The 288,358-nt window shown below is 35.9% G+C and overlaps 1 protein-coding gene and 1 pseudogene across 1 annotated transcript; one reads left to right on the forward strand and one right to left on the reverse strand.

Moving 5' to 3' along the window:
* Positions 1-33,051: 33,051 nt before the first annotated feature.
* LOC149178278 (uncharacterized) lies at positions 33,052-34,906 on the reverse strand. The gene is made up of 3 exons (XM_089423592.1): positions 34,702-34,906; positions 34,280-34,563; positions 33,052-33,984 (listed from the first exon to the last, which is right to left on the reverse strand). The coding sequence occupies exons 1-3, from the start codon at positions 34,904-34,906 to the stop codon at positions 33,052-33,054; spliced, it is 1,422 nt and encodes a 473-aa protein (XP_089279718.1).
* Positions 34,907-106,043: 71,137 nt separating this feature from the next.
* Positions 106,044-240,342, forward strand: LOC149178279 (2-Cys peroxiredoxin BAS1, chloroplastic pseudogene; annotated as a pseudogene).
* Positions 240,343-288,358: the final 48,016 nt, after the last annotated feature.

The following is a 288,358-nucleotide window of genomic DNA, read 5'->3' on the forward strand; positions in this document are numbered from 1 at the left end:
GATTTTTTATTTTTTCCTTTTATGCCTACCAGTTGCCTCAATGAGTTTTTCAACTTGTAGGTTTTCCTAAGTACCTTTTCAACTCATAGGTTTGCCTAAGTACCTCAAAGGAGGCTTTCACCTAAGATATTTTCTTTTTCGCTCTTTTTTTTTTTCAGCCCATTGATCGCCTCATGGAGGTTTTCAATCAATGAACTAATCTCAGGTGCCTCAAAGGAGGTTTTCACTTGAGATTATTATTTTTACTCTCATTTTTCATTTTTTATTTCTTTTCCTATCCTACTCTACTTCAAAAAACAAAATCATCTTCAAGTGTAGGAATACTTCCAATGGAGCCACTTGCATAACTATATGACAGATAAAATCATGTGTAGGTTTGAAACATATTCTTTGACACGTACCTGAATGTAAGAGACCAAATTCTTTGACTTTCATGATATCAAGCACAGTTGAATAAGGGAGTGTTGTTGCAACTTAGTAACTATTAGGATCCATATTTCAATATAGTTGTGATGTCCTTGGTCCACCTGTTGATTTGGATCATCGTGGATCTCTTCTTCTTCCATGAAATTTAGATCTTATTTTTTTGTTGATAATTCTCTTGAACACATAGAGGATATGATGGTAAACATGAGGGAACTTTCCCAATTATTATTTCTGATCTCTTCTCTTTTTCAAGTGCAACCCATGATTCTCTGCTTTTCTCATTTGAATCTTCTTTTTCTACATGTTGCCCTTCAATGGCATCAAGAGAATCTCTTTTTTGTAATGTTCTTCATGTGCTGAGATGAATACTAATGAGATCAAGAGGAGATATTTGGAAGTGTTGTACCTCAACATTGTAAGTTCGCTGAGATACTTCACTGTGTGGGTTTGAAAATGGTGGTATAGGTAGTTGAATGGGAGTGGATATTTGAGATGGATGTGGTTGGAGTTGTGGTTGTGGTGGAGGTGGATGGTAGGGATAACATGGAGTTGAGTATGTAGGATATTGAGGAAAATATTGAGGATATTGTGGATGGATCCCATAAGTTCCTTTCCAACCTTATTGCCAAGATTGGTTTTGTGGTTGAGATGGCCAATGTTGCCAAGGATAGGGTGTGTTCCAATTACTTTGAGGTGGATATGCATAAGCTTGAAATGTGAATTAGGCTCTTCCATCAAACTAGGTTGAATAGGCTGCCATGGTCCTCTTGGAGCTACATAACATAGTTGCATTGGCAATTGACTTGCTCCATTATTCTCTTGGTAAGCTTCCTTCAACCTTGGTAATGAGGGGCAATATTTAACATCATGTGATTCTGCATGGACAACACAAATGTCAACATCTTCTCTTTGTTCGTCTCGCATTATTAACATTTCTCTTGTTTGGTTAGATTGCTAAGAAAATTTGTTTTAAAGTTATCAATAAAATCTCCAAGTTTATCTTGACTTACCGATCTTGATGTTGATTGAATTACTCTTGCAATTCCTCTTGATATGTGTTTGCATGCTTCACAAATTTATTCAAATGATAATTAGTATACATCACCTCTACTCATGAGATCAATGAGATCAATCCACTCATCCCTAATTGTTCTAAGTAAGAGTGTTTTTAGTGCGTTGGATTCTAAATGATGTAGTTTTTCCCTCTTAACATTATACATGGATGTCTCTATTATATTTGCTAGACTCATATTCTTTTTCATTCATTCTAAATATTTCTTCTTTAAGGTCATGATCTTGATATTTTTCTAGAAATATAGTTTTCATATCATTCCATGATCTTATTGAATTAGTCCCTAAACTCATGGAACATTTAAGAGATCTATCCTTCAATGTTGCTGGAAACAATCTTAATTTTTTAGTGTTCAATAAGTAACCATAAGATCTACAAATGATTTCAAATTCAAAGGGAAATTTTTCCAGATACTCTGCCCTTATGCCATGAAATTTTGGAAGAAAAGATGGAGGGATGTTCTTCATGTGCACACTACCATCAGTATCTTGAATGGGAAATCTTAGAGGATTTTCCTCATTTTCATCATCTCCCTTCATTTCTTGTACATTATTTTCCATCTCTTCTTCTTCTACCTACAATGTGGATGGTGATGTGGCTCTTACTGCACCATGTGATCAAATGGGGAGTGGGTTGATCTTAGAGATTTTTTTTGCTTTTATGATTGAATGAAAGCATTAATGCAATGCACTTTTATGTTTTTGAAACGAAATATGCCTAATGCAAAAAAAATGGTTTTGCGAAAAGTAAAAACAAATGAATCAACTATGGAAGAAAACAATGCATACTTTGACACCTCCCTGGCAACGACACTAAAAAAGTGATGAGCCTCAATATTGAAACAAGAATTATGTGAATCCCAAGGCTACCAACTTTAATTATCAACCAGGGTTAGTAAAAACTTAATAGGTATAAGCACTATATGTGAAACATACAATGTGTAAGTCCTTCGTTGTCACGATGTAATGGAGTGAATGTAATAAAATCATATCCTAAACTAATTGCAGAAAATGAAATGCTCGAAATGGAATCCTTAACCTATTGCAAGAAAGAAAATACAAGGAAAGAAACCTATTCTAATTGCATAAAGTAAATATTGTGAACTAAATGTAAACCATTAAATTTCAAAGACTTTAGATCCATTAACAAATTCTATTGGACGTGGCAATCAATAAAACCATGATTGTATTATCCAATTCATAAATTTGTCCATTAACCCAAATCACTAGAATATTTTCATGGGTAGAGGAAAATCCTAAGTGGTCTTTAGTCTTCCCTAATAATTGATTTAGAGACTAAGGTTTTCGATTAAATACTAAGCGAATCTTGCAAGTATATACATGTTGGAAGGATGCTAAAGGGCTTTGTGTAGTTTATTGCAGGAAACAACAAATTTTCTATAGGGAGTTATAATTCACCGAATTACCAACGAAACCAAATATAAATTGTATGGGATAAATTTTTTTATTGAATAGAATGTCTTAGGTCTCCATTCCAAGTGGAATCACTCAAAGATACCTATGTTAACCCATGCTAAAAAAAAAGGTAGAAAATTACTAGTCTAAAATCTAGAAATTCGAGAACTAGTGAGCTAGTAAATCCATCAAATGCCTAACCCAATAAAGTGAAAATGCAATGGGGTGATATTTGTTATTAAATATATTGTTTTTGTGATCTAATTCAAGTGCAATCAACTTGATTGAAGCTTGCTATAATGCTCTCAAAAATAACAAAAATTTATTGTTATTTTCCACAAAGGACATCCATAAATCTTGATTTGGGAATAAGAAAAGTAATCCAAGTAACTCAATGATTACTATGACCTTCCAAACTTATTGCAATGACGAAATGATGTTTGTGATGATGAAAAATAATGTACTTCAACCATTTAACCCAATCCTACAACAAGAAATCATTAATACTAAATGCAAAAATAGAAAAACAATAAGAACAAGAGATGCATGTGAATAAGAAGTGAAAAGAAGAAAAGTAAATGATACAAAGGTGTTCCAAGGTTCCTTAAATGTCCAAGCCTAATGAAACTCAGAATTCTATTAAGGAGACCAAGATTTAGAAGCTGAACATGTCACCAATATTCATTATTTCCATTAATATAATTACATCCCTATAGAAAATGAAAGTGGAGTTGTAAACATATGAGTTCTCTCCAGAAGAAGACTAATAAAAATCAACCCCTAGAGAAAAATTAGACTTTGTACTTACAAGAAATGATTAAGAATCATTCCCCATGAAAGGAGGAACCTTTCCCCACCAAAATGCATTGATTAGTGTATCTAGTTCCCAAAACTAGGAATCTTCATTAAATGGGAGGGAACACATTCCTAGATTTTCTCAATCATTGGAACTCCACAATCTCTGTCATAATTCCATAATATCTTGTTTATTTATTATTTAGTATTGATCCTCCTGTAGTAAGGAGTAGGTCCCTAGATTATCTCCTCCTCCAAATCTCCATAATCTGCCTAATATTCTCACAATATTTCACAAAAATAAATAATATTAGGCTCAAATATGCAATTATCCATAAGCCTTACTAATGAACATATTAAAGTTAAAAATATGTTGTCTAATGCAAAAATAGAGTTTTAATGTGTTGAAGGATGGTCATATGTGCCTTAATTTATGTTTAATTTAGAGGCCCATCACATTGGATGCCATACTTCTTCCTCATGACGATCCTCACGAAAACCTTAAGCAAATATTTATTATCTCATCATATGGCTCCTAACATATATATCCTTTTTGCAACAAGTTTAACATGTCAAAGAAGTCATCTCTCATTCCTCGGATGAATATTATTTTGAAAATATCTAGATCTAGATTGTTATGTTTGAACCTTTGTAGGTTATAATGGAACTGCTCTACATTATCTTCCAAGTTCTCTTGTTCCTTCTATGCCATTCTAAATATCTCTTCTCTTAGATCTCAGGTTCGTCAATAGTCCTAAAATTTTTCTAGAAACGTAGTCTTCATATATCCCCATGTCCAGATAGTGGCCGAACCTAGTCCCATAAACCATATTAATGATGCTCCTTTAAAAGTGGTAGGAAATACTTCTAGCTTTTGATTTTCTGAAGTGTAATCATAAATCATGCACATAATATTAAACTCAAACAAACAAGTATTAGGATCTTCTATAGTCAATCCTTGAGAAGATGGAAGGGCTACTAGAGGGATATTTTTCATGGGGGCTTCTCCCCTTATATCACTTAGTTGAAATTTAAAAGTGGGAATAGTGGCATATGTCCCATTATTATTTTTATTGTTATCCCCCATTGGAAATTATCTTGATTCTTGGTCTAGTGAGTATCCATCTAAAGACTATTCAGGTGAATGTTCTATAGATAAAGACTGTTGCGATGCTCCGATTGTTCTGGGACTTGATGTTTTACTGCACTGCGTAAGTCTGGGTATTGAAAGGTAGAAGAGTATTCTTCTGATTCTTGTTCTTGATGCTTCCCACTCGTTTCCCCTTGTAATTCTAATCCAAAATCTCAGCCACTAGTTTCCCCGTGTTGCTCTTGAGTTAGGCTTAAAGCTCCTTGATTTTGCAAGGTAGTTTTTGGAAAATGGGGTCCTAAAACAGAGGAACCAGATACTCATGTTTTTTAGGTATAAGTAGTAGCCTTTTGTGGGCTTATTTTTCTTATGTCCCTATGTGGTGTTGATTTCTCTCTCTCTGCTTTTGAGATCAATTCTTGGATAAATGTTTTTCTCCATTGCTCAATCTTGTTCTTATTCCTTTTATGTCCCTTCTTCCTGTAGATTTATTAATGTTTCTGCATTTTTATTCTTCTACACTCATACATTCTACGCATGGACCCTATGTGTAACTATTTTCACACCCTAAGTTTTGTAATTATTAAAGTGGTGAGCGTGCTCAAGTATATTAGAGCGATGTGCAAGTTCTTACCTCTCGTCTTACTGCCCAATGCCTATAAAATTAAAGACATGTTATCAAGAGAAAGTTTCAAAAATACACACACCCTAAGTGTTATCTTTATTACAGATGTGAACCTGTTAAGGTATATTAGAGCAATGCGTAGGTTCTTATCTCTTTTCTTACCGCCAAACGCCTGTAAAATTAGAAATACTTTATCAAAAGGAAATTCAAAGAAAAGCATTGGATGCTTGTATCCATTAACAACCTTCCCCTGGCAATGACACCATAATGTTTGGTCAGCTTTATCACTTCCATAATCATTAATTATGAACCAGGGTAAGTCTTTTTATTTCAAAGTTTTTGGTGTTATCTGTGTTGATACATGTAATAGCCAGGTAAAACAGAGAAGAAAAGATGTCATTGAACACGCATGCAAAAATTAAAATACTCTCATAGAATGGAAATAAAACTTGTACTTATTAAAAAGTAGATTACAGAAAGGAAACACAGTCAACAAGGAAGCAATCCACTCTTCATAAAAACTTCAGAATAAAAATAGGCGCACCATACACTATCAGCTAAAGATATAACATGAATTAAACAACATGGAATTGATTAATTTGTGTAACAACACACAGTAAATTTGGAAGCATAAGTGTATCTATCCACAACGAATATGTACAGCAATAATAATACATCCACAGTTTAACACATAAAATAGATAAATATCCTAACAACACTGTGATACTTGCTAAAGAGGAGGGCCCTTCCGCCCTAGCAGGGTGCAGGAATAAAATGAAAACTTAGTTAAAAATTCAACACAAAAATTGTAATAACATCACCATATATGATTATATTAAAAAAATATGAAGAATACAATATCAAAATGTCGGTAGTGTCTCTCTAGTGTGCCCCCCCACACCCCACAGCCCCCCCCCCCCTCTTTCACATGAGACTAAGATCCTTTTATAAAGTCTCTCAGAGCCCCAAAATTAGGAAAATGAATCAGTGATGAGAATCTATGATTCTCATGTTGATTAAACCAACAAAGATAATAAAAATATATAAATTGTTACAAGTTGTTTCAAAAAAGATTTGTTTTAATTACACCACTATCGTTTAGACATAGTTATAATTTCTTAGGCATTCTTAACTATCCGTGTGGAATTACATAATATGGACCTTGAGAAATGTCTTTGAAAATAGGAGCTACAATTTTGATAATTCACAGTGTAACAACAACTTCATGGTGAAACAACAACTCGAACCATGTACAACAAAAAATGACAAACCCAAGGTATAATATCAACTTGAACATTGTAATATGAAGGAATCAAAAGTTTTCCATCCAAGGCTATCAGTAGTTATGGCAATACCTGAAAGAAAAAAAATAGTTTGAAGAAATCTTCTAGAGATACCCTAGTTAGCCATCCTAAAGAACACATCATTTCATTGAATACTTAGCAGAAAGTAATATAATAATACGTCAAGGAAAACATTTCTTATTTATCAGAGGGAGTGACATTATACTAGGGATATTGTAGGTTTAGATGAGGGAAAATGCCCAGAAATAGGGGAAAGGATGCATGGAATATCTTTAAATATTGCGCCCAACAATATAGACAACTAACATGCTTGTATCACAATCTCATTTACCCTAAGGTCCAGTTACGTGAACTTGGCGCTAATACCACTTTCTAACACCCCACCTCACATTTACCTTCTTTTAGAAGCTGACTAGGGAATGTGAGGTGAGATCTACTATGCATGACCTAACATCCAAGATTAAGCTATGGAAATGGGTTTCACTTGTCGAACCTTACTGCAACCATCCATGGACAAATGGCCAAATAGATGCCAAACAATTCTCACTATTGAAATATTTCTCGAGTTTAAGCCACTTTCCGACATATCTTACAACCCAGTTTCATGCATGCAGGCTAGTCCATGTGTCCATAAGGCTCCAGTCGTACACATTGTTAGTGTCAGTATCTTCATCCCTCCATCAATGATCAAAATTCTCTTGTTGCATACATTTTCAAGTGTCTCATCTGATCAGTTGCATTCCATTAGGATCATGGATCATCTGATTGTAGTGGCTCATTCTCAAATTTTCCCTCATGGTCTTTACCTACTGGCCTATTTCCACAAATTCAGGTCATTTACAGTCATCTTTTGTCATTACATTTGCAAAAGTCATTTGTAGGGTTTTAGGTCTCATTAGGTCTAGGGTTTATCATCAAAGTCTTGTAAAAGCTTAATAATTTTCAGCAGGCACATGAGGAGGTCAAATAAGGTCTCAGCATCAAAAATTTCGATAATCACATGCTAAGTAATTGATTTTTCCTCAAAACCCTATTTTGAGGAAAAACAGAGTTTTATGTTCCATGTACAAAATTTTCATGTAATTTTAATTTTTCTATATGTAATAAGTTCGGAAATGCAGCCCTGGGTCACCTTGCCAAACTCGTGCACTGCAGCTCCTATAAAAGAGACAAGAAATTCAAAGAATTAGTCCATCAAAAGACAAAAAGAGGGCCACACTGCCAAACAGAGTTTTAAAGAACCAAGTGAAAAGAAAACTTTATAAAGCAGGTTTTCTAAATGCAAAAATTAAAGTCAAAAGGGTATATAAAGTGTTTTTCATGTTAAAGACTACATTTATGCCTAAAGAGAGAGTGAACAAGAGAAAATCGCGTTTTTGAGGCAAAGGGAGAAAAACTGCAGCAAAAGTTTCAAATCTTCCTAGTGCGGTGCACCTGGGTAGTGGCGCGGTGCACATAATGCAAGAAATACACAAAGAGCTCAACAGGAATGGCGCACCTGTGTCTTGGCACTGTGCACCAGTCTACCTAGCTTAAATCTCACTCAATCGACCTCCTCAATCTTTAAAACTTTGAAATCATCATTACTCAAGTAAGTGGAAACTTTCATTATGCCATTGCAAGAGATTTGATCAGCTTTGATGGTATTTTAATAGGTGAAAAAACAAACCCTAGTTTGCTGCATAGTTGCACTACAAAAACTGCTTAGGGTTTTCAAAGTTGTCATTGCTGCTGTTTTCCTCCCCTGCATTATTTTCACATTCCCCTCCACTACATTTCCCCTTCCCTCTCTCATTTCCACTCATCCTACCTCGCTATCCCGAAAACCCTAAAACCTTATCAAATTCCCACTATTCCCAAACCCTAATTTGCACCCCCAAACCATATCACTCCCTAAAAACCCTACATCCATCATCAAAATCCCTCATTCACAGTCCCACTCATCAATCCCATTCATCAAACAACAATCACCTATTCTTGATTTAAAATATCTTCATACTCATTATTTTACACCAAACAGTGGCAATTATAGAAACAGATTCATCTTATGAAAGGGATGAGGAAACTGTGACTGATTCCTCCCAAGAGATTCATGCACTAAGAAAGCCACATAAGGGAGGAAAAACACATCCGAGAGGAGCCCACTACACTCACAGAATTATTGGCTTGTCCTCTTGCAGCAGCTTGTTTCAAACATCAGTCTTGCTACCAGTTTTGTGAGATGGTGGAAAGAGTGAAATACCACCATGAGCTTGCTAGACTATTTGTCCTTCATCTTCACAATGGCCAGGTCAACTTAATAGGTGTTACCTTCACTTTGACACCTGAAACTATAACTGAAGCAATAGGTATTCCTAATGTGGGTGAACAGTGGAACAAAGGACAACTTGTGGACAAAGAGCATTATGAGCCTTATATCAAGGCTAGTTATCAGAAACAAATCAGTAGTGTCTTTCCTTTCAGATACCTACAAGACACATATGCTCCCTCATGAATCTTATTATCAAATACTTCAGTTGTGAAGGGAGATTTTCTCGCTTGTACACTTATCATGTTAGACTATTGATGCATTTCACTAGAGTGAGGATGATGAAACTTCCCTATTTCATATGCAGAAATATTGAGAAAATGACCACATTGGTGCAAAGAAAACCCCCTCATCAATAGTATAACAACATTTATCACTTTGCTTTGATAAAGATTGTTGTTTTGCATCAGTTGAGTTTGTTGAATGTTTCATGGGATGATTTCATTTCACATGAGGTTTTCAAAAGCCCTCAAGTGACCCCATCGATATTTCAAGAAGCAGGAGGGCCTTCAAATCAGAAAGAAGTGCATGAGACTCAAACTACCAGTGTGCTAGTATTTGTCACTTATAAAAAGGGCACAAGGATATTATTTACGGCTGCCAAATGAGTACTATGTCCACCCGAGGTGGAAGGGGTCTCGTTTCCTTCATCAGACCATAGGCAAATGCTATATTCTCCAAAGGTGAAAGGGGCTTTGCCTTATTCTTCAGCAAAGCAAGTACAGGAAAAAGGGAAACAACCATTGCATGATGAAGGGCCTTCTGAAGGTCAGGAGAAAGATTTCATTTTGATTTAGGATGAGTACACTAATTTGGGCTCCCAAAGCTCAAAACTCAAGGAGATCATCAAAGAACAAGAAGCTGACATTCATGACTTATCTCTTAACGTTGAAAGAGCTAAGTGGATCATAAATTACCTTGAGCAATGGAACAAGTAGTTGGAGGACAAGCAGACAATCATGGAGCTACAAAACATAAGGGAAAACAGACAAGCAGCAAAGAGGATGAAAGTCAAATTGACACCACTTGAGCAAGAGATTGATGCTGGTTGAGAATATTGGCTAGAGAGGGAAAATATGCACTTGGATAAGCTTCTTGGGAAAGCCAACAAGGAGAAAAAGATGTTGAGGCACATGGATTTTCATTATTTGGCAAGAAACAAAATTTGCAAAGCGAGGATGAGGAGCCTAAAAGCCAAGTTGAGGAAGACTTTTAGGAGAAAGAAAGAGCAAGATAAGCTCAATATCTTGGCTGAAGCTACCTTGGCCCAACATAGTACCTGATGCAGATCACTCATGCCAAATTTCAAGAAATTTAGCACACCTTTTGGCAATTTTGAAATATTGAAGGAAAAAACAGGTTTTTTTGCCTAGTGCGTAGCGCCACCTGGCGCTCGCTTTTGCTAGGGACCTCCTCTAGAGGAAAAATCTACATTTTTGGATTCCCTGTGAAAAATCATGCATACCTAAAAATTACTAGATATTTTTGAGAAGTTTTGAGCCTCTAGAAGGTCAAAAACACCTCAAAAATGCCCTCTCTGCCCCTTTTTGGCCACACATGAAGTAGTGTTGGGAGAACTAATTTTTGGATGGTAAATTGACACCAAATTCAAAAATTCCACTTGTTCTGGAAAGTTAGATAGACATACCTTTCCAGAAAGCCTACTTGGAACAAATTTTGTGAAAGGGAAGGCCTCCAAATGTAGCTGGAAAAAAGAACTGTGAACAGAAAAATTTGCGCTACGCACAGGATGGAAAAGTGCCATTTTTGCCAAAAAAACTTTGTTTTTCGCCTAGTTTTTTCTCATTTTAACATTTTCTCTCTCATGGTCAAACTCTTGATGTAAATTGATGTAAATTAATGCACTTTTATGTAAAAATGATGAAAACTCGCTCAAGGAGTTAGATACATCATGTATAGATGGTTTTGAACTGAATGAATCATCTTCCTAGGTTTTAGAGGCATGCTGTTCCACTACCTATGTTTCAGTTCTTACTTTAGATCTTGTTGAAACAGCTCCTAAACTCATGAATTTAACCCCTAAAGGGTAGAATGAGTTTTTTTTTGCCTATATATAGTACTTTTTCAGTCATTTGTAAAGGCTGGACTTTTGTGAATGCTTTGAGCATTATTGTACATTCATCTCTGCAGTTTGGCAAAGAATAGACCAGGGCTTGCAGCATTTTGTGGGATTCTTGTGGTAAGGGGATTTAGTATTGTTTTTCCTTATGTGGTTCAAGTTTACTTGTGTTTATGTGTGCCATAATCTCTCTCTTTTCAGCTTAACTAAATGAATCAAGGATAAAGGTAGAAATCATTGATGTTGCAGTGCTCTACCTAGGGTTTGTTTAGTTTTATATGTTTTCAATAGTTTGAAGAGGATTCCTGATACTTTCATGCCCTATCCAACTCCTCACCAGTCTCAGGACTCTCCATCTCACTTAATTCAAAGTACTAAACCATTTTCCTATCTCGGCCCATAGAAACCTCTGCAAGACTGATTCCATTCCCCAAACCCAAATCTGCCTTTCACATTTGATCCAGCAAACCAACATTAAAGTCAATCAAATGCCTCTAAACATATACCTAGCCTAAAATTAGTCTTTATATCAGTCATCTCAAGCTTTATTGACCATATTTTCTTGAGATTGACAAGGGGATATCCCTCTCCCGACTTGGTAGGGCTAGCTACCAGGTTAAGCATGGTTTGATGTTACAATAGACCTGCCTTTCTCAACCTGATGTAGATTTAGGCCATAGCATATTGGCAACTGTACTAGGGAAGAAAAGTTTTTTATAGTTGTTTGCTTTGTAGACTACAGATGGAGCCTGAAGTTAGCCAAGTAGCCTTCGAACTGCTCTTGCTTTCCAAGTGCATAAGTAGATGAATGCTGCTTCATTCAATCTCCGGTTTAGTTTATAAACTGAACATTTGAACTAAACTATTACCCCAGTATCTTAAAGTAATCCTAGACTCTGGATGATGAGTTTATAATTTGATAGGCTGAACAAATTGATAATGTCCATTCAATTTGGGAATAATTCAACACGTTGGCTTCTAGACGATACACTGGGGCCAATCCTAATCTTGATCCTCCTCCTATATATGAAAACCCAAATCTCATCCCAATAATTCTCCGACAAGAAAGTTTTGTGATTCCCATGTTCAGATCTCATTCATGTCCATTTGTTTTTGAATACCTTGAAGATCTTGAGTTTGATGAACATTTTGATCTACCGTTGTTTGAAACTAAATCTGAAAGTGTTGTTGGTTCTACTGTCTTAAATCCGGAGTTTGTCAAAGATCTTGAAATTGAATAGGCTAATAGATTAATTGATGATTATATCTTGAATCTTCAAACTTCCATTCTGGCTACAAACATTCCCGAGTTTCTAGAATCTACATCTAAAACTCTTGGTTCATCTGCTTCTGTATTTGGTTCAGAAATTCCTATTGAAACTCCTTTCTTTCCCACCATTCCCGTGTAGCCCACCATATCTGATCAGAGACCCCTTGTATCTTCTCCCCCATCAACCCCTTTAACACCTCAAACATCTCATATTTCCTCCTCTCATTCTACACCTCATACACCAATTACATTGTCTGCTATTGTTGTTCCGACTCCTCCTACATCCCCAAGGCTAGTTCCAAATCCACCTAGAGCAATGGTTGCCCAATATGCACCTCTTGTTTTACCACAAAACTTGGATGCTATTCCTGCTGATTACCAAATAAAAATTCCATTGTTTGATGGTAACCAAGGAATCACAGTGCAACAACATGTGGATAGGATGACCAATTTCTTTGACCTTCATGAGATAGATGAAGAAAATGTGACCATGAGATTATTTGTGCAAACTTTTGGAGGCGAAGCGTGGAAGTGGTTAAGAGCATTGCTGGCTGCGACTCTCACTACATTGGCTGTTCTTCAGAGACAATTCTTGGATCACTGGGAGGTAAAGAAAAATCCTCTTCAAATTCTTTCCGAATATGAAAACATAAAGAGGAATGTTGGTGAGAGTGTCCAAGATTATTTTGTTAGATTCAATACTATTTATAATGCAATTCCCGCTGATATAAAGCCACCAATGGCACTAGCTTTGATTAAATTTCCTGACGGCTTTGATCCCGACATGGCATATCAATTGAGAGAAAGAGATCCGCCACATTGGAGGATATGCAGAAAATTGCAGTGAGCGTGGAGGCAAATCTGCTTGCTAAGAGAGCTAGAACAAAGACCGAGAAGAAGGTGACCATAAAGGAGGAAGCTTCTTCCTTAGATCATTTGCTTCGCAAGATCGATAAGATGTTTGATAGACTCACTATTGCAGATAAGCCTGAGACACAGATCAGAAATCTAAACTTTCGTGGTCAGCAGCAACCACAGTTTAGAATCAAACAACGAGAACAAAGAGCACAAGACCAAGCAGCACAGCAGCAAGTTAAGACACCCTTACAACAAAATTTTGTACATAGTCTGGAATTAGATGATGATGAGAACATAATATGAGAGGAGAATCATTTCTTTACCCCTGATGATTTCCCAATTTATATCATGGAGGATGAAGAGTATTCAGAAAGCCCAACTGTACAAAAGGATGAAGATTTTATCTTAGCAAATGAAACAATTTTAGAAGAAGAATTTGATGAATATCAGAGGGGATACATGAATTCCTTGATAGCCCAGTAGCGAAAATATTCACTCAGGAGTAGAGAGGTACCCATCAATCCAATTCAAAAGAGGAAGGAAGCGACACCACCAAAGAACAATTCTCCAAGTGTGCAGAAAAAGGGAAAGGAGGCAGCAGATCCTACCACCAGCAAAACACAATCAACAAATGAAAGGTCAAATCAGTGAAATATATCAAAGGATAATACTGAAAAGAAAGATGCTCCAGTCAAAGAGGTAGAAAAAACTTCAACCTTTAGCTTAGAGAATGAGATTGCTAAGTTAAAAGTGTCAATACCTTTGACTAAATTAATGAAGAATAGCAACTATAAAGGTCATGTGTCAAAGATTTTGAATTTAGATATGTTATCTGGTATGGTTAATGTGGAGGATGATTAGCCCGAGCTTATCTTTGGTCTGGCATTAGAATGTCAATCTAAGGATAGTGATGTAGATCCTTTTTACATCAGTCTTAGGTTGCATGATTATGTCTTGCACAACGCCATGTTTGATTCAGGAGCATCTCATAATCTGATGCCAAAGGTAATTATGGAAACATTGGGTTTAGATATCACTCACAAGTACCATGATATTTATTCCTTTGATTCTGGTAGGGTCAGATGTATTGGTCTCATTAAAGATTTGGTTGTCACTTTAGATCAGATTCCTCCGAAGAATGTGCTTATAGATGTGGTTGTGGCCGATATTCCTCCTAGATTCTGCATGCTTCTATCTAGATCTTGGGGTGCAAAACTCAAAGGGACATTACAGCTAGATTTATCCTATGCCACTATTCCCATGTTTGTTCAATTGAGGAAATTATATCGGGAGAAAAATATGAAATACATGATCACGAGCAAGGAGAAACCTATAAATCATCCAATCAATTATGTACATACTGATTTAGAATCTTTTGTTCTCTATTATGATAGTTTTAATGATCTAAATAGTCAATTAGTTGAAGTAGAAGATATTCCAGAGATCACTGAAAATTTCAGAGATGTACTTAATCAAGAAATACAAAAGCTTGATAGTACCACTGAACAATCGGCTTTCCACCAATAGCAGAAAATTGATGGACAACAAGCAAAGGTAGAAGAGCAAACATAATTTCAACATTTGGATGACGAAGCCAGCTTGTGGGGTATGGATTTTGATGGAGCGGTAGGTAAGGAGGGTGTTAGAATTGGTATTTGGATACGCAGCCCTGCATTTCTACCGAACAAAGTCCCATTTGTTCGTATAAATTGGCTTTTGATTGTTCCAATAATGAAGCTGAATATGAAGCTTTAATTGCTGGTTTGAAAATCCTCAAGAAGTTAAATGCAAAAAGAATTTCAGTTTATGGTGACTCCAAATTAGTAATCAAGGAAGTCAAAGGTGAATACTAAGCTAAACATCCTCGAATGCGGGCTTACCGTAATGCTGTATTAGATATTTTGAGGTTGTTTCCAGATTATACTTTGACATGTCTCCCTCATGTACAAAATGTTATTGCAGATTCCCTTGCAACAACTGCAAGTAATTTGAAAATCCCGATGATTTCAAACAATAAGTTTGAATTTCATGTGAAACATCACCCAGCTATCCCTGATAATCAAATATATTGGTAGGTGTTTCAAGATGACAAAGAGATTGAAGAACTTCTACAAAATGAAGGCAAGTACAAAGACACTTCTATCGATGGAGAGCAAGATGATGGTGAAGCAGACATAGAGGTAAATCAGATGGATGTTTTACAGCTGAAGGACAATGTCATTCCTAAAGGTCTATTACCTTTAGAGGAGTTGTTTGATCAACATGATGTAGCCCAGAAACCAAGCTTGGTGCCAATTGAGAAAGGAGTTGAGGATGTGAATATTGGAATAGCAGAAAATCCAAAAATGGTGAAGTTTTCAAAAGCATTGCCTCCTCAGGTAAAGGAAAAATACATTACTTTATTGTCTTCATTTACTGTTGTATTTGCATGGGACTATTCAGATTTGAAGGCGTATGATAAGAGTATAATTCAGTACATCATTCCAATCAAGCCAAACCAAAAGCCATTTCGACAAAAGTTAAGAAGGATAAATCCAAAGTTGTTGCCATCAATAGAGAAAGAGGTGAATCAATTGTACAAGGCTGGTATAATCGTTCCAATAAGATTTTCATATTGGATTTCCAAATTGGTGCCTATGCACAAGAAAATAGTTGAGATTAGATTATGTATTGATTTTAGAAATCTGAATAAGGTGCCTTTTAAAGATAACTATCCATTGCCAAGAATAGACCACATACTTTAAAGAGTAATTGGAGCATCTTGTGCCAAGATGCCATTCGGATTAAAGAATGCTGGTGCAACTTTTCAATGGGCTATGGATATCACCTTTGCAAATGAGAAAGATGTATTTTTAGTAGTTTATCTTGATGATTTGATAGTCTTTTCCAATTCAGATGAAGAGCATCTTTATCATTTGAAAATTGTTTTTCAGCGGTGTAGAAAGTATGGCATATCTCTTAATCCAAAAAAGATCTTGTTTGCCATGGATGAAGAGAAGCTTCTCGGTCACATCATATCTAAGGAGGGCATCCGCATCGATCCTACTCGAGTGGAAGCCATTCAGAAGATTGATTTTCCATGAAGTAAAAAGGAGATCCAAGCATTCAATGGTAAGATGAACTTCTTACGTCGTTTTGTGCCAAATCTAGCTAAACATTTGAGGGAAATCACAAACATGTTAAAGAAAGATAGTGTAGTAAAGTGGACCGAGGAAGCTATCATGTCTTTCAATTTGGTAAAGTTGGCTCTTTTTTCAGCTCCAATTTTAATCAGCCCAGATTATTCCCAATATTTCATTCTGTTTTCATTTGCTTTGGATCATACTATGGCAGTGGTCTTAATGTGGAAAAGAGACCAGCTTGAGAAGCCAATTGCCTTTTTCAGCAGAACAATAAGAGATGCAGCCTTAAAGTATAACATTATTGAAAAGCAAGCTCTTGCCTTGGTAAAATCTTTGAAATATTTTCGGGTATATATTCTGCATTCTCATATTCTTGCTTATGTCCCTAACGCAGTCGTTAAAGATGTCTTAGTACAAACAGATCCAGAAGGGAGACGAGGCAAATGGATCGCAGCTTTGTTAGAATATGATGTGGAGATAAAGCCAACAAAGCTCATCAAGGGTCAGGGGCTAGCAAAACTGATGGCGGAGTCTAATTTGCATGCCTTGGACATAAATTTGATTGTTGCTATGTCCGAAGAAGATGAAGAAAGCTCGCTTGTTCAGGTATCTGAAATGTTTCTTCTTTCTCCTTGGTATTCAGATATTGTATATGTGCACTACCATCTTTCATTTCCACCGGGATGGCTAGAAATAAAAGTAGGGCTCTGAAATTAAAAGCTGCCGAGTTTTGTATTATGAATAATACACTCTATTGGAAAGATCCCGACAGTGTCTTGCTGAATTGTTTGGTTGAGGAGGAAGCAAAACAAGTCATGGATGATTTTCACAAGGGATGTTGTGGAGGTCACCTATTTTTGAAGACAACAGCCAATAAGATTTTGAGAGCGGGATATTATTAGCCTACCCTCTTTGCTGATGTGTATAAAACTGTTACAAGCTACCATGAATGCCAAATTTTTCAAGGAAGGAGAAAGTTGCAGCCTTTACCTCTCAATCCGGTTGAGGTAAGTGCTCTGTTTTAGCAGTGGGGTTTAGATTTCATTGGCGAGATTCATCCTACATATTCAACACAACACAAGTGGATCCTCACAGCGACATATTATTTCACAAAATGGATTGAGGCGATTCCCACTCGGTAGGCCACCGACTTGGTAATAATTCAGTTTCTTGAAAATAATATTTTGTCACGTTTTTGCTGTCCTAACAAGTTGATTATAGATAATGAAACAACTTTCAAATCTAAAGAGATGATTGATTTTGGTAACAAATATCAAATTCCCTTGGGGCACTCTACTACATACTATCCACAGGGTAACGGATTGGCGGAATCTTCAAATAAATCATTGGTCAACATCATCAAAAAGCTGTTGGAAAAATACAAAAAGAGTTGGCATAAGAAATTAGTTAATGAACTATGGGTAGATAGAGTAAGTCAGAAGAAATCAATAAGCATGTCTCCTTTCGAGATTGTATGTGGTGTTGACATAGTCTTCCCGAAATCTCTCACAGTCTTGGTTGTTAAACTTCTATAGGAATCTGGCAGCAAGGAAGATCATTTACAATGAAGAATAAACCAAATGATCCATTTACAAAAGATAGAGAGGGATTTTTTCAGAATACCTTCAGGTTGCAAGAGAGAATCAAGAAAATCTATGATCAAAAGGCAAAGGTAGACAAGTTTCAGATTGAAGACATAGTATTGAAATTGGATGCTAGAAACGAAGACAAAGGCAAGCATGGCAAGTTCGAGAATCTATGGAAAGGCCCATTCAGGATTGCTACATATCGGGGTCAAAATGCTTTCCTACTAAAAGAAATGAATGGAGAAGATTGTCTAGGTGGCCCGGTCAATGGTTGGCTGCTGAAATGGTATTATCTTTGAAATGTTTTCTGTTGTCACATATATCACTGTACATACCATTTTATTTCCTTCATCGAAAAGTGTGCACTATCATCATTCATTTAGTTTAGGGCCCAAAGTGAAAGCTTTAAAACTGAAGGTTTGATTTAAGTTTTGGTGTGGATTGTTTGAGTCAGTTTTCAGTCTTGTAATTGAGTCAGTTTTGAGTCAAGATATTGGTTTTGGTTTGTTGAATTTATTGACTCCATAGCCCATTGGAAAAGGCATTGTCTGCTTTCCAGAGATCCGTAGTTCTTGGAATCTCCAAGGAGTTACCATCCCCATTGGAGCCAATGTTAGTGTCAGTATCTTCATCCCTCCATCAGTGATAAAAATTCTCTTGTTGCATACATTTTTAGGTGTCTCATCTGATCAACTACATTCCATTAGGATCATGGATCATCTGATGGTAGTGGCTCATTCTCAAATTTTCCCTCATGGTCTTTACCTACTGGTCTATTTTCACAAATTTAGGTCATTTATAGTCATCTTTTGTCATTACATTTGCAAAAGTCATTTTTAGGGTTTTAAGTCTCATTAGGTCTAGGGTTTGTCATCAATGTCTTGTAAAATCTCAATAATGGTTAGCAGGCACATGAGGAGATCAAATAAGGTCTCAGCATCAAAAATTTCAATAATCACATGCTATAATTGATTTTTCCTCAAAATAGGACAGAGTTTTATGTTCTATGTACAAAATTTTCATGTAATTTTAATTTTCCTACATGTAATAAGTTCAGAAATGTAGCCCTGGGTCACCTTGCAAAAATCCTGCACTCCAGCTCCTGCAAAAGAGACAAGAAATTCAAAGCTTTAGTCCATCAAAAGTAAAAAAAGAGGGCCAAACGGAAAAACAGATTTTTAAAGAAACAAGTGAAAGGCAAACTTTATAAAGTGGGTTTTCTAAATGCAAAAACTAAAGTCAAAAGTGTATATAAAGTCTTTTTCATGTTAAAGACTTCATTTGTGCCTAAAGAGAGAGTGAACAAGAGAAAATCGCATTTTTGAGGCAAAGGGAGAAAAGCTATAGAAAAAGTTTCAAATCTTCCTGGCGCAGTGCACCTGGGTAGTGGTGCGACGCACCTGATCGGCACGATGCATAGAGTGGAGGAAATACATAGATATTTCAATAGGCACAGTGCACCTATGTCTTGGCATGGTGCACTAGTCTCCCTAGCATAAATCTCACTCAATCGACCTCCTCAAGCTCTAAAACTTTTCAATCATCATTCCTCAAGTAAGTGGAAACTCTCATTGTGCCATTAGAAGAGATTTGATCAGCTTTGATGGTATCTTAATAGGTGAAAAAGCAAACCTTAGTTTGCTACACAGTTGCACTACAAAAATTGCCTAGGGTTTTCAAAGTTGTCATTTTTGTTGTTTTCCTCCCCTGCATCATTTTCACATTCCCCTCCACTAAATTTCCCAAATTTCATTTCCCCTTCCCTCTCTCATTTCCACTCATCCTACCCCCTATCGCCAAAACCCTGAAACACTATCAAATTCCCACTATTACCAAACCTTAATTTTCATCCCCAAACCATATCACTCCCTAAAAAACCTACATCCAGCATCAAAATCCCTCATTCACAGTCCCACTCATCACTCCCATTAATCAAACAACAATCACCTATTCTTGATTTAAAATCTCTTCATACTCATCATTTTACACCAAACAGTGGCAATTATGGAAATAGATTCAGCTTATGAAAGCGATGAGGAAACTGTGAGTGATTCCTCCTAAGAGATTCATGCACCAAGAAAGCCACATAAGGGAGGAAAACACATCCGGGAGGAGCCCACTACACTCACAAAATTATTGGCTTGTCCTCTTGCAGTAACTTGTTTCAAACATCAGTCTTGCTACCATTTTTGTGAGATGGTGGAAAGAGTGAAATACCACCTTGAGCTTGCTAGACTATTTTTCCTTCAACTTCACAATGGCCAGGTCAACTTAGCAGGTGTTACCTTCACTTTGACACCTGAAACTATAGCTGAAGCAACAGGTATTACTAATGTGGGTGAACAGTGGAACAAAGGACGTCTTGTGGACAAAGAGCATTACGAACCTTATATCAAGGCTAGTTATCAGAAAAAAATCAGTAGGGTCTTTCCTTTCAGATACCTACAAGACACATATGCTCCACTCATGAATCCCATTATCAAATACTTCAGCTGTGAAGGGAGATTTTCTCGCTTGTACACTTATCATGTTAGACAATTGATGCATTTCACTAGAGTGAGGATGATGAACCTCCCATATTTCATATGCAGAAATATTGAGAAAATGACCACATTGGTGCAAAGAAAACCGCCTCATCAATAGTACAACAAAATTTATCACTTTGCATTGATCAAGATTGTTTTTTTGCATCAACTGAGTTTGCTAAATGTTTCATGGGATGATTTCATTTCGCATGAGGTTTTCAAAAGCCCTCAAGTGACCTCATCAATATTTCAAGAGATAGGAGGGCCTTTAAATCAGAAAGAAGTGCATGAGACTCAAACTATTAGTGTGCTAGTATTTGTCACTTATCAAAAGGGCATAAGGATATTATTTACAGCTGCCAAATGAGTACTCTCTCCACCCGAGGTGGAAGGGGTCTCGTTTCCTTCATCAGACCATAGGTAAATGCTATCTTCACCCGGGGTGAAAGGGGCTTTTCCTTCTTCTTCAACAAAGTAGGTACAGGACAAAGGGAAACCACCATTGCATGATGAAGGGCCTTCTGAATGTCAAGAGAAAGATTTCATTTTGATTCAGGATGAGGACACTGATTTGAGCTCCCAAAGCTCAAAACTCAAGGAGATCATCAAAGAACAAGAAGCTGACATTCATGACTTATCTCTTAACCTTGAAAGAGCTAAGTGGATCATAAATTACTTTGAGCAATGGAACAAGCAGTTGGAGGACAAGCATACAATCATAGAGCTGCAAAACGTAAGGGAAAATAGGCAAGCAACAAAGAGAAGGAAAGTCAAATGACACCACTTGAGCAAGAGATTGATGTTGACCGGGAATCTTAGCTAGAGAGGGAAAATATGCACTTGGAGAAGTTGTTTGATAACTCCAACAAGGAGAAAAAGATGTTGAGGCACATGGCTTTTCATTATTTGGCAAGAAACAAAATTTGCAAAGCGAGCATAAGAAGCACAAAAGCCAAGTTGAGGAAGACTTTGAGGAGCAAGAAAGAGCAAGATAAACTAAAGATCTTAGCTGTAGCTTCATTGGCCCAACATAGTACCTGATGCAGACCACTCATGCCAAATTTCAAGAAATTTGGCACACTTTTTGGCAATTTTAAAATTTTGAAGGAAAAAACAAGTTTTTCTGCCTGGTGTGTAGCGCCACCTAGCACTCGCTTTTGTTAGGGACCTACTCTGGAGGAAAACTCTACATTTTGAGATTCCTTGTCAAAAATCATGCATACCCAGAAATTACTAGACAGTTTTGACAAGTTTTGAGCCTCCAAAAGGGTTAAAAACACCTCAAAAATGCCCTCTCTACCCCTTTTTGGCCACACAGGAAGTACTGTTGAGAGAATTGATTTTTGGAGGGGCAAATGGACACCAAATTCAAAAATTCCACTTGTTATGGAAAGTAGACTGACAGAACTTTGCAAAAATCCCACTTGGAGAAAATTTGGTGAAGTGGAAGGCCTCTAAATGTAGCTAGGAAAAAGTGCTACGCAGAGAAAATGTGGCGCTTTGCATAGGATGGAAAAGTGCCATTTTTGCCAAAAAAAACTATGTTTTTCACCTAGTTTTTTCTCAGTTTGCCTTTTTCTTTCTCATGGTCAAACTCTTGATGTAAATTGATGTAAATTTATGGAATATGATGTAAAAATGATGAAAACTAACTCAAGGAGGTAGATACATCATGTATAGGTGGTTGTGAACTGAATGAATTAGTTTCCTAGGTTTTAGAGGCAAGCTGTTCCACTGCCTATTTTTCAGTTCTTAGTTTAAATCTTGTTGAAACAGCTCCTAAACTCATGAATTCGACCCCTAAAGGCTAGCATTAGTTTCTTTTTGCCTATATATAGTACTTTTTCAGTCATTTGTAAAGGTTGGACTCTTGTGAATGCTTTGAGCATTATTGTACATTCATCTCTGCAGTTTGGCAAGGAATAGACCAGGGTTTGCAACATTTTGTGGGATTATTGTGGCAAGGTGATTTAGTTTTTTTTCCTTCTATGATTCAATTTTACATGTTTTTATGTATGCCATCATCTCTCTCTCTTGAGCTTAACTAAATGAATCAAGGATAAAGGTAGAAATCATTGATTTTGCAGTGCTCTACCTAGGGTTTGTTTAGTTTTATATGTTTTCAACAGTTTGAAGAGGATTCATGATACTTTCATGTGCTCTCCAAATCCTCACTAGTCTTATGACTCTCCATCTCACTTAATTCAAAGTACTAAACCATTTTCCTATCTCGCCCCACAGGAACCTCTGCAAGACTAAGTCCATTCCCCAGACCCAAATCTGCCTTTCACATTTGATCCAACAAACAAACATTAAACTCAATCAAACTCCTCTGAACATATACCTAGCCTAAAATTAGTCTTTATATTAGTCATTTCAAGCTTTATTGACCATATTTTCCTTAGATTGACAAGGAGATATCCCTCTCCCGACCTGGTAGGGCTAGCTACTAGGTTAAGCATGGTTTGATGTTACCCTAGACCTGGCTTTCTCAGCGTGAGGTAGATTTAGGCCATAACACACATAGCCTATCATCTTTGCAGATACAATAGGAATTTTCCATTCCTGTGCCTACGACCATATACTTTGTTCTCGATTTTTAGGTGTTTCTATAGGCCAACTGTCCATAACTATCCAAAAATTTTGAGAACTTTGTAAATCGTCATTGGAATTTTGCATATTCTATTATTAGGTTTAGATATTGCCCAAAATTTCCCAACACATATGACTCATTTATGCAATCACTTGATGAAAATGACACTTGTGGGTCATGAATACATAATTGTTCTTTGTTTCATTAGTTTCATCATATTTTTATCAAGAAGTCTTACTTCCATCTCATCCTAGCTGCTACAAACACTTATTAGCTCATGCATTCATAGAAACTACCGAATAGCTTGTCAAACCATGACCACGATCAATACCAATAACATATCATACAATAATAAGTATACCATGCTTGTAACCAACATTTAACCAGAATGAAGCCATGAAAAATTAGTCATATAATCACACATTAAACTACAAATTGTGGTCATTCATCTTAATAATGAATAACACATCATAACATATGCATAGTGCTAAACAATTCAGGGACTTTTTCCTACCATCCGACCATAGATTGCGCTGAAATAAATATTTCTTTCAACCAATCACCCCCACGACATATTCCAAGCATCAATGTGGGATCACATGGGATAAACCAAAACATAACCAAAATAGAGAATCCAGAGGAAACCACCTCCATCATCAAACCACGGTGACTTCACCTAAACCAATTCGAAAATCACAAAAACCAATACAAGATTACATGCCCCAAAATTTCTTCACCATACCCATAGGAATTTTCTCGTCTCCACCCCCATTTGTCAAGAGCTTCCCAGAGAAAACTATCTCCACTCTCAACCATTGGGATTTTCTTGAGACCACCTCAACCAGGATCCAAAATATACTTGCAATCCAAATCTTAAACAAACAGGGAATGCATTTCATTATCGATATTAACAAAATTAAATAGGAAAGGTTGCACATCACTGTAAATCTAGGAAAATCTCCATCCCAATGACAAAATATGACCAATAATCCAATGCATGAACCATGATTTTCAATCCCGAAATAATAAATGACATATGAACACAATTATCTAAAAAAGTCCTCTTGCTATCTGATTCTCCAATATTTCTGTTGCACTCCTTGCTTTCCTTGCTTGTCTCTTTCTTATGTCCAATTCTTGTCCAAGTGTTCTCTCCTTTTCTCTCCTCTTGTTGTAGTGTTCTCTCTTGTTCTCCTCAAAAGTGAATAATGCTAGAATGATGTCTCTACCAATTGATTTTTTTGTTCTTCTCATTTTCCTTAATTTTCCCTTGCATGCATATTGTTGTCTCTTAATCTTCATTTTCTCTCATTTTTCTTTATTTCCTTTATTAAATTATCATTTATTTCCTCTTTCCTCTTGCTAATTCCAATGTTAATTTCCATAGCCAATACATAAATAATTAAGCACAGGTGATTCCTAATGGTAATGTTTTTACATTCATTCAACTTGGAATACGTGTCCCATTACCTTGGTTTTATTTATCTACATAGAAACTTAACCAATAGTTGTTATACGTTTTTGGGCTTTTACGAGGATGAATAAAGTCATGAATTTCCTTAATTGTTAAAATAAAATTTAGTGCCAGTGATTTAGTTTTGCAATTTAAAATGAGTTGAATTGAGTTATACATTTTAAGTTGATATAAGACATGCTTGGTTATATAAGGAATTTGAACATGTCTCAAACAATTAGAATTACATGAGAAAATTTAATATTTGTAAAAATGAATATTTTAGATATAACATTATGAAAACTCTCTTAGTTTAAAACATTGAATCTCCTCTAACTTTTTATTTATACTCATTTACAAAATAAATTAAATTAATGAAATTAACCCCGTGATTTCCAATATGACTTCAATATTATAGATAAACCACTTCACCTAAAACCTTCTTCACTAATTCACATTATAAACATATGCATCTTAGTGAAAAAAAAAGTAATATGCCACTTTCAAAAACCAACATTTTCATAAACATACAAAACCTTGATAACTAAAATTATGAATTTTAAAATTTGGATTTCAAATTAACTAGAATTCATTTCATTGAATTTTGAAGGTTTTGTAATAAGAACCCACTATTTCTTTGTACTTAACCCTTACAAGGAAATAAGAGAATACCATAAAAAAATCAAACAGCCAAAAATGGATGTTTTGAGAAAGCAGAAAAGTAATTTCTTTTCTTAAAAAACAAATTGAACGTAAAAAATTAACTTAAGCATTAAAAGCTTTATTATTAATTAAAAACCATGATCGAAGAAAAATTCTTTCAATATTAAATAAGTAAACTATATAGGTAAAATTAATAAGTATGATGGGATTGTACTCATGTGATATACAGTAAAATTCATTCATTATTATCTTCAGTAGTACATATACTATATAAAAGGCTAATCAAGTTTTACAGTATATATATAAAAGGCTAATCAAGTTTTACACTATATATATATATATATATATATATATATATATATATATATATATCAAAAGGTATCTCTTTCTTCCTAAGCAGTTATGGTTTAAAACCAAATTAAAAGTGGTAGATTATTTATACTTTTATAGAGTTTAAGAATCAATACACTAAAAACGTCCTTTATCCTCTATATAAGAGGATATCCTACACAAATGTGATGTCTAACCTAACTATGATGTTAAAATATTATTATTATTATTTTAATATAAAAAAGATATTTGTTTTTATAATTTATGATATTTAAAAAAATATTTTCTATTAAGTATTTTTTAAGTTAATATTTTAATAAAACTTACACAAGCTCGTACATAATTCATTTCAAATAAATGGTATTATTGGACATGTTCTGTCAAGCCAGGGGTAACTCCTAAAATAAAATCTGATTATTCATTTAGATTTATCATAGTTATATACATGAAGGAGTGACTCTTGGGTTTCATATCCCAGTGACTCTTCCTTTTCCATTATTTATTATTCACACTATTTAGAATTGTTCATCCAATCCCCATGATTAGGTGTCAACATTCCCCCCTAATCTGAAGGGATGTTGGTGAGTCCAAGCATCATTCTGAATCTTTCAAGCTTTTATCTTCCAAGTTCTTTGATGAAGATGTCTTCAATCTGCTCATTAGTGGAACAATGGTGTATATGGATTGTCTTGGCCTCAACATGATGTCGAATTAGATGGTAAATTATATTGATGTGCTTCGTTCGATCATGGAACTTTGGGTCCTTGACCAACTTTATTGCAGAGGTGTTGTCAATCATGAGTCGAGTCGAATGTACTTGTTTTACCAACAAATCTTCCAAGATTTTCCTGAGCCACACAATTTATTTTTTTTCCTCAGTTGTTGCCACCTATTCTGCCTCTGTTGTGGAATTTTTTGGAACTGATTATTTGTGTGATCTCTAGGAGACAACTCCTGATCCAAGACTCATAGCATAAACAGAAGTAGATACCCCAGTTTCTTTTTCTCCATCGAAGTCTGAATTAGAGTATCCAATCAAGCTGAAGTCACTCACATGTGTATTCTTGAGTCCAAAGTATTGAGTTCCCTTCAAGTACTTTAGAACCCATTTTGCAGTAGACCAATGTCCCTCACAAGGCTTTTTGCATAAACCTAGAAAGGATTCCAACAACAAACGAAATGTCTGGTCTGGTAGTCATCAGGTAGTTGATACTTCTTACAAGATGTCTATACTTTGTTCCATCCTCAAATTCTTTTCCTTTAATGGATGTGAGATTTAAGATTTTTTCATTAGAGTAGTTAGAGGATTACATTCAGCCATGCCAAACCTGTTCAACAGATCTCCAATGTACTTATTTGGATAAAATAATATGGACTTCATATGTTGAGTTACTTCAATACGAAGATGGTAATGAACATAGCCCAAATTAGTCATTTCAAAACCTTTCCTCAATTCCTTTTTTATGGATGCAATGTAGCTCTCATTATTCCCTATCATCAGAAGATCATCTACATATACCATAAGATATACGGTTGTTTTTCCAACTTTCTTGGCAAACAAATTCGCATCATCAAGATCATAATGTTTGAAATTGAGCTTCAGAAGATGCTCAGTTAATTTTTCATACTAGTCTCATGGTGCTTGCTTGAGGCCATACAAGGATTTCAGAAGTTTGCATACTTTATGTTGAGTCCTTTCATAACAAATCCTTCAAGCTGGGACATAAGAACATTCTCTTTTAGATCTCCATTCAAGAAAGCAGTTTTTACGTCCATTTGATGGAATTTCCAACCATTCTAAGTTGCTAGAGCAAAGAGTGTCTGGATGGTAGCCCATTTTCTTGTGGAGTAAAAGGTCTCCTCATAATAGACCCCTTATTTTTGTGAAAAATCTTTTGCCACAAGCCTGACTTTGTGCTTGTCAAGTGAGCCATCAGCTTTATACTTTTTCTTGTAGACCCACTTGTATCCAAATGGTTTTGTTGGCAATGGAGGATCAACTGGCTTCCAAGTGCCATTCTTTATTAAGGCATCATACTCCTTTTTAATCACTCCTTTCAGTTCATCATGAGAAGTGGCTTCTTTGAAGGAAGTTGGTTCACAATCTGTAGACAAATTCAATTCACAATCATAAGAAACATCCATATCAACAGGTGAATTAGAGTCATCTACATCACCTCCATTTTGTTGGGTTGAATTTCTTGTTCTTGTCTTTCTAACCTCATCGTGATGAATAATTTCAAGTGTCTTTGTCAGCCACTTTGGGGGACCTTTTTGAGATGTTCTAGGCTACTGAGTTGATTGAGTTGAGACTGAATCAAGATTGAGTCTCGCAATTCTGTCAATCACACCACTCAAAGTATCATCAGTGATTGGAGTTTCATGTGGGGGAGGGAATGCTTAAGAATAATATTCCATAGATTGATCCAATATAGGAATCCCCCCTTCAAGATGTGGAATCTGATTATCAAATTCTTGAAATGGTTTTTCATTTGTGAATATATCCAAGTGATGAAGTTTCCGCTAAACAACATTGTCCTCTTTAGAAGATTCAAGAAGGATTACATCTCTAGGTACAACAATCTTTTTATTAACTTCATCATAGAGGCGATATGCTTTGGATGTGTTTGAATACCCCAAGAAGATACACTTACGACTCCTTGAACCAAGTTTTTTTCTATGTACCTTTCACATCAAGGAAGAACTGGTGGGACTAAAGACCCTGAGATGCTTTACTGAAGGAATGTGCCCATACCAAATTTCATAAGGAGTCTTGTTTCTAATAGCATTAGATGGACATCTATTCTTTACATATATAACACATAGAATTGCATCAGCCCAAAACATCAATTTACATTCTTGAAAAACATCATGGAGTGCACAATATTTAAGTTTGTCCTATTCATTCTTTCATATACTCCGTTTTGTTGGGGATTATAAGGCACAGTTGTTTGATGTTTGATCCCATGTTGGCGAAGATAGTTTACAAATTCATTTGAAGTGTATTATTTTCCATTCTCATTGCGAATAGATCCAATATGAGATTTTGCATCATTTTCAATGCATGTATGAAATTTCTTGAATGTTTGAAAAGCATCAGATTTGTTCTTCAATAAATAAACCCAACACATTTTGGTGTAGTCATTAATAAATGTGATCATATATTTATTTCCATTTGCATAAGGAACAAGCACTGGACCACATAAATCTGAAAGAATGAGTTCAATTTTTCTATGTGCTCTAGAATGTGAATCATGAAAAGACTGTTTGCTCTGCTTTCCCAGAATGCAAGCATCACATTGCCTAAGTTTCCTAGTAATTGTAGGCAAACCAGTAACACTATTTTTATTCAACAAGCAGAGGTTTTCATAGTTCAAGTGTCCAAATATAGCATGCCATAATAAGCATGATGGAAATGTACCCTCATCATAATGAGAATTGTATGAGAAATTTTGTGCACGAGTAGAGGTGCCTTGCAGCTTGTGAAGCCTTTGTTCTTCTATCCCCGTCATGACAAGTGAGTGATTTGATGCTTTTCTCACCTCAACCTTTCCATCAAAAATATGAATGGAGTGTCCTTGTTGGTGTATGTGCACCAAGGACAACAATTTTCTCGTCAACTATGGGAAATATAAAACATCATGCAGAAGAAAGTCTGGAAGACTAGGTAATTTAAGCTTGATTCTGCCAAGCCCTGATGGCTTGAGTTTTGATTTGTCTACAATGTATACTTCTCCATCAACATTGTCAGTAATTCTTCAAACAATTCTCTTCTAAAATTCATGTGCTAAGTTTCTACTGAATCAAGAAACCAATAATTTTTCCAAGAAGCAGGTGAAGCATTAAATAAGTCTTCATTTACTCCAATATTACAATGTGGCACAACATAGTGAGTGGATTCAGGTGCTTTACCTTTCTCTTTGTCATTAGTTTTACCTTTGGGTTTTTTTCTTTCCTGCTCAATTTTGTCCCAAGGCAACTTGCATGTGGATGCATCATGTGATCCATCTCTATTGCGACATATGCAATGCGTATTTGACTTTTCTCCTTAAGAGTGCATACCCCCCCTGCCTCACCACCTCTTCCTCTGGAAGAATATTGAGCAAGATTCTTTTCTCTATTTGAAAGACACACAACCTCTTAAGAAGACTGAGGAGTTTTCCTCTTCGCAAAATATTTCTCTCTCTCAGCAAATTTATTCACAAGGGAGTCAAAGGTAATTTCTTTGAGGCTTCCATTTACTTACAATGACTCAAGATAGTTTGGGTAAGTGGGATAAAGTGGCTTGACAAAATCTATCATAGGAATGTTCAGTTCAACATTGGTGACTTTGATATCATGCATAATAGATTTTACTTTTGATGCAAGAGTTAGAGGATCATCATTTTGTAATTCAAGGTAGAGAGGGAAGCCAAAAATAGCGTTGGCTCTGATACCATGTCAAGCCAGAGGGTAACTCCTCAAATGAAATTTGATTATTAATTTATATTTCTCATAGTTATATACATGAGGGAGTGACTCTTGGTTTGCATCTTGCGATGACTCTTCCTTTTTCATTATTTATTATTTACACTATTTACAATTGTTCACCCAATCCCCATGATTAGGTGTCAATATGTTCAAAAATAAAAAATATAAACTAATAATGATAAAGTATATATATTTAAGAAAAATATTTATTTTAATTTTATATGAGTTAATCGAGAAAAAAATGGCTTTTGTACCAATGATTTTGGCTCTAATTCATGGTGTAGTAGTGACATCTTCGAACAACGAAGAGGTTCATGCATGTACTTCCACTCAGGTATGGGTTCCTTTTGATTAGAAAATGACATATTGGAACTCAATTTTTTTCTATATTAGGAAATTAAGAGTGAGAGGAGATGCATTTCCTCCTCCTTAACACGACAAGTAGAAATGATAGAAGTTCCTTTTTCTAGTGGATGACTAACTAAACTCTCTAGATATATCTTCGAGGACTGAAGGTGGTTGGAGAAAGCTACAACAATGACGGTTGTTTTGTAGGCTAGGAGAATTAAGGCCACATAAGGGCATTATAACCCTTAGTTACTCACATAGGAAGTCAACATTAAGGTGGCATTTGAAGTTACAAGCTATGGATTTTCCTGCAGGAAAGCTCTAGTGTTCTTGCTTATTGTTGTCTTCGGAAGATACTTAAGCTCTTAAGTTCCTTGCAAATTTCTTATGAAAGTATATGAATGAGTCAAATGGGGCTATGCAGGTAGTGTTCTGAATGTGTTTGAAAAAATGTTTCTACACAACAAGGAGTTTATTCTTGCTTCTTATGCCTAATGGAGCTCCTAGGGAGTTTTCCTCTTTAATAGATCCAAAAAAGAAAAAACCATTAGTTGCATATCCACTCTAATTCTTAGTATTTGTGAAGTCATTTATTTGGGGACTTTTTGTACCAACATGTTAGCAATTTATATGATTGTTATGATTTCTGCCAAAATATGATAACATTCAAAGATCCCTCTGGGAGTGACGAGACTCCTCTTCGAAGGGAGGCACCTGCTGATGGCAAGAGGACTAAGAGATTATGGCATAAAAGGGGATGCTTCTATATTTCTAGTTGTAGGTATAAAAGTAAGTGCCAAAGGTGGTGGGGAATTGTGTACCTTACATCCCATGAATTTCAAGGATGTCGTAAAGCCGGATCCTAGTTCTTAGACACTGATGGTTCTCTTAGGTCAGGCTTTTGTGGTCGAATATTCTTCATATACCAAAGCACTAGAGGTGAATGGTAGCATTCATAAGATACAGATGGAAGAAAATAAATGATGAGTGATTATATCTTGTTTAATGGATTTTGGCCTTTGACATCTGCCATCCTAGATTAGGTTCACTAGAACAAGTCCCAAAATGTTGATTTTTTATTTTTCTCTAAAGGATTTTTCTTGGTTTTCTTTAAAAATATTGAAGATTGGAAGAAGGATTTTGAACAAGGACTCTAGTTCTATGGTAGATCTAGAATTATAATCCATCCATGGTATCCAAATTTTAAACCTGTCACCATGAAATCCTTACTTGTTTGTGTTTGGGTTAGGCTCCCAAACTTGCCTCACCAATTGTTCCATCCAAAGATCTTAGAAGATCTGGGTGACTCTATAGATCATTTAATGCGAGTTGAGAGTGAAAGTTGACAAAAGGTATTGTTACTTTCATTTGTATTTGTGTGGAAGTGGACCTTGGTGAAGGATTACAAGATAAAATCATCCTCAAGTGGGAGGGTAAGAAATATACCAAATGACTCGATTATGAATACTACATTTAGATGCAGAATATGCTAACAATCTAGGCACCTTCAAAATCTGTGTCCCTCTTCAAAAGGGTTTTTTTGCAATTAAGAGCCAAAGGGAAGTAGTTATGGATGGAAAGACCCAAGGGTAGTAGCATGTAATGAGAATTTTTTAGGTCAAAATAAGAACATCTCCGAGGAACAAAAGACGTCCAAGGACATCTCAAGTCAGCCTCTAGTACAACTGCCTCAACCATCAGCAGAGTAAACCCTTTCGCGAGAGGACAATGAATGAACAATAGTTATAATTCTACCTATAATTTCCGGTAAAAAGTGCAACAATGAGTCTAATGGTTATCATTCCATAGCGAGAAAGAACTTTCAAATTTTATCGAACCAATTGCTTTGGAACCCTCTAAAAAATTGAGGAAATGAGGTTATGTTGAGTTGTGATCGATAATAATATAGGATAAGTTGTTGTTCTTAGAACAAAGAGAATAAAAGAAGCCATAAATCATTCTAACATTTGAAACCAAGAATCTAAAAGATATATTTTCAAGATATAAAATCCATGATTTAATATATGAAACATTTGATATCAAATAGCAGATAACTACCTTCCCAGTTAAAATAATTTTTATTGATGGATAATTAAATTAAAATTATAAAAATTCTATTTGAAAATATCCTCATCTATTTAAATAAAAATATAACAATTATTTAAAATAAACAAGTTTGAGATGGAATTCTTAGGCTATCATCCAAAAAAACGTACTTGGTATTTTGCAAAGCTTCATCCAAAAATACGTACATGGGATTTTCCAAAATACATATACGAGATTTCCAAAGCTTTTCACAAGAATCACATCGTGAATATAAAGCGAATAGTGCCCTCGAGTCGAGTTGGCAAGAGGCTGCTACATGACATAAAACCTAATACCCACGCACTCTTCATCAAGCCTCACATTCAGGAATGTGAGTTCGACTTTGAAATGCATTTTCTGTGCTAGACAGTGCCGGTTTTCATCACGAAAGACATCAGAAAATTTTTGACACTAAACAACAAAATGCTTTCTCATTTGCGCCTATTAATATTTTGTTCAGTTGTAACCAGTGAGGTAAGAAAAACGACAAAACCCTCTCCTACGAAGGCTGAAACCCTTACTAAATCATACAGATGTTTCCAGCTTCAGATGGTTCTTTTCGACGAGTATCATATTCTGCAACCTTATCATCTTTCATAGTTCTTTTCCTTTTGTTTAAACATTGCAATGCCATTAAAATATACGCTCTCCGATATTCCATAGAGAATCAAACTCCCCTGGACGAGCTGCAGAGGGATCCAGTTCCAGTTGATAATGTGGCTGATCCAGTCGATTACAGACAAGAGAAGTCAATTCGTCATTGATGAAAGTACTGAAAAACGTAGCACTATCGGCCTCTTGAATAGGCTGAGCCGATATCTTTTCTGACAGGCTATCGCTAGCCCGCTGAAAGTTGTTCACACAATTACTAGCTCCCATAGTATTGTTATCGCTTAATGTTTTATGATATACACGAGAGCTAGAAAACTGCTCCACTGGGTTTCCAGACTGGCCAACTATGGGGTTAAACAACCCGTGTGATGACAGGAAAGCGGAAAAGTATGCATCTGTCGAAAGTCCCAGGGTTGAGGAATTAGATGGTGGAGGCATCTGTGAATTGCATAGTATAGATGGTGGTAACCCTGGCAGCTGACTGGCCGGCTGCTGTTCCAGTATTGCACTAATCTGATCGCGTTTCATAATCGATGTCGAGATAAGTGGAGCTTCAGGTATCATTTTCTTATAAATCATTGGATCATTCAGCAGGAGATTGGGTATATAAGAAGATTGCTTCATGAGACTAGCCATTCCTGATAGTCGATCAATAGAATCAGGAAAATAGGAGCTGCTACCACATTGAAACTGTTCGAGATGGTGTCCCGTTAAATCTGTCTCAGGTTGCATCGCTATGGAGAAGCAGGACACGTCTTCATTAACCTTTGCAGAAGTTCCCGATTCGCTTTCAGAGGATCTTATTTCCTGATCATTCTCTGTGGTTGTATTGCAAGGGGATTTCAAGAGAGAGGGCAAGGATGGAGAGCCCGGTAGGTCAAGAAATGCCAGCCCTCTGAAACTCTTTTTCCTAACAGCACTCTTCTTAAAAACTCTGCAAACCACCCATTCTTCCTGCAGTAATTCCAAGCACATACACATCAGGTATCCCAGGTTTTGGGTTAATTCCTCTCTTGCACCGACAGAGCTGTTTATAGCCCCGGTGGGGAAGATCCTGTATTTATTTAATGCCAAAATAGATAAACTTTTAAACCTAAACCTAGTATTATTTCCCTATATGAAAACATTCAAGCGGGTTTGCACTTTCGGATTATCTACCATTTCTCAATAAATCCATTGTTAGAGGAATGTATAAACCGTTACAAAATATAAAATAGATTAGAGTATAGTGTGAATTGTATTAACGTACATTGCAGCCCTTGGGCAGGGAACGACAGGAGAATTTGCTTTCGAGACGATATTCGTGCATTACCCAGCTTGTTTTCTGTCCTTTGGGAGCTCTGCCCTTGTAAAAAACCAGCGTTTTCTTCATTCCAACATGTGCAGATAATCGTGCACTGAAAACCACTCGATCCTTTCCTGTTGTTTTCCAGTATCCAGCATCTGTGGCTCTATTTGTGCGTATTCCTCTAGGATATTTGCGTTCCCTATGGCCGAAAAAATACCATTCCTTCTCTCCAGCTTTAGTTTTTCCTGCACAATTGTTATCATGAGTTGTTATAGCATAATACCTACTATATAAAATACACTTTCCTTGTGGCAATAGAAAATAAAGAAAACACTATTAAATCCCATTTTATCATATAATGGTGATACATCATTTACATGTACCTGGTAGATCCCAAGGCTCACACTTGTTCAAGTCGGCCTCTGCAATTGCACCGCCATAGAAGCTGCTGTCCAAATTTTTTTCGGTTAGATAGTAAGTAATGAGTTCCTCATCAGTGGGATGAAATCTAAACCCCGGAGGCAGCTGGCTGTGAGTCTCGGTCTTGCCCACATCATTCATCGGCTTCAAGGTCGACTGTCTTCCCATCTCAATATCTCCACCTGACACCATGAACAAGCGAAACTATTATATTCTATCTGGTTCGATCCACAGTATGGCAGTACCAAGCACTGTAGCCTGCTTGTCTTCAATGGCCTGTGTGACTATCTCTCGCAGCTCTGACTGTTGTTAGTATGGATTTATAGAAATATCTTCGTGATGCACTATTCCCAGTGGAAACAGAAAGGAGTTTGGATTCAGTGCTTAGACGGATTATCAAAAATGTAATGGTAATATCCCAATAAACCTTGGTATAAGAGTGCCATATTCAGAATATGGATTCAAACACATCAAATATATTCACGTATATATATACTTCTTAACAAAAACTGCAGTCATGAAAGCAGAAGTAAATAGGATTTACTGGTGCATAGCCCTTTCGTTCTTCCATGCACGACAAAATATTTCAGATAATCCAGCCCCGAGAAACAATTTCACCAACTATGATCCGAAATCTCGACCCACCTCGTCGATTACGCCTTTTATATTTTTATAATATAGTTTGCATTTTCATCTGGCCTCTTTTTTGGGGTCTATGTCCGTATTTGTTTAGGATCTACGCGACGTTAGGCAACTATTTAATGAGAAGGCTGTTGACTGTCAGCAATGTTAGGTGATGAGGCAACCCGACATATGTAGGTCTGAAACCTACAACCATGGAAAATGTAGAAATCAGCCAATCAATGGCCACCGCACAAAAAGAAAAAAAAGGGAGCTATTGTTCATTAGCCTGAGAACCTAGGTTACCAATAAACCTATACGATCCAGGTAAGCTATCTGCCTAGACTCCGTCCAAGTGATCTCAGGTTATGTCATTTGAGTATCCATCCGATCATCTCCACGTTTGTCTAAAGGTTAGGTAAATATTTTTGTGGATAGTATAATTCCTTTCACACTTAGGATCTGAACGTCTAAATGCATCAATCACAAGTTTGAACATCCATTTTATAGTTTCTTCATTTCCAAATTTCGTCATAAAGAGATGGCTGTAACACTATTTTTTTAAAATCTGAGTGAGTAATTAGAATATAAACTATTGTTGTTGTTAATACAGATCATATAGGTTTGATATTGAGAAAAAGGAGGATCATATCGTTTTGATATTAAAAAAAAAAATGATGGAATATGATAATGGGTAAATTATATTTTAATAAAATTAGTACGAATATATTAATGTAGTTGATATAAATGATTATATCAACAAAATATGATTAAAATAAGTAGATAAGTTTTAATATTAATGTTAAAGCTATATTGATAAATATATAATAATAATGATAATATTGTAGTATTATTTATTATAATCTTATTATAACAATAATCATATTAAAATTATATATTATACATTCGAGGGAATAAGAAATTTACTAAATTAATATTATAAACCTAAGGTATATAAATTTTAAGATAAATATTATAAACCTTAAAATAAACTGGTTGACTATGGGGACCATGGTTGTAGCGATGTTGGGCCTTTGATGATGATAGTTGTAGTGACGTTGGATCTTCATTGACCATGGTTGTAGCAATGTGACGTTGGACCATGAGACAATCTTTGTCACAATTAGACCGTGGTTGACCATGATTGATTTTCATATTGAAAAGCATTATGATAAGCCCTAAGATAAATATTATAAACCAAGGTATATAAACCTTACAACACATATCATCAATGCTAAAATAAACATGACAGACCATGGATAGCGTGGTTGATTTACATATTCAGGGAATGTTTGTCAGAATATGACGTTGGACCATGGTTCAACATGGTTTTCCATGATTTATTTTCATATCAATACAATATTGTTACAATCAAATGTTGAACTATGATTGACCATGGTTGATTTTCATATTGGGACAATCTTTGTCAATATGTAATGTTGGACCATGGTTGACTATGATTGACCGTGATTAACCACGGTTAAAAGCAAGAGAATAATATTAAAATCAAGGGAAATATATAAACCCAAGGTATATAAACCTTATGATAAATATTATAAACCCTAAAACAAACATGGTTGACCATGATTGATCTTCATATTGAGATAATTTTGTTAGGATGCGATGAACCATGTTTTACCATAGTTGACCATGATTGATTTTCATATCAACACAATCATTGTTACAATGAGACATTGGACCATGGTTGACCATACTTTATTTTCACATTGAGACAATCTTTGTCACAATGCGACATAGGACCGTGGTTGACCATGGCTGACGATCGTTGATTTCCATGTTGAGACAATATAGTCACAATACAACATTGGACCATAATTTACCATGGTCGACCATAGTTGTCACAATGCTACTTTGGACTATGGTTATTGACCATGGTTGACTATGATTGTCTCTGGTTGACTATGATTAATTTTCATATTGAGACATTCTTTCTCACAATGCGACATTGGACCATTGTTAACCACAGTTGATAATGGTCGATTTTCATTTTGAGACAATATCTCACAATGCCACATTGAACCATGGTTGACCATAATTGACCATATTTAACTAATGTAAACTATGATTAACCATGGTTAACCATAGTTAAACATGGTTGATTTTTATATTAAAACAATTCTTGTCATAATATGATATTGGAACATGATTATAAGCCACTTCAAATTTAAACTCTTAAATATAAAAATAAGACAAATTTAAACATCCATTTTGAATTTTTTTCATTTCCAAAATAGCTATACCGCTCAATTTTTTTTTTCAATCTGAATGAGTAATTAGAATTAGAATATACAATATTGTTGTTTTTACTAAAGATCATATATCTTTAATATTAAGAAACTTTTTCAGTCTGAATGAGTAATTAGAATTAGAATATACAATATTGTTGTTTTTACTAAAGATCATATATCTTTAATATTAAGAAAAAAAAAGACTAGATCTTTGTTATTAAGGAAAAACTATTGGCTGAATATGGTACCGGGTAAATCATATCTTAATAAAATTAATCAAAATTCAAAAACGTATTTGGATGAGTAATTAAAATATACCATTACTTTGGTTGCTAAAGATCATAAAAGGATAATGTCAAGAAAAAACCCATCACTTATAAATCATACCTAATAAAATTAACCAAAATTGAAAATAATTTTCCGTTGTTGAAAAGTTATTAGTATATATAGATTGTGAGATCTCAACAGTTAATTATTTGAACAAATTGTTTAATTTTTTAACCAACTTTTATAGAATAATAAAACGCTGCAAAATAAAATAATCTAGTACATTGGCCTTTCACCGTTCCATCACATCAAAAAGGAAATTTCATAGTCCATCTTATCGAAAAGAGAAAAAACTAATGAAAAAAATTATGAAAACAAAAAAAATTTGATAGAAACTTGAAGATAATATCAACAACTTTGATTGTTTCATTACTAAATACCATTATTTATACATATATAATTTGGAGAATCAATAATGATTTCCGTTTATTGAAACTGATATCTTACAGACTTTTGCTTATTTACACTAAACTAACCAACCAGAACAGTGGTGGGCACACTCCATCCAGTGGTGGGCACACTCCATCCACTGGTGATTAATGTTTTAACGCCTCTATTTAATCATGATAATCTAAACTTTAAAGTGGTTGCTGGTCAGAGTCTCAGCTAAGGCTTACAATAATACATAATAAAAAGACTTTCATTTTTGTTGTTGGTTTCAGAAAAGACAATTCTTTTCCGGTTGCAGAAGCTCCTGCTGACACTCCTATCTGCCAACAGTCCACTAAATACTCTGCAATCTGCAATCTACACTACACAAGTGCCACCTTTATTCAGCAGACACTGGTTGCAAACACTCCTACATACATTGTTTTTTTTTTATCTATGCTCTTCAGAGTGACCACTATGTTTTTACGCATTTTCTGCGTATATCCTTGTAGAATGCTGTTCAACCACTCTATGTTTTCACGCATTTTCTGCGTATCTGTTGGTAGAATGCTGTTCAAAACGGCAATTAAGGCGAATTATATCTACGACATTCTATAACATCGTGTGTCGACAATGATTACATAACGCTGCATTATAATCTGTTCCAACTGAAAGAAATCACTTTTATAGATACAGGCCATTGCACCAGGCTATGGATTAATGTTTGCCAACAGTGATTACATAACGCTGCGTTATTCTGTTCGAGACGAAATAAAGCACTTTTCTAGATACAGGTCATTGTACCAGGCTTTGGATCAGGGTTTTCAATGATGGGACACGAGACACATACTCAAATCATCCACATAAACTCTTTTAATAAGCACAGCCGATACGAATATTCACATCGTTTTTGTTAAGTTAGTTGAGTTTCCACATCAAACCTTTCAAGTTAGTTAAATCTCCGCATCACCCTTTTTAAAATTGCCCATACGTTGTATGCTTACCTGACTAAAAGAAAAATAGTTGGGACTCGATGTCTTGGGTTGATAAGCATGATTTATAAAATTATCAAAAACCTAGAAGAAAATAGTTGGCCTCAACGTCTTCTGCTAATAACCATGCTTTACAAAATTATTAAAATATAAATAAAATTTTCCTCACTAAAGTTTTAGAGTGGAATTGTGAAAAATAATAAATGTAGGGTATGGAAGTTTGCGCAATAACACGCTTAAAAAAAAGGGACGGAATAAGATCTCAGAGCTGACATGATTTCATAATTCGATTTATGCTTAAAAGAACATTTTTTTGCATAGCTTAAATATTGGTTTTCATGAAATATCGTATAATATGATTCTGCAGGATCGATTTATATTTAATATTTGTATTTTAAAATAAAATATAAATTATATATATATATATATATATATATATATATATATATATATATAACGAATTTATATGAATTTGGAAATAATTTTTAAAAAATTATAACATTTTCAAAAAACAATTATTATATATACAACAATTTTAATTCCTATCAAATTATTAAAAATTTTAGAAAAAAAAATGAAAGAAACTAAAAAAACTGTAATTCAAAGAAAAAATTTATATGAATTTGGAAATTATTTAAAAAATGTACATTTTCAAGAAAAAAAATCATTCTATATACAGCAAATTTTAATTCCTACCACTCGATAATTATAAAATTTGAGCAACTCTAATATATTATTGGGATTTCGGACAAAAAAATATTATTATACCACAAATTATTTAGAATTAATAATGAATCAATTGTAAAATGAGATACAATGTTCAAATAAAAAATATAATGTATTTATATTAGAAGAAATATTACATTATATTGTATAAGGTATCATGTGCATGCACATCAAAATATTATATTATATTGTATTTTACTTTTTAGTATTATGTAATATGTTTTTTTAAATAAATAGAGTATTATGTAATTATAAATAAAGATATTACAGTATAAAAATGTGATTTTTTTAAATGGATAGAATATTATGTGATTGTAAATAAAAATATTATATCATTTTATATTTTTAAGCTATTATGGGGATGTATATATTTTTATTTTTATTTTAATTATATTTCAATCTCTCTCACTCATTAATCTAGAGAGTGCATAATTAATGAGATACAATATAAAATAATTTAAATGTTTAATATGATATTGTATTTACTTTCTAAATACTATTTTTCCAAAAATATCATTTCATCAATTGTTTTAAGGAAAATTGTACACAATTATATGAATTATATATATATATATATATATATATAAATTTCAAATTTTATACATTAATCACTCAAACAATAATAAAATATAATTATTTATTAAATGAGATAATTTGAATATATGTTTATTTTTTATTTTTTATTTATTTAAAAAAAATCATTATTTGAATATATGTTAATATTATTTTGTATATTTAAGTTATATTTAAAATAATTTTGTATTCATTGTAATCTTATTATAAGTTTGATTAGTGTATTTTTTGAATTATAGTTATATATATATATATATATATATATATATATATATTCAAAAATTACACTTAGATGAACCATATTTAGTGGTACAGAATGTGGCGATTTGAAAAAATTAAATGTAATTTACGAGAAAAATTATCTTGGAAAAAAATTATGATATCTTTTTGATAAAAAATTATGATATCTTTTATCTAAACAACTATGTGTTTCAATGTATCAATATATAAATCTCAGCATATAGCTTAATCTAATGTATTAATAATGGATTCAAATACATGTACACCAAAATGTGTTTCTATTCCAAAAATTTAAATTTAAATCTATTTCATCGATGATTAAGTTCAATATATATTTATTATTAATACCTTTCCCAAACATTTGGGATGGAGAAATCCTAATAATTGATTTTTGGTTTTATATTATTGGTTTATAGAAAAAAAACCAAAAAAAACTAATTCCCACCATTCTAAACTAAAGTTTCATGGAATTATCTACTTTATTTTCAAAGATTTTAATCCAAGTTTAAAGTGTTATTTAGCCTCTTCCAAAACACACGCACATATTATCTTACTTTAAAGCTAAGATATCAAGCAGATTTGATGAACGAACTTTCTTCACTCGAATGATGCTAGAGTTATTCTTGTTAGATTAGATGTTTATAGAATAAATATATACATCGATATGTTGTTTAATTAATGAATTCAACGAATTTTTTTTTATATATTGCAATAATAGATATACCATACCAATTCGTAAAGAAGCATAAATATACAACTACAACTTAGTTACGTCACGGTTTATAAGAATGAGTCTATTTAACTCCCCCCTCATACTTTACGCGTTTTACTTCTAAGAACCACACAAATTAAGGAGTGAGTCTATTCATCTCATCCCGTTCGAAACAGGTTTAATTCTAAGATCAATGCAATTGAACTAATACTTCATGGCTAGGGAAACGACTTCATTTACTTACTTTCTTATTCCTGTCATATAAGACATTGTTTCAGATCAGACATTATTTCACTAAGCAAAACAAATATTTGATAACTTGATAGGTTATTATAAAAAAATATTATATCGTTTTCTTAAAGGAAATGGTGTATATACCTGTGAAATAGTAGATAAGATTTATTTAAATAAAAAATGTGCAAATGATTATATATATCTATATATATATATAAAAATATGATATTGTATTTTTTCAATTATTTTAATGTTTTTTGAATAATTTATTAGTTAATTACCTTAACAAATTTGACATGTATTTTTCTTTGCCAAAGATATCTAAATTGCAATTAAATTAGGTAAAAGATACCTATGTAGAAAAATAATTGATGAATAAACAATCAAACCTAATAGAAAATATGCAATTATTAAATATGTTTAAATAGATCAAATTATTCAAAAAACACCAATAGAAAGTTACGTATTACTAGAAAACAATGTTTTAGTATTAAGGTGCAAGAGTATATGAGTTTGTTAATTCTTGTCTCTTTAGGATTTGTAACCCAAAAAACATCTCCAAATATGAATACTTGTAATTTTATAATTATTTTTTATTTTCCCACTTAGAATCTCTACAGTTTTGTTTTGTCTATGATTATATCCAAAAACTTATTAGCAAATTCTAGAGCTTGCTTCTACAAAGTTATCTAGCCATCTTCTATCATATGTCCCATAAATCTGATTTTGGTCTGGAACAATTCCATCTTCTTTTTGGTTAAAACTAAACCACTTCATTTTAAAGCTTGAGAGAAAGTGTGGATATGTCTGAAATGTTCATCTATGGTGTTGGATAAAATTAACACATCATCTATATACATAACTAGCCATTCAAAGTAGGGCTTAAAAATTTGATCCATTACCTTCTGGAACTTAGATGGAGCATGATCTAGTCCAAAAGGCATTACATTCGATTCATGGTGCCTTGCAATGCTGAAAGAAGTTTTGTATATATCTTCTTCTTTGATAAAAACTTGCCAAAAACCAGACTTCATGTCGAATTTTAAGAATACTTTGGCTCCTGCAATTTTTGCAATTAAGTTTCGTTTATGTGGAATAAGATAGGTATCGTATACTAAAACAGAGTTTAAAGGTTTATAATTTATAACAAGTTTGGGAACTCCCTTGATCTGTTCTAAATACCTATTTACATAAAATCCATAACAGTTCCATGGACTATTGGATTCTAGGATGAGTCCTTTTTGTAGAAGACTAGATATTTATTTTTGGCAAAGATCTTTGTAGTCCCTATTCATGGGAATTTCCCTACTCTTACAAGGTTTTCCTTCATATTTATCTTTGAAAGGAAATTCTACGGTGTGTTGCTTTCTGTGCCAGAAAGCCTTTCGGTTTTCTGAACAACGCTTAGGTTCCAAGTGCTTTCTTAGTTCTATAATTTTTTGTATGCTTCTAGGAAGTTGGAGTTGTTCTTTGATTCTAATTAAAGATTCTAAGCCTTTCAATTCTTCAATATTTTTCTCTAACAGCTCTACTTCCTGCATTGTTTGTACCATTGTGGAAATTCTAGGAGTATAAATCTATGGTAAGGTTAGTGTTTCTAGAAATTCTTTATGATTTGGTACTGAAATGAAAAATCCTTCTTTGCCATCAGGAAATCTGGCTAACCCATGCGGTTCAACTGCTACTAGAAACACATTCCCAATATGCAGTCTATGAGAATTTTTCCTATTGCAAATTTTAGCTTCATACAATATTTTTCGAAACAGATGGTGGAAATAGGAACTTCATACCTTAAAGTCTAAGTTCCAATTCCAGTTACTCGTCTAGGAGCCACCTTCTAGTATTTAGCTAGGACAATTTTTTTGTTAATAACATTGATATCCATGCCTCAATCAATCATAGTTCTCAAAGTGAACTTTTCTCCTTGGATATCAATGTTAACAACACATGATGCTGCTGATATTGGATTGTCATTATTTTCATTTCTCCAAATCCCATTCTAGAATAGGAGTTATCTTCATAGATCTCTATAATATCATTCTTAATAGGCTCCTTCTTGTTTTCTATCTGAGAGATCTGTGTTTTCAGGCCAACAACTTCTTTTTTGAGATGATATATTTCCATGCTAACTTCTCCCAAGGTTAAGGACCTTGGCTTGGTATGCTCCTTGTTTCTTTGAGAAGATCTGATGTTATTTTCATAGGAAGCATCTACAAATAGGGCTTTAGCATGATTATTCTTTGAAATACTAATGCCCTATTCTTTGTGCATTGTTTGTAGAAAAGCTTCTAGCAGATTTTTCTTTCATTTCTCCTTCTGTCAAAATTTTGATGTTGGACAGAACCTTTGACTCATCGTCTTCAATGGTGTGTGCCATACATATTTTTTCTTTTTCCCTATTTGACCTAAGTTCAGTCTCTTCTTCTGAACTTAGGATTGATTTTAACTCTGAATTATTGTAATTGTAATCTTCAGATTCTGTACATTCACATTGTTTTATATTTACATGCTCAATGTTGGAATCAAAATTATAGGAAGTAGTGCTTCTTGTTTCTGAAGTGCTGCAACAATCATTTTTCATTAAATGCACCTCTTCTTTGAAGGTGATTCCAGGACATCTTCTTGTCTCTCTCTCGGATCTTTGTGAGGCAGCTTCTTATGATTTCTTTCCTCTGTTCATCTTGTATTATTTACCTTTAGGAAATTATTTGTTGTATGTCCCTTTTGGCCACATAACCAACATAATATTCCATCATGTCTTTGTGTTTTAATATGGATAGCTTTTGGATCATAATAATGAGTTTTAGGGACATATTTGTAAGATCCTTTCTTGTGTTGGTTTGTTCTGTAAGCACATACCTTTGAATTTTTTGTACGCTTCCTCTGGGCCTTTTTTCTTCTTCTCTTACTCTTTCTTCTCTGAACAATTGAATCATCAATTGGAAGCCCATAGTTACTACAATTTGATTTGATGTTTGGTAATCTTAAAAGATTTTGCAATGATTTGTTCACCCTCATGTTGGTGCAAAGTTCTACTAATGCTTTGGTGATATTGCAATAAATTTCACCCCAAGTGTATGTTTCAAAAGAATTCTGGAAGACTTCTCACCTTTGGATATACTCAACAAATTTAGAAGGTAGAGAAGCAAGATAGACTTGCTTCCATAATGCATTTTGGCTTTATTTTACTTCATAAATTTATTTTGTCCAGTCAAGATGAAAGTATTCATATTGGGACTTTTTTTACACTTGAGGTTCATCAGTACCATCTCATGCTTGTTAGTGATCTAGCTCCAGGTGTGAAGAAGGACCCTTCCAAGACCTTTTACTTTCGCAATGTGTTAAAATTACTTTTTAAAAGAACATAAAGGGATACATCTGCATGTGGGAAAAGAAGAGGAACATAATAATCATCAGCACATGAAAACATACGTCATTGTTAACAGAGTTTGTCCAAGAGGGACTAAGTCTCCAAGTCCCAATCTAGGTGGTGTAGGCCGCTGCATTAGGTGTTGTCAAAAGAAGTGATGTACACAAGAGATGATGTCTTGATCACACAAGGAAGAAGGTTGTCACGCAGGAGTGGCTCTAAGAGATGTTCTACAACTAGAACTATCAATAAAAACACTCCTATCAGTGATAATGATACAAAAACATGCATGGTGTGCATCCCGCCAACAAGGCACAAAAGGGATGTCAAAGCAAAACACATGCATGACGATAGCAAGAGTATCCCACAACATACAGCAAGGATCTCAAAGCATTAAGTACATCATATGAAGATTCATCATAACATGAAGCAAGGAATCATGACAACATGAAAATAAAGAAGATCCGGCATCAACATCAATCTAGGATCTGCAGCATAATGTAAAAGAAGAAATATATGAATAAATGATATACCTCACACCAACCATGGGCCATCTAAGGATATGAATGAAGAAATGGATAAAACGATCCACAATGAACATCTGTTGACATCATCATTGCGCGGACATAGTCTTCTTCCAATCTGTCATGGCCTCATTATGAATGGCCATATGAAGAAATGCTGATTTGAAGCAACTGTCAGAGTGCTGAAGCTTGCTGAAACACTGATCTCACAACATCAATATGCAAGAAGAATAAGTGATCGAAGAAGAATCGATCAAAGAAGCATTAATCAACAGATGAAATGCTAAGAAGAAGAATCGATCATGAAGAGAATAATCGATCAACAGGAACATAACCGATCATAAAGTGAAGGAACACTTGGGTCTTCTTATTATGTAGCTCTCAGGCTATCTGGTGTTTTGCAGCGCTCTGGCTTATGTCATTGTAGCTTTGGATTTTCCTGAATTTCAAGCATTGCGCCTCTATGGCTATCTGTGCTATAGATTAAACAACTCTATGGCTTTCTGGGGTTCAAGCGTTGTGCTAGCTTCAAGCTCTCTCTGGCATGCAAGCTCTCCAGCCTCTTCTTCGCAGCCTATCCATGCAGCCTCTTGAGCTTTGCCATCACAATACTCTTGCCCACTGTTTACACAATCTTTTGCTTTCCCCGGTTGTCTGCATCCATGCTTTCGACACCATTAGTAGGCTTTCAGCCTCTCGGGCTCTCTCTCTTTCTCCTCCTTTCACCCTTCTAACATGTTTGGGATAAGAGCACTTCAAAATAGGAGGTCTATTGCTTAAGAATGGAAGCCATTGTATAGAACAATTGGTGGGCACAACAACCTTAAGAAAATAACCTTATTATCATTTTAAAATGATATTACAAAACCCGTAAAACACTGAGAATAATTGAAAAATTCGAAAGTTCGGATTTCAAATTTTATAAAATCGGACCTATAATGGCCATCAGGTATATGCCTCATAACTTATCGCTATCGCTTCGGCTTGGGGTCCTTTCTTCGGAATCTGCCAATGCCGATCGCTGATATCAATGATCGCTAATCACATTGTTGATATCCAAGGGTCCTGGTCCTTGGCCTTTGGGTTCCCCTGATGCCGATCTGAATAATCGTTGATCGCAACTTGCCACCACCAACAGACATATATGTAAGACCTCCGATCGACTACCTCTGATATACCGATTCAGTCTAATCAGAGATCAGTGATCGGGGGTTCCACCGCTCCTTGCTTAAGTCTACCTCTATGCGACATCCGATTGTGATTTTCCTTAAATGCTTTAAGACCCATTTTCAAATGAAACTCCTCATTTTCTTAAGGAACAAGCTAACCTTCATTTCGTGATAACTTCGTCATTCGGAATCGGATTGACGAACCGTTTGCACCTCCATAATCAGGAATATGAGCTCTTCTATCTGGTCCTAGTTCGACATCATTATAATCACTATGATTTTTGAAGCATTCCCATGCCATGGTGTCTGAAGATCCATCTTCATCAATCCTCCTCACTGAGGAGTTTTTGGTCCTCCAAAAGCATAAAAAGTAATCTGCAACTCTCTTTGTAACTTGTCTACATCACAAGCATCCTTAAAAGGTCTCACTTCCATCTCCTTCATCTATGTTCTTCGGAGCCTTAAGCAACGAATCGATACATGCTACATCTACAAACTGTAGTAGATGGATTTGCAATTACATGCTTTAAATGACATGACCAACTAAAGACCAAAAAGTTCCATACTTGCCATTAGTTTATAACACATACTTGGTGGTCAAGTTTACAAAAAGATGGATGCAAATGCTTAGATATAACAACAAGGCCAACCTATCATGGTTGTTTCAAAAGGTGATGGAAAACACATCATCATTATAATGCATGATTTACATACATAAGGCCAAACACTATTGTTTTGACACATGATGGAACATAACATCACTTTCAGAGTATTAATATGCGACTCAAAACATGACTAGACATCATTGTTGCTGACTACGTGATGGAAGAACATCATCATGTTTACATTTTAAAATGCAACAAATGATTTACAAAATACTGACCATGAAACAACAACATGTCGAGAAACCAATTCTCACTGAATGGATCACCTCCTTTAGGTGGTTTTTCTTGTCGCACAACTGCTTCACCTGATTCATGCATTGACGCTCTGTCCTTAAGGTGTTGTTCTTGATGGAGCTTCCAGCAAGTGGGTCTCTGATGGCCATGTTTATCACAACGATTGCAGTATGTTTTCTTCCTCCATATCTGCTTAACCTGTTGTTTCTTTCCATGCTTCCGAGAGGGTTTTTCATGCCTTATGATTGCTCCCATCCTTTTCCAACACTTAGAAAAGGTACGGTTAGGTAAACCACAAAAGGTACATGTTTCACGATGCCTTGATATTTGTTCATTATTAACAACATGATTATAATGAAAATTTGAAGATCGAAAATGATTATAACTTCCTTTATTGTTTCTGATGTCTGCATGGCAATGAGAGCTTGCCTAAGCTCTCTCCCTGCAATGGAAACTGCCATGTGATGATGGGGATGTCTTCCCATCATTCTCTTTCCTCGACGAAGTCTCAGACAAATCTGATATCCTTGAGCACTCTCCTTTCCTGACATACCGAAGTCCTGCCTAATGGGGTAATTCCTCTACTTAGATGCGATTGACAATGCCTTGCCCGTTAACGCCCAAGCCTTTCCTTTCATATCCCATTCTCTTCAGCAGTTTGGAGCCAATTCCTATTCTATGATTTTCAAACACATCGAAATCATCATCAGGAAACATACATGAAGATAGAGAACTATTGTTTACCTCACATGGGTCTCGCTACATCTTTTCCAAGGCCTTGTCCTTTTCTTGCAGCTATAGTAGCAAAATCTGCTTCTCCTCTTTCTCTTCATGTAGATGCATCTTCAATTCATCATCATCTGTTTGAAGATTATGTTTGTTTTCCTTCAGTTTTGCCATGGCCTCTTCTGTGGCTTTCAATTGAAGCTGTAAGCGTTCCTTTTCCTCTGTTTCTTTCTGTAGAGTTTCATAAACAATTTCCACTTTCTTGGAAATGTCGAGCATGGTTTTGTACATTACTCTTTCATCCTATGTTATTGCACGTTCCATTGTTCACGTTGCAATTCACATCAACGTTAAGACCTGCTTTGATACCACTTGATCCAAGTCCATGTGTGAAGAAGGACCCTTCTAAGACCTTTTACTTTCTTGATGTGTTAAAATTTATTTTTAAAAGAACAAAAAGGGATATATCTGCATGCTAAAAAAGAATAGGAACATAATAATCATCACCACATGAAAACATACACCATTGTTAACAGAGTTCGTCCAGGAGGGGCTACGTCTCTAGACCCCAATCAAGTTGGTGTATGCCGCTGCATTAGGCACTCTCAAAAGAAGTGATGTTAACAAGAAAAGATGACTTGATCATACAAGGAAGAAGGTACTCACGCAGGAGTGGCTCTAAGAGATGTTCTACAACTTGAACTCTCAATCAAAAGACTCCTATCAGTATGATACAAAAACATGCATCGTGTGCATCCTACCAACAAGGCACAAAAGGGATGTCAAAGCAAAACACATGCATGAAAACAGCAAGAGTATCCTAGAAACATACAACAAGGGATATTAAAGCATAAAGTACATCATATGAAGAATCCTCATAACATGAAGCAAGAATCATGACAACATGAAAATAAAGAAGATCCTGCATCAATATCAATCTAGGATATGCAGCATAATGTAAAAGAAGAAATATATGAATAAATCATATACCTCACACCAACCATGGGCCATCTAAAGATATGAATGAAGAAGTGCATAAAACGATCCACAATGAACATTTGCTCACATCATCATTGTCCAGGCACAATTCACTCCTAATCTGTCATGGCCTTACTATGAATGTCCATATGAAGAGGCGCTGCTCTAAAGCAACTGTTAAATTGCTGAAGCTTATTCAAACACTAATCTCACAGCATCAATAGGCAAGAAGAATAAGCGATCAAAGAAGAATCGATCAAAGAAGCATTAATCAATAGATGAAATGCTAAGAAGAAGAATCGATCATGAAGAGAATAATCGATCAACAAGAATAGAACTGATCATAAAGAGAAGAAACACTTGGGTCTTCCCATTCTGTATCTCTCGGGTTATCTGGTGTTTTACAACGCTCTGCCTTATGTCATTGTAGCTTTGGATTTGCTTAAATTTCAAGCGTTGTGCCTCTATGGCTATCTACCCTATAGATTAAATAGATCTGTGGCTTTTTGGGGTTCAAGCGCTGTGCTAGCTTCAAGCTCTCTTTGGCACACAGGCTCTTCGGCTTCTTCCTCGCAGCCTATCCACGAAGCCTCTCGGGCTTGCCGTCATACTACTCTCGCCCACTATTTACATTGTCTTTTGCCTTCCTAAACTCTCTGCATCCATGCTCTAGGCACCATTAGTAGGCTTTCGAGCTCTCGGGCTCTCTCCCTTTCTCCTCCTTTTGTCCCCACTCGGCTCTCTGTCACCCATCATGTTTTATAACATGTTTGGGACAAGAGTGCTTCAAAATCGGAGGTATGTTTCTTAATAATGGAAGCCATTGTATAGAACAATCGGCGGGCACAACAACCTTAAGAAAATAGCCTTATTATTGTTTTAAAACGATATTACAAAAACCTGTAAAACACTGAGAAACATTGAAAAATCTGAAAGTTCAGATTTCAAATTTTATAAAATCGGACCTATAATGCCCATTGGGTCCGCACCTCATCGCTTATCGCTATTGCTTCGGCTCGTGGTCCTCCTTCGACATCCGCCGATGCCGATTGCCGATCATTCCTATCACCGATATTGGCGATTACTAATCGCATCGCTCATATCCAAGGGTCTTGGTCCTCGGCCTTTGGGTTCCGTCGATGCTAATCCAATTAATTGTTGATCGCTACCTGCCACCACTGATAGACATATATGTAAGACCTCTGATCCGCCGATTCGATCTGATCGGAGATCGGCGATCGAGGGTTCCACTGCACCTTGCTTAAGTCCGCCTCTATGCGACCTCTGATTGCAATTTGTCTTAAAGCCTTTAAGACCCATTTTCAAAGGAAACTCCTCATTTTCGTAAGGAACAAGTTGACCTTCATTTCGTGATAACTTCGTCATTTGGACTCGGATTGACGAACCATTTGCACCTCCATAATCAGGAAGATGAGCTCTTCTATCTGGTCCTAGTTCGACATTGTTCTGATATCTTTCTAGATCAGGGGCCATTACCAACTAGTTCACGGGCTATCTTTCTAGAATATCTGAGCCAGTTTTTAGTGAAAGCTTCTGAAAACAACGAGTAGGACACTTCTAGTGAACTGTTGGGAGATTTTTCATGTAGTTCTTTCTTTTCCTTTGGGAATAAAAAGCATAGAAGAAGGAATGTGCTTATCTTTGGGTGCTATGGAAAGGTTTTCAAATTTCTCAGCCAATTATCCCATAAGACTATTAGTAGTTTTGAATTCAAAATCTACTTTCTTTTCTATGCTTTCTATTCGAACAAATGATTCTCTAACAAATCCTATCAAAGAAGAAACAGAATAATTTACATTCTTCAGATTATTATTTACATCCTTTACAACAACATGTAAGGAATCAAAATAGTCCTTATGGTCTTGGGATTTGATCATATTCATTTCTAACCCTTTAAGAGAAGTATTTGTCAAATTTATCTACTCGCTTGATTTTTGTATTCTTTCATCAATGCCCATTGTGGATTCATCTATGGGGACCAAAGGAATATCTTTTGCTGCATTACTAGACTCACCTAACAATATTCCTTTGAAAGAGGGAAAAGTGGTGGTAGTGTCTCTCTTGGTGCCATCATGGCTGGTCCATGAATGTCTTTGTGTAGACAATACCTCTGCATCTACCATGTGAACTTCTTGCCCTTCTTCCATTTCTTTCCAACTGTAAAAGAAATACAGGAATATTTATCTTCCATATACTGCTTCCATTGTAAAGATAGATTTTTTTTCTCAGCACCTGGTGTGCTCATATCAAATTCTTTTGATGCATGATGAGTGTATAAATCCCAAATTAACATTCTTTTCATCCATTTGGAGTCAATTTTATATTTTTGACATCTATTCATTAATGAGAAGAACTTAAACATTTATGGAATATAAGGGTTTTTGGATTCTTCAGGGATATGGTTTTCAAATTTGGATTGCGGAATTAGATTGTCAAGTTGTTCAATATATCCGAATCCATATCTAGGAATTCCTGGAGGATGCATTTTATTGAACATTTTAGTAAGCATTGGGTCTTCGTTTTCTAGAGAAGGATGTTCATGGATCATCATGATGGTGTCATGAGGGAAAGGAATGTTAGAGCATTTGGGATTTGGGCATGAATTATCAATAGCGGTTGGTGGAGATTCTCCTATGGTTGGATTATTATTTTTATGGAGGACTAAATCTGCAAGTGTTTTTAAGCAGATTACTAAACAATATCCATGACATTTAACTTCAAGATTAGAGAAATGCGAAATTTGTGCTAGTTCAAATAAAGTGGCATGTAAAAATTTGGATATGAATTATATATAGACGTATAAGTAGAAGGTTGAAAAATGTCATGACTTGACTTTGGATGAATGGGCAAGATTTTTGTATTTTTTGATGGTCAATAATCTATCTTTGAGGAAAAGACAGGGTAGATGAAGACAATCCTTCTTGGATTTGTGCAGTCATAATATTTTGGATTTTTTGTGACTTAGGGAGATCTATGACCCAATATTTAGGAAAACTCACGTGTTCACATCTGATTGTCTGATGTTCTATTTTCTGATTATGATCATAGGTAATTACAAGAGTGCTTGACTTGGATTCTTGGTTGGGACTATGCAGTACTGTCGGATACAATGTGTTTGTGTGTCTAAAACACCCTCTAGTATGAATTGAAATATTTGTTCTTTTTCTCTTCATATCAAAACTAGTTGTTTTGATTTGCAATTGTAGGATATCCTTTATAGATTCATCGAACACAAAAAAAAATTCAAATGACAATCAAACCAAACAAGACTGTTTGATAAGGGAGCAATAATGCCTCCGATTAATGAATCTATATATCTGTTATGTGTGAGATCCCTAATAGTGGCCAACACATATGTCTTTAACTGTCTGTGGTGAGGTCATTTATGTCGATTCTTATACAATGGAGGTGCAGAAATTGGGTGTCATGTCTTCTATCTTCTTCCTGAAGCTTCTTCAGGTTTAAGAGAGAAATAGTCTGAATAGACTCATCATTTTCTTGAATTTGAGACACGGATTCTTTTACAGCTACTCTAGTGTATGCTTTAAGATGAAATACATACAAATCTTAGTATACAGTGGATGGATTTATAGGGTAAAGCCCATCGCGTTGAAGGTTGACTTTCAACTATTTCTAATTCTGCATAGTTAACTTCTATAGAAGAAGAAGATTGAAAAATATTTACCATATTAAAGTTGTCGTCTTGTGCCTCCCGTTGAAGTTCTCTGAATGAAACATATTTTCTTTCTGAATCCATTTTATCAAGAAAAGAAAAGTTTTAAGGATAAATACCCGATATAACCAAAGTTATGGCTTTGATACTAATTTTTAGCAGGGGCTTCATCCTCAAAGTTCTTGAAGCTTGCTGATTCAAAATCTCCTTTCTTCTATCATGATACATGAACCTCTGTGCCATCACATATTCAATTTTTAGCAGGGGCTTCGTCCTCAGAGTTCTCAGAGATTTTTGATTCAACATCTCCTTTCTTCTGTCATGATACATGAACCCATACACAAACCTCTATGCCATCGCATATTAATTCTCTTCAACAGCCTCCTTGCCTTAGTAAGCGAATGTCCCTAGACACTCGGCAAACCTTCGGTGAATGTCTCCTCTCACAGAATATGAAGATTTTTACTCAGAAGCAACTCAATACTGATAAAGAAAAAGTATTGCTCAAAGTTAAGACACAGATGGGTATATCAAATGTAGAAATATTTCTTTCTATTGGTTTCAAAAGATTGTTAGAATTTTGAAAATATTCAATTTTTTCAATCCAGAGATTGACTATGGGGGAATTTACCAATTATATCATCTATTATGTAGAAATTTTTGTAGATGAGATTTGGAGGCTTCCTGGCCCGACACAAACTTTGTCTTTGAAGAAGACATAAAAATTTGAAGACTCTACCTATAAAGTTCAGCCACTTTAGGTTCTCACCAAGGATTTTAGGCCTTGACGTGTAGGCTTCCAAACTTGACTCTAAAGAGATCTTGCTCTGTGATGCATGTAGATCAAATAAAGTGTTCGCAGATGCGTAGTAGGGAGATAGCTCTCAGACACAAAACACACAAAGCTAGAAATTTCTCTAAAATTCAGACTCAACTCTCTCCAAACTCGGATACCCAAACGAGCCTTACTCCTCTCCTTAGATAGGATGAGAAGGGGACAGCTATAAATAACCATAAAAGTAATAACTTATTTTAAAATATAAAATGATGACTTATTTTTACTCGATTACCATATTCCCTACTTTTATTTCTCCTTAAATCTTCTTCTCATTTTCATTTTTGACTTGATTAATATTTAAACACTTCTTTATTTATTTATTAAATGCCTTTAATAACTTTCAAGTGACATATGTTTTCTCACATTTCTATTAAATTTCAATTCTTAATTTTCCTTCTTTTTCCTTTATTTATTGATGCACTAGTAATGGATTTTTATTTAATTAAAAAATATTTTCTTCTATTTCATGCTTATTTATAATGTATTTATCTTCAAATAATTTTCAATAATTATTTCATTATATTTCATTTATTTTATTATGAAATGTAATAATTTATATCCTAAATAAATAGATAAATAAATAAATCAATTATGCATTTTAACTTTTCACAATGTAATTAAAATGTAAATGTCAAATCATACATTAATTGATATGATTAATTAATTATCTAGTTCCAACAATATATTACACAATTGATTCATTAACTTTTGATCTATACTAACCTATAACCGATACCGAGGGTGTCATACTTTTTTGTTCCCTTCAAGAATTTCTTTGATGGTAATAAAAATTGGAGCTATGTTCATACAATCCCCCGAGGCATCTACTTTCTTTACAAAAGGAATTGTGCAATAACTGAGAAATTGTTGGTTCAACCTTTGTCACCCTTGTTGAGAGACTGATGATCACTAAGGAATATTCTTCCCTCATCAAAACAAATAATATTTCCCATATTAATCTTTTTAAGAAAGTATATAAAATCCTTGTAAGTTGCAATATTTTTATAAAAAAAAATTATAAATAATTTTTGGTTTATTTCAATTATTACTAATATTCATCAACTTTGATATATTTCAAGACAACTATGGATTACTAAAGAAATTATTTATTTTGTGCCTCTTATCTAAACTTCCAGAGTCACCAAATCAGGTCTAACTTAAAGGAATCTTGTTGCATCTAAGTAAAGCATCACATAATTTTTAACCTAGGCCATAGAAATAATATTTTAGTACATTTAAATAAGAATTTTTTTCATGCTTTCCTACCATTACCATGTACAATTTCATCCAACCTCATTTATGTCCTCATAGAAAATTATATTTCCTATACCCACACACTTAAAACAATGCATTAAAGAAATTAACTCAATAAAAATTATATGTAATATTCATGCACTCCTATATGCACTCCTATATTAGGCTTGCTACTTAACAATACTACAAAGAACATTATTAATAGAATTTAAAAATTGTTGCACCTCAAATACATCAATTTCAATGTAACAAAATTTGTATTGGATCAAAATGTTAATTTCATAATCTTAATATATCTAAGTATAATGCATTGAATGTTACCTTTGCATCATAACACAAGTCAATAAACTTGTCCATTTTGGAAGCATAGTATTCTTAACTAAAAAAATCTAATATGTCAAACTAATGATAAAAATTGGGGCACTACATACACGCTTCACCCTTCTATTGGGAACTCAATGTGGAGCTTCTAAAATAAATTTGGAAATTGTTGTCCCATTTAAGCTATGTCCTCGGAGACAACTAAACTAGGACTATAACTATGCCATTACAAATTTACTTATTTCATTAAATGCCATTGGACCCATTAATTGTTTTTTTTGCAAAATATGGATTATATCAGTTGTCAGGCCCCTAATTTGATACATGTAAATGAAGCAGACTAATAACTTTAAAAAGTCTAAAATATAACGACTTAAAACAAATACATAAAAGAAGCATGCATATCATATAATGATGATAATATAAGATGATAATCAATTGGTTCCATTCTTTAAATATCTTCAAATTGTCCTACATGCCATGGTGATAGCATAGCTTCTTTGCCAATTTAATTGATTTATTTTGTTGTCTTACTCGTAATAATACATTATCTCTAACTTAGTTACTTTTATCAAATCTAAGCACATATTGTCCAGCTCTTCGACGTATGTTGTATTTCTTTTAATATTTCTTTAATACGTTATATTTGTATTTCCATTTCATGGATTACTCTTACTCCTAGAATTTCATCGTTTATCCAGACTAGTTAATGGTATATGTTGCACTTCTCTTAATATTTCTTTAATCATTTATATATGTATTTCCATGTCATGGATTACTTCTACTCCTACTAGAATTCTATCACGTGGTCCACCCTAGTTAATAGATGTCGTACAATGGTAAAATATTAATTGATATTTGGTAACTATTGTTATATGCAAATTTAGTAAGTGCTAAAAATTATTCATTACATTCCGGCACAAAATATAATCTAGTATTAGATTTATCTTTTCAATTTGTCCATAAAATTTTCGATTGTACATTGACATACTTAAAATTATGTTGTGTCCCTAATTCCTCTTGAATAATTGCCCAAAATCTTTGTGTAAATATTTATCCTCTATCAAAAGTTATCTTATTTGAAATTTTCTGCACTCTGGCCACCTCACTAATGAACACTCTTTCCATATTTCATTCTTGAAAAATATCTCTGTTAAAATAAAAAATAGAGATTTTGTCGAAGTATATACTACTAAGAAAATATATTTTGTATAATTGACATTATAAGTAATCGTGCTATAAAATTGATTTATAGCATTTTCCATTTCAATTCAAGTACCACATTTCGTTGCAATTGTCCTGCTAAATGCTATAATTTGTCGACTTCCTGTCTCTAGCTACAAAACGAACTATATATTTCTTTATTCCACTTGAAAAAAATTAAAATTGTATGGATGTATTCATTTTATCTCCTTCTAGAGAAGACAAATAAACTCATATTTAATTTCCTCTCAAGATTCAATCTCGATTAATTGTTTAGTACTACATGAATTCCATTATAGAATCATAATAATTTATCAACATCCGAAGTAAATCTAGCATATTTCATGGTTTTCATCCATTTATTATCTCATTCTACTTTAGATTCCTTATATCCCAATTGTAACTTCATTTTTCTTTCAAAATCATCTTCGATGGAAAATCAAGAAAATATTGAAATGATATGATATATTATCATATGACTCTAAGACTCTATTTATCGTTCCTTTATCATATGATATATTGAAATGATATTTACTTAGTATTTGTAAAAAAATCTCTGTATAGCATTAAAATTACTTTGTATAAATGTGTGTTAAAGTCCTTGATAATCTAACTTCAACTCAAAGTTTCTTCCAACTACGTAATGGCTCCAAATTCTTAAAGAATGTATTATTATCACAATTTCTAGATCATGCATTACATAATTCTCTTCATTAAGTTAACACTTTCTTGAAGCGTAGGTAAACGTTCTAACTCATTACATGATTACTCCACCTAGTTCTACACATACCAAAAAGTCTCAATCCATATAAGGTCATTTTGATACAGGAGTCTTTGACTATAACTTTAACATTTTGTAATGCTTCTTCATATCATTCCATCCAACAAATTTCTTATTATTCTTCTATATTTTTATAATAGGATTTTCCATCATTGAAAATCCATCTACAAACATTTGTAATATGTATCCAACCGTAATGGCCATTGGAGTAAGGCGAATAATTTATAATCCTAAAGGAAATGGAAGAAATCTTTAATTTTAGGTTTTACGACAATAAACAGATAACTAGGTAGATGATATTGCACTATTTATGGTATTTATATTAATTAATGTTAGGATGCATAGGAATGTAATTACGAAAGGCTATTCCAAATTCATAGTGAAATCCATAAGGAAGCTAGCTAGAGAAAGTCGTAGTATTTTTTCATAATTTATCGCAGGACTAATGAAAGACGAGGTGATATTCAAAGAGGTAGAATATTATCATGTACTAAGAAACTTGAATGGAATGGTAGATGTATTGGCTAAAGACTCCTATGGAAATGACGAAGGGACATTGTTAAGAAAGGAAGGAGTAACGAAAGTTTTAGTTTTAAGGGAAATAAATTCAAAATTGTTGGGGATATTATTTTTTTTAAGTTATTGGTGATTTAATCAATTAATTATGATAAGAATGTCATTATATTTGGGCATCACTTCATGTGTATCATTTTCCATGTCCCACATATCATGGAGTAATTTTTACAGGTAGATGAAGGAGAGGTTTCATCAATTCTCCCCTTTTACAATATTTCAAGAAGGTGGGAAATTTCCTCCTTGTACTAAAACCTATGCTATGATGGCATTAAATGACATGAAATTTCTAATTTCATGTAATATTTGGGTTAGGAAGATCAATATTTCAAACATGTTAGGTCATTGACTGTTTGTACATTGATAGAATGAAACTCTATTTTGATGGAATTTTGTGGTGTAATCCTCAGGAGGAAGGGAATATACATTGGCTTGGGAATATATTAAGTAAGGTAGTGGAAATTGGAACCAAATGTAGTGGTATAAATAAGGTTATGGGGTTAGACACTAGTCAAATTTTGGAAACCATAGAAGTAATTGTGAATAGATAGGAAATGAAATTGTGACCTCGGAGGAAACATGCATAAAAATGTTAATTATGTGAAATGAAAAAATTAAAGAGGTAATCAAGAACTAAGGAGTTGGTGATTAAATACACAAAAAATTACATTGCTGATATGGAGACCTAGAACACAATTTAGGAAGGAGAACGAGATAAAATCAATATCATAATCAAGGAAACTGTGAATAATCAAGGAAATACAATAGATGAATTAAGGAAACAGAATAATCTTCTAAGGCAGATCATTTTTGAGTAAGTGAATTTTCAAAGCATGGAATAGAATTGAGAAAATCTATTTAAGTAACGAATTAAAGATAAGGAGGTAAAAATGGTGCAATAGCCTCATTCTATGATAGGAAAGGATAAGGTTGTTTAAGAGATAATAAAATACCGAGGTTCACTTTAGTGATTACACATACCTAATAAAAAATGGAAAGATATATCAGTGGACTTCATTACAAGGCTACCAAAATTTAAAGGCGAGGATATTATTTTTGTGGTTCTTGATAAACTCAAAAAATATGCACATTTTTGTGTAATTTAAAGTACATAGAGAAAAAAATATTTATGGAAAGAATCAAGGATATGAGTGGAACAACACTAGCTATGAGTTTAGCATATCATCGACAAATATATGGTCAAATAGAAATAATTAACAAATATTTACAGGATTATCTACATCGTTATTCTTCAAACATGAAATCTAAATGAATGAAGTGGATTTGTCTCACATAATAGTGGTATAATACTACCTATCACATGTCTACTAATATGTCCCCATTTTATGTCATTTATGTGTATCCAACCCTTAGTATCTCATACTTTATGCAAGATAATCCCAAACCATAGGTAATACAATCACATGTGAAGAATCTTAAAGAAAATTTGAAAAATAATAAGGAAAACCATTGAATGGAACAAAGAGAGATGAAATAACAAGTAAAACAAAATTGAATTTGTTATCACATTAACATTATTTTTAAAAAATTTCAGAAAGTGCTAGCAGTCTGAGTGTCAGCATTTTATTTCCAATAAGAGGTAAAATTTCTTGATAGCGTGTTTGTCAACTTTTTTTGGAATTTTGAGTAAATAAGCAGAGAAGTTTGCAGTAATGTTCTAAGAAGCAGAATGATTCAAAGCCTACATCAGACCCTCTCCATTGGAAAATGCTATACACAAGCTTTCCAATGATATGAAGAAGTCCAAAAATGGATTCCTGGATCAAAATATATCGTTTATTGAAGTTTCAAGGATAGAAGGCTTGGAAAGGAAAGAGATATCGACAATCTCGTATCGAGGGTCCAACATATCAGCGATGGCATATCCGAGGTCTAGAGATATTGATGATCACATATCAGAGGTTCAACATATCGACGAACACATATTAGAGGTCCAACATATCAGCAATCGCATATCAAACGTTGTTATGAAACCAACTCACGAAAAGATAGAAAAGATAGATCAGCACCTTAGAAATCAGCCTCTTCGAGTGGGCAACCTTCTTTACATTACACAAATGAACAATTCTTGGATGATACAAACTACTAAACATCCTTTCTATATATAGGAGTCTAAGGGGTCACAATATAATCAAAGCTGACATAACAATAGTAATATAAGGGCACAACAATAAGAATAGTGGGCTTCTATGGGGCACACTAATAAAAATATGGGGACAATAGAGGCATAATAATAAAAATAAGGGATACAATGACAATATTAATGCGGGAATCATTAGTATTATAGGGACCTAACATGCCCCTCTCCTTTAAAAAGCTGTTTTCCTCAACACTTGAGTAGTTTTGGATGCTTCTATATAAAATTCTCATCCTCCCAAGTCGAATCTTCAGTGGGCAAGTTCTTCTGCTTGATGAGATACTCCGAGATTGGTCGATTTCATAGTTGTCGAGTTCTTGTTTCTGTGACTGCTTCGGGGTCCAATATGATTTTTCCTTCCTTGTCAAACTTTGAAAATATTGTTTGAACTGGGAGCTTGTTACCTAAAACCTTCTTTAAACATGAAACATGGAAAATTGGGTGTACTCGGGAAGCTAGAGGGAGCTCCAATTCGTATGTCGTACTACCAATCTTTTGCAACACCTTGTAGGGACCATAATACTTTGGTGATAATTTATTATCCTTCATAACTTTCTTGAGGGACATTTGTTTATATGGTTGTAGTCATAGAAATACCAAGTCACCTACAAGAAAACTTCTTGCACTGCGATGTTGATCTGCTTGTTGTTTCATTCTATTCTGTGCTAAAGTGAGGTTATCCTTTTAGAGTTGGAGAACTTGTTGTTGATGCTTGATGTGATCTTCCACTGCTTGAACCTTAGAATTTTCTCCTAAATATGATGTGATGGATGGTGGATGATATCCATAAAGTGCCATAAATGGGGTCATTTTTTCTGCAGTATGGAAGTAAGTGTTATAACACCATTCATCAAGAGGCAACCATTTGACCCATTGTGTATATTTATCAAATACAAAGAAACGAAGATATCCTTCCAAATATTTGTTTACTATCTTAGTTTTCCCATTAGATTGAGGATGATAGGATGAGCTATGAGCTAACTAAGTAACAAGACAAGAAAATAATTTTGTCCAAAAATTTCCTGTGAAAATGGGATCTTTGTTGCTTACAATAATCTTTGGGTTTCCATGTAACTTTTGAATTGTTTCCATAAATGCAGTAGCAACTTTACTGGATTTAAATGAATGAGATAATGCACAAAAGTGTGTATACTTGGTAAGTTTGTCAACTACCACCATAATGAAACTCTTTCCTTCAGACTTGGGTAAACCTGTGATAAAATTCATTGAGACTTCATCCCAACATTGGCTTGGAATGGATAAAGGTTGTAATAGACCTGGGGTCCTAATTGTTTCAACTTTATTTTGTTGGCAAACCAAACATTCTGCCACAAAATTATGAATATCTGATTTAATTCCATCCCCAAAAAATTCATTCTTAACCCTCTGGTAAGTTTTTAAAAATCTTGAGTGCCCTCCTAAGGGAGAAGTGTGCAATTCCATAAGAATATTTTGTTTTAGTTTGCAATTCTTACATAGGTATAAGTGATCTTTGTACCGTAGCGAATCATTTTTCCAGCGAAATGTATCAGATGTACTGGGATCTTGTTGTAGCTTTTGAATGAGTCCCACACTTCTTCTTCATTCTTCCATTCATACCTTGCTTCGTTTATACAATCTAGTTGGATAATAGAAATGGCACAAAGCAATGATTCCATATTCTCATCCTTTCTTGAGAGTGCATCTGCCACAACATTTTTATTCCCCTTTTTGTAGATGATTTCAAAGCCATAACCCAACATCTCTGTGACCCATTTTTACCTCTCTTTTGAAGATAATCTTTGTTCTAAAAGGTATTTAAGGCTATCATGATCCGTTTTTACCTTGAAGTGTATTCCCATTAGGTTGGGTCTCCATTTCTTAAGTGCATGTAGTATTGCCAACATTTCCTTCTCATAAAAAGTTTGGTATAAATACTTTCCTTTGATTGGATGACTTTCGAAAGCAATGGGTCTTTCTTCTTGCATTAAAAAAACACCAATTCCATTTCCTGAGGCTTCACTTTCAATGCACTAATATGTCTTTTTACAGGTAATCTTAATTCCTACATTAATTGTCAACCCAAGGTAAGTATTTTTATCTCAAGAGTGTCAACACAATCTACGCAGTGAATCAGGAGGTTAGCTAAAGGTAAATCGTTGCAATCACTAATAACTATCTCTTTAACATAATTTACACAACTCTTAAAGAAATAACTAAGGGAGAAATGACTCTGAAAGAACTCTTAACACACTCTGCAATTTTGTATACTTGTTCCAAAATTAAATGAATCTGAATGCGCATGCAAAGAATCACGCTTGACAATATTCAAATAGAATTAAAACTAACTGACTCAATCAAGAAGGAGAACTGTAACAATTGAACAATAGTGTTAATCTATCACAAATCAGAATTGAATGACAAATCCTAATTGAATGACAATTCTCAATTGAATTATAATCTCGATTGAACGACAATTCTTAGTTGAATGGAAATCAAGAAAATATGATAAATGACTTCTAAATAACAGTTGTTCTCTGTCAGAAGATAATGGAAATTAATTGACACTATCTCTAAGATCTATGTTATCATAACTCAAAAGGAACAACAATCTACTCTAAAACTAATATAACCAATCAAATCAAAGCATTATCCAGATACATCACATGGCTAATTATGAATTGAAATGAAGAGCAATATGAATTGGAATCATCAATATTCACAATAAGAGAAATAAAATTAACCGAACATTAACAATAAAATTCAAATGGAAATATTATAACAAAAGAAAGCAGTATAACTTCTCTTGACTGGGCCCAGAGTCGCCAGAAGCCTCTGCTAAGGAATACTCAGAATATAAGTGAAGATCAAACGTAGACTTTCATTAATATGAGTAACTAGATTACAGCATCACTAAGATAATAGTAGGATATGTTTCAAAAAGAATAATTATAAATTACATAAGTCTGAACTGAACTTCATTTGCCTTTCGGCCTTATATATAATAGTAAAAGAGTAAACTAGATAAAAGTGAATCCTTAGGATCAGGGGATCTTGATGATTTCATAATACATAATCTGATTCTATCATGAGATAGTATTGATTTGCGTGGTGTCTCGCTACCTTGCCTGCTTCGGATATTGTCTTTCCCTTTTACGGCCTGATGCTACTCTGTCAAATGAACATTAAATGACCAATGCGTGTCTTCTGCACACAAGGATAGTAAAAAGTCAGTTTCCAGTGCTAGATTTATCTAATTTGTTACCCAGTTCTTTCATCCAACTTTAACTATAATTTCCTTTATTTCATTTCATAAACAGAGATAATCATGTAAGGGTAAATATGAAATAAAGCAATTACTGGGGAGAAAATATACCTTTTTCTTGACCCAACATACTCTCCATCTTACTTTGTTGCATGTCCTCATGCAATTAAATAGTTGATGTGTAGCCGAGTTAGGGAGTAGGTAGAATATACCTCCTCCTTATAATGCTTGAAACCATTTTTCTTCTTTAATATAGCAAAAGCATGGGTAACATCTTGATCCTTCAAGGTGTAATCATAGTGATACTTATCTGGAGGATACCATATGATTGGAGTCCTATACCAACATCCTATCCATTCAGGTCCCATAGTCAAGATAATATTACTATATTTATAGAAACGAGAGGAGGCATCTTTAAAGTTTTGATATCCAAATGGTTCTCGATTTCTAATAGTAATGTTGGAGGCTTCCCACCTTTCTCTAGCTGCAGACAAGGCTTCCTCCTTAATCTCTTGGAAGTACTCCTTTCCAGCTTGTATAACATCTATATGGAATGGCCCTAGTTGGCCTATAACACTAGCTCATTTCATGAATTGCTTATGTTTACTCAAGACCTTTAGGGGTTTGGTTGGTTCCCCTCTCGCCCATAGGTCAATTCCTTCTTCACGCCTACTAAAAGTATTGTGGGCCTTGGCCCACTTGAGTTGATTAGTAAAGAAAGAGAGAAATTCCTGGAGTTCTACATCCCCTATAAAGGGGCTAGGGTTGTTGTCCCTGTCGTCTTCTAGAAAGAAATTGTGCATATAAATCTCACAAAGGAGGCATTTTACTTGCTCATTCTGTTCTCTAAATCATTTGGGAAAATGAAGGGTGGTTTTTATTTCCACGGGCTTACCAGCCTTAGCAACTTTGGTTTTCAGTAGAAGGAACCTTTCTAGGAGGTATAGGGCATAATTTGTAGCAGGGGCTCTACATGACAAGGTGTTTGAATAGAGAGAGCAGACAGTTCCCAACTTCTCTTTAGCCTTCTGTAATTTCCCCCACGCTTTCTCAACCTTTTTCTGTTCAACCCTAAGCTGAGAAAAGGTTTCATCCTCAGTCATGGTTAGTGCCGAAAACGTTTTCTTTAATTCTTGATGTATCTTTAGGGGCACTACCTCTTCCTTGTACTGGGCTAATTCCTCCTGCGCCTTCAGTAATTCATTCTACAGTCTACTAATAAATGATTCCTTGATTAGGGGAATATAGGCAGGTGTTTCTTCAGTTTGGGTTTCTGCTTCCTGGGTTTCCATGGGATCGGTCTGAATAGCAGCTTCAGCTGCCTCTCGAATCATGCAATGACCAATTGGAATTTCCTCTTCAGTATCTGTTTGAACAACAATATCCATGGTAGGGTGGTCTGTTTGGGTCTCCCGTGATAAAACACAAGGGTCCTCGGTTTGGGTTTTAGTGTCTTCTGTAAGGCACAACTCTGTCTGAGTTTCCTTTGGACTGACCAAAAGATCCTAAGTTTGGGTCTCAACATTCCTTACATAACAATGTTTTGTCTGTGTGCCTGTGGTCTCTTTTTCTACTTTCAAATTCTTGGCTCTAATGGCCTCCTTTAACCACTGCCTTAGTTGTGCAATTATTTACTTCTGTTTCCTATACTTCTTAAGTACTTTTCTGAGCTTGACCTTGTAGGTATTATTTATCCTATGACTTCCGATTGGTGACGAGTTAACTGCATTATCCTCTGGTTCCTGTATAGGTGGTAATGTGTCGGCATCATGGAGGGTTCCATCTGGAACTGTATCTCCTAAGGGAGCTTCACTTTCTAACTCTGCCTTATCATGGATTTCTCTTTCACGAGATCCCAATACAACAGTGTCCCTTGAACAATTGTCATTCTCTGGGATTTCTTCTGGGTAGTGTTATAGACATTTTTGTGCCTCGCATCATGGAGCATGAAATGTCAATAATCACAGGGATCCTCAGTCCCTAAACATGTTGTTCTTACCCCTAAAAGAACAAGGTCATCAAACAACAGCACTTCCAATCAGTTCTCCACCTGAAAACACTTCAAAACAGGCTTATTTTGGATCATGTCAGCTGCTCCACTGAGCTTCTGCGCTGGAATGCAACTGTCCCTCCTTGTACCTGCGCTGGAAGTCAAGATTAATGAAGGCTACCTGCGCTGGGTGAGATTGGCCAAGTGGCACAGTCATCCTGCAAGGTGTCAACTGCCCAGGAAGCTTCCAAACTGACACTTGGTTCATGAGATTCGCCCTGTGATGAGTAAGAGGTACTTGATCACCATGTGTAAGCAAGGATCTCCAAGTGGACTCAAGGACTGAAGTTTAACTGAAGAGGGAGAGGACACAAGGCAGCTTCATGTCAGTCTCAAGCTGACTCATCCTCTCTTCTTCTCTCCTATATATAGAGCTCTTCTATGAGGTCTAAGGAGGCTGGAATTTTGTGTAAAGCAAGGAGGTGCTGTTGGTTTACAGTTAGAGCTATTGGGTGATTGTTTTACTAGAGGTGAAGAGGAGAGTTCTTGCTGCTGGGGAGGTGCTGCTGGATTGGAGCCATCATTGGTTGTAACCTTCTCAGAACCCTATTACTTCTATCAATAAAGTTTTGCATGTTCTCCTATATACTTGTATTGCATTGATGTATTGTATTTACATGTATATTTGATTCATCCTAATCCATGCTTCAGTTATGAGTACATGTATCTTGTAGTTTGCTCTCTTGTTTTGTGCAGGATCTGTGTGTAGCTGGACCGGCAAAGAGAGCAAGGAGCTGGGAACAAGAGACAAAGAGAGAGGACAAGGATCGACTAAGCGAAAGACACCAGGTTGGTTAATCTTTCTTCATTCTCTCTGTACTTTCATAAAGGAAATCATCAAAACTTTACTTTCAGTTGTTGCTAAAGACTGTCACCTTTAAAGTAGGGATAGGGTCATCCGCATCGGATACTTTTCCCCACAACAAACTGGCGACTCCACTGGGGAGCCTAGTATCTTGTTGGTGTTTGTAGTATTTTGCTATTCATTTCTTGAAGAAAAGAGTACCAAATCGAAAAGATTTTGACTATATCAAAAGCGAAGTAGAGGGACTGCTACTCTTGCTCATTTGCTGAGCAAATTCAAGATTTGAAGAGCTTATCTACAAAAGACTCTTTACTCTTTGTGATAGATCTTCATCCTCTTGATCATCCCTTAGCCTGTACTTGACCTATAGCTTTTTATTTCAGCAAAAACAGTGCATTTTTGAGCTTTTTATGACCCGGAATTCTTTGCAGACGCAACTCTCGTGTGTCAGTGCAGGCTGTCCACAGGCAGTCTGCATTACAGCGCAGGTACTCCCTTCGGGAACTGCGCTGAGAGTCAAACTGGCAGACTAGAACCTGCGCTGGTCCAGTTAGCCATTGTCTTGCTCAGCTTTCCCTTTGTGTCTTGGCCCTGTTTTCACTGAGTTTTTTGCTGATTGCTTGCTGGTCATTGTACTTGCTGTAGACCACTTCTCCTTGACATTATTCCGCCTCAGTTGTGTGATGAAACTGTGAATGTTCTTTCAGTATTTCTTGTTTCAGTTACAGTTTCCCGTTGTGAAAAGCGAACCAGTATAGCTGTGACCTCTTAGATCCTGAACTGTAAAAGTGTCTTTGTGATCTTATGAGCTAGTTTTATTACTGTTCATGGCTGTTTGAGTTTGTTTGTTTTTCACTTTATGGTTTGAATTCATATATTTTGAGTGTTGAAACAAGTACTTGTAAAGCGTCTTTTCATTTAGACAAAGCTTGTTTGTTTACGCTTCAAATTGAATTCGAAAGTCATACAACAGTTTTCCTTTTGTCTACATCAACATTAAAGGAAAAGAAAAGAAATACATGCATCTTGCATTTGCATTTTTGATAAGTTTGTGTGTCTGATCTAGGAGAAAGTGCATTAGTTTGTGCTTTGTGCTCTGTGTGGAAAGATATTGTTTTTCTCTCCCCTCAGTAGTTAGGATTTTCAAAGCTAAAAAGATTGTGAAAGCTTGCTTATCATTTTAGCTGCATTTAGGAATTTGTACCAATACATCTCGTGGTGATCCTGAAAGACAAACTGATAAACAAGATCAACTTAAAATATATTGAATGAATCTAAAAACGCATTGTAACATAACACTCACAGTAGAGGTCTAGGTAGAGACGTGTTCCGGCGTCGTTAAACGTAGTGACTGTCGATCTCTACGAAGGTGGGTGATTCCTCCTGAGGGACGATAGCACTAATACGGACTTGAGCTCCCGCGTACCGTCGCGTATATTGGGAGACCCCTATAGGCTTTTATCCTTTATCCTTAGGAAGCCGTGTCGACCGCCCTACTGATCGCGATGCAGTGAACACAGCATTCACGAAGATCGACCACCCGTACCGTAAAACGTATTCTGTGGTTTCGCGAAAGGTTTGGCACACCCTCTGCCTAGATCTCCAGAGCAGTTTCTTTTGGCCCTTTTCAAACTCTATAACTGAAAAGGTCCAACCGAGCATTTGTCACTTCGGGCTCGTTAATACATCGAAGGCGACTAGAGTCATCTTTAGCTTTTTCTCGACTCTTAAAACATGAAAAAGCAAAGTTGTGTCTAAAAGCGTCTAATAAAATTCATTCAATACGGAAACATAATTCCCCTTTTTGTATTTTAGTTGATCAAGTAATCCGCAACCGTGGAGGAAAGTCAATTAAAACCCCGTCGTTCAGGGAGGCTTGCAAGTCAACCGCCTTTGTCTCCGGAACCGAGAGTAGTACGGACGAAGCGAACTCGCTTGACCAGGTCAAAATCTCCTTTTAAGGTTAGAACGGAAGTTCCAACAACATCTGAGATTCTGGTCACTCCCAATATTTCTGGAATCCCTGCCTCTATTGGAGAAGTTCAACAGCAACAGAAGGACAGTGGTACTGATCCTAGTCTGAAGACAAGTACTTGCATAACTGAACCAGTTCCATCTGAAACCGGTCCACAGAGTCTTGTTGTTCAAACGACTGTCGCTGTCGAAGCAAACCCTTCTTCGGCACCAGAAATTTTTTACGGACCTGACGGTCTTCCTCTTCCTCCTGGTCTGATTGCAATAGAGGAAATCGTAGAGGACCAGCAAGCAAATACTCCAATTCATTTTGGAGTAGGTACCCCTCTTTTTCCTTCTGCATCAGAAGTTTGTCTATCGCCACCAGAAGTTCCTGAAGAATCGTTAGGAAGTTTATTGGATAGACTTAAAATGTCTGAACAACCGTCGACATCTAGGACTGTGCCAAATGACACAGCGATAGCAGAAGCTCCTGCTGCCACTCCAACGATGTTTGCCGGCATACCATCTGTCCCAACTAGTTCTCATCAACTAGAAGGAGTCCACCCAGGGACTATTATGACAACTTGGTCTGTTCCAGTTTGTTCTTCCGGTATAATACCCGGTAATTCTTATGTTGAAATGAGACAAATTGATCCCTTTGGGAATCAGTTTGGGCCATCCAGTCCTCAAAGGCCATCTATACCCTTGAGCTCCGGATTGTTACCGTATGGGGGGCAATATGCCCTTTCACTTCCCCTTTCGGGGGGATACCCATACGGCAGTTTTCAACCACATTCAGGTTTGACTGAAGTAACGACGAGTGGTTGGGTACCTATGTTACCCCAACAACCAAGAGTTGTATATTCCATGCAACAATGTGTACCTATGTCTAGTATCCCGACGACGCCAGCAATTGTAACCGTGTCGCAAATTCAATCGATGCCTGTTGTATGTCAACCCCAAGTTGTAATGCAACAGCCTATTGACCCTGCAACACAACCACAATCGCCAACTGCCGGGACGACACAGATACAAACGGGAACCATAACCCCGCATCTTGGTCCATCGGTTAGTGTCGCACAACAAAACATGGCTTCACAACCATGGATGGTGCAATACCAACAACCTCAGTTTCAACAGGTGTACCAGGGGTCTGAGCAACAGATCTTTGCAAATAGTGGGCAACCCTATATTCAGAATGGGTTAAACCAACCACTTTACAGTGGCCAAGCCCACCAACCATATCAGTCATATCAACATCAGTTGCATTATACTGGTGTGCAAAGACCTACTGCTCAGGCGATTCCATCATATCCTGGGTACGCCTCGCCAAACCTGAATCAGCAGTTGCCATTCGTGGCGACGTTAGAATTACCAGATTTACATCGATTGACGAACGATCCAATCGCCTATGCCCATTGGTGGCCAGCGATTCCTCACAAACTTCCTTCGGACATTCCTAAATTCAATGGAAATCCGGGCGAAGACCCGTCGAATCATGTGATGACATTCCATCTGTGGTGTTCGTCGAATACCTTGAATGATGATTCGATAAGGCTTCGTCTTTTCCAGAGGACATTGACTGGTCCGGCGGCCAAATGGTATATTGAATTACCTAGAGCCTCTTTCGACAATTTTAGTTCCCTAGCCACAACTTTCTAAACACACTTTCAGTTACCTATAAGGTACGAAACTGGGACAGAGATCTTGACCAATTTCAAGCAGACAACAGCCACACATATATCTGATCATATACATGAGTGGCGTCGTCGTCGCAGAATGGTAAAAACCTATGTTCCAGATCAGCTATTAGCTGAGTGGTTTATAAAGTCGCTTCTGCCGGCAATAACAGAAGATGTGGCCAAGGGAGGTGTCGTAACAGAAGAGCAAGTGATTGCTCGTGCTCAATATTTGGACTTAGTGTATACTCAGTCGGGCACGCTCTATGATAAGATACCTGATGCCCCCAGACCGGAATTTTCAATCCCTCCTCCTCCCGGATCGAATAGTGACTCTCATGCCGGTGATGGCGTGATTGGAACTGCAAACGCTAAGTCGACAAGGGATTCAAATAAGAAAGCCCGTAAGACTTCGAATCAAAAAGCAAATCAAGAGATTCTTGCTTCGGAGGTAAATGCTGTATCTACGGATAAAGACAAAAACTCCAATCAACCAGGAAGCAAGAAGAAACAAAACAAAGGGAAGAAGAAGAAACAAGGTGGGTCATCCCCTCAAAAAACTTCTTCAAACCCTCCTGGGCAAGGGAAACAATTTCCTCCATGTCAAATATGCGATGAAAATCATTCAACAAAGAACTGTCCGTTCAAAGCTGAGTTAAAGAGGTTCTTTAAAAGTTCCCAAACTTCAGCTGTGTTGACTGATCCATTTCCCACCCCAAGTCAAAATATGGTTGATAGTGGAAATGCTTCTCCGTCTCAAGTGCTTATGTTGTCGGTTTCTAAGCAAAATGATGCTTTGATCTCGACTAGGAATAAAGATTATGGGAATCCGCCGGTGTCGAACGACAAAGGGAAAGATCAACCCAGTAGTTCGACAACAACTTCGGCAGAAGTTGTACCCCCCCTCACGCATGAATTAACAATAAAGCCGCCTAAGGGAGTAGTCCACAAGTCGACATTCAACCCTCGCGCCAGAGCGGCGCAACACTATAATATAGTGGAGGATTTGGCCCAATCGCCATCTGCTATGTCGACTCTTGAGGTACTACAAAATTGCCCATCCCAAAGACAGGCATTGTTATCAGCAATTGGTGGAGTGGATCCTAAAGATTCCAATCTTGTATCCTTTGATCACAAAGGATATGATCCTCAGTTACCAGCGCAATTAGCTTTCCTTATTCAAGTGAAAGCACTCAACAAAACTGTTCATAGAACGATTATTGATGAGGGCGCATCAACATGTATCATGTCGATGAGTTGCTGGAAAACTCTTGGATCTCCAACCTTGTCGCGATCTTCGACGACATTGAAAGCATTTGACGGTAGGTCGTACACTCCGTACGGTATCCTAAATAACTTTAAGGTTGAACTAGGAGGAAAAACAGTAGAGATTGATGTTGAAGTCATTGATGGCAATCTTGACTATAACATCCTACTGGGAAGACCATGGATATATGCCATGGCAGCTGTAGTGTCGACATATTTTAGGAAGATCGCATTCCCGTTTGAAGGAGGGATTACGATCGTCGACCAACAGAATTTCCTCCCTAATGGTTCACAAGTTACTGGAAGCATTCCCCTGATCCATGGGAGCGACCATTCAATAAAAGATATAGGAGTAGGCTTGCTAAAAGATCCCACAATGATGGGAACTTTCACGTTGCCACCTCCTTTCCATGAAGGGAATATCCCGTTTGTAGCAACATGCAACATGGTATCTTCATCGAAGGTCGCAGAAGACAAAGTCGTCATGGATCATCAAGTGGTATTGCCACCTAGCCCTATTGAAATATTGTAGCAATCAATGTTTCAGGCATGGGAGGCGAGCCCAAATGAACGCTCGTCAAGCGTTTGGGTAGATAGGTCCGAAGAATATGGTACCCCATTAGATCCATGGTCAAAAGTTCATGGGACTGACGAAGGAATCTTACAATCAATGATGATTGAGGGGGCACCATGGAATGATCACCACCATCGTTCCCTTCTTCCAGAATGTGAAGAAGAAACTCATCACGACCTATATCACCCTTCAGTGTTTGAATTCCTAACAAATACTGTAAACACGGTGGATTCAGAGAGAAACCTATCCAATATTGAAGAAACCATAGCCATAAACATCTCGACAAAATCTGATGTTGTTGAGAATATTCATGTCGGCAAAAGTTGTTCCCCTTCAGAACTGGAAATATATAGTGCTCTCTTTCGCGAATTTAGAGATGTCTTTGCATGGTCATATGATGAAATGCCAGGCATTGACTCGAGCATAGTTGAACATGAGATTAAAATGTATCCTGATGTCAAACCAGTAAGACAACGGCTTCGGCAGGTACATCCGAAGAAAGCCGCTGCCATTAAGGCGGAAGTTGAAAAACTTCTCCATGCTGGATTCATCTACCCAGTTCCTCTAACCGATTGGGTATCGAATATTGTCCCTGTTATGAAAAAACAAGGGACGATAAGAGTGTGCGTCGACTATAGGGATGTAAACAAAGCTTGTCCAAAGGACAACTACCCTACACCCTTCATCGACCAGATAATTGATGAATGCGCCGGATGTGAAATCTTTTCCTTTATGGATGGATTTTCCGGGTATAATCAAATAAATATCCGCCCACAGGACCAGTCTAAGACTGCATTCATCTGTCCGTGGGGCACATTCGCTTATCGAAAATTACCCTTTGGTTTAAAGAACGCAGGGGCGACGTTTCAGAGGGCAATGAATTATGCCTTCCATGACATCAAGAACATTGTTCAACCTTACCTCGACGATCTTCCGGCTCATTCGCGGAAGCGGACTGATCATCCGCAGCATTTGAGAGCAATATTTCTACGTTGCCGACATTACAAGATAAGACTCAATCCGCACAAGTGTGTGTTTTGCGTCGGTTCTGGTCGTTTACTTGGCTTTGTTGTCTCTAAGGATGGGATTCGTCTCGACCCCTGTAAGGTTCAGGCAATCATTAATTTGCCTCCACCTTCAAATTTGCTTCAGATTCAGAAACTCCAAGGGAAAGCAAACTTTCTGAGGAGGTTCATTCCAAATTACGCAGAACTTGCCAAAGGTTATACTCGTCTTTTGAAAAAGGATGTACCTTTTGTCTGGGACCAGGTTGCGCAAGCTTCCTTTGACGCTCTGAAAGATTCTCTAGTAAGAGCATCATTAATGTATGCCCCAGACTATCAAAGAGATTTTAACCTGTATCTAGCTGCAGCAGATACGACCATTGCGATGGTCTTAGTGCAAGAAGTCGATGGAATTGAACATCCTATTTATTATTTAAGTAAAAACTTAAATGACACAGAAAGTAAATATTCTTATGTTGAAAAACTAGCGCTTGCTGCTGTTCAAGCGATTCAAAGGTTTCGACATTATGTCCTCTTTAGGAAAACTACCATTCTGTCAGATTGCAATCCCATGACATATATACTGTCGCGACAGTTGCTTGGGGGCAAATATTCAAAATGGATAGCAATCCTTCAAGAGTTTGATTTAGATTTTGTAAAATCCAAATCGAAGAAAGCTCTAGTTTTCGCGGAATTATTATGCGATCTCCCATCGTCATCCAACGATGAAACATCAGAAGAGTCAATCGTGGATGAAAATTTGTTTCTGATATCGGTAAGCGATGAGTGGTATGGAGACATCATTGTTTATCTCCAAACCCAAAAATTTAGGCCTAATACCTCACACTCGGAACGAAAACGTATACGATACCAATCTAAAGACTACATGATCGTCGGTGATACACTTTACCGTCGTGGTGTCGATACGGTTCTGAGGAGGTGCCTTACCCATGAGGAGGCCCAAAAAGCCCTGAATGATTGTCATTCAGGCGCGTGCGGGGGGCATCAATCTGGATATGCAACAGCACAAAGGATCTTACGAGCAGGATATTTCTGGCCAACTATGTTTAAAGATTGCATAATAGCTGTCAGAAGTTGCCATGCATGTCAGATCTTTGATAGCAAAACCAGAAGACCACCCGCACCCTTACAGCCGATAGTAGCTGTTGGGCCCTTCGCCAAGTGGGGCATGGGTATATTATAGTCGCTGTTGACTATTTTACCAAATGGGCCGAGGCGATGCCTACATTGGATAACACTGGTGAAATAGCTGCCCTTTTCTTTTTCAATCATGTAGTCGCCAGGTTCGGCGTTCCGCAAGCTATAGTGACAGATCATGGATCGCATTTTCGCAATCACATGATGGTTGAATTAGCTGCCAAACTAGGGCTATCGCACGATAGCTCTACCCCGTATTATCCACAAGCCAACGGACAAGTTGAGGCAATCAACAAGGTCCTTAAGCGAATGTTGCAAAGGATGATCGGGGTTCACAAAAGAAGATGGCATCTAATCCTGTACTCAGCATTATGGGCTTACCGAACCTCAGTAAAGAACGCCACTGGGGTCACACCATTCCAATTGGTGTATGACCTGGAGGCAGTCTTACCGATCCAGTGCGAAATTTCGTCTCTTAAACTCGCAATTGACCTCCTCCCCGGAACCTCAGAAGAAGAGGCTCGTTTCCTGGAATTGATCCAGTTGGATGAAAACCGTCGTGACGCCGCTTTGGCGAACGAGGCCCATAAGAAACGAGTCAAAGCACAGTTCGACAAAAATGTCAAACCTCGCAACTTCTCCGAGGGTGACTTGGTTTTGCTTTACGACCAAGAATCCGATAAATTAGGAGCAGGAAAATTTCAGTCCTTATGGATGGGTCCCTATATTGTTAAAAGGGTGTTAGCAAAAGGAGCCTACGAGTTAATGGATTATGACGGAATACCACTGGCGCAACCCCGTAACGGGTTGTACCTCAAGCGTTACTATGCCTAAATAGTAACCTGAGTGCTTTTGTTGTATTTTGTTTTCGCTAAAATGTTTGTTTCGGTTAAGTAATCCACCCTTCTCATTTGTTGTAGATGTCGAATTATTCTGATACATATGTGGGATATGCCGACGGAGCGAGTCGTAGTACGCGGAATTTGTCCTCCGCAGCCTGGGCCATTTTTGATCCAAGCGGCGAGTTAGTGAGTTTCAGAGGTGTGTGTATTGGACGATCAACGAACAATATCGCTGAGTATAGTGCGTTGATTGAACTCCTCTCTGATACCATCGCTCATGGTATACGCCGACTAATTGTCAGGCTAGACTCACAACTTGTGATACTACAACTCACTGGTATATATTCAGTCCGCAATCCAGCTATTTATCGTATGTTTCTAAGAGTTAAGATTTTGGAAAGAGAATTTGATTCAATTCAATACCAGCATATTTCCAGAAACTTGAACACATTAACAGATTCATTAGCAAACTATGTATTAGATAGACATTTACAACATATATAAAAAGAGATGCATCGGTGCTATGTAAGTGGATCACAAATAAACTGAAATAAACTCCGAAAATCAAAATATATAAAGCTGTTTATAGTCTGTACATAATGTGCTATAATCAAAACAAAATTGGTCATATGACCTAGAACTCAAAAAGATGCTAGGGGGCACCCTAGCCTAGTGGTGCTCATGAAAGTACGTCACGGTCTGTGCGATCATGCGCAAGAGACGAGTCCATCGTCTAGGCATGCCAATAGTGTGCCGCTGCAACTGTAAAGGTAACTCGTCAATCTGTACATCCGGAAGACCACGAGTAAGGCTCTCAACCTGCTCCTGCACAGCTGCAAGTATCTCAGTATCACCAAGGTCGCGAATAACAACTCTCCTAGCAGGCTCTGCTGCTGGGGCAGCAACTGACGATCGTGGACGAGCTACTGGACGAACAGGACCAACATCTGCATGCACCCAAGAGTTTGATCAGTTTTGAACAGTAAACATCATGAATAAAAACAATAAACAGTGATATGGTCAGAGATTTTACCAATAGCGCCCCATTGCGCACCAAGTCCGGATCACCTCGGTAGTCCATACCCACGTATGGATACTCAGAAAATGCCATCTCCTGACGCTCGAACCACCTAAAGAAGGACTCAGTGAATGTAATATGAGGTTGACCAGCATGCCGGGACATATGGTCAACCCACCTCTGCATGCGTGGCTCGGTCGGAGAAGGCACATCAAGCAAGATGTACTGAGGTTGCATCAATGGGATTTTCTCCAAGACAAAGGCAGTCAGAATAGAACCAAATCCAAAGTTCTTCAGCCCCCCATCCTTTACCTTGGTCAATTGACTTTTCATCTGAACAAGTACTACATCGCACCAGTTAAACACTTTCGGTTGGAGACACTCCAAGGCGTGCTGCATGTAAGATCTGTTGGCAACATGTAAAGCTGCGCTACCGGCCATCCTACCAATAGTAAACAGAATGGACCTGAGAGACCTGTCAGTGATGTCACGGATGTTGATCTTGCCGTCTTTGCTCGGCTGTGAACCTTCCCGGCAATACTGACGGATATAGTCTCTGGTGGAAGTAGTCCCTCGAGCCGTACCTGACAAAGAAATGGGGGCACCCCGCCTTGACAACCTAGTCAAGAAGTACATGTCCTCTATGGTCAAGGGGAAAGACTTCCCCCTAATCTGGAATACTTGGTTAACAGGATCCCAAGCATCAAGCATATACTGTAGTAAAGAAATCTGTGCTCTCATGCTAGAGATACGGAAGAACTTCAGCAGGCCACAGTTCCGAAGCGCGTTCACCGTGACTGGGTCATGGAGTGCAACCATGTCCTCTGCTTCATGTTCTCGTTCTCGCCATGTAAGGGACATTTTGTTCAAAGTTCCCTGCAAGCAAACAAGAGAAGGAGTAAGTTCCTGATTTTGATGAAAATCTGGCGAAAAAATCATCAAAAAACACATGCAAGGTCAGCTTTTCTAGGCCCAGCGCAGGCAGAGAGGCTTCCCCTTGTGCTGTAAGGCAGTCTGCCCTAAGGCTGCCTGAAATACAGCGCAATTTTCGAAAGGGGAACCTGCGCTGATGCCAGGGCGCCCTGATGAAACCCCTGGGGCTCAGAAACCCTGAAAAACATGCATGAAACTGAAAAAGGAAACCATGAAAGTGAAGGGCTAAGGTTTAGCTCCTACCTGGTCCAAACGGCGCCGAAAATCGTCCATAGAATCTCCCGGAATCAGCTGGTGAAAATCAAGGAAAAAGAGGCACCTCCAGAGCTCCAACAAGCAAAATGCAAATGAAATGGTAAATGAGAGCAATTGAAGATGAAGTACTACATTTGAAAAGAGAAAAGCTAGTAAAAGTAAAAAATTAAATTTGACCATGAATCGAGCAGTTTTACCACGGAATTTATGCTCGTTAAAAAATAGAAAAGTGTGAGCAGATTTTTTCCGCCAAAGTTCAAGCTCATTAAAAAATGAACCTATCTCGGTAAATAACCATTGCGATCGTAAATTTATAAGCCTTAAAAGCCTTGGTCGTGTTTTCATCCATCACCTCCATTTCATTTGGCCGATCGTTCACCCCCATATGTGTGTTTACCTATTTTGAGGAACAGCTGCGAAGAGTGATTTCACCTAGCCATCCTTGTGACACTACCGTGATTGGAAAATTCCAATTTGTACCTGGAATCAGTTGCTATCCCTGTTTATCACTCGTTCCTCAAAAGACGAGTCTTCTTTGAGCTCTTTTCACTGACTCGTAAAATATGAAAAGTTTGCCGAGTTTTTGGCCTTCTAGCTCGTTAAACGACCGAAAGCTATCCCTCCTCTAGATTTTAATCTTTTTGGACCTGAGGGATTATTGCACAAAAAGATCGAGCGCTTGTCTTGTTCGGCTCGTAAAAGTACCGAACAGCCATCCCTTCTGTATTGTTTTATACTTTTTCGGACTTAAGGGATTAGATGACGAAAAAGGAATCATGGAGTTGACTTTCTGTACCTTTTCAGACTCTCTAAAAATGAAAAGGACCGAGTTTTCCTTGTCGTTAGACTCGTTAAAATGATTAAATAGCGACAAACTTGTCTTTAGACGAGAACGAGTTTCCCTATCGCTAGGCTCGTTAAATCATAGCGATGGGCTTGCCCGAAGGGCAGGTTATAGAACAAGCATATGTTATCCTCCTCAAGCTTGACAAAAATAAAGAGGTACTGGTCAGAAATGACTGGGGAAAAATTGGGAGAACATCAAAGTTTAGTGGTAGCAAGTCACTCTTGAACATGACACTTTTCCTCCGTACCACATCGGGTTGGGTTGTTTCATTCACCGGTCTCATCACCATGGTCCTCGCCAAACCGTCCACATTTGGGGTAATGCTACCGATCCATCGCATCAGTGTCGTTATATGTTCAAGAGGGGTCATTCTGAAAGTGTCAACCGTGTCCCATCCACTGCCATACATTATCCTTCATCCATTCATGATCGCCACCCTGAATCATATGTCACAGTTTGTTTTCACCTCCACTAAAATCATTAGCTCCGTTCCGTGTCATTGATGTGGGATTCATTAAGGCCCTCCTTTGACGGATCGCTTTCAATGGCAAGTTTCTCACTTCCGGCGACAGGTATACATCAATGACCTTCGACCAGAAGATTTTGCGTGGCGTTCGACGCCAAGTCCTTTATTCACGCCACGTTAATTGTACTGCAGTACCTTGAGGGTCATCGTCATTATTGGTGATTCCTCTCGCGCTTGTTAACGGTTTTCATTATTGACCGGTAATCAAGCGATGTCTTTCCATGTTCGACTTCAGCGCAATTCTCACATGGATCGACTTGTACTTAGAGTGAAGATCGAACGAGTTTGAAGACCCCGGATCTAGTTTCATCCATCCGGGCTGCGATATATATTCAGGAAATATAAAAGCATTTGTCATGTACATCATTGCAATAGATGATCATCCTATTCAAAGGATGATAATTTCAGCAGAAAATTATCAGTCTACCTTCGGACGATCGTCTGTCATATGTACCAAAATGTATTTATAAAAGCTGAGCATGGGAATGCCCGCCTCAGCTAGATCATGAAAATAGAATGAAAAATAATGTATTGTATTGTATTGTATTACAGGGCGCCTCCTCAGCACTGGAATGAACTTCGGACCCTCTAGATAAAGCATTTCACCCGATAAACGGCCTCATACTTTAGGGGGCAACTGTTATAGACATTTTTGTGCCTCGCATCATGGAGCATGAAATGTCAATAATCACAGGGATCCTCAGTCCCTAAACATGTTGTTCTTACCCCTAAAAGAACAAGGTCATCAAACAACAGCACTTCCAATCAGTTCTCCACCTGAAAACACTTCAAAATAGGCTTATTTTGGATCATGTCAGCTGCTCCACTGAGCTTTTGCGCTGGAATGCAACTGTCCCTCCTTGTACCTGCGCTGGAAGTCAAGATTAATGAAGGCTACCTGCGCTGGGCAAGATTGGCCAAGTGGCACAGTCATCCTGCAAGGTGTCAACTGCCCAGGAAGCTTCCAAACTGACACTTGGTTCATGAGATTCGCCCTGTGATGAGTAAGAGGTACTTGATCACCATGTGTAAGCAAGGATCTCCAAGTGGACTCAAGGACTGAATTTTAACTGAAGAGGGAGAGGACACAAGGCAGCTTCATGTCAGTCTCAAGCTGACTCATCCTCTCTTCTTCTCTCCTATATATAGAGCTCTTCTATGAGGTCTAAGGAGGCTGGAATTTTGTGTAAAGCAAGGAGGTGCTGTTGGTTTACAGTTAGAGCTATTGGGTGATTGTTTTACTAGAGGTGAAGAGGAGAGTTCTTGCTGCTGGGGAGGTGCTGCTGGATTGGAGCCATCATTGGTTGTAACCTTCTCAGAACCCTGTTACTTCTATCAATAAAGTTTTGCATGTTCTCCTATATACTTGTATTGCATTGATGTATTGTATTTACATGTATATTTGATTCATCCTAATCCATGCTTCAGTTATGAGTACATGTATCTTGTATTTTTCTCTCTTGTTTTGTGCAGGATCTGTGTGTAGCTAGACCGGCAAAGAGAGCAAGGAGCTGGGAACAAGAGACAAAGAGAGAGGACAAGGATCGACTAAGCGAAAGACACCAGGTTGGTTAATCTTTCTTCATTCTCTCTGTACTTTCATAAAGGAAATCATCAAAACTTTACTTTCAGTTGTTGCTAAAGACTGTCACCTTTAGAGTAGGGATAGGGTCATCCGCATCGGATACTTTTCCCCACAACAGGTAGGCCTTATCCTCAGGGGACATAAAAAAAATAGTGTTACCTGGTTGATTTTCTTCTACTAAGGTTTCATCTATAGGGTTTTCTTTAGCTGGGGAGTCCACTGGACTGGTGTTTGCTACCCAATTTCCTCCTTTAGTGACACCTTCTTCATGTATCTTCGCTTCAAGGGGTTTTTCCACAGAAGGAATTGGTTCCCTCTGTTCTTCAATGGAATCAGTGCATGGCAGGTTTTCTCACGCCCAGGGCTGTCAACAGGGGTAGACTAGTTGGGAGTGGAATTTTTTTCCTCAATATTCCCAGATTGTTCTTTACCTTCACCAAATATTCCCATGTTTTCCAGTACCCTGGCCACTTCCTCCTCATAGTCTTGCAAAGGGGAATTTTGTAGACTTGTGGGTGGTGTGCGGGATGGTCCAGCCTCATCTTCTTGAATTACTATGGTTCTCTGGGGTCTCACTCGCACAGAGTGCCTACGTTTTGCTGGGTTCAGGGGCACGAAGGAATTCTTTCTTTTTAGTGTCATTCTCGGACCTGGGGTTCTTGGCCCTTGATGCTTTGTTACCGTGTTTCTGGGGTTGGAGCAAAAGTAGTATTTAAAACATTAACCCAAGTTAACTGCTGCTGGGCCAGTCCATTCATAATAATTAATTTAATCAATCGATGATGACTGATTACTTTGTGTGGGTCCTTGCCTGTCCTAGATCGACACATGACATCATGTAATAGGGAATTCAAATAAAACGGTAAATTAACTAAAATTTTATCTTTTAAAATTGCTAGAAGTTTCAGTTGGTGGGGCTTTACCACATCATGTAAACCATTGTAGGTAATGTATCTTTGCATGATGACAGCCAATTCTTACCACGGTTTCCTTAACGCTAAAGTATGGATCCATTTTCCTATTTTCACTGGTCACTCTCCTGGATCGTGGAATACTTCAATCGCATTGTTCAGAAGGACATTTTTTTCTGTCGATTTGGTTGCTTTAGCCAGAAATCCAGTGACTTCGGCTATGACTACTTGAGAAACTGTTATGCTTCTTCCTCTGACTGTGGTGCTACCATTCTGCAAATTCTGTAGAAATTCAAACATTAGCTCATCATGAAAATCCTGCAACCTATTCAGATATTGCAGCCATCCTGCATGCTCAAGAATTACACGAGCTTGATCTGATACCATAAGTACTAGTGATTCATTCCAGATAGACCTTCCTCCCATGGTTGTTGTACCTCAACTTGTTCGCTTGTATGCAATTGTTTTACACTTCCACAATTCAGAACAACAACAAAAAAATGTTACAGTAATTAATAGAGAAATGACAATATTTGTGGAATTAATATCATATTTAGTTAAGGCATTGGTCCCATCAACCATACTTAACATAGGATCATGAGTCTGCATGCTAGCCATAGTGGTTGTCATCCCTACCGCAATCAGAAATACTTGCTAATTATTACTCATTCATAATCATCATTCTGTCCTTCCCTGGATGTTAATTCAAATGAATATCACACAACTGATCTTAATTGTCACACATGTTGTGCATATGCAGGCCATCCCGCTCTGACGAGAAAAGGGCATCCATGTCCTTTTAGCATGTGAAAAGCAAGAAAATGAATTAACACGACATAAATGTCAGCAACCAGTTCTAAAAAAAGCGTGTTAATCAATAAAGCAATTAAATCAATACAGGTCATTGGATGTGAAATGGCCGAAAAAAATTAAAATGGATATTTTAATATATTATGTCAAAAGATTTTCACCATAAGTGGTATTAATGACAAAGGCATAATCGACGGTGTATATTTTTGACGAACATAAAATTATTGGACAATTTGGAAAATAATGAATATATGATATAAGTTTACCATGCAGATCGGCTTGTAAGAGTGTCGTTCAAATGGAAAATTCCCTTTAGAAAGAAATCCATAGATGATAAGAGCTTAGAGAACATTTGGTAGTATAATATGATACCTCAATACCATAAGCAGAGTCGTTGCTGCCAGCAGGTGTTCATAACCTCGACAGGGTTTCTTTTTAACCCCACAAATGAGCCAGAGGCCTCCTTTTAGAATGTAGATGGTTGTTTTTTTCCTGTCATAAAGAGACCACTATACTGGTATAGTGACTAGATGACCATAGTGCCATTCATTGAGATATAACAAAGTGATTAGGCTGGCTTGTGATGAGACCCTCTACCCCTCTAATAGTTTTAAGCATTAAGAAGGTCATTACCTTGGTTTGGTAACCAAATTGGAATGTCACTTGTTAAATCCTGATGATCATGGTAGGCTGGCTCATGATGAGACCCCCTATCCTTTTTAACATTATGTTTGATTCTTTTTCACATCTCATTATGTCCATTTTTCTAGTGTAATTTTTATTTATTAAAGAGAGGGAGGCTTATTTGCTCCTTAAGGGTTAGGGATGGTCTAAGAAGTAAGAATATTCCAATGAAAGTTTATACTCTTACCCCCATATCATCATGTCAATGAGATTTATCCAATTGACAGTGTAAAACATAAGCCAGCATGGTTTGAAAATAATGAATCATTTTAAGATGTGTCCAAATAAGAGATGTTTAGTCAGCCATTATAAAGATACATCATATTAGCTTTGGAACAAAGATAACCATCAAAAGGCTTCATGAGTCATAATGGTATTTTCACTACTATTTTTTTCTTATATCAAGCACAAATCCATTCAAATAGTGTGTATTCACAATACAAAGGAGAATGAAACAAAAGATTGCATCATGATTGTTAAGAAAAATTCACAATTTATTCTATTAAATAGACAAAAAGTGTTGTTCAATCGATTGAACATCAATTGTTCAATCATTTGAACAACAAAAATCGTAAACAAAAGTGTTGTTCAATTGTTTGAATAGCAATTGTTCAATCATTTGAACAACAAAAATCGCAAACAAAAGTTTTGTTCAATTGATTGAATGGTAATCGTTTAATCATTTGAACAAAAAACATCGCAAACAAAAGTGTTGTTCAATCGATTGAATGACAATCATTCAATCGTTTGAACAACAAAAAAAATTCCAAACAAAAGTGTTGTTCAATCGATTGAAGGGAAATCGTTCAATCATTTGAACAACAAAAATCACAAACAGAAGTGTTGTTAAATTGATTGAACGAGAATCGTTCAATCATTTTAACAACAAAAATCACAAACAAAAGTGTTGTTCAATCGATTGAACGACAATCGTCCAATTGTTTGAACAAGAAAAATTGCGAACAAAAGTGTTGTTCAATCGATTGAACGATAATCATTCAATCGTTTGAACAACAAAAAAACACAAACAAAAGTGTTTTTCAATCGATTGAATGAAAATAATTCAATCGTTTGAAAGATAGAATCAAAAAACAAAAATGCATTGTTCAATCGATTGAACGGAAATCGTTCAATTGATTTGAACAACAAAATAAAAAATGAAAATGTGTTGTTCAATCGATTGAATGGCAATCATTCAATCGTTTGAATGACAAAATAAAAAAAAAAATGTGTTGTTCAATCGATTGAACAGAAATCATTCAATCATTTGAATGGAAAAATCAAAATAAAAAATGTATTGTGCAATTGATTGAACGACAATCGTTCAATCGTTTGAACAACAAAATAAAAAAATGAAAAAAAATTAAAATGTTTTGTTCAGTCAATTGAATGATAATCATTCAATCATTTGAACAACGCTTATCAAGTGCACAAAGCAATAAAAATTCTCATATTTATAGGGTAATGTGTACTCTTCATTGTGACCAATTGAAAAGAGTATATACATTATTTACAATCTCTAGCGAGATCTCAATTTTTTGAAAGAAAAGTTGCTGGGTCATTAATTTCTACAGCTAAAATTTGCATGGAGGGGTCCTTGCGTACCTGCTCACAAAAAGACTCCTTGGTGAGTAGTTTGTATTAGAGGCATACACGGTGTTTGTTCACATTAAAAGAATGGCTAGATTCTTCAATGGTAAGCAAGGTAAGAGTACCATTGTTATGGACTTCTTGAATCTCATAAAGGCTGAGCCATCGTGTTTGCAACTTGCCCAGGAAATCTTGGAATCTGGAATCCTAAAGCAGTGTCCAATCCCCTTTTTGAAACGTTTTCTTCTTGATAAGGCTGTCATGCAACTTTTCCCTTTGTTGGTGAATAATTGTAGTCTGTTGCAAAGAAAGCAGTCGAGACTCATCTAGTTCGTTAATCTACTAGAGTCGCTTGGTCTAGGCTTCTGTTAGATCCAACCCTACTTCCTGGGCTATCCTTAGAGTCTTTATATCGAATTCGATCTGGGAAAAATAGGTTCTTTGCTAAACACAAGTTTCTATGGAGAGTATCTAGTAGTATTCCTCCATGTCATGTGATAGGTCCATGAGGCCTCTGGCAGTTTAGCAGCTGAGTCTCGCCAGTGTGTTGAGACTGTCTTGGTCAAAATTTCTTGAATGACCTTATTGGTGCTTTCGGCTTGCCCGTTTGCCTATGGGTGATATGGGGAAGTGATCCCATGCATAATATGATGATTCCTGAGAGTGGCAATAATCTTGTGTCTTGTAAATTTCCCTCCCCCATTTGTGATGACTTCTCACAGTAATCCATACCACACAAATAGTCCAAAAAGGAAGTTAATCACAACTTCCTCTGTGGCTCTTGGTAAATCTATTATTTCCACCCATTTCGTCACATAATGCATGGCAAACAGTATGTAGGCCTTTTGATTGGATGGTGGATGGAATGGGCCAACAAAGTCTAAAGTGCACCTTTCGAAGGGTTCTATGACTGACTGGGGTTACAGAGGAATTTCATTAGATTGGCCAGACATGCCCATCCTTTGATAGTTATCGCAAGCCTAGGCATATTTCTTAGCATCCTTAAAAGTAGTGGGCCAATAATAGCCCATCTGTAATACCTTATGCCCTATCCTTCGATTTGCAAAAATGTCTCCCGCAGGGCTCGTCACATCAAGCTTTTAGTCTGTGATGAATCTCATCCTCGCAAATGCATATCCCTATACACATGTTGGCCCCTATGTGAAAAATATACCCTCCTAGCCAAGAAAATCAGTTATTGTGGTGAACGATCAATTTCCTTTCTCTTGTTTTCAAATGCGTGGGTAGCTTCCCGACTGCCAGACAATTTTCCACATTTGCGTACCATTGTGTCTTGACTGCCACGAAAAATAGATGTTCATCTAGAAATTGGTTGTCTACCACCAATGGATCATTCACCTTCGGAATTCATGATAGAAAGTCATCACCTGGGTTTTCCTTCCCCAAACAATTATTGATAGTAATATCTAACTCCTGCAAAAGCAATAGCCATCGTGTTATACGACCATTTGTGATAGGTTTACTAGCTAGATACTGAATGGCAGAGTGATCAATGTACAAAAAGACTCGATAGCCAGTTCAATAGTGTTTAAATTTGTTTATTGCATAAATAACAACTAAATATTCTTTTTCTGTCACTATATAATTAAGTTCTGCAGAAGTGAGATTTTCGCTAATATAATATATAGCATAAGGTTTCTTGTCCTCCTCCTAGCCAAGGACAGTGCCTATAGCTACATCTAATGCATTCATGGATACGTGAAAGGGCAACTCCCAGTTTTTCCACGCAATATTGGTTTTGTTGAGATTAGTTTATTTAAACCTGTAAAAGTTGTGTCACATTTTTCGGACCAACTGAAGTCAACATTTCCAGTCAAAGCATATAGAGGCACAACAATTTGTGATTTTTTTTAATAAACCTATGATAATAGCATACATATCCTAGGAAGCTACGTACCTTTTCCTGAGTGCAGGGGGTAGGCAGTAAAAGAATTACTTGAATTTTTGCTAGGTCTACCTATATTCCTGCTGCAGAGATATAGTTTCCCAAGATTATGCCCTCGGCCATCATCATGTGGCACTTGATATTTCTTGAACATAACCAGGTAGCAATGCATCATTCTAAGACATTTTCTAATGTTTTCAATGCTTGGATGAAGTCATCCCCATATGAAGTAAAATCATCCATATACACCTCAAGTCCTTCATTTATTAAATCAGCAAAGGTGTTGGGTATATCCCTCTAGAATGTAGCTGGGGAATTACACAAGCCAAATGGTAATACTCTATACATGAATGTACCCCAAGGATAGGTGAAGGTTGTTTTGTCCTGGTATTTAGGGGTGATTTGAATGTGATTGTGCCACTGAAACCATACAAGAAGGAAAAGAGTTACTTCCCTACCAAAGTATCAAGGACCTAATCAATAAATGGGAGGGGGAAATGATCTTTCTATGTCACCTTGTTCAACTTCCTATATTTTACATAGATACGCCACTTCCCATTTTTCTTAGGGATGACCACCAATGGAGGGACCCATTTATTGTCTAAGATACGATAAATAAAGTTTACATCCAGTAGCTTCTGTAACTCTTCTTTCACAACGTCCTTGAGATGCAGATTCAATCTTTGTTGAGGCTACTGGATGGGTCGAGCATCCTTCTCAGTATAGATGTGGTGTGTACATAGCTGTGGGTCTATTCCTTTCATATCAGGATAATCCCATGCAAAATCCCCTTTATATTTTTGTAGGACATGTATGAGCTTTTTTTGTTGATCATTATCCAAACCATCATTAAAATTTAGAATTTTTTTGTGTTTGATCTCTACCAGTTTTTTGTTATGAACAACAGTCGTTTGAATATGGTAATTGTCGGTATCCTTTAGAGGATTCTCCATGGATTCATTATCCAAGATTGCTTTTAGCATTTGACACCTTACATTGCTCACATTAGCAGAATGATTTATAAAGTTATTGATAACGTCATCTTCAATCTGATCTTTAAATTCTAATGCCTTTGCTACTGTGAGTGGTGAATAGATGCTTTCCTCCACGTACGTTGCTGTTTGTTTACATATTTTTACAATGGCTAGACTTGGCTTCGCAGGAGGATATAACACAACATTTTTTACAGCACCCCCCTTTGCAATAGTCATGCTGCCTTCGCGACATCCAATATAAGAATCCGTTGTCACAAGCCAAGGTCGGCCTAGAATTAGAGGGTGACCATCTAATCTATTATTTTGGTTTATGACAACACAATCTACTGGATATTCCCATGAATAAATAGAAATTGTCATATCCTATAAGGTTCATTCTTGCCTTACCATCGAACGATCAGTAAGTTCTAATAGAGTGGTGGTTGGTTCCAAGCCTATAATACCAAGTGCTTGATAGGTTTCTACTGTTAAAATATTAATGGATGCACCCAGATCAACTAGGGTATTGGGAAAAAAGCTGCCATATCTGAATTGTCACTATAAGATTTCCAAGATCTTCATACTTTATTAGAGATTCCCCTCCGAAGAGTAAATCAGATAAGGTCCCTACAACGTGAATGGTGGGTGAGGTTTTTGCTTTTCTCATATGCTTCTTTACACATAGCTCTTTAATTGTTTTAGCATAGATGGGTATGTCTTGAATGGCCTGGAGAAGAGGGATTTTAATAAAAATATTTTTTAGTTCCCATACAAGATCGAAATCTAGATAAAGAATAGGTTTGGGTATCGTTAACCTTTCGGGGAATGGGGGAGAAGTGACTGTATGTTTTTTAGGGTCTTCATGCTGATCTATCTCTTCTCCTTATTTTAGTTCGGTATTAATTACAAGTGGTGGTATATGTACAGGTGGGGTTTCAATTTTGATTGAAGGTTGATCCATGTTTTCCTCAAGGGTGATGATATGGCCTGACCTCAATCTGAGTTCATTACATTCTTTCTGCTCAACCTCATAATCTGAGCTTTCAATAATCTGCACCAACTAGACAGTCTGTTATTAGGATTTGGATTTGGTTGAGCTGGCAATTGAGGCCACAGAAGAGGTTGGGGATTTTTCTATAATGTATAAGGTGTTGATAGTGCAGGTTGAGGCCGAGGACCTTCCCCCATAGGTGTGTTAGATATCCCCATAGGTTACTACCAATTTGTAGACCAATTTAGATTTTAAGAGGTAGAGGCAGGCCACTGGGATTGATAGGGATTGCCCTCCCAAACAGGAGTAAAAGGAAAATTTGGCAAGCCATTACTCAAAAAATATTGTGTTGGCTAGGATGTTATAGGGGATGGCTAGGTTTTCCAACTTGGGTAGGGTGATTGGCCCTGCCATGCTGTCCCAAGGTTCTGTTGCTGATTAAACTCTGAAGAAGGAAAGAACTGGGATGCGTCTTGTTTCATACCTGTAGGTTTAGCCTGCCACTGTCGACGTTGGTTCATTTGATATACTGACTCTGTTTCTTCTTCTGCTTCCTTGAATAATACTTTAAGCCCCAATAATGATGGAAATTGTTCAGTGGCGTGCTCTTTAGTACAGATAGTGCATGTCTGCACCATGTCTAATAAGCATTCCCATTGGTTGTGGTTCTTTCAACAACATGGACAGAAGATGGCCAAGTTTTGCTCTACTAAGGCTTGTTTTTGTTTAGCATGTAAGTCGTCCAACTATTTTGTGAGAGTGCCCAGAAATCCCATATTAAAATTTTCCAAGAGGCTATCGATTTCCATCCGCGTTACGCCTCCACTATGTGGTTTGCTTCCCCTGCTAATGGGATCTCAACTTCTTGTTCTTGTATGTGTGCTTCCTCACGAACACCTGATACACAAGCAAATGATTTCATCATAATCATCCTGAGAAATATCTCCTTTTCCTTTTAAGTTTATAGTTTCTACCCATTCCTCTTTCATTCCTTTAATTAATATAGCTCTTAGGAATTCTTTTGGTAAGGTAGTGTGTGGAGACCTCTACAAAATATAATTAAATAGTTCTACATATTCTTCTAGTGTTTCATTATCTTTTGCAGTCATATTAAAAATTTCATCTTTCAGTTCCCTAGTCTTACAAAAGTCCTGGTATCTTTTGAGGAAGGAGGTTTTCATCTTGTCCCAAGAGTTAATAGTTCGCCCACCTAGACCCATGAACCATCTTAAGGCTACTCCTTTTAGAGTGGAAGGGTATAGATTTAGCCTTTTGGGGTCAATGCTGTAGTCATACCCTCTACAGAGGATGTCAAAGTCAAACAGGAAAGCATCAGGATCCTCTATGATCATCCCATGGAAGGTTGGGATGCTCTGCAGAGGAATAACCTTCATGGGGGCATTGGCCACTTGGTCGACTATGGGGTACTTGATGTCGAGGTTTGACCTTGAGATGGCTGATATTCCATTTGGTCAAAGATGTCCCAATAACCTTAAGGGATTTTAAGGGGTTCTTTTTGAGTTAGCGGAGGATTAGCAACCCAAGTTGGCTTTGCAACACTAACTAGATCTAGGATCATAGGAGATCCCTGTTCAGACAATTGTGGTCCTCCCTTAGCAGTCCCATTGGTTTCTCCTTCTCCTTCCCTTAGGTTCCACGATTTTCCCTCTTGTAGAGGATCAGAATGTAAACTTATTGTAGCTTGAAGAATCTTTTCTGATCCTCCAACTTGGCTTTGAATCTCAGTGTAAGCTGCAGATGGTGAGCCAATTATTTGAAGGATAATAGTAGAACTTTTTCCAGGTATTGCCTAGAATCCTACTAATGCTTGAGACTCTACTTTTCTTATGATTTCATCTATAAAGGTCGTTCTCCCAAGGTTCACCGATGCTTTTTCTTTTGTGGATTTAGGTGGGGTCTTCTCCTCTTTTTCTATCTTGCTATTCCTAGCCATTCATAAAATCCAATTCCTATTTAACCTCTAAGATTTTGCTTAAAAGTGGGCTAGTAAGCAAGCACTTTACTTGCTAGGTACGCAGGTTCTTATCTTCCATTTTTAAGACCCAATTATTTCACAACAAGAAAAAGGAAATCACTTGAAACGCTCTCCCCGGCAACGGCGCCAAAATGTTGGTGCACTAAGATGTCTTTTTACAGAAAATCTTAATTCCTACATTAATTGTCAACCCAAGGTAAGTCTTTTAATCTCAAGAGTGTCAGTGTAATCTATGCAGTGAATTCAAAGGTTAGATAAAGGTAAATCATTGAAATCACTGATAACTATCTCTTTAACGTAATTCACACAACTCTTAAAGAAATAACTAAAGGAGAAATGACTCTGAAAGAACTCTTAACACACTCTGCAATTTCATCTACTTATTCTTCAAATTAAATGAATATGAATGTGAATGCAAAGAATCATGCTTGACAATCTTAAAATAGAATTAAAACTAACTCACTCGATCAAGAAAGAGAACTATAACAACTGAACAACAATGTTAATCTATCACAAATCAGAATTGAATGACAAATCCTAATTGAATGGAAATCTTGATTGAACGAAAATTCTCGATTGAACAACAATCTTGATTGAACGACAATTCTTAATTGAATGACAATCAAGAAAATATGATAAATGACTTCTAAATAAAAATTGTTCTCTCTCAATAGATTATTGAAATTAATTGACACTATCTCTAAGATCTATGATATCATAACTTAGAAGGAACAACAATCTACTCTGAAACTAATATAACCAATTAAATCAAAAGTATTATTAAGATTGTTGGCATTATGAGACAAGTATTTTCCTTGATGGCAAATCACACAGATTATAGATCATAGTGCAGTAGGTCAACAACAAGGATTTGATGATCAGACTACAAGAATGAAGTGAAAATATATATACGCAGGTTCATCATGACCGAGCCATGTATACATGCGAGTTAGAAGTTACAAAGGCGCGTATGCGTATACACACACTTTCATGCAAAGAAAAGCGCGTATATGTTGGAGAACTTACTTTTGGTCCGTGGTAGTTAGTCCTTGGTATTTGAACCTATGGTTTTGGACCATAGTATCTCATCAGATGTGTTGATCCCAAGTATTGGGTCAATGGTATTGGTTTTTTATGGTTTTGGACCATGGTATTGAGCAAGGCCTAAGACTATAAAAGGAGAAGAAGATCATTAGGCAAGTGTATCGAAAAAGTCTTGAATATCTGATGAAGGATGAGATTCAGTATGCAGGTTATGGGTTGATGATGCATTGCTTGATCTCAGCTAAGGAGGAATCTCACCGGTTAATGGAGAACAAGATCTAAGGATAGATCAGGATCAAATGGTTTGAAATGAACTATCTCTATATGATTGATTATGTTTATTCTAGATGTGTATACTGACGCATGTAATGATCTGAACTAGGTATAACTTAAGTTTGAAATCGCTGCAAGTCATGATTGAATATTTATAGATCTTTACGCGGGTTTGCTTTGGTGTAAGCGCGTATGTATGTAGGTTTGGCTCATTATAGTAGCGTATACCATTTGAGCTATGATGTTTGAAGTTACAGGTGGTTCTGGTTGTTGATGAGTTCTGGTGGCAGTTGAAAGGTGTCAGTGTTCTGCATATCCTATTTGGTTGATTATGTTTAGCTTCAATATTGATGGATGAGAACTAATATTGGATCAAGATCATAATGACTCATATTTATGTTATCTGATGGACTAGATCTGGGTGCTAACACACATATTATCCTTGTATATGTAATAATATGGATATGTATGAAGATAGGAAGTGCATCAAGTTATAAGTAAGCAATTGATGACATATACGTTGGTTCACCTTGCTGAAGTTGCGTATACACGCTAGTTCAGCACTTCCAAGTAGCGTATGTACTCTGATGCATGATTTTGATGATACAGTTGGTTCTGAATATTGTTGCAGAGTTCAGTATTCTGCTCTATGTTCTGGTAACTATGTTGTTGATAGGTTTTCAGTGTTTCAGGGATTCAGAAATTGATGATGCTAGTATTGATTGTTTTGTGCTTCAATGATATTGATGCATCCAGTATGAAAATTGGATGAAACGTGGCCTTCAAATAATAGTGTTGTGCTTGAGGAGTATCCAGTCTGAAAATGTATGAAATGTGGTCCTTGGAGGATGAAAGGAGATTGTAGGCCGGCGCCTACGTACTAGTACATCAGCTAGTACAAGAGCAAAGGGGGTGGTAGCTCCCTTCCAGTAGCAGCTAGAGAACAAGTGAAGATTGGAGCATTCAGTAGGCGGGCACCTACGTACTTGTAAATGGATCAACTAGTACAAGAGCTAAGGGGGTTGTAGCTCCCATCCAGGAGAGTCTGGAAAATGAGAGAGGGTTGTAGCCCTCTGCAGGTAGAAGCCTGCATACTAGTATAAGACTGCACCAGTACAAAACTATTGTAAAATGAAGTTTCTTATTAAAATAAGATAGAGATGACTTGCAGCAGGTGGTTTTCACCCACATTGGGTTTCCACCTTATATCATGGTGTTCATGTGTGCTACTTGTGTGATGATCTGTTCTGTTTTACTGCACCTGCTTACTGTTCATATGGTTAATGAAGTTCTGATGCACTAACTAAAGATCAACATTTAATGGATTAACTGAATCATAAGTATTCTGGATATACGCTAGTTTCATTAGACACAGTTGCATATACACGCGGGTTCCATTAACTGAATTAGCGTATATGTATCTAAGTATGGAAATGAAAATTTTTTATTGATTTAATAATACTGATTCACCCCCCCCCCCCCCCCCCCCTCTCAGTATTATTTCCAACAATTCGTATCAGAGTAGGTCCTTTGGTAGAGGCTTGATCGCTTGAAGGAGATCCGTGGAACTATGGGAAAAAAGCTTAAGAAGAAAGCACCTAAGAAGAAGAAGACATCTCAGAAGATCTATGACAGTGGGTGTATTGATTGGGGAATATGTGGAAGGAGCACATCAAATTTAGAATCACTTCAAAATGAAGATGAACAAGATCTATCAGGTATGAATTTATTATCCTCTGGTGATACATCTATTTATCCTCTTAAATATGATGAATGTGATAGCGAAACAACTGAATTTGCACTTATGGGTGAGCAAGAAAGATATCAAATAGAGGCAAAATTTAAAAGGCTTACAGACAAAATCAGAGATCAACAAGATCTATTTAACACAAAGGAATGTGCTTTCGAAGAAGAAGCTACCAAACTAAAAGCTCAACTAGAGGAAGGAAACAAGGTAAGGAAGTTATTCAAGAACAAGGAAGATCAATGTCAAAAGTTGCAGAATGAAGTGACATCATTAAGAAATGAAGTCAATGAAAGGAGCACAATCATCAAGAAACTCAGAGATAGATCCAGTTATTATGAAAGACTTGAACCTACGATCTACTCGCTAAAGGAAGATCCTGAAGAATCAAAGAAGAAGAATAAAGATCTACTCCAAGCTCTTGAAAAACAAGAAAACGAAGTTCTTGAATTAAGGCATCAGTTGGAAGAAGGAAGGAAAGCTAAAGAAGACATGAAGAAGCACTATCATGAAAAGGAAGAGCATCTTCAGGATGAGGTAAATATTCTAAATGATAAATTAGAAGAAAAGGATAGGCTCTTATGATTTCAAGATAGTACTAAGATCTTGGATGATATTCTTAGTAGTCAAAGGTCTCCTGCTACCAAAACTGGTCTTGGTTTTTATGAATCCACTGAAAGTGAATCTAGCTCACAAGGAGAGGCAAGAAACTCTAATGGGAAATCTGAAATGCATAACGAAGAGATGAGAAGAAAACCCGATCAACAACCAAGGAAAGAAATTCTTCAAAGGAAATCTTTTACTCCTCCAATGCATAATGTTGAATGTTATGTATGTCATAATCTTGGACATGTTGCAGCTAGATGTAGAAGAAGAATGGTTCAAGATCATCACACAGAAAGATCATCACATTCCAGGTACTTTTAGGGATATTGTTTTTCGTGCAATATGTTTGGTCACAAAGTTGTTGATTGCTACAGGAGAAATATGAAACATATGAGATGTTATGCATGTAACAAGCTTGGACATATAGCAAAGGAATGCAGGAAGAAGGTTCGGGCACCACACCAAAAGGAGAAGACATCATCACACTTGAAGATATGGAAGAAGAAGGAAGTACAGTCAGAAAGATATGGCACATCACAATATACTCAGACAAAGCACAACACAAACATAACAGACCCAGGGGGAGCTGAAAGTGTAAAACTTCAGTGTCCTAAATCTCATACACAAGTTTCATAAAGAGAAGTCGCGTATATACGTGAGTTAGACACTGCAAAGTCACGCATATGTCAGACTGAGGAAAAGCAGTGGAGACAGGCTCAGAAAAAGGGTCTGATATGACTCAGTCCATTATATGCTCTATTGGTTAAATAGTTACAGTCTGCTGAGGATGTGTCGAAATGTCTTGATACTTGTAAGATGTCTAGAAGCGGTTTGATCCTAACTTGATGATGATGATGTCTTGATACTTATTGCTGAGATATGCATGATCAAATCTAACAGTAAGCATATGGCACAGGTTGAGGGGGAGCATATGCCTTTAATAATGCATTGTTGGCATTATGGTTAATATTCCTTGGTGATGATGCTTATATGGCTAAATGATATATCTTTCTATGATGTGGTTATGAGTTGTCCATGATAAAATATCATATGATTCTTGGGGTTACATAGTTGATGTTCAGATCATATTTGTGGATTGATTCTTAGATGGTGCATATATGATGCTTACATGGTGATCTTCATAAGGATAAGGAGAAGTACAAAGCTTGAATACACAACTTCATTACTTGATGATGAGTCTCTCATATGTTGTTGTCGTCATGTGCATAAAGATCATCTAATACAATTATGATGCAGGATTCCTATAGTTCTTGGTGCTCATGTGGATGAGGATTGTTGATGTTGAGCTCAAGATACATAGTGCTGGATACATGAATGATTACTCTAAGTTGCATTGTTGGAGACATGATGATGATGAGTTCTTACCTACATGTTGATAGGTTGATACTTACATATGTTGATTGATGCAGATATTCCCAAGTGATGATACATGGATGATCTTGTTGATAAGATGGCTATGGTGTTTTACGCATATGATATAATGTGAATGATTTTATGATGATGAGTTGATATCTATATGCAGACATACCTTGTCATAGGACATTTACAGGTTGCTGATTTGGAAATGGTTGTACGCGAGTTTCATAAGGAGTATCCATGTATATACGCTTGTTTCTGTGGATACAGTTGCGTATATTTTAATTTGAAGGAAATCAGTGGGCCAAACTCAGAATGAGAAGAGTCTGATATGGGCCTGACAGAAACCATCTGGCACAGGTACAGAGGGAGAACATGATTGCTGGTCTAGATGCTGTTGACAGATGCTTATGGAGCAGATCATACATTGTGTATGATAGTTGCTAATGACTATCATAGTCTTATCTAGATGTTTGGTCTCATATAAAGGTCATATCAAGACTCATGATGTAATAATGTGTCTCGATCTATTGTAGTCACTTTGATGAAATCTCTTTTGGTCACATGATGTAATGATGAAATATTTCAGTCATGTATTTCTTTTATTATCAAGGTCATGTAACGACCTATGTTGGTTTCCCTACTATGCCTGGGATGGATGATGTAATGTTCTTGTTTTATCATGTGTAAAATTTTGATGTATCCCCACTTAGTTGAGTGGATGAATTAATATTGGTATATCCCCACTAGGATGGGAGATGGATGTATGTATGAGTCTTTGGTGATAGGAAGGTCATTTATGATAGTCATGTTCTTTCCTGTAGAACATTTTTTTGCAGACTTTGCTTACAGTTAGGGGGAGCATGAACATCACATTTCAGCAGAGCAGAGACTTCAGCATGTACTCAAAGGGAGCATGGATAGATTAGTACACCTTGGCATATACAAAGGGGGAGCTCATTGAGAAATTTCAGCAGGTACTCAGCGGGATGTTTATCAAAGAAAGTGAATATCTTGGTCTGCCCTTTGCCCTTGATGTGAGTGATGTTGCCATCAAGTCCAAAGAGATTGTTGGCATTATGATGCATCTGTTGTACTTGATGACAACCCACTCATAGAAGAACATCTCACTTAGTTATAACCAGAAGAGATATGATGTGACTGAATGCATGGGATGGGAGAGATGATATTCTGTGTGACAAGTTAGCTTTGCCATCAAGTCCAAAGGGGGAGATTGTTGGCATTATGAGACAAGTGTTGTCCTTGGTGGCAAATCACACAGATGACAGATCATAGTGCAACAGGTCAGCAGCAAGGATTTGATGATCAGACTACAAGAATGAAGAAAAAATATAAATACGCAGATTCATCATGACCGAGCCGCGTATACACGTGAGCTAGACGTTACAAAGGCGCATATGCATATACACGCACTTTCATGCAAAGAAAAGCGTGTATATGTTGGAGAACTTACTTTTGGTCCGTGGTGGTTAGTCCTTGGTATTTGAACCTATGGTTTTGGACCATAGTATCTCGTCAGATGTGTTGATCCCAAGTATTGGGTCCATGGTATTGGTTTGTTATGGTTTTGGACCATGGTATTGAGCAAGGCCTAAGACTATAAAAGGAGAAGAAGATCATTAGGCAAGTGTATCAAAAAAGTCTTGAATATCTGATGAAGGATGAGATCCAGTATGCAGGTTATGGGTTGATGATGCATTGCTTGATTTGAGCTAAGGAGGGATCTCACAGGTTGATGGAGAACAAGATCTAAGGATAGATCGGGATCAAATGGTTTGAAATGAACTATCTCTATATGATTGATTATGTTTATTCTAGATCTGTATACTGACGCATGTAATGATATGAACTGGGTATAACTTAAGTTTGAAATCGCTGCAAGTCATGATTGAATATTTATAGATCTGTACGGGGGTTGGCTTTGGTGTAAGCGCATATGTATGCGAGTTTGGTTCATTGTAGTAGCGTATACCATTTGAGCTATGATGTTTGAAGTTACAGGTGGTTCTGGTTGTTGATGAGTTTTGATGACAGTTTAAAGGTGTCAGTATTCTGCATATCCTGTTTGGTTGATTGTGTTTAGCTTCAATATTGATGGATGAGAACTAATATTGGATCAGGATCATAATGACTCATATTTATGTGATCTGATGGACTAGATCTGGGTGATAGCACACATATTATCCTTGTATATGTAATAATCTGGATATGTAGGAAGATAGGAAGTGCATCAAGTTATAAGTAAGCAATTGATGACATATATGTTGTTTCACCTTGGTGAAGTTGCATATACACGCCGGTTCAACACTTCCAAGTAGCATATGCACTCTGATGCATGATTTTGATGATACAGCTGGTTTTGAATATTGTTGCAGAGTTCAGTATTCTGCTCTGTGTTATGGTAATTGTGTTGTTGACAGGGTTTCATGTTTCAGTGATTCAGAAATTGATGATGCTAGTATTGATTGTTTTGTGCTTCAATGATATTGATGCATCCAGTATGAAAATTGGATGAAATGTGGCCTTCAGATAATAGTGTTGTGCTTGAGGAGTATCCAGTCTGAAAATGTATGAAATGTGGTCCCTGGAGGATGAAAGGAGATTCTAGGTCGGCGCCTACGTACTAGTACATCCGCTAGTACAAGAGGAAAGGGGTTGGTAGCTCCCTTCCAGTAGCAGCTAGAGAACAAGTGAAGATTGTAGCATTCAGTAGGCAGGCACCTATGTACTAGTAAATGGATCAGTTAGTACAAGAGCTAAAGGGGTTGTAGCTCCCATCCAAGAGAGTCTGGAAAACGAGAGAGGGTTGTAGCCCTCTGCAGGTAGAAGCCTGCATACTGGTATAAGACTGCATCAGTACAAAACCATTGTAAAATGAAGTTTCTTATTAAAATAAGATAGACATGACTTGCAGCAGGTGGTTTTCACCCACATTGGGTTTCCACCTTATATCATGGTGTTCATGTGTGCTACTTGTGTGATGTTCTCTTCTGTTTTACTGCACCTGCTTATTGTTGATATGGTTAATGAAGTTCTGATGCACTAACTAAAGATAAACATTTAATGGATTAACTGAATCATAAGTATTCTGGATATACGCTAGTTTCATTAGACACAATTGCGTATACATGCGGGTTCCATTAACTGAAGTAGCGTATATGTATCTAAGTATGGATTGATTTAATAATACTGATTCCCCCCCCCCCCTCTCAGTATTATTGCCAACACAGATACATCACACGACTAAGTATGAATTGAAATGAACAACAATATGAATTGGAATCATCAATCCTCACAATAAGCAAAATAATAATATCTGAACATTAACAATCAATAAAGATTAAAATGGAAAGATTATAACATAAGAAAGCAGTAGAAATTCTCATGACTGGGCCTAGAGTTGCCAGAAGTCTTTGCTAAGAAATACTCAAAATATAAGTGAAGATTAAATGTAGTCTTTCATTAATATGAGTAACTAGATTACAGCATCACTGAGATAATAGTAGGATATGTCTAAAAAATAATAATTATAAATTACATAAGTCTTAACTAAACTTCGTTTGCCTTTTGGCCTTATATATAATAGTAAAAGAGTAAAGTAGGTAAAAGTGAATCCTCATGATTAGGGGATCCTGAGGATTTCTCAATACATAATTAGATTTTGTCATGAAATAGTATTAGTTTGCCTGGTCTCTCGTTGCCTTGCATGCTTCGGATGTTGTCTTTCCCTTTTATAGCCTGGTGTTTCTCTGTCAAATCTGCATCTTCTACACACAACGATAGTAAAAAGTTAGTTTCCAGTGCTAGATTTACCTAATTTGTTACCAAGTCCTTTCATCCAACTTTAACTATATTTTCCTTTATTTTAATTCATAAACAAAGATAATCATGTAAGGATAAATATGAAATAAAGCATTCACCAAGGAGAAAATATTCCTTTTTCTTGACCCAACAATCACATTCCAAAATAAAGCTTTTTGTGAAGTCCAGTGTAGCTAAGACCGATCCTTGGCACATTGACTCTTTAATATGTTCAAAGGCATTTGCTGCTTCTGGAGCCCATGAAAATGCATCCTTCTTCAATAATGTTATTAGAGGTGCTGTTATTCTCCCATAATCCTTAACAAACATGCGATAGTACCCTGTCAACCCAAGAAATCCTCATAGATTCTTCATGGTTGTGGGGATTTTCCATTCATAAATGGCTTTAATTTTTCTAGGGTCTACCTTAATTCCTTCATGAGATACAATATGACCCAGATATTCTACCTCTTGTACTCCAAAGAAACATTTGGAGCTTTTTTCGTATAATTGTTTCTCCTCCAATAGTTTAAGGACCTTGTCAACATGTTGAACATGATCCTTCCAAGACTTGTTATAGATTAGTATATCATAAAAAAATACTAACACAAATTTTCTAAGGAATGGTTTGAAAATGGAATTCATCAAACCTTGAAATGTAGAAGGTGCATTGGTAAGGCCAAAAGGCATGACCAAAAATTCGTAATGACACTCATCAATTCTAAATGCTATTTTATGAATGTCTTCAGTCTTCATTCTCATTTCATGATATCATCAATGAAGATCCAACTTGGTGAAGTAAATTGATCCATGCAATTCATCTAATAATTCAATAATGTTAGGAATGAGAAAATTATCTTTAATAGTATGCTTATTGAGCTCCCTATAATTTGGACACATGTGCCATGATCCATCCTTCTTATGCACCAATACTACTGTAGCAAAAAAAGAAATTTGACTAGGTTGAATTATACTAGCCTCTAGCATTTCTGCAACCATACGTTCAATTTCACTCTTTTGGGCATAGGGATATTTGTAAGGCCTGATCTTTGGAGGAACACTTCCTGGAATCAAATGAATAGAATGGTCATGATCACGAATAGGTGGAAGGGCTTTGGGAGTCTCAAGATATCTTGGAATGATTGTCCAAAGCTTTTTGGAGATCTGGAGAAATATATGATTTTGATGTGGGAACCTCTAGCGAACATAATTGTGAAATTATGTCTCTTTTTTATTTCTTTAGAAGCTTTGTCATTCCATTAGATCTAATTATCTTTCTCGGTTTCCCTGTAATACCCATTAATTCAACTTCCTTTCGTTTCGAACAAAATTTCATGAAAAGTTCTTGAAAATTAAAAGCTATTGTACCCATGGATTATAGCCATTGGAATCCTAGTACAACATCAGCACCACCCATTGTAATGGAAAGAATTATGCCATTTAATACATATTCTCCCGTGGATAGCTTGATATTATGGCACTTTCTAGATAAATTTATGGTTCCTCCACTTCCAGCAATCACTTGACACTTTGGTGCTGGATATAGGAAGCAACTCAATTCCTTGGCTATCTTACAATGAATAAAATTATGGGTACTGCCCGAATCAATCAACACTATTACCTTTTTCTTCTTGATATGTCCTTCTATCTTGATAGTTTGAGGAGTGTTAATTCCAACCAATGCATCACAAGATATGGTCGGATTCATTTCTTCTTTCTCTAGGGTTTGTTCTTGGTTTATATCCTCTTCTTTTGACATTTCTTGTTCCATTTCTTTCTCCTCTTCACAATCTATGAAAAATAATTTCTTCTCAACACACTTATGTCCTTTAGTGTATTTTCTATCACAACTGTAACAAAGCCCTTTTTCTCTTTTCTTCCAATTGTTGTGGTGTCAACCTTGTAGGTTGTGGAAGGTTAGCGGAAAAAACACTTCCATCTTTATAGTTATGAGTTGTAGGCTTCTTGGTTGCCATAATTTTTCTTTCCATTTTTCTTTCCAACCTGAATTCCTTCTCCAATGAATCAGGTTCCCAAAGGGGAACCTCATGTTGGATGTTATCCTTTAAAATCCCTATGAACACATCAATCCTATGCTCCTCTAGAATATCTTTTACCCTTATATTCAATTTTTTAAAGTCCTCAATGCGCTCCATCTTTGAACCCTTTTGTTTGAGATCTATCAATTGGTTAAAAAAATTGTTGCTTTTTGTATCCTCATAATGTGTTATCATTTCTTCCATAAAAATTGCCCAAGTGAATTTTTTTTTACGAGAGCAAAGCCATCGATATCATATAAACTAATTTGGTTCCAAATATAAAGTTGCAATGTGTGCCTTTTGTGTGTTTTTCACATTATGGAGATTGTAATATTGCTCCATTTGTAGTATCCACGTTATAGGATCCTTGCCATCAAACTTCCTCATATCGATCGTTGGAACATGGTGGGTCTTCAATTCCAAGCTAGAGTGTATGAAATCATGATTAACATTTCTTTTTTTCTCATCATGAGTTTCTTTTACTACTCTTTCACCATTAGTAAACATTTTTGTAGCAACTTTGTCAAATCCATCCTCAAATCGTCCATTTTGCCTTCCATCCTAGCTTCCACGTCATTCATCTTAGCCTCCATGCCTTTCTTTAAACCATCCATCATATCTTCCACACCATCCACTTAGTTTACATGGCTTTCTTTAAAAAATCCATCTTAACTTCTATTACCTTTTGTGAGAGTGAATTTTGTTGCACTTGGTCTTGTAATTTTGATATATCATGTTGCATTTCTTCCTCTTCTTCATGATTCATGCTAGAAATTTTAGGTTTCTTACTACATGTTTCCATTTTATTTCTTCAGGGCATCAATTAATGATAAGTATGCTTCACTATGCCCTTTGAATTCCTTCAAACTAATTTTTCAAGCCAAACTCATGCAAAACTTAAAAAAAACTACACACCTTTTTTCACTTTCTAGGAGCTCGATATTGAATCTTATGTATCTCTGAAATTTCAGATCTCCAAGGTCTGAAATTAAGTAATGTGGTATCCCTTTAATTCCTCTTTCCAATTCCACCAGTCTTATCTAAATTGGATTCTCCAAGAAATTGTTATGCCCAACCTCCCAAGATGGCCTAATTACACACTTTTTCAGTAGAGCGAACTTGTACGCAGTACCATGTGTCCTTGTTTCAACCTTTGGACTTGAAAACAACGCACAAAAAACTACTGTCTGTCCTATTTCGGTAACTTCTTACGAATTTTCAATATCATACTTAGAGAGAAAGTTATGATGATTTTTCAAAGTTCACCTATTTGGGATGTAATTCGGGAGCCTGAAAAAACCCTAACTTACTTAGATCATATCGCCGAAATTATAGGGAGATAAGATCTGAAATTTGGACTCGAGAATCATCGAGATTTCGTATCAAATGGGTTTTCTTTTAGCTTCAGAAACATCGCAGAAACAAATTTATAGAAAAAATTACACGATGACTTGTTTGGAGTAGCGAAACACTAGAATCCAAACCTTTGATACCAAATGTTATGAAACTAGCTCACAAAAATTTAGAAAAGATAGATCAACGCCTTAGAAATTGATGCAAGAGCATCAGGCTTGAAGAAAAAATGCTTCAAACTTATCACAAAAATACCAAAAAAGTTTACAACCAAAGGAGAGGGATCCTCTAGCTGTCAATTTAGAAAGTTTTCTAGATAGGATTTGAGCTAAGATTTAGGGATTGAGTAATTTTATAATTAATTCAAGCTGTTTAGATTTAGTTCAGATTCTCAAGGAGAATATCAACTAGATTAGACATTTTCTAAGATTAGGAAGATTTGATCCATCGATTAAGGATCTGATTGTTAGAATGAAATGGTATTTATGTAAGCTTTGAATGATTGTAAAGGAATTTTCACTGGTTTGGCTTGATTAGGTCATGTAAGATTAAGTTACAAAAACTGTATCTCTATGTATTTATGTATAATTGGTCAATCCCAAAGGCATTATATTCCTTAGAAATATCTCTAAGTTATGTTGATTTGTAGTTTGGCTTTTGAATTAGAGTGTGTAAGATCTGTATTATATCATCAATATTGTTTTTCCATGTTATGAAAAAATTTGATTATGTTCCAAAAAAATTGGAGAATATGGTTTGAGACATGTCAAATGTAGCAGAGGTGTCATATTTGGCAGAACAGAGAAAAGAAAACTTGACAAAATCGTGTTAACCCAAAGGAATCTAGAACCATATGATCTACATATCCAATAGATGTGACAATCATCGCGCATCAATAAGCTCATGCGTTAGTCAAGGAATAAAAGTGGTTTTATCAGTGTAGTTGTTTATTAGGTGGGGAAAAGGTGGTAAGATATCTTTTGAAATTCTAAGCAATTCCATTTATGGCCCAATAGGTAGCACCTAGGTGGAGAGAGAACACCACTTTATCAGGTGGATAAACACTACGCAATATCTCTGTCTGATGTCGTTGTTAACCATTGGATCAAGTGTACTTTTATTAATGATGGACGATCACTGATTAGCTTGTTGATCGGGTGAACCAACAACCATTGGATTGAAAGGTAAGAATCAACGACAGAGAATTAATGTGATAATGTTTGTGGAAAAGCAGGCGCGATAAGGAATTAACCAAAGGTTTGAATTCCTATTGATTCCATGGCAATTGGAAGGTTGTCATATTGCAGTTAAAATTAAGCAGTTTTGCTAATTTGGTAGAATAACAAAGTTTGGAGGTAGATGACGGATACTCCAAAGGAAATCCAAGAAGAACTTCCACTTGAACTTGCAGAAATCATTTCTCAATTTGAACGATTATCCATTACACCAGCACCCATGCCACCATTTGTGGTATCAGAGTAGCCTACTGACACTGAACAAGATCTCAAGGATCAGAAAAAGAAATCCAACATGGCTTTCAGAGTTGAGGAAGAGGTGTTGGTCGAGGAAGAGGAAGGCCAGTTGCAAATGCTGAAGTTTTGGAAGCTATTCAACAAATGCACGCTAGATTTGATGCAATGGAAATGGGAAGAGATGCAGATGCTGGAGGTGTCAGTGAACCCGAAGCTAAAGCTATAGAAGAAGAATAACCTGGAGATGTAACTCCTAAAATGAGATTCTTTAAGTCAGTATTGAGATCCACATTCAAACCTAGACATGAAGTTTCAATCTACAAAGGAAGCTTAAGCCTTGAGGAATTGATAGACTGGATAAATGACATGGAGAAATTCTTCGAGTATGAATAAACAGAAGAAGGAAAGAAGGTTAAGTTTGTTGTCACAAAACTGAAGGGAGATGCAGCTTTGGTGGGATGGAGTGCAGGTAGAAAGAAGAAGACTGGGCAAAAGAACAATTAAGAATTGGAACACGATGGTGGAAACACTAAAAAGTAAGTTTTTGCCAAGTGATTATCAGCAAACATTATTTAGACAGATGCAGAATCTTGGACAGAGGTCTATGACAGTAAAGGAATACATAAAGGAATTTTACAAAGTGAGCATAAGAGCTGGACAATTTCAAGATATATATGAGAAGGTTGTAAGATATGTGAATGGTCTTAGAATGGACATTCAAGATGAGATAAGTGTATTGTCTCCTAAAATAGTAGAAGAGGCTTATCAGATGGTATTGAACGCTGAGGAAAAACTCATGAGGAAGCAATCTACTAGAAATAGGGTTACCTTCCAAGGAAGGGGAAGTCAAGGTGGTAGAGGAAGATCTACATCACCTAGAGATGGAGCTAACAGTAGCTCAAGTCATCGTGCACCCACAGGAGGTGATGTGAGTGGTAGAGGGAGAGTTTCTAGAGGAAGAGGAGATAGAGGTAGAGGAAGAGAAATCAGATGTTACAAATGTAACAAGCCGAGACACAAAGCTTATGAGTGCCCAGAAAATATAGGAATGAATTAGAGGAATGCAATTGTTGCAAAAATTGAAGAGGAAACAACAAAGGTAATATAAGAAGAGAATGTACCGGAGAAAGGGGAATCTTTGGTAGTCAACAAAATCTTTTTAAAGCCAGTTAAGGAAATTGTTGAACAAGCACAAAGGAAAACCTTGTTCAGGACTGTGTGTAAGGTTCAAGGGAAATGTTGTCAGATGATAATAGACAGTGGTAGTACAGACAATTTGGTCTCCACAGAAGTGGTGGAGAAGTTGAAGCTGAAAACAAAGAAACATCCAACACCTTACAAGGTGTCATTGCTTCAAAAGGGATATTAGTTTGTAGTGAATGAGCAATGTGAAGTAGAATTGCAGTTGGGTAAATACCGAGACACAATTCTGTGTGATGTGATGCCTATGGATGTGTGTCACATATTTTTTGGGTAGACCTTGGCAATACGACAGAGGAGCTATGCATGATGGAATAAGAACACATACAAATTTAGCAAAGATGGTGTCAATTGTACATTGCTACCAATGGAAGAAAAAGATGCATCAAAGGATCTTGATCCAAAGACCCTTTTGCTGAGTGGAAAGGAGTACTGACAGTAGATGGAAGAAGATGAGGTAAGTTTTGCATTAGTTTGCAAACCCAAGGTAATAATTACTTCCACAAAAGTTTCTCATTTACCAATTGAAATTCAAGAGATGTTGGACAGTTATTGTGATATCATTGTAGATGATTTTCCTGATGAGTTACCACCCATTAGAAAAATCAGTCATCACATAAATTTGATTCCAGGAGAAAATCTACCTAATAAAGTAGCTTATAGGATGACTCCCATGGAGAATGAAGAAATCAGGAAATAGGTTCAGAAACTGTTAGACAACGGACTGATTAGAGAGAGTTTGAGTCCTTGCACAGTGACAATGGTGTTGAGCCCAAAGAAATATTGAGGCTGGAGAATGTGCATTGATTCAAGAGCAATCAATAAGATAATAATCAGGTACAAATTTTATCTCCCTAGAATCGAAAATTTGATGGATTGTTTGAGTGGAGCTAGATATCTTACAAAGTTAGATTTAAAAAGTGCTTATCATCAAATCATAATTAGAGAGGGAGATGAGTGGGAAACTGCTTTTAAGACCAACGAAGGATTGTATGAATGGATGGTAATGCCTTTTGGATTGTCGAATGACCCTAGTACATTTATGAGACTTATGAATGAAGCTATGAAGGAATTTATTGCCAAATTTTTAATAGTATATCTGGATGATATATTAGTTTACAACAGATCTAAGGAGGAGCATATGAGACATTTGAATTATGTCTTACAAAAGCTACAACAAGAAAAGTTAAAAGAAGAATTGTTATATTTGGGCTTTTTCGTTACTGCTGATAGGTTAAAGATGGATCCGGAGAAGATCAAGGCTATCATGGAGTGGCCTTCACAGAAAGGTGTCTTTGAGGTAAGTAATTTTCATGGTCTTGCTTGTTTTTACAGGAAATTCATAAGGAATTTTAGTAAGATTAATGCTTCAATTATTGACACAATAAGGAAGGATAGACAACCATTTAAATGGACTGCTGAAGCAGAAAAGAACTTCTAATTGTTGAAGAGAAATATTACTAAGAAACCTATTTTGATTTTGCTTGAATTTAATAAACCTTTTCAAGTGAAGTGTGATGCCAGTGGAGAAGCCATTGGAGCTGTTTTGAGTCAGGAGGACATGCCTCTAGCTTATTTTAGTGAAAAGTTGAATGAGTCAAAGAGGAAATATTCTTCTTATGATAAAGAGTTTTATGTAGTGGTGTAGTCTTTGAAGAAGTGGAGACATTACTTGATGTCCAAGGAGTTCATATTGTATTTAGATAACCATGCATTATAGTATATTATGCAACAACCAAATCTTAATGAGAAGCATGCAAAACGGGTAGAATACCTTCAAAGTTTTAATTTTGTGTTAAAACATATAACTAGTCAATAAAAAAAAGTAGTAGATGTCGTACGTAGAAAAAGTATTTCAGTTCAAGAAAGTCAAATTCAAGTGTTGGGTTTTGATTTTCTTAAAGAGTTATATGAGAAGGATCTAGATTTTAAAGAGGCATTTGAAGGTTGTAGAAATTCTATTTTGTTAGACAGAAGCTAGTGGCTGGATTATTTCCTGCAAGAGGGATTGTTGTTTAAAAGAAATCAATTGTGCATACCAAGTTGTTCTATGAAAGAAAATTTGATCAAGAAGAAACATAGTGGTGGACTTGGAGGGGATTTTGGTGCAGACAAGACTTATGAGCAATTGAACTGGTTTTACTTTTGGCCAAAGATGACAGCTGAAGTGGAAAAGTATGTGAAAAATTGTAAAGTCCGTTAGTATTCAAAGGGAAGGAGCCAAAACACAGGTTTGTATGTTCCATTACCTATTCCAGATAGGCCTTGGGATATGGTAAGTATGGACTTTGTTTTTGGTTTACGAGAAATTCAAAGGGGAGATGATTCAATTTATGTAGTAATCAACAAATTTTCAAAAATGGCACATTTTATTCCATGTTACAAAACTAATGACGCTATTCACATTGCTAATCTGTTTTTAAAGGAGATTGTAAGATTACATGGGTTACCTAAGAGCATTGTTTAGAAAGAGATACCAGATTTGTTGAACATTTTTGGAGGACCTTGTGGAAGAAACTTGGTACTAAACTGAGTTTCAGTTCTACTTATCATCCTTAGACTGATGGACAGACTGAAGTTGTAAACATAAGCTTTTGTAATCTTCTAAGAAGTCTTGCAGGTGAACATCCAAAACAGTGGGATCAAGTATTGGCATAGATAGAATATGCTTATAATGATTTTCCTAATAGGAATACAGGGCAGAGTCCATTCCGTATAGTTTATGGAATGCATCCAAGAGGAGTGTTTGAATTGAGAGACTTGGGAAAAGCTGAAATGAGAAACGCTAAAGGAGAAGATTTTGTTAGAGAAGATCAAGCAATACATGAACAGGTAAAACAACACTTATAGTACAACAACATAAAATACAAGAGAAGAGCAGATTTGAAGAAGAGAGAAGTTAACTTTTAAGTTGGAGATTTGGTTTTAGCACAACTAAGGAAGGAAATATTTCCAAAAAGGGGGTATAACAAGCTAAACTTTATGAAAATTAAACCATGCAGAGCCTTGAGGAAATTTTCTGCAAATGCATATGAAATTGAATTACCCCCTGATATTGGAATATCTCCAATTTTCAATGTTGCTCATTTGTATAGGTATGAAAGTGGAAATGCAGATGACACAGTAGAGGATAAAGAAAAAAAAGAGATTGATTGGGTAAAATAGTTACCTATAGCAAAGGAATTGAATCCATAGAGGATTTTGGACAAGAAATTGTTGAAGAAGACAAGAGGATAGGATTATTTTAAATATTTGTTCAAGTGGAAGGATCAACCAGTTGCTGAAGATACTTTGATGACAGATGCCATGCTACAGAAGTTGGGCAGTTCTATAGAACATCTCATGGATAGGAGCCCATGAAGAGTTTTTTCCTCAGGAATCTGATGCAAGAGCATGAGGCTTGAAGATAAAAGGCTTCAAACTTATTCCAAAAATACAAAAGAAGTTTACAAGAAAAGGAGTGGGATACTTTAGTTGTCAATTTACAAAGTTTTCTAGATAGGATTTGAGATAGGATTTAGGGATTGAGTAATTTTATAATTAATTCAAGTTGTTTAGATTCAGTTGAGAGTCTCAAGGAGAATATCAACCACATTAGATATTGTCTAAGATTAGGCAGATTTGATCCATTGATGAAGGATCTAATTGTTATAATGAAATGGTATTTATGTAAGTTCTCAATGATTGTGAAGGGATTTTGACTAATTTGGCTTGATTAGGCCATGTGAGATTAAGTTATAGAAACTGTATCTCTGTGTATTTCTGTATAATTAGTAAACCCGGAAGTGTTATATTCCTTCGAAATATCTCTAAGTTCTATTATTTTTAGTTTGGATTTTGAATTAGAGTGTGTAAAATCTATATTATATCGTCATTCTTGTTTTTCCATGTTTTGAAATAATTTGATTCTGTTCCAAAAAAATCAGAGAATATGGTTTGAGACAGGTTAAATGCAGCGGAGGTGTTAAATTTGGCAGAATAGAGAAAAGAAAACTTGACGAAATCATGTTAACCAAAAGGAGTCTAGAACCTTCCTATCTACAGATCCAGTAGATCAAATGGCCATTGCGCGTCAATAAGCTCATGCATTAGTCATGGAAGAAAAGAGGTTTTATCAGTGTAGTTGTTTATAGGGTGGAGAAAAAGTGGTAAGTTGTCTTTTGAAATTCTATGTGATTCCATTTATCAACCGACACGTAACACCTGGGTGGAGAGAGAAAACCACTTTATTGGGTGGATAAACATTGCACAAGATCTTCGTCTGATATCACTACTAACCATTGGATCAAGTGTGCTTTGATCAATGGTGGAGGATCACTAATTAGTTTGTTGATCGGTGAACCAACAACCATTGGATTGAAAGGTAAGAATCAACGGTGGAGAATTAACATGATAATGTTTTTCGAAAAACAGATGCGATAAGGAATTAGCCAAAGGTTTGTATTCCTATTGATTTCGTGGCCATTGAAAGGTTGTCATATTGTGGTTAAAATTAAGTAGTTCTGCTAATTTAGCATAATAGCCAAGTTTGGAAGTAGATGACTGATACTCCAAAGGAAATCCAAGAGGAAGTTCGACTTGAACTTGCAGAAATTGTTTCTAGATTTGAACGATTATCAATTACACCTGCACCCAGGCCACCAAAAATCAGCCTCTTCGAGGAGGAAACCTCCTTTACATTACACGAATGGAAAATTACTGGATCATAAAAATGACTAAACCTCATTTCTATACATATGAGTCTAAGTGGTCACAATATAATCAAAGCGGACATAAAAATAATAATATAAGGGTACAAAAATAACAATAGTGGGCTTCTATGGGGCACACTAATAACAATATGGGGACAACAGGGTCAAAATAATAATAATAAGGGCTACAATGGCAATGTTAATGGGGGAATCACTAGTATTATGGGGACCTAACATAGGTCCTGCATATTGGCGATCACATATCATAGGTCTTGCATATCGAAGCATCGACACATTGGAAGGTTGGCAGATCAGAGAATCAGAACTTCTTAAGATGAGAACCTTTAAAATTTTTGATATGCATCTGTGACAATAGTGTTAAAAACTGTAAGGGAATGCGGGTAAAATTTAACAAAAGATTTCTTCACAAAATAAAAGGCGAACAAGCCCTTTTCTCTCTCCTCTAGTAGGACACATTGTAACATATGACTCGTTCTTATAAAGCTATAGTGGCATCTGATGTTAGCATGACATGGTGGTACGACAGGACACGTGGCAAGAAATTTTGGCATTTTGAGGGGCATAAGGTGACAAATATGGGTGACACATGTCACCACTCATGAGGTGCCACGTGGAGTGATGACGTCCTATGGGAGGATGTCATATGAGAGGTTGAGGATGTTGGCACTTTATAAAATTTGGTAATTCGAAACTTCCAATAAGGGAGTTCTGATATTTGGGATGGAACATGGTCAAGAAAAACTTAGAAAGCCAAAGGAGCTTAGCAACAATAGACTGAGAAGTATCGGAGCGTTGCAACGATGTGGAATTTATCTGATAAGACAATATAGAGAGTTGAAGACGTATGGTTTGGCAACTGTTAGATTGAGTGTAGGAGCATAGGAGTTGTTAGTTTGAAAGGGAAACTAATAGGTTTTGTGAAAACAACCTAAACCACTCCAGATTCCAAGGTATAGGTTCAACATTAATTAACCAATTTCCATATTTGAAGGCTAAATATTTTCTAGCAGAATTGAAGACGAACGAGAAAAACAAAGGAGAAGATTTGATGGATTGTTTCAAAGGGACCTATTATGCTAGAAGAGATGCTAAAGCACATTTTAGGGTCTTATTCTAATTTCAAGGGAGGCAGTTGACCAAATATTTCTTTTTGCCTAAATATAAGCATATTTTCCTATAGTTATTATAGGAAAGACAAAATATTTTTATGTTTATCTTTTGCATTCAAGAACTTGAAAGATATCTAAAATATCTAAGTTTCTGTAATTATGCGATGATTATTATTTTACAAACTGTTATGTAAGCACTATATAAATAATTTATGAATATTGAAATGAGGTTGGATTTTATTGGAAAAACACTTGTATTCCAAATATATTTGAGTAAATCTTGAATGTATTCACAATGTTTAATGAGAAGTCAGCAGGAAATTCATGTGTTACTTCTCCTTGTCAGTGTTTCTCTTTTGTATAATTTTGTTCTTCAATGTCTGAGAATGTTTTTATCTAAGATTGGATTTCACTTATGCTCCTTTCTTGTATTTATCAGTCATTAATATGTGTTATTCTATCCATTTATAAACTTTGTTTCTTTGAGTCATCTTTCTTCTAAATCTCCCAAACAGTCAAAGGACTTGTGACTCTTCATGCGTTGTACAACCTGCTCATTAGAGTTTTGATCTGATTTGTTAAAGAACTAGACTCCATGCCCAATGGTATGTTTTGAAAACTACCCAACCAATTTCACCCTAAGATTGAAATATGGCCATATGAACTCAATTGCACAAAACCTTCTACTACAGTGACCATAGGGTAGCTAAGTTTTACAGAGAGATCTCTCTCCATGATGAAGGGATAGATTCAACCTAAAAGAGGTCCAGAGGTTATCTTAGGGTTTTTTCCTGCAGCCATGGTTTTCCCTAAGTGATAACATTTTGGTGTCACTGTCGGGGAATGAAAGGCATATTTTTTCCCCAAACGATTTGATTGTTTAAGATCATATCTCTGAGGGAAAACAAATAGTGTATATCAGTTTGGCTGCAATGTGTTTTCTCTGACGACTCCATTTTAAAGAATCCAGAGTTAGAAGCTTCCATGGTGACTTCATTTTCAGAATGATTCATAGCTCAAATGTTTCAATGGTTATTTCACTAGGCCAATGAAGGACTCAGACACTGCTACTATTGTTTCAAGGTATGCAACTTTAAATTTTACAATTATTCTTCATTTTCCTAATCATCTACCCAAAGATGAATATTTTCTGAGAAATGGACCAAAATTTAGTGGTGATGATTTGAGCTTGACTTTGAAACATATTGCAATATTCTGTGATTTTACTGATCTTATTAAAGTCAAGTGTGGATATGTATACATGAGGTTATTTTATGATTCACTCCAAGGGAAGTACAAAAATTAGATTGAATGTTTGTCTGCAAAGTCCATGACATCAATAACAAGATTTTGGGTTATCTTCTTAGAAACATGGATGGAGAAAGAAGAATATGTAATAGATCATATTTCCATTTAAAGTTTTAGAGAATGGAATGATGGGTATACTGATCGTGAAATGGATAAAAAAAATATGCAATTTTTTCCTCTTATTTAAACTCATGAAAATGTATCGCAGAACAAAAGATTCATTTCTTAGAAGATTATTCCAACGAAATTTAGGTAGAGATTGTAATCTTAGAGGATCAACAATTTTTCCATATCAAGATCATTCTTTTGGAATTTCTTCTCAAAAAATTGAAAAGACATATTTCTTCCCTTTGCGATTGAGAGTACGGAATTTTCTATTTTGGGTTATGAATTTGAAATAGAAAACATATATGATAAATTCAACCATAATTATCTCATCATTCAATACCTTGAGGGTCACTAGATAGATCATTTTTATGATCCTGTAGTTGACTACATAGCGTGTTTTTTCAATTTGAATTTTCAGCCATTTTTCGCTATGGATACAAATTATATCATGGGTTGCCTTCCCCACTATACTGTCCATTTTTTATTTTGGTGAAGCAAAGTAAAGAAACCAAAGTATTTGAGTAGCTACTGGATTTATTGCATCGGAAAATTTGTATTATTTGATTGAGCAGTTATTTCAGCAGTTTGGGATAGGTTGGAGTGCTAATAAGTTCAACACTGGGTATGTTTTGTAGCAACTTTCAATTTCATTTTTTAGTTTGTAGTATGCAGTAGTGTGGTATAATTTACAAGTTCCAGGGTTACTAGTTGGGAGCCACCCAATGGATCAAGCCTCTGGTCTATGGGGTTCCCCCTGCCATCTATGATCGACAACATCCTTGTGGAGCAAATTTTTATCACATTAACTATGTTTTTAATTTTTTTCAGAAAATGTTGGGAGACTCAGTGTCAACATTTTATTTGTAATAAAGAGGGAAAAATTCTTGATAGTAGGGTTGTCAAAATGTTTTGGAAATCCACGTAAATAAGAAGAAAATATTTTAGTCATGTTCCAAGAAACAAAAGGATTCAAAGTCTACATCATACCATCTCCATTAGAATGTGCTCTGAACAAGCTTTCCAATTATATCTGTAAGTCCAAAAATTCACTCTCGGATCAAAAGATATGGCCTGTTGAAGTTTCAAGGATTGAAGCCTTGGAAAGGAAAGAGATATTTAGGATCATATATTGAAGGTCCATAGATATCGAAGATCGCATATCAGAGATCTAGCATGTCGGTGGTTGCATATTTGAGTTCCAACATATCGGTGATCACATATCAGAGGTCCAACATGTTGGCGATTATATAGCGGATGTCTTGCATATTGATGATCACATATCAGAGGTCCTGCTTATTGGAGCATTGGCACATTGAAAGTTCTGCGAATCGTATAATTAGAACTTCTTAAGGTGACAACCTCTAAAAAGTTGTAATATGCATAATATGATGATAGTGTTAAAATTCATCGGGGAATGTTGATAAAGGTTAACAAAGGATTTCATCACAAAACAAAAGGTGGACAAGCCCTTTTCTCTCTCCTCTACAGGGACACATGGAAAAATATGATTCGTTATGATAAATCTATAGTGGAATTTGGTGTCAACATTACATGGCGGTATGGCAGGACACATGGCAAGAAGTTTTGGCATTTTGAGGGGCCTAAGGGGACAAATATGGGTGACACGAGTCAACACTCATGTGGTGCCACATGTAGTGATGACGCCATATCAGAGGTTAAGGATGTCAAAACTTTATAAAATTTGGTAATTGGAAACTTCCAATAATGGGGCTCCATTATTGGGATGGAACATGGTTAAGAGGAAATTAAAGAATCAAAGGATGTAGAATTTCTCTGATAAGACAGTACAAAGAGTTAAATACATATGGGTTGGAAGCTACGAGATTGAGTGCAGGAACAAAGGAGTTGGTAGTTTTTAAGAGAAGCTAATAGGTTTTGTGAAAATAAATTCAACCACCCTAGATTCCAAGGTAGAGGATCAACATTAATAAACCAATTTCTAGATTTAAAGGCTAAAGATTTTCAAGCTGAATTGAATAAGAACGAGAAAAAAAGGAGCAGTTTTAATGGATTGTTATGGAGGGATCTATTATGCTAATAGAGATGATAAACTACATTTTAGGGACCTGTTCTACTTTCAAGGGAGCTAGTTGACCAACTATTTCTTTTTTCCTAAATACAAGCATATTTTCCTATAGCTATTCTAGGAAAGGAAAAATATTTTTAAGTTTATCTTTTGCATACATGAACTTGAAAGATATTTAAAATATCTCAGTTTCTGTAATTATGTGATGACTATTATTTTGCAAATCATTATGTAAGAACTATATAAACAATTTATGAATATTGAAACAAGGTTTCATTTTATTGGAAAAACACTGATAGTCTAGATATATTTGAGCAAATGTTGAATGTATTCAAAATGTTTAATGAGAAATTAGTAGGAAATTCATGTGTTACTTCTCCCTGTCAGTACTTCCTTATTGTATAATTGTATTCTTCAATGTCTGGGAATTTTAGTATCTAATATTGGATTTCACTTATGCTCCTTTCTTGTATTTATTAGTCATTAATATGTGTTATTCTAGCCATTTATCCAAAAATTCAAAGGAATTGTGCCTTTTCATGCTTTATACAACCTTCTCATTGGTGATTTGATCTCATTTGTTAAATAACGGGACTCCATGTCTAATGGTATGTTTTGAAAACTACCCAACCAATTCCATCCTAAGATCTAAATCTATCCATCTAAACTCAATTGCACAAAACCTTCTACTACAGTGACCATAGTGTAGTTGAGTTTTACGGAGAGATCCCTCTCTGGGTTGAAGGGCCACCTTCAACCTAAAAGTGGTTTCGAGGTTACCTTATGGTTTTTCCCTGCATCGAGAGTTTTCCCTAAGTGATAGTAGAAGTGAAAGACAGTTTGAGGGGGATGATTAGTCATTTTTTAGACTACAACCTTATAATAAATATACACTTAAGAAAATGAAGAATCATAATTTTAATCTGAAATATTATGCACCCTAAAAGATTATTCATGAGCTTGGTAAAGTGGCATATGAGTTATATTTGAATTCTTCACAAGTTCATAAAGTTTTTCATTTATCATTCCTAGAAAATGTTTTTTGGTCAAACTATGTCAGTGCAAATAAAAGTTCCAACATTAGATGAAGTAGGAAATTTTTATTATTGAACCATAAAAAGTTATAGAGCAACATTTCTCATATATATAATAGAACCATTATGGAGTACCTAATCAAGTGGAAGAATATGCCTCTAGAATAAGTTGAATGTGAAAATGAGTAGTTCATGAAGAAGCATCCTTAATTACAAGCTTCGAGGGATGAATTTTTTTAAAAGTTTGGAGTTATGATAGGACCATAAGGATCCTATATTAAGGCCCTAATAATCAATCGTTATTACTTTTTTTGCTATGGTTAGGTTGGCCTAATCACAGTTTCATTTGTATAAGAGTCATATCTTGTCTTATATATTGGATTAATTTAAAAGGAGGTTTCTCCCACAAAATGGACTATTACAAATCAATTTTTATCATTCTCAAGGCACTGGTTAATAAAATTAATACATTCCTAAAATCCAAGTCATAGCGCACCCTCTAAACTACATTCTATGCCTAATGTAACTCTCATCCCATTTTTCTCACATCCATTTTTCTCATTCCATGTTGGAGATCCATCAAAAAATACACAATGGCCCATGATTTGTGCACAACACTCCCAATTATAGAAATGTATCATTTGTTCCATGTTTCATTGGTATATCCTCCCCACACACACCATATTTTCCATTCACTCAACCCATTCTGGAACACAATGTCAATATCTTTTGTACACCTAGCCACCAAGTTGTTACTTGTAAGGGATACCATCTCCCTTGTATATTGAAACATCCCCCTTACTACTCCTTATGCCACCACCATTACCACTCCCTAGACAATGCTTTTAACGTAAATTAATTTCATGGATTCCAATAGTTTAATGAAATAATAGCACCCAAGTTGTTTAGATGTGCATATAAAGTAGTGATAATACACATATGTACTAATTCTTTGAAAATATTATTTGAATTAAGTTTTGAGAGTTAAAAGAGTGGTATATTAGGGGAATTTTGTGGTTAAAATTGGGCCTTAAAAAAATATGTACTAACAAAATTGACTTTGAAATAACCAATAGGATTGAAGATGATGATGTTATCCCAAGGGGTAAATATTTTGGAGGGAAAAGAAGGAAACAACTTTTTTAATCGTATTTTCAACTTACCTCATTATAATTTCACTGAAATGTCAAGTGTAAACAATTCTTGCATGTGAAATCAACTTCTACATCCAAGAGGCACCCACTATGCATACTTATGAGTACACCCACATCAAAAAAAATGAAAATACGTTGAAAAAACATGTTGAACAATATTTTCTCATTTATTTTCAATATTTTTCTACGTGGGTCTACTCATATGTATGCAAAGCTAGTACCCATTGGATGTGGAATTTAAATCCACATCTAATGAGTGTTTACACTTGATATTTGAGTGAACTTATAAGGATTTACACCTAAAATGCAAAAAAAAGGGTAGTTTCCTTTCTTTTATTTAAAAAATCATCTCTTGTTTTATTATTTTAACTATTGTTTTATTATTTTCCTTAGGAGGATCATTTTAGACCTCAAAATCCCTTAATTATCTCTTTCATAGTGTTTGTGTGTAAGTAAAATCACTAAGTAGTGAAAGGTGCGCTAAAGGAAGCACAAAATCAAATACGTTTCATTCTAGCAAAGTGTAGATCTAAAACATAGGATGAAGGAAGTTCTATATTACATGGTATCAATTAGGTTAAACATAACTTTAGAAATTGATGTAACTAAATAGAGTAACTTAATGACATATGTAGTTTCAAAAAGATCAATAACGAGAGCATACAATTGCAGAATATTGTATTTGGATGAAGTGCCTAGTTCAAGAAAAAATGAATGAGAATTAATAGGTGGTTGCAAAACTTTAGAAGAGGATAGGGATGGAAGAGAAAATTATTACATACCAAAGTTCATAGGGGATTGGTGCTTCCTATATGTTGGTGTCTATAAAGTAGTCATGTTGATTGGTGTCTCCAATAGGTTAGTACCTAAAAATTTGGGAGACCTATGGGATTGGTGTCTAATTTAGATTGGTGAATACAAATATTTTAATAGTTGGTTAGTGTGTACAAAGAACAATCAATTAAAATAGTTTTTGTGGCTTTATCCTTGAAGGGTTTCCACATATATCATGTATTTCATGTTTTGCTTATGATATCATTGATCTATGATTTTTTTATTTTTTTAATAAGTAAAATCTATATAATACTAGTTCAGCCCCCATCCCCTCTCAATATAAATTTGAATCCAACATTTATTTTTCAGTTTCATACTTCGTCTATTTACATCATGAGCAATGCAATATTCATGGTAGACATAGAATAGAGAAATGGATTCTAGTTTGTATTTCCAATTTTGTCTATATATAATGCACAACTATTAAATTATTATTATTATTTCATCCTTCTACAAATTATATCCAACATCAAGTGTCATGCAAGATTTGTGCAGCCTTTGAGTGCAAGAGGAGCTATAGAGTTGATTCTATGTTAATATTTTATGAAATTGAAACCACACAATTTACATGTATAATTCCTATAACAGAGACATAGGGCTCTGGTAGACCTAGGGGATTGGTGTCTCATGTAGATTGGCACATACAAATTAATATTGCGCGAGCAGGTTGGTTCCTACAGAGAACAATCAATTAAAAGAAGTTATGTGGTTTTTTCATTGAAGGTTTTCCACATATATCATGTATTTCATGTCCAACGTATGAGATTGATGTTTTATAGTGTTTGGATGTTTTATATAAGTAAAATCTATGTTATACTAATTCACTTCCCACCCCCTCTCAATGTAAATTTAAATCCAACATTTAGTTTTCCTTTTCATACTTCGTTTATTTAGTTCATGAGAAATGCATAACTCATGGTAGACATACAATAAAGAAATGTATTCTAGTTCTTATTTCCATTTTTGCATTAGGGGAATTTTGAGGTCTAAAATGGGCCTCCTAAGGAAATTACGAAATAATAGTGGAAATAATAAAATATGATTAGATTACCTCATCAAATTTTAGGGGGAAAAATGAAAAAACATATTTTTCAACTTATCTCCCTATGGGTTTAGTTGAATTTTTAGTGGCAACACTTGTTGGATGGAAAATTTCATTCCTCATCCAAGGAGTACACATGTTGCATACCTTCGATGAACCCTGCTATAGGAAAAATGAGAAATACATGAAAAAATGTGATTGCAATCATTGTTTTTCATGTATTTCCCATTTTTCATGTAGCAGGGTCCATTGAAAGTATTCAACATGGGTACTCAGACAATGAATTAAATTTTGTATCCAACGAGTACTCCCGCTCGAAATTTTATTAAAACCATAGGGAGATAACTTGAAAATACGACTTGAAAAAGTAGCTTTATTATTTTATTATTTTTTAATATTTTTTTTTTTTACTCCAAAAATGATGAATCATCCCCCATGGTTGACATCATCATATTGAATCCTATTGGTTCTTATAAAGTTTATTTTGGTTGTACATTTTTCTTAGGATGCCCACTTTAGACCTGAAAATTCCCATAATGGTCTATATATAATACACAACTATTAAATTATTATTATTTTTGCATCCCGTCTACAAATTATATCCAACATCAAGTGGCATATAAAATTTGTGTAGCCTTTAAATAAATAGGAGATATGGAGATGATTCTATATTATTTTTTTAGGAAATGGAACCACATAAGTTAAATGTATAATACCTATAGCAGAGTCCTAGGGTTCTATAATAGAAATCTTCTAGGTAAAAAATTATTCGTGTATTATAATCCATACAACATAAAAATGATAAGAAACCAATAATTACATTCCAATTCGAGGTGTAAACCTCTATATGCAATAAGTATAATGAACAAAACAATATTGATGATCCTAAGACTATGTCTCCTTAGTATATATGTTGGATACAGGATGTACAATTACAATACAATGGCACAATATGGGCTTTTAACCTACAAAACGTTATAATATTATAAATGAAAACACTCAATATCTGGGGCTTAATAAGAGGCTTTTTGGTTAACATTAGAGATATATCAGTTTCCGTATTTCCCTCACCTTCAAAGAAGTGTTGTCCTCAACAATTGACTATCTATGGGTGTTGTTTGCATGGAAAAAACATCCTCCCATATCACTTCTTCCATTGGTAAGTTCTTTCATTTGATGAGGTACTTAGTAAATATTCAATTTCCAATCTACTTATACCTTATTTCCAAATTTGTTTTTAGTTCTGGTATCATTTTCATTTCCTCATTATTCCTTGGTAGAATAGATTAGACTAGTATCATCACTAATTGTGTTCTTTAAAACATGGAATACTAGATGTACATTTGAATATGGAGGAAGCTCTAATTTGTAATCCATACTTCCAGTCCTTTGCAGTCCCTTATGGGGGCTATAATACTTCAGATCTAATCTTGAGGGACATTTTTTATATGATCGTAGTCTCACAAATACCCCATCTCGCACTTCAAATTCCATTTCACTGCAATTTTGGTTTGCTTCTTGTTTAACCTATTTTGTGCCATAAGAAATTTTCTTCAATAGTCTGAGAATGTCTTGTTTTCATTGTATGTGTTCCTCTACTACTTGAGCCTTCAAATTACCTTTCAAGGGTTATCTAATGGATGGAGGATGATATCCATAAAGTTCCAAAAATGGTGAGTTTTTTTAATGAAGTATAGAAGGATGTGGTGTACCACCATTCTTCCATGGGAAACAATTTGACCCATTGTTTCTATTAATCAGATGTAAACCAATGTAGATATCTTTCTAAATATTTATTCAAAATCCCAATTTTCGCATCAAATTATGGATGGTAAGATGATCCGTGACCCAATTGAATACTCAAAAATAAATTGATTTAATCCTAAAATTTCTAGTGAAAATTCGATTTCTATCACTAACAATAATCTTTTGTATTCCATGCATATTTTGGACTATTTCCATGAATTCTTCTACGACATTACTTTCCTTAAAAGGACGAGAAAGGGAGAAAAAGTGGGCATATTTTCTCATTTGATTGACCATTACCATAACGAAACTTTTGCTTCTAAATTTTAGTAAATCTATAATAAAATCCATTGAAACTTCTTTGCAACACTTCCATGGTGTGACTAAGGGTTTAATGAGCCTTGTGGTCTTGATAGTCTCTCCTTTATTTTGTTGGAATGTCACACATTTCACCACAATGTTTTACATATATGCCTTATGACCTTCCCAAAAAATATATTTCTTGATCATATGGTATGTCTTCAAGAGCCCTAAATTTCCTCCTATATGAGAAGTGTGTAATACCCATAAGAAGTTTTGTTTGAGTTAATAATTGTTATATAATTACAAGTGTTCTTGATACCATTAAAAAAAAAAAATCCGTTAAATTTTTTCTATTACATCAAGGTTATCTTGTAGTTGTTAAATGATCTTACATATCTTCTCATCTTTCTCCCATTTTATTGATGTTTTTTCCACCTAGTTAGATTATGGAATGGAAATAACACATAGTAAATCATTTTGGTCTTCCTCTTTCATTCACAGTGCATATACCACAACATTTTATTTTTCCTTTTGTATATAATTTCAAAGTGATAACCTAAAATATTTGTGAGCCATTTTTTTCCTTCAGAAGAAAATATTTTCTCCAAAATGTACTTTATACTATCATGATCTAATTTTACTTATGGACATCATTTCTTCCTATTAGTTATGGACATCATTTCTTAACTGCATGTAGTATTCCCAACATTTCTTTTACATAGATGGGTCTAAGTAAGTTCTTTTGTTTAATATTGATACTTTCACAGGAAACATACCCTCCTTCTTGCACCAAAACTACACCAATGTCGTGGTTTAAGGCGACATGCTTCACAATGAGTATTTTTGTGAAGTTAAGTTTCGCTAAGTTGAGGGTTGTACACATAACCTAATTAAGTTCTTCAAATTTTTTTTCTTGCTTCTTTAGTCCACGAAAATTCTTCCTTCTTCAACATTTTTTTTAATGGTGTCACTATTTGACCATAATTCTTAACAAATTTGTGGTAACATCCTTTCAATTTTAAGAATCCTATGATTTTCTTCAAGGTATCGGGGATTTTCCATTCCCTCATAGCTTTGATTTTTTTAACATCCACCTTGACACTATCATGTGATAAATTATGACCCAAATATTCCACTTCTTGAACCCCAAAGGAACATATAGAAGGATTTTAATGTAGTTGTCTCTCTTACAATAGTGTAAATACCCTTTCAACATGTTGTACATGCTCTTCCTAAGATTTGTTGTAAAATTATTATATCATCAAAAAATACTATCACAATTTTTCTAAGGGTTTGAAAGTAGAATTCATCAAGCTTTGAAATCTCAAAGGTGCATTTGTAAGTCCAAATGACATAACCAAATAATAATTCTTGTGTTCTAAAGGTTTTAGGGAATGTCTTCTTTAATCATTCGGATTTGATGATATCCAAAATAAAGATCCAGCCTAGTAAAGAAAATGAATCCATGCAATTGATCTAATAATTCATCAATGACAAGAATATGGAACTTACCTTTGATTGCCATTTGTTAAGCTATCTATATTCTATACACATATGCCATGAACCATAAATTTTGATAACAATCACCTCCTATGAAGAGAAAGAACTCTATCTAGGTTGAATAATTCCCCTCTCTAACATTTACACAACCATATGTTTAGTCTCACATTTTTCTGCATGTGGATATATGCAACACCTTAGTTTAGGTGTTACACTTTGATGTTGCAAATGAATAACCTAGTTAAGATATAGGACATGTGGAAGACCCTTAGGAATTTCTCTAAATACCTTAGGATGGTTTCTGATACATTTTTGAAGATCCAATGCAGCAGAGGATATAGGTATTTGAACATCTCATGAACACAATTGTGAAACTACACCTTTGTGTCCCTTTTTTAGCATTTTTTTTGTTCTATTTTAACTTAACACTTTACTGTGCTTCCCTTGGATACCTCCAAGATTAATTTATTTTCTTCCTAATAAGAATCATATGAAGGGATATTAGAAATTTAGGGCCACCATTTTGAGAGATTGTAACCATTGGATGTTAATTTTTCATTAAGGGAGCTATATTAATCTTTGCTTAAGATAAGTTCATTTCATCATTTTAATATAGAATTCACCCTACAACACCATAAAAATAGTCAGTTTTACAACATTATTTAACAACATATGAAATTATGTAGAAAGAACGATATCATCATCAATGCAGCGGAACATAAACGAACAATAGAAGAGAATCATTCACACATAGACACATTGGGATCGGTCAGAGGCCAGGGAAAAACCCCACAAGGGGGAAATCCCTTTGAAATTATTCTTCTTATTAGATTTTCATTTAATTTTTCAAAAAAGAAAGAGTACAATAATCCATATCTTCAACCACAAAACTATCCATCAAAATCATCTAAACAACAACTAAGAGATGAACCCAAATGTTAATAATCAAAACACTAATTTTGAAGTCTGCAATCAACTGTTATCAACTGTTGGAATGTATGGTCAACTGCGGTCAACTATAAAAGTAAAACCAAAGGTTCTAACTTCATGGAGAGAGATATGTGTGTGCGCCTGAAACCCTCCAACCACACTCATAGGCTTGTGTTCCTTTGGTTGCAACCAAAAATATCATGTAGCATTCCTGTGGTTGGGAACCAAAAGCCCTAATCGCACATGTAAGCTTAAAACCCTACAATTTCATACATGTACAAACCAATCTTCATGAAAGAAGAATAATTGATGATTTACAAGTGACGGCCACTTGACTTTTATTTATTGCCATCCAAGCGTATCCAATTTCCTTTTGGGCCAAGCTATTTTCATTGTGCACATTTGGGTTTGTATATTAAAAATCTAATTTTCCTTAACCAAATTAAATTCTTCCAATGGCTAGTAGGCATCTTCGTTGATGAGGAATATTTTCTAAATGAGGGAATTTGTCCCTTAGCTACCAAAATTGACACTCTCTCTCAGCTAGGGAGAAATTACTGACTACAACATATGTCATATCTGAAATATCTCGGCATCATCAAATGTCATCACTCCATATATCATCTCATCTCATATTATATCCATGCATGTGCTCATTTGTGCTCATATATGCCCATTTTACCATTATTATTATGTTACCCTGCTCATTATCTCTATAACTTTTCTCATATGTTGAATTTTCTTGAATCTAAGAAAAGAAGAATTTGATATCGGAGGGGATTCCAAGCTTCCACCCTCTTTTCATCTACTAATGGGGATCCCAATTCTACTATCGGTTAAATATCAAAGAGCTTATCATCAAGGATCCCTTCTCAACCTTGAACAACATCACAGAGCACATCTCAATCCAGAATCCAATGAAAATGAGGAAGATACTATGGGGCACTCTCACATTAAGTCATCTCATAGGGAAGCACACATCTTCCACCCTATGTTGACAAATAAAGTGAGACACAATATCTCATCCATTTTATTCCTTTCTGGTCTTTCCAAAAATGAATCTGAAGAGTCATGTGTTAGAAAATATTTAACGATAATCTTGGATGAGATACCTAACTTTTTAAAGGTAAGAATTACACACCCCCAATCTCTCTCAACTCGTTGGCCAAACAGGGAGCTATAATCCCAACAAACCCAACTTGTGGGTATGATGCAAACTGGGGTATGCTTTGCTAAACCAAGATATAGGAGAAACATATTCCACCCTATGGGTGACAAATAGGGACTATCCCCTATTGTACAAAGATCCCTCAACCCCAACATCCCTACATCTCAATTCCTTATCCTAGGAGCTCAAGCAAGGGTCAATAGTTGGCTCAATGTCCTCGATAATCCTTGCTCTTTGTAGATCAGAAACATATAAACATACTCATATATGATACTTGCTTAAATAATTCATCGAAAATTTCTATCATACTACCTCTTACATCACCAAGAGGATCAATCCTTTGATTTCTCGTTCATAGAGAACATTACATCAAATATTATGTTGGAATAAGTACATGGTACACAAGAATACCTTATTCATCATTCCTCTCATGGAGGAAGCAATAATAAACCTAAGCATGTCTCATACAGAAACATTGTCTCAATATGTTATGAAACCAGCTCACAAAAAGATAGAAAAGATAGATCAACACCTTAGAAATAAGCCTCTTCGAGGGGGCAACCTCCTTTACATTACACAAATGAATAATTATTAGATGATTAAAATGAAAAAACCTCCTTTCTATATATAGGAGCCTAAGGGGTCACAATATAACCAAGGATGACCTAACAATAATAATATAAAGGCACAAAAATAACAATAATGGGATTCTATTGGGCACAATAATAACAATATGGGGATAATAGGGGCACACCAATAACAATAATGGATACAACGACAATAGTAATGGTGGAATCACTAGTATCATAGGGACCTAACATGCTCCTCTCCTTGAAAAAATTGTTTTCCTCAACGCTTTAGTAGTTGTGGATGCTTCTGTATAAAATTCTCATCCTCCCATGTGGAATCTTCAACGGGTAAGTTTTTCCGCTTGATGGGATACTCTGAAATTGATCGATTTCCTAGCTATGGAGTTCTTGTTTCTTTGCCTGCTTTAGGTTCCAATATGATTTTTCCTTCCTCATCAAGTTCTGTCAATATTGTTTGAACTAGAAGCTTGTCACCTATAACATTCTTTAAGCATGAAACATGGAAAACTGGGTGCACTTAGGAAGTTGTAGGAAGCTCCAATTTGTATGCCATAAAACCTATCTTTTGCAACACCTTGTATTGGTGATAATTTATTTTCCTTCCTAGCTTTCTTAAAGGACATTTTTTAATATGGTTGTAGCCATAGGAATACCAAATCACCTACATCAAAACTTCTTTCTTTGTGATGTTGATCTGCCTGCTGTTTGATTCTATTTTGCGCCAAGGTGACGTTATCCTTTAAGAGTTGGAGAACTTGTTGCTGATGCTCGATGTGATATTCCACTGCTTTAACCTTAGAATTTTATCTTAAATATGATGTGATGGATGGTGGATGATATCCATAAAATGCCGTAAATTGGGTCATTTTTGTTGCAGTATGGAAGGAAGTATTATACCACCATTAGCTAGAGGCAACCATTTGACCCATTGTGTCTGTTTATTAGATACAAATCAACGAAGATATCCTTCCAAAAATTTGTTTACTATCTTAGTTTACCCATCATATTGAGGATGATAAGATGAGTTATGAGCTAACTGAGTACCAAGAAAAGAAAATAATTCTGTCTAAAAAAATCCAGTGAAAATGGGAGATCTGTCGCTTACAATAATCTTTGGGTTTCCATGTAGCTTTTGAAGTGTTTCCATAAATGCAATACAATCTGTATTTGATTTAAATGGATGAGATAATGCACAAAAGTGTGCATACTTGGTAAGTTTGTCAACTACCACCATGATAACACTCTTTCCTTCGGACTTGGGTAAACTTGTGATAAAATCCATTGAAACCTCCTCCCAACATTGGCTTGGAATGGATAAAGGTTGTAATAGTCTTGGGGTCTTAATTGTTTCAACTTTATTTTGTTAGCAAAAGAAACATTCCGCCACAAACTTTTGAATATCTGATTTAAGGCCATCCCAAAAAAAAATCCTTCTTAACCCTATTGTCGGTTTTTAGAAATCCTGAGTGCCCTCTTAAGGGAGAGGTGTGAAATTCCCTAATAATTTTTTGTTTGAGTTGGGAATTATTACATAGGTATAACTGATCCTTGTACCATAACAAATCATTTTTCCAGCTAAATGTATTAGATGTACTGGGATCTTGTTGTATGTTTTGAATGAGTGCCCACACTTCCTCATCATTGTTCCATTCATCCCTTGCTTCATTTATCCAATCTGGTTGGACAATAGAAATGGTGCAAAGAAATGCTTCCACATCCTCATCCTTTCTTGAGAGCACATCCGCCACAACATTTTGCTTCCCTTTTTTGTAAATGATTTCAAAGTCATAACGCAGAATCTTTGTGACCCATTTTTGTTTCTCTTCTGAAGATAATCTTTGTTCTAAAAAGTATTTAAGGCTATCATGATCTGTTTTTACCTTGAAGTGTCTTCTCATTAGGTAGGGTTTCCATTTCTTAAGTGCATGTAGTATTGCCAACATTTCCTTCCCATAAATAGCTTTGTGTAAATACTTTCCTTTGATTAGACAACTTTCAAAAGCAATGTGTCTTTCTTCTTGCATTAAAACAACACCAATTCCATTTCTTAAGGCATCACATTCCACAATAAAGGTTTTTGTGAAGTCCGTGTAGCTAAGACTGGTGCTTGGCACATTTCCTCTTTAAGATGTTGAAAGGCCTTTGTTGCTTCTGGACTCCATGAAAATGCATCTTTCTTCAATAATGTTGTTAGAGGTGTTGCTATTCTCCCATAATTCCTAACAAACTTGCGATAATACCCTATCAACATGGGAAATCATCGTAAATGTTTTATGGATGTGGGGATTTTCCATTCCTTAATGGTTTTAATTTTGCTAGGGTCTACTTTAACACCTTCATGAGATACACTATGACCCAGATACTCCACCTCTTGTACTCCAAAGAAACATTTGGAGATTTTTGCATATAATTATTTCTCCTGCAATAGTTTGAGCACCATGTCAACATGTTGGAGATGATCCTTCCAAGACTTGCTATAGATTAGTATATCATCAAAAAATACTAACACAAATTTTCTAGCGAAGGGTTTGAAAATGGAATTCATAAAACCTTGAAATGTATAAGGTGCATTAGTAAGGCCAAAAGGCATGACCAAAAATTCATAATGACCCTCATCAGTTCTAACTATTGTTTTTGGAATGTCTTCAGTCTTCATTCTGATTTGATGATATCCTAGATGAAGATGAAACTTGGTGAAGTAAAATGATCCATGCAATTCATCCAATAATTCATCAATGATAGGAATGGGAAATTTATCTTTAATAGTGAGCTTATTAAGCTCCCTATAATCTAGACACATGTGCCATGATCCATCCTTCTTGTGAACTAATAATACTTGAGCAGAGAAAGTGTACGAATTTACAGGGTAAGTTCCTCAAGCAGAACACCAAAGGACACCACTCACAAACAGATCACAGATCAACACAACAGTATTGTTGACGTGGGTAAAACCATCAAAGAGGGAAACAACCCATGGCCTGAGCCAATGTATCCACTTCATGCAATTTATTAATAAAAGAATGAAAATTTACATAAGCTTCTCTCATGAAAGGTTACCCTACAAATGACCCTCCATGCTCTTTAAATAGAGATCATGGACCAATTGGGTGTTAAGCCACAGATCAACTATCCGTAATACCGAGGAGAGAATGAACCGTCGGATCACTACATATCATGACTGTCGGATTGTAAGCTACAAAAGTGCATAGTAAAGAAACACACTTTACCTAACTATACACTATACCAAGTTATACTTAACTATTTCCTATGTGTTGGAATATCCTAACATCCCCCTTAAGAACAACTTGGGATAGGATTGAAGGATGTACAAATATGACACAATAGAAGAAGGAAGGAGGCATTAGAGGCTAGTAAGTTCCTCAGATAGAACACTAAAGGACACCGCTCACAAATAGATCACAGGTCAATACACCAGTATTGTTGACGTGGTTAAAACCCTCAAAGAGGGAAACAGTACACAGCCAGAGCCAATGCAACCACTTTAGGCGATTTATTAATAAAAGAATAAAAATTTACATAATCTTCTCTCATGAAAGGTTACCCTACAAATGACCCTACATGATCTTTGAATAGAGATCATGGACCAATTGGGTGTTAAGCCACAAATCAAGTGTTGGTAATACCGAGGAGAGAATGAACCATGAGATCACTACATATCATGACCGTCTGATTGTAAGTTACAAAAGCACATAGTAAAGAAACACACTTTACCTAACTCTAAACTAGACCACGTTATACTTAACTATTTCCTATGTGTCGGAATATCCTAACATCCCCCCTTAAGAACAACTTGGGATATGATTGAAGGATGTACAAATATGAAACAATAGGAGGAGTAAGGAGGCATTAGATCCTATACCCCTTCAGTGACAACTTCCTGAACTACAACCATAAATTGAAGTTTAGTAAACTTTGCCTCTTTGAGAGCCTTTGTAAATATGTCTGCAACTTGATCATCTGTTGAACAATATTGCACTTCAAGAACATGGTCATGAATGAGCTTTCTGATGAAGTTCATGTGTAGTTCAATGTGTTTGCTGTGCTGATGTTGGACTGGATCTTTGCATAGTTGAATGGAACTTTTATTATCACACTAGAGTGTAGTCGGATGTTGTTGCTGAAAGCCAAAATCTGACAGGATCTGATGAAGCCACAGGGCTTCCTAACTAGCTTCTACAGCACCACGATACTCTGATTCTGATGAAGAAAGAGAAATGGAACTTTGTTTATTGCAAGCCCATGTAATAGGTCCCAAACCAAGAGTGAACGCATAACCTGCAGTAGGCTTCTGATCATCAGGGTCACCAGCCCAATTGGAATCACTGAAACCAACCAATAGAGGAGATGCTTCTGCACTGTAATGAATCCCAAACTGAACTATACCTAAAACATAATGAAGTATTCTTTTAGTTACTTTCCAATGAATTTCATGTGGGTTTTTCATAAACCGAGCAATAAGGCCAACAAAAAAGGAAACATCAGTACAAGTATGGGTCACATACAAAAGTTTTCTTACAAGTTAATGGTATAAGGTAGCATCAACTTCAGGGGAAGTACAAGTGACTAAATGTTTAGCTCCAGACTGAAAGGGAGAAGGAGCTAGCTTACAGTCTTCCATGTGAAAATGACATAGAAGATCACAGGCATACCTGGACTGGGAAAGGGAAATACCTTCCTTGGATTGCAAGACTTGAAGACCAAGAAAATAATGCAAGTGTCCTGAGCCTATCATTTCAAACTTTTTTTTAAGGCTGGACTTCACATGGTTTATAAGGTTGGGATTACTACCAGTAAGGATAAGATCATCAACATAAAGAAAAAGAATGATAAGAGACTTACCCACTTTCTTGGTGTAGATAGTATTGCCAAAATGACACCTAGAAAATCCAATTCCTAAAAGAAAGCTATCCATTTTGGCATACCAAGCCCGAGGGGCTTGCTTGAGAAAATAAATGGATTTATTAAGCTGACATACAAGACTGAAGTCTATTTGTATAAAGCCAGTAGGTTGTTCCATATAGATTTCTTCCTACAAGTCCCCATGCAAGAAGGGAGATTCAACATCCATCTGATGGACTTCCCATTTGAAAGAGGTAGCAAGGGAAAGAACAAGGTGGATAGAGTTCATTTTGGCAACAAGGGAGAAGGTTTTAGTATATTCAATGCCTTCTACTTGTGAAGGACCCTTAGCAACAAGACGAGCTTTATGTTTGTCAAATTTTCCATTTAGTCCATACTTGGTTCTGTAAACCCATTTGAATCTAACAAGTTTTCATCCCTTTGGTAGAGGAACAATATTCCATGTATCGTTTGCCAGTAATGAACGATATTATTTATTCATAGTTGTGTCCCAATCTGGATGGCCTGAAGCTTCTGCAAAGGTGTCATGATCATAATTCACTGAAGCTTGAGCCAGTAAAGAAGAGGCTCTATTGAACTAAGAACGTGTACATAGTTGATCTGTAGGATCACCGGCAAGAGCACCTGCTGCATCCCGAGTAGCACGGACCCATTTTGGAAGTTGAGGAGTTGAAGGAGGATCCTGAGAAGGTGGGGGAGGATTGTCATCCTCGTTGTTATCATCTGAAGAAGAAATATTTTCAGAAGTAGAAGGGATAGAGAGAGGTTTCACATCCGCTGAACTAGGCTCGTAGGCCGATATATTTTCAACAAACTTTACATCTCTTCTAATGATAACATTTTTGGACTTAAGTGGAATAAGTCTATATCCTTTGACATCTTCAGAATATCCAACAAAAATACATTTTTCACTCTTAGGTTCTAAATCTTTATGTTTCTCATTTGGAATATGGGCCCATGCTTCACTTCCAAAAACACAAAATTGACTTACATCTGGTTTAATTGAGCTCCATGCCTCTTCTAGAGTGATATTATTTAAAACCTTAGTAGGAGCACGATTTAATATGTAATTTGCATAGTTAATTGCTTCTGCCCAAAAATTAAGACTAAGTCCTTTAGATTGAAGAATATAATTATCCTTTTCCTTTAAGGTGTGGTTCTTCCTTTCATCTACACCATTTTTTTTGGAGAATATGGAAGAGTATGCTGCATTTGAATTCCATTCTCAGTGCAAAAGTTGATGAATTTGTTGTTAACATATTCTCTGCCATGATCAGATCTTAGCTTAAGAATTTTATGTCCAGATTGTTTTTCAACAAAGGCCTTAAAGGCCAAGAACATGTTAAGTACTTCACTCTTGAGTTTTAAGAAGTATACCCAAGTGCGTCTAGAGAAATGATCAATGAAAGTTAAGAAATACTTGTATCTAGAAAATGAAACAACTGGAAGTGGACCACATAAATAACTATGCAGAAGCTATAAAGGGGCTGAGGAGTGCCAAGAGGCACATTTTCCAAAACTATCCTGATAATTTTTTCCAAGTACACATCCAGAACAAACATCATCTCTGCAAGATACCATTGGAAGACCTGCAACCATACTTTCTTTACATAGATTCTGAAGGGAGCGATAGTGTAAGTGACCAAATCACTCATGCCAAAGTTTTCTCAGTTCATCATTATGAGAAACAAATACTGAGGGAATATTTGATGACCCAAAGTTGTTAAACTTATACAATCTTGTAGAATCATCAGCAATGGCAGTAGCTAAAATTTGTCTAAGATCTCTTAGGTCCTCAATTACAACATCGTGAGGTGAAAAATCAACGATTTTAACTTCACCTAAATGAGTTATCTGATATACAAATAGAAGGTTGCAGGATAAGGTTGGAACACATAATATATCATTAAAATGACCATTGTCTATATGAATAGTTCCAGTGCCTACAACACTAAGAGATCTATCATCACAATCATATATATTTTTGGTGTTATAATTATTTAAAGAAGAAAGCATGGCTTTGTTTTTGGCCATGTGATAAGAAGCTCCAAAATCAATGAGCCACTCATGAGAATGAGAAGAAGAAGAAGATACATTTAGTGTATATCTAGACCGAGATGCTTGACAACCACATGCAGAAACTGCTATTCCTGAAGATGAAGTTGAAGTTGAAGAGCGCTCCAAATGGATGTTATTGTTGGAAATAATACTGAGAGGGGGGGGGGGGGGGTTAATCATTATTTGTAAATCAATAATATTTCATTTCCATAAGTAGAATTGTGTACGCTACTTTATCTAAGTGAATCAACATGTACACGCGAATGTTATTAAAGCAACCAATGTATATGCAGATAACTCTTGATTTACCCAATTTATCATGCATTGAACTTTAACCAGTATGTCAAATATTAATTAGACAGTGCAGTAAAAGTAGAATAAAGCATTACACATAAGCATCACACATGAAAACCAAGATATAAGGTGGAAACCCAATGTGGGTAAAAACCACCTGCTACTATCTTCTTTGTCTTCTTTTAATAATAAGAAAAATATGTTTACAATTTTGTACTAGTGCAGACTTATACTAGTACGTAGGCTTCTACCTACAGAAGGTTGCAACCTTCTCTCATTTTCCAGCTACTACTGGAAAGGAGATACAACCCCCAAGCTTTTGTACTATCCAATATGTTTACTACTACGTAGGTTCCACCCTACATGAAACTCCACTCTTCTACAAGGGACCACGTTTCATAAATTTTTAGACTGGATACTCCTGGAACACAACACCATAATCTGAACACCACATTTCATCCAATTTTCATACTAGACCCATTAACAACATCATAGCTACAATACAATCATCAAGTACATAAGCCAATCACTGAAACTCCTGAATCTGATCACTCAGAATACTGTCACCAAAATACAGTCACCAGAACGAAAACCAGATCTCTGTAACAACAAATAGAAATAATTTAAACACTCTTCACAAGGTATACACTACTTCCCTGTGTCTAACTAGTGTGTGTACACATTTTTTTCAATGCTAACCAATGTATACATCTGTAAATGTTAATTCATAATTTTACAACTATACCAGACTTCAATTATACCGAGATCATAACATTTATAGAATAATATATGTTTCAGTATTCAGATCTAGAATATACATGAGCAAAACCACATAATGATAGTTCATTTTATGCCTTAAGATCCTGATCCATCATTAGATCTAATCCCTCATCATCCGTTAAGCTTCATCCTTGGTTCAAATCCAACAATGCACCATAACCCAATAATGTGCATACTAGATCTCACACTTCATCAGATATTCGATACTTGCACAACTTGGCCTAATGATCTTCTCCTCCATTTATAGTTTTAGGCCTTTCTCAATACCATGGACCAAAACCAATTAGGACCAATACCTTGGAAAAATACCTTGGACCAATAGCATGGATCAAAATACCATGGACCAAATACTTCAGACCAAAAACTTAGTTTTCCAAGGTATATGTGCTTTTCCTTCTATGAAAGTGTGTGTGTACATATACACTACTTGTGGTCAGTGAACATGCGTGTATATGCATCTTGGTCAAGGTGAACTTGCATATACCTCTCTTTCTTTATTATGTGAAGACTGATGTATAATTCTTTGACGTTAACCTGCTATACTGTGATCTTTCATCTGAGTGAGTTGCCATCAAGGACAATACCTGTATCATAATGCCAACAACCTCCCCCTTTGGACTTGATGGAAACAACAACACCAAGTCACTCTCCCCCTTTAACATCAAGGGCAAAAGGTCATGCTCCCCCTGAGTACATGCTGAATTCTCTGATATGTTGAAGTGTACTGATTGAGCTCCCATGATCGAGTCCATGCTCCCCCTGAGCACAAGAAAAGTCTACAAAAATATTTTCTAAAAGAATAACATGACTCTATACAGACCTTCCTATCACCAATGACTCATACACACATCCATCTCCCAATCAAGTGGGGATATACCAATTGTTTATACATGACAAAAACATGAAATGTTACATCATCCATCCTATACATAGCGGGGTTACAAATTAGGTCATTTCATGACCTCTACATTAAATGATATACATGACATATATAACAGAGACCAAATATCTAAGATAAGACCATGATAGTCATCAACAACTATCATGTGATCTACACCATCAGTAGCATCTGTCAACACATCTAGACCAACAACCTATATATGTCCATCATTAGTTCCCAGAATATCATCAACCTGTGTCAAAGTATGTTGGCATACATCAACTCATCCTTTTGATATCATCAAGATCAACTTACTTCGTTCCCTTATCACAACCTTCCATGAATCAACTAAGCATATGTCATATCTCCAAGCAGTAGCACGAAATAATTCACATCATATCATATGTATGTGAAAACACCATACACATCATGATCAAGAAGTGCATGATCTTTCCACAAGAGCCTTCATTATATCATCACTAGGGAACATCCCACATCATCAACCATGATAATCAACATATGTGAGTATCAACCTATCATCATAAAGTAAGAACTCATCATCATTCATTAGGTACCAAAGACTTCTAAACATAATGCCAACAATGCTTTATTAGAAGCATAGCATGTTCTCCCCCTGAACCTGTTCCACCTGTTCACTGTCAGATCTGATCACTGCATATGTCAGAAAGAGATATCAAAACATCATCATCAATCAAATATACATCAAGTTATAAACAACTTTATGAGGACCAATATATTTCCACATGTTATCAGCATATTGTAACCATCATCAAATAGAGAAGATAATTGACAGAACCATAGCAAACCCCTTTTCCTGAGTCTGGCCCTATGCTTTTCCTCAAACGCACATATACATGACTATGCCCATAGAAACCCACGTATGTATGCGACTACGCTTCATGAAACTCATCTATAACAACCTTTCTCTGAAAAATAGGATTTAATAGTAGGATTAGGCAGCAACTACTCCCAGCTTTTGTTTGAGATATTCAAATGTCTCTCTGGGTAGTGGTTTAGTGAATATATCAGCAACCTGTTCTTTGGAGGGTACATACTCCAATTTGACGTTTTGTTCAAGCACTTTTTCACATAGAAAATGATATTTTATGGGTATGTGCTTGGTCTTGGAGTGCATGATTGTATTCTTTGAAATACTAATGGCACTTGTATTATCACATAGGATGGAGATGGGTGGAGTACATGGCATCTAAATGTCCTGCAAGGTTTGCATCTTCCAAAGTAGTTGTGTGCAGCAAGATGCAGCAGCCACGTATTCTGATTCTGTTGTAGATAATGCAATTGAACTTTGTTTCTTCCTGAACCAAGACACTAACCTATAACTCATATAGAATGCACCACCACTAGTGCTTTTTCTGTCATCAACACTTCCTGCGCAATACATTTGTATATGCATGAAAATTAAGATTTGTATCTCTAGGATACCATAAAACAAAGTTATGTGTTCGTTGAAGATATTTGAAAATCCTTTTGACTACCTAAAGGTGTGATTCCTTCGGATTTTCTTGGAATCTTACAACTATTCCTACTGCATGCATGATGTCAGGTCGGGTACCTATTAGATAAAGCAGACTACCAATCATGGATCTGTAAGTTGGTTGATGTACTACTATTGATTCATCATTTGAGCTAAGACTGCATCCTGTTATCATTGGGGTACATACAGGTTTAGAATCTTCCATGCCATACTTTTTCAAGATCTTTTTGAGATATTTGGTTTGTGAAAGAAAAATACCATCTTTATTTTGTTGAACTTATAGACCAAGAAAATAGGTAAGCTCACCAAGCAGGGACATTTCAAATTCGTGTTGCATTACTGATGTAAAATTATGACTCATGGATTCTTCGTTGCTACCAAAGATGATATTATCAATATAAACAACAATTATTAGTAATTTACCAGTGTCAATCTTTTTATATAGATTGCTATCTACTGACACCTTTGAAAAACCTTATTGGTGGAGATATTTTTCAAGACGGTAATACCAGGCCCTTGGAGCCTGTTTTAGACCATAAAGAGCCTTTTTGAGTCCGCATACAAGTTTTGCATCATTTCCAAGAATGAATCCTTCTGGTTGTTCAATATAGGCTTCTTCTTCTAAGTCTCCATTAAGGAAAGTAGATTTTACATCCAGTTGGTATTTTTTGAATTTCTGGAAACTAGAAAGAGCAAGAAACATCCTTATGGCTTCAAGTATAGCAACAGGTGCAAAAGTTTCTTCAAAATCTATACCTTCTTGTTGAGCGTATCCTTTACAAACAAGTCTGACCTTGTTTCTAATAACTTCTCCATTTTCATTCAGCTTGTTTTTGAATATCCATTTAGTTCCTATGGTATTCTTATCATGATGTCTACGAACTAATTCCCAAGTATTATTCTTTTCATTTTGCTCAAGTTCTTCATTCGTGGCCTTGACCCAACATTCATCTTTACATGACTCATTTATATTTTGAGGTTCGGTGGAATATAGTAATTCTCGATAGCTTGAGGTTTCTATAATAGTTCTTCTTGTCTGTACAACTGCTTCTTTTCCCCCTAAGATTTGAGTTTCTAGATGATTTTTCTGAACATACCTAGACGGAGTCTTTTCTTCTACCGTTATCTATTCTTCTGGTGCTTCATTGGCTTCTTCTTTAGACTCAGTGTGATTTTATGTGGAAAAATAATCCCCATCTTATTCATTGTCATAATCTTCAGTTTTTATTTGTTTTGGATTTTTGCATGCTTCATCAATCACAACACCAATACTTTCAAAAATTTTCCCAAGTCTTTTATTATAACATTTATATCCTTTACTTCCGGAAGAGTAACCAAGAAGAGTACCTTCATCTACTTTGGGTTCAAACTTACCAAGATTTTCATCAGTCCTTTTGATGTAACATTTGCTTCCAAAAACTTTAAAGTATTTTACAGTAGGAGTCTTACCATACCAAAGTTCAGGTGGATTTTTAGTGTTGTTTACTCAAACATTTGCTTGGTTGAGAATAGTGATGGCGGTAAATGCAACTTCACCCCAAAAGGTTGCAGGAGTTCCAGATTCATCTAGCATAGCTCGAGCCATTTTTTGAACAGTTATGTTCATGCTTTCTACCATTCCATTTTGCTGAGGAGTCCTTGTGGTGGAGAATTGCCTTTTTATTCCATGTTGTTCACAAAAGTCAAAGAATTCATCCAAGGTAAATTATCCTCCTCGATTAGATTTGAGGCATTTGATTTTGTGAACTGATTCATTTTCAACCAAATCTTTGAAGGCTTTGAACTTTTCAAATGCTTTATCTTTATGCTTTAGAAGACCTATCAAACACATTTTGGAAAAATCATCAATGGACAATATAAAGTATTCTTCTCCACAAGGTGACTTTTTCCTTGATGGTCCACATAAATCAATATGAAAAAGTTCAAGAGGCTTAATAGTTGACCCTTCTTTTCCAATGAAGTGAGATCTGGCTTGCTTACTAAATTGACATGGTTTGCATATTGTATTTTCAGGAATGCTGGTATCTGGAAGATCACAAACAACCCAGAATCTGCATGCTTTTCTTATTTGAGAAAAGCTTATATGTCCCAATCTTCTGTGCCATAGCCAATTTTCATCATTTTTTCTTAGATAGCACTGTTGCTGTCCTCCCTTGAGTATTTATAAGTTGTTTGGAGTTCTTGTACCTTTGATCATGGTTTCTCCTGTATCAATCTCACGAACAACACATTCGTTTGATTGAAACACCAGTTCCTTTCCTTGATCACACATTTGACTGACACTCAACAGGTTATGCTTTAGACCATCAAAATACATAACATTCCCACCTTTAGCCTTTTCTTTCAAGAAAACAGAGCCTTTACCTTTTATGATAGCAGGAGTTTCATTTCCAAGTGAGACATTCTTTTCCTTTTCTAAGGCATTATATGAGTGAAGTTTTCTTTGTCACCTGTCATGTGTTTTGAGCATCCACTGTCGATGTACCATTGGTTTTCTTGTCCTTTTGCATACAAGGCTATACCACATCTTTATATTTGTTGTTCTTTCTTTCTCCATATTTTGGGATTTAGTGGAGTTTTCTCCTTTTGAGATATTTGCCGAACTTTACTCCTGCATTCAGATTCTTCATGGCCAAAGTTGTTATAGATTGAGCATTCTATTTCATTTTCAAGAAGAGAAAAGTTATTATAGGAACGTTTCTTGATACCTGTCACATTCCTTTGATTTCGTGCTTCCCTAGTCATGATGGTTTTGTAAGCAACACAATGAGTAGCTTTGTTCCAAAATTATGACATGAGAAACATTGACCATTAAATAAGTTCATGAGATTATCGAATCTATTGACTTGGTGATTGTAGTTTCTATTCATCTTTGAAGCAAATTGAGTATGATTTACCTGAGGTTGTTTGTGACTTCTATTCATCCTTGAAGAAAATTGAGCCTCATTTACCTAGTGATCGGCTTTACGCCTTTGCTAACGATTGTCATACTATTCACTATTCTTTGCTACATCAAGATAGCTTTTCGTGGAGGTTGACGACTTCTGTGATTGAGATGCCTCTTTAGTATATCCAAGGATTGTCTTTATTAGAGGAGAATGTTGCACTTTGATAATTCCATTTAAGGTTTTTGATCCTTTAGCAAATCTAAGATTGAGATATTTTGTTTTCTCAAGATCTTTTCTTAGACCCACAATTTCACATTCTAGTTTTTCATTGTGTTTTTCTCTTTCAACAAGTTGATATGTCAAGGTATCTATAATCATATTCTTTTCTTCTAAATATATTTTGAGTTTAGAGATTTCTTCATGAAGGTCATCTTGTTTTAAAGCATCCAGAAGATTATCATCTTCATAAGCCATTAGAAGTCTATAGTCATTATTATTTTCATCTTCATCACTATTTTATAAACCATCGCTATCTTCATGAGCATAGTAACTCTTTTTACTTTTTTTTTTCTATTCCATTTCGTATATTCCTTCCCTTTACCATATTTATCTTTAGGAGGACATTTGGTAGAATAATGACCGACTCCACCATAGGCAAAACATTTGAAAGGTAGTTTACCTCTAAATCTTCCGAAACCCCGTTGAAGCTTCTTGACAAAGTTTACTTCATCTTCTTCTTCTGAAATATGTCCTGATTCATGAGTTCTTCTTTTCTTTTGCTAAAGCTTTAAATGCAGCTTCTCTAATATTTGATAGGCCTCCTTTTCTCATCTCAAAAGCAGTTATGATTCTGTGAAGTTGTGTCATAGTAATAGCCTGTAGATCTTATTTTTCTTCTATGGCAGATACTTTTGATTCAAATTTAGCAGACAAGGATCTTAAAAATTTCTCAACTAAGGTAACTTCCTTTATCTCTTCACCCAGATTCTTCATGCAATTAACAACTTCATCTATATGTAAGAAGCAACTAGCTATACTTTCATCATTGTGCAACTTAAGAGTTTCATATTGAATTCTGAGAGTTTGCAGTTTAGCACGTTTTACCTGCGAGTCTCCTTCGTAGCTTAGAACGATTCTGTCCCATATTTCTTTGGTTGATTTGAGCTGTCATATCTATAGGAATTGTTGATGGAAATGTATATCCTCCTTCCATGATTTCCCAGACATCTGTTCCAAGTGATTGAAGATAGGTTGTGGTTCTTATCTTCCAATAAACAAAGTTGCTCCCATCAAATATTGGCGGTTTGATGGATCCCCCGCTTTCCTGAATACTCATGATGATGGATCTTCCTTCAAGTGATCAAGCTTCTTCTGAAGGACCTACTCTGATACCAATTATTGGAAATAATACTAAGAGGGGGGATGAATCATTATTTTTAAATCAATAATATTTCATTTCCATAAGCAAATTTGTATACACTACTTTAGCTAAGTGGACCAGCGTGTACACGCAACTATTATTAAAGCAACCAGCGTATATGTAGATAACTTTTGATTGAACCAATTTATCATGCATTAAAATTTAACCAGTATGTCAGATATTAATTAGAAAGTGTCGTAAAATAAGAATAAAGCATTACACATAAGCAACACACATGAACACCAAGATATAAGGTGGAAACCCAATGTGGGTAAAAACCACCTACTGCTGTCATCTCCGTCTTCTTTTAATAATAAGAAAAATATGTTCAAAATTTTGTACTGGTGCAGACTTATACCAGTACGCATGCTTCTACCTGCAGAAGGCTACAACTTTCTCTCGTTTTCCATCTACTACTGGAAGGGACCTACAACCCCCTAGCTCTTGTACTAGCCAATATGTTTACTAGTATGTAGGTGCCAACCTACAGGAAACTCCACTTGACCACTTTTCATAAATTTTCAGACTGGATACTCCTGGAACACAACACCATAATATGAAGGTGACATTTCATCCAATTTTCAAACTGGACCCATTAACAACATCATATCTGCAATACAATCATCAAGTACATAAACCAATCACTGAAACTCCTAAATATCATCATTCATAATACTGTCACCAAAATACAGTCACCACAATAGAACCCAGATCTCTATAACAACAAACAAAAATAACTGAAACATTCTTCACAAGGTATATGCTACTTCCCTGTGTCTAAGCAGCGTGTGTATGTGATTTTGTCTAATCCAACCAGCGTATACATCTGTAAATGTTAATTCATAATCTTAAAATGATACCAAACTTCAATTATACTCAAATTATAACATTTACAAAATAATATATGCATCAGTATTCAAATCTAGAATATACATGAGCAAAACCACATAATGATAGTTCATTTTACACATCCAGATCCCAATCCATCATTAGATCGAATCCCTCATCATCTTCTAAGGTTCATCCTTGGTTCAGATCGAGCAATGCACCATAACCCAGTAACTTTCATACTAGATCTCACACTTCATTAGATATTTGATACTTGCACAACTTGGCCTAACGATATTTTACTCCTTTTATAGTTTTAGGCATTTCTCAATACCATGGACCAAAACCACTTAGGACCAAAACCTTGGACCAAATACCTAGGGTCAATACCTTGGACCAGATACCTTGGACCAATACCATGGTGCAAAATGCCATGGACCAAATACTTCAAACCGGAAACTTAGTTTTCCAAGGTATATGCACTTTTCCTTCTATGAAAGTGCATGTGTATGTATACACTACTTATGGTCAGTGAACCTGCGTATATATGCAGCTTGGTCAAGGTGAACCTGCATATACCTCTCTTTCTTCATTCTGTGAAGACTGATATGTAATTCTTTGATGTTAACCTGCTATACTGTGATCTTTCATCTAAGTGAGTTGCCATCAAGGACAATACCTGTATCATAATGCCAATAGTTATGCTTCTTCGTTTCTGCTTCCAAGGCTTCTATCTTCTTAAAGCATTTGGATTCTAAGTGGCCATCTTGATTACAAAGTGGCAATGTCTATCAGTCTTCTTCCCTTAGTTTTTATTTGCCTTATCATTTTATTGAAATGATTTTTCATTTGGAGACTAAAATTTCTTAGGACCCTTGTTTGGTTTAGTACCATTCTTTTTAGGATATGGCTACATAGGATTCTTTGAATTTGGTTGCTGCTAGGTGGCTAAGGCTTTCTTAGAAGAGTTTCCAAGATTAAGAAGACCAATATTTAAGAGTTTTTCTTGTTCTCTTATTAAAGAATCACAAAAGGCATCAAAGGATGGGGACTTGTAGTCTTGTCTTTGAGAAATGAAGACTTCTCTTGTAGAATGGAAGGTGGAAACAAACACAGAGTTGGCTGGTGCCAACTTAGTAAGAATGGAATAGATAAGGTTATCATCTTCTTTCTTAACCTTAACACCTTCCAAGAGAATTCTAAGGGTCTTGAACTTGGAAAGAAAATCTTCAATGGAAGAAAAATTATTGAGGTCCAATTTAAGCAACTCATTTTCTAGTTGATGGGCTCTAAGTTCATTTTTAATTCCAAAAACTTTAGTGATCTGTTTCATTGCTTCAATAGGAGTATCAAGTTCTGTGATATGGAATCTAAGGTTTGGAGAAATAGAAATCCCTATCAACCCACGTGCTTGATATTGCCTATTTTCCCATTTGGCTGCCTTATCTTCATCTTTCAGTTCGGTTTCTTGGCATGAGGCTATTCTGTAAAGACCTTTACTTCTAAGTAAATCCACAATGGAGGACCACCATTTGAAGTAGTCGGTTCTTTCAAGAATAAATTGGCATGGAAATTCCATTTTAATAGAAACTAAAGCTATAGATACTAAAACTAAGTGTTCCAATGGAAATATCTCGAAAAATTATGCTGATTAAAAAAATGGCTCTGAAAATGGCTTTGGGATGAAGAAGTTATGGCTTTTTGAAGAAGCCAACGAAGTGTGGGATGTGAGGAAATGAGTGATAATGTTATATTTTAAAAAAATCCGCCCCCTTTCCAAACTTAATCTAATTAGCTCAACAAAAAGAAAGACTTGAACTCAAGAGCTCTATTCTCATAAAGTAGCTTTGGACCAACTGAGCTAGATTAAAAAGGTTAGTAATTTTTGGAAAAGAGGAAGGGTTTTTTTTTTCCTAGTCACTGAAGCTTTGGGGTGCATGCTTACTTGAGAAAGCACTTTTTTTCCTACAAAATAAAAAACACAAAACCCAACACGGACATACAAAAAAAACAAAACTAACGGCTTGACGTTAGCTTTAGCCAAAAACTAAATATTTTCCTCAATGTTTTTTTATTTTCCGAGATCACACTAAGGCACGGCAGAAAAGAGCATACGCATGAGAAAAATCCTTTCTTTTTGTTTCTGGTTTGCCCAGATCGCACACAGTCATGTGACAAAGAGAATACACAGAAATGGAAGGTCTAGATCTGGTAATAAAGAAAAAACAAACAGCTAAATAAACCGAAATAAACAAAGAGAAAACAACTAAAAACTGTAAATAAACAATGTATACCCCTAGATCTTAAAGATGATGTAGCTAGGGATATAGAAACCTTTTCGCATCAAATGAAAGGGGTTACTCACTAGAACAGATGCTCCTAACATAATAGAGCAGTTCTCTCGGCTCTAAAGCAGTCAGTAACAGTAGATCTAGGAAATGATAGTCGGATGCAATTCTACCGGCTTTAGATTTGGATCACCAACGGATGCAACCCTCAAATAGCTCTGATACCATGTACAAATTTACAGGGTAAGTTCCTCAAAAAAAAAACCAAAGGACACCGCTCACAAATAGATCACAAATCAATACACCAGTATCGTTGACGTGGTTAAAACCCTCAAAGAGGGAAACAGTCCACGGCTTGAGCCAACACAACCACTTCAGGTAATTTATTAATAAAAGAATGAAAATTTACATAAGCTTCTCTCATGAACAATTACCATACAAATGACCCTTCATGCTCTTTAAATAGAGATCATGGACCAATCGAGTGTTAAGCCACAGATCAAGTGTCAGAAATACCAAGTAGAGAATGAACCGCCAGATAACTACATATTGTGACCGTCGAATTGTAAGTTACAAAAGTACATAGTAAAGAAACACACTTTACCTAACTCTACAGTAGACCAAGTTATACTTAACTATTTCCTATGTGTGGGAATATCCTAACAGAAAGAAATTTGACTAGGTTGAATTATACCATCCTCTAGCATTTCTACAACCATACGTTCAATTTCACACTTTCGGACATAGGGATATCTGTAAGGCCTGATGTTTGGAGGAACACTTCCTGGAATCAAATTAATAGCATGGTCGTGATCATGAATAGGTGCTAGGCCTTTGGGAGTCTCAAATACCTTGGAATGATTGTCCAAGACCTTTTGGAGATCTAGAGAAATGGATGATTTTGATGTGGGAACCTCTAGTGAACATAATTGTGCAAATATGCCTCATTGTTCTTTCTTTAGAAGCTTTGTCATTCCGTTAGAGCTGATTATATTTCCCAGTTTCCCTGTGATAACCCTTAATTCAAATTTCTTTACTTCTGAAGAGGATTTCATGAAATGTTCTTAAAAATTAAAAGCTATTGTACCCAAGCATTATAGCCATTGGACTCCTAGTACAACTTCAGTACCACCCATTGGAATGGAAATAATTGGGCTATTCAATACATATTGTCCCATGGATAGCTTGATATTATGGCACTTTCCTGAGAAATTTATGGTTCCTCCACTTGCAACCATCACTTGACACTCTCGTGCTGGATATATGAAGCAATTGAATTCCTTGGCTATCTTACAATGAATACAATTATGGGTACTTCCCGAATCAATCAACACTATTACCTTTTTCTTCTTGATGTGCCCTTCTATCTTGATAGTTTTAGGAATGGTAATTCTAGCCAATGCATTACAAGATATGGTCGGATTCATTTCTTCTTTCTCTAGGGTTTGTTCTTGGTGTATATCCTCTTCTTTTGACATTTCTTGTTCCTTTTCTTCCTCCTCTTCACAATCTATGTAAACGAATTTCTTCTCGGCACACTTATGACCTTTAGTGTATTTGCTATCACAACTGTAACAAATCCCTTTTGCTCTTTTTTCTTCCAATTGCTGTAGTGTCAACCTTGTAGGTTGTGGATGGCTAGGCGTAGCAACACTTCCAACTTATGATTGTGAGTGGTAAGCTTCCTTGTTTTCATAATTTTTCTTTCCTTTTTTCTTCCCAACCTGAATGCCTTCTCCAATGAATTTCGTTCCCAAAGGCGAACCTCACATTGAATGTTATCTTTTAAAGTCCCTATGAACACATCAATCCTATGCTCCTTTGGAATATCTTTTACCCTTATATTCAATTTTTGGAAGTCCTCAATGTGCTCCATCATTGAACCCTTTTGTTTGAGATTTATCAATTGGCTAAAAAAATTGTTGCTTTTTGTATCCTCATAATGTGCTATCATTTGATCTGTAAATATAGCCCAAGTGACAAGTTGTTTACGAGAGAAAATCCATCGATACCATACAAACTAATTTGGTTCCAAATATAAAGTTACAATGCGTACCTTTTGTGTGTTTTGCACATTATGGAAATCGCAAAATTTCTCCATCTGTAGTATCCATGTTCCATGATCCTTGCCATCAAACTTCCTCATATCGATCTTTGGAACATGGTGGTTCTTCGATCCAACATTATAGTCTATGAAATCATGATTAAAATTTATTTTGTTTTCATCATGAGTTCCTTTCACCATTAGTAAGAATTTCTTGTAGAAACTTTGTCAAATCTGTCTTCAAATATGTCTTCAAATCTTCCATGACTTTCTTTAAATCATTCATCCTAGCTTCCACACCATCCATCTTAGCTTCCATGCCGTCCATCTTATCTTCCATGTCATTCATATTAGTTTCTACACCTTTCTTTAAACCATCCATCTTAACTTCCATGACATACATCTTAGCTTCTACGTATTTCCTTAAACCATCCATCTTAGCTTCTATTACTTTTTGTGCGAGTGAAATTTGTTGCACTTTGGTCTCGTACTTTTGATATATCATGTTGCATTTTGTCCTCTTCTTCATGAGTCATGCTAGAGCTTTCAAGTTGCTTACTAGGTGTTTCCATTTTATTTCTTTGGGGCATCAATTACCGATAATAATGTTTCACTATGCCCTTTGAATTCCTTCAAACTAATTTTTCAAAAGAAGCTTATGCAAAAATTTAAAAAAAACTACACACATTTTTCCACTTTGTAAGTGCTCGATATTGAATCTGTTTTATCTCTGTAATTTTGGATCTCCAAGGTCTGAAATGTATTCCTGCACTAACCCTCTGAGTAATATTTCTAACCCCACAAGTCTGATCAGGGTTGGATTCTCCAATGACTTGAGAGTCATTCTATACACACTTCTATCTTGATTTCTCTCCACTTGTCTTCGATTTTAGTGGAAGAAAAATCTATGAGTGGAAGCCCTAGACTTTGAACATGGAAGGCAGCCCTAAAAGAGATAGAAGATAGCTCTAGACACATATGGAAGGTAGTCCTAGATGCAAATGGAAGATAGTTGTAGATGTAGATGGAAGGCGGCCCTAACAGTATCCTAAGGCAACCCTAATCTATTCTATCTCAAGGGTAACCTAGATGCAGTCAAGATAAGGAAATACATTACCCTAATAGGTCCTAGCTGCAACAAGGGTATTTTAGAGATCTGAGCTACTGTTAGGAGGGCCTAGGTGTTTTTCTAGAAGGAAACAATCCAAGGCCTACTTCAGTGAAGGAGAAGGGATGTTAAGGTCACCCTGGTGACCAATTGAGGAGGAAACAAGATTCGTGTGAAAGCCAGAGGCCTGTAAGTATTGTTTAGATGGTCAAAACAACCCTCTACATAGAGTTGTAGGTGTCTCCTAAACCAGCAAGGTCACCTACCTTATAAAGAAAGGGAGGCTACATAATTGAAGGTGAGTTATGGGCTGATCATTGCAGTGTTATAGGATAAAAGAGGGTCCCCTAACCAATGATCGAGTTCTCTCCATGAACAACAATACAAAGGGGTTGGATACTGCCACATACGAGCTGCAATGTCACTAACAAATAGGACAATGTGACAGCAACATGTTGGGACGACAACTTTGATGGGACAGCCCAATGACATAGGACAACTATGACAATTGTGCAAAAGTGATACAAGTGGGACAACCGCTAACTAGTGCAGTAAAGTAAATAGGACATCAAGGTACATAATGTTGTATAGATGGATGAGACAAGAAGATAGATGTGACATGGCAGGAAAGGTACATGGGACAACGACAAGCATGGATATAATGGCAAGCATGGACGACATGGCATGCATGGTGGAGCATGGTAAGCATGGACATCATGGATAGCAGTGGCAAGCATGGTGCTCCAAGCACATGAGATATGTTGTACATGACAATATGGTTATGACACATGGGATAATAGTGCAACATAAGGTGCAACAATATGATCTGTATAACATGGTCATGAAGTCCAACATTGTGATGATGGGTGTAGCATGGTGCAGCATGTTGATGGGATGTAGCATAATGATAGGTGAAGGAGTCACCTTGTAGAATGAATCGAAGCAGCATGTCTTCAACTGATCTCATGTATCATCTTCTTAGAGATGATCTATGCTCTTAGCTAGATAAGTCAAAGTGTTGATTTCTATTGTAAATGTACTATCTCTCTCTCTTTCTCTCTCTCTCTCTCTCTCTCTCTGCTGAAATATTGAAGAACATAAAAGAAGAATTGATCAAGGTTTTCCCCACGTTGGGGTTTGTCCTTGGCTAGCACCACATCTTGTGTCCACTTGGCTTGTCTTCTGCGATTTATGATTATGTTATATCTTCATTTTACTTTCATGTTGATGTGATTGCTAATCTAGAAAAGATATTGAGCTAACTGTGAAAATTGAAATAAATTTCTCTAATCATAGAACATACCTAAAATTAACACAAAGACATACCTTGGTGCACTTTGATTTACACAACTTCCAAGATTTTCCAGGTAATTGTCAATGCCAACATACCAAGATTAGAGCTTACTTCAAATTATATAATGCTTTATGAAAAAGTGATACTGACCAAACCAATATACTCATCCTCAAACAAATCAATATTTTGTAGTCAACTTAATCAAGTCTTCTTATCTAGAGGGAAATTTAAAATGAAAAAATAATGTCAAAGGCATGAAAGTTTTTCCAATATCATTGTTAGGCTTTTCAATCCATGTCCCTAGGTAGAGCTTACATCCAAGTACCATGTTGCAACCTTATCTATTTCATTTGTCAACAATTGTCATTTATAACATCAATCCAAATTTCATTAAGGCATAATTATGATCATAATATGAATCATTTCATCCACTAAATGTTAATGCATATATACTAAGTACAAGTCACATAATTTTTTTGCATCTATCATGAAATTTCTACAATAAAATTCATTGAATACTAAATCACAACTGTTTGTACTTTAACCAATGAGCCAATGCTAATGCTGTCAATATAGAATCAATACTTAACACCAATATTAAAAATTGGGAGTTACTATTCCCATCTTGTCATGTGACATCAAAGCAAATCACCATTGTCAATCACTAAATATGATCAAAATCATAACTTGTTATCATTGTGACTTCAATCAATCCATAGGCCAACACTCATCTATGAATTGTCAGGCTTCATGTCAAAATTCTAAGACATCATCAATTATCCAAGCCAATATTTCTCATCTATACTAAGTCGGGTCAATAAGTCTAATCTTGTAAATCCATTGCAACTGTTACCAAATACTATCATATACTAACTCAAATGATTATGTTAAGGAAAATAACATACTAATATGCATATTTTAGTCGCTTGCAAACACAAGATTATCAAAGACATTCACATTCTCTATAATAAGTCAAACATTACATAGATCTCAAAAAATTATATGCTCATAAAAATCTCCATCATTTTTTCCATGTATGTAGGTCTTTCATACTCCTCATGTGCTCCTGATCTCATGCATGAGGATTTAGATTTAGTAACCTAGAGTCCGAATCACATCCACAGGATTTCTTTTGTGCTGTTGGGAGGCTTATAGAACCCTGAAGCCTTTCTCCCAGTAGATGGGCTTTGGACTAGGAGAAACCTTCTTTTATCATTTCATAACTTGCTAAAACCTTTTCCCATAAAATCAAATGTTTAATCATGTCCAAAATCCTTTCTTCAATAATCAAGTGTCTTTTATTCATTTTCTACAAATAATAGGTGTTGGGATATTTTAGATAGTTTCTTATTTTGAGTGGGAAATGACTTTAGTAATCACCATTTAAGACATCAACCTGTCTATCATAATGTTATTACGCATCAATAAAAATAGTTTGATCATGAAATCAAACTATATTAGGTTTTCAAAAATATATGCATCATATTCATAACATATTATAATCAACTACTTTATCATCACATATGAACATGACATCAAACATTCATCAAGGGTTAGTGTCATATAATTAACATAGATGAAAGGTGCATATTTATACTACAAAACTCATGATGACAACATCACTTCCTTATCATATTACTTAATCATCAAGTAAAGGTACCAAATTTTCTCATACTTATGAAAACCTAACCATGATCAAGAAGGAGTTCCTGACCATCAATCTTATCGCTACACTATCATCATTAAGGTTACCCTTTTTCATATGCATGTATGAGTCGTTTATGAAGGTGATGTCCTTGAAATATGTTAGGGCTTAGCTTGCCTTCCAATCTTGGAGCTAAATCATAACATTGAAACAATGCACTATACGTACCTCGAATTATTCAGATACCTTAGCAACATGTAGCTCTTATTTCTAAATCATAACATTGAAACAATGCACTATACATACCTCGAATTATTCAGATACCTGAGCAACATGTAGCTCTTATTTCTTCTTGGTAGCTGAAGCACTTGCATATTGTAAAAATATTGCAAAAAAATTCATCAGGTACTTCACTAGATCTTTTGTTCTTGCACTAGGTCTCTTTTCCTACACCTTAGATGATCCTCATTAAGGATATGCTTGACACATTTCATCTAGAGGTTAGAAGTAGCAGACACTCAATTTTTCATGTAGGAAATATAAGTAATAATCAAAACAATAAACCCAAGCAATAATCAAGTCACAAAGAAGTAGCATTAATCTAAAAGGTACTTATATTTAAACAAGAAGTGATCATATCCCTCTTGAACTAGCCTTCCAGATTCATTACTATCCATTATCAATATAGCATCATTTTCTTCAATATATCCATCAACTTAATAAATAACCAAGGATTATTGAGATGTAGCCAAACTAGGGTTATGGTAGAACATTTCCTTATTGATCACACTAGCATTTTGAGACTACAAAGCTCAAGCCTTTATCATATTCCATGGCTTCTTAAAAACCATAACCTCATGATATCCATCAAACCCTAATAATTAGATTTCCTAGGGTTTCCTTAGAACACTAGAATTCATTTAGGTCTCCTCCAGTTTATCTTTCTCCCATCAATGATGTTTTTATAGGGTGATCTCATTGACTTTTCTTCATCCAAACTCTGAAACCATGTTAATTTTTGTTTGCGACTATCTTGATATTTATTAAGATAATTGTATTTCATCATTTTCATATAGAATTAACCCCACAACATCATAACAATATTCAATTTTACAGCATTATACAACAACATACAAATTATATAGAAAGAAACATATCATCATCAATGTAGCAAAACATAAAGGAACAATAGAAGAAAACCATTCACACATAAAGATGCTAGGATTGGTCAGAGACTAGGGAAGAACCACACAAGGGGGAATACCCTTTCAAATTCTTCTTCTTATTATATTTTCATTGAATGTTTCTATGAAGAGAGAGTACAATGATCCATATCTTCAACTACAAAACTATCCCATAAAATCAACTAAAAAGGATCCAAAATATGAACCCATCAATGCTAATAATCAAAAATCTGATTTAGAACCCTGCAATCAACTTTCATCAACTACCAGAATATGTTGTCAACTGCAGTCAACTATCAAAATCAAACCCTAGGTTCCAACTGAATGGAGAGAGAGATGTGAGTGCAACTAAAACCCTCCAACCAAACTCATAGGACTGCATGCCTATGGTTGCAACCGAAAATATCTTATATCATGTTTGTGGATAGGAACCAAAAACCTTAATCACATTTTCAAGCTACAAGCCTTGCAATTCTGGCCCTGTAAAAACCATTCTCTGTGAAAGAAGAAAAAATGATGATTTACAGATGAGTGTCACTTGGCTTGTACTTATAACCATCCAAGGGTGTCCATTTTGGGTCAACCTGTCCTTTTTTTGCACGCGAGTTTCTGTATTAAAAATATATTTTTCTTTAATCAAATTAAATTCTTCCAAGGGCTAGTAGGGGTCTTCCTTCATGAGGAAGATTGTCCAAAGGAGGGAAATTTTACCTTAGCTACCAAAATTAACATTGGACCCTAACACAACATCATCACCACTCATATGGATTTCAATTGTGAGACTAGCCAATAAATAATCCTCCATTTGCAATTATCACTTGAAATTTTTTTGTTGGATATACAAAAAAATTATGAATTTTTTCCAATTTGTAATTGATGATGTTATGGGTATTGTCTGAATCAATACATATTTTTACATTTTCCTTGTAATATATCCTTATATCCTTAGTGTTTGTGGATTACTGATTTGAGCCAATAAATGACAAGATATTGTTGGCGTAGCATCTTCTAGCTCTAAATATTGTGAAGTTACCAGTTCTTTATCTTCATCATATTCATAGTCTATGTAGAATAATTTCTTCTCACTGCATTTATTCCTTTTACTATAATTTCTATCATAGTTGAAACATAGTCCCTTTTCTTTTATTTCATCCATTTTCTAAGGGTTCAACCTTGTTGGTATAGTAAAGGGTACATGATTTTCTCTATAGTTATTATTGAAAAAATTTCTAGTGTCCATATGTTGGGTCCCTATAATACTAGTGATTACCCCATTACTATTGTAGTTATACCCCTTATTTATATTGTTGTGCCCCTCTTACCCCCATATTGTTATTTCTGTGCCCCATAGAATCCCTCTATTTTTATTTTTGTGGCTTTATATTATTATTGTTAGGTCGGCTGGATTATTGTTACTCCCTAGACTCCTATATATAGAAAGGAGGTTTTGTCATTTGTATCATGCAATAATTGTTCATTTATGTAATGTAAAGGAGGTTGCCCCCTCGAAGAGGCTGAATTCTAAGGCGTTGATCTATCTTTTCTATCTTTTCCTGAGCTGGTTTCATAACATTTGGTATCAGAGCTTTGGATTCTAGGGTTTCGCTGCTCCAAACAGGTCATCGTGGAATTTTCGCTATAAATTTTTTTCAGTGACGTTTCAGAAGTCGCAAAAAAACCCATTTGAGAAGAAATCACATTGAACCTTGGGTCCAAATTTCAGAGCTTTTCGCGTGATATTTGCGGAGATATGATCTGAGGAAGTTGGTCTTTTTGCAGACTCCTGAATTACATTCAAAACAGGTGACCTGGGGAAAATCGTCATAACTTTCTCTCTGTGAATCAGATTGAAATTTCGTAAGAAGGTACAGAAAGAGGACGGACTTTAGTTTCTTGTATATCTTTTTCAGAACCAAAGATCTAAAATTGTACACGTGGCACTTCATACAAGTTCGCTCTTCTGGAAAGGTCTATAATCAGGTCAACTTGGGAGATTGTGCATAACTCCTTCTTGGAGAATCCAATTTGGATCAGACTGGTGGCATTGGAAAGAGGACACAAAGAGCTACTATAGGCCACAAATTCAGAACTAGATGATTGGAAAGTACAGAGATACATCAGAGGCAATATCAAGCTCCTACAAAGTGAAAAAAGGTGTGTAGATTTTTTTAAATTTTTGCTTAAGCTTGGTTTGAAAATTTATTTTGAAGGAATTCAAAGGGCATAGTAGAGCATTATTATCGGTAACTGATGCCCCGAGGAAAGAAAATGCAAACACCTAGTAAGGAACCTGAAAGCTCTAGCATGACTCATGAAGAAGAGGAAGAAATGCTACATGATATATCAAAATTACAAGAACAAGTGCAACAAATGTCACGCTCACAAAAGTTAACAGAAGCTAAGATAAATGGCGTGGAAGCTAAGATAAATGGCATGGAAGCTAAGATGGACAATTTGAAGATAGATTTGAACACAAATTTGAAGACAGGCATGGCAGATTTGAAGACAGATTTGACAAATTTTCTACAAGAAATACTTACTAATGGTGAAAAGGTAGTAAAGGAAACTCATGATGAGAAAAAAAGAAATGTTAATCATGATTCCATAGACGCTAATGTTGGATCGAAGAATCACCATATTCCAAAAATCGATATGAGGAAGTTTGATGGCAAGGATCCCGCCACATGGATATTACAGATGGAGCAATTCTTCGATCTCAATAATGTGCAAAACACACAAAAGGTACGTATGGCAACTATATATTTGGAACCAAATCAGTTTGTATGGTATCAATGGCTTTGTTCTCGTAAACAATTTATCACTTGGGCAATTTTTACGGAAGAATTGATAGCACATTATGAGGATACAAAAAGCAACACTTTTTTAGCCAATTGATAAGTCTCAAACAAAAGGGTTCAATAATGGAGCACATTGAGGAGTTCCAAAAATTGAACATAAGGGTAAAAGATATTCCAGAGGAGCATAGGATTGATGTGTTCATAGGGTCTTTAAAGGATAATATCCAACATGATGTTCGCCTTTGGGAACCTGATTCATTAGAGAAGGCATTCAGGTTAGCAAGAAAAATGGAAAGCAAAATTATGGAACCTAGGAAGCATACCACTCACAATTATAAAGACGGAAGTGTTGTTGCCCCTAGTCTTCCACAACCTACAAGGTTGACACCACAACAATTGGAAGAAAAAAGAGCAAAAGGGCTTTGTTACAATTGTGATAGCAAATACACAAAAGGTCATAAGTGTGCTGAGAGGAAATTATTCTACATAGATTGTGAAGAGGAAGAGGAAAAGGAGCAAGAAAGGTCAAAAGAAGAGGATATACTCCAGGAACAAAGCCTAGATGAAGAACAAATAAATCCGACCATATCTTGTAATGCATTGGCGGGAATTACCACTCCTCAAACCATCAAGATAGAAGGACAAATCAAGAAGAAAAAGGTAATAGTGTTGATTGATTCAGGAAGCACCCACAATTTTATTCATTGTAGGGTAGCAAAAGAATTGAATTGCTTCCTATATCCAGCACCAGAGTGTCAAGTGATGATTGCAAATGGAGGAACAATAAATTTCTCTGGAAAGTGCCATAATATCAAGCTATCCATGGGAGAATATGTATTGACTAGCCCAATGCTTTCCATTCCAATGGGAGGTGCTGATGTTGTACTAGGAGTCCAATGGCTACAATCCTTGGGTACAATAGCGTTTAATTTTCAAGAACTTTTCATCAAATTTTCTATGGAAGGAAAGGAAGTTGAATTAAGGGGTATTGCAGGGAAACCAGGAAAGATAATCAGCTCTAATGGCATGACAAAGCTTCTAAAAAAGGAGCAAAGAGGTGTAATTGCACAATTATGTTCGCTAGATGTTTCCACATTGGAATCATCTATTTCTCCAGATCTCCAAAAATTCCTGGACAATCATTCCAAGGTATTTGAGACTCCCAAAGGTCTCCCACCTATGCGTGATCATGATCATGCTATTCATCTGATTCCAGGAAGTGTTCCTCCAAACATCAGGCCGTACAGATATCCCTATGTCCAAAAAAGTGAAATTGAACGTATGGTTGCAGAAATGCTAGAGGCTGGTATAATTCAACCGAGTCAAAGTTCTTTCTCAGCTCCAATAGTATTGGTGCACAAGAAGGATGGATCATGGCGCATGTGTCCGGATTATAGGGAGCTCAACAAGCTCACTATTAAAGATAAGTTCCCCATTCCTGTCATTGATGAATTACTGGATGAATTGCATGGATCAATTTACTTCACCAAGTTGGATTTTCGTTCAGGATATCATCAAATCAGAATGAAGATTGAAGACATTCCGAAAATGGCATTTAGAACTCATGAGGGTCATTATGAATTTTTGGTCATGCCTTTTGGCCTTACCAATGCACCTTCAACATTTCAAGGTTTGATGAATTCAATTTTCAAACCATTCCTTAGAAAATTTGTGTTAGTATTTTTTGATGATATACTAATCTACAGCAAGTCTTGGAAGGATCATGTTGAACATGTTGACAGGGTGCTACAACTATTGGAGGAGAAACAATTATATGCAAAAAGATCCAAATGTTTCTTTGGAGTCCAGGAGGTGGAATATTTGGGTCATATTGTATCTCATGAAGGAGTTAAGGTAGACCCTAGCAAAATTAAAGCCATTAAGGAATGGAAAATCCCCACATCCATAAAGCATCTGCGAGGATTTCTTGGGTTGACAGGGTATTATCGCAAGTTTGTTAAGAATTATGGGAGAATAGCAGCACCTCTAACAACATTATTGAAGAAAGATTCATTTTCATGGACTCCGGAAGCAACAAAGGCCTTTGAACATCTTAAAGAGGCAATGTGCCAAGCACCGGTCTTAGCTACACCGGACTTCACAAAAACCTTTATTGTGGAATGTGATGCTTCAGGAAATGGAATTGGTGTTGTTCTAATGCAAGATGAAAGACCCATTGCTTTTGAAAGTCATCCAATCAAGGGAAAGTTTTTAAGCAAAGCTATTTATGAGAAGGAAATGTTGGCAATACTCCATGCACTTAAGAAATGGCGACCCTACCTAATGGGAAGACACTTCAAGGTAAAAACGGATCATGATAGCCTTAAATACTTTTTAGAACAAAGATTATCCTCTGAAGAGCAACAAAAGTGGGTCACAAAGATGTTGGGTTATGACTTTGAAATCATCTACAAAAAAGGGAAGCACAATGTGGTGGCAGATGCACTCTCAAGAAAGGATGAGGATGTGGAAGCATTGTTGTGTGCCATTTCTATTATCCAACCAGATTGGATAAACGAAGCAAGGGAGGAATGGAAGAATGACGAAGAAGTGTGGGCACTTATTCGAAAGCTACAACAAGATTCCACTACTTCTAATACATTTAGCTGGAAAAATGATTCGTTATGGTACAAATATCGCTTATACCTCTGTAAGAATTCCCAGCTAAAACAAAAGATTCTTATGGAATTGCACACTTCTCCCTTAGGAGGGCACTCAGGATTTTTAAAAACCTACCACAGGGTTAAGAAGGAATTTTTTTGGGATGGCCTTAAATCAGATATTCAAAAGTTTGTGGCGGAATGTTTGGTTTGCCAACAAAATAAAGTTGAAACAATTAAGACACCGGGTCTATTACAACCTTTATCCATTCCAAGCCAACGTTGGGAGGAGGTTTCAATGGATTTTATCACAAGTTTACCCAAGTCTAAGGGAAAGAGTGTCATCATGGTGGTAGTTGACAGACTTACCAAGTATGCACACTTTTGTGCATTATCACATCCATTTAAAGCCAGTACAGTTTCTACTGCATTTATGGAAACAGTTCAAAAGCTACATGGAAACCCAAAGATTATTGTAAGTGACAGAGATCCCATTTTCACTGGAAATTTTTGGACAGAATTATTTTCTTGTCTCGGTACTCAGTTAGCTCATAGCTCATCTTATCATCCTCAATCTGATGGGCAAACTGAGATAGTAAACAAATGTTTGGAAGGATATCTTCGTTGCTTTGTATCTGATAAACAGACACAATGGGTCAAATGGTTGCCTCTGGCTGAATGGTGGTATAACACTTCCTTCCATACAGCAACAAAAATGACCCCATTTATGGCACTTTATGGGTATCAACCACCATCCATCACATCATATTTAAGAGAAAATTCTAAGGTTCAGGCAGTGGAATATCACATCGAACATCAACAACAAGTCCTCCAACTCTTAAAGGATAACCTCGTGTTGGCACAAAATAGAATGAAACAACAGGCAGATCAACATCGCAGTGAAAGAAGTTTTGATGTAGGTGATTGGGTATTCCTACGGCTACAACCATATAAGAAAATGTCCCTAAATCAAGCTAAGAAGGATAATAAATTATCACCAAAGTATTATGGTCCGTACAAGGTGTTGCAAAAGATTGGTACTATGGCATACAAATTGGAGCTTCCTGTAGCTTCTCGATTGCACCCAATTTTCCATGTTTCATGTTTAAAGAAGTTTATAGGCGACAAGCTCCCAATTCAAACAATATTGCTAGAACTTGACGAGGAAGGAAAAATTATATTGGAACAAGAAGCAGTCACAGAAACAAGAACTCGACAGCTACGAAATCGATCAATTTCAAAGTATCTTATCAAGTGGAAGAACTTATCCGCTAAAGATTCCACATGGGAGGATGAGAATTTTATGCAGAAGTATCCAGAACTACTCAAGCGTTGAGGACAACACTTTTTTGAAGGAGAGGGGCATGTTGGGTCCCTATAATACTAGTGATTACCCCATTACTATTGTAGTTATACCCCTTATTTATATTGTTGTGCCCCTATTACCCCCATATTGTTATTTCTGTGCCCCATAGAATCCCTCTATTGTTATTTTTGTGGCTTTATATTATTATTGTTAGGTCGGCTAGATTATATTGTGACTCCCTAGACTCCTATATATAGAAAGGAGGTTTTGTCATTTGTATCATGCAATAATTGTTCATTTATGTAATGTAAAGGAGGTTTCCCCCTCGAAGAGGCTGAATTCTAAGGCGTTGATCTATCTTTTCTATCTTTTCTTGAGCTGGTTTCATAACACCATATTTTTACTTTAATTTTTCCTCGCCAACATAAATTCATGCTCTAGAGATTTAGGTTTAAGGAGAAACACCTCTTGTTGGATGCTTTCCTTTAAAATTCCCATAAATAGGTATAACAAGTGATCCTCTGAAATATTATTTACTTTAAGACTCAACTTTTGGAATTGTTGAATGTGCTATTTAACTGGATCTTATTTTCGAGGATTTAGCAATTGACTAGAAAATATGTTTCTGTTGATATCCCATAATGTGCTCTTAATTCCTCTGTAAAAATGGATCAATATAAAAAAATCCTTTTCTCTTTCATAAATTCATTGGTACCATACATGTTGGTCTTATTCTAAGAACATTGATGCAATATTTACCCTTTTTTAAGGATGCCCCTTGGTGTAGATCAAAGTATTGATCCATCTGAGATATTCATGTAGCAGGATCATTTCCATCAAATTTCCTCATATCAATATTTGTAATGTACTAGTTTCATGGTGTTTCCTTGAATCCCTAATGATGTGAATAGTGGATTAAAAATTCCTAATTATGGTTCTTTGATTCAATTTTTTTTCTATCCAATCTTAATAGTGTACTCCCCACATGTGATTGATTATTAACAAAATGATTCTTTTGGATCTCCACATCCCTTTTAGGAAGCCTTTCCAAGAGGACATTTTCCATGGCAATCATAGACTTTTGTTTTTCCTCCATTTCATTAATTTTCTTTTCTATTCATTCCTTATTTTAATTCATCTTATTTTCCATTTCTCTTTTAATATTTTCCTAAGAATGTGATAAATCTATCCTTTTCATCATTCTACCATCCATTTCATTATGTTTTTTATATAACTAAGGTAACCTAAATTATAAGTATTCACATTATTCATAAGACCAGGATGGTCCTTCAATATATTTACCTGGTATAGTATCTTTCCTAGGAGGTGTGACAAAAAATAATAATATCCCACCTCTCTATTACAACAAAAAAAGGGGATATTCAACTGAACAATTAGGTCACTAGTAAGTTACATACCTTAATTTGTAGAATATGAGAATGGATAAAGATTTACTGATATATCTATGATATTTGAGGCCTTATGGATATAAAATTCAATTTATAATACTTGAATATGTAGTTTCCGCCATTTTAGAGGTGTGAACTAAAATTATAGTAGATTTCCAAAAACTTCCTAATTTCCTTCCTGTTTCCACTAGAATATATTTATAGCATGCTACATGTCCAATTATTGAAATATTATTATAGGACACATCCTTGAGGTACTTATATATGTCTCCTACAATTCTTGAAGATTCCACACTCTGAAATTTTCCATACAAGAAGATATAGCAAAAAATATCAAGTTGACCTGTTTAAAATTTATTTCATGAAATATTCAAAAACCCTAACATCAATAAGGTATAAAACTAAAATAATTTTAAACCAAATTCTAAAAATGGAACCAGATGTTCCATAAGTTTTATCGTTAATATGGTCTATGTTTTGTTGGACATTGGATAAACCAACACTCCCTGTGTGTTTCACAACATCTACTAACCTCCTCTCATGGATCCTTATCTATGATGATGTGATTGTTAACTAACACCTTTTGGTTTTGATCTAATGGAAATTGTGATTCCCAACAAGTGGTATTGGATCGTAGGTCACGAGTTCGATACAAACCCGACTCGTGTTGTGGGGGGAGATTGTTGTATATTAGATAAATCAATGCTCCCTCTGTGTTTCACGATATGGACTAACGACCTCTTGTGGATCCTTATCTTTGACGATGCTATCATTGACTAACACCTATGGGTTTTTTCTAATAACAATCATTATTCCCAACACATTTCACTTTATGAATCCTTACAAGAAAAAGGCTATAACAAAAATTCCAAACTAAAATGTTTAGCACTGAGTTCTGGAGCATACATAAACCCAAATTTCATTGGATCACATCTATTAAAGTATAGAGAAATAATATATGCAACTTGGACAAGATGGTATTCATCTTAACTTTTTCCAAGCTTCATGGTTTGAAGCCTCACAAAAAAAAAAAAACATTTTAGTGAAAATTTTGAATTAACCTATTTGAGATAGAATTTAGGAGCATTCCGAAACCTACCTTCCTTGGACCATATGTACAAAAATATAGAAAACCAAGATCTAAAACTTGAACTAGATATTTCTAGATATGCCTTCTTAATCTTCCCTAGGTTTTACCATTTGAAACCACCCAAAAAAATGGCTCGAGTGAAAATTCCACCATGACTTGTTTGAAGCAAAGAAACCATATGGTCATGAGCTCTGATACCAAATGTTATGATCCTTGCACCTTGAAAATGATAAGAAACTAGTAATTTTAGTCCACATCAAGGGAAAAACCTCCTTTTAGAGTAAATATAAATAAGAAGGAAATATTTGATGATTTGAAGGCTTGATCTCCTTAGTGTCTATAAATATATATATATATATATATATATAGATATATATATATGGTGCTAAGGGTGCAATTATAGTATAATGGGACCATGAGGGGTCCTATACTGCATACCAATATAAAAGTATAAGTGTATTGGTTTCTTAGTTAACATCAAGCTTAAATAACACTTAACATTGTGGCTTATCAGATAGTGCTACAAGGAATGCAACTATTTTAGACTAAAATGTTCAAATATCATTTCTATATAAATATTAATTATTGAAGGAAATAATCAATGGTTTAGAAATAAGCCCAAGCTATAGTGAGCTGAGTTACAACAATATATTCTCTATGAACCATTGGTTTATCATATTCTATTAAAAGGATAATCACATCAACATAAACGTTCTACATATAAAGGAAATCACAATAGAATGTAAAACACATGCAATGAATACATAAACATAAAGGTACATTCACAAACGACCTCTCTAAGTGGTATCTACTATAAGAATTCTAGTGGATTTATTCCTTGAAACATAAATTAACTCAAGAGCATATGTCTTATATTTCATCACTAACTTCAAGATTATAAACTCAAATCTATAACTTTCTAATCTTAACTATATGGAATCTTAAAAATATACATTGGTATACCTTCGCTTAAGATATAAATGAGAATGTTTATACTAAAGAAGCCATGGATTCTTAGCAAGGGACTCAAACCTTTTTACGAATAATATTACCCATAAAATCACCATATTTATGTTTATCAATTATGGCGTCTTATTGAGGAAAATGATTTTCGGGCTCATAATCATCCTTTTTCAATAGATCAAATCATTTATTGAATATTCATGAGGCCAATCATGATTATCGTCCACTTATATTATGTTGTTGTGGAATGTTCATCAATCCCCATCCTTCTTGAGTTGGTGTACTATGGATGTGTACTTTTGTAGTGCCAATTTTTTCTCTATTTAGGTCACTAGGGAATATCAATATTGTGTGCCAAAATACTCTACCAATTGTTACATTATCTTTTGTCTAAATTGATGAATGTATACATGAAACATAATGGAATTCTTGTAGTTTATCACTTTTCCTTTTCCTTTCTATGATGAGGACAAGTGCCAAAGATATAATGAAATGATGGGAAATACATTTAAAAAAAATTCTGCAGAAATAGTGGTTAAGGATACATAAATGAACTCTTCAACAATTGCCATGTTAATTCCCTATCATTATGAAAACTCATACAAATTTAACCAGAATTAACATTGTACATTATTTTTCTATAAAATGTCATTAGCCACAAAGTTCATCAATTAATGGACATCAAGATAAGTGATGGTAAAAAAATAAATTATTCAAGATTCAAGTTAATTGTCTATATAAGATGAACAAGACAGTTCATTTTACAAGCCTATTATATCCACCCCCTAACATAGAGGTTTATATATCCTCAAGTAATAAAAATAAATGAAGTCAAGGTTACCTATTCATCACTACTTATTTCGTAGCTTTATTAGTATTTTTCACACTACGTATCCCAAAAATTTCTTTAACTTTGTTGTTTTTGATGACTCTACTTACACTATGATTGTTAGTAATAAGTTTTCTTTTGTTGTTTCTAATTATGACTCTACCTCTACTACTATTGTTACTAATATTGAGAAGGGTTTTGAGATGATACCCATTTTTGGTGAATAGCGTAATATCTACTCCTTGGCTACATTTTCTTCTATAAAATTTAATGAAATGAAGCATTGAAATAAAAAATCACAAACAATAGGGTAAGTTTTTATTTCGCTTGGGTGGTAGCATAAAAACTTGACAATTTCCTTCCATCTCACCTTCTCAATATCAATGCCAAATTCTCTTAAATTCCATAAGTATGTAATGGGAAATAGTGGTAAGATAAGCCTAAAATTCAATCAAATCCAATCACAGGTGCTCCTCTTGACACCCTCAATATATGATGTACTCATGTGGATAGCTACCTTAAGCACTAGTAATGAATGCTTCTCCCTATTTCTATCTCCTATAGTAGTATTTTCCATGTCACCTTTGCACACCTTAATACATAATTTATCAAGGTGTTGATGAGTTTGTTACATTTTTATAAAATATAGTACATATATTAATGGTGGCAGTGTCGTGTAGGCATTGATGTCAACAATAACTTAGCAGTATTTGTCTTGTGATGATGTCAACCTAGATTGTATCACAATATTTGTGATTGGTAGTAGAGTCATCGGTAAATGTAGAGGACCTTGGCACTCGGAGTCTTATGATGATGTCATGATACTTGCAGAGCAATTTGAACAAGTTTGGATGTTTTGACATGGTGATTAGAGGCTTGACATAGGTTTCCAGATTCTCTACATGTTTTCGAGCTTCTTGCAGAGGAAGATGTAAATGTTATGGAGGTGTTGAAGTAGTTTAACTAAGGTTTGTCTTGAGAATACAGGGTAACATAGGCCACAAGAGGATAACTTGGGTTATAGCATAGATTATTATTCTACTAGGGTGTGTTATAATGCATTTCTCTAAAGGAGGAAGAGTGTTACACTCTATAAATGGTTTCTCTCAAATTTTGTGTGCATTCCAGTAATTTCCAAAGGCATTTCCTATGGTAATTACACTTGGTAATTGGTAAAAAAATATAAGGAAGTTGTATAGAAGAAGGCTTAAGTTGATAATATCTCTCATTCAATTAATATCATGGAGGATAATGTCAAGGAGGATAAACAGACAAATATTGGATCACTCAAGAGCATTTGAACATAAATGATTAGCTCTGCATTACTCTGATTGCAATTATAATTTTAATCATTCTAGAAAATTATATATTGTAGATTTCTTTGAGAAGTTGAGGTTGGTTGTATTGTTGGTTGAGTAAGTATGAGAGAAGAGAATATTGTGTGAGTTGTGAGGAACATTATGTAGAAAATATGAAGTAGTTTGCAAGTGTCGCAGAGGGTAGTAGAAGTGTGTTTCATCCAACATTTTATGCAGAGAGAGAGAGGGGATGGAATAAGGAATGATTGAAGATCATGTAGCGCATGGTTGTTACTATTCCATTCATCAGAATATTGTTTGTGATAAATGTTTATTTTTTGACAGATTTTATTTTTTTTATAGGGATGATGTGTTGTTGTTGAGCTGTTTATTTCTTCTTGGAGTCTAGTTTGAAAATTAATGAAATCATCACTCCAAGAGTTTGAGAAGGTTGGGGCATACGTTCAATAGAGTCTAAACAAGAAAAGGGCGGTTTCTGCATGTTGGTGGTGGCTAGAAAAATGACATATTAGGAGTGGTATCTACATCAAGTTGTGGTTAGATAGTCCATTCATGGTTAGGTCAGGATTATTGGAAGTGGTGGATCTTAGTAGGTGGTGACTTGCAAATTCTTGTGAGTAGATACTTCCTAGCTAGTGGTGGAAAACTAAAAATGTATTTGATTTATATAATAATAAGAGAACAAGAACCAACACAAAAACAATAGGCTTTTTTGTCCCTTTAGTGTTTCCACCATAAATACATGTGTCTCCTTGTGCGTGTTGGTTTTTATGTTTATCACGACTCTTATGTGTCGATTTATGCTCCATTTATCTACTAATCTTATGATGTGTACAATTGTTTAGTGATTTCAGAAAAAGTGCAAAATTTTTATAAGAGCCATCACTACTGATTCACCCCCCTCCCCCACGAAATAGTGATATACATTTCTAACAAGTGGTATCAAAGTCGATTCTCTCTAGTGAATCTTAACATCTCTAGAGTAGATTGTGGAACATGGCCAAATATAATAATTTGTCTCAAAGAAGAAGAGCAACAAAAAAATCAAAAGAAAATCAAATTCAGATGAACCCCTCTTCTTTCTTGTTAACAATGGTCATCAAGAATTACTAGGTTTCCTTGCACATGTAATGATGATGATTCTCTTGAGATTGATGGGTTAGAATATGATAACTAGATGAATGATATTGATTATTTGGATAGAAGTGGAGGTAATCCCTTTGGACAAGAAATCAATAGTGATAGTGGAGAAAAGGAGAGACTAGTTGAAGATAAAATTCAACTTATATCGACATTGGATATAATACAAATTATTTCACTTGAAAATAGAGATTTGAAGAAAATGCTTCAAATTCTTGAAGAAAGACAACATAACTTCAAGGAAAAAATATCGATTTCAAAACCTAGTTGTAGGATGAAACGAGAAATAAAGAGGAAGTGAGCAATTATATGAAGTATATTAAGGACAAATATGAGGAATTGAGAGCTTAAGAAAATTTTACAAAATAAGAATTAGAAAGGACTGGATCTAGTGCTCAAGTAACTACCAGCAAAGTAGAAAATATTGGAGAAGCTAGTAGTAACATGAAGAAGGAAAGTCACTAGCAAGAAAGGTACATTCCCCGAGAAAATATATTGCTCCCATACTAAGAAATGTCAAGTGTTTACGCTGTCAAAAATTTGGACATATAACAAAAAATTGCACAAATAAAGAGGTCAAGACAACTCAACAAAAGAAGTAGAAAATTGAGAAGTACCCACAAGAATGAATCAAAGGAATATTTCCCTTATCACAAAGGTCATCAATAGTAAGGTATAATATTCCTTTATATGGTCACTATTTCTCATGTAACGATTTTTGTCATAGGGCTATTGAATGTATCACATATGCAAAGAGTAAGAAATAGACCAACATGAGACACAAGCTTATTCCTTTATTTCTTGGTCACATAAGGTGATACATGTGTGAAAACATTGTCCTCAATGCAAAAACTTGCATGCTACACATGTTTTATAGGAAATCTAGTCTATTAGACACCTAATCAACTAAGGGTTATGGTGTGGAAGGTGAACCATCATAGAGAGTCTAAGAGACCTTGGAACATGCGTCCAATGGTTATGAACAATCAGTACAAAAAAAAAGTTCATTGGTGAGGGTCATGCCTGTGATGCACCTCTAAGGTCCGTCACCAATGTCGCATATAGTGATGGTCCTGTTGAAGCCCCAAAAATCGGTCGACAACAAGGGTGATACCCACCCGGTCAGGACCTTGGTTGGCAGCTCCTTATTCGTTTGGTATAGCGGGTCCGACTGGGGATAATGGGACCAGTTTCCCAATCTATGGGTGTGTGTGTGTAGAATTGGATGTTGCTGATCTAACAGTAACTATCTAAGCTATTCTAATTCAAACTTTAATCTAATTCTATGCTATTGTAATCTAATAAAAACAGCACATCTAATCTATGCTAACCCGGGATGTAATTCTTCTATTATGCAATCTAAAGAGATTTCAAATAACAACTGGTAATAAAGATCATTCAGCGATTATAAGAAACGAAATCAATTAAGATGAATTATTTCGCATAAAAAGTTAGGCAAAACAGTTGTGAACAACATATCGCATAATAAGCTATTCATACATTAAACATAAATAAATAGCTACCAATGTACAAAAGTGCCAAATGGTAACTCAAGCATTCATGCAATAACATATAAACAACTAAAAACTGTATATCAATTTAACATATAAGCAGAAATGGTCAAGAGATAAAAGTACCATTTGTGACTGGTCCTACTCATAAGCTTCAAGCAATAACGATTTATCTCTCCTTGCTCTAACATCTACTAAGAGTACAGAAGTGCAACATCAGTAGCAGATATCAAATGCAAACATCAATAAATCTTGATCCATTCATTCACCAAAACCTCCTCTGAGGGTGAAAAAGTGCATGTAACGAGGACAAGTTTTTGATAAATTTCTGGACCCTTCTCTAAATGCATGAGAAGGGTTTAAATACTACTAACTAAATAACTTAATTACACAGATTCAGGATACGGTTTAAATGACCGCCCTTTTTCTAAGCAAAATTATTTCTAAAAATTAAATCTAATATCTAACTATTTATGCATTTGCTCCTTAATGTTGCAGGCATTCAATATTTTCCTGGGTAGAGTCGGCTGACTGTCTTCCGCTTTTGGTTGAGCTAAGCAAATAGAAATGGCAAGCCCTGGCACCATTTTTTTCCAGCAAAATAGCATATATACTTTGAAAATGATTCTCTGGCTATGTGGATTTACTGTGTATGCTCAGTAATAAACCAAATTCCACTTGGATAACCCTCAAATTGCCTCTGCCTTTGCTTTCTTGTGTTTGCGGGCTTATGAATGACTGAACAGTTAGGGACTTTTCTTTTTGAGCAATTTTCTTAGCGATGCGCGATTAGCGCTAGGCACTAATCGCGCATCGAAAACTGCCTCCGTTCTTTGATCTGGGCCTTTCTGGTGCGTTTTCGCCTTTAGCGCCTTTCCTTTACCGGGTATAAGCTTCAAAATTTTGTAAACATACTGCTTTCATGAGCTTCTAGCCTTGAGCGTTAAATCGCCTATTGATATCAGCATTGTTCAACTACTCATTCAACCATGGCTCTAACTAACAGATCTGTAATGGATAGCTCAGCCGCACTATGGAATTTGTGGATCTGTTACACGTGGTATCTGTTCATGAGGGTATCTCTTCTCTGCTTCCGAGCATTGGAGCTTTACCTTTTCCTTAATCGCTCCCTGCACATTGCTTCATATTGTTTCTATTTTTTCATTCCTGCAGTTCACACATAAGGAGAGAGTAATGATAATAAAAATTGTCAAGAAAGCTCTGAGCTCTACGAATGTACAAAAACATGCCACCTGACGTGAACTAACTCTTTGAAAAACACAAAAATGTCTTTCATTAACACTTGGCGTACATTCATTAATTTTCTTTAAAGCGCGTATCCAATTTTTGGTTTATGGACAACTTTTCTTGAATGCTGAGCCGAGGAAAATTTGCGATGGACAATTTCTGCGATTCGTATCGCAGCATCGCATCATCACGTTATCGTGTTATCGCATTTTCATTAAGATGTGTTATCGCAGGGTTGGCCGATCATGTTTACAGCAGAATCGCAGATTGCTATATCGCGCGATCGCAAGATCGCCGATCGCAGTATCGTGTTAGCACAAGATCGCAGATTTGTTATAATCGTTAAATGGTTATGTGCTGTTTATGCGATGTTGTGATATGCGATGTCGCATATCGGCCATCGGCGATTTCTTAAGGTTTTTCGAATATGAGTGTTTTTTAATGCATGCGATGCGATGGATTTCGCGTCGCACTCTCGCAGTTTATCATTCTACTCACAAGGAAATGTCCTATCCTCTTCGAGCGATGCGATATTTTCTTGAGTATAATACATGAGTTTTAGTTGAATTTTTAAATTTTTTACTAAGGGTCCCCACTTACCTAGTGTTATTGCTAATACTAAGTAAGGAGGGGGGTTGTTGGTGGCCACAACAATTGGTGATTCACTTGGAAGAACCAATTATCTCTGTTTTTCTATTGAATTTTTCAAACTTCCAAAACAGAAAATTTTTCAGAAAATTAAACTTTGTTATGGAAAGATAGAGTACATAATGCTTTAAACTGTCAATGATATTTTGTTTCAACCTCTTTTTATTCTAATTATTTGCTTCCTGAGGCTAGTCCTTGTTTTTACATCAGCCATTACTTGGTCTTGTAAAGATAAAATAAAGTCTCCTCTGTAAACCAGTTTTAAATATGCTCATTGCTAGTAGGCGTTTATAGCCTCGATAGGGTTACCTGTTACCTAGCAATGATCCTGTATCCTACTCAAGGTGTCCTACAACTTTCAAAGAAGAATCCATATCCGCACTTATTGCTTTGATTTTTTTTTTATTCTTAAAGAACAATGTCTTGGTTTGGTAGCCAAATTATGACACAGTCACTCACTTGATTCATAACTTTGTTGAACAAGCTAGCTCGTGATGAGATCCCTTGTCTTTTGATTGCAACAATCTTGAGTCATTGCCCTGTTGTAGTGGACAGTATTGGCAAAGTCAGCAAGTTATAATATATGTGATCATGATAAGCCGGCTCGTGATGAGACCTCTTATTATTCAAGATATAGTGTATCCTTGGATTATCCCTCTGAAAGCTGCGATTTTCCTTAGCAGGGAGGAAGTAATTGTTTCCTTAAGATAGCTCTGGATGACAATAATAGAGTTTTTGGAAACAGTTGTTCTACAGAGAATCTTCATTTTGTTATTGATACCTTTAATTGTGCTGATATAAAAAAATTTCTTCACTAAAGGTTGCTTTCATCAAATTTTTTGAAGTTGAAACTAGTATCATATCTAGGCTAAAGTTTTTAACTGTATCTATCAATAATAAATATCAATTTTCCAAAAGATTTTCTATTTATACAAGCGAAAAGCTAAAAATCTAAAAGAGAATTGGTGTCTTTTTCGTAAATACCTAATGTAACCACTCACAATTGGTTTTATTATAAAAACAAAAACTATTCTACAAAAATAGAAGAATAATCTTCTATGGAAAATATTTCTTGATAATTTGTCCATTAACAGGCAAAGGATCTCTCTTACCTGCTAAATCATGTAACACAAATGTTGATGGACCTATGACTTCAACAATCTGAAAAGGGCCAAGCCACATCCTTTGAAATTTTGTATGTTTGCCCTTTTCTTCATGAGCCTTATCCCACTTTAAAACTAAATCTCCCATCTGAAAATCTACTCTGTTCATTATGTTTGAAACAAAAGAGGATTTTACTAGCACTTGATGATGAGCATGCATTTTCTTAGCTTGTTCTCGTTGTTCTTCTAATTTAATTATTTCCATTTGTCTCAGCTGTAAGGAGGAAGTGGGTACTTCATCAATGTATTGTACTAAAGACAAAGAGGGAATGGCTAAGTGAATCAGAAGAACCACTTCTTTCCCATAAACTAAATTAAAGGGAGAAGTGCCGATTGAAGCTTTTTGCGTTATCCTATCTGCCCATAAAGCATATACCAAAGCTTTGTGCCATTCTTTTGATTCTGGTCAAATGTTCTTTTAATAATCCTGATTAGGTTTTTTTTTGTTGACTCAGCTAACCCATTACCTTGCGAATAGTAATTGGCCAAATATTTAAGTTTGAATCCTCTTTTAAGTGCAAATTCAGTCATTTCATTTCCAAAAAAGTATGATGCATTATCAAACATTAAAGCAGATGGTAATCCAAACCTAGTGATTATAAATTGATCTATGAACTCAATAATATTTTCAAAATTAGCTGTCTTGAGCGGAACTCCTTCTACCCATTTAGTAAAATAATCTGTTGCCACGAGGATGTATCTATGCTACTTAGAAGAGTGAGGAATGATCTCACCTATTATGTGCAAGCCCCACTGACTGAAAGGTTGCTCGATGTTTACCGGCTGTAGTGGTAGGGATGGCTTCTTCTGTCTTCCAGCAGTAGTTTGGCAGACTTGACATTTCCTCACGTAACTGTGCGAGTCTTTGAAAAGCGTGGGCCAGTAATATCCTGCGTGTAAGATTTTATGTGCAGTAGCATCTCCAGCATAGTGCCTGCCTGCTGGCCCATCATGGAGTTCCTGCAAAACTTTTTCAGCTTCAGTTTTTTCAAGACACCTAAGAAGAACAGAATCATAATTTTTTCTGAAAAGAATATCATTTATGAGCTGATATTGTTTAGCTTTCAATCTTAGAGCTCTTTTCTTAGTATGATCAAGGTGTGAAGCAACATACCCATTCTTAAGATAATAAATGATATCAGCATATAATGATTTTGCATCATTTAGGCTTACCTCACACATTTGTACCTTTTCAGATGGAGTTTCAAAAATTTGCGATGCTCCAGCCAGCATTTTGCAGAAGCCTTGACCTCTTACAATGTTTGCTAGTTTGATCTCAACGTCGTATTCCTGTAAGGTAGTAACCCAATTGGCCCTTTTCTCACCGATGTCCTTTTGTACTAGAAGATTCCTTACCGCTGGAAATGGTACTATGATCTTAGTATGGGTTTTAAGTAAGAAAGGTCTGAAGTATTTGACCGCTTTGAAAATAGCATAAGCCTGTTTCTCCACGTCTGAATAATTTTTTTCAGCACCCTGTAAATTTGAGCTAAAAAATGCAATTAGAGCTTCCGCTTTTTCTTGATTCGCTTGAGTTAGTATCGCGGCATATGACTTATCTGAGGAAAATGTGTATAAAATGAAAGATTCTGAAAAATTTGGGGTTGCTAAAGATGGACCATTAATAATAGCTTGCTTGATCAGGTTGAATGCTTCATGTTCATCTTGACCCCATTTAAAATTTGAATTATTTTTAATCATGGTTTGCAAAGGAGACATGATTCGCGAAAAATATGGAACGAATCTCTTTACAAAATTGATTTTACCAAGGAAAGATTGCATGGCTTTTTTGTTATGAGGTAGGGATATTTCAGAAATTTCTTTGATTCTGTCAGGATCAAAGTGAATACCGGGCTTTGACACTATGAATCCTAGAAGTTTCCCTTCACTTAATGCGAAAAAAGATTTCTTTGGGTTAAGTGAAATTCCATACCTTAAACATCGTTGAAAGATTTGTTTCAGGTCTTTGAGATGGTTGCTTCGCTTCTTGGAGTACACTGTTATATCATCCAAATAAATTACTACAGATTTATTGACTAAACTTTTGAATGTGATGTCCATGGCTCTCTAAAATGTAGCACCAGCATTAATTAAACCAAATGGCATCTTTTGATATGCATATGTACCCCATTTAGTTCTGAATGTGGTTTTCAACTGATCATCAGGATGTACCAACACTTGATTGTATCCCGAAAATCCATCCAAGAAAGACATTAACTCTGAGCCTGCCACTGCCTGCAGTATCTGCTCCATAGGTGGAAGAGGAAAATTGTCTTTTTGAGATGCTTTTTTAAGGTTCTGAAAGTCAATGCAAATCCTAATATATCCGTTTTTCTTTCTAACAGGTACCATATTGGAGACCCATTTGGAATGTCTGACGGGAAAGATTATCCTGGCTTTCAGTAACTTATTGAGCTCAGTTTTTATCTGATTTTCTAAATTGGGGTGGATCTTTCTCAGCTTTTGTTGGATAGGTTTTTTGTTATTGATCATAGGAATAGTATGTTGGATGATAGAAGTGTCGTATGTTTTCAGCTCATCATAATTCCAGGCAAAAACATTTTTATATTGTCTCAAAAGATGAATATATGCTAGTTTCTCTTCAGGGGCTAGGTCGAGGTCTAGATTAATGTTTTGTGGTTTAGCATCGGTCCCTAGGTTTACTAATTCGTAGTTCAAGGTTGAACTGTGGAGTTTTGAATTGGTAGACCTCTTAAACCGATCTTTCAAATCGTATAAGTCTTCTAACTTGACCACCGACTTAGGTATAGCATTATTAGTGCTATTTTGTTGCAATTGTCGATCGTGCTGGTCTTCGTCAATTATTTGATTGGAGTAGGATCCTTCAGACATGAGGAAATTTACGATATCAGGATCATCATTGAATACTCTCCAATTTGTGATGTTGTCAGGAATGGATGGTCTAAAGATTAATTCTATTGAGAATCTATCGGGACTAAAATCTTCGGAGGGAATAAGCTTGGAAGCTACGTTAGCCAGAAGGTTTGCACTAGCATTTTGGAGTCTGGGGATTGAAGAAATATTAAATGCTATGAAATGCTCAGTCAGATCTTGTACTAAAGATTGATAGTGTTTTAAGTGACCTGATAAGCAATGTATAGTGTTAAGTACCTGCTTAACCACAATCTCAAAGTCTCCAAAGACTTGAAGATACTTGACATCTAACCCGATTGCTTTGTACAGGCCTTGAACCAAAGCCTCATATTCTACTATGTTGTTTGTGCAATCGAATTTGAGTCTGCATGTGAGCATGATCTTTTCTCCTTCTGGACTAATCAGAACGCATCCTGCTCCTGCTCCTTCGTTAGATCTAGAGCCATCAAAAAATAATTTCCAAAACAAAGATGTATTTACAGGTTTATCTAAAAAATTAATACATTTCGAACCATCAGTTCGAGAAAATTTTTTGACTTGGGACAAAACAAAAATTTCTAAATAAGGTGACGCGTGAGCATTGAAATTGCCGAGGAAAGAATCTACCGAGTAGTTGCCAATGATACTGCTGTTATACGCTACCAGTTCATTTTCTCCCTCTAACTCCGTTACTATGTACTTTGGTGTAGCTCTCGTTCAACTTTTATTTGATTTGGTTTACCGTTGTAGGGCAGCCATATGTACGACCAATCAGTTGCGAAGTATCCATGGAGTTTCTCTGACCAATCCCTGCTAAGAATTAAGCCATAGAATTATGGGATATCAGCAACTAGAATGTCAATAACCTGACATACCTTTGGGTTGGATGACAATCTTATGGTTACTTGATTTAGTTCGCCGATCACTTCGACTTGAGATCGATCGAGCTGAACTATGCGCACTACACATTTTTGTGGTTGAACATTTAATTTGGCACATATAGATTTGGGTAAAATATTCGATGAAGTACCGGAATCTACCAAATAATTGTGCACATTTTTATTGAACATTTCATAAGTAAGGAGAAATGGGGGAGTGTGAGATCTTGATCTTCCTCCAATCAAGGTGATGTCATTCGGATCAATCTTCCTGATCGCATTAGTTGGAGGTCCTCCCATGTTTTGGGAAGCTTTAGAAATTACAGCGACAGGCAAAGGTGCAAATGGCACGGCATGTAATTCTTTCATCATTATCTTCTGTTGATGTTTCAACTTGCTTAGTTCGTAAAGGGTGATATTAGCCCTAGTCTTTTTCATGTCATCAATAATATTGTACTCCATTTCATCCGACACTATCAGTGTTTTTGATGGAGTCGTTTCATCTACTTGGACTGGGCTAGTTTGAGTTGCTTTAGATGTCGTTTTCTTTGTCACGACTTTATCCTTTGTTGCAGACCTTGCGCTCTTCTGCTTAGGGGTAGTTTGGGGAGGATCAAGCTGATTTTTGCTTCGTGTGCTAACTGGAAATACTTCTTGATCTTCTTCTTGTGGGAGGATGAAATCCCACATTCCTTGTAATTCCACAACTTCTTCGTCATCAGTCTGCCCTTTAGTGGCAATTTCCTCTTCCTCTTCCTCGGATTCAGCATTTGAAATGGCATTGGTGGCTTTGCATCCATTGAAGGACCTCTTTTAAAAGCTCTATAGGGCTTTTTAGAAGAAGTTTCTGCTACTTAGTTTTTTATTTCGACCAACTCATTGGACATGGTCTTTAGAAATTTCTGTAATCCTTCCAAATCAAAAAGATCTTTTGCTTGTTTCTTCTTGGAGTCTTCCTTGAAGTTGACTTTTTTGGACTTACGTTCCTCTATCGCGGATCTCTTTTCCAAGGCTACTATTCATTTTTCTACTGCTATCACTTCCTTCATGTTATCAGCTAAGGTTGTTTTATTTTCCCTGTCCACAAAGATTGCTATGTTTGATGGCAGAGTGGTAATATACCATTGACATCGTACTTCTTCGCTGGGCTGGGAAGAATAGGAATTTTGTTAAAAATTTTGTTGAACCGTAAATTGAAATCCTTAATAGGCTCTTTAGCTTCGGCTTTAAGATTGGATAGGTCATTGATTAACGTTGTCGTTGATCTGTCATCGCCAAACTTGTTTAGGAATTGGTCCTTGAAGATTTCCCAACTTGTGATGGATCCAGAGGGTAATGAAAAGTACCATGACCCGGTTGTCCTTGCAGTGTATAGGGAAAAGCCGAACAACAACATCTTCATTAGTAACTCCATTGAGATTAATGGAAAGCATGAAGTTGTTTATGTGCTCTTCTGCCAGCATGCCTGCCTCGGGATTGAATTTAGGCAGCCATTTCTTAGGATGGGCCAGTATTTGACTCAAGGGTGCAGGCATTAAGACTGCCCCAGGGTTGTTCCAATGAGACTGGGCCATTGTTGAACTACTAACAGAGGAAAGTGCAGAAGATGATCCTGTGGCTGGGAGGATGAGGATACTATGATTGTAGATGATTCAAGAGAGGTTGTGGGGGTTCCAGTGGATGGATGGACTATGATCTGGAGTGGAGGTGTGGATGGTTGACTTCGCAGTGAAGTAGTTGAGATGGATGATGCAGATGAAAGAGTCTCACTGTCATACCCTTGCGGTGATTTCCTCACTCTTTTCCTGGTGGGAAGAGGTAATTCGGTTGGCTAGACACCAAACTTTTCACTCTTTAGCCTGGTCAGGGGATGAGCAGGGTTGTACTGCGAAGTGATGCTGCCTTGAGATTTATATGACCTCTAAGGGGAGATGGAAAATCGTTGAAGTTTTTGAATTAGGGATTCAACTTCAGGAGGTTCAATGGTAGATTGGTCTGAAATATCAGGGTGTGTAGCAGCGGTTGATACTCGAGCGACTTCTGACTCTAGATTTAAATGTAATGGGGAAGTCAGGGGAGATGATGAGGGCGATTTACTCTCAGAATGGTATTCAGATTTTGATTTACTTGCCATTCATAGTTCAGGCCCTCCTTCTAGCACCAAAAATGTTGAAGCCCTGAAAATTAGCTCAACAACAAGGGGATACCCGCTCGGTCCGGACCTTGGTTGGCAGCTCCTTATCCGTTTGGTATAGCTGGTCCGAAAGGGGATAATGGGACCAGTTTCCCAATCTATGGGTGTGTGTGTGTAGAATTGGATGTTGCTGATCTAACAGTAACTATCTAAGCTATTCTAATTCAAACTTTAATCTAATTCTATGCTATTGTAATCTAATAAAAACAACACATCTAATCTATGCTAACCCGGGATGTAATTCTTCTATTATACGATCTAAAGAGATTTCAAATAACAACTGGTAATAAAGATCATTCAGCGATTATAAGAAAGGAAATCAATTAAGATGAACTATTTCGCATAAAAAGTTAGGCAAAACAGTTGTGAACAACATATCGCATAATAAGCTATTCATACATTAAACATAAATAAATAGCTACCACCATACAAAAGTGTCAAATGGTAACTCAAGCATTCATGCAATAACATATAAACAACTAAAAACTGTATATCACTTTAACATATAAGCAGAAATGGTCAAGAGATAAAAGTACCATTTAAGACTGGTCCTACTCATAAGCTTCAAGCAATAATGATTTATCTCTCCTTGCTCTAACATCTACTAAGAGTACAGAAGTGCAACATCAGTAGCAGATATCAAATGCAAAAATCAATAAATCTTGATCCATTCATTCACCAAAACCTCCTCTGAGGGTGCAAAAGTGCATGTTCCGAGGACAAGTTTTTGATAAATTTCTGGACCCTTCTCTAAATGCATGAGAAGGGTTTAAATACTACTAACTAAATAACTTAATTACACAAATTCAGGATACGGTTTAAATGACCGCCCTTTTTCTAAGCAAAATTATTTCTAAAAATTAAATCTAATATCTAATTATTTCTACATTTGCTCCTTAATGTTGCGAGCATTCAATATTTTCCTGGGTAGAGTCGGCTGACTGTCTTCCACTTTTGGTTGAGCTAAGAAAACAGAAATGGCAAGCGTTGGCACCATTTTTTTCCAGCAAAATAGCAGATATACTTTGAAAATGATTCTCTGGCTATGTGGATTTACTGTGTATGCTCAATAATAACCCAAATTCCACTTGGCTAACCCTCAAATTTCCTCTGCCTTTGCTTTCTTGCGTTTCCGGGCTTATGAATGACTGAGCAGTTAGGGACTTTGCTTTTTGAGCAATTTTCTTAGCCATGCGTGATTAGCGCTAGGCGCTAATCGCGCATCGAAAACTGCCTCCGTTCTTTGATCCGGGCCTTTCTGGTGCATTTTTCACCTTTAGCGCCTTTCCTTTACCATGTATAAGCTTCAAAATTTTGTAAACATACTGCTTTCATGACCTTCTAGCCTTGAGCGTTAAATCACCTGTTGATATCAGCATTGTTCAACTACTCATTCAACCATGGCTCTAACTGACAGATCTGTAATGGATAGCTCAGCAGCGCTCTGGAATTTGTGGCTCTGTTACATGCAGTATCTATTCATGAGGGCATCTCTTCTTTGCTTCCAAGCATTGGAGCTCTACCTTTTCCTTAATCGTTGCCTGCACATTGCTTCATATTTTTTCTGTTTTTTCATTCCTGCAGTTCACACATAAGGAGAGAGTAATGATAATAAAAATTGTCAAGAAAGCTCTGAGCTCTACGGATGTACAAAAACATGCCACCTGACGTGAACTAACTCTTCGAAAAACACAAAATGTCTTTCATTAACACTTGGCGTACATTCATTAATTTTCTTTAAAGCGCAAATCCAATTTTTGGTTTATGGACAACTTTTCTTGAATGCTGAGCCGGGGAAAATTTACGATGGACAATTTCTGCAATTCATATCGCAGCATCGCGTTATCGCGTTATCACATTTTCATTAAGATGTGTTATCGCAGGGTTGGCCGATCACGTTTATCGCAGAATCGCAGCTTGCTGTATCGTAAGATCGCCGATCACAGTATCGTGTTAGCGCAAGATCGCATATTTGTTATAATTGTTAAATGGTTATGTGTTGTTTATGCGATGTTGCGATATGCGATGTCGCATATCAGCCATCGGCGATTTATTAAGGTTTTTAGAATATGAGCGTTTCTTAATGCATGCGATGCGATGGATTTCCCGTCGCACTCTCGCAGTTTATCATTCTACTCACATGGAAATTTCCAATCCTCTTCACGCGATGCGATATTTTCTTAAGGAGTATAATACATGAGTTTTAGTTGAATTTTTAAAATTTTTACTAAGGGTCCCCACTTACCTAGTGTTATTGCTAATACTAAGTAAGGAGGGGGGTTGTTGGTGGCCACAACAGGTCCTTAAAAAATGTTGTTGTAAGTGCATATAGTAATGGTCCTTTAAGGTTTTTCATCAAATCCATTTCCAGTGACACTTTTGGCGAGGGTTGCTAAATGCCCATCACTAATTATCTCTTTGGTGACACTTCTAGTGATGATATTTTACTGTCCCTCACAAATGCGCTTTTTGGTTACTTGTGGTGGTGGTAAAAAAATGTTCATCATCATCGAGCATTCCATTGAGTTTTTGATGACGTTATGTGCATGTTACTATATTTTTTGTCAAAAGATAATGATTTAAGACCATTGTTGTGGAGTATTTTCATTATGTGTCTAATTCCATAGTGGTTAGAGTTAGTCAATTTGTTGAGAAGTAATTAGTGTGTATCATTTCCCTCAAGTAATGATAATATAGTTTTCCTATGAGTCAATACATGATTCATCTTTATTGGGTTTATTATCTAACAAATTCTCTTTAGATAAAGGTCCACTAGTGTGTGTAAGAACTATATTATTTAATACATAATCAATATCTATCAATTCTATTAATGAGAGATACCTAGCATTCCTCTACACTCTTCACACACCTTAACATGCTTTGGCACACGCTAACATTCCTTGGCAGCTTCCATGTTTTGGAACATCTTTATACCTAAAACATCTTGCCATGACTAGGACACCCAAGCACATCCTGGCAGGCCCTAGCATAACATAACACTCTCGTAGCATTTTTTCACATGCCCGGTAGTCCCTATCATGCCCTCGAACACTTTGGCATGCATCAACATACATTAGCACTTGGCATGTATTGGAGCCTATTATTAGTGTGCCTAGCATGCCCCTTTTGAAAAAGATAAAGTCTTTCCTTTTCAACCCTCTTATGTGTTCATTTCCTTGTATTTTAGTTTTGTTCTTCCTTTTATTTCCTTGAAAATCCTTGACACATATTGGCATACCCTGACACCTTGCACATCCTAGCATGACTTAGGATATGGCATGTCCTTGCATGCCTTGGCACTATTTGGCACATGTTAACACACAATGGAACTCCCTAGCACACTCTAGCACTTCTTGAAATGCCTTGATATTCCCTTGCATGCCTTAGCAAATGCTTAAGATAACATGTCACTCCCTCCTTGGCATGCTATCTAAAACACATTAACACTCCATGGCACACCCTCATATTAATTCACTTCCATGCATATTGACCTAGTTCTTCCTTGTGTTTCCCTAGTACTCTGCAACACTCCTCATCACACATTAGCACTCTCTAGCACACCATAACACCCTTCGACATGCTGTGCCATTCCATAACATGTGTTTCACTCCCTAAAACACCTTGGAACTTGGCACGTGTTGGCGATTGACAAGTCTTAGCTTGTCTAACATTCATTGAGATGCCTTGGTATGCTTTGGCATGGTTTACTATTGAATTTATTTGAGATCAATTATTGGAAAGTAGATTAGAAGTAATAAATGAAGATTTAGCACTTAGAATGCACTAACACTTAACACTTGACACCTATTGGCACGTAGTGTTGGTGAGCCTAGCATGCCCCTCTTGGAATAGGTAAATTGATAACTTATTAACCCTCTTGTGTGTTCATTTCCTTGTAGTTTAACTTATTTCTCCTTTTTGTTTCCTGGACAGTCCCTGGAACATATTCTAACACCCTTGTGCATCTTTTCATGCCTTAATAATTAACACATCTTAGCATATTTTACATGCCTTCAAACTATCTAGCTCATGTTAGCATTCCCTAGTATAGATTGGCACTCATCCCCTCACAACTAGCCTTACCTTTTTTCATGACTTTAGAACCCTTTTATGTCCTTAGCTACTGCAGTTCATGTGACATTGGCCTCCTTCAACAGTAACAACTTGACCAATTTCACCTACTACAAGTATATTGTGCCATGTTCGCCTAAGAACTACCTATAACTCATCTTAGGAAACTCATGTCCAAGCTTAACTTGTCCCACTTAAGAACTTACCAAGACAAGGATCACATCTAGCCATGTCCATAAAACAACTAATAAACATAGCCTACATAGGCAATATTTCACATGTATGTCCAATTCATATAAATAGTAGAGCATTAACTGAGAATTTGCAAGAACCACAAGATGCACAAGACATATAATATTTGAGTGCCCCAAAACATATACACAACAATGTATAATGTGCAATTGTCTAAAATAGTTTAAAACATGAGCATTCAGCCAAAGTGTGCCACATGTCATATAAAAATAATATATAAAGGAAAAATAGTGTTGTGCCCAACACAAAGTCTCCCTCTGTCTAAAATTGTTGTTTCAAGCCCCTTATTACAATTGCAAGCTTGCCTCCTACAACCCTATTATGAACTTCTTCTAACACAACTCCTCCTTGGCACTTGAATTCATTAACACTGCCTAACACACTCTTATTTGTTCATTTCCATGAATTTTGACCTAGTTCTACCTTGTGATGCCTCAACACTCCCTAACACTCCTCATAATGCATTGACATTTTCTAACATGTGTTAGCACACCTTTTCATTCCTTGGCATTCCCTGAATCTCCCTCACTATCATTCCCTCACAACTAACCTTACTTAATTTGCAACTTCAGAACCCAATTTACTTTTTCTGGTAGTTTTTCAGATCCTAAATTTCCAGAGTCGTTTTGAGGCCCTAAACAACATTTTTTGGGAAAATTGGGGCTGACATGGTTATTTAGCCTATGATTTCCACTCTAAATTTGTAGTCCTCAGATAGATATTTCTAACGAGGTATTGTGTGTGCCAAACATATATCATATGCCAAAGTTACGACCCTAGAAAGTTGATGTACCAATTTACCCAAACGGGGCCCATAGTTTCGCGCCTAATCTCCTAGGGTTAGATTTATGGATATTTAGGGTTTTACATTGTTTCTCAATAATAAAAAAGCCTTTGAGCCTCATTGTGACATAGTTTAGAGGCATGTAGCTGCCACATCTCTTCTCATAGGTAAGCTCCCATAGCCCGAGCTAGTCTTATTTCCAATCTGTTTGTAAGCATATTTCAGTATTTGATATTAATGAAATGAAGTGTTATTTTTGTTGTATCTCTATTTTTATGGTTATATCTATAGGTTTTTGCATTCCTATTTAAATATGGATCAAACAGCTTGACCAAGTTACGATTACTACAACTGAACTATGTTGTTGAATTGTGTAGCTTGGGAGGTACTCCATAAGCATAGTGAGATGGGTTTGTGAGTTTTGTCACAAAAGAATTTGTGGGAAAAGAAACCAAATGAAGGGGTTGAAGACTTAATATGGGGTTGAAAATATAAAATAAAATATATATAAGGAGGCCTTAGTATGAAGGCAAGAATGTAACACCCTGCTCCCACATCTACCCAAGTAATTGATCAACCAGGGTAAACATGCGACGAGAGGCTACTACGTTTCGATTCAAGCTCCTATGTGACTTAAGGAAGTGGAATCAATGGAAACACAACATTATACATACATTCCACATCAGCTACACAACCCATTATCCGTTTCCTTTACCAATTTCCTTAGCCATAATAAATTGGTGAACACCCAAACTAGGATGTTTTTCCCAACATTCAGCTTGGAATAAGTGTTCCATCAACAATGGTTATTATTTTCCTTTATTAACTTTTATCACATGGAATTTTCACCAGGGATGTTACAAAGAACATCAAGTGAGAAGGACCTCATTTGACCAAGGAGGCAAGGAGAGATGCGGTCCTAAAGTAGGTTGAGTTAGAGGGTTAAGTAAGGGTTGTAAATGGGAGGCCATCATCATCCACTGAGAGAAAGATCATCATGTGAGGGTTCACAAGAATGTTACATACCTTAATGCATCCGAGATATGAAGTAGGATGGCATACTATTAGTTCACTTTTGACAGATCAAGCTCAAGAGAGGCGACTCATGAGAATTTGGGCATGTGACCTTAGTGGTGTGTCTCTGTGAAGGCTGCATCAAATCGTGAAATAGTAGAGAGGGTTGAGACTCTCCCTTGTGGTGGTTAGTAGGTCACAAGTTTTGTGATATAGACTGACAAAAATGGAGGAGGTCCTGCACTAGAATTTATGGCCAAAACAAAAGTAATCGCAGGTGTAATATTTACTAAGGCAATCATAGTTTGTGGGTCATGGAGATCTAAAGTTTAGATCAATATTTAGTCAAAGAAATTCCTAGAATCTATGGATCCATATGAGCTAGTCTGAGTCTCTTATGGAGGACATAGTTGTTTTTTTTTCTATGTGCGAATAGGGTTTTCTCTAAAGAAATTAGAATATAAGTATAATGCCCTACTTATGGTGGTTTCCTAGCCTGTTCAGTCCATAAGGTATGCCCTTAAGACTGTGACAAATATGCATAGAAGAATAGGGGTCATGAACCTTAGAGTGAGATTTATCTCTACAATATAGACCACATATTTAGAATGTGATTGTAGAAGTATGTTTGGAGATAGTAGATACAAATAAGGGTGGAACCTGAGTAGAATATTGAGCATAATAAATGTGGCATATGAGGAAAGGATTGACATGAAGAGGATTTGATCTTGGTGGACTATCCATATTGCTTTGGACAAAGATCTGAGGTAGCCTATAAATAGTTAGTCAATGCATTATTAGTGGATGATTTGTGACCCTAGTTGAGTCATATATAGATTGTTAGAAGGATGATAAGAGGAGTATTTCATATTTGTTCATAGTTTGGACAACAAAGAAATTTATACACAAGAATAGTGATTTTTAGACTCAAATCACTATTAGCTAGAATATTTGAAGAGCACTAGATGAGGGCAGTGTTGTGGGCCCTATATCAGTAAAATAATTGACCGTGGTTGGGAAACTTTATTGAAGTCCAAGTATAGTTGGAGGGTTGTTAGGTGAATATCGAAGAAGAGCCCTAAGTACTGGACTTGTGAGGGAAAACAAGATTGTTAGAAGGGTAGGTGTATTGGGCCTATGAACGTGGGGAATTTGAAGGAATAAAGTAGCATTCACCAAAATAAAGTGATTTTCACCAACAACCAATCCAAAAAATTTTCCAAAGGCTAGATAGTTACTAGGGTTAAGTTTATTGTATAGTGTTCAGTGTGAAAATATTAATAGGTGTCTTTACTACACTAGTTGGAAGGTGGCTAAGTCACAAGAATGACAGTAAGGTTCATGAATCTTTGATTGTAAAACTAACCAAGAATTATATGACTATAAAATATTTGGGAAATTGTAGTGCTCAAAAGAGAGTCATGGTAGTGATTTTTCAATTCTGCTAGACTTGAGAAATCAATTTTTAATTAGATGCAGAGAAGTGGTATTTTGATGTAGTAAATGTAAAATGTACAATTCAAAATCATGATGGAATCTTACTTCTAACATCATAATTCAGTTTTCTATCTTCGTGGTGAAAAAACCACGATGTCCAACTATGACACCCTCTTTGAAAGAAAGCCCTCTAAGTAGTTAACCAGTGACTTCCTTGCCTTTGATTATCCTCTCCTCATATTGTTCACTCTAATTTCCTTCTCCCTTAATCTCCTCTCATTGTGCTCTTTTGCTTCATGTTCTCCTTATCCTAATTTCTCTCCTTTTTTTACTTTTCACTCCATGCTTTTGGTTAGTTTGGGCTTTTCTAATTTGATTTTCCTTTCCTACCATTTGGCCTCCCATTTTCTCCATATTTTTTATTTTCCCTCTTCCTAGGCCTATTCTAGAATCAAGAAGGTGTGAGGGAGGAGAAAAATCTATTCATGTGTGGTAATAGGTTGCAAAATATCTCCCTGCCCTCGTTTGCTGCATCAAGGCCTGTAAATATTATGCCTATGAGTGCCTGATAGTCTCTTCTTAGGTCTTGGGTGGAATTATTTTCACTCTTTTAACTATATGAGTCGAGCTATATGCTCTTTACCAACCCCCAACCCCCCACCCCAGCGCCCCACATTGACAAAGTTCCCTATACTTAGATCATGCCCCTGGTATAAAGACATATGTCTAGGTTATTGTGGTATATGTTGAACTTTGGTTATTACCTTCACCTTGAGGTCATTGACGTTCCATTTAACTCCCCCTAGTTAATACAATGTTCCATGAGTTAGAAACATGTTCCATAAATAATTATAAGTGGTTACATTAAGGAAGGACCATTGGTTGAAGCCTCATCAATGGAGGTTGGGTCGATGGTCAGGCTTTTTATCCAGTTCGACACTATTCATTATTATATTTTTGGGCATAGTGTAATTATGATCTTCCCCATGTACACAAGGATAACTAACAAGTGTTTCCCCATAATCATGCAAGTGCAACTTCAACATGTACATTAGGGTAACCATAAAATATTTATCATGTTTATACAATGCAAGGTGATAGGAAAATATTTACATTATATAGAGGGAGAATACTTTATTGATGCCAACCTTGTAAATGAACAACTTTTCCTACTCATTGGTTTGACTCTCCACCACTAGTTGAAGAAGTATATGTGGCCCGAATCAAACATGATATCTTAACACAAGTTATCAACACTTGAACATAAATTCCATGGATCTCATGGACAAAATATGGAAAAAAATATGGAGGTGGCAGTATTTCAATTTTTTCCATTTAATAGGAAATATCACCCAAAAAGTCAATTTTTGAAGCATCAATAATACTATGCTAAATCACACATACCTTCTTATTTTCAATATCCTTGTGATCTTTCACCTATGACCCTTAAATTCAGTGCCCTCTAGCACCTAGAATGGTGGAATAGTAGACATTGCAATAAAAGCTAAGCTTGATTCCCCCTCACCTTTGTAAAGACCTCTAGAGACACCTTCAATCCATGCCCCTCCTTTGACTCAACATAAAATATATATTTTTTTCCACTTCCTCTACATACCATATCTTCAACGGAATCCTCATAGGAAGTGCTTGTGGTTGAAATATTAGAACAACAAAGTGTCGCACACCATATATTTATATGGTTTTAAGGGAGGGGTGTTGGAAAATAACCATCTTATCCCCTATATCCCTTAAGACCTTCTCAATAGATAAATGCAATAAAAAAATGATAACTAGACCTAAAGAAAGATCTCAACATTCAATGCCAAATTGAAATAAAATAAAGGATTAAGCATTGACATTGAATTTTTTAGCATTTTAAAATGGAAGGTTTAAAACCCACATTAAAACGGGATATTTTCACCTTATCTTTTTCAAACTTTGCCTAAGATGAATCTATCTAATGAACTATCTTGGATATGTCATGTCCTAGATTTCTAGAGTACTAAATCAATACTTTTGAGGCCAACTCCCTAGCTCCAACTAAACTTTAGTCCTATTGAAGAGGAGACTTGAAAAGTGTTGCTAATAGAAGACACTTTTCCTTCCTTTTTATTGATGTACAACAAACCTCAATGCCTCTCATATATTATCTTCCTCTTCCATTATCTGAAAGAAAACTCACTAATATTATATTATAAACGATTTATATAGGTAAACATTGCAATCATTTTGCTCAACTCATGGCGTACCTTTACACCTTAACGCATGCAAGTTGACCTAAGTCCATGGTACAACCCATCACACTCTAATATGGTTTTAATTGTCTCCTCAAAACTAGGGTATAACACACCTTACAATGCCAAATGGTTGAGCCATATCAAACTTGTGGGATTTTTGTCTTCATGGAACACATTCTAACTAGTACTTGTCAAACATAATTCACTAACACCACTAACACATAACAGAATTCCAACATACCCATAAGATGTGCCCTACACCCAAATGCTTAGACTACACCTCCATAAAATGTACCTTCAACTTTGGATGTCCCAAAATAGTAATACCCTAACCCAATATAGCCTATTTGTTAGATTTTCTCCTTATCAGATCCTTGCAACTCCTTGACACTCCATGGAAAATTACTCCAATGGTTTCCATGTTCCAACACCTCTTTTCTCAACATGACAAAAGTAACTATATATGTTGTAACAAACTTGTCAACATCTTTAGTGGGTTGGACATATATTTCACGTTTCTTCATTGTCTTGCAAAGTGGTAGTGTCAAGGAGAGGGTATCAACTTCGATCAAGGAATGTTCACTTAGTACCATTGCCAATTTACCTTTGTGCAACTCATCAAATGTATTAAGTTTGCTTCACAACTTTTCATGGTGCTTAGCTTGCTTATATAAACTTATAAGTGAGACTACAACCCCCCAACCTCTCTAACTATTCAACCTCTTCAACCTGTGTTAGAGTATTCTTAGATTTGCACTCATTCCTCAAACAAAACATACCACTAGAATCCCAAATGTGCATGTTTGTTCCATCTTTGAATGCCTCTTTGAAACCACATTATCACATTACTTAAAATGAATGTTCACATCTTAAGGAAAAAAACCTACTTTTCTTATGACAACTTCAACTATTTGAGTGACTTGGAGGGGACTCCATTTTATTAATATGGAAACATCGTGTCTTACAACACTATTCACACAACAATTTGAATATATTTAACCTCAAGAAGGGTACACACCCTACTCTTTGCAAATTTCTCATATGAATTTTAAGAAACTAACACTTGTTTTTAACTATTAAATCTGTATACCATATACTGTTCCTTGCTTTCACCCACCTAATATACAAGAACACTTAAATGTTTTCAATATAACCAAGTTAACATCACGTGTTTCCTTTTCAAATTATAAAAGTACAACATGTCTCCCTCTATAAACTAACAACAAAATCATTCCATAGAAAAGGTGATCTTAAATCAATACACTAAATATGGAAGAAATGTTTTCAAACAAAACCATTAAAAGAAGGGTGTTAGTTTGTCAAATACAACTATTGTATTTATATTATTAGTTAGTTAGTTAGATTATTAAATAAAATATTGTATTTATTATTTTTTAGGGAGAAAATATTATTAGTTTTGAAAGTTAATTTTGATGTACACAAGCCCTCCCAACTCCAATATTCATTTACAGTCTAAAACAAGTAGTATATTTTCACTTTTCATAGGGAACAAATTCTAAAAGTACAACAAAATCATTGCATAAAAAAGGTAATATTAAATAAATACACCAAATATGGAAGAAATGTTTTCAAACACAACCATTAAAAAAAAGGGTGTTAGTTTGTGAAAGACAACTACTATATTCAGATTATTTGTTAGTTAGTTAGATTATTAAATAAAATGTTGTATTTATTGCTTTTGGAGAAAATTTTAGTGTTTTTGAAAAACTTCATCCTTAATTTGGATGTACAAAAGCCCTCCCGACTCCAAACTTCATTTAAGTTCTAAAACAAGTAGTATATTTTCACTTTTCACATCGTGAAAGTTCTAAAAGTACAACATGTCCACGGCTATAAACTAACAACAAAATCATTGCATAAAAAAGGTAATCTTAAATAAATACAACAAATATGGAAGAAATGTTTTCAAACACAACCATTAAAAAAAAGGGTGTTAGTTTGTCAATTACAACTATTGTATTTAGATTATTAGTTAGTTAGTTCGATTATTAAATAAAATGTTGTATTTATTGTTTCTGAGGGAGAAAATTTTAGCATTTTTGAAAAATTTCAGCATTAATTTTGACATACCAAAGCCATCCCAACTCCAATCTTCATTTACCTTCTAAAACTAGTATATTTTCACTTTTCAGAGCGCTCAAATTCTAAAAGTACAACATGTCTACCTCTATAAACTAACAACAATATCATTTCATAAAAAAGGTAATCTTAAATAATTACACCAAATATGTAAGAAATGCTTTCAACACAACCATTGAAAAAAAGGGTGTTAGTTATTAATTTTGATCTTTAAAATCCCTCCCAACTCCCATCTTCATTTATGTTCTAAAACAAGTAGTATATTTTCACTTTTCACAGGGTTGGAGGAAAAATGATAGTATATTTTCACTTTTGGGCAATAGTATATTTTCACATTTAGCGGGGAGGAAGGGAAAATGAGAGTATATTTTCACTTTTCACATGGCTAGAGGGAAAACGAGAGTATATTTTCACTTTTCACATGGCTAGAGGGAAAAAGAGATTGAAGAGTTGTGAATTATGGTTTTACCAATAACAGAGTCGATATCGAACCCCACTATTGGATCTTCAATCCATTAACAACACCCAAGTATGTTTCATTTCTAGCTTAGCTGGATTTCCACCCCACTTTGTCTTCTTCTGCATAGAGAGGAGTACACATAGCTCAGTCTGGTTCAAAGTCCACTATATTTTTGCATCATTTGTTTTGTGTTATGCTTTAATCTTTGTGCTACACTTTGTTACTATTTGTAGGGATGGCATTGGAATTTGATGACTCTTGGAGGCCATTTATCATAATAAAGGAGTAGGAGAAGAAGACCCAAACGAGAGACTTAGATGCTCAGAATGACAACATTGTGGCTGCCAGGGGTGTTCCTAGAATACCCCTCACCTCACTCGACTCCAAAGGAATAGAAAATATGCTCTAGCTATGTCATTATCAGTAAGTTCTTATTCCTTTTATTCATTCTTTATTTCTAGATTAGTGAAACCCCTTAAATTATTAAAATTATTAGAATTTACTTTTAAAGTTGTATGATTCATAACTAGAAATTAGTTAAAAAAATATGTAGATATTATGTAAGGATTGAAATGAGACAATACTCTACAATCTACTCATTCTCACAAACTCTGTGGCTAGATTCTCTACATCTGTTGATGCCTTCCTACTAAATCTCTTAAAATTGGTCAATGCGTTTAGATGTCACCAAGCTTGAGACATATACCTTGTACAGGGATCTAGTTGGTGAGATTTTCACTAACCAAGAGCCACCTAGTTACCTACGGATATACTCATTACTCAACCTATTTCCAAAGCTCCATAAGAGATGCTTGGAAAACAAAGTGTTTGCGTAGGAATTTGAAAATATTCTTCTGTTGGATCTATAACCATCCAAGGTTTTCTATCATGTTAAAAAAATGTTGTTGCTCTAATGCAGTAGTTTGGCCAATTGTTAATTACAGTCTGAAGCCTTGTATAATATTTCTAAGCATTCTAGAATGTTGTTAAATGTATTATTTTATTTTATTTGGAATTTAAACATTGAGATAGTTGTAATCATCAATTTTGATGTTAAACCTAATAAAATACCATATCTAGCATATAATTTTTTTATTAGAAATAAATTCTTCTACTTCTGTTATACCATCTGGATGTTTTCAAATTTGATATTTAGAATAGACAAAGGATTAATGTTTATGTGGTGTGTTTAATATTTTATACCATCTGGATGTTTACAAATTTGATATTTAGAATAGAGAAGGATTAATGTTTGTGTACTGTGTTTAAGAGCGATTCCACCGAAAGTTCTAAATTTGGAATGGAAAGGAGATAGAAAATAAACAAATCATATGTGTGTATAACATAAACATTATTGAAAAATAATCACACCATTGATCTTTTTTCTATTTTTGTATAACCAAAATGCCAACTATCTCAGTTTCTAGTCATAAGTATACTTTTATAGTTATCAGTGTAGAAAAAGAAGTCATTAAAGAGAGGGAAGAAAAATTGGACAACTAGTAAATGTTTCCCTCTATAGATGTATGAGACTCAGTCTTCACAACTCTTCTGAGAAGATGGGACATATGACACACTTTCATAACCTTGTTATTCTTGGTTTTCTTTGGTTATTCCCTAAACCTACACTTGGGTGCTCGAGTCAGGATTGGTGGTAATTGTGTAGTAGACAAGGTACACACTTGGAATATTCTTATTCAGACTGCAAAATGTTGTTAATAACTTAAATATTATCATTCCCTTGAATAACTGTATCACTAAATTTTCTTTATGAACTTTTAGAGTGCTTAGAAATCATAATTTCTATCTTTGAACTTAGAATAAGAATACAAAGAGTTGTTGTGTGAAAACATACGTTGTTTCAATCCTTGTATAGAAAATGCTTAATAAGTCGAAGAGAAAGTTTTTCAAAGCACAATGACAAGTTTAAAAATTTTCAAAATCACAATGACCTATTGAATGTTTTGGAAAATGATTTTCAATGTTTTTTTTCCCCTCTTTCCTTTCCAAACAGCTAGTATTCTTCCCAACCCTTCAACTTTTGTTACTACCACTTTTTAGGGTTCATAGTGTTGTTTGTTGTAATTGAAGCACTATGAGCATGCTCAGAGCTATTAGTGCAACATTGGAAACTACACCAACTATTCTATGCAATGGCTCTGAATTCTTCATGAATTGGATACCAAAATTAAGAAAATAAATAAGGCCATTCTGGTAATTTTTTTGTAAGTTTTTACTATTTTCATCAATTTTGTCATTTTTATTACAATAAACTATTTTATTTGCTTCTCTAGTTGAATTTCAGGATCAATTTTCTTTTGTTTCCTCTCAAATAATGCCTATTGTACCGTCCCTTGTTACTTTTAAGTTTCAATAGACCAACAACGAGAAGGAGAGTCTCTAGAGAACATAAAACCAATACATTCTCCTAAGGCAAGTTGCCATATAAAAATTGTCCTACCTATAGTGCACACATGAATGTTGTCAATGCAGGAACTCTCATTTTGGTGTGAGTTAATCCTCAATACAAGCCTCTTTATTTTCCTTCATTAAATTATGTTTTGAACCAGAAAGTTGGGATTCACTGATACCATAGGCTATGTTGAAATTACCATCTTTCCCTCGAATAACTTAACTTCCCTCTTGGATTTTTCATCAGCCAAACTTTTTAAACATATATTGATGTAGAGAAAACCAATGATTTCAATGGAAAGACTATGCTTGGTCTCTTTAAAATAGCCTTGCAGTTTCTAATTTTCCATTTACCACCTCTCCAATAAAATATTAATGGACAAGAAAGTTTTCTACCACAAGGAGGATAGTTTTTTTTTTTGAATTTGGCTCAAGAAACACACCCCAAGATCAGCGGCTTACCACATAACATCGACTTCCTTTGAATTATGTGCAACACATGATGTTTATCTATCCTGACAAATTTTGCTAGGATTTGTATCTAACATCATCACCTTTTTGTTGTGTTGTGTTATATTCTTTCCACGACTAGCCAACATAGTTAACTGGGGGTTAGAGTGGGGGTAGAGCCCCCCGTTCCTTGATCTGATTGCATAGTGAGGGGGTCACAAGGGGTTTGAGGGGTGTCGGTAACCCCCCTCTATGGGGTTCGTAGTAGCACCCCATAAAATTTTGTTTTTTGGACCCTATATTAGGTTGGGCAGACCTACCTATGGTTTTGTGCATGATTTTCGAACATAGTTTTGGACGCGATGGTTTTCGGTCCATGCTATTGGATGCTTTGGCATGCATAAATATGTATTGTAACATTGAAAGGAACATAATAAAAAATCAAGCTGGTAGTCTCAATTTTTGGATCCACGGGAAAATCTCTGTGTATATGTGTTTTATGTGTTATGCTCTCGCATTATTTATTTTCTATGTTTTAGAATTTATATGCAAGTAATTTCTATATAGGTAAAACCTACATTTGGTATCAGAGTTGTTTTGGCTTCAAGTGGATGCCTTTTTGCTAAGAAGTTTCGCTCAGGCCTATGGTAGACCATGTTTAGTGGGAGATCTGTGAGATTGATTCTGGTGGTGAAAGAAGAAGGCAAGCAGTGGAAAGATAGAGATCAAGAAATTTAATGGTCAGAGTTTTGAGTTGTGGAAACTCAAGATGGAGGATCTGTTGGTGGATAAAGATTAGTGGATCACGGTAGATCCAGGTACTAAACCAAGGGGATTGTCTGATGAAGAATGGGAGAAGTTGGATTGGAAGGAAAAGAGCACAATACGATTATGTGTCTCAGATTCAGTATTGCTGAATGTATCAGAGGATGCTATGGAGAAGGCTTTGTGGGATAAGTTAGGGACTTTATACCAATCTAAGTCTCTGGTGAATAACTATTCCTACATAAAAGGCTGTATTGCTTGAGGATGAAATATGGAGACTTGGTGATAGAGCATCTGAATGCATTTAATACTGTGGTAAGTCAATTATTATCTATTGATATTAAAATTTTAGATGACGATAAGTGCATCAGTTTGTTTTCTTTTAGACCAGATTCGTGGGATAATCTGGTTATTGCAATAGGTAGAAATACAATTTCCTTGCAGTTTGATGAAATATTCTCATCCTTACTGACGGAGGAGATGAGATGGAAAAATATGGAGAGTCGGAATGGTGATTCCTTGTCTGTACGAGGAAAGTCCCTGAAAAGAAACGAAGATATGTCATCGAGTGGGAGATCTAAATCTCCAGGTAAACCTATAAAGGTGGTGTGCTGGAAATGTGGAAAGGAAGGGCACTATAAAAGGAACTGTAAATCTAAAGCTCCTAATAAAGGAAACGAATCTGCTGATGCTCCTTCTACAGAGGCGAAAACCACCTTAGATGAAGGTGGGGATGTGTACTTGGCTTCTTCAAGTACACATGTAGATCTTGAGGCATGGTTGATTGACACAGGTGCATCCTTTCACTTCACTCCCCATAGACAGTGATTCCCCGAGTATGAAAAATACGATGGCGATGATGTCTTCTTAGGGGATGATAGGAAGGCTAGAATTGTTGGTCGTCGAAAAGTAAAGTTGAAGTTGCAAGGTGGAAGGGTTAGAACACTTCCGGGTGTTCTGCATATTCCTGCATTGGCCAGAAATGTGATTTTTGTAAGCAAGCTGGATGATGCAGGTGTAAGAACAATGTTCGAGAAGGATACCTACAAGATGGTTCGTGGAGCACTGGTATTGATTTGGGGAGTTCGGATTGGAACTCTGTACAAGCTGCAAGGTAACACTATTGTTGATGGGTGCAACAGCTCTGTAGTTCCTGAAGGTAGAGCAGAAAATATAGTGGACTCTGGAGAGAAGACCATGTTGTGGCATCAAAGGCTTGGACATATTAGAGAGAAGGGCCTTCGAATACTTCATGGTAAAGGTATGGTAGAAGGTATGAGTAATAGCTCTCTCGATTTTGATTTATGTTAAAATTGTGTATATGGGAAGTAGAATCAGGTGAGTTTCCCCTCTGGTGGTAAGAGGGAGAAACAGATATTAGAACTTGTGCATAGTGATGTGCTTAGACCTGTGAAGGTTCCATCACGAGATAAGTCTGTGTACTATGTATCATTTATAGATGACTTCTCAAGGAATACATAGATATATTTCCTTAAGAAGAAATTTGAAGTCTTTGACAAGTTTAAATAATTTAATGCTCTGGTGGAAAACTAGATACAGAAGAAGATAAAGGTGTTGAGGAAAAATAACGATGGAGAGTTTTGCAGTAAGGAATTTGAAGAATTTTGTAAGAAGTGTGGTATAGCATGGGAGAAGACTACTCCATACACACCTGAGCAAAAAGGATTTGCAGAAAGAATGAACAAGATGTTGACGGAAAGGGCAAGAAGCATGCTTAATGGTGTCGGGTTAGGACATGAATTCTGGGTAGAAGCGATGGAGACAGCATGTTACCTGTTCAATAGATCACCTTCATCAGTGTTGGAGGATAATACTCCACAAGAGGTATGGACTGGTAAGAAACCCTCTCCTTCACATCTCAGGGTATTTGGATGTGATGCATATGTACATGTTCCAAAGGAGAAATGAACCAAGTTGGATAGTAAATATGACAAGTGCATATTTATTAGGTATAAGGATGGTTTAAAGGGTTATAAGCATTGGAACCGAGTAACAAGGAAGGTTGTGTATAGCCAATATGTGGTGTTCAGAGAGGTAAAATATGTTATTAAACATGAAGTCCAACCAAAGGAACCTGAGAAGATAGATTTTGGGCTTAAGGAGGAAGAATCAGACTCTACAATAGAGGAGGAATCAAAAGATGAAGAGCCACAAACTTCGGGCGTGAGAAGATCAGTTTGAGAAACAAGGCAACCAGAAAGGTATAGTCCATCTACTTTCTGTTCAAATTTTACGGTATCTATTATTGATGACGATCCCAGAACTGTGAAGGAAGCAGTAGATTCAGAGGATGGAAAACTCTGGAAAGAGGTCGTGGTTGATGAAATGGAATATTTGCACAAAAATGAGGCTTGGGATCTGGTGGAGTTGCCGACTCGAAGGAAACCCATTATTAGCAAATGGGTGTTCAAGAAGAAGACAAATGCAGAAGGAAAGGTGGAGAAATAAAATGCTAAGTTAGTAGCAAAAGGTTATCCCCAGGTGTTGGGAATTGATTTTGGTGATATTTTTTCTCCTATTGCCAAGGTAACTTCTATTAGATTACTTTTATTTGTTTTTGCTGCTTTTGATTTTGAGGTAGAACAGATGGATGTGAAGACAACATTTCTTCACACGGATTTGGAAGAGGAAATCTACATGAAACAACCTAAAGGCTTTGCAGTGAAGGGTAACAAATAACTGGTATGCAAGTTAAAGAAGTCTCTGTATGGGTTAAAATAGTCACCAATGATGTGGTATTAGAAATTTGATATATTTATACCGGGACTTGGCTTCACCAGAATCAAAGCAGATCACTGTGTGTATTTTAAATTAATCGGTGACCGTGTTATTTATCTGGTATTGTATGTGGATGATATGTTGCTAGTTGGAAATGACAAAGAAATTATCTAGGATTTGAAGACACAATTGTCCTCCAAATTTAACATGAAAGATCTTGGTGCCGCAGACTATATTTTGGGCATGGAAATTAAAAGAGATCGGGTAAAGAGGAAGCTCTAGTTAAACTAGAGGAAGTATGTCGAGACAATGCTATAGAGATTTAATATGAAAAATAGTAAACCGGTGAAGGTTCCTATTCTTGTAGGTGTGAAGTTATCTGCTGAACAGTGTCCCAAGACAGAAGAACAGGAATATGACATGTCCTGTGTTCCATATGCAAGTGTAGTCGGTAGCCTTATGTATGCAATGGTCTGTACTAGACCAGACATTGCACATGCAGTGGGAGTATTGAGCAGATTTATGTCAAAACCAGGGAAGGAGCACTGGACAACAGTGAAGCGAGTTTTCAGGTATTTGCATGGCACTCGTGATTATGGTTTGTGCTAGCAAGGAAGACTAGGATTAGATAGACTCTTGGATATTCGTGGCTTTTTTGATGCAGACTGGGCTGGAGATCTAGATCAGAGAAGATCTATAAGTGGGTATGTGTTTAACCTATTTGGAGGTGCGGTCAGTTGGATGAGTAAGAAACAATCTGTAGTGGCACTATCAACTACAGAGGCAGAATACATGGAAGCCACTCATGCAAGCAAGGAAGCAGTTTGGTTGCAGAGATTGTGTTCAAGTATGGGGTTAGTACACAAAGCTATAAGGATAGACTGTGATAGCCAAAGTGAAATTTTCTTGGCAAAGAACCCTACATATCATTCAAAGACAAAGCGCATTGATGTTCAATATCATTTTGTGAGATATATGATAGAAGACAAAAAGGTGTTGCTGGTAAAGGTGGACACTTTGAATAATATTGCAGATGCATTGACAAAAACTGTGAGCTCTGAGAAGTTCTCTTGGTGTAGAGAAATAATGGGCATTGTAAGGCTAAATAAATGACTAAGCTCTCTTGTTCCCCCCTGTGGAAAGAAAACAACAAGTGGGAGAATGTTGGGTTGTGTTATATTCTTTCCATGACTAGCCCACATAGTTAACCAGCTGGTTAGCGGGGGGGGCCTCCCCTTTGTTGCGTTGCTTGCATAGTGAGGGGGTCACAGGGGGCTTGAGGGTTGCAGGCAACCCCCCTCTATGGGGTCCACGGCAGTGCCCCAGAATTATTTTTTTTTGGACCCTATATTAGGTTGAGCGGACCTACCTATGGTTTTGTGCATGATTTTCACACATCATTTTGGACACGATGGTTTTCGATCCATGGTTTTGGACGCGATGGTTTTCAGTCCATGGTTTTGGACGTGATGGTTTTCGATCAATGGTATTGGATGCTTCGGTGTGTATAAATATGTATTTCAAAAGTGAAAGGAACATAATGAAAAATCAAGCTGGTAGTCCTGGTTTTGGGGTCTAGAGGAAAATCTCTGTGTATATGAGATTTATGTGTTATGATCTCGCATTGTTTATTTTCTGTGTTTTAGAATTCGTATGTAGGTAATTTCTATACAGGGTTAGATCCTACACTTTTGACATGCCACTAGGTTGGGGTGGACTATAACAAGAATGCAACGTTGCCAGATACCTTAATTCTCCATCAAAATCACCTAGGAACCAAATCCTTGTTAATGGTTTAGATTGCAAATATTCAAAATCTGAGTAAGGGAAAATAATTTTTTTTTATTGGATTCTAGCCCTAGCTCCAAACAAAAGGCTATCAACAGATTCTTTTATGGATAAAAGCTAATCCCTCCTCTCTCTCCTTTATTGAATTATACTTTGTACCCATATCAAACATTGAAAGTGTTTAACATGTGAGACAATAGATCTGTTGAATATATTCATGAGATGGCCTCACATTAGCATCCCTTCAATAGTTGGCTTTTAATGCCAATGGTAATATTTAACAATTCATGCTTAGCATTAAAAAAATTTATTATAGAAGAGTGTTGGTATTTACCTATCAATGTATTGTTTTTCTTTATAGATATTTTGATCCGTATATGGGAATATGTTTGTTTCCTTAGTTTCATATTCTTCACAAGCAACACTATGGCACTTTCAGAAAAAATATTACATGTGTGGTTTCTTGCATATTTTTTCTAGAGATTTAAAGCACATATTTTTTTTTAATTGAGATTTCTTAATTTGTCCATGTCACGAAATGTAGTTGTGAAATGTCAAATTCATAGTCCCTTCATTTGGTTTAGGAAATCAAGATGTGAAATATCAAAATTGATAGTCTCTTCTTTTGATTCATTTGGTCCTGTGCAACTGAAAAAATTGAAAAATTAGTGGTAGACTACCTATGGAAGGCCAAGGAGTTGAAGGGTTTATTAAAAGTGAATTTCGACATGAAAATTTATGTTCTCCTTAATGATACATCACTTCGAATGATGGAAAATTCAAATAATCATTAGTACATGTAGGCTCCATGGTGGAACTTCAAACAAAGGACAATAATGAGTCCCTTAATACTCAAATAAAAGAAGGCAAGATTTAGGGTTCCAACATGGGTGCTCCCGGAAGGCCCCTTTTCATGTCGGGATTGACTAGTCCCTATACAAGTGTTCAACACTTTGAGGTATATTCTACTAAGAAGTTAACTGTAAGTATAGTTGCCATGTCATGGCTCTACACTTACAAGGGTTGACCTATGCTTGTGGGGTATTTTATGTTTCTATACTAATAGGGATTGTTTTGGTATTATTTGCACTGAAATCTTTGTTTTCCTGCTATTACTATTGACTTTATCTGTGACCATCCCATCAAGAATTGTGAATCCATACTAGCATCTTCTTTTATATGATTTCAAATTTTAGTAAACATGATTTTTTTGGCATTTATTGTATTTATAGATTTAAACAAGAAATGATTTCTTCATGGAATTGTTATGTAATATTTAAACTTAGTTTAAATATCCCTTAGAGATTATAGAAATGTTAGCAATATATTATCAAAAAGTTAGCATGTTATGGTTTTTGGTGTCAACCTGTCGAGATTCTTAATATTTTACCATCTCATTCTCTTATGTTACTACATTGAGCCAAAGAGGGAACTAAGATTTATTTTCAAGTGGGCAGGTCACATTTTGCCAACTAATTCAATTTGAGAAAACCAAAAAAAAATTACATTTGGATGCTCAAGCAAGGCTTGATGGCAATCTTCCAACTGCATGCTTTTAACTCACACTAACGTGAAATATAGGCAAAACCATTAAGAGTCAATTCCACTTGATTGGATGTATGCTTTGACTATAATAAACTAAATCGTACATCTCACCATTATCAAATAGGCATTGTTGTATTCCTTTCTTAAAATCAAATGATGTGTTCATTCATTCTAGAAAGTATGTTATCCTTTGTTATGAAACCAACTCAAGAAAACATAGAAAAGATAGATCAACTCCTTATAATTTAGCCTCTTCGAGGGGGAAACCTCCTTTACATTACATAAATGAACAATTCCTGGATGATACAAATGAAAAGACCTGCTTTCTATATATAGGAGTCTAAGGGGTCATAACATAATCAGAGCCGACATAACAATAATAATGTAAGGGCACAATAATAACAATAGTGGGCTTCTATGGGGGCACAATAGTAACAATATGGGCACTGCATGGGTACATCAATATAATAAGTGGGTTATACTAGTAACAATAAGGGGTTACACTAGTAGTATAGGGGCCTAACATGCCCCTCTCCTTCAAAAAGCATTGTCCTCAATGCTTGAGTAGTTCTTGATGCTTCTGTATAAAATTCTTTTCCTCCCATGTGGAATATTCAGCGGGTAAGTTCTTCCACTTGATGAGATGCTCTGAAATTGATCGATTTCGTAGCTGTCGGGTTCTTGTTTCTGTGACTGCTCCAGGTTCCAATATGACTTTTCCTTCCTCTTTAATTTCTGGCAATATAGTTTGAATTGGGATCTTTTGCAACTATTGAATAAGTGGCCATACTTCTTCGTCCTTCTTCCATTCATCCCTTGCTTCGTTTATCCAATCTGGTTGGATAATATAAATAGCACAAAACAATGCTTCCACATCTTCATCCTTGAAGAGTCTTCCCATTCGGTAAGGTCGCCACTTATTAAGTGCATGTAGTGTTGCCAAAATTTCCTTCTCATAAATAGCTTGTTTGAGATGTAGCGGTAAAAATACCCAATCACCTACATCAAAACATTTTTCACTACGATGTTGATCTACCTGTTGTTTCATTTGATTTTGCACCGGAGTGGCGTTATCCTTTAAAAGTTGGAGAACTTGTTGTTGATTCTCGATGTGATCTTTCACTACTTGAACCTTTTTCTTCTTGATATGTCCTTCTATCTCTAGAGTTTGAGGAGTGGTGATTTCTTCCAATCCTTTACAAGATATGGTCGGATTCATTTCCTGATGCTCGATGTGATCTTTCACTTCTTGAACATTTTTCTTCTTTATATGTCCTTCTATCTTCATAGTTTGAGGAGTGGTAATTTCGAACAATGAATTGCAAGATATGGTTGGATTCGTTTCTTATTTCTTGATGTGATCTTTCACTTCTTGCACCTTTTTCTTCTTGATATGTCCTTCTATCTTGAGAGTTTGAGGAGTGGTAATTCTTTCCAATTCTTTACAAGATATGGGCTGATTCGTTTCTTCTTTCTCTGGGGTGGGGTCCTGGCGTATATCTTCTTCTTTTGATGTTTCTTGATCCTTTTCTTCCTCCTCTTCATATTCTATGTAAAATAATTTCTTCTCAGCACGCTTATGACCTTTAGTGCATTTTCTATCACAATTGTAACAAAGCCCTTTTCCCTTTTTTCTTCCAATTGTTGTGGTGTAACCCTTGTAGGTTGTGGAAGGCTAGGAGAAACAACACTTCCATCTTTATAGTTGTGAGAGGCAAGCTTCTTGGTTTCCATAATTTTGCTTCCGACTATGTCACAAAGCACTTTTACTCTTTCCAATTGTTGTGGTGTTGCTCTAAAGAAGGTGTTTCTCTTTGTATCCTCATAATGTGCTATCATTTCCTCCGTGAAAATTGACCACGTAACAAGTTGTTTACGAGAACAAAGCCCTTCGTACCTGTTGTGGTCAACAACAACCCCCCTCTTTGTTTAGTATTAGCAATAATATCAAGCAAAGGGGGACCCTTAACAAAAAATCCCAAAAATATTTTTATCCAAATTTTTGTATTTAACTCCCTAAAAGCTATATCGCATCGCATACTTTGAAAGCGCCCTTAAAGGAAAATAAAAAGGAATCGCCGACGGCCGATATGCGACGTCACATATCGCAAACGTCGCAAAAGCAGCAACAATGAGCAAATGAATGTTGCGATATTGCGATTTGCAATCTGCGATCCTACCAACTGCGATTTTGCGATTTGCGACCTGCAACGAATGAGACTATTAATTGCTGCGATACGAATCGCAGAAACCACTCATCGCAAAGTTTCTTTGGCATGATCTGTAAACCCAAAATCGAGCGCTCACCCTAAGGGAAATTAATGATTGCACGCCTGAGTATCCAAAGATGATCATGTTGCGTTTTTCGAAAAGTCAAGTCATTATGAGTGTCATGATTATGCATTCATTAGAGTTTAAAGCTTTCATGTCAATATTTTTGTCATGTCTCTTTTCCTTTGCGTAAACTGTAAGGCAGTAACTGATATAAATCTATATGCAGGAAACATCCAAGGAAAAGGGGAGAATGCCAATACTTGAAGAACAGAGAGGAGATGCCTTTGCAAATGAATGCCGCATGCAGCAGAGCCGCAGAGTCCAGAGTATCACTCCACAGACACTGATGAAAATAGACTATCCAAGACTCAGAGTCAAAGGCGCACAAAAGCAGCATGTTTGCAAAAGATCCTGACGCTCAGATTGGGTAAAGCAAAAAGAAAAACGCTGAAAAGGGATGATGCTTCAGAAAAGCCTGGAACAAAGAATGGAAGCAATTTTCAATACGTAAGATTGTTCAGGCAACGAAATCCCTAACTCATTGAGTCATTCACACGGCCGGAAACCGAAATAGCAACAGCACAATCAGTTTGAAAGAAATCTAGGTTATACTAAGTATACACACAGCAAAAAACACCCAGTCAGAGGGAGATTTTCAAAAAATATCTTCTAAGTTGTCAGAAAGAGGTGCCAGCTTTTGTTATTTCTACTTTCATCACCCGATAAAAAGGAAAAGACAACCAGCCGACTCTTTCCAGGCGAACCTCACATTGCTTACAACACTAAGGAGCAGATACAAAAACGGTTAGAAATTAGATTCAATTTTTAGAAATAAATTTGCTTTAGTGAAAGGGCGGTCATTTGAAGCCATTCCCTAAATTTGTGTAATTAATATTAGTTAGTTAGTAGTATTTAACCCTTCCCATGGCATTTGGAGAAGGGTCCGGAAATTTGTCAAAAAACTTGTCCTCAGAACATGCACTTTTGCACCCTCGGAGGGGGTTTTTGATGAATGGATGGATCGAGATTTTTTTATGTTTGCATTTTAATGTCTGCTACTGATGTTGCACTTATGTACTCTTAGTAGATGCTAGAAGTAAGTAGAGATAAATCGTTATTGCTTGAAGTTTGTGAGTGAAATCGGTCATAAATGGTACTTTTATCTCTTGATTAATTTCTGCTCATATTCTTAGAGTGATATACAGCTGATTTGTTTATATGTTAATGTATGAATGTCTGGATTACCATTTGGCACTTTTGTACGGTGGAATCATTTGTTTGTGCTTGACATATGAACAACTGATTATGCGATATGTTGTTCACAACTGTTTTTCCTAACTTCTTATGCAGAATGGTTCATCTTAATTGATTTATATTCTTATGATAGCTGAATGATCTTTATTACCAGTTGTCGTATGAAATTTTTTTAGATCGCATAATGAAAGAATTTTACCCCGGGTTAGTATAGATTAGATGTGCTGTTTTTTGTTAGATTACAGTAGCATAGAGTCAGTTTAGAGTCTAGAATTAAATTAGTTTAAAATTACCTTTAGATTAGTGTCTTCAAAATCTATACACACACACACACACACATCTTTTAGATTGGGAAGCTGTTCCCATCATCCCCAGTCAGACCCGCTACACCAAACGGGCAAGGAGCCGCCAACCAGGTTCCCGACCGGGTGGGTATCCCCCTTGTTGTTGACCCAATTTCGGGGCCCTCAACATATTTTGCGCTAGAAGGAGGGCACGAACTATGAATGGCAACTAAGTCAAAATCTAAATGCCATTCTGAGAGTAAATCACCCTCATCAACTCCCCCGACTTATCCACTACGGTTAAACCCGGAGTTACAAGTCGCTCGAGTATCCACCGCTGCTACCTACCCCAATATATCAGACCAACTCATTATCGAACCCCCTGAAATTCAAACTTTGATTCGTAAACTCCAGGGATTCTCTATTGTTTCTCATAGGTCTGATAAATGTAACAACAGCGTGACTTCGCAATACAATCCTGCTCACCCTCTGACCAGATTGAAGAGTGAAAAATTTGGTATTCAACCAAGTGAACTCCCTCTCCCTACTAGGAAAAGAGCAAGGAAAGCACCACCAGAGTCTGACCGTGAGACTCTTTCATCCACTTCGTCCATTTCAACACCCTCACCGCGAAGTCGACCACCCACATCCTCATCCCAAATCACTCATCCATCTTCCACACTTCCTCTTCAATCATCAACGATCATAATACCTTCATCTTCTCAGCATCAGGGACTGTCTTCTGCACTCTCATTAACTAGCGACTCAACGATGGCCCAGTCTCCATGGAACAATCCTGGGGCGGTTTTAATGCCTCCACCCCTGAGCCCAATACCGGCCCATCCTGAGAAGTGGCTACCTAAATTCAATCCAGAAACAGGCATGCTAGCTGAAGAGCATATCAATAATTTCATGCTTTCTGTTAATCGCAACGGAGTTACCAACGAAGATGCTGTCATCCGACTTTTTCCTTACACAATGCAAGGAACAACCGGGTCATGGTATTTTTCGTTACCTTCCGAGTCCATCACAAGTTGGGACATTTTTCAAAGTCAATTCCTCACCAAGTTTGGCGATGACAGATCAACAGCGACATTGATCAATGACCTATCTAATCTTAAAGCTGAGGCTAGAGAACCCATTAAAGATTTCAATTTATGGTTCAACAAGATCCTCAACAAGATTCCCGCTGCTTCTCAACCCAACGAGGAAGTAAGATGTGAATGGTACATCACGGCCTTACCGTCTAACTTGGCTATCTTTGTAGATAGGGCAAACAAGACAACTTTAGTTGAAAACTTAACTGAGGCGTTAGCAGTAGAAAAACGCGTAGTCGCCCTAGAAAAGAGATCAGCAATAGAAGAACGCAAATCTAAGAAGATCTCTTTCAAAGAAGACACCAAGAAGAAGCAAACAAAAGATCCTTTCGATATGGAAGGATTACAAAAGGTGTTAAAGGCCATGTCCAATGAGACGATTGATATAAGAAAGCAAGTAGCAGAAACTTCTTCAAAAAAGCCCTATAGATATTTTAAAAGAAACCTTCCCATGGAGGTGAAACCACCCAATGCTGTCTCAAACGTCAAATCTGAAGAAGAAGAAGAAGAAGAGAATACCACTGAAGGGCATACCGATGATGAAGAAGTTGTGGAACTACAAGGAATGTGGGATTTCATCCTCCCACAAGAAGAGGATCAAGAAGCATTTTCGGTTAGCACACGAAGCAAAAATCAACTTGATCCTCCCCAAACTACCCCTAAACAGAAGGGCGCAAGCCCTGCAACAAAAGATAAGGTCACAACAAAGAAAAAAACCGCTAGAGCGACCCAATTTAGCCCAGTCCAATCAGATCAACCACCTCCATCAAGAACACTGATAGTGTCGGATGAAATGGAGTATAACATTATCGATGACATGAAAAAGACTAGGGCTAATATCACTCTTTATGAATTGAGCAAATTGAAACATCAACAGAAAATAATGATGAAGGAATTACATGCCGTGCCTACTACATCTTTACCTATAGTTGTAGCTTCCCACAACATGGGAAGACCTCCGACCAACATGATCAATAAGATTGATCCGAATTACATTGCCTTGATTGGAGGAAGGTCAAGATCCCATACTCCTCCTTTTCTCCTCACTTATGAAATTTTCAATAAAAACGTGCACAATTCCCTGATTGATTCTGGTCCTTCAACGAATATTCTACCCGGATCAATATGTGCCAAATTGAATGTTCAGCCTCAGAAATCTGCAGTGCGCATAGTTCAACTTGATCGATCTCAGGTCGAAGTGATTGGTGAACTTAACCAGGTGACCATAAGATTGTCGTCTAACCCAAAAGTATGTCAGGTTATCGACATTCTAGTAGCTGATATCCCTGAATTCTATGGTTTAATTCTGAGCAGGGATTGGTCCGAGAAACTCCACAGATATTTCTCAACCGAATGGTCGCACATGTGGTTACCCTACAACGGCAAACCCAATCAAATAAAAGTTGAACGAGAATTGCACCAAAAGTACATAGTGACGGAATTGGAAGGAGAGGACGAAGCAATAGCATACAACAGCAGTATCATAGGCAACTACTCGGTAGATTCTTTCCTCGGCAATTTCAATGCTCACACTTCACCTTACTTAGAAAATTCAGTTGTGTCCCAAGTTGAAAACTTTTCCCAAACTAATGATTCAAGGTGTTTTAATTTTTTAGATAGTTCTGTAAATACATCTTTATTTTGGAAATTATATTTTGATGGCTCTAAATCTAACGAGGGAGCAGGAGCAGGATGCGTTCTTATTAACCCAGATGGGAACAAGACCATGCTTACATGCAGACTTGAGTTCGATTGCACAAACAATACAGCGGAATACGAAGCCTTGGTGCAAGGCCTATACAAAGCAATCGGCTTGGATGTTAAGTATCTTCAAGTCTTTGGAGATTCCGAAATTGTCGTCAAACAGGTACGTAACACCATACATTGCCTATCAAGTCATTTAAAGCACTATCAATCTTTAGTACAAGATCTGACTTCACATTTCATAGCATTCAATATTTCATCAATCCCAAGACTCCAAAATGCGAGCGCAGACCTATTAGCTAACGTAGCCTCTAGACTGATTCCCTCCGAAGATTTTAGTCCCGATAGGTTTTCAATAGAATTAATCTTTAAACCATCCATCCCTGACAACATCACCAACTGGAGAGTATTCAATGACGATCCAGACATCGTAAATTTCCTCACTTCTGAAGGATCCTACTCAAATCAAATAATTGACGAAGACCATCATGATCACCAAATTCAGCAAAGTAGGACTGATAACGCTATACCTAAATCGGTGGTTAAGTTAGAAGGTTTATATGATTTGAAAAGTCGGTTTAAAAGGTCTGCCAATTCTAAACTCTACAGTTCAACTCTGAACTATGAATTAGTGAACCTAGGAATCGATCAGAAGCCGCAAAACGTTAATCTAGGCCACGGCCTGGCCCCTGAAGAAAAATCAGCATATATCCGTCTTCTGAGACAATTCAAAAACGTTTTTGCGTCTAATTATGATGAGATGAAAACATACAACACTTCTATCATTCAACACACTATCCCTATGATTGACAATGAAAAACCTGTCCAACAGAAGCTCAGAAAAATCCACCCCAACTTAGAAAATCAGATAAAGACTGAGCTAAATAAATTGTTGAGGGCCATAATAATTTTCCCTGTCAGACACTCCAAATGGGTATCCAATATGGTGCTTGTTAGGAAGAAAAACGAAGATATTAGAATCTGTATTGATTTCCGGAATCTCGACAAAGCCTATCAGAAAGACAATTTTCCCCTCCCACCTATGGAGCAAATACTACAGGCAGTAGCGGGCTCAGAATTAATGTCTTTCCTGGATGGATTTTCAGGATACAATCAAGTGCTGGTACATCCCGATGATCAGTTGAAAACCACATTCTGAACCAAGTGGGGCACATATGCATATCGGAAGATGCCATTTGGTTTGATCAATGCCGGCGCTACCTTTCAGAGAGCCATGGACATCGCGTTTAAAGGTTTGGTCAATAAACCGGTAGTGATTTACCTGGATGATATAACAATGTACTCCAAGAAGCGAAGCGACCATCTCAAAGATTTGAAACAGATTTTTCAAAGATGCTTAAGGTATGGAATTTCACTTAACCCAAAGAAATCTTTTTTCACATTAAGTGAAGGGAAATTGCTCGGATTCATAGTGTCGAAATCTGGTATTCACATTGAACCTGACAGAATCAAAGAAATTTCTGAAATATCCATACCCCATAACAAAAAGGCCATGCAATCTTTCCTTGGACAAATCAATTTTGTAAAAAGGTTTGTCCCCGATTTTTCACGTATTATTTCTCCTTTACAAAATATGATAAAAAAGAATTCAAATTTTAAATGGGGCATAGATGAGCACGAAGCATTCAACTTGATCAAACAAGCTATCATCAACGCTCCACCTTTAGCTACCCCAAATTTTTCAGAATCCTTCATCTTATACACTTTTGCCTCAGAGAAATCTTATGCCACGATTTTGACTCAAGTAAATCAAGAAAAGGCAGAAGCTCCAATCGCATTCTTTAGCTTGAACTTACAAGGCGCTCAATTCAATTACTCAGACGTGGAGAAACAGGCTTATGCTATTTTCAAAGTGATCAAATATTTCAGACCTTTCTTACTTAAAGCCCATACCAAAGTCGTAGTACCGTTTCCAGCGGTAAGAAACCTTTTGGTACAGAAGGATGTGGGTGAAAAGAGAGCAAATTGGATTACCGCTCTACAAGAATACGATCTTGAGATCAAACCAGCAAACATCGTAAGAGGTCAAGGCTTCTGCAAGATGTTAGCTGGAGCATCGCAAATTCCTGAGAACTCATCTGAAGAGGTACACACGTATGAGGTAAGCCTAAACGACGTAGAATCATTATATGCGGACACCATTTATTATCTTAAGAACGGGTATGCTCCATCGCATTTGGATCACACCAAGAAAGGAGCTCTAAGATTGAAAGCTAAGCAATACCAGCTCATAAATGATGTTCTGTTTAAAAAGAATTACGATTCTGTACTTCTTAGGTGTCTTGAGAAAACTGAAGCCGAAAGGGTTTTGCAGGAACTCCACGATGGACCAACAGGTGGACACTATGCTGGAGAGACTATTGCGCATAAGATCTTACGTGCAGGATATTATTGGCCCACGCTGTTCAAAGACTCATACAATTATGTAAGGAAATGCCAAATCTACCAGACTGCTGCAGGGAAACAAAGGAAATCATCCATGCCACTACAGCCGGTCAACATCGAGCAACCATTCAACCAATGGGGCTTGGACATAATAGGTGAGATCGTTCCTCACTCTTCTAAGCAGCATAGGTATATCCTCACGGCAATAGATTATTTTACTAAATGGGTAGAAGCAATTCCTCTCAAGACAGTTAATTCTGAAAACATTATTGAATTCATAGATCAATTTATGATCACTAGGTTTGGATTGCCAACGGCCTTAATGTTTGATAATGCATCATACTTTTCTGGAAATGCAATGACTGAGTTTGCATTAAAAAGAGGGTTCAAATTGAAATATTCTGCTAATTACTATCCGCAAGGTAATGGGTTGGCTGAATCAACAAACAAAAACCTAATCAGGATTATCAAAAGAACAGTCGACCAAAACCAAAAGAATTGGCACAAAGTGCTGGTAAATGCTTTATGGGCAGATAGAATCACGAAGAAAGCTTCAATCGACACTTCTCCCTTTAATTTAGTTTATGGGAAAGAAGTGGTTCTTCCAACTCACTTAGTCATTCCCTCTTTGTCTCTAGTACAACACATCGATGAGGTATCTACTTCCTCTTTACAATTAAGACAAATGGAAATAATCAAACTAGAAGAACGCCGAGAGCAAGCTAAGAAAACCCATGCTCACCACCAAGCGCTAATAAAATCCTCTTTTGACTCAGCCATCATAACCAGAAAGAACTTTCAGATGGGAGATTTAGCTTTGACATGGGATAAAGCTCATGAAGAAAAGGGCAAACATACAAAATTTCAGAAGCTGTGGCTTGGTCCTTTTCAGATTGTAGAAGTCATAGGCCCATCGACGTTTGTGTTGCAGGATTTGGCAGGTAGAAGAGATTCTTTGCCTGTGAATGGACAGATTCTTAAAATGTATTTTCCATCGAAGATCACTCTTCTATTTTTGTAGGATGGTTTTAGTTTCTTTTATTTTGTTTTTTTTCTTTCTTATAAATAAAACCGGTTGTAAATGATCATTGAGTAAGATTCATGAAAGAGCACACTAACTCTCTATCAGATTTTGATTTCACTTGTACAAATAGCCAAACTTTTCAAAAAGTCTGATTTTTATTATTGACAAATAGAGTTAACTTTAGCCTGAATAATGATATTAGTTTCAACCTTTCGAAAGACTCTGATGAAATCAACCTTTGGTTAAAAAATGTTTTATCCCAGCACAATGAAAGGTATCATCAATAATAAAATAAATATTCTCTCCAAAGCTGTCATTTTCAAAACTCTATTATTGTCGTCCAGAGCTTTCTTAAGGAAAAACAATGACTTCATCCCTGCCAAAGGAAACCGCAACATTCAGAGAAACAATCCGAGAAAGCACTATATCTCAAAGAATAAGAGGTCTCATCACGAGCCGGCTTATCATGATCACAGATATTATAACTTGCTGACTTTGCCAATACTGTCTATCAAAACAGGGCAACGACTCAAGATTGTTGCAATCAAAAGACAAGGGGTCTCATCACGAGCCAGCTTGTTCAGCAAAAGTGTAAATCAAGTGAATGACTGTGTCATAATTTGGCCACCAAACCAAGACATTGTTCTTTAGAGAGTAAAAAAGGAAAAAGTGCCAAAAAGGATTTTTCTCTGAAATGTTGTAAATAACCTCAAGCAGGAAAAAGGATCATTGCTGGATAACATGGTAACCCTGTTGAGGCTATGGACGCTTGCGGGCAGCAGAGGCGCTACCTACGACAAATGAGCATATTTTAAAGCCAGCACGCAGAGAAGACCTTATTTTATCTTTTAAAAAGGACTGAGTAATGTTTGGTATGAATGCAAGAACTAAGCCTAGCGAAGCAGACAATTGGAATAAAAGAAGGGTTGAAGCAAAGTATCATTGACAGGATGAGGGGTAATCTACTCTATCTGTCCATAACAAAATTTAGACATATGAAAACTTTTCTGTTTCGGAAGTGGAACTGTCAATAGAAAAGCAGAGATAACTGGTTCTTCACAGTGAATCGCCATTGTTGTGGTCAACAACAACCCCCCTCTTTGTTTAGTATTAGCAATAATATCAAGCAAAGGGGGACCCTTAACAAAAAATACCAAAAATATTTTTATCCAAATTTTTGTATTTAACTCCATAAAAGCTATATCGCATCGCATACTTTGAAAGTTCCCTTAAAGGAAAATAAAAAGGAATCGCCGACGGCCGATATGTGACGTCGCATATTGCAAACGTCGCAAAAGCAGCACACAGCGAGCAAATGAATGTTGAGATATTGCGATTTCCGATCTGCGATCCTACAAACTGCGATTTTACGATTTGCGACCTGCGATGAATGAGACTATTAATTGCTGCGATACGAATCGCAGAAACCACTCATCGCAAAGTTTCTTCGGCATGATCTGTAAACCCAAAATCGAGCACTCACCCTAAGGGAAATTAATGATTGCACGCCTGAGTATCCAAAGATGATCATGTTGCGTTTTTCGAAGAGTCAAGTCATTATGAGTGTCATGATTATGCATTCATTAGAGTTTAAAGCTTTCATGTCAATCTTTTGGTCATGTCTCTTTTCCTTTGCGTAAACTGTAAGGCAGTAACTGATATAAATCTATATGTAGGAAACATCCAAGGAAAAGGGGAGAATGCCAATACTTGAATAACAGAGAGGAGATGCCTTCGCAAATGAATGCCGCATGCAGCAGAGCCGCGGAGTCCAGAGTATCACTCCACAGACACTGATGAAAATAGACTATCCAAGACTCAGAGTCAAAGGTGCACAAAAGCAGCATGTTTGCAAAAGATCCTGACGCTCAGATTGGGTAAAGCAAAAGGAAAAACGCTGAAAAGGGATGATGCTTTAGAAAAGCCTGGAACAAAGAATGGAAGCAATTTTCAATACGTAAGATTGTTCAGGCAACGAAATCCCTAACTCATTGAGTCATTCACACGGCCGGAAACCGAAATAGCAACAGCACAATCAGTTTGAAAGAAATCTGGGTTATACTAAGTATACACACAACAAAAAACACCCAGTCAGAGGGAGATTTTCAAAAAATATCTTCTAAGTTGTCAGAAAGAGGTGCCAGCTTTTGTTATTTCTACTTTCATCACCCGAGCAAAAGGAAAAGACAACCATCCGGCTCTTTCCTAGCGAACCTCACATTTCTTACAGCACTAAGGAGCAGATACAGAAACGGTTAGAAATTAGATTCAATTTTTAGAAATAAATGTGCTTTAGTGAAAGGGCGGTCATTTGAAGCCGTTCCCTAAATTTTTGTAATTAAGATTAGTTAGTTAGTAGTATTTAACCCTTCTCATGGCATTTGGAGAAGGGTCCGGAAATTTGTCAAAAAACTTGTCCTCAGAACATGCACTTTTGCACCCTCGGAGGGGGTTTTTGATGAATGGATGGATCGAGATTTATTTATGTTTGCATTTTAATGTCTGCTACTGATGTTGCACTTCTGTACTCTTAGTAGATGTTAGAAGTAAGTAGAGATAAATCGTTATTGCTTGAAGTTTGTGAGTGAAATCGGTCATAAATGGTACTTTTATCTCTTGATTAATTTCTGCTCATATTCTTAGAGTGATATACAGCTGATTTGTTTATATGTTAATGTATGAATGTTTGGATTACCATTTGGCACTTTTGTACGGTGGAATCATTTGTTTGTGCTTGACATATGAACAACTGATTATGCGATATGTTGTTCACAACTGTTTTGCCTAACTTCTTATGCAGAATGGTTCATCTTAATTGATTTATATTCTTATGATAGCTGAATGATCTTTATTACCAGTTGTCGTATGAAATCTTTTTAGATCGCATAATGAAAGAATTTTACCCCGGGTTAGTATAGATTAGATGTGTTGTTTTTTGTTAGATTACAGTAGCATAGAGTCAGTTTAGAGTCTAGAATTAAATTAGTTTAAAATTACCTTTAGATTAGTGTCTTCAAAATCTATACACACACACACATCTTTTAGATTGGGAAGTTGGTCCCATCATCCCCAGTCGGACCCGCTACACTAAATGGGCAAGGAGCCGCCAACCAGGTTCCCGACCGGGTGGGTATCCCCCTTATTGTTGACCCGATTTCGGGGCCCTCAACAGTACCATAAAAACTGATCTGGTTCTAAATATGAATATGCAATGCATACCTTTTGTAACAGTTGTACACCATGTAGATCAAAATATTGCTCCATCTGAAGTATCCAGTTTACCGGATCCTTGCCATCAAACTTCCTCATCTTGCTTTTTCTTGATTTTAGGAGCTCGACCTTGAAACGACTGTAACTCTGCACTTTTGGATCTTTAAGTTCTGAAATTGTGACGTGTAGTAGCCCTCTACGTCCTCCTTCCAATGCCACCAGTCTGATCCAAATTGGATTCTCCAAGAAAGAGTTATGCCCAATCTCCCAAGATGACCGGATTATAGACTAGTTCAGTAGAGCGAACTTGTACGACGTGCCACGAGTCACTGTTTCAAACTTTGGATCTGAAAAATGCAAAAAATGAACTACAGTCCATCCTCTTTCTGTACCTTCTTACGAAATTTCAATCTGATGCTCAGAAGGAAGTTAAGACGATTTTCCCTAGGTCACCTGTTTGGAATGTAATTCAGGAGTCTGCAAAAAGACCAACTTACTCAGATCATATCTCCGCAAATATAGCGCGAAAAGCTCTGAAATTTAGACCCGAGGTTCAGCGCAATTTCTTCTCAAATGGGTTTTTTTTTGCAACTTCTGAAACATCGCAAAAAAAAAGTTATAGCTAAAATGCCATGATGACCTGTTTGGAGCAGCGAAACCCTAGAATCCAAATCTCCGATACCAAATGTTATGAAACCAGCTCAAGAAAAGATAGAAAATATAGATCAACGCCTTAGAATTCAGCCTCTTTGAGGGGGAAACCTCCTTTACATTACATAAATGAACAATTCCTGGATGATACAAATGAAAAGACCTCCTTTCTATATATAGGAGTCTAAGGGGTCATAACATAATCAGAGCCGACATAACAATAATAATGTAAGGGCACAATAATAACAATAGTGGGCTTCTATGGGGGCACAATAGTACCAATATGGGCACTACATGGGTACATCAATATAATAAGTGGGTTATACTAATAACAATAAGGTGTTACACTAGTAGTATAGGGACCTAACATCATTACTGAGATCTTGACCCATAGAGATATCCCTTTCCTTCGGGTTGCATCAAATCATATATGATGCAAGACTGGGAATGAGAGCCATTATGGAGAGTTTTCATTTAGTGGTCAATTAGATGAGATGGGTTGATTTCTTCACCTTTCTTCCTTTGTTGTTTAAGAGGATATCTCATGATTGTTTGTTCACTTGTGGGGACAATGTCGAGACTCATAATATCAGATTTAATGTAGTGGAAATTAATATTTAACCATGATTTAGTAGGAAAACATAAATCCATAGGTATATGTACCAAACATATTTTTAAACGATAAAAGAAAGAATATTATTTATTTATACATAAATCCTAGACAAGAAGTTAGGCTAACTGCAACCCCAAAATCCAAAAATTACAGGTATAACCTCCTGGCTCAAACCCAAATTTCTCTAGGGGATATACCCTTTGGGTAAAGGCTATTGTTTTTTTCCAACATCTTAAGGAGCTTTTCCTTATCCCCAATATAAATTTTCTTTCACTCCCTTGACATTGTAAATCAAATGCACTCACTTTGTTCATGTCTCATACAACTTTTCTAGTACCTTGTCCAATTGCACGTTTCTTAATCAACCTATTTTTGTTGTTTAATTGTATTTTCTATAAAATCTTGTTGTTGTTTGACATGCCCCATAGATTGGCTCTAAGCCTTACTGTACTCCATAGATTGAGCATAGTCCCATTAAATTTTTAAAACACCTCGTCTAATTCCTAGATAATGTTTCAAGCTTTATCTTGGAAATATTTTTCAAAGTAAAAGAATTTTTCTTGGTTCTGGAATGACCTAGGTCATCCTGGGCCATGCCTCCTCTTGGAATCCCTCTGGCTGACTCCTGTCCTGCTCTTCTGTTCACTTCAACTTCAGTAGCTTCATCCTTTTCTACTTCTATTTTTGGGTCATTATGCATTATCCTTAGCCATTGCTTTGCCTAAGTATTTTAAGTGAACTTGGAAGAAGTATTTTAAATGAACTTGGAAGAAGTATTCTGGAAAAAAATTTGGGCTATACATTTGTAGAAACAATTAGAGGGTAGTTTGGTAGAGTTATTATGTTTTTATGTGTTTACTCAAAGCATCAGAATGTGAAACAAGGTTAAGAAAAATGACCTAACAGGAAAGACACCAACCGATTCCCAAGAGTTGTTTAATAAAACTTGAAATTTATCATCAGCTTTGTCACCAACATATGTACAAATACTTTGATCCTGACAATATGATAATGCAGAAGGAAAGAAAAAAAAAATTATATTCATAGTTGATGAAAGAAGTCAAAATATATCTTGGTACTTAATAACTGAGAACAACATATGTTAATTCATAAAGACCATAACACCTTCATAGATGCCTTTAGTGGCAGATCATAAGAAGTTTAGACACATCTAGTTGTTACAACAACAACACAACTAGTGCATATTTTTTTCACCAACTGAGCGTGCAAAAAGGGAGAATGACCCCCTCCACTTGGCATAAAATTATAAGAATATTTGAAAAAAATTCCATCTCAATATTTGTGGGGAAAGGTAAAAAGGTTGTGGATGATATTATTCAATTGCATGTGCTATGTAGAGACAGAAATGAAGCTAGCAAGGAGGAAAACAAAAATATTTAGTAAACAAGGAGAGATATAAGAAATTCAAAATGCTAATCTTGATAAGGACACCTATAGAAAAATATATCCCAATTAGGACACCCTTTCAATATGTGTACTCATGTGTAGTGTGGGTATCAAATTCCACAATCATATCTATGATTTTCCTTACAAAACAATAGAAATAAGCTTGAATGTCGACATTGTTAAAACCCAAGTAGAAGGATGAATGCAAAGCAATGGCTAAGGAGAATTCATAATGCCAAAACATACCCAGTTTTCATTTCACATACCCAGTTTGTAGCACTTTTTCCTCTTCTTCTGGCAAGTATACCATGTCATATAAACCAAATAGATACCATAACCAAAATCATACCTTAATGATCATCAAAGGAGGCTTATCTCATCTACAAAATTGGTCCAGATTAACATGATACATGTACAATCATAATCACATCAGTATAGAAACATCATGCATGAAAATACCAAATGAATACCACAACCTCATGCATGAAAACCATAACCATGAGAATTCATGCATAACCATATGAATGTAGCCCATTAGGTCCAAGTGTTTGACCCATGCTATGATACCACTCTATAACTCCACCTCCCATATCTATCCACATTCACCAGCCTATCGAGGTAATAATGAGGAGAGAGGTACTATAACATGCCTCAACCTCCTAATTATAGTTAAGGAAGTGGAATCGACAACTTGAAACATTACTGACTTCCCTCAAGTGCTACATGATTGCCAAGAGCCATACAACCACTCCAGGTGCCCATACCCTGAGATGACTTTGTTTTCAAGTGATTTGGAGACTCATTTTATTGCATAACAAGGCAATCTAGCGAATTTAACCCTCAAGTCACATGGGTGACAATACCTCCCAATGACTATAGACTAATTTACCTGGTTTTATGCCTGGGATCCTGAGATTTGAGCCACATTTTAGGGCCAGGATCTAGAAATTTGGCCAAAACTTGATCAAAATTCCAAAATTGATAAGTGACACAAGGAAAAGACTTTAACACAAAACTTAGACAAGGACTTGACCTAACAAGGACTAACCATGATAATCATTTCATCAAACACATAGTGAACATTCAATATATAGGTAATGATTTCATATCTAAATACAAAGTTCTAAAACTTATCTGAGAAACATCGAGAGGTTATAATTCCCTCTCACAGTAGCTGTAACGATAACTATTAGATCATGAATTCAATAACCATTCATTTATCAATCAAACATGATAAGAACCATAACTTGAATTTGTCATAAAACCATGTGTATAACCAACATAGAAGCAAAATAATAATAATGATACAACAACCATCAATGCCACATCACAATAAGTACATTTACTCATAAAATACAAGAGGAAATTAGCTCTTATTAACATATGAAAAAGCCAACGAATTCAAGGACTCCCAAGTACCATCCAACCATAGATTGGGCTAAACCAAATCTTTCTTTCAGCCAGTCACCACCATGTCATCTTCCAAGCATGAATGTGGGATCTCATGGGATAAACCAATCCATAAATAGCAAAGGCAATCTATAGGTTAAACAAGCTCCACGCTCACCCTACCATGATCTCACCTAAACTAGTCCCGAGATAAAAAAATAACAAGCCGAGCTTGGATGCCTCAATAATCCTTCACCATCCCTTGAGGACTTTTCTTCTTTCCACCCACCTGTTGAGGGATTCTTGTTGAAAATCATCTCCAACCTGTTGGAAATAATACTGAGAGGGGGGGTGAATCAGTATTATCAAGCAATTTAATAAATCTTCCTTATTTAATCTTTGAATTATTTTTGCATATCAGTACCATAAAATAATGAGCATGAGAAATCAGATAGTCACACCAAAGAACACAAGATGTAAGGTGGAAACCCAATGTGGGTGAAAACCACCTGCTGCAATATGTCTCTATCTTATTTCAAATTAGAAACTTCTTTTACAATGATTTTGTACTGGTGCAGTCCTTTACCAGTACGCAGGCTGCAACCTGCGGAGAGCTACAACTCTCTCTCTTTCTCGTTTTCCAGTCTACTCCTGGAAGGGAGCTACAACCCCCTACTGCTTTTCTTAAAGCATCAGATGATCAACAAGTACATAACAGATATAGACCACTACAGATATTAGATCAACAATAACAGAACTAACCCAGAACACCTTATCAACAGAGAAATTCAATCAACAGAACATTTTAAAACAGAGACGCAATTTTCCTTTCTGTGGCCTGCGACCAGACGCTGTTGACCTTCTGTTACTCTGCGTCCACACGCAGATGTCCTTCTGCTTCGCTGCGTGCCCACGCACTGTTCCTTTGTCTGCTCTGCGTTCTGTTGCTTCAGGGACGCACCCAAGTGTACTATCGCGCCGCGTCTTTCGCTACAGAGACGCACCTGAAAACACTATCGTGCCGCGTCCTTCTGCTTCAGGGACGCACCTGAACCTTGATCTCCCTGCGTCCCCACGCAGGTCTCTCTACTGTACTGCGTCTCGGCGCACTTGCCCTTTACAGTACCTGCGTCCCGGCGCACTTTTCCTTCACTGAACCTGCGACCCTTCAGATATAAAAGATATGAAGACTTCAGAACAAACCCAAACAGTCAGATCTACCAGATCTGATCATGCGCCATAGAGATCACAGTCCATTAGAAGATTCGCCCTCTTAGATCTGGACTAGATCTCACCAAATAAGATATTCAACCCAAGACCATTGCTCAATCCAAATGAACTCCTTTGCTTTATATAGGCAAGCTCCTCCCCAAAACATGGAACAATACCACGAGCCGACACCATAGAAACACAAAACCGTCAGCTAGATACCACACAAGAAACCCCCACGTGCTTTTCTCTGCCTTGAAATGTGTGCACTGGGTAGACGCACCCCCTGAACGGCTGGCCGGCGTCCCTGGACGCGGGTTCTGCATGGTATACCTGCGGGAACGCACTTTCTGAACCGATAGTCTGCGTCCTTCTTAATTTTTAACAAACTGAGAGCCTTACCACTGGAGTTTCCATCAAGTACAACATCTGTAACATACATTCATACCAGAAAACATAATGCCAACAATCTCCCCCTTTGGACTGGATGGCAACCTCACAAACTTCAGCTTCATTCTCCCCCTTTGACATCAAGGGCAAAGGGTATGCTCCCCCTAAGCTCATGCTCCCCCTGAATATGAACCAGATCTGCAGCAATGCACCACCATGAAAGAGATAGAGACATATTGCATCTATTTCCAAGATCTCCTTCTCCATAATGCCAACAATGCATTATGTGCTCCCCCTGAGCCTGTACCACCAATAAGAAGAAGTTCAACAGGATGATGCATCAACAACCCCCAGCTTTTGCCTGAGGTATTCAAACGTGTCCCTGGGCAATGGTTTGGTAAGAATATCAGCAACTTGTTCCTTGGAAGGAACATACTCCAACTTGACTTTCTGTTCAAGCACTTGTTCCCGGAGAAAATGGTACTTGATTGGTATGTGCTTGGTTTTTGAATGCATAACCGGATCCTTTGAGATGCTGATTGCACTTGTGTTATCACATAAGATGGGGATAGGTGGTGTACAAGTGATTTGAAAATCCTGCAAAGTCTGCATCATCCAAAGGAGTTGAGTGCAACAAGATGCAGCAGCAACATATTCTGCTTCAGCTGTAGACAAGGCAATCGAACTCTGTTTCTTGCTGAACCAAGATACCAATCTGGAACCCATAAAGAACGCACCACCACTTGTGCTTTTCCTGTCATCCACGCTTCCGGCCCAATCTGCATCTGTATAAGCATGAAGAGTAAGATCTGTATCTCTAGGATACCATAAGCCATAATTTTGAGTCCCTTGAAGATATTTGAAAATTCTCTTTACTGCCTGAAGATGAGTCTCCTTCGGATTTGCCTGAAATCTTCCAACTATTCCAACTGCATGCATGATGTCCGGTCGGGTACCTGTCAAATATAGTAAACTTCCAATCATAGATCTGTAGGTTGGTTGATGTACTGCTGCAGATTCATCATTTGCACTGAGACTACATCCTGTGACCATGGGTGTACATACTGGTTTTGCATCTTCCATGCCATATTTCTTCAAAATCTGCTTGAGATACTTGGTTTGAGATAAAAAGATTCCTCCTTCCTTTTGTTGGATTTGCAAACCAAGGAAATATGTCAGTTCTCCTAGCAAGGACATTTCAAATTCTTTTTGCATGACCGAGGCAAAGCTTTGACTCATAGCTTCTTCATTGTTGCAAAAAATAATGTCATCTACATACACAACAAGTATTAGCAATTTGTCATTTTCAACTTTTATATACAGATTGCTATCTGCTGAACCTTTTGAGAAACCTTGTTGATGAAGATATTTGTCCAACCGGTAGTACCAAGTCCTTGGAGCTTGTTTGAGACCATAGAGAGCCTTTTTTAATCGGCATACAAGATTTGGATCATTTCCAAGAATGAACCCATCTGGCTGTTCAATGTAAACTTCTTCTTCCAAGTCTCCATTCAGAAAGGCTGATTTCACGTCCATTTGAAATACTTTGAAGTTTTGAAAACTTGAGAGAGCAAGGAACATCCGGATGGCCTCAAGTCTTGCAACAGGAGCAAAAGTTTCTTCAAAGTCTATTCCTTCTTGCTGCGCATACCCTTTACAAACAAGTCTGGCTTTGTTTCTAATTACTTCTCCATTTTCATTCAATTTATTTTTGAAGACCCATTTTGTTCCGATAACATTCTTATCCTTTGGTCTAGGAACCAGCTCCCAAGTGTTGTTCTTTTCGATTTGCTCAAGTTCTTCATCCATTGCTTTCACCCAACATTCATCTTTGCATGCTTCTTTCACATTTTGTGGTTCAGTAGAGGAGAGTAATGCCAAATAGCTTGAGGCTTCTGCAACAGTTCTTCTTGTTTGTACACCTGCTTCTTTCTGCCCCACAATCTGAGATTCTGGATGATTCTTCTGAACATATCTGGATGGAGTTTTCTCTTCTATTCTTGTCTGCTCCTCTGGTTCTTCTTGAGGTTCTCCTTGGGGTTCTTCTTCTTCATTATTCTGTCTTTGAGGGTAGCCTTCATCTTCTTCTATATCTTCATGATGTACTTGCCTAGGAATATATCCCTTCTCATCAACCACTACATCAATGCTGTCAACAATTCTGCCAAGTCTTTTATTGTAGCATTTGTATGCTTTGCTATGTGGAGAATAGCCAAGAAAAATGCCTTCATCTGCTCTAGGTTCAAGTTTGCCAAGCTGCTCATCAGTATTCTTTATATAGCATTTTCTCCCAAAGATTTTGAAGTGCTTTACCGAAGGAGTTTTACCACTCCAGAGCTCATGAGGAGTTTGAGTGCTGTTCACCCGGACATTTGTCTTGTTGAGAATAATAACCGCAACATGTGCAGCTTCACCCCAGAAAGTTGCGGGAGTTCCTGATTCATCAAGCATAGCACGAGCCATTTGTTGGATTGTTCTGTTCATTCTTTCAACAACTCCATTTTGCTGAGGAGTTCTAGCTGTAGAGAATTCTCTCCTTATCCCATGTTCATCACAGAAATCGAAAAATTCATTTGAAGTAAATTCCCCACCTCTGTCGGATCTGAGGCACTTAATTTTGTGACCTGATTCATTTTCAACCAAGGCTTTGAAGGTCTTGAATTTTTCGAATGCTTCATCTTTGTGCTTCATAAGTCCTAACCAGACAAACCTGGAGAAATCGTCAATAAATAATATCAAGTATTCCTCTCCTCTAGGTGTTCTTTTCCTGAATGGGCCACATGTATCTGTATGTACTAGCTCAAGAGGCATGCTAGCTGATCCCTCTTTCTCTGGAAAGTTAGTCCTAGTTTGTTTTCCAAACTGACATGATCTGCATATGGTGTTGTCAGGAATTTTGATAACTGGAAGATCGCGAACTGCCTGATATTTGCATGCTTTCCTTATTTGTGAGAAGCTTAGATGTCCCAACCTTCGATGCCATAACCAGTGCTCTTCATCCTTGCTAAGATAGCATTGTTGTTGTCCTTCTTCAAATATGTACAGATTATTTGGAGTTCTTTTGCCTTTGAGTACTGTTTTACCTGTATCAAGATCACGAACAAGACATCCATTCGATCTGAAAATAACCTCGGTTTTTTGATCACACATCTGGCTGACACTTAGAAGATTATGCTTCAATCCATCAACATACAAAACATTTCCAGCCTTGACCTTTTCTTTCAAAGGAGCAATACCTTTTCCTTTTATAGTTGCAGGAGTATCATTTCCAAAAGAAACTTTCTTTCCCTTTTCTAAAGTAGAATAAGATTCAAGTTTTTCTTTATCACCTGTCATATGTTTCGAACATCCACTGTCAATGTACCATAGATTTTCCTGTCCTTCTGCATAAAATGCTATCCCACATCTTTCTGTTTGAGGTTCCTTTATTCTCCATGTTTTGGTGCTTGTGGCTTGTTCCTTTTTCTCCTGAAACCTGCTCCTGCATTCAAAGTCTTCATGACCAAAATTATTGCAAATAGAACATTCAACTTCATTTTCAAGAACCGAAAAGTTGTTATAGGTCCTTTTTGTAATCCCTGTCATACTTCTTTGTTTTTGTGCTTCCCTAGTCATGATTGTTTTATATGCAACACATTGAGCTGCTTTGTGACCAAAGTTATGGCAAGAAAAGCATTGTCCATTGAAGAAGCTTCTGCGGTTATTGAATCTACCAGCCAACTGATTGTAATTTCTATTTTCATTTATTCTTGAACCAAACTGAGAAGATTTTACCTGTGGCTGGTTGTAGCTTTTGTTCACCCTTAAGATGGATTATCCCTGATAGTTTCCGTTTGTAATTCGTCCCTGCTTTACCTGATTATCTTCATTGTTCTTCTGCTCATTTCTTCTTGCTGCATCAAGATAACCTTTTGAGGTGGATGCTTGAGAGGTTTCTCCATTATAGCCCAAACCTGTCTTGTTTAGAGGAGACCGCTGCACATTGATAATCTCATCCAAAGTTTCAGATCCTTTGACAAACTTGAGATTAATAGCTTTTGTTTTCTCAATTTCTTTTCTGAGACCAACAATTTCACCTTCTAGTTTTTCAAGATGTTTTTCCTTTTCATCAATTTGAAATTGCAAAGTATCAATGATCACATTCTTTTCTTCTATGCATCTCTTGAGTCTAGTAATTTCATCATAGAGATTATCCACATCTACAGCATCCTTATAATCATCATCTTCAAATTCCATTAACAACTTATATTTATTACCTTGTTCATCTTCATCACTGTTTGATAAGCCATCACTATCTTCATGGGTGTAGTAGCTTTTCTTATTTGCACTTTGTTTCTTTTTCCATTTGGCAGGTTCTTTTCCTTTATCCTTATAAGGACATTTTGCAGCATAATGACCTACTCTTCCACAAGCAAAGCATTTGAAAGGTAGCTTACCTCTTAACCTTCCAGAACCCCTTTGAAGATTTCTGACAAAATTTGATTCTTCTTCCTCTTCTTCTGGAACATGGCTTGCTTCATAGTAATCTTCTTTGCCTGATGCCTTAAAAGCAGCTTCCCTTCTGTCTGATGGACCTCCCTTTCTCATTTCATAAGCAGTTAGAATTCCATGTAGCTGAGACATAGTGAGAACACAGAGATTTTCCTTTTCTTCTATTGCAGATACTTTAGATTCAAACTTGGGGGATAATGATCTTAGAATCTTTTGAACTACTATAGTCTCTTTTATTTCTTCACCCAAATTTTTCATACAATTAACAATCTCATCTACCCGGAGAAAATAATTAGCCACACTTTCATCATTATACATCTTGAGAGTCTCATATTGAATCCTGAGAGTTTGAAGTTTAGCTTGTTTTACCTGTTCATCTCCTTCATAGCAAGTGATCATTTTGTCCCATATCTCTTTTGCTGATTTGAAGTGCATGACCTTCATGAATTCTGTTTGGGATATACTTCCTAATAGAGTACTGACTGCTTTTGCATTTGTTTCATACTGCTTTTTCTCAGCTGGATCTGTAGGAGTAGCTGAAGGAAAAGCATAGCCTGTTTCTACAATGTTCCAAACTTCTGTACCAAGAGATTGAAGATACGCAGTAACTCTTACCTTCCAATAATTGAAATTTGTCCCATCAAAAATAGGTGGCCTGATTGATGCTTCTTTCTCGTAGTTGCTCATGATGAACGATCTACCTTCAAGCGATCAAGCTTCTCTGAAGGACCTGCTCTGATACCAATTGTTGGAAATAATACTGAGAGGGGGGGTGAATCAGTATTATCAAGCAATTTAATAAATCTTCCTTATTTAATCTTTGAATTATTTTTGCATATCAGTACCATAAAATAATGAGCATGAAAAATCAGATAGTCACACCAAAGAACACAAGATGTAAGGTGGAAACCCAATGTGGGTGAAAACCACCTGCTGCAATATGTCTCTATCTTCTTTCAAATTAGAAACTTCTTTTACAATGATTTTGTACTGGTGCAGTCCTTTACCAGTACGCAGGCTGCAACCTGCGGAGAGCTACAACTCTCTCTCTTTCTCGTTTTCCAGTCTACTCCTGGAAGGGAGCTACAACCCCCTACTGCTTTTCTTAAAGCATCAGATGATCAACAAGTACATAACAGATATAGACCACTACAGATATCAGATCAGCAATAACAGAACTAACCCAGAACACCTTATCAACAGAGAAATTCAATCAACAGAACATTTTAAAATAGAGACGCAGTTTTCCTTTCTGTGGCCTGCGACCAGACGCTGTTGACCTTCTGTTACTCTGCGTCCACACGCAGATGTCCTTCTGCTTCGCTGCGTGCCCACACACTGTTCCTTTGTCTGCTCTGCGTTCTGTTGCTTCAGGGACGCACCCAAGTGTACTATCGCGCCGCGTCTTTCGCTACAGAGACGCACCTGAAAACACTATCACGCCGCGTCCTTCTGCTTCAAGGACGCACCTGAACCTTGATCTCCCTGCGTCCCCACGCAGGTCTCTCTACTGTACTGCGTCTCGGCGCACTTGCCCTTTACAGTACCTGCGTCCCGGTGCACTTTTCCTTCACTGAACCTGCGACCCTTCAGATATAAAAGATATGAAGACTTCAGAACAAACCCAAACAGTCAGATCTACCAGATCTGATCATGCGCCATAGAGATCACAGTCCATTAGAAGATTCGCCCTCTTAGATCTGGACTAGATCTCACCAAATAAGATATTCAACCCAAGACCAATGCTCAATCCAAATGAACTCCTTTACTTTATATAGGCAAGCTCCTCCCCAAAACATGGAACAATACCACGAGCCGACACCATAGAAACACAAAACCGTCGGCTAGATACCACACAAGAAACCCCCACGTGCTTTTCTCTGCCTTGAAATGTGTGCACTGGGTAGACGCACCCCCTGAACGGCTGGCCGGCGTCCCTGGACGCGGGTTCTGCATGGTATACCTGCGGGGACGCACTTTCTGAACCGATAGTCTGCGTCCTTCTTAATTTTTAACAAACTGAGAGCCTTACCACTGGAGTTGCCATCAAGTACAACATCTGTAACATACATTCATACCAGAAAACATAATGCCAACACACCCCCTACCCTTGGGATTTTCCTAAGACCACCTCACCCATATCCAAAACCTTCCAACAATCCATAGCTCAACCAAGAAATAATTCCATCACACCATGGCTATTCAAAAATGGCAAGGCAAGGCTAAAACTAGTGTCAAAGTAGAAAAACCCCATGTTAATGACAATAAATGAACCAAATGCACACATACATGTACCATGCATGCAAAAACTAGCTAGGAAATCCTACATGAAAACTGTTACCTGCAAGTATTCTCGTTGAAGATGCTTGATCCAACTCTTCCTTTCTCGATCCTTGTATTCCTTTTCCTTGCTTGTCTTTCATTTTGTTTCTTGTTTTCCTTCTCCTCTTGATACTCTTATCCTCTCTGAAACCATTTCCAAAATTGAACTAATAAAGGGCCCCAAATTGATGTTGTGATGTCTTTCGTAATTCATGCCTCTAATTTCTTCAATTTTATTCTATTCTCCTTCAATTTATTCCTCACATGCAACATGCAACCTTTCACCTCCATTTTCTCCTATTTTCCTTTATTTTGATAAAATAAATGCCAATAATTCATTTTTTCCTTTTTCAAAGCCTTTGACAATGCATTTCCGATTTCTATTAGACATAATAAACAACAAGTGATTCCCACTAGGATTATTTGCCTAGCATTCAATTTGGAATATGAGTCACATGACCTTGGTCTTATTTTTACTTTATTAACTTTATTACATGAACTTTTAACTCAAGGTTGTGAAACTCTTGATTGGTCTGGTATTTTGATATATTTCTTCCTTAACTTGATCCTCAATGATCTTCCTTGAATGAGAGATATTACCAACTTTTACCATCTTCTATATAACTTCCTTAAATATTTATACAAATTACCAAGTGTAATTGCAATAAGAAATGACCCTAGAAATTACTAAAATGCAGAAACAAATCGAGAAAAACAACCTACAGAGTGTAACACTCTTCCTCATTTTGGGAACTATGTTATCGCACACAATAGGAGATCGATAACCTTCATTATAATGTAGGTTGTCCTCTTGTGACCTGCATTACCCTATATTCTCAAGTCAAACCACAGTTAAACTACTTCAACACCTCCATAACTTGTCCATATTCCTTTGCAAGTACCTCCAAAACCTATAGAGCCACTGTAAACCCATGTCAAGCCTCTGATCACCATTTCCAAACCTCCAAACAAGCTAAACCTAATCTAAAAGTATCAAGAGATCTTCATAAGACTCCACCTCTCAATTACCCCTACATCCTCCTACAACTCTACTGCCAATCACAAGGAGTATGATATGATCTAGATTGACATTATATCAGGACAAACAATGATAATTTCTTGTCGACATCAATTCCAACACTACAATTCCAACATGATCCCCCTTTGGCATTGACGTCAACCTCAACCTAATGTCCAGTTGATTTTATCTCCATACTCTTTCCATCTCTCTCTCCCTTTGACATTAATGGCAGAGGGAATTACCAACATTAAAGAACAATGCCAACAATGTAAGGTTTCAAATAAATACTCCCACTGAAATTCTCAACACCATGATGACTACAAGGCTACTAGAAATTGATCTTTTAATAAGAACGGGTGTCTCTCATGCAAGATAAGCATGCGAAAAAAAATGATCTCAACTACCTAACATCACTCTTGCCAACACCATGCATCCTGCCATGCTGAACATGTTTCCCCTAGGCATGTAATGGGGCTACAACCAACTTCTCTTTTTTGTTGTACCAATAATTTTTCTTCTTTGGAGTAAACCTCCTTTCCAAAGGTAAGAGACTACCCTTCATAGAGTAGTACTCCAACTGATTTTGATGAATGATATACCATGAATTACAGTATAATACAAGACTCCATGGGGAAAATACATGGTTGTAATAAGCACATATGACTGATGTGTGACTCTCATATAAGGATTCCTATCATCAACGAATGACTCTATGGACCAAATGTTTACATCATTCACCCAATGCAATAAGGTGATATTAATGATATACAAGACAAGACATGACTTTAACCCCTAATGCCCCACATATATCGTTGGATTTGACAACTTTTGCAATCCATACTAGACAATATGGTTCTCTCCATCGACAATGCACCAAACTATGAGACAATGATGATACCTAGCTTTTAAAATTGCACACAAGTGTGCTCTCCTCAATGCGTGATCAATACAATAATATGCAATGAGTTTATGACATCCATGAGAAATAATATGTGCTATATATAATAACACCAATACAAATGAAATATATAGCATGGTTTCACTCAACACCTCATCCATAATCAAGGATCTAGGAAAAACATATGTTTATCTCTCAACAACATATAAATATAATATATGTGAAAAAAAGAAACACCGATCAACAACATGTCAAATACCAAAAATGATCTGCACTAGCAATCACCATACTTAACATAAACATCTGCAACATAATGATATAATAGTAGAAACAAAAATAACATGGCATAGTGACAATGAAATATATGTCCTAAACATTATTAAACAATATAGCATAAACTCTATCTCTAGGGAACAAATTGACATGAAGAAAAAGCATCGTTGGTAGTAGATACAGAAACATAACAAGAATTTCTCCAAGATCATCAATGTGAGGCCAAATATTCAATGCATCAAAGAAGCGCTAAGAAACAACAATAACAACATGAGATTTTTTAATAAAGGACTACCAACAACTCATCAATTCATCATCTCCTTGCCTCATGCTATCAAGTGAAATACACTCTCTCCTCATACAATGAGATCAAAATCCCAAGTAGCAGAGGTATTAGGACCACAGATCATAGGAAATATACATACTCTCATAAGACTCAAACAACAACATATTCTTTACATGCATAAACTAAAATATACCTCTCTCAATCTCATCCATCACACCGTATACTAACATAAAACCAACACTCAGCAATAAAACTATTAATCCATCTCTTTCTAACTCATAAACTCATCATAAGTCATCGATATAAATTCAAAACCTCTCAGTAACAACATGCATCATACATCTATACATACAAAGCATAAATAATAATATGAACACTCTAGATATTCTAAGTTCAATGCACCATCGTCTGATATCCATACAACCCTCACATGCACGACAATACATGATATAAATGTAATCTAGTAATGTAAGCACTAGAAAAATACACTTTTTTCCATGCAAGCATACTAACATATCTGAATATTGACAAGGCTTCCACAACAAAACTCTTCTCAACATCGTCCTACGATAAACCCATCTAAAAGAGATGCATCACAAGCTCCTCTACAACACAATGCCAACATTTTCTTGGTCCATTGGAAGGAAGAATTCTCTCCCTAAATATGTGATATTCCTTTACTCCTTCACATTCTTCTCCTAGAGGAGTTCATGGTCTAAAACATAATAAAAGAACTCTGAGCAGATTCAACATTTGTAGCATAAATTATTGTAGCACACATTAGGTCAAATACATGGCTTCCATTTCTTTAAAAATACCAGAAAAATCAACATACAACTGCTCCAATTCTATTAGAAAAAAATGTGGCTGGTCTGATTGATAAAAACTAACAATAATAATAGATGAATAGTAAACCAATACTTCAAACCTCATTAACCCCCCTTGAGCCCATGCATCATCTTCTTAGAGTGCATACTTTTCAATATACAAACTCGCCTATATGGATGCACCTATAGCGGTGTCCATGCAAATCAAGATGTGGCCATATGCTCCCCTTGAGACCACGCAGGCCTCAATTTTTGGTGGGGGTCTCTCGACACACCTTTCTCAACCATACATTGATAGGATAACCATTGAAATGCACATCATCTTATTTCTTCTTGTGTAGTTGGCCTTGCATGACTTTCTCCCTTTGACTATGTTAAACCACATACAAAAATACACAACCGATGGTGATAATAATTGAATTCTTTATTATTCCCAAAGATAGAGATATAAATAAATTTTTCATGTTGATTGGATTCATCTTCCAAGGTCTGTTGGACTATCCATGATGGTTCACCTTCCACACCATTACTCTTAGCATATTAGGTGTCCAACATCCCCCCTTGTTAATTTGAAGCAGTATATATGAGTCTAAGGAGAGTGTTGTATTACAAAAAATGCATGAAAACAATTTGCTAAATATGTTCTTTGAAATGCTGGTATAAGGTGGGAGAACTTGAGGTCTCAACTGGTGGTGGTTTAAGAATGACCACAAACACTGGAACAATTAGTTCAATTCATGGGACAACTTGAAACCTAGCCAGTACATAAATTCTTGTACTAGAGGAAGTTCTTTGTAATTCTTGGAAAGGGGAGACCATTGAAGTCTCAACCTATAATGCTTGATGCATTTTCTAGAATAGTTCCAATTCTGTCTAGGATTTGAAGTCTTCTACTAGAGGAAGTGTTCTAAAAAGGGATACTATTGAGGTCTCAATCAGTGGTGGTTTATGGAAGGCCACAACTTTGATTATTAGTATGGTTGACTTTGGATCTATGCTCAGGTAGCATGTTCGAGTTGGGGCTCAGGCTCACTTAATTTATCTTCCAAGCTTGTAGATGTCCATCTATTCACCTCCTGTCAGATACAAGGTTAGAAGATGAAGAAATATCAATTTCAGATGTGTTAATACTCGAGAACAAATTCCATGGTATGACTGAAATATCTTCTTTCCAATTGAATCATATTGCCAAGAAGCGATCTATCCAAGGTGAATCTTTTTTCTTGTAAGAGTCTTGTTTCTAGGGCATCTATTTAAATGATGAGTGTTTTTATGACAATGCTCACATGGCTAAAGATAAAAATATTGATCTTTCACATGGCTAACTCTATCACAATGTTGGCATTTGATAATTCAGGGTTGTGGACAAGAAGCAGGTGAAGATGAGGTTTCTAGAAGAAATCCAACACTAAAATTTGATGGGCTTTGAGTAATATAGAATATGAAAGGACACGACCTATCCATATCCAATATTGGTTATATTCTTGTCACTAAAGAGATCTTCCCAAGGTTTTATGACCGACTTAGGAAGTGCATGCTGAATTTTTGCATATGCATGCAAATAGGCTTCTGATATGGGTATTTGATTTAAATCAACCTCAAATTTAATTACTTAATCACTTATTAGCTAATTATGATAGTATGTTTCAACTTAAAACAAAGAATTACTCTAAACAAAAACCAGTTTGGAATGATGACTACGTTGATGTAGCTCATCTTGCTATAGTTGTGACTCAAGCTACAAAAATTTCATCTTGTCTTATTCATTTTGCAGACAAATTCTAATGTCAAAGAAAGTTTCCTTTCTGTTTTTTACCATCCCATCAATGGTTGAGAGTATCAAAGTATTTATTCGCTCTAATACTTCATCATCTTTGGCCATTTTATACAGTTTATGTAAATGAAGGGTTAATGCAGAAGTAAAGCGACTAATAAAAATGTGATTCTTAGAGAAAGATAAACAAATGTATTTTCACAATATCTAGGAAATAAAATCATATGCAACTACAAGTGGAGGAAAATAAAGGTAATTTTCCTTATTCAAAGGATGAACACAACCCTTGAAAATTTTAATCCAAGTTCGTATGCTCCAATCTATAGATGGATTTGATCAAGAAGCAATATGAATAATGAGTGGGATGGCTACATCTCAAAACCCCGGATTGAAGTGTCTAGCTCTTCTTCCTATTATGTTTACTAAAAAATGGATAAATGTATTAACAACTCCCTCGAGCTATGCATTTCATCCACTATTAATGACAATCTTCCATGAAAGTTGCACAGAAGAGGCCTCAATAAAAATTAATGACATAAACACATAAAAGGAAATGTAATTCCCCTTTTTACATCAATCATACTAAATAGAATCCCTATAGGTGAAGAAAAGGTCAAAGGCCTAGAGAGTAATTCCTTTAATGAGCACAACTAGTTGGGTTTGTTACACTTGTGCGAGGACCTTGGAAAATAAATGCAGCAAGAGAGGGACCTCAACGAATTCAATAAAATCTACTTCTTATGCCCACATAAAACTTCCTTCCCTCCTACAAATAATCACAATTCGAGTACTCTATTCTATCTACAATTTTTAATTTTTTATCTTCAATTTGAGAGAAAATATTTTGTACACCTTCGTTTTACACGATACTCCCTATGGAGGAGACTAAGAATCATTTCACGTGTCCAATGCAATACACATGCCATAGAAATTATTTAGTTTCCTCAACTATGTATATGCATCGATCAAGGTTACCAGCAAGCTAGATCCCATGTAGATCCAAGCGTAATTGCTTTCACATTGCAGTTATTAGGATCATGACTTGAAGATTCTGCAATACATTATTACAATGGATGACGAGTTAGGAAACATGTGACAATAGTTCAATGCACAATATTTTAACACTTAATTCAACCCTCAACGAAAACAAGAATACACCAATACATAATTTACAGATCAAAGCATATAAAATTTTAAAATTTTCGATGTACATACCATTCTTCGACTATACCATGATATTATATATGCACATATAATAATAACACAGAGAGAATAATATATGAATGGTCATATGTGAAAGATCAACCAACACTAGAAACACAACTCTATCTTCAAGTTTTAAAAACTTTGTCACTCATATCGCCTCCTCGCACATGCATCAAAAGAGAATTCAATGTATATTCAACAAAATTGTGCCATGTCAGGAAAATGTTCAACATGGATCATCCAAGGGACATGACAAAGAAGAGACTGTGGCTTTCAAAATACTAATACAATGCATAGATATGAATACAACACATATATATCTATCATATGAACCAACACACATAATAGAGGGAGCTTCAGTACATCTTTAAAGTACATAACAAAAGGAGAACCTCATTGCTTCATTCATTATTCCAACATTCATTACAATGTCAAATTGTTTGGTATTCCCTTCAAACATAAATTTTTGGCTATTCTAGTATGGTCAGACTTGAATGGAAAGGTCATTGGTGATTAGGTGCAAAGACGTTACAACATGGATTATCAAGAACCCTCGATATACAATTTTAATGTGTCATAGATGCATAACACAAATGCAGATTAGTTACATATGAACACTAAGGTAAGACAAACTTGCAAGTAAGTAGGTCAATTAATGCAAAAATATGAAACTCGAGCCAATGATAGTGTAGAGAAATTCCTACCCTGAGAAATCCATAACATAAGAAGCTCAGACCCATGCTATTTAAGGAATAGCTTAAACTATGGACCTACATACCTTATGCTCTAATACCATGTTAAACCACATAGAAAAATATATAGAAGATAAATATAAATCATTGAATGCTTTATTATTTAAAAGATACACATATACTTTCACTACAAGAAGAAAGGACATTGGTGAGGGTCAAAATTTGTCACCATAAGCGCATTGGTGATAGTCAAAAGAGTCTTCGTCACAAAAAATTGAACCTCACCAAAGGTGGTGTCACCAAACATACAGGTATTGTAGTGACATTCAAGGTTCATCACCAATAATGATTTATAATGATGGATAGTGATCGTCACCATTTCATATAAGCAATGGTGACAAACCTTCGCTTTTGTCACAAAAAAATTGAACGTCACAAAATGTGGCGTCACCAAAAGTGTAAGTGTTGTGGTGACATTCAAGGTCCGTCATGAATAATAATTATAATAACAGATAGTGACTGTCACCATTTCATATGAACAAGAATGATTTATTGTGATGGACGTTTCATGAACATCATTATTGATGCAAATATATAGTCATGTCCATTGACCATCACCTTTTGATATGTTAGTGAGGATCCAAAATTGTCACCATAAGCTCTTTGGTGATCATCAAAAGAGCCTATGTCACCAAAAAATGAATGTCATCAAAGGTCACATAGAAAAAAGTATAGGTGTTGTGGTGGCATTCACAGTGCGTCACGAATAATGATTATAATGACAGATAGTGACCATTGCCATTTCATATGAACATCATTGATTTATGGTGATCGACCTTTCATGGCCATCACTATTGATGCATATATATATATATATATATATATATATGGTGGTGGTCGTTGACCGTCACCATTTCATATTTTGGTGGGATTCACAAAATGTCACCATAAGCTCATTGGTGATGATCAAAAGAGCCTCGTCACCAAAAACTAATCAATGTCATTCCAAATGAATATCAGGTCATCATGGAATCGAACCACCAACCTCCTACTTGTAAGGTAGGTTCTCTTCCATTGAGCTAGCACCCTTTAAATAATTAGACTTCAAAAAATTAGATCTTGAAACTTCATAAATTATAAATTCTACAAATTTCAATAAATTATAAAACTTTGTAAAGTCTTGGAAAATATTTTATTAAACAAGAAAAATAACATCAAAGTTGTAGGTCCTTACCTAATGGTTATGGAAGTTATGAAAAGTGAGTGGAGGGAAAATAGCTATGTATAAGATACTCAATATGTTCAGTTGAATACTCAATTAGAAGTGAAACACTGAAGACATTTATAGCCTATAAATAGCTTATAATTATCAAACCTAAAATTTACAATTACACCAAAAATTGATTTCTAACCATGTGAATCATGTAAATATGTTGGGACAACATAAAAAATTTCCTCTAAAACATTGATTTGCATGTGAAAAGGTAAAAAACAGTGAGTATATATGATGCAATTATGAATAATGAGTTACGCACTTTAATTGTACTGGCTATGGGGTCTAGAAAACTAATTGGGAGTGCTTCTCATTATTAATTAATTCAAGATATTAAAATACAATGATCAATAATGAAAGTGAAATTAAACCACTAAACAAATGTTAAAATTGTAAGCCCAAACTTTTGCTAATATATGCGAGACCAACAAGATATGTGGCATTTAAACACTTACACATCCACACCAATCACGAGTATCAAAAAATGTGTTTGCACAGACACAAGGAAAGCACTCTCTACCTCTAAATGATAACTATGTCCTCCCACAACTACTTCAATTGGAAAAGGGGTGTGAGGATAAGAGCCTCAAAGCAAAAATAAGTACACAATACAAAAATACACTTCATCCCCCGTCTACCTTTATGGAATACATCTAGGGGAATAACAAAAAGATCTATGGAGAATAGGAATAACAATTTCCCCTAAAGGTGCAAAGATACACTGAAGGAATAGAATATTTGTGTCTTCCAAGCCCAAGCATACAAAGAGACACCTTTTTTGTAATCATGCTCCTTTTTCTCCATGTAGCTAAAAATAGGTTAAATTCTCTTGAGAAAACTTTGCAAATTTTTCCATTGACATGCTTCTATTCTTTGCTCACATGAGGATATGCTATAGTTCAAGAAGTTCATGCTTCTCAAAAAATTTCAGATTCTCTAATAGTTCCACTGAAAACATGTAAAGAGCCTATCCATAATGCTGAAGGCAAAGTTTATCCTAAGTTGTTTGTTGGCTGAAAACAAAATTCAAGTTCAACCAAAGTTTCATACTAACCAAAAACAATTCCTACATTAGTTAATGAGGTAAATCAATTATTTAGACAACTAAACCATTCATGACCTTTTAGAATGATCAATGATTCATTTCATGATATATTTTGTTTATTGTATAAGGTTAATTATTACACCATATTATTTTTTTGTAATGATTTCTTGTTAAAGACATGTGTTAATCTCATCATGAAGGATAAGAGGATATATGATGTTCAACAATTTGTGTACACTCCATAAACTATGAGTTATTTCACTTATAATAACTATAGTTCAAATAACAACAAAAAACTCAGTAGACTAGATTGACTAGTTGGTGGAAGCTTATGGTTGGGCTCTGCATTTTACATGTGTCTACCACTTTATAAGCGCTAGAAAGCCCATGGTAGAATGAAATGTTAGATGAATGCAATGCAGCTGAATAAAATAATTAAAATGCAAAATGGTAGCTACTTGAGAGTAATAAATTCATATATATATATATATATATATATATATATATATATATATATATATATATATATATATATATATATATATATATATATATATATATAAGATAAAAATAAAACAAATCTTGATTTTGGTACCAAGTGGAAATAAATCTTACCTTTGTATTTCTTGGTTGATTAAGAAGCTCCCTTCTCATACTAATTAAAATGTACCACTCTAAACCATGTCATATAATTAAGGGAAATTCTAGTAGGTTTTATCAAGAGACACTACCTCCTTATGCTTATTCCTTGTAGGTACGTGTAGTGGTGTGTTTCCATTTCTGTCGTGTAGCTTAACTATTACTGGGTCAACCTAAAGTCCTTTCTTCACCACATCCAAGCAGTTGTCTTGATTGGATGCCATGTGCATTATTGTATGGCCCTTTTTGTGTTTTATTTGAGCCATTTCTTGATCTTTTACTAGTAAATCTCTTACAGTATTTGTGTAACCACTTCTTGTAGCCAGATGCAGGGCATTCTTGCCATTGCTTCTGGCAATCCCTATCAATTGATTGTCACTAGCAAGAATCTCATCAACCACCTCAACATGAACCTCAGATGTAGTAGAAATAAGAGGTGTGGCATTTGATAAATCAAAAGTTTTGCTGAGGTCATGGTTGTGGTTTAGAAGCTCCTTGAAAACACCCATGTACAATTTATTATAAACTTCTTATGAATGTATTATACTGCATATGTGTATATCAAAATTCATAATATGTGATCCCATAAACCAATTTAACCTCAATACATCAAAAAATGAATTCCACTATTTAGTAGTCCACAACTCACATGCATCAAAAGAGAAAATGGCATAGAGATTTCTCACATGACATGTCAGATAAAAAATCAAGAACTAAACATAAGATAATAATTTGATTTCATATGCATTATTGTTTTGAAATTTGACCTAAATTTTTTTGAGTGGGTTTTTAAAGTAGAGTATTGTGTATCATTTCTTTTCTGTGTCTCTCCAATGATACCCAATAACACATAAGCATCATGAAAGTTTTCTAGTCCAAATGGTGGTGCTAAATCACCTTGGACTTAAGGTGGTTCTAGTGCATTCTTTGATTGGTAGAGGGGAATTACTTTGATTGAAGTGTGGTTCTCTCACTTTGGTTTCATCTGTTGCATACATGATGACCATCGCTTTTCCTATCACCTTTGTCTACTACTGTTGAATCGTGTTCCCAAGACTAAGAGTGGTGAAGTAAAGTATGTTCCCTATTTTGGAATGAATTGATTATGATTGTATACACATTTCCCTAAACCTCTTTACCCAATGAAATCCTTTTGTGATGAGAATGCACTAGGACCAAATGACAATAGCCTCAGGTGTTTAGATAGAAAATGTGTAGCATGAATATTACTCACAATTATTTTCTCCAAGTACACCTTAGCTAGAGAGGTTTTAGTTCATTAAACTTAGTATTAGGGTTTGTCTCTATCAAAAGTGTGTTTTGTGGTTTTTAAAGCCGTGTGGCTTGTGGTTGGCTCTGTGCATGCACTTGGCATGACGATGTGATATGGTATCAACCATGGGAAAATAACATATTGAATGTTGGATCCATTTTTTTATTTACATATATTAGTAATTTTTGGATTAGTAACTCAGCACTAGGAATGCATAGGTGTTTCCCTGAATTCTTCCACACCTGAAATGCTTACAATGAAGAAACTAATTCTATTGATTATGTCAATATCTAAAATGAGACACCAGAAAATATTAATACGAGAATATAACATGAGTGAACAATTTTGTAAAGGAATTTTGTGTTCGACATAGTAATAAGTGATAGGAATTTATGGGTCTATTAATTGTTTTGGACCATTCATCTAAAAAGTTATGCTAATTTTTTTTAATAGTACTGGACTATGGTATGAATCCCAATGACATATCTTGTAGTATTCAAATACATGTGCATGTTTTTATTTGACATGCCTAGTTTGTAGCACTTTGTCCTCTTTTCATCAAGTGCATCCTTACCGTTAGTACTGGACTATGATATAACGTGAGTCATAGGGAAGCGGGTTCATAGGTGTGATTGTATCCTCTCATCCGCATGGAAGTGAGGTCAAGGGTGTGACTAGAGTGTCCCAACTACTCACATAGAAGGCATATAAGTGCGACTATGCCTGCTTGACACAAAAATGAAGTTTTGTGCCTAAAATTAAGTGTTCAAATGAATGATGTTTATCCTACATATGTGGAGTAGACATCGGAAGGATCTTTGAGCTAGATAGTTTGAATGTTTCCTATAATATGAAGATATATACTCAACTTGTGTTTGTAGGTCACCAAGGCATGCATAAAGATATGTCATTATGTTTAAAGTTTATGCTAAAAGAGTTTGACATGACTTAGCTGATTGATATAGATAATCATTGTTTGGATTTTTTACATGATGCTTGATAATGACTTAGAATTTTCACTTGATGTTGAGCTATGTTCTAGACTATATATCTCACTATGATAGCAAATTTGGGTTTTGACCTAATGACTAATTATTTAATGGTTGATGATTTTCCTTGATGAGAATTATATATGAGCATAGTAACTTGCAATGACTAATATTGGTTTTCGATAATAGTTTTGTGTTGACCTCCTCATTCTTAGCACATTGTTTGAAGTATTAACAATTGTGATTCAGTATGAAGCTATCTCCATGAATGGTTGGAACTTGCATGATTTATCCTTAGTGTATGCATTTGCATCTAGTGACAAATCTTATGATCATGAGTATGATTTGATGAAATTTTGATTTATATTTCTTATGACAACTTTTTGGCATGATAATATATAAATTCATGACTTGATGAGAGATCTACCTGTCACCTGGTATAAAGAATCTAATACTGTGATATTGTGATGATCTTGGTATTGGTTCTAATCTGGCATCTAAAATTTGATAAGTTGAATTAGTTGATTTTATGGTACAATATTTTGATTCTAAGCATATTGGTTTGGAAAGGTATTATGTTTCTAAAGAAGAATATATGAAGCAATCTCCCCGATCTAGATATCTCTGCATTGACAATTATCTAGTGAAGCTAAGAAGATGTGGTGATCCATACCTCTACTTCAAATGTGTTCACAGGTATGGATTTGATTTTGGTTTTGATTTTTATGTTAATGGTCTACTATTTATAGGTAATGAGCTTATGATGATCTAATTAAGAAGGTGATGGCTTTTGAAGCTCTAAATGATGAATCATGGCATGATGAATCGATTTCTTAAGTTGGGAAAATAAAATCTTTATTGCGAAGCTACTGAAGAAGTATGGGAAAGTGGAAATGAAAATCCTTGGGCACTTTAATTGAATTCCAAGAAGTTTTGAAGAGATATTGTTGAAATTGAATTGGAAACCAACAATTGATTGAAGCATTGATGTTTCGTTTTGAACACCTAGCCATATATATACATGATGTGAATAGAATGTGAGTCGATTCATGATTGATACACTTCATTCACATTGATTTGTTTTCTAGCATCCTTAAAATTACTTGCATGAGATGATCCTCCTGTGATATGTGACTACTTGGATGTACTGATGTTGATTAGGATGGATATTGATGAGATGAGTGCATTTGGATGTTTCCTCAGTATGATATGTTCCATGATATCTTGGATGAGAAGTCCATAGCACGACTGAGGTTGAATACGATGTTTCAAGAATGACTAGCCATATGGCAAGATGAAGAATCTCCTTGGAGATTCATCTAAGTAGGATTTGGATATGTAATGGATACATTATGATGAAAAAAATGGGAACCGATTGACAGATAATCCCGCATATAGTTGGGATAAAGTTAACTTCATATATTGAAACAATGTTGTTGTATCATACACGACTAAGCTTGTGGTTTGCACCTCCTTCAGAGGGAGAATGAATATGGTATCCCTTTTTGATATATATAAATGATTGTTTATGTTCTAATATGATATTTTCTTTAATGTCATGCATGAACAAGATAATGCTACTATTTCTACATAATGATGAACCTGATACTAGATATAAGGATGATGTGAGCGTCACTGATCAAGGACACTGAGCAAACTCTTCCCCCATGTCTAATCTCCTAAGGTATGGAATTGAGATAAATACCTCCTAGGGTTGACGCAAATTTGGACAATAGGGTATCACCCCTATCTGTTACCCATAGGGTTGGAGTAGTATCTCATCTTATCTTTGTATCTGTAGAGGATAGGCCAGTTGGCATCATACCCATAAGTAGGGATTGTGCGGATTGATCCTCCCCATTTACCCAATGAGTTAAGGAGGCTTAGAGGTGTGTGATCCTTATGTCTTGGTAAGTCGAGTATCTTGTCCAAGGTGGATTATGATGCAGGTGTTCCATGACATGACTATGTAGGGTGAATGTTGGCAAGATCAATAAGAAATAGGATGGGTTTAGTAGTAGCTCCCCTATATCACTTATTTCTCGATATGGGGTTGTAGTAGTAGCCCCCCCATGAGATTTTGGGTTGCGTAGTAGCTCCCCGATGTGGTTCCAGGTGTATATATGATCCCTAATGATATGCTTTATGACAATTATGTGATTTTTAGGTCTCACTCCCCACCGATATTTTCGGGTAGTAGCCTACTAATAGAGATTCTACGTAGTAGCCCAATGAATAGTGGGTGGTAGCTTAGGCTCCCCTTGGATGAAAAATTCTTCTCCTAGTTTTGATAATATTTAGCATATGAGCAGGGACAATCAAGATATAAGCAGGAATGAGCAAGAGATTAATTGAGATGATCCCTGATGACACGAGATGATGAGATACTTGAGATTGTATGTGATTTGATGACATGAAACACATGACATGGTGTAGGTGGAAGTCTCCCTAGTTGAGAGGGAGTGTTAAAAATATTAAACTATGGTCAAATTCCATTGTTGACAACTCACCTGATGGAGACAATGATTTCATTTAATTCCTCTTTTTGAGAGGACCAAAATAAACCTCAATATCACTCAAATCGGATAAGGGAAGGTGTACTTATGAAGGAAATCCCACATATGCACGTTTGATAAGGTCAACCCTAAAGGAATGTGGATGACCTTGAAAGGATATAAATACAAGTTCCCTATATCTCATTTGGAAACAATGATGAGACACTCTTTTATCTTGTTTTTGGTTTGCACAGGTCCGAGGCTCACCCATAGAGGATCAGGTTCTCTCTGAGGTGAAATTGCAGAGTCGGAAGCTCGCATCTCTGATTTACGGTTTTGGGCTGCAATTGCAAGCATAAAACAAGAAGTATTTGATTGTAGTCACATTGCACAAAAGCTCATCCATGCGACTAGGTCCTTCCAATCACACGTATAACTCCCCATCTATGCAAGTGGGGCTTTAGGGTTTTCGTAGTCCATATATGACCCCAGTTGCTCACATGCTAGGCTTAAGGGAGACACTAGGAAAGCTATAGTCATTCTCATGATACCTCCTCCATGTGACTAAGATCTAAATGATGAAATCTTAGCCATTTTAAGATTGCACTCAGTGACTACAGGGTTTGGTAGTTGACTACAGATAGTGACAGTTCATTAGAGTCTTTAGAATCAAAGTTTTGAGCATATCATAGAAGAATAATTTGCAATGGTTTTCCCCATAGTGGGTTTTTCCCTATTCTCTCACAAATCTTGGTGTCTCTATCTGTGAATTATTTTCTTCTATTTCTCCTTTATGTCTCAATGTGTTGATGATGATGATACTGTTATTTCTACATAGTTTCATATGATGATAAGTAATGATGTAAACTTGAATAATGTTATGATGTTATCAGGTAAAGCTAATATGTTAATGAAGAAATGAAATTATCAAAGCAAAGAACAATATAGCCCTATGAAAAATTAACATCCAGCACCATTATGGGGAGTGTGTGGTACTTAGATTTAGGTGACTCATTCCACACGACATGGTGTAGGGAGTTTTGCAGTGACCTAGAGGACAAATATATCTACATACATATTGAGCTTGGGGACGACGAAAGGTATAGTGCTATGAGGATTGGTAAAGTAACCTTTAAGAGGGATTCAAGATACCCTCTTTGCCTCAAAGATGTTATGTTTGTACCAAGCATGAAGAAGAACCTCATTTATATAGCTGTTTTGCAAGACCGTGGCTATGATGTGATCTTCAGTAAAGGAAAAGTCTTTATGAGACACATAGATATTGGATAAGTGAAGAAGATTGGGGTTTGTGTGAATAAAATGTACAAACGTGATGTGGAAGATTGCACTGCATTAAGAAATAAGGCAGAGAAAATGCATAATCGATATATTAGTGAACTCTGGCACATAAGACTTGGTCATTTGCACCATGGCACCCTTAAAATTGTGCAACAAATAACCATTGGGTTCCCTAAAGGGTCACTTGAGTATATGGATGTATGCAAAGGGTTGTACCTTGGGGAATTATGTAAAATCCACATTCCATGATTGAGATAATAAAGAAAATACAGTTTTGGAGAGAGTCCACTTTGATGTTTGTGGACCCTTCTTGACAACCTCCAATGGTAGACATAAATACTTTGTTAATTTTACTGATGACTTCTCAAGAAAGTTCTCGATATTCTTCATGCGGAAGAAGGATGAGACATTGTCAAAATTTGAAGAACTCATGTCACTATGTAACACCCTCCTCCCACACTTACCCAAGTTCATCGGTCTACATGGGTAAATATGTGACAAAGATTCACTATGATGTGATTTAACATCCTAAGTTCATTTAAGGAAGTGGAATCAATAGACTAAAACCATACTAACATTCCTCAAGAGCTACATGACCCTGAGGAGATAAAAAAACACCTCAGGTGCCCAGACCTTGAGTTAGACTTCATTTTCACTCACATAAACTACTAGTCGCAGGCATAAAATTGCATCCATATGATTGTAAGCCTCTAGTTGTATGCATAAGCTTGCAAACAGTGAATACAATCCCAGTTTCCCAGTTATGTGCCTCTAACCATGAGATAGGTGCCACCTTTTCAAGGCTAGACTCCAGATCATTTCTCAGAACTTGATGAAGCTTTCAAAAAAATTAAATGACACAATGGATTGGGCCAAACCAAATATTTCTTTCATCTAATTACCCCCATGCCATATTCCAAGCATGAATGTATGATCTCATGGAATAAGCTAAGAAAAACCAAACAAGGGCTTCTAGAGGAAAAACCACCTCAACCCTCAACGAATGATTTCACCTCATGGTCTAACATCACTAACGATGACTAGATTGGTCTCTACCTAAGTTGACTAGGGATCCAAAGCATTTTTTCCAGCTAGACTCTAAGACTAGTAACTACCCCCACAATTGTTGCAGGGCTCCAAAGCATTTGTCCAACCAAGGCTCCAGGACTAGTAACTCAAAACATCAAGGGCTCTAAAGTGTTTGTCCAACCAAGGCTTCCAGACTAGTAACTCAACCCAAGTTGTTCCAGGGCTTCTAGAGAATTTATCCAACCAAAGCCCCATGAACTAGTAGCTCAACCCACAGGCATAAGAAACATGAGTACCAATCAGAAAACAATCAAGTGGGAAACCCACAACACCATGGCTATCTAGAAAACAGAAAAGCAAGGAAAAACACTATCACTCTAGGCAACCCTCCATGCCAATGATAGATCATAACCAAATAACCACATGCATATGCCATGTATTCCAAAACTAGCAATGGAATCATACATGCAACTCGATACCTGCAAAGCAAGCCCACTGTAGTTTTTCATCCCACAATTTTTTCCTTCTTTCTCCAAATCCACCATATTCCAATGTGTGCAAATAATGCTCTAAGTGTGAAAGAGTATGAGAGAGTGATAGAATAGAGAAAATTTTCCACCATAGAACTATCAAAAACCATGAACTGACCCTCAAAATCCTTTTTATCATTAAGGCCTCTATTTTCTTGATTTTCCTTAATTTTTCCTTCAATTTCCTCCTCATGCAAACCCATGACCTTTCACCTATTAGCCTCACTCTCTTAAAAATAAATAATAAATCCAATTATTAAATTAAATAAATAAAATCATGAGAATTCCTCAAACCAAGGATTCTAGTTTCGATGAGAGATTCTCTCCAACTAGCTCTGCTAAATTAGTGTGTAAATTGAGAAATTGTCTCAACCAAGTGTGTCTAAGATAGACTCGGTATCTTAAGACCACTTGCTCATGTATTTAAATGTATTATTAAATTATTTGAATAAGGGATAATTAGATGAGCATGAGATACCACATGACAGCTCTATGCCTTTTCTACCAGTTTATTTTTCGTGAGTTAATTTGTTGTGCATATGGTTTTATGGTTGTATGATTCTCCTTCATGTGGTATCAAATCCATCAACCAAGTGAATATTGTAGTGTGTTTTTTATCAAAAGCACAGCCATTGTTTTTTGCTACTAGAGCCTACCATGGATTGAGCTGGAGAGAAAGGATCAAGCTTGGCACCCACCATGGGGTTTGTTGGTGAATAAAAAGGGCCGAGGCTATTGTGAAGGCTCTGATTGTGGAGATCGAGCTAGAGAGTCACCACAACCTGAGCGTTGTGAAGCGCCCTTAGTGAAGCCATCATTGTGCAGTTGTGGTTTCGTGGGCCTGCTTCGACGAAGAACCAGTTTCAGGCCATTTCCTGGAAATAAAATTATTCTGTTTGACGTGTTTGACGTCTTCACGATCATAACATTGACTTTGCAGTATGAAGCCTATTATGTGTTGTATGGAGAAGGCTAGTCGTGAATGCTAGTGAACTTCCATTGGTTGGAAACAAGGCTCCTGATTTTGAAGCAGAGGTTGTTTTTTATCAAGAGTTAATTAAGGTCAAGCTATCTAAATACATTGGAAAAAATATGTTATTCTATTTTTCTATCCTTTAGACTTCACTTTTGTTTGCCCCACAGAAATCACTACTTTCAGTGACAGATATTCTGAGTTTGAGAAGTTGAACACTGAAATTCTTGATGTTTCTATTGATAGTGTGTTTTCTCACCTTACTTGGGTTCAAACTGATAGGAATGCTGGCGATCTTGGTGATTTGAAATATCCTCTGATATCTGATGTTATGAAGGGTATTTCAAAATCTTACAATGTTTTGATTGTAGATTAGGGAATAGCATTACACAGACTCTTTATTATTGACAAGGAGGGTGTGATTCAACACTCCATAATCAACAATCTAGCCATTACAAGCTCTTCAATATGTTCAGGATAACCCCGATGAAGTTTTCCCAGCTGGGTGGAAGCCAGGAGACAAACCAATGAAGCCATATCCCAAAATGAGTAAAGAATACTTTGAAGCTATTTGAAAATCACGATGAAAATTAAATATAGCTTTGGTCCATAGTGTTGCATTGTGGTCCAAGTGAAGGTTTAATATGGATATTAAAGAATAATGCATTCACTTTTGATTATTTTCTTGATATGTAGTTATTTTTATGTCACCTACATTGAAGGAATGACTACGAAGATCAACGTTTTTCAAGTTTGGTCGGTTATTAACCGAAGCTGGCATTTGCACGCTGTCTGGTGCCATTTTCAGCAGTTCAAATGATTAACTAAAGACAAATCAGCAAAATATTGGCTAGCTCAAAACATTCAATTGTGCAAAGGTGAATTAAATAGGAATTCCGTAGAATCGATGCATGCAATTACGATTTCGCATGTGGTTATAGTTTTCTGTACAAGACAAGTTGCTCGGCTTCAATTTGCGTTCATTTTTTTTAGAAATCCTTTTAAACCCTTTTGGATAAGGTATGATTTTAATTTGTAAAATTTTTATTTTGGAGTGATAAGGTGAAAGTATTTTTTATTTTGGAGCAAGAAGGTGTGACTTATAAATGTTTGGAGTGATAAGTGAAGATATTTTTGTTGTATTTTGAAGAAAGATTTAGTTTTAGAAGATTGAGTTAGTGTACATTTATTTTTTAAGACAATTTGCTTCAAGGAGTTGTGGGAGCGTAGCATTCTCATTGTTTGAGAAATTTCATTCACGATGCTGTGAAGGCTAAGATTGATGTACTTCAATAATTAATAAAATCATAATTTTTGTGGTGTTTGTGTCCTAGATTAGCCCGAAATTGAATAAGGGGATCATAGGTACACACTGTGTCATGAATGTGCTTGCATGACATGTCTATTTTGTAAAGATTCTCTTTTTCTTATGCTTCAACAAAACAACTACATGCACATAAGGAAGTTTACATATACAAGTCATCCATTCAAGCTCCTGTAATCAAGCTTAAAGTACACAAGCACAAAGCGTCACTTCATCAACTTGATAAGATGATCTTCCAACAAGCACATTTCACATTATGTAATCATAGAAATCAAGTTAAGGACGCTATAAAATCAAGCATTTCAAGTCAAGACATTTCTACATCAACATCCAACCAAGCTGTCATCTACGTCAACAAATTTTTTGCAGCAATTCAACAACAATTTTTTGGCAATTACACTTGCACCATGTTTTTAATAAGATCAATACAAAATTGTAACTTGCAAATCATAATTTGTAATTTGAATTATAAGGGTGCATTCCTTGTTGTAACCGACACCCTAATTTGAATTGTTAAGGTGAATACATTAAGTCAAGTAAGTCTTCAATTGAGTCATCAAGATTGAACTGGTCATTCGTATCTTGGGTACATTTTCGACGGTGTTCAACACCCTTTCCTTTTCTTACAAATCATCACATTTAGTGAGTACATTGAAGAAATCACAAGTGTCAATAATCAATCAAGCAAGAATGAAATCAATCCAATGTTTAAATAAAGTGTTTCATTCAATCAAAGCAAGCAAGCGTGTCATTCAAACAAAAAAGCAAGTGAGTGTGTCATTGAAACAACCAAGCAAGCGAGCGTGTCAAAATCAAGTGTGAAAGTTCAAAGCATGGCATCTACAACAAATGAGCCAGTGTGAAGTTGATTGAAGAATTCACAAAGTGTCACTGAAGCATTCAAGCAAAGCAATCATCATCAAGCAAGCGTGAAATCAAGAATTCAAACGAACAAGTTATAAAAATCTAGCATGTAAAGCATCAACAATAAGCAATAGTACAAGTGAGCCTGAATTCAAAGTGAGAAAGTTCACATGGCGACAAGTATTCAGTTGTTAAAGATTCTTAACAATTTGATCCTCTCAACTAATAAGGGTACGACACAAATTAGCAAAGAAACTCTTGCCAATATTCAAGTGCATATTCAACATGCACATGAAACAATTGAGTTCCTTCAACTGGAGTCGCAACTGTAGAGAAATGAGTTGCAAGAGAAGTAGTTTGCTTCCAAGTCTTTAACCGATCTAGAGACAACTGATCATTTGACTTCATTCATCCAACTAACTTCAAGTGCTAAAGTTGTTCCAGTTCAACTTTCTTCCAAACCCATCATCAAGCCATGGGAAGAAATTTAAAGTAATCAAAATCGACATGGCTTAGGATATGTCAAAGATAACGAAAACTTACATATCCCTGATTGTTCAAAGCCCATTCAGTTCGTCAGTGCCAAATTACTTGAAAATATCACCTCAGCAAGTTCTCAACGACTTGCAAACCGACGTCAATGCACACAAATTGAAGTTGCAGACAAACAGAAATGCACAAAAACTGAAGTGGCAAGGAAACCGAAATGTTCTCATTGTCAAAGAACCGGTCATCTGGAAAATTAATGTTTTGATCTCCATCCTTGTCACCATTATGGCAAGTAGAATAATTCATCAGAGAAATGCTGAAACAAGACCAACCTACCAGATTAAAGATCGATTATTCATGGATTTACATTAGCAAATATGCTAGTGGCCGTTCATCAAATTATGTCAGTGGACACTGGATGTTGTTTTCTAGTAAAGGAAAGTTGGATCCTTTTGTGGCTTGGCACATGATGGAGTTGTCAAGCAACATTCAGAGATGAATCGGTCATGTAGCTAAGTCATGTTCTCTTCATATTTGAGTTTTTTTCACCATCCAGCTTTGGCGGTTTTTCAGGAAAATGGGTTTTTTGAGGATTAACTTGAGAACTTGGAAGATGGTTCCTTGTTCGTTTTGGATTTATCATTGAGGGGGGGAATGTTTGCCTCACTCTCTTAAAATCAATAATAAATCCAATTATTAAATTAAATAAATAAAATCATGAGAATTTCTCAAACCAAGGATTCTAGTTTGGATGAGAGATTCTCTCGAACTAGCTCTCCTAAATTAGTATGTAAGTTGAGAAATTTTCTCAACCAAGTGAGTCTAAGATAGATGCACTATCTTAAGACCAATTTCTCATGTATTTAAATGTATTATTAAATTATTTGAAAGAGAGAATTACATGAGCATGAGAGGCCACATGATGGCTCTCTGCCTTTTCTGCCAGTTTTGTTCTGTGTGTTAATTTTTTGTGCACATGCTTATATGGCTGTGTGAATTTCCTTCATCACCTTATTTTTCTCCTATTTTCCTTTATTTTATAAATAAAATCCCAATCAATGACTCTCTTCCTTTGCCAATTCCATTTCCAATTTCCTCAGCCATAAATAAACAAAAAGTGACTCCCACTAGGCTTATATATATATATATATATATATATATATATATATATATAGAGAGAGAGAGAGAGAGAGAGAGAGAGAGATGCCTCTTTTCCTTTGCCAATTCCATTTACAATTTCCTTAGCAGTAAATAAACTGAAAGTGACTCCCACTAGGATGGTTTTGCCCAACACTCAGCTTCGAATACGTGTCCCATGACCATGGTATTATATATATATATATATACACATGGAAAATCAACCAGGGGTTGTTACAGAACCTTCCCGCTTGGGGGAACACCATCCTCAGTGCTTAATGATACTTATAAACCAACAAAAACATACAACCTATAGAGATTTATAACACAACCCATTGCAATATTGACAATGATATCCTACTGAAACATGACAACATATTCGATATTGGAGCTTTATAACATAACTCATTACGATATTTACAATAACAACCACATTTTCTTCAACCAACAAATAACAATATTGCTCATGGAGCTTTAAAAATACAACTCAATAGAATATTTTCAATAATATAGACATATACATATGCACATTTTCTCTAACCATCAAGTAAAAGTATATGGTGCCCATATCAGAAAAAAGGGAAACCAAAGGCTCACATCTCCACCCTCTAAATTAGTAATGGGATACAGATCCTTCCTAGGATGTCTAGAATCCACTGCTAAAGTCCAACCTACATCTAATATCCATTGGTATGATCCTATGCCACCTTTTCACTCAGTGAACAGTTACCGACTCATTATTCCAGGGCACACTCCATATGTGATTTTGATTCCATCGGTAAATTCTAATGAACAAAAATAATGTATTCCCCGAACTTCCCTTCTCTGCTACAGAGTCCCTTGGGAAATCTAGTCACCCACTTTCATTTAATCAAACACCTTCCAATTTCCATGGGCATCCCCTTGTCTGTTGCACAGTCCCTCAGGTGACTCCTCCCCTGGAAAGGTTTCCTCACATCAGAATGTTGAAAAACTAAAGCACATTCCTACCTTAAAACCATCATATTGCTCATAACATGATCATGGAAATCAGTGGACACTATTGGGTATCAGTGTTGCACAATGGCTCTGCTCTTGAAATTCTTTGCCAACATACTGTTGCATCTTCTAGTTTCTTTTATTGTTGTTGCTAATTATTTTACATCTAATTCCAACCACCAAAACCTGGCATTTTGATGCTTGCTATACGAAGAACATAATTCCCATTAAATTCAAAATAATTTGAAATAGATTCAAATCATAACACATTAGTGGCCCATCAATATGGTAAACTTGCAATTATGTTTACTTCCTGTCACAACAAGTCAAACTAGTTGTTTGATCAAATCATCATTTATTAACACATCACATATGGTTAGCTCAAAATGCAACCATCATAATCAAAATGATATATCACATGTAACCCTCATAAACCAAAATGACAGATCACATGTAATTATCATGAATAAAAAACACAGATCACATGGATAATAAAAATTGAAATAAATGTTGATACTTATCATTCAATTGGTCCTTTGCTTCTACATTTATCCTTTGTCCTTTCCGTACATAGGTCGGATTGGTTGCGACACCCGACAAACACCCAATACCTTTTCTTCTCTTCAATCACGTACACATACACATAATTTACATCACATGCATACACCCACACATGTTGTACAACACCACAAAATACATACACCTGTTACACATCATTTTTTCATATTAGGAAAACAACCATCAATTTGGATATTTTTCTATCCAAAAATGTGTCCCAAGGTATTCCCCTACAGGCTTAGGATCTAAATCATCCCAAAGAAAGTGGAACTCTCGGATCCCATGGTAAAAAATCCTATTTTTGGCTACCTAGACAGTTCCCTAGTCAATTTATGTTTATGAGCACAAAAGAGCATTAGAATTTGAGAATAAGTATGTATTGTATTTCACCGGCACCTGCGAACATGATGTAATGAATGTAAAAATAAAAAGTAAAGTCTAGAATCATTTTTGCTACCATCTATCCCAACCAACAAACTTTGAATGGGTGCCTATTCAGTCGTGATCTCTCCCATCATGGAGAAACTCAGTTTCCTTTATGGAACCCCTATCCCACTATTAGTGGATCTCATCCCTTGGAGAATGGATCCAAAACTTCCCATTATTTTCCTATAGAGATACTACAGATCTAAGGATTGGAATAGGACTATTGGAAGTAGGCTTATGTTATTGGGATAATATTGTAAGGCTATTCAGTCAAGGAGATGGTTGGATATTATGGGAAGGCACTTACAACATCAAGGCTACATGGTTGTAAGGATTTTCTCTAGTTTATTAATATAAAGGCATTTGTTTTTTCCCAATTACATCTTTGTTGATCTAATTTGTAGGATTCCTTGATCACTTGCATATATTGTGATTGCGTATTGATCAATTTATAATACATGATTGGTTAATTAGTCCATTCATATCTTATGTTATATACTAGATGCTTTGGTCTCACTTTTGTTTCTGTCTATGCAGATCCCTTCAGGACATTATGGAGAATTTATGGGGAGTGATGTGAGGATATCTAAGGCATCAAGGAGTGAATGGTTAGAATCTTTAACGGGGACTTCATCAATCATTTCTTTTAATCAGTAATGGGTCTCTACCATAGTATTTGGTTTCAATCCATCATAGTCTAGAGAAAGGTAGCAATTCTTGTTTATTTTTACTAGGTTTCTTTGAAGTCTCGAGAGATCACTCATGTCTACAAGAGGGATAAGTCTACATAACCACACCTACAACTAGTTTACAACACAACACATACACCTACACCTAGTGTAGAACAAAATACATCAATGTACACAAAGTACAACAGAAAGAATACACATGTCACGATACAATGACTACATAATGCACATACATAGTAACACATGTGCACAAGACACCATGTACGACTTGCACGCAATACCACATGTACCCAACACAACATGTATGACATGCACACAATACCACATGTACAACATGTGTATAGTACCACGTGTACACATCACGACTTTCACAACATGTAAAAAACATCACATGTACACGACACCACCTAAACAATATGTACACAACACCACATGTGCATAGCACCACCTGCACAACGTGTACATAAGATCATATACACAACACCACTTGCACCATGTGTACACAACACCACCTACACAACATGTACACAACACCGCTACACATCAAGTACATAGCACTACACACACACAACACCACATGTAAATAACACCGCACACACACATCACCTCATGTACAACATGTACATAGCACCACATGTACACAACACCACATCTAGACAACACCACATGTACATAATGTACTCAACACCATATATACATAACACCATATGTAGAATCATGTACATCATGCCACATGTACACAACACCATTTGTATATAGCACTACATATAGAACATGTACATAGCACCATCTCTACCTGACACCACATACGCAACCTTCACACAACACTATGTGTACACAGTAACAAATATGCAACATGTTCACAACAACATATGAACATAGTACTGCATATGCAATAGGAACACAACACCATATGTACAGAACACCGCATATGAAACATGCACATAACACCATATATACATGTACCACATATAGAACATGTACAACATATACGAAAAATTTGTATTGCATGTCCAGAGACCATACTGACTCTACCAATCAAACTTGCCTCTAGTGTCTTTGCACTTTCCATGCTTGTCCTCGCATGTCACAAATCACATTTCTTTCATTTAGTTGATGTATCCCTCAACATTAGCTGACATAGCATAAGCATAAACATAGTATAAAAAAATAATATCAAATTATATCCACATGATAATGATGTCATAGATATATCCGGCTACACTTCCCACTTGATTCCTCATAGGAAGGAACCTCTGCATGCTATTCACCTTCATAAGAAATCATTCCTCCACAACCATGATCCCCAATGATCCTATCAGATAATGACATGCATACATACATGTATACATATAAACATTAGCATAAAACAATCATGATCCCCAATGACACCTTGTCATACAATGACATACATAGATACATGTATACATATATAGATATAAGCATAATCATGATCACAACATAATTACCAAATATCATAAGGTCAAGGTTAAGAGAACTTCCTTTATCCATGCACAACATGCCCACCACTAAGAACAATAGTTCCCAACATAGCCAAGGCATTTGATGCCTCAAATCCATATACTTTACATTTTATGTTACATTTCTCATGACAACCCTGCGATTGTCCTTTAATCCCAATTGACCCAACCATTCGAACCAACTGTCATATTCTTACCTTCAACTATCCTTTACATGCAGTGAGCTTCATTTGAGTCTCGCATTACCCATTGGGTTTAATTTAGGTCTTCCTGAGCTCCATTAACTTCCTATTTCCCAACCAAATCCCAAGTCCCTCAAAATGTAAAAGGTAAGAACAAGAAACAAACGGGAAGACAACCATGAAGGCCAATAGAAATACGACACCACAAATAAAGTGGCATGATCATGCACTAGACCCAATCAAAACTACAAATCAAACATAAACAAATCACAAAAATACTGAAAGTAAAAACCTCAAAACATACACCATCAATCAATCCCCATTGTTCCCAATGCTTCAAATTAAAATCTCAACCAAATCCTTCTTGAAGATTTCATGGAAGTCTCTCTAGCCATGCAATCCCCTGAATCATGCTTCCATAACACACATTTGTCAGTGCATAAACAAATATAACAACAAATCAGTTATCTTACCTTGTTGTGCCAAGCACAATTCCTTGTAACTGAACACGTACATTTATCATCTCTCAAGAGACTCCAATTCCTTGATGAATCAAGCCCTAATTGAAAATTTATTGCTACACCTATCAAATTAATGTTCAAGAATATAGAACATATCCACATAATGTCAAACAAAATAAAGGTTAAGAAGACTGAATGTATTCATGCAAAACACTCATTCATTTAAAATTGTGTTTTTCAAACATAGCCAAACTAATTATCAGCGAATTCCTTTATTTTACCTTTTACCTTGCTACAATCGAGTCATTTTTTATGCTATCACATCACCTAGTTGTATTTATATATAAACAAATCAACTATTACCTTCTCACGCTAATACCAAGCATGTTGCCCTGCAACTATTCACACATGTTAGTCACATGTTCCAAAGATTAAGATATCGTGTCTACTAATTTGAAATCAACCTTTACCAAGACTAATATCCATGTCATAATTAACATTCAACTCATAGTCATAGTCATAATGCTACAATTATCACCTGTGTGTACTTAAGCACATATTTTTTGTCTCAACACATAATGTGTTAGTACTACCATCTTAAACAGCATAATTCCTTCATGCGATCTTATAGGCACATACTCATTTAATGTAATTAATCGAACATTCAAACAACAAACATATGAAATAATAGACACCAAATAGATGACATAATCCAACACTCAGGCACCAAAATAGACAACATAATCAAACACTTAAACACCAAATAGACAACATAATCAAACACTCAAGCACAAAAATAGATGACATAATCAAACACTCAAACACCAAATAGACGACATAATCAAACATTCAAACACCAAATAGATGGCATAATCAAACTCATACCTCAATGTATCTCAGGGGAGGCTATCACATCTGCAAAAGTCAGTCCAGATTAGTATGACACAATATCACAAGTATAACGGCTCATACTTGAATGTCATAACCATAACCATCTGCAAAGGCCAATCAAAATTACCAAGTGTTGGGTGTGGAGCCTTATTATCTTCTTTATTCAGTGATATCACCGCATTGGACCCTAGTTTATAATGTGGCAGCAACACCACCCATAATATTTACGCTTCAAGGGGGGTCCAGGGGGGTGACTGTGATCTTTGGGAGCCCCCCCTAGCGGGGGATCGGGGGTATTGCCCCCGAAGCTAAAAATAGATGTAAAATTGCCTCATAAAATGTTGTAATTTCATAGTCAATCTGGTTCATTCATTAGGCGGAGATATGATGGTAGAAGTTATGTTTAATTTAGGGTTTTTTCCCTAGAAGACAACCCCTCACTATATATGAGGGAATTGTATTGCGTCTAGGTAGATCTGTATTCTGAGTGAGGAAAGAGAGAGGAGATTAAGAGAGAAGATGGAATTACGATGGATCTACTGCAGGTTGTATCTCTTCAGTTTGGTAGATAACATAAAAGGAAGGATTAGTTGTTTCTCCATGGACGTAGCCCAAATTGGGTGAACCACATATATCTGTCTCTTTTTGTTTTATGTGTTTTCTATGTTTATATTTCTGTAGTATTTTTTATGTGTTCCATTGCTCTGTAATATATAGTTTTCTAACACCAAGATATATAATAGCATCGGTATCTTAACTGCAATGACCATAATCATCATGTGCACGACCACAATGCACATAAAAAAAATCAACTACCATGCATGACTAGTCAACACATGTGCACATGACCGCACAAATCAAATAGCATTTATCATGCATATAACCACAACAACAAAATAATGACCCCCGTATATATAACCATAATGTATATAGAAACCATTAAACAACACAAAAACTTGTATGGCAATCTTCTCTTACCACGAGGTCTAGTGTTGCAACCTTACTCTAATAATATTCTTCTCCTGCTCCATCTCAACCAACATATCAACATCATAACATACCAGCAACATCAATATGACATGATACCACAACAATGACAACTAAAATTCATGCATAAAAGCAACATGGACAGCTAACATGCACACATGACATGCACATAGACAACAAGCATGCATCAATGACAAACACATTTCGCCAATCCCATTCAAAAGTTGAACATGGGAGATTTGATACCACTTTGTAGTATCAGATATTACTCAAAGAGAGTACAACCCACTCTTATACCACTTTGTGACACCCTCCTCCCACAGTTACCTAAGTTTACCAATCGACTGGGGTAAATATGTCACAAAGAGTTACTATGATATGATTCAATCTCCTAAGTATAGTTAAGGAAGTGGAATCAACAAACTATAACCAAAATGGCCTTCCAAAGGAGCTACAAGACCCCCTAGGAGCTAAAAAACTACCCTAGGTACCCAAAACCTGAGTTAGACTGCTTCTTCACTGACCTATACTAGAAGTCATAGACATAACACTACATCCATGTGACTATAGGCCTCTAGTCACATGCATAATCTTGAAAGCCAGCAATTGTAGTACCAATTTCCAAGTTCTATTCTTGCAACTATGAGATTAGTGCCACCTTTACAGCACTAGACTCCTTATCACTTCCCATAACTTGATGAAACTTTCCAAAGTAATAAATGACACAAATTCAAAGCCTCTAACACAAAACTTAATCAAATACTTGACATAACTAGGTCTAACCATGACAAACATTTCATCAAACATATGGAAAAAATGTAATATAAAGGTCATGAATGCATATATGAACATAGAGGTATGAAAGTTATCTAATAGTTATCAAGAAGGTCCAATGCCAACTAGGATGCTCTCTTGAGAGGCAGCTTCAAATCCCAGCAGAAGAGGAGCTTTTATCTCCAAAGGGAGAGACTCAAGAGGGGCCTTAGGATGTTGTTGAGTAGCCATAAGTTGTGGAGCAAAGAAGAGGCATATTGGAGACATTCACTCAAGAAGAACCATATAAAGAAGGTATAAAAAGAACCATGGAAGCTGAAATACTAGTGCAGGATATGAGGGAGAATGTGGGATCTCCTTCAAATTTTCGTAGGAAAAGGAGGTTAGGTGAGAGGTACATTGGATGTGTGGATCTAATGACTGAGCTTGTAGAGACTGAGCCATCCTCTTTTGAGGAATGAGTTGAGTAACTTGTTTAGGCTGATTCAATGGTGGAAGAAAATGAATGCATCATGAATAATAATGTTTGGGATTTTGTGCCAAGACCGTACGAGATAAATTAGTTGTGGGTTTGAGATAGATCTTTAAGGTTAAGCATGTAGCAGATGGAAGCATAGAGAAGTGTAAGGCTAGATTTGAGGATTCTCTCAAGTTGAGGGAATTGACTATCGCTAAACATTTTCTCCCATAGCAAGGTATTCATCCATTAGATCAATTCTTGCACTGGATGCACAAATGGGGTGGAAGATCCACTGAATGGATGTAAAAAATTATTTCTCAATGGTGTCATTTTCAAGGATGTGTCCATATAGAAATTGGAACATTTTGAGACATTTGATCGGGAGTCTCACGTGTGCAAACTCAGGAAAGCATTATATCATCTCAAACAGTCACCCCGAGCTTGGCACACTTGGATTGATAGTTATCTCACTAGATTTGGATTCACCAAAAGTGAAGTGGATGTGAACCTCTATCAAATTTTCATAGAAGGAAAATTGTTTATCATTATTTTATATTTGGATGATTGAATATTGACAGGTGATGAGCAATTTATCAACTCTAGCAAGGAAGACCTTGCAAGGTAATTTGAGATGAAATACATGGGTATCATGCACTACTTCCTTGGGCTGGAAGTATGGCAAGGTGATAGGGAATTTTTTGTGTCTCAAGGAATGTATGCCACTGAGATACTACATAGGTTTCACATGGAGAGTTGTAAGCCCATGGACACACCTCTGGTGACCAACTGGAGGAAGGGGAATGCCAGTTTAGGTGAAGAGGTTGATTCTGTCATTTACCAACATATGGTGGGTTCATTGATGTATCTTGTGAACAAATGAATAGACATTTTTTATGCAATTAATCAACTTAGGTAGGCTATGATTAGGCCAACCAAACTGTGTTGGAAGGAAACTAAGCATGTTTTACAGTACCTTAGAGGCACTATCTAGTATGGATTATAGTATAGATGAGTAGAGGAAGTGGAGTTGTCTGGATCCATAGATGTAGATTAGGTAGGGATTCCAACTGATAGAAATATTACATCAGGTGGAATTTCTAGTGTTAGTTTCATAGAAATTTCCTAGTGCAACAGGAAGCATAGTTTTATGGCACTCAATTGAACAAAATCTAAATACATGGCTACAAGTCAAGCAACATGTGAGGCGATCTGGATGAGAAAGATACTTTTGGGACTATTTGGTCAAGAGATGGATCCAATTGTAGTCTATTGTGATAATCATAGTTGCATTAAGCTCTTTAAGAATCTGGTATTTGACAGTCGATTGAATCATATAGGTATTCTATATCATCCTTTACGGGACTATGTCTAGAGGAGGATATTGTTGCTACAATACATTCCGACAGAGAAACAAGATGTTGACTTCTTGACAAAGGCATTGTCAAGAGGGAAGTTTTAATTCCACAGGTGTAGGTTAAGGGTGGTTTATAATCCCTTTCTTTCTAAGAGGAAGTGTTGAGAAGTATAGCAAGAAAGGCTCAATTTGACTTAGCCTTGGTCAAATTAATAAAATTCCAAATTTCCACATCAATAGACAACTTCTAGGAAGTTAACTAAAGTGACATGGCTCTTGTCACTAAGTTAGCTCAGTAAATTCTAGTTAGTGGGTTTGGAGTTTATTTTTCATGTGTTGATTGCTAATTTTTAGCAATCTATTTTAGTTATTTCTAGTTGTACTTAGTTAAACTAGTTGTTACAATTAATAGAACTAATTGGAGGTCAGTTGTGTAGTGGGACAACAGTCTAACTCAGATATCATCCAGTTAATTGATCAATAAACCAAAAATCTCCCATGCATGAAAGGAATTCAAATTTCTCAGTTGTGGTGGAAATTCCATGGAAGTGTAACATCAGTTATGATTAGTTTTGACTAGGCTGTTGTTGCATACAATCAGTGATCAATCCTTGGGAATTTTGTAATCATTTTAGCAGAAATTCCTAAATAATAGGGGCCAATTTATTCAGGATTTATGTAAGGAAATAGGTGCTCAAGTGGTAGCATAAGTTGACAAGTCTGGGTCAGAGATTCTCATTGAGAAAAGAGAAAAATTATTCTTTTATAGGTTGAGCTTAGAGCTGGAGCTAGCAATTATAATATATTCTCTATTCATCTAATTAATACAAGCAAACTTAATGAGTTTTACTAGTTGGTTTCCCCTATATACATGTGTACTTATGTATGTGATTGATGCATGTTTGTGAATGTTGTTCTAAATTTTGAATTTGTTTTGTAGACCAGTAGAGTAGAATTGTGTCTCTTGATTTAGATTAACTTCCTTGAGCAGTTGTAAAATTACATTGAATGACACCTTTGCAATCAAATACTAAGTTTATATGAAATATGGGAGGACCAATGGTAAGGAACTTATCATTACCAATATGTTCATATTTAACACAAATAACATTCTACAGTTTGTGAATATCTTTTACAAGAATTTTGTGTAATTGTAATAAAATATAATATTATATTTCTATAATTCGTTTGTGTTTGTGATTTGCAAAATTTAAAAATTTGTAACTCAAAAATCATCAAATTAATAAAAGATGTCATGTTAATTTTTAATTTTAAATATTTTTTTTATCTATCTAAAATTTCAAACATAAATTATATTACGAAATAAAATCTTATAAAACCAATTACATTATGAAAGTTTAACACACACACACACACACACACATGCACACACACACACACACACACACACACACACACACACACACACACACACACACACACACACACACACACACACACACACACACACACACACACACACACACACACACAGAAACACACGCACGCACGCACGCATGCATGCACACACACACACACATAAAATAGAATTGAAATAACAAAGGCCCTAAGAGGAATTTCTAGTGCAGAGACCCTTTCAAATTTAGCAAATATATCTTTAAAAAGGAAAGAAAAGTGGGAGCCTGATAGGCTAAGAAAATAAATTATCAAAAAGGAAAGGGATAGTTTTATGATGATGCTTCAATTGTCTGTATAACATCAACATTAGAAAATCCTATTATGAAAGGTGATTATTTAAAAAAAATCATAACAAATGATTTATCTTTTACCATCTATTTATACTATGCAAAAGAAGCAAGCAACATTACAACTTTTAGATGCACTTCTCCAAAGTCAAGAAATTGGTTTATAATGTTTTCAATTCTACAAGGAACCCAATTAATGTGAGTGAATTAATATTGCTAAAAAAGAAAGGATATTCTAGGGTGCTCGAATGGTGTTATTTGTTAATGTATTTAATTTCTTATGATGTTTTGAGTTCTTGTAAAGAATAACTAGTAATGTTGAGAGATCATGTATACACCCAAGGGTATAGAAAAGGAAAATAGAGGTATGGTTGTCAGATTTTGCATCGTAAACAAGAAATGCCATACTAACATTCACTAAGTTGGCACTAGACACTGGATAAAGGAATGATAATTTTTTTATGAAGATGATTTCAAAAGTTCCACGTTAAACAATAAACTTAAATATCTCCTAAGTCATCACCAAAGAATTTGAAATTACTCTTCCCTTTCCTTTTATCACTGCTAGTAGCACAAATATTAAATTTAAATTTCTTTAGACACATATTCTAGTACCTTGAAGATTACCCGACTTAGTCAATAATTATCAACCGTAATCCCACAATTAGTAATCACAGTCATTCATAGTGAAAACACAGCCAGTAATGTTTAAACATGGTGAACATCAACAATTATATTCAGCGATGCTCAACCAAAGTTAGACATTTGTTAAACATAATTATGTTCACCCATGGTTAAACCATGCTTACCCATAGTTAATGTTTAATTTAAATGATTCATAATATTAATATTAACATGGTTCAACACACATTGCTTTACTAAGATGGTTGACTATGTTTTAATGTATTTGACAATCAACACTCTTCAAGCTTGACCGAAGATAATAGCCTATTATTGTTATTGATTAATATTAATAGTCAAATAGTCAACCAAATTAGTCAAACATAGTAAACAAAATAAAGCTTTATAGTCAATGTTTAAATAGTTGACCATGATCAATCTTGGTAAACCTTGTGTTTACCATATTTAACAATAGTTAACAATGTTCACGCATACTCGTCTGTAGTCAACATAACTCAACCATATTCAATTATAGTCAACCATGGTTGATTCGGGTCAAACATTGTCAACCTGAGTTAACTACGACCATCCTTGATCAATCACAATCAAGATTTAAAAACATTTAATAATAACATAATATAATAATAAAGTTTATTATGAGAAACCTTAGCCAAACTTTGTCAATCATACTCATGTTTGGTCAACCATAATCACCTTAATCAACCTTTAAAACCCATGCTCAACATGGTAAACCATTGTTAATATGGTTAAATATGGTCAACCTAGGTCACCATGGTAAAGCTATGTGACAAATGTTGCAATGTGACAAAATTCACAATGTGACAAACATTGTTGCAAAGTTATATTGTTGCATTGTGATAAAAATATATTAAACATCAAAATCTCACAAACATTGTTGCATTGTGACACAAATTATCGAAATGTTAGATTACATTGCAATTCATTCAACATCATAATACGACATTAGAAAATTAGTTAACCACATTTAGTAATGTGGTTAACTATGTTCGAAAATGTTTGAAACTCAACACTGTTCAACTTCAATGAAACAGAATCATCTATTAATATTATTGATTAATATCAATACTCAAACATAATCAACCATATTAGTTAAAAATAGTCAAACATAATTAACCTTTATGTTTGATGTTTAAATTGTTGACCATGACCAATATTATGGTTTATAATATTAGGTTTGAAATTGAATTTTAATATATAGGATTTATAATATATGGATTATAATGTTATGGTCTACAATATAGGGTGTTTAATATTAGCTTTATAATATAATATTTTGAATATTATGGTTTATAATATTCGCTTTAATGTTAGGGTTTAGAATATTGAGTTTAATATTAGAGTTTATAATATTTGGTTTAGTATTAGAGTTTAATATTGTGTTTAATATTAGAGTTATAATACAATATTAGAGTTTATAACTTTATCAAGTGTCACATTATGACAAGAATTTATTTAATGTCAAAATCTCACAAGCATTGTCACGTTGTGACAAACATTGCTGCAATATTACATTTCATTGCAATTTTGTAATGTTGCAATGCGATATTAAAAAATTAGCTAACCAAATTTACTAATGTGGTTGACTATGTTTGACAATGTTTGGCTATGTTTAACACTCAACACACTTGAACTTTGGTGACACATTATTTCTTATTAATGTTATTGATTAATATTAATAACCAAACATAGTCAACAAGATTGGTCAAACATATGGAAAATAGACTTAACCTTTATAGTTGATGTTTAAATAGTTGACAATAATCAATATTAGGGATTTAAGATATTAGGGTTTATATTAAGGTTTAATATATGGGATTTATAATATTGAGTTTATTATTAGGATTTATCATATTACATTTATAATATAGGGTGTTTAATATATAGGGTTTATAATATAAGGATTTAATATTAAGGTTTATTGTCAAGATTTATAATATTGGGTTTAATATTAGGGCATATAATATTGATTTTTTAATATAGTGTTTATTAATATCAAAGTTTATGATAATTGGTTTATAATAGAGGGTGTTTACTATATAGGGTTTATATTGTTAGGGTTTAGTATTATGGTTTATATTAGGATTTAATATAGGGTTTTTAATATTATGTTTTCTAATATATATGATTTTATCATATATAGCATTTGATATATAAGGTTTATAATATATATTATTTTTAATATATAGGGTTTATATATATATATATATATATATATATATATATATATATATATATATATATATATATATATAGGAGTGTTTATGATGTTTTGACAATATTAATTATATTAATATTATCATGCACACATGTTGATTAACATTATTAATGATAATATTAATGATATTAACATCAATATGCACTCTAATATTTCATTGTTAATTGAAAGTTATTTACTTGGCTGAATATTGAGTTATGCTTATTTATATAATTATTATAATTATATAATAATTAATATTAATGTTAATATTAACATTAAATCCCTACGATATACTTAATAATTAGTAATATTGTTGATATATAAATGTCTATCTACTTATATATACGCCTATTGGCTTATATCAATCACATTTATGGATATAGTTGTGTTAATTATATCTATTTTTAATAAAGTTCAACAAGGATAACATGTGAAATTTGAGAGTAGAACTGAACGTAACACTAATATACAAAAGTACTTTCTGTGACATGTGTGATTGTTGTGTTACTTTTCTGATGGATGACTATGTCAATATAAATATAAATATTATCTTCTAGGTGGAGCTCGAGACACCAGTCAGATTTCTTCACAATATTCATAAAAATTTAACATTCAAAAGGAGCTCACAAATTATAAGCATCATCTCGTCTACAAAGAACTTAAAAATCTCTCACCCTTTTAAATAATAAAAAATGTCATGCACTAAAGAACCAAATGTGTTCTAATTTAGTTTGAATTTGTTCTTCAATTCTAATTTGTAAGAAAAGGAGAACCAAAACCTTCACCTAAATTTATTAACCCTTACCATATAAAATAGATGCTCAGAAATTTAGATGGTTCTCTTCTTTTCCATAACATCATCTCCTCAAACCATATATTTATTAAATGTAGCATCCCTCTAGTTTTATTGGCCTCATATCACATTGTGTAACAAGAAACGCATCATACATATATAGAAAATGCTTTCGAAAGATGTCATTAAAATAAATACTCTCTTATATTCAACAAGGAAATTCCACTAGAGGAGTTGCATATGAATCTAGTTGATCAAGTGGTATATCCAATCAATTATAGACAACATGATTTAGTTTATCATTGATGTATGTGCTCAAACACATAGCCCCATCATTCTCCTGAATAGCCCAAGGCAATATATTTTGAGGAAGGCCATCTTTGGTACATTGAAAGTTGTTAACATAGTCATTAGCTCCCATGGTACTATTATTGTATAATTTTTTATTTTTTAAACAAGTGCTAGAAAATGGATCCGTTGGACTTCTTGCAAAATGGCAAACAAGGGATTTTGAAACAATGTTTTAAGAGTGTGAAGTGGAAAAATTTGCATATGTTGAAATCCAAGGTTTGGTGAGTTAGATGGTAAAAGCATACGTGGATAGAATAATATAGGAGGTTGTAAAACTTGCATCTACTGAATCCATGCCTATTGGTCCAGTATTGCACTATCTTCATCATGTCTAATATTGGATACATGCATGATATTGCGCATATATGAAGACTCATTCATGAGTCCAACAATTTATGATAGTTAATTAGAACAATTCGGATAATTTTAGGTGTTGTCATGTTGAATCCAATCAAGATGGCATCCATTAAATTAGCCTTAGCTTCCACTGATATGGAGAAGTAAGACACATCAAGAACCTTTGCACAACTACCAAAAACCCTTTAATAGGATCTTGTTTCTTGATCATTATCTATAGTTCTACTCCAAGGGCACTCCAAGAGTGAAGGCTAGCACAAAGAGTCTGGTTGATCAATATATTTGTTTCTACTCATCAACGCTTTGGAACTCCTCTTACCATGTAAACTCTTCCCAAAAAATTTGGACACCACCTAAATTCATTACTGGATGCATGATAATAAACCTCATTGTCAGATAGAGATCTTGAAAATTTGAGAGTATAGATGCAATCCTGACACATCAACACATCAAGTACATCCCTATTTCTATGTTTGGTATGTCTTCATCCATTAAAGGAGGAAGAAAATGAATTTTTTTTTCTTTTATAGTTGGAATTACATATATTATAATTATAGTTTCTACACAAAAGTAAGTGAAGAATGAACCTCAAACCATGTGTAAGATCCACTAGTAAACCTTGCATGAAAATACATAGGATTACAAAAAATTTGTGGAATTTACCATGATGTATCTTTATGAATTACTTATTTCATATTACTTTTTCAGTTATTGGATAAACTCTTCATCATTACATAGAGTAAATTTTAGGAATGTAAGACATGAGAATGAAACTTTCAGTGGTGGTGGCTCTGAATGACTAAAGCTCTAGGTCCGATATCCCTCTACTCTCCCAGCAGCTACCCTTGGAGAGTCGAGATGTTTGACTACTTGGGATTTTCCTCACCTCTCCTTCTTCCATGGAGGATTCAGATGATGGCCCTAAGGACCCCTCCTTCTACGAATTGGTCAATGGATGACAGCAGGAATATTTTTTCACCAAGATAACTTCATGCACATCCTTTCTCTCCTCCAAAATGAGCCTTGAAGCAAGGGCTAAACGGAAGGAGAAAGGGAAAAATTTAGAGGCTCAAGCTACCACAGGCACTACCTCTGCAAATACGTCAACAAATAGGGAAGTACAAACCATAGAGGAACAATTGCAAAAGGAAAGAACAAAACTAAGAAGAAACTACAACCCAAAAGCCAAAAAAATCTTGGAGCTAGAAATCCAAGACCTGGTAGCTGTTTATAGAGACTATATGCAATAGCATGCAGTAATATCCAAATTTATGGGAATCTGGCCCATAGAGAAAACACTAAATTGGTGGAATCAAGCCAATTGGAAACCAAAGAGAGAAATCATACTACAACTAGGTTCAAAGGGGTTCTTTATAGTAATTTTCAATCTCTTAGAAGAGAGAGAGAGGATATTTGTGGGAGGACCCTACTTCCTTAACTCTACAGAACTGTATATGAGATTCTAGAAAGAAAGCTTCACTCTTGAGAAATATGACTTCACTAGGGTCCTGGTTCGGGTTCGCCTCTACTCCATGTCGATTGATTATTGGGCTCCTTCTATCATTAAAGGCATTGGAGACCAACTAGGTGAATATATAAAATTGTCTACGGGCACACGAAGCAGACATTATGTTTCATATGCCAGAATATGTGTTTACATCGATGTCTCTGGAGCCCTTATGGAAGCCATACAACTAATATTCAGGGATGAAGTATAGCTCGAGAGCAATGACTATTAACACATCACATTCCGGTGAAGAAAATACCAATAGCATGGACACCTCTTTAGGGACTATCTCCAAAATAAAATGCCTTAAAGTAGTGAGCAGGTTAGTAAGAAAAATGATGAACAGGGTTTCACCAGAGTAAACATAAGAAATAAAAATAGTAGGAAAACTAACACAAATATATAACAACACTAGGAAGCTAGCCAAAACAAATTTGAAGCTCTAAATAATTTGCAATAACAACCACTGCCAAATAGCTCAAATGATGAGGAGGCCAAAGAGGATAGCAAACCACATACAAGAGGATCATTAGTTGGATCAGACCAACAAGGAACACGAGAATTTATAGGAAGGCATAGAAATGGAATAAGTACCAATGGACTCTACCCCAGAGGAAAATGCAATATAAGAGGCATCAGAAGGAGTTGACCTCTTATCGATAGTAGAGGAATGGAGGAAAAATGATCTAGCTACGATACCAGAAGACCAAATCCAAAAAAATGAAGGAGCCTACCTCCTTCAAAAGGAATTAAAGCAAATCTTAAGTAAAACACCACCTGAAAACATCACATTTAATAGTATTTTGGCAAAAATGGAAGTAGGAAAATACAGCCTAAGAGGCCCAAGTTGGAAAAGAGGAAGGAAAACAACTAGACACCTTCTTCGGGAACTTGGCACCAGACTCATTAATGAAGGAAAGGTAAAAGCCCTAGCCCTAACTCCCACTCTTTACCAATGAATTTCATCTCTTGGAATATTAGAGGACTCAGTGGTCCTAGAAAGAGACGAGTCTTGAAAAAAACTCCTAGTTGATAAACTGGATACCCTTTTAATTCAATAAACCAAACTTGACATGGCTCACCTCACTCTCCTTCAAAAAAATTGTTTCGAGCAATAAAGTTACACTACAAACTTGGCCACTGAATCAACAAGGGGAATCATGACCATGTGGAAAATCTCTCAGTATGATTTATCCTCCTCTGTCTCCACAAAACACTCCATCACCATAGTTTTGAAAATCATTGGGGCCAATGATAGCATAGATGTAGCCAATATCTACGCTCCACATAGAGCGGTGGAACAAATCAAAATGTTGCAGAGCATATCTAAACTCCTTGATTCCATCCACCTGCCTTTCAAAATTGTTGCGGGAGACTTCAACATGGTGATAAACCCCATGAAAAATAAGGGAGGCATATGAAAACTTGATAAGGACATTGAGGCCTTCCACTCCACCATCAAAGACCTTAGTCTAATTAACATCCCTACAAACAATGGAATTTTCACTTGGAATAAGAGAAGAGGGGGAAACAGAAAAGTTTCTTTTAGGCTTGACCTATTCCTTCTTTCAAAAGAGATATATCTCACCTCATGGGAACATAGGAAACAATTCTCCCTCAATCAGGATCTTACCATTGGTCTATATCCTTGAAGGTTCACATTTCCCCTAGGTCGAAGAATGGAACCTTCAAATTCAAATATTTTTGGTTGGAGCACCCAGATTTCATGGAAAAAATTAAAGAATGGTGGAGTAAACCAATGCCCCAAACTGGAAATAATATGTATAAATTCTAGCAGAAACTGAAATCCATCAAAAATAAGATCAAACTATGGAACAAGGAAACTTTTGGAAACATCATCACTGACAAAAGGAACCTGGAAATTAAAATGGAAATCCTCCAGCAAAAAGTCATTAATGAGGGAATCTCTAAACAAAGTAAATAGGAAGATCTCAATCTTCCAAATATTTGGGAGGAAAGGGTCTCTCAAGAAAAGAAACTTTGGCATAAAAAATCTTGCATTAACTGGCTAAAGTGTGGGGAAAGGAAATCAAATTTCTTTCACCATTCGATGATACAACACAAAAGACATAATAGGGTATTGGCCCTAAAAAATAGAGAGGGAAAACTTATCCACTCTCATGAGGACATGGCAGATGAACTAAATAATTACTCAACACTCTCCTATCAGAGCCGAGGACTAGTCGGACAAGGGCCACTTAAGTTATAGCCAAAAACATCTCGGCTATCCTAACCAAGGATCACAATAAAATCTTACTAAGGAAAGTTTCAATGCCAAATGTGGAGGAAGTTTTTATGACTATGTCCAAAGGTAAGGCACCAATTCTAGATGGGTTTACCATAGAATTCTCAAAGCCTGTCGGCATATGATAAAAAATCAAGTTCATGCCTTGGTGGAGGAGTCAAAAATTCAAAAATCTATTTTAAAAGCTCTTAATGCCACCTTTTTGACCTTAATTCCCAAGGATGAAGGCGTTGAATCCCTGGACAAGTTTCATCATATAGCCCTCTGAAACGTCATATACAAGATCATCTCAAAAGCCTTGGCCAACAAAAGAAAAACCATCTTACCTCTTTTTATTTCCCAACACCAAGTTGGTTATGTGCAAGGGAGGAAAATCATGGATAGCATCATCCTTTCTCATGAATTAATCCGTTCTATTAAACTTCAGAGGAATCCTGGAGTGATGATGCAATTGGACGTGTCTAAATATTTCGATAAAATCAGTTGGGAATACATGAAAGATGTCCTTATAGCTTTTGGTTTTCATAAGGATTGCATTAAATGGATTATGGTGATGGTCTCATGGGCTTTTTTCTTGAATCTCCTAAATGGATCCACATCTCAACCATTTAGCCCATCTAGAGGCATCCTTCAAGGGGATCCTGTTTCTCCCTTCCTTCTTGTCATAATGGCAGAGGGCCTCAGCAGATCCATCACAACTGCCTCTTCCACCAATGCCCTCTTTGGCCTCAAGATTTATACCTCTTCTCCTCCCTCCACTCATCAGCAAATCATTGATGATAGCTTGTTAATGGGCCTCCCCAAAATCAAAGAAGACTTATCCTTTAAAGCCATCCTCTCAGGTCTCTCTGTTGCTTTTAGCACCTCTATAAACCAAGAAAATTCCAACTTGTTTTTCTTTAACACCCCTCTGGTCATCCAAAGGAACATTGCCAAAATAATGGAACTTCAAAGATGCAACCTCCCTTCAAAATACCTTGGTGTCCCTCTTACTGACAAGCCCTTGGCTCATTCAACTTGGGAAGATCTTATCACCAAAATGGAAAAAGGAGTTGCTAACTCGACATTCATATCTCTAAATTTGGAAGGTCGTTTGGTTCTAGTCAAGTTTGTGTTACAGGCCATACCCAATATCTGTACTTTTCCCTTGTAGCCCCCAAACCCATCTCCAACACTGTCAGAAACCTATAGAGAAATTTCGTATGGAGAGGCTTGAAAAAGAAGCAGAAGTGGGCATTGGTGGCTTGGGACAAATTGTGTAAACCCAGAAAAGATCTTAGGGAAAAATCATGGGAGACTAAACATTGTGGCGATGGATTACAAACCCAAGCTCCCCTTGGGGCATCATCTGTAAAGTGAAATATGTTCCTACCCACTCACATGAACATCTCATCAGGTTCAATGGGATGATTAAGGGCTCTGCCATATGGAACTGGGTTTGGAACAATAGAGGAGTCATACAAAATCACAATTTTTGGTAGGTGGGCAATGGGGACAAAGAAGTCTTTTGGGAAGTCAGCTAGATACAAATATGTATGCAAAACAAGGGCAAGAACACAGTCAACCAATACTAGAAACCAAGTAATGGCAGTGACAACTAGAGGGAATGGTTAGACGAAAAAGATTGGGAACTCCCACCGAATCCTCTGGAGTGGGAGGAGACATTGGCAAACTCCAAAAATGACAAATTCAAGTTGAAATAATTGAGGAAAATATTATATGGGGTAATAATCCCATCGGACACTTCAACTTAAATAAAGCTTACAGCTACATTGCTCTCCATGACCAACATCAGATGAAGCAAAAATGGCAGACACTCTCGGAAAGGAAATACTAGCCAAAAATCACCCTTTTTTATGGCTCATCATGCACAAAAGAATTATAACCTAGGACAACTTAAGGAAGAAAGGGTTCATTTGCCCCTCTAGATGTAATCTTTGTGAGCAAAAGGAAGAAACAAATAACCATTTGCTAAGTGAGTGCCCATTCGTGAACAAGTTGTGTAACTGGGTCTACTTAGTTTTCAAGGTTTCATATATGGATATATCCTCCATTCTTAATACCATTGAAAATTGGAGATCCTTCATTTCCCCTAATCCTCTACTTAATAGAGTGTGGAAACTTATACCAGGTATCAGTTGTTGGGCTCTGTGGAAGGAGAGGAATACAAGACTTCTCAGAGGAATCCACAATCAGGAAGAAGTCGTTCTATACATAGTCAAGCAAACTATCCGAGAAACAGTGGCTTTTTACACTCTTTAATGCCCTAGCAACCCTACCAAGAGTTCAGAACTGCGTATTTTTACCCTCCTAGATCTTCATCTCACCCAGCACTCCAAGGGGTTAAGAATTTTGGGAAATTGAGGAAATGCAGACTAGTGGTCTCCCCCGGAGATAGACACTCTCAAAATAAACTATGACGGGGCAGCAAAAGGTAACCCGGGAAGAGTAGGTTTCGGGGGTGTCTTCTAGAACTTACATGGGAAATCTTATGGATCTATGCGGGAAATTTTGGGAACACTACCATCAACACAGCGGAATTACAGGACCTAGAAGATGGGTTGGCCATTGCCAAACTCCACAACTTTGGACGCATAATCATCAATGGGGACTCGACGCTATAAACTAAGGCCAACCACAAATTACAAAAAGACATGGAAGCTACCAAGGTGGCATACAGATGGTGCCTAAACATAATCCTCTAAATAATAAAAGGCCACATAAAGAGGGTGAGCAGGATTCATTTTCCAAGTAGTAGGGTGCAATGGGAATGGCCTGGATGAAAGGCTAGAAAATGAAGGTACAGAGGGAAACTACTTTCTACGTTCGTTGGCCTAGATTGAGCTAGATCACGACAGGCTGCATCAGCAATGTGAGACCATCAATGAAAAGGAAAATTAGAATAACAGGCACTAACTTCTTTGAGATCTCTAGTCTCAACAATATGATAGAAGTTGCTTGGTGAGAGGAAGTACTAAGGGAAATCTTCCCTGTGTCGCAATCCCAATGAAAGTCACGCCAAAAGAGCTATCAAAACCTTTGTATCCCATATGGGGCACCATCCATCCTTCCTATCATCCTCTTTTGATACAACCTCCCTCACCTACCTCTCACACCTCCCATGATCTACATTCATTCCCCACCTCTAATCGCCCCAACCCTCGATTCTTTCCAGCCCCTATGTATACCCCCTCACACCTGCTCCTCCCCATCACCTTGCCTGCTCTTGCCCCTTGTTTCTCTTATCTTCCTTTTTCTCTCAGCCTATTGAACTCCCCCCCCCCTTTCATGGCACCTAAGCATGGTTTGAGCTCAGCTCCTAGTCATGGTCAAGGCCATATTCATGACACATCCCATTGGAAGAACTTGGGTTATCTGCCACCACTAGAGATTATTATTCTACTAGGAGATATGCCCCTAATTATTCCATATTTGTTAACCGTGAGACTCAGGAATGGATTGAAAACCTGGAAGCTCAAGTGAGGGTCCTTAGAATAGGGGTGTCCTCGGAAGAAGTGGCAGAGGAATTTGTGTGGATACCTGACCCAAGTCTCATCAAGGCCAGGGAGAACCTGTACACTCAAAAAATCGACCTCTCATGGCAAATGAAAGAACTCCTCATTCTGGCAATGCAGGAGAAGGATGAAATATCCAAGGTAGTGGAAGAGAAAATTGACAAGCTTACGGACAAGTTTGTTGTCTATGTGGAATCAATCCACCATTGTCACTTCATCACCAGGGATTCTCTACATTACACTATTATGAAGAAACAAGCTACCACAGGAACTTGCTCGCTAGTCAAAGGCTCCCCCAACATCAAAAAGGAGGCAACTAGCACTTCCTCCAGTCATCCACTGGTCACAATCATGCAAGAAGGCAACACTCAAGAGCTACCTATCAGCCTAGATGATGACCCTGCAAAAGGAAATCCTTAATGCCCGTGGTGGACTCCATTTTTGAAATGTTACTCTCTCTAGCTCTCGGTCATCGGAGAGCTCTTATCGGTACGCATTTTTTAGGAAATGAAGATTTTTTGGAAATTCATATTATCTTCAATGTCATGCCTCCCTTCAAACACATGGGAGATAGTATTAACACGACTCCTTGTAGATTTCTCAGAAAACTCAAAATTATTTTTTTTGCAAGCTTCAACGTAAAACCATTCCATCGGAAGCCAGGAAGACCTGTGCTGTTGGCTCTTCTGCTGGAGAGTTTTTCTCACACATTCCAACCTTTTGTAATATAGTTTTAATGCAGTAATATATTATATCTTATTCACAAAAAAAAAAAATAGGAATGTAATAGTAAATCACATAACATGACATCCACTGTGGTAGCATATTATCATCAACTTCTTAATGTAAACTTGCATCAATTTCCTGATTTCATTAAATAGGTTAGTTAATCTCATACTTGATAATGCAAATACCACGTCATCCAAGGAAACAACACCGTAAAAATGTCACCATAGGCAATCACATTATTGAACAATGATATACCTTGGAAACCCCGTAGGGTGAAAACTAGCAATGGTTATAAGGTAGTTCATACTTTAACCATTTTACTAAAATATTACAATCATAACTAGCTATAAGTTATTACAATCATCATGATATCATTTACACACAAATACTTGAACATTAAGTGATGGAAAATTGGTTCTTCCCATCAGTGGATTATGCTACAACTGAGATTCCTTCACTCTGCATAAACCACTAGTTTATCGTCTCACATAATATTAAAAATAATCCATGTTTCGCATATGTCATAGTCTTTTCCTACTACTAGTACTATCATAAAACTTATATCATAATTAGATGAAATAGTGATCAGACCAATAACAAAACTTTATTAGTGATGCTTCAAGATTTATTCATGTGCATTCATAAGTCATAAACAAAATATCATGACATGCCTATTTTAACAGTACTACCCAAGAATTAATTAAAAGCACTAATTTTCAAAGCATGTCTATAGATAATTACCACATCAAGCATTATTCCCCTCACACATAAATCCACATTCTTTTCCAAACAATGCCACTACAACTATCCTTATTATTTTAAAAGGAAAACTAGCACATGGCCTATGATTTTTCATGCGAACACATAAACCTTTCAGAATAGTTATTGTTCCTTCAAGTAGATACATAATATTTTGTCGAAAGGAAACCAACATAATCTTGCATACAAATGCATAACAATGTTTCAAGAGAACTATCACAAGAACCATCAGGACTGCAACCAAATACCCTATCAAAAATAAAAATTAGTTCCGTAGTTAATGCATGCAATTAATTACAGTTTATTCAAAAGAAACTAGCCCCTTACTTTTTCCTTTTCATATGCAATTATGTAATATTTCCTAAAAATAATTAATATAATATGTGTTATTATTATACATGCAATTTTCATGAACTTTTAGCAAAAGAACTAACATAACATAATCTTTTCCATGAGAATTTAACATGATAGCCATTCTTTCCATGCATGAAAAGTACATATCTTGCCAAGAAATCTATCTCGATAATTTTCCTCTCCATTCATGTAAAATGCATTTCTTTTAATGAAATCTATCTCAATCAACTATTATTTTAGTGCATGCAACACATATTTCTTTCTCTATAATTCTACCGTCATTAGTTTCTCTTTTCATGTAAAAAAATACATACTTCTTTTCGAAAAGGAATTTAATACAAAAACTAATGTTTATATGCATAGAGATTCTTATTTATACATAAATATTTTTTTTTTTCACAATATCAACATTCTTCTCTACACGAAGAAATTTACCATAATTAGCCAATCTTTTGTGTATGTAAATGCATTTTTTTTCCGAGAGATCTAGGAAAATAGTTATTCTTTGGTTGTGCAAGGTTCACATGTAACCCTTTCCGAGGACAATGAATTAGATAATTTAATTATTTTCCACAAAGAAAAGCCATAAAGAATTTCCAATAATTCCACAACAAATATATATATATATATATATATATATATATATATATAAAACCTGTACTCATGCATACAAGAATCGTGGCAGTGTTTCCAAGATTGTTTAACATAATTAACACATGCAACATGTTCCTTTCTTTCCAAGAGCTAATAAATTAGCTATTATTAATGTGTGAAATTCCTTCCAAGGAACCAATACAATAGTTATTAGTTATCAGCAAAATTTTCTTTCCAAGAAATTAATACAATAATTATTAATTATGTGCACAAATTCTTTTCAAGGAAACTATTACAATAGTTATTAAAACACACTTACTTTCAAAGAAATCTGACCAATTGCTAGTTTTTTATGGCTTCTTTATCTTCTTGTATGTAGGGTTTCATGTATTCAGTTCAAGAACTCAAATACATAGTATTTATTTCTCTTACAAGAAAACTTATATTTTTCTTTTCCAAGAAATTAAATGCACAACAACTATTTCTTTGCATACAAACATATATTTTTTTAGAATTCATATATCCTTTTATATATATATATATATATAAAATAAATTATTTTCAGTAACTAATAAAAAGAGTCATATATTCTTTTAAAGAAATGTGAACACAATAGTTGTTGATTTGTTCTACATGCAACTATATATATTTTCTTTGTTGAGAAATTATCCTTTTACTACATGCGGGTACATTTCTTATACCAAGAAAACATTATTTTACATCATGCAAATATATATATTTTATATTATAAGAAAATATTTTTTTTACTGCATGCAAGTATATATTTTACCCAAGAAATCAAACAGAATAGTTCTTTCCGGAAATAACATATTGGATATTTCTTATCCAATAGAATATTATTATTTTTTTATCTTTCAACACAAACAAAGATAATATGCATTTCTTATACCAAGAAAACATTATTTTACATCATGCAAATATATATATTTTATATTATGAAAATATTTTTTTTACTCCATGCAAGTATATATTTTACCCAAGAAATCAAACAGAATAGTTCTTTCTGGAAAGAACATATTTCTTATCCAATAGAATATTATTATTTTTTTATCTTTCAACACAAACAAAGATAATATGCATTTTTTGTTGAAAAAATTTAGTGCACATTATTTATCTTTTTAACTCTTGGAATCTCTTATCCCAACAAGACTCTTAGCCCTTCGATTTATCTTAGAGATGTGTTGCTCATCTCAGATGGACTACTCATCCCATTCCATATGAGAGATAAAGCATATGACATCATTTTCGATGCGACTTATGGTGATATTCATGCCTAAGTAGCAACTGTTAGCAAACAATAGTCATGAGCATAAATTTCAGGAATGGCAGTCACTTAGTGGTGGCTCACAGGCCACAGCCTGGCAGTAACTCAAGGAAGAAGCATTTGCACACACAAAGAGATGTCCATAACTCTCTTTAAAATGGTAGCGACTTCTCCTTAAAAAAATAAAAAGTAAAACCCTTGATGTGTTGTTCTGTCCATAAACCTTCGAAAACTATGATCTATAGTTTTCCCCAACAGATCACGGGAAACAACCAAGCCAAATACAACCTCAGTGCCTTTCCAAGCTCACAGTTCCCGAAACCAATAGTGGCTATGCAAATGGCCCAACAAAAGCTTCTTTCTTGACCACAACTGCTTTTCCCTTTTAATGACAAGAGGAAAACTAATGACTCCCAATCAATCCTCTCTTCCAAATTTTTTATAATCGTACCAGTGATTCGATTCCCATGTTCCCTAATATTTTTCTTTTATATTTTAGTTGCATGAATGCTTAAAATAAGTTTGGAACTAATTTCCATTTCATAAATGGTTGAATTATGTTGAAACAAATTAATCCCAACTGCCACAGTTTTTAAAGTGATAAGAAGCATACTTGTGTTATATAAGTAAATTAAGCAAGTATATTTTTATTATAGGTTACATATTTTATTTCTAGGCTCAAGGACAATAACGTAAATGACGTAAATGAAAATTCAAATGGAATACAAATTCCTCATTCCACAACAAATGAAATAACTGAAAAAAATGAACATTTAATGCAGGGTTGGTAAATGGTATGGTTCAAAATTTTATTTATCAGCTGGTATATGTACTCGGCAACATTTGCAAGTTCAAAAGAATATTTTCTTACTACAAGTGCCCATCCTATACTTTTTTACTTGTCATTCATTAAAATATGAAAAATGTATTTTTAAATATACAAGTATAATTCTTTTGTTTAGTTGCAGATATAATCTTGATAGGTAAGTGGATAAAATTATGGAGCAATTTTTGGTAGCCATTTGAAACAACCACTTACTGGGTTTTATAGTGAGTTACTTTACAACAACTAGTGAAATGTAAATCTCCATAAGAACTCATTTTACTTGGTGAAGGAGCTACGCCTTCCATATTATTATGCGAATTTATATTCATGTATTTGAAAATTCCTAAATAGACCCCTCTTCCTCATCTTTCACGTGGTATGAAAGTAGGTCCAATAAGGAGTAACAAAAGTAAATTTTTATTGCAAGGAATTATTAAGTGTTAAAGGTTATTTCGAATGAAATTCTTTTGGAGCATATTTACCAACACGGAGAAAGTTTTTTTTTACAATTAGATATGGAAAAATGAAGTGCAAGCTTGACTAATCCTCAAATACCTCAATTTAATGAAAAATATTATGATTAGTGGGCTATTACAATGAACACTTTGTTTTCTTCTCAATATATTTGGGATTTGGTGGAGAATGGGCTCCATGGATCAATAGATGCAACAACATACAATGTTTTGACAACAGTAGAAAATGTTTTGCTAAGGGACAACATGAAGAAGGATTCAAAAGGCCTTTTCTAGTTTTTAAAATTAGTTCATGAAAGTATTTTCCTCAGGATTATAGTAACAACAAATTACAAAAAAGGATGGGATATCCTCCAAAATTCCTATCAAGGCATGGAAAAAGTGAAGAAAGAAAAGCTACAACTGCTAAGAAATGAAGTGTTTGATTACTTTTGCCAATACAAAGCTCTTGTTGAGAAGCAAGATCGACACTACATGAAAGTTTCAAGGACAGACAAAGGTGGTGAATACATCTCAAATGAAATCCTTCATTTTTACAGGGACCATGGAATTCAAAAAGAAATTTACAACAAGGTATACACCTCAGAAAAATGGTGTCACAGAAAGGAAAAATATCACCATTATGGAAATGACAAGGACTATGTTGAAGGCAAAGCATTTACCAAATGACTATTGGGCTCAAGTTGTCACTTGTGCAACATATATGATTAATAGCTGTCAACCAAAAGTGTCAAGAATATGGTTCCTGAAGAGGCATGGAGTGAAAGAAAGCATAGTGTCACTCAAATGAGAGTGTTTGGATGTGTGGCTTATGCACATGTCCCAGATGAATTAATGAAGAAGTTAGACAACAAGGGAGAGAAATTCATATTTGTTGGATATAGTGATAAATCCAATGCATACAAGCTTTGCAATCCACTAATAGAGGAGGTTATAATTAGAAGATATGTATAGTTCATAGAAGAGGAAGCATGGGATGGAAGTTTGGAGAAAACATTCAATGTGAAAAAATGTATACCATAGGAAGACAAAGAGGAATTGATTGCAACAACTAATTCCTAAATGGTGACTCCTACACCTATTCAAGCTCAAAAAAGTAGTTGACAATAACACCATCAACAAATAATAGGAAAAAAAATTTCCATCAAGAAAATACCACTCCAAGAACACTAAAAAGACTTGCAATGTCATCTACCTCAAGCGCAACATCAAGTGACATACCAAGTGCATATTTCACAAGCATAGGAAGACAAAAATTCAGAAATTTAAGTGAATTTTATGACATAATGTAGTTAATAGTAGCACAAGTATAAATTCGTTATGTGCATTATTTTTTCATGTAAATGACCCAATCCATTTGTAGGATGTTGTCAAAGAAAAAAATGGCTAGAGACAGTGGATGAAGAAATAGAAGCAACAGAAAATAATAGCACATTGGAGTTGGTGGACCTTCTGCAAGGAAAGTAATTCATTAGAGTGAAATGGGTTTATAAGACCAATACCAATGTTAAAGGAAGCATTGAAAGCCATAAATCAAGGCTAGTTTTCAAAGGATAGAAGAAACAACGTGGAAGAGATTATGCAGACACATTCGTGCCAATTGTCATGGATGGAGACAATGCGTGCAATATTGGAAATTGTCATGCAATATAAATTGAAAGTGTGTCAAATGGACGTGAAGTCAACATTCTCGAATGGAGTGCTAAAATAGGAAGTATATGTTGTGCATTCACCTGGGTATGAGGTAGAAGGCCAAGAAGAGAAGGTGCATAGGATGAATAAAGCTCTTTATGTGTTGAAGCAAGCACCTCGTGCATGGTATAGAAAAATTGATGCTTACTTGATGACAATGGCTTTGAAAAATGTGATGGCAAGCCTACTCTATACATCAAAGAAAGTGGGGGTAAGCTTATTACTATAGTTTGATGTTCAGAAATGGCAACAAGAAATTCCAGTTTAATTTATCTTTGAATTAAACTGAGAATTAAAAATCGATTTCTATTCTCATAGGAACTTGTAAATATTCAATTAAGTTTAATTAACCTAATTAGCTTAGGAACTTCGAGTTGGAACACTTTCTGAAGTCATGTATTGTTCTCCCTAAGTTTCAAGGGTCCAGTATGAGTTTAAATTCATTTATAAATTAGATCACTCAGTTTACTGACTCAAGTTCAGTTAAATTAGTTCCAAACTTTTCGTGGAACTAAGAGAGAGTTGATGGTCAGTTGGTGCACTAGTGCATCCACAAGTGTTACTCTTTTTAACTGATGGTTTCCCTCATCAGAAACTCATGCATGATGATTCTTACAAAGACACAGTTGAGACTAGAGTGCATGGACAATGTACTATCAATTGTATTATTTACTAGAGCGTAAATATCATGCATGCATTATAGATTGATCCTATTTTGGATTGCATAGTTTTTTAAGAATGAATTCCCTTTAAATAAAGTTTATTCATCCTAGGAATTACACACAGAGATTAGGGCCTTGGAGAGATGTATAATTGGCTAAGTGCTGGCCAAGAGCTAGCTTGTGAGATGAAAGAGTTGAGCATACTTATGCAGGAATTGTTCTAGTGAGACAAAGCTTTGTATCTTCACTCATATTTCTGATATATGAAAAACAAATAGAGGTGATTTGAGAAGTGGATTTCTCCATATACATATTGTTAAATTGACAACTAGGGCCAAACTCCATGTGGGTTATCTTATTTATGGCAGCTGATATTTTTATTGGATCCCTCTCATCGAGAGGTGTAGGATTGATCTAAAGATCATTTGATTCTGATAAGTATTTATGGAGTTATGAATTTATTTGTATTATAAGACTAATTGTCAAGCTGGCCAGCATCTTATGTAGGCTTGGAGGCCCAATATTCATGTCCATTCATCATCTACATTTTAGTATAAATAAGAGAAGACTTGAAGTCATTTTACACACATTCTTCACGTGATCTCCTCCTCTCCACGTCTTGGGTTTTTGGTGAAGGAGAGACACTAATGAAGATATGTTGGGCTAAGTGTAAAATAGCTGCAGATGATGCCCTAGCTCATACCTTAGATGCTACATGTTCATGAAGACACTATATACGCACAACAATGGAGACTCATGCATATAAATGCACAACAATGGAGACTCTTGCATATATGAAGCATTGGCACATATGTTGTCATACATATAATGAAGACTATAGCACAACCTCCATACACTAGCATGCCTCTATACGCTGTCATGCATATACACAGCATTTAAATCGCAGTCATGGTGACATATAATATGCAGAACTTTATACACGATGTACGCATAACATATACGTTGTCATACACAGCAATTCTATATACACATATACGCTGTCATACACGGCAACTCTACATAACATATATGCAGGTCATACACAGATATGGAATACGTTGCAATGGAGATAAGAAGTCATAGGCACATAGAGAGGAGCCGCAATAGGGTTTGACTACACCTAGGGTTTCTATGTAGTCACAACCTCAATGCCAGGAGCAATGAATAATGTCATCACAGTGAAGAATAGTCTCAACATACCTATGATCTGAAGGAGGTATCGCACATTATTTTGTGTGAGTATTAGAGCATATCCGCTCTACAGGATTTATCATATTGTTTGGTACAAATGATAAAGGGATGATGTAGTCTCAGCAGCATAATAGTGACAAGGGTTACATAATAAAGCAATAATGAGAATCATTGTCTCAACAAATATACAGTGATGATAAAGGTACATTGCAATAGTCCACATAATGATGACATCAATGAAGAGCTCATTGACATAATGTAATGATTGTCTTAGTGCATCAATGAAAGCATAGAGATCACAGTGAGTGGATCATGTTGATATGAAGCAATAGTGAAGATCTTTGTAATGATGGCTTCAATGGTGTTGAAATGAGGAGGATCTTAGCAGCGATGGAAAACAGGATTAGAGATTTGGTATATGGATCTCAGTGACATGCAACAGTGACTTGGAGTACAGAATGATGTATGAGCAGCATGATGCATGGGTAGCATGATGTAGATCATGGGCAGCATAGTGATGATATCATGAGCATCATGATGATGCATGATGCAGCATGATGGTATTGCACGATAAGGTGTGGAAAATGGACGAGATGTAGCACTATGATAGGTTAAGGAGTCAGCTTAGAGAATCAGTTGAAGTAATGTGTCTTCAACTGATCTCATGTGATATCAAAAGTGAAAGTGTTGACTTCTATTGTAAATGTACTATCTCGCTCACTTTCTCTAATAAAATTTGAAGAACATAAAAGAAGAATTGATCAAGGGTTTCCCCACATTGTGGGGTTTGTCCCTAGCTAGCGCCACATCTTGTTTCATCTTGTCTTGTCTTGTCTTCTACGATTTATATTTATGTTCTATATGAAGTTTACTTTAATGCTGATGTGATTGCCAACTATGAAAATTTAAATAAATTTCCCTTGCATACAAAATACCAAAACTTAACATATAATTTTTTATGTTCCATTGATTTATCTTATTCTTGTTCATATTGTTTTCATTGATATATTGGCTTCTGCTGGTTGAAAGTAGAAGTAGATTCTTCTCCTGTGCTTTAGTACAATCGATGATCTTGTGAATCTACATGATTTTCTACATGGTATCAAAGCTGAGAAAAGCATACTAAAGGATATTTCAAAGTTTTGATTTTTGGGTTACAGGTGAATTCGAATTTGCAATACATACTTCAAGATTAGCAGATGGCATTTTACGCTTTGTGGCTCGAGTATGCCTTGGAAGGTAGCTCAAATTTTGTAGCCTCGAGGGACAGAATGGAGTTTGTGCTAGAGGACAATGTCTTGAAGGAATTCATTAACCAAGAAATTCCTAAGCCAACAGCATCAGTTGCACAGAATTTAGACGAATGGAAGAAGTGTGTAGTGAAGGTGAGGTGGATAATCCTTGAGGGAGTCAAGACCACATTGTCTTGAGTCTCCATGGCAAGAAACTCTATATGCTACATGGAAAAAATTGACAGAATTGTATTAAAATAGCAATGAACAAAGGAAATTTGCACTAAAGGAAAAACTTTGAAAAATCAAAATGGAGAAAGGTGAGACTATTCCAGATTACATTACCAAGTTCACTCAATGTCATGATGAACTTGGAAGTGTTGGAATCACGGTTTTTGAGGATGATATGGTGAGTCTTTCTCTTCTAGGAATCCCAAAGTGTTGGCATAGTTATCAGGACTCTATAAATGGTCAGGAGAATCTACCAGATTGGGAACGACTGTGGTCAAATTTGATGTAGGAGGATATCAGGTCCAACACCAGGGATGGATCTTCATGCAAGACTGTTGATGAAGAGAATTGTGCCTTACTAACTAAAGCAAAGAAGGGAAAAGGGAAAGCTTCCCATTCCAAACCAAATTCTTATCACGGAGGTAAGAAGATAGACATGATGAAAGTGAAATGCTTTCATTGTCATGAGTTGGGCCATTTTGCTATAAATTTTCCACTCAAGAGGTCCAAGAAGAAGTCCTCAAGAGGAGAGGTGGGTGAGGCTTTGGCCTCTCAATTCGAATTGGACTTTTCCCTCATTTCATGCATAGTGTCATCAATGATGGGAAGTGTATGCTACTTCGATAATGGAGCTTCATTCCACATAACTAGTGACAAAGAGTTATTTAGTGACCTAGAGGAGAAAGATCTCCAGATGCATATCGAGATGGGTGACGATGGGAAGTATAGTGTTACTTGATTGGGTAGGATTACTTTTAAGAGGGAGCATGGGGCTTTGCTCACCTTGAAGAATGTTATGTATGTGCCCAGGCTATAGAATAACTTGGTATTTGTTTCCATGCTTGAGGATAGAGGCTATGATGTGATCTTCTTGAAAGGAAAGGTGTTCCTTCGACACATAGCCATGGGTTAAGTAAAGAAGATAGCGATTCAGGGGAGAAATCTCTATAAGCTAGAGGTAGAGGAGTGTGTTGATTTGGGCACAAAAGTAGAAAAGGTGCAGAGCCAAGACATTGGAGAGTTGTGGAACACTCGATTGGGCCACTTGTATCATGGGGATTTTAAGATATTGCAGCAGATCTCTACCAGTCTTCCCAAAGGTACACTTGAGCAAGTTGATACATGCAAGGGGTGTACTTTGGAAAAATACACCAAGTCTTCCTTTCACAAAAATGACAGCATAGCAAAGGCTATTTCAGAGAAATTCCATTCAGATGTGTGTGGACCATTCTTAACAACATCCATGGCCAAACACAAGTATTATGTTATATTTTTTTTATGACTATTGTTGTAAATGTTGGATATTTTTCATGCAGAAAAATGATCAAACCTTCACAAAGTTTTGTGAGTTTAAAGCATTGGTGGAGAAATATTCGAGCAAGAAGGCTAAATCTCTATGGAGTGATAATGGTGGTGAGTATGTCTCAAATGAGTTTAAAAAAGTATGTGAGGTGGAATGGATTAAATGGGATTTTGCGACACCCCATAACCCTTAGCAGAATGGGTTGGCAAAGAGGAAGAATAGAAGCATAGTAGGGGCATCAAGGGTGATGTTGCATGATTAGGGCCTGCCAATACTTGTGGGCTAAGGCATGCAACAAAACTATTTATGTTTAGAACTGTAGCCTACATCATATACTTGAGATGAAGACACCATAGGAGACTTATTCTGGTAAGAGACCAGATGTTGGTCACTTAACGCTTTTTTGGTCATTGGTATATTTCCGTGTGACCAAAGATGCATGGAAGAAGCTTGAGCTAACAACAGAGTTGGGCATATTTGTGGGGTACACTGATACACCTCAAAACTATTAAGTGTACATGCCAATCAGCAGGATGACAATGGTTTGCAGGGATGTAATATTTGATGAGGAGAAGGCCATGTGATTTTCCCTTGAGAGGGAACTTGAGATACATGCGAATGAGGAGATTTTAGCTCCTAAGGGTGAGGAGCCTCATATTGATATGGAGTATCTGCATGCATAGGATCTGAAAGTGTTGACATCCACTTAGGTAGAGTCTTCCAGAGAGGGAAGAAAGCACACCAGAGATGTTGATAGATTGTTGGATGGTGCATCGGAGAATGTGGGGGCATCCACTTATCAGCGCACGCAGAGAAGGTCAACTGATAGGTACACTAGATACATGTCTCATATGGGTGAATGTGTTGCGACAGAGCCATATTCCTTAAGGGAAGCAGTGCAACAACCAGTTTGGGTTGATGCCATGGTGGAGGCGTATGACTCCATACTTCGTAACAATGTTTAGGATGTGGTCTCGAGATTGGAGGACAATTCAGTGGTGAGATCCCATTGGCTTTAAAAGGTAAGGCAAGCTTCATATGGTAGCGTGGAGAATCATAAGGATAGATTTGTGACCCGTGGTTTTTCATAGGTAGAGGGGATTGACTATGATGGTAACTTTGCTCCTGTTCCAAGGTACTCATCAATCAGATGTATATTGGCACTATCAACATAGATGGGTTGGAAGATGCATTAGATGGATGCAAAGATAGCCTTCCTTAATGGCATGATTGAGGAAAAGGTGTACATAGAGCAGCCTCTAGGTTTCAGACCTTTGACCATGAGTCGCATGTGCATCGTGTCAAGAGAGTGTTGCATGGGCTGAAGAAAGCACCCTGTGGTTGGTACACTAGAATAGATAGCTACTTCACTAGGTTGGGCTTCATGAAGAGTGAAGCTGATGCGAACCTGTACCACATAGTAGTGGAAGGTAAATTGTTGATCATTGTACTTTATGTTGATGATCTCATGCTAACAAGTGATGATCAACTTATCAATTCTTGCAAGGAGGACCTTGCATGAGAGTTTGAGATGAAGGACATGGGGATCATGAATTACTTTCTTGGCAAGGAGGTATGGCAGGGAGATGGGGAGTTGTTTGTGTCTCGGGAAAACTATGCAAATGAGATATTCAGGAGATTCCACATGGAGAGCAGCAAACCCATGGAGACTCCTCTAGCAGGTAACTAGAGGAAGGAGGATGCTACTTCAGGGGAAGTAGTGGAAGCTACTGTTTAGAGGGAGCTTGTGGGTCCACTCATTTACTTGGTGAACACATCACCAAATATGTTGTATGCAGTTAACTAGCTTAGTCAGGTGATGGTTAGGCCTACCAAGATATATTGGAAGGTGGAAAAGCATGTGATGAGATACCCAAGGCACTTCTCAGTATGGATTATGGTACAGACAAACAAAGGGAGTGAAGCTTTAACGCTTCACTAATGGAGATTGGGTAGGGAGTCCATCCGACAGGAAGAGCACATCAAGAGGGATCTTCAGTATTGGGTCGGTGGAAGTTTCTTGGTACAACAGGTAACAAATATTGGTTGCACTCAGTTCGGTAAAGGCAAAGTGCATGGTTATGAGTCAGGTAGCATGTGAGGACATCTAGATGAGGAAGATCCTAGTTGGGTTGTTTGGTCAGCAAATGGATCCAACTATGATTTACTGTGATAATCAATGTTATATCAAACTCTCTAAAAATCCATTTTTTCATGATCGGTCCAAGCATATTGACATCCGATATCATCACCTTAGAGATTATGTATTGAGGTGGATTATGTTGTTAGAGTAAATGACCACAAAGGAGCAAGATGCTGAAATTTTGGCAAAGGCATTGTCAAGATGTAAATTCAAGTTTCACATAAACATGATTAGGGTAGCTTATAATCCCCTTCTTGTTGAGAGGGAGCGTTGATAAATGGAAACAAGAAATTCCAGTTTAATTTGTCTTTGAATTAAATTGACAATTAAAAATTGAATTATATTCTCATAGAAACTTGTAAATAGTTGATTAAGTTTAATTTACTTAATTAGCTTAGGTATTTTGAGTTGGAAGTCTTTTTGAAGTCATGTATATTTTTTGTCTAAGTTTTAGGGGCCCAATATAAGTTTAAATTGAGTTGGAAATTCGATCACTCAGTTTACTGAGTTAAGCTTAGTTAAATTAGTTCCAAATTGTTTGTGGAACTAACAAAGAGTTAAAAATAAGTTTGTACACTAATGCATCCACAACTATCACTCTAGTTAACTGAGGATTCCCTCATCAGAAACTCATGCATGTCGATTTTGAGAAAGACAATGTATTATTGATTGTATTATTTAGTGGAGTGTAAATATCATGCATCCATCAAAGACTGATCCTATGTTTGGTTTGCACATTTTCGGAAGGATGAATTCCCTTTAGAAACGGGCTATTCATCCTAAGAATTATGTAAGAGATTAGGGGTTTGGAGAGTTGTAGAATTGATTAAGTTCTTGGCCAAGAGATAGCTTGTGAGCTGAGAGTTGGGTGTAATTGTGTAGGAATTGTTCTAGTGAGAACAAGCTTTGTATCTTCACTCATATTGTTGATATATGTAATCTAGATAGTGGGGTTTTGAGAAGTGGCTTTCCCCAGATACATCTTGTGTAATGTGCCATTGATTTACCTTCTTTTTGTTCATATTGTTTTCATCGATCTATTGGCTTCCGTTGGTTGAAAGTAAAAGTAGATTATTGTCATGTGCTTTAGTATGATGCATGAGCTTGTGAATCTACATGATTTTCTACATTTTATATGTGGATGATTTTATTTTTATAGGGAGTGATGATCTCCTCATTGTTGATTTCAATGATTTCATGAAAAGTGAGTTTGAAATGATAGACTTGGGGTTGTTAAGGTATTTTTTGGCATAGATGTGAAACAAATAGAAAATTGTATTTATATTTCTTAATAAAAGTATGTAGTAGGGATTTTCAAGAGGTTTAATATGCAAAACAAAAATCCAGCACCAACTCCAACTGTCATGGGATTGAAATTAAAAAAATAATATTGCAACAATAATGTCAATTTGCCATTATACAAGAGTATGGTTGGCAACTTGATGTATTTGACAAAAACTAGGCTTGATATAATGTATGCAGTGAATTTGGTGTCGAGGTTAATGGAGACACCTAAGGAGACACATTGACAAGTAGCCGAAAATATTTTAAGGTATGTTAATGGGACAAAGGAGAATGGTATTTTGTACATTGTGTTAAATGATTTTAGGATGGTTGGTTACACTAACAGTGACTCGGCATGAAGTATATAGGATAGAAAGAGCACGTTAGGATATGTTTTTCATTTGGGTGTGGGAGCTATTTAATAGGTCTCCGAGAAGCAACCAATAATGTCATTGTCAACAATAGAATTTGATTATGTCGTAGCAACTTGTCAGGGAGTTTGGATGAAAGTAACGTTGAGGGATTTATGCCATGAACAAGATGGAACAAAAACTATTTACTGCGACCACAACTCCCAAATTTCACTATCAAAGAACTTTGTTCATCACTATCACACAGGAACAGGTTGCAGGCACCTTCAAAAAGCCATTGATATGTGAAAATTGTGTCCATCTGAGAGATTGTTTGGGAGTTGTAAAAGGAAGTAATTTTGATTAAGGGGGTATTGAAAAAAATTATTCTCAACCACTGCACTTATTAAAGTGACAACCTCCATACTTGTGGTACACAAGTAAATTAAGTAGGTAGATTTTTATTGTAGGCTGCGGATTTTGTTTCCATGGTCAAGGACAAGAATGTAAATAAAAATTTAACAGAGTACAAATTCCCCATTCCACAACAAATAGGATAATTAAGAATAAAAGAACACTTAATGTAGTTTTGATAAAATGTATGGTCCAAACTTTTATATCATGAAACAATTTTCTATGGGCATGTGAAACAACTAGTTATTGGTTTTACACTGATCTACACTACAACAACTAGTGAAATGTAAATCTCTTTTTATATCATGGAGAAAATTTTGGTGGGCATGTGAAACAACTTACTGCAACAACCAGTGAAATGTAAATCTCTGTAAAAACTCTTTTTACTTGGTGAAGGAGCCTCAACTTCCATATTATTATGTGAATGTATCTCCATGTATTCAAAAATATAATCAAAAGTTCTTTTACTTAGCAACAACTAGTAAAATGTAAAAGTCTATAAGAACTATATTTAAATATCCATAAGAACTCCTTTTACTTGGTGAAAGAGTCAAAACTTCCCTATTACTATGTGAATGTATTATTGATCCATTCACTAGTTTTTACTCTATTTTGTTGCGCATAAAATTTTGAACTTCTAACTTTGTTTAATTAAACAAGACAATTGTTGTTCTAAATAGACTCCTCCCTTATCCTTCAAAATAAATTCCAATTACTTTTACACCTAATAAAATTTTAAGCTTTTAACTTTGTTTAATTAAACAAACCAATTGTTGTTCTAGATAAACCCCTCTGCCTTCTCTTTCAAAATAAATTCCAATTACTTTTACACCTAATTCTTGATTCGTAATGGTAGAAATAAATATTATTACCTTTGTAGAATATTACACCATACCGCAAGATCTCACCCACTATAATTGGAAATCTCAACCGTGTTTGACACAGTAATCTCCTTTTATAGTCCGTGTTTGTATTATTTTATAGCATTATTTAATTGATATTACACATGGATTTTTAGGGGTATTTTTACTAATTAATTTTAATTAAATTTCTATAATTTTTAAAGTTTTTGATTTTAAATTATTCAATTTGTAAAATTTCTCGTATTGAAAAGTGTAACATGATTCAGCTGCCTCTCACCAAAAAAAATAAAAAAAAGTGTTACTACACATCTAATCCAATTATCATACACCAGTTAAGACAAAGGCATTCTATTTTAACATAATCCCAATTATTATAAACCAATTAAGACGAAAGAATTCTATTTTAACATAATCATAACTTAGTTGATTCACGTCGAAACAAGTTCAATGAATAACATAAAGGTTGCATTAATTCAATTAATGTTTCGATTAATTCTTATGGTTTATTAAACTTCCATCGGTTCTATAAGATTTGATCTCCGGGTATTAATATCACCTCTAAAACATTTAATATAAAATGACATTGGTAATAGTTTTGCCCATTATTCATGTGGGCAGCGTTCGAGGTTTAAACCAAATTTATTATGGATATCCAGTTCTATGACACGCGGTCCAACCTAACTACCCCTATGCACAGTCGTCTCAGATTCCACGCAAGGGTTCTCATCGACGGTGGATCCATGAGGAAAGAATCGGACAGAGGATATCATTCCACACCCATTGAGGTCACTGATCGACCTATGGACTCTGTGCATTGTTCCTCATTTTTTTCCCAGCAACTCAGTGACCTGTAACTTTGTCTTACATGTTTTTTGGTGTTAAAGAAATTTATTCGAGAACACAAATAATTATCGAGAGGAATATATATTAGAAAATAACCAGCAACAATCATAAACACATAAACACAAATGTTTGTTCTCGAAAATCTCAAAATTCGGGGAAAAACCCAACAATAATGAAATTTCATTATCCTTGGCCAAAACCCTGGCCAATCCGACCAAGTGAGCCTTCACCGTTCACCTCCAGGTCTTACATTACAATGAAGTCCTTCCAGCCTTTTATAAGCTCCATTACATATAATATCACGGGCAGAATACTATGGGTGCACAATACCATGTGCCCCAAAACCATCAATGTTTAACCTGGTCAACTTTGACTCTATCCTGAGTCAAGTTTACCTAACAATTCCCCCCTTAAACTTGACTTGGGGTTCTTTGACTAACTCCAGTCAAACCTGCTAAGTGACACAATCCTCCTCACTCTAGCTCTTAGCCCCCTCAGAGTTTTTACTTGGGTTATTGTTAACTCGACATCCCCCCTATCACCTAGGTCTAACCCAGACTTTACCAGTGATCACCGAGGGGTACACATGCCTTAGGAGGTCTTACAGTAGTATGCCCATTTACATGCAATAATTTTGACTTCATTAATTTTTATTTTTTTGTTTATTACTGCTGCAAATCCATCCTCTCTCAATTTGATTTGCTCAAAAACTTCTATCATACTATTCCAACTGCGAGCCCGACAAGAACCTTGTAGATTCTAGCACCGATGGCCTCACTAGCAGAAAGCAAACAATTTTCGAAGCCTCATGAACAATTTTCTGGTGACCTTCTTTAAATAGCCGCATGAATCCCGAACAATTTTTCAGCATGTTCCAAACCGGTAAATATCACAAATACACTGTGATCCCTGTAGTTATGGCACTATCTTCTGCACATTCTCATGGAGGTTCTTCAGCGTAGGATTGTTCCACCATTATTTTCCAAACCTAGATCTGTAAGTAAAAAGGCTGCATTGATCTCATTAGGCACTATAAACCCTGGCATCAAAGAATCCCTTTGAAACCAATATCTCACTCTAATACCAATTGTTAAAAATTTAATCGAGAACACAAATAATTACCGAGAGGAATATATATAAGAAAATAACTAGCGACAACCATAAACACATAAACACAAATATTTATCCGAGAAAACCCCAAATCTGGGGAAAAACCCAACCATAATAAAATTTCATTATCCTTTGCCAAAACCCTGGCCAATCCGACCAAGTGAGCCTTCACCACTCACCTCCAGGTCTTACATTACAATGAAGTCCTTCCAATCTTTTATAAGCTCCATTACATATAATACCACCGGCAGAATATTATGGGTACACAATACTATGTGCACCAAAACCATCACTGTTTAAACTGATCAACTTTGACTCTATCCTGAGTCAAGTTTACCTAACATTTGGTCCATACTTCCTCCTTCTACCTCAGATATGGTTGTTCTCACAGCGTCAGAATCTAAGCTTTACCATAATTCACCTCTCAGTTTCATGGCCGGAATTGACAAATCCTAACCACAACTACATGGTTGTTTGGCTACTTTTAGTCCTAGACAGAATGTCCGTCATTCTTCTATCTCCTCCTTCTTCAAGAGTGTCAGGATTCTCTACTTGGGTTCAAGCAGCGAAGATGCAGAATTTTCCCGAGAGGGTTTACCATTTTTCTGCCTGTGGTTTACCACATACGTATGGTCAGAGATTTTTGTTCTTATTATTTGTCTTTTTTTTTTTCTTTTACCTTTTCTTCTCACAGTTTTAACTTATTTCAATACAACACTCTTATATTGACCTAGCTCCTTTGCCTGACAAGTCAATCTCACAGGTCGGCCTACTACATTCTAACCCTCATTAGTAAATACTTGTATTTTAATATTGTTCTTACAATCAAGACTTCCTCGTACATTTTCAACACCACATAACCTTCACTTGTATTTTTTTTCACGGGGGAAAGCTTTAGGTTTCAACCATCAATGGCTTCCAATGAACATCTGCGGCGGATACCTCTCCTTCTTGTTGCAATTATGAACGAGATCATTTACACATTTATGTTATTTCTGAGTTAGTTATTATCATATTATGCCAAGGCTATCCAACAGTCTGGCTTTTGTCTGTCAACCATAGGGTTTTGAGGTAGATATGTAAGCTGGGCATTTTAGCTCTTACGAGAATTAGACCCAGTTGTCTATATTATTTTGAATAGCCATTAGGTTAATCATAGACCATTGTATTTCTTTTCTCTACAAAGCTTTGCAGGGGTTGCACTACTTTATTATTTTTAATCGCAGAGAGGAAGTTTAAATTATATTTCAGTTCTACTGTTAACAGACACATGCAATTATGAATATGGTTTTCATGTACGAATTTATATAGAATACAAAGCCGTTGTCTAGTACAGTAGAAACAATTATTTGCTGCTAGAACTTGAGATGGATATCTGCATTTTATTATTTGAAGGAGAACAATTGTAGGGAGTGAATGTGCTTTACCAGATAAATTTAATAGGTTTTGCATGAGATATGTATAACTATTTTTTTTAAAAGATGCTTCATTTTTTTTAAAGATGCTTCGATTTATAACCCCATGCAGTGGTTTCCTTTCCTCCTTAGTTTAACAATATCTCATAAATGCTTCTTTCTTTTGACTAAATTCAGTTAGCTATGTCAGGGTCGATTTTTGCATTTACATGGGATGGATAATATACAGTCCTTCATATTCCTACATTTAAATATTCAGTTCAATTTCCTGTAGACTCATAAATGTTCCATAGGCACGCGCAGCTAGCCTTTGGGACAAACCCGCCACCCAAACTGGTAAATAACTAGATCTATCTAGATTTTGTTTCAGTATTTTCTTTTTTCTTCATAAATGATATTTTAACTTTAGGTAACAACCTATTCACTGATAAGTCATTTTACTTTGTTTCCGTAAATTTCTCTTGTTCGATTTCACACCGAGATTCTTATTTGATTACTAGCATATAGTTTTATTGATCAGTTTCTTTCCAGGACATTTATGACAGAATAATACCAATTTTCCCTCTAAATTGGAATTGAATTCTTAGTTTAAACAGCCATTACATTCCTTCCTTGGTCTCATTAGAAAAGATTCATTGGATAAGAGAGGAGGCAACCTTGTACCTACCACTATTCACATCTTTCTTTATGAAACTAGTAAATCTATTCATTCTCATAAGTAAATATTTTGGTAGAGTCATAGGAGAATAATTCCACAGGAATCTTAAGGAATATTTCTTACAAAATCTAACTTTTCTTCTATTCTTTATTACCTGACTCCACAATTATAAAATCAGTAACAATAAAGTTATTTTACTTATTGATTTCTACAAGAATCATAAGAATAATTTTCTATAGGATTAACCATTTCTCTTTTCTTCATTTATTGTTTCGACAGTCATAACAATTAACAAAATAAATTATAGTACTTATCTACATTCTGATGAAAAAGTCTTGGACTCGCCTTAGCAACCATCTCTCCCCCAAGCTCTCCCAACTACCAGACAGTGGTTGAAGTGGAGAGGTTTACTTTAAAGCTTACTCAAGGCATAAGGATCTCGCTTGACCCATCCGAAACTTATGATTATGATAGAATTCAAGCCTTCCACTAGTCCTTACCAGCTCATGAACCTATCTCCTGGGTAGCACATCACCTTGACCAATCTCTCTGCTCTTGCTTCTATATTTTATTCTTAAAATTCCAACCCCCTTCTTTCCGTGAATTTTGCTTTTTTAAAGGAAATCCTTTGGGATAAGGAGTAACTATTTTCTCCAAATATCTTGGGAGTTAGGAACTTTTGTAGTCATCCATGAGTTTCCTTTATTTAGATAAAAAGACATTCTTGTAAATCCTAATCATTTATTTTAGATAAGAGATAAAAAAAAAAATTCCTAGCTCAATTAGGTCTTTAACTTACCCAACAATTTTTCAACCTCTATATGAGGTAACTACTTAACAATTTAAACTTGTTTGTAAAACAAAGAAATAAAACCATGGTAACTGGGGTGTTACATATCCCCCCCCCATGTGCAACACCGTCCTCGGTGTTATCCTAGTTCTGAAGAAAAAAAAGATAAGCTTGTCACATAAATCCTTCATCTTCCCAGGTAGCTTCATCTGGACTAATGTGCTTCCATTCCACTTTAACTTGGATGATAACTTGCTTCGAGAGCATTATTCTTCTCTGTTCTAGAATGTGCAGGGGCTCGACCAAGAATTCTCCATTTGGTTCTACCTATATTCATCATCCACTACTTTCTAATCACATAAGTGGAATGGTTTGAGAATTAAACACTAAAAAAAAGTATTGTCATTGCTTCCTTTACCTGCGCATCTTGCCAATTAATGATATGCTTAGGGCCATGAATATATCATTTGAGTAGTGATACATGAAACACATTATGAATTCATAGGTGGCCTGGCAAGGCAAGCTAGTAAGCTACAGGCCCTATCCTTTCCAGAATTTGGAAGGGTCCACAATAGCGAGGGGCTAGCTTTGCACAACCCCCCCCCAAAACCCATTTTAAGGAACTTTTCCTAGGCTTTACTCTCACATATACATGATCACCCACACCAAACTCTCTATAGGTTCTCTTTTTGTCAGCATAAGATTTCTTCCTATCTTGGGCAACTTTTAAATTCTGGTGCACCCTCTTGACTATTTGCTCCATTTCTACCAGCATATTAGGTCCTAGAATTAGTTTATCTTTAGGACTACTCCACTTCATTAGAGTTTTTCACTTATTCCCATACAACACTTTGAATGGACTCATTTTGAGGGATTCATGATAGTTGTTGTTATAGGAAAATTCTACTAAGTGGAGATATTCTTCCCATTTTGTAGTTTGCTACATCACATACATCCGTAACATGTCTTCTAATACTTGG

This window comes from Pinus tabuliformis, chromosome 4_1 (genome assembly GCF_031772625.1).
Source record: "Pinus tabuliformis cultivar Carrire ecotype Pingquan chromosome 4_1, CPIR1, whole genome shotgun sequence".
Lineage (NCBI taxonomy): Eukaryota > Viridiplantae > Streptophyta > Pinopsida > Pinales > Pinaceae > Pinus > Pinus tabuliformis.

Coding starts and splice junctions, on each gene's coding strand:
- LOC149178278 (XM_089423592.1), bottom strand. CDS start 34,906: ATGGGAAGACAGTCGACCTTGAAGCCGATGAATGATGTGGGCAAGACC. Junction 34,564..34,701: donor TGAGCCTTGGGATCTACCAG/GTACATGTAAAT, acceptor ACAATTGTGCAG/GAAAAACTAAAGCTGGAGAG. Junction 33,985..34,279: donor CCCTGCCCAAGGGCTGCAAT/GTACGTTAATAC, acceptor GAATTACTGCAG/GAAGAATGGGTGGTTTGCAG.